Source organism: Mobula birostris, chromosome 17 (assembly GCF_030028105.1).
Source record: "Mobula birostris isolate sMobBir1 chromosome 17, sMobBir1.hap1, whole genome shotgun sequence".
In the NCBI taxonomy this organism is placed as follows: domain Eukaryota; kingdom Metazoa; phylum Chordata; class Chondrichthyes; order Myliobatiformes; family Myliobatidae; genus Mobula; species Mobula birostris.
In genome coordinates this window covers 19513423-19801780 of record NC_092386.1, presented here as the reverse complement: position 1 = coordinate 19801780, position 288358 = coordinate 19513423, and the positions used below count along the sequence as shown (strand labels likewise).

The 288358-nt window shown below is 41.0% G+C and overlaps 2 protein-coding genes across 10 annotated transcripts; both read right to left on the bottom strand.

The window, feature by feature from the left end:
• Positions 1-129612: 129612 nt before the first annotated feature.
• Positions 129613-150547, bottom strand: macir (macrophage immunometabolism regulator). The gene is made up of 2 exons (XM_072281345.1): positions 150210-150547; positions 129613-137263 (listed from the first exon to the last, which is right to left on the bottom strand). Exon 2 carries the CDS (start codon positions 137239-137241, stop codon positions 136630-136632), a length of 612 nt encoding a protein of 203 aa, XP_072137446.1. The 5' UTR covers positions 137242-137263; positions 150210-150547; the 3' UTR covers positions 129613-136629.
• Positions 150548-155830: 5283 nt separating this feature from the next.
• ppip5k2 (diphosphoinositol pentakisphosphate kinase 2) lies at positions 155831-269411 on the bottom strand. Of its 9 annotated transcripts, XM_072281344.1 has the most exons (31): positions 267589-267817; positions 255821-256199; positions 255385-255580; positions 254027-254117; positions 251415-251500; positions 250023-250177; positions 248675-248776; positions 247954-248115; positions 243783-243904; positions 242985-243086; positions 242749-242835; positions 240700-240775; positions 233385-233494; positions 232271-232356; positions 231818-231943; positions 228022-228143; positions 226431-226613; positions 217908-218049; positions 215716-215939; positions 215135-215262; positions 209928-210042; positions 207062-207169; positions 204227-204343; positions 193518-193688; positions 180427-180600; positions 177582-177651; positions 176344-176463; positions 175461-175523; positions 161412-161552; positions 158796-158906; positions 155831-157277 (listed from the first exon to the last, which is right to left on the bottom strand). In XM_072281344.1, exons 2-31 carry the CDS (start codon positions 255944-255946, stop codon positions 157180-157182), a joined length of 3714 nt encoding a protein of 1237 aa, XP_072137445.1. In that variant the 5' UTR covers positions 255947-256199; positions 267589-267817; the 3' UTR covers positions 155831-157179. The 9 variants fall into 9 exon arrangements, with proteins under 9 accessions (XP_072137445.1, XP_072137439.1, XP_072137438.1 ...); XM_072281338.1 differs by lacking the exons at positions 175461-175523; positions 176344-176463; positions 267589-267817 and adding exons at positions 264601-264679; positions 269184-269411; XM_072281337.1 differs by lacking the exons at positions 175461-175523; positions 176344-176463 and adding an exon at positions 264574-264679 and having other exon boundaries at positions 267589-267815.
• Between the last annotated feature and the right edge of the window lie 18947 nt (positions 269412-288358).

Here is a 288358-nt window from a genome sequence, read left to right as displayed (position 1 = left end):
AACCTAAAATAACACGAACATGTAGTAAAAGCAGAAATGATACAATAAATGCACAGACTATATAAAGTAGAAATAATGTATGTACAGTGTAGTTTCAGTTAACAGAATCAGGAAGATTAAGCCAAAACCGATTTGTAGAAAAAAATCAGTACGTACACGTATGTGCACGTCACGCATGCACACACAGGTGCCCGCACAAGGCTTCATGGTCATGGTAGTCTTCCCTGGGGTAAACACAAGTGTCCCGGATTTGACTGCTAATTTTGTCCCTTATTTGGGAGTGAGAAAGTTGGCAACCCTAGTCACTGGTGCGGTAATAGCATTACACTAACTGCCGAGCCACTCCCGACTGGAAGTTATGTCTCTAGTGGAATCTCCATTTTTCCTCACACTTACCCAAGATGTACAGATTTGTAGGAGACTGCAAATTGCCCCTTGTGTATATGGAAATGGTAGAATTAGTGGCAATGTGTGTGGGGTGGGGTGTAGTTGAGGAAAACATAGGGAGACAAACGGAGTAGTGTACATGAGGGTAAACGGGTGTTTGACAGTTGGTGCAGATCTGGTGAGCTGAGAGGCCTGTTTTCAAGCTGTTTGTGTCTTTGGCTCCGTTATAAAGTTACTAATTGTATCAGTACAGCCACGAGATGGAGCCAAGCTGCTAGTGTTCATTATAACTAAATTATCTGCTCAGAACTACGGTCCGCTCTCTAACAACACAGAGTAGAATTTTATCATTCCACCAGTCTGTGGGAAAGCCTTGTTGCTGAGGTTCACAATTATAATCAGAGATGAATTTTAGAAACCCGTCAATTGGGCAGCAGTTAGCATAACGTTCTTACAACACCAGCAACCGAGGTTGAATCCTGCCACTGTGTGTAAGGAGTTTATACGCTCTTTATGATGATGCTCTGCACTGTATCTCTAAGCTAATAAAGATAAATACATCATGTTTCCTTTTAAGTTTATGTTTCTAACTTGTAGGATTACAGAAGATAAGGTTCAATTCTAAGAATTTGCATTCTTGGCATCAACATTGCCTCAAAATTACAAGCTTGCCAGATTAAATCTAGCTTTAGGAGTTTAGCCTGTAAGATGGGTAAAATGTCACTTGGGGAAAGGATTTGCTGCCCTCTCAGGATTGCATTGACCAATGTAGTGTAAAAGAATGTAAACTAATCATTTAATGGATTCTCCCTTCTCCTAGTTACATGCAAAGAACCATAATTGTCTGAGCAGATTTGCAATGTGCTTGTGATGCATCCAATCTCTTTTCCTGAGTTTCGGTTGAGAAGTGAACAGTATACGATGGTGCAATTGTGTCCCCTGGAGCTCAAGAGATAAAATAACATCTAACTTTTTCCTGTTCTGGTTCATCCACTACGGTTAGTTTTGGAGGGTAAAGCTTCTTGTTCTCCATTAATCAAACGGGTTATTTGCCTGAAAGTCCAACGGCTCAGCTGTCTTCATTGATATATCGCACAGCAGCTGAACTGAAAAGCTGGGGGTCATCTCTTAGTGCACATCCAACACACTATTTCAGTTAGGAGGTATTACACCCCACGTCCTCGTGGAAGTATACAGCATGGAGACAAGCCACTCTGCTCAGCTCATCCACAATGACCACTGGGCAACCTTCTGTGTTAACCCCATCTCACAACACCTGGTCCACAGCCCTACATACCTAAATGATTCAAGTGCTCATCTAGTCATTCAAAGTAAATTTATACTCAAAGTAACTGTGCCTTGAGGTTCATCTTCTTGTAGGCAGCCACAAAACAAAGAAACACAATAGAGTATACAAAACCCTCCGCACAACAAAGACTGACGAACATCTGATGTGCGACAGAAGAACAAATCGTGCACAGGGTAAAAAAGTAAACGAACAATATACAGAACGCGAACTGCAAGAGTCCCCGGAAGTGAGTCTGTAGGCACGGAGTCGGTTCAGCACAGAAACAGGTGAAGCCAGCCCAGGAGCCCGATGGCTGCAGGCCACGGCTGTGGAGTCTGTTCATTGCTGAGGCAGGTGAAGTGAAGTCGGTCCAGGAGCCCGACTGCAGCAGACAACAATTACTCCCAAACCTGGCTGCATGGACCCAGGATGTCAATGGCCAGCTTTAATCCAGTTCTGTATTGGACTATTCTAAATTTCATCATCCAACTTTTTTGACTGAACATCCCAGTATCCTTCCCTTCTCCCTCGTTCCCTACAACACTGGAAGATAGCTGGTGATGTGACAGTAAATGGGTGAACCTCCATGGTGCAAAGCTCCTCTCACATGAGCAAACAGCTTCTCCCCAGAGACAGACTGTTTTTTAATGGAATATTCTGCTATAAATATTTGTTGTATATATTTCATTTGATCACATGATACAATTAATATTATGCTACCGACCTTATATAAACAGAAAAGATCTTATATGTATGTATAAATATACACACACACACACACACACACACACACACACACACAAATACATACACCGGGCCAAAGCAAGAAAATCTTCTCCAAATTCATTTAAAAAAAAAAATTGGAGAGGAACAAATATTTCTTGAACAGAATAAAAACTAAAAAAAATGAAAATGAAAACAGTAAAATTATAGAACCAATGAGGTTATGTGCAGGATAGCAATTAACTCATTATCTTTGGCAGCTGGCTTGGTGCTGTTGAAACCTATTCAAACTTCTCAATCTTGTTCCATTTCAACTATTTTATCCCCATTTTTCTTATAAATTTCAATGATTATACTGCAAGTAAACTGTGGCAAAGCATTTCACACTTCAGCAAATCTCTTCTCTCTTATTCCATAAAATTACACACATTAAGATCAAACTGAAAACACTTAAGACGTCGCAGAAAATTAGTGTAAAGGTTCATAATTACTAAGGATAATCCCTTTTCTTTAAAACTGACTCCTTCACAAAATGTTTTAAAAGTAAATCCCTTGGGGAGGTCAGGAGGGCGGTATGAAATGTCTCTTTATCATTACATGCTGAGATATACAGTGCAAGGCTCTGCCTTGTGGTGGATTTGGTTTATCAGAAGATACTAAGCCTTGGCTTTTCCTCTATATTATCTCAATACAAAAAGCATCAAGATTACAGTTGCACAGGTCTCAATGAAGCAGATTTGCCACCATGGAAAGAGTCAAAGCATTTACACCATCCAGTTCCAGCTATGTCACAGAGATTCCATTTTAATCCAATATTAACAGGCTTTCTACAACAGCTTATGTCTGTTTGCAATAAAAAAAAACAAGCTGCTGGAGGTACTTAGCAGCTGTAGAAGGAAAGAGACAGGCTACACTCACAACACGCTGGAGGAACTCAGCAGGTTGGGCAGCATCTGTGGAAACGATCAGTCAACGTTTCGGGCCGGAACCCTTTGTCAGGACTGAAACGTCGACTGATCGTTTCCACGGATGCTGCCCGACCAGCTGAGTTCCTCCAGCGTGTTGTGAGTGTTGCTTTGACCCCAGCATCTGCAGATTATTTTGTGTTTAAGAGACAGGCTACAGTTTGGGTCAAGACTTTCCTTTGCACTGAAAGAGTAGATGGGATATAGCCAGTATAAAGCAGTGCAGGGGAGGGATAGGGCAAAGGCCAATTGGATCCAGGTGAGAAGGAGTTGGCTGGCATATGGAGTTAGATACCAGTATAACTGGTTGATATAACAAGGGAGACTGAGAGGTGATAGGTGAAGGCAACAGGGATTGTTATATTGTTTCTTTAAATGCTGACTTTAATGCCCTTTCAAACATGGTGGTTGCTCTGAGCAGTTAATTGGCTTGACAAAATGTGTAATATTTGCTATCAGTCCTGAAAGCTGGCTCCTTAAGTGAAATATCACATTTTGTAAGCAAAATAAGGTGATTTAGAAGTTCTAGTTTACCCCTTAGGCCCAAAATGTACGACACAGCCTTATTTCCCTTAGGCCCAAAATGTACTACACAGCCTGTTTCCCTTAGGCCCAAAATGTACTACACAGTCTGTTTCTCTAAGGCCAGCCTCAGAAACTCAATAAGGCTTGTGGCTAAATGGATTACCACTGACTTTTTGTACTTTGAGGATACTGTTTTAGGAATCCAAACAGAGTGAACTGGCAGCCTGCTATATGCTTAGAAGCAAGCAGTGTTCGGGAGTTGAAAGGGTTGCCAACTTTCTCACTCCCAAATAAGGGACAAAAGTAGCAGTCAAATACGGAACACTTGTGTTTACCCCAAAAAAGACTACCATGACCATGAAGCCTTCCACGGGCACCTGTGTGTGCATGCGTGACGTGCGCATACGTGATATGCGCATATGTGACGTGCGCATGCGTGTATGTGCCGATTTTTTTTCTACAAATCAGTTTTGGCTTAATCTTCCTGATTCTGATACACTGTACATACATTATTTCTACTTTATATAGGTTGTGTATTTATCATATCATTCCTACTTTTACTATATGTTAGTGTTATTTTAGGTTTTATGTGTTATTGGTATGATTTGGTAGATTATTTTTTGGGTCTGGGAACACTCAAAAATTTTTCCCATATAAATTAATGGTAATTGCTTCTGCGCTTTACGCCATTTCGGCTTACGAACGGTTTCATAAGAACGCTCTACCTTAGTGGGGGAAATACGGGACAAGGGCGGTCCCGTATGGGACAAACCAAGTTAGCCCAATATACGGGATGTCCCGGCTAATACGGGACAGTTGGCAACCCTAGCTGAAGTATTAAGGGAGGCTGTCAGACTTTAAGATGAAGCATTGCACAGGAAATGATGTAATTTTTGTGCTTCAAATACATATAGATGACTGGCAGCAGGAAAATCCTTAAAGAATCAGAAATGGTCATAATTGTGTTTCACTCTGGGGGGGAATCAATTATTAATGCTGAATTTCTAGCAAGCTTATTTACTTTTCACCATTTTGTTTAATTTATTCAAATAAGAAAAAAAGGCTATCTGTAGATGGCATTATTTTTGGATAATATGCAGGCAAACTGAAAGTGCTTTGTACCCCAAAGCTTATCTTCTTATGCATGTATATAGATGAGGTAAACATCATTCCATTTAGAAATTAAGTTCATGAACATGAACTAAAAGGAATCTTCAAATTAGAAAGATGTTAACCGTTCTTGCCTTGGTTTTAAAGTTTGTGAGAATGTTTCTTTGGTTAAACTAATTATGTTAAATGAATGAATCCCTGAGCTCATTCACTCCAATGCTATCAGGATATTTCTTCTTCTTCTTGTAAAGTTTAATGTTGGTTGACAAGCTAACATAGGGTGTATTACAACCACCTACTGAGCTGGAGTGTGGAGCAAAGAGACAGGAAGTATACCCATGAAATTCCTCCACCTCCCCCCAAAAAAACTCAAATAATATCAAAAAATCTAATGCTTTTCAGAACGTTAAATACTTACTTTAGATTATGAAGACATGCAGTCCTCTTTTATTGTCACTTAGTAATGCATGCATTAAGAAATGATACAATATTTCCTCCGGTGTGATATCACAAAACACAGGACAAACCAAGACCGAAAAAACTAACAAAACCACATAATTATAACACATAGTTACAACAGTGCAACAATAACTTGATGAAGAACAGTCCATGAGCACAGTAAAAAGTTCAAAGTCTCTCAAATGTCCCACATCTCACGCAGACAGGAGAAGGAAGAAAACTCTCCCTGCCATGCCCGACCACAGTCCGACTCTGAGTCGTTCAAAAGCTTCGAGCCTCCGATCAGCCCTCCGACACCTAGTACCAAGCGCCATCTCTATCCGAATGATTCGACCTCAATCTCAGTTGCCAGCAGCAGGCAAAGCCAGGGATTTTGAGGCCTTCCCTCCGGAAGATTCTCACTCGCGCAGCAAACAACAGCAGTGAACTGGCGTTTCAGAGATTTCTCCAGATGTTCCTCTGTGCTTTCACGGCTGTCTCCATCAAATCAGAATTGTCCACAGCCCCTATTTAACAGATACAATATCATTTTTCACCGGAGGGCTGCACGCGTGCGGCGCTTCTCTCTCTCTCTCCTCCCACAAAGGCAGTGATATCCTAACAAACTTTCCATGGTAAGCTATGTCTGTCCCAAAGATCTCAATTTAACAATTAGATGTTTCATTTGCATCTCATAGGAACTACATTCAAACAATACTTGCTGCACCATTTCTTGACAAGTGCACTCCCTACAAATGCCTGTATTGTGCATATTAATTCTAAACATGTAATTATTCAACCTAGTGTGTCGAATCCACCAACTTGTAGATATAACTTCTTCCTTTCTTTTATCTCCGTCTCCCAAATGAATTCCCACCATCCTCTGAATTTTATATAAATGCTGTCCTTTCTTTTTCTTATCCCAAAGTTGTTGCCACACTGATCGAACAGACATTTTAATTATGATTTTTATCTCCTCCTTATGCAAATGCACCACTACATGCTTGCCCACCTCATTTCCCTCAACCCCAGCATGGGCAGGGACCCGTAAGAAATGTGACACACAAGCCTCAACTGGGCAGCCTCAACAGACATTGTCCAATCTCAAGAAAAATGTCATGCCTACAACTTGAAATACCCGTTTTAATAGATGTCAAAACTGAGAACATATCCGAGCACAGAAGTACATAATCAGGGTGTACTTCTTCAACCCATTCCAAGGCTAAAATGATAGCCACCATCCCATATGTGAATGGATACTTTGTCTAATAATATTTTCCTAATACTCATCTGAAACTTTAGTCAGAGGGTGGTAAATCTGTGGAATTTGTTGCCTCGAGCAGCTGTGGAGGCCAAGGCATTGGGTGCATTTAAGGCAGAGATAGATAGGTTCTTGATTAGCCAGGGCATCAAAGGGTATGGGGAGAAGGCAGGGGAGTGGGGATGACTGGAAGAATTAGATCAGCACATGATTGAATGGCGGAGCAGACTCGATGGGCCAAATGGCCTGCTTCTGCTCCTATATCTTATGGTCTTATAGTTCCACCTAACCTTAATGGGAAAAGCCTGCTTGCATTTACGCTATCTATACCCCTAGCAAATCTCCTTTGAATCTTCTACATTCTGAAGAGTACAGTCCTAACCTAGTCAATCTTTCCTGATAACTCAGGTCCTCCAGACCCAGCAACATCCTTGTAAATTTTTTCTGCACTCCTTTAACCTTGTTTACATTTTTCCTGTAGGTTCGCGAGCAAAATTGCACACAATACTCCAAATTAGGCCTCACCAACATCCCATACAACTTCAACAAAACATCCCATCTTCCGTATATTGATTTATGAAAGCCAGTGTGTCAAGTTTTCTTTACAACACTATCTACCTGTGACACTGCTTTCAATGAATTCTGGACTTGTATTCCCATATCCCTTTATTCTACAACACTCCTCAGTGCCCTACATTCACTGTGTAAGACCTACCTTGGTTGGCCCCACTTAAGTGTAAAGCCTCACACTTGTCTGCATTAAATTCCATCTGCCATTCTTCAGCCCATTTTTCCAGCTGATGTAGATCCCTCTGCAAGCCACGATAGCCTTCCTCAGACCCCAGATCTTGATGTCACCAACAAATCTGCTGATCCAGTTAACCACATTATCATCCAGATCATTTATATATATAAAACAATCAGCAAAGGACCCAGCACTGATCTCTGTGGCACACCACTGGTCACAGGCCTCCAGTTAGAGAGGCAACCCTCTGCTACCACTCTCTGGCTTCTCGTCCAAAGCCAATTTCGAACCCAGTTTACTATCTCATCCTGAATGCTGAGCGATTGAACCTTCTTGGCTAGCTTCCCATGTGGGCCCTTGTCAAACGTACATTCGCTGCCTTGCCTTCATCCGCTTTCCTGGTAACTTCCTCGAAAACTCTATAAGATTGGTTAGACATGACCTACCGTACATGAAGCCATGCTGACTATCCTTAATTAGTCAATGTTTATCCAAATAGTTATATATCCAATTCCGTAGAATACGTTCCAATAACTTCCCCACAACTGATGTCAGACTCACTGATCTATAATTTCCTGATTTATGTTTAGAGCCTTTTTTAAACAGCGGAACAGCATTGGCTATCCTCCAATCCTCTGATACCTCTCCTAAAGATGTTTAAGTATTTGTGCTAAGGCCCCAGCAAATTTTGCCCTTGCTTCTTGTAGGATTCATGGGAACACATTTGTCAGACCCTGAGAATTTTTCTCAGAGTAGAAAACACCTCCTCCTCTGTAATCTGTACAGAGTTCATGAAGTTGATGCTGCTTCGCCTCACTTATATAAACTCTGTTCATCTCCTGAGTAAATACAGATGTAAAGAATGTATTTAAGATCTCTCCCATCTGTTTTGGCTCCACACATGGATTATCATTCTTGTCTTCAAGAGGACTAATTGTGTCCCTCCAATCCTTTTGCTCTTAACATACCTGTACAATTCCTTAGGATTCTCCTTTACCATGTCTGCAAGAGTAACTTCATGCCTTCTTTTAGCTTTCCTGGTTCCTTGCTTAAGTGTTCCCCTGCATCATATTTCATCTTTTCCCCCTTTTGTTTTTTTTAGTTGACTTGCAGGGTGAATTCTATCATATTATGATCACTGCAGGGTCAGCTGTAGTTGACTACAGCTGACTTGCAGGGTGAATTCTATCATATTATGATCACTGCCTCATAAAGGTTTCTTTACCTTAAGCTCCCTAAACAAATCCATTTCGTATTGAAATTCCCCCATGACAATTGTAACATTGCCCTTTTGACATGTCTTTTCTATCTCCACATCCTGGCTACAGGTCGCACACCTGTATATAACTCCCATTAGGGCCTTTTTACCCTTGTAGTTTAACCCTACTCCAAAGATTCTACATCCTCTGAACCCATGTCACCTCTTTCTAAGGATTTAATTTAATTTTTTATCAACAGAGCCATGCCACCCCCTCTGTCTACCTGCCTGTCCTTTTGGTACAATGTGCATCAAAATGTTAAGCTCCCAACTTTAACCTTTCAGCCGTGACTCAGTGATGTCCACAATGTCATACTCGCCTATCCTTAACAGCGCCACAAGATCATCTATCTTATTCTGTGTATTGCGTGCAATCAAATATAACACATTCAGTCCTGTATTCACCATTTTCAATTTTGTCTCCCTTTTACACTGCAACTCTTCCCCCAGACTGCAATTTTGTCCTGTCATCTGCCTGTCCTTCCTGATCATCTCATTACACATTACCTCTGCTTGTAAATCGACAGCCCTATCACTCCAGTTCCCATCCCCTATCAAATTAGTTTAAACCCTCCCCATTTCTGCCCTGGAAAAAATGTCTCTGGATGTCCACTCTATCAATGCCTCTATTAAGTCACCTCTCACCTTCCTTTGCTCCAAAGCTCACTCAGCCTATTCCCATAGACATGCTCTCTAATCCCTGGTAAATCTGCTTTGCGCCCTCTCTAAAGCTTTCACATCCTTCCTGTAATGAGGCATCCAGGATTGAACTTATGATCCAAAATGCCTTCTGGATGTCTAGTTTAATTTGCTGGATAGTCTGAACCAGTGCCTGATTAAGGACATGTGCCTTTTTTGTATTCAAAACAGGACAGGGGGCTCTAAATAACCTTGGCAAATACATTCAAAATACATTGGAGATCTTCAGAGTGTACTGTAATGGTGTTGTCACCCACATTCTGAAGCTCCAAGATGGTGGTGGTGCTGACCTTGTTCTTGGCCTTGAACCGGTTGAGGTTGAAAGGACTTCCATCCATTCTATGTACGATTGGGATCCCCTGAGGCAGGTCTTGGCCAATGAGATGAAGGGGAGAAACCATAAGGATGGCAAATAGGTTGGGTGCAATGACGAAGGGTCTCGGCCTGAAACGTCGACTGTACCTCTTCCTAGAGATGCTGCCTGGCCTGCTGCGTTCACCAGCAACTTTGATGTGTGTTGGGTGCATTGATGAATTGGTTGTATTTTTAAAGTGCTGCAAATGCTGCGCAGGGTTAATGTGCTTCAAAATTTCCTGTTATTTTTAGTAGTTGCCCTTCCATACTCTTCCAAAGTCCTTCACCTACCTGTGTCAATAGGTGGCTTTTAAACAGCAGGATTCCCCTTCACTTCTTGTGGCTGTATAGTCCATTAACAGTGTTGAAATGAGGAGCTGCCTCTGGAGATGGCCAATCTCCATTCCGTCCCTTGGGCCATAACACTTACCATACCATTGTTGTCCCTTCATCCCACGCCCGGTTACTTACCAACAAGCACTTATGCAGAAGCCATTGTGCAAAATGTAAGCGTCTGCAACAACAAAATGATGTGTAAAATTGTGTGTATCATGTAGGCAAAATAACCTTCATAGTGTTGTTCACTTCCGTACTTTGTCTCTGTTGCACCTTTTCAACTTCATTTCCTTCACCTTTATTAGTCCAGGACAAATCTATGGTCCAGGACATATCTCTCTTTGGAAAATTCACTGATCAACAATATAAGCACTTCACAAAGTGACGCACACAAAGCACTGGCAGAACTTGGGTCAGGAATCATCTGTGGAGAGGAATAAACAGTTGATAGTTTGGGCCGAGACCCTTCAGCAGGACCCCTGACCTGCTCAGTTCCTCTCGCATTTTACTGCTCTGGATTTTGACCATCGGCAGAATCACTTGTATTTATACTTTGCAAAGTGAAGAATCTGATTTACCTTTATCCTGCAGACAAACCTTGCCCTTCACTTTGCAATGTGTTTACTCTGTTCAGCATTGAATTTTCCAGGGAGGATAAACACCTTTTGGAGTATAAATTTGTCTGGGACAATAATGCATATCAAGTAATGGTGATCTGTCACCGTATTTTACACTCAGCCTATCCTTTCCCCATTCAAATCAATGATTAAGGAAGATCAGGTGTGAAAGTGGAAAGCGGTGGTGAATTTATAGCTCTGAGATGTGTATTTCAGCTGCTGAAGTGATGCATGAGGTAAACAACTCTCTCCCTTTCCTACCTTGAGGTGCAATTACGGTAATACTCTGTAACTAACTAGATTTCAATCTTTAACAGCTGGTTGCATTTAATGAGAAGCTGGCATGTTTTGGAAAGTCCACGAATTTTATGAGATCCCCAGTCTTGAATCTCGGGATGTTTTTTATACAGCTCTATTAATTGTCAATTGTAAATAGTAATGATATAGGAGCAGTATTAGGCCATTCAGCCTATCAAGTCTCCTCCACCATGCAATTATGGCTGATTTACATACTTTCCCTCTCAATCCCATTCTCCTGCCTTGTCCCAACACCCTTTGACGTCCTGACTAATCAAGAACCTATCAACCCACACCTTAGGTATATCCAATGACTTGGCCTCCACAGCTTTCCATGGAAATGAGTTAGATTCACCACCCTCTGGCTAAAGAAAAGTTCAGGTTCAAATTTGTCATGCAACCATACACATGTATACAGCTGAATGAAATGCCTCCTTTTCTAAAAGGACATCCTTCTATTCTGAGGCTGTGCCCTCTAGCTCTGGTCCACTATTGAAAACATCCTCTCCACGTCCACTCTGTCTCAGACTTCCAATATTTGGTAGGTTTCAATGAGATGCCTCCCCCCCCATTCTTCTAAACTCCAGAGAGTACAGTCCCAGATTCATCAAACACTCCTCGTATAACAACACTTTCATAGCAACAGCCTTGCACTCAACGTCAGTAAGACCAAAGAACTGACTGTGAACTTCATAGAGGGATTGTGGTCCTCAGAGAGGGGTCAGAAGTGGAAAGTGTAAGCAATTTGAAACTCCTGGGTGTCAGTATCACTGAGAATCTAACCCTGGACCCAATAAGCTGATGTAGCTACAAAGAAGGCTCGACAGCGGCTATATTTCACTGGGAGTTTGTGAAGATTTGGTGTGTCTCCAAAAATACTCAAAAATTTCTACGGATGGACGGCGGAAAGCATTCTAACTAGTTGCATCACCATCTGGTATGGTGGGAGGGGGGAAAGAAGTAAGCTGCAGAGCTGTAAACTTAGTCAGTTCCACCATGAGCACTAGCGTCCATAGTATTCAGGACATCTTCAAGGAGTGATGCCCCAAAAAGGTGGCGTCCATCATTAAGGACCCTCATCCCCCAGGTCATACCCTGTTCTCATTCCTACCATCGGGAAGGAGGTACAGAAGCGTGAAGACACACACTCGACATTTCAGGAACAGCTTCTTCCCCTCTGCACTCTATTTCTGAATGGACATTGAACCCATGAACACTACCTCACTATTTTTCACTTCTATATTTGCATAACTACATATACTCACTGTAATTCATGCTTCTCTCTATTATTGCGCCCTATATTGTACTGCTACCACAAAATCAACAAATTTCACAACAAATGCCGGAGACTTTAATCCTGATTCTGGTTCATTCTCGTGAAGCCAACACATCCTTTCTTAGATAAGGGGCCAAAAACGGCTCACGATACTCTAAATGTGACCTGACTAACACGTCATAAAGCCTCAGCTTTATATTAAAAATACAAAGAATGCATGTCATAAAACTAACTGGTGAAAATTATTACAAAATGAGTAATCCAAAATGGAACATTTATTAAGGAACAACATTTACAATGTGATGCTGTCAGTTAATCGTTTGTTATTTCATTTTCTGTATAATATGTTCAGGTTGTTCCATTGCTGTGAGGCATAACTTTCATTGGACAATTGTAGTGATATGCAACACCAATATTTTTCAAATTAAGCAGTGAAACATGTCAAGTTGATATAGTAACTCTTGTGACTCAATCATGGGAGCTTGTACTGTATATCACCATAAAAGAAAATAAAGTTCTCCTGCAATAATTCTTTATCAAGAATTTATCTCCCTTGGTGACAGAATTATGTGCTGGATGCTTTGATATCACTACAGTCAGTTGTGTTTCACTGGTCAACCAGTGTGTTGTTCTACACCCACAGGATAATATGTCACTATTCGTGATATAAAAGCAATCTTCATGAATTCCCCCAACCTCAGCTTGATGAAGTCACAGTTACCACCAGGGGGTGCTGTTTGCCTACAGTATACTAAATAATAGCAAAATTAGAACAACCAGACGGCTACACAAGTTAAAAGTCACTCAAATTCCTCTTTAGAACTACAAGTTGATCTGTTTCCACATTTAATATATTTAACTAGTTGGCATTTCAAAACCAATTTCAGTCAGTAGATTTTTCTCTACATAGAAAGCTGAGTATGACTGCTATTACTCCTATTTTTCATAGTGCTGCAAAATTTTCAGGATTATATTACTAAAACAAAAATTAACTATTGTATCACAGTATTTTTCTTTTAAACAAAGGCAAAGGAAATTCAGGAGAGTGTGGATTGCTGAAAGTCGGAATATTCACCACTAGGATCAGGAAAAGTAATTCTGATTGCCCAGACGCAGCAACTGGGGATGCGTTTGCTGTTGTTTCCCAGGCAACCGTGCTGCCACAAAATGTACTGCCGGTACGCTGCATGCCTCAGTTCACGATTGTAGTTTTGAGGCTGCAGAGAATGCAGGCCGAAGAGCTCGTTGCGATAGATCAGCATAAGATACAGCACTGCTTCGTTCAAACACAAGTTGGCCATCGCACAGCTTTTGCTTACGCAGTGTTGCTGGGTCTTCCCACAGCACACCTTCTCCACGTCAGTTGGCATCTCCCGACAAAAGCCACACACACACCAGTCAGGAGCTTCTCTGTGAGGCCCTTGAGTAAAGTTTGATTGGGCATCCTGCAGCAGATCTATGATCAGTCCCGGATATTTCTTCGCCAACTGCACAAAAATGGCTTCAAGTTTTGAACGATTGATCTGCGAAGTCAATGTCTGAAAATAATTATAAACAAATGAGGAGGCCGGAGGTAACACTCTGAACTACTTCTTGGTTTTATCGGAAACATGTATTTTGCCCATCTTTTATTATAACTGATATATTACCTGGATTTCTTTATTCATTTCTTCCTCTATCTTCTGTTGTGTGCTGTCCTGTTGCATAGCTGGATTGCAATCTGCTATTGAAGTGCTAGCTCGGCATCTCTTAGCTTTTATTTTATTTCCAGCTGTTGGAGAACTTCTAGCGTGCCTTTTTTTAACTGTTTGCTTGTTCTGTTCTCCAGAATGCCTGTCCGTCATTATCAATGTCAATATTTATCAAGAAATAGTTAATTCAATGACTAAGCACATTCTCGTTTCGATATTTCCCAATCTAGAAGCTGCTTGTCCACATTAAGCTCAGTTTCTGAGCAGAAAAAAGCTACAAAATGTTCCAATGTCAGAGCATTACATCTGCCCCCCAAACTTTGGAAGATGCGCATTTTTTTTCTAAATCGATTTTTCTATTTCCTAACTAGTAATGAACAATAAGGTAAGCTTGAGAAATCTACCACCATCATTTGGGCCCAGGGAGAGAAATATTCTTCCACAAAGTGCCTGCATCTAACTCACAGCTCAGTCTCCTCTCTCTTTCTCCTTTCCCTTTCCTTCACTGTCTGGGATGGAAACACCAATGCCCAAGGATGGAGGAGCCTACAAATACTGGTAATACACAGCCCAGTCCGTCACAGGGAAAGCCCTCTCCACCATTGAGCACTTCTACAAACAGTGCTGCATCCATCATCAAGGACCCACCACCCAGGCCATGTTCTCTTCTCATTGCTGTCACTGGGAAGGAGGTACAGGAGCCTTGGGAACTAACCATCATGATTTTTAGAAGCTCTAAGTGGGTGTAACATTAGACCCAACATATGCTAGACACAAAAAGAATATGAACCCTGTCTTTTGGCCTGTAAAAGGAGTCCTGTTGGATAAGGCTCTGATTAAATATACCAAATCAGGGCAGAAAGGAGTGAGAAAAAAAATACTACAACCAGACAGCTTGGCACCTGGTCTGTCCCTTTTTTATAAATCAGATTATGGTTGCTGGGTAGAAATTTAAGGGATATGGAGATTAGGTAAGAAAATGGAGACAAGATAAATAATTCAGTCACTTTGCCTCTGGCCCCAAAGGATTGGCAGAGTCCACTCCAAATCAGAAGTGGCACACATGTATTAATCATAGCTCACAGACAATATTTTAAGCAACCAATTAAATTCATCACTGTCCAATACAAACTTCTTACTAATCCGCAGTAAGCGGTTTGGATAGATAGAGAGGTGCTTTATTGATCCTAAAGGAAATTGCAGTGTCACAGAAGCATTACAAGTGCACTGATATAAATACTAGAAGTGAAGTAGAAAGAATGAAAAATAAGTTACCACAAGCAGTCTAACAGGACGGAGTCATCACTTCCCTGGCTATAGTTTGACTCATTATAGAGCCTAATGGCCGAGAGTAAGAATGACCTCTTATAGCGCTCTTAGTCTAATACTGAAAGTATTCGTCTGTTCAGCCAAGGTGGCATGCAGAGGGGGAGAAACATTGGCCAGAATGGCCAGGATTTTCCAACGGGTCCTTTGTTCTACCACAGCCTCCAGTGTGTCCAGTTTGACTCCTATAACAGTGCCACCCTTTCCCATCAGTATATTGAGGCTGTTGGCATCACCTGTGTTGATGCCATTGCCCCAGCACACCAGCACATAGAAGACTGTACTGGCATCAACAGACTGGTAGAACATGTGAAGGAGAGGCCTGCATATTCCAAAGGCCCTCAGTCTCCTCAGGAAGTAGAGGAGACTCTGGCCTTTCTTGTACATAGCCTCAGCGTTGGTGCTCCATTCAAGTCTGTCATCCAGGTGCACCCCCAGATACTTGTAGGTCCTCACCACATCCACATCCTCACTATCAATAGTAACAGGGAGCAATGCAGGCTTAGTCTTCCTAAAGTCCACCATCATCCCCTTTATCTTACTGATGACTCGGATGACTCTGCAGATGACTCAGCTTATACCATTTAGCAAAGTCCTCCACCTGGACCCTGTATTCATCCTCCCATCCTCTCTTTATACACCTGACTATTGCTGAGTCATCAGAGAATTTCTATGGACAGCATGACTTGGTGTTGTATCCAATGTCTGAGGTATTCAGGGTAAAGAGGAAAGGAGCCAATACAGTCACCCATGGAGCCCCAGGGCTGCTTATAGCCATGTCTGACACACAGTTCTGAAGCCGCACATACTGTGGTCTGTCACTCAGGTGTTCCATCATCCAGAATCCAATGGAAGTGCCAATCTACCTTGAACAGAGCTTTTTTCCCAGCAACAAAGGCTGTATGGTTTGAAGGCACTTGAGAAATCAAAAGACATGATTCTCACAGTGCTGCCCTGCTTATCCAAATGGGAGTAGGCTCTGTTCAGCAGGTAGATGACAGCATCGTCGACTCCAATGTGCTCCTGGTAGGCAAACTACAGGGGATTGAGGGCTGATCTGACCAGGGGCCAGACATGAGCCAGGACCAGCCTCTCTAGGGTTTTCATGATGTGTGAGATTAGGGCCACATGACAGTAGTTATTCAAGACTTTCTCTTGGCCCCTCTTGGGTACTGGGTTCACACAAGATGTTTCCCACACAGTCGAGACCCTTTCCGGGCTGAGACTCCGATTGAAAATGCACTGGAGAACTCCACACAGCTGCTCAGCACACTAATCAGGACCTTGGGGTTCACACCATCTGGTCCCAATGTCTGTGTTTCCCCAGAGCCCTTCTCACCTGCTCAGTAGTGAAGGTTTGCCAGAGAGGAGGGGATTAATTTCCAATTATTCAAATGCTGAAGGAATCTGGTGCTCCAAGAGCCTGAAGTTCTGTTATTCCTGCCTCTCTACGGAATTTAATTTCTTGGTATGAAATTGTGCGCAGTGCTCAGAGAACTGAATTATGCTCATTGAGAACTGATTAGAATGAACCTGCCATGGCTCGCTCTAATTACATTTGGGCACGTGTCTGATTTAAAAGGATCAGGATTGAGACCACGTTAATTTCTGAATGTTTTGCATGTAATAAATCTAAGTGGGAAGCTGAGACTGCATGTTTGGATCAGATAATAAATGTGATGAACTATATCCAAGCTATATGTATTATCAAAGTATGTATATGTCACCATATTGAAATCATTTTCTCACAGACATTCACAAGGCAAAAAAGAAACACAATGGAGACAGTGAAAAACTACACACAAATACTGGCAAACAGCCAATGTGCACAAGAAGGCGAACTGTGCAAATAAATAGACAGACTGACAAGCAGGTTGTGATGTCTTTGAAAGTAGGTCCATAGGTTGTGGCTGTTTCCACTAACAAAATCTGACTATTTGGTGGTAATATATTGTACATTTTTATGTACTTCCCTTTGCTGAACATTAGCTACATAAGGGTTCTGTTGGACATGTTTATTTTACAATGTAAACGATTTGCTCTGGTGTGTCAGTATTCCCAGACAACAATGCTCTGTCTGACCAGCATAGGGCGTAATCTCTTTTAAAGACAAATAAATCCCCCACAGTGTGATTAAAACCCAACTGTTGCAGAAACTGCACATATGAAATGCAAACAGAAGTGCTGGAAAGACTCAGCACATGGGAAAACATCAATGGAGATAAGAATCTATCAATGACTACCTAATCTGCTGGGTTAATGAGGGCTGTGTAACTTTGATGCTTCTGAGCTAGAAATATACCACTCTTTTTTACTTGCATTGTCTGAACTATGAGGAAAACCAAAGGAAACAAAAGACCTTGCCAAAATTCTGGAAAGAAAACCACTTTGTAATTTAGTCATTCATTCTTTGAAGTGCTTTTTAAGCACTTTGACTAACTTGTTCTTTGGACAATAAATGTAAATGTGGGGACTTTCAGAATGCACATTTTAACATATTGCTCTTCGCATAGCCAACAGGTTTAAATTTTGGATTAATGGAAAACTAGTTCCAGTCTGTTGTCGCCAGTATAATCTTCTATGCAGTGGTGTGGTGGGCAACAGCACCAACACGGGTGATGCCAACAGGCTCAATAATCTGATTGGAAAGGCTGGCTCTGTTGTAGGAGTCAAATTGGACACACCAGAGGCTATGGTAGAACAAAGGACCCTACAGAAAATGTAGCGATTCTGGACAATGTTTCTCACCCTCTGCGTGCCACCTTGGCTGAACAGAGGAGCACTTTTAGAAATAAACTGAGACAAATGTGCTACTTCAAAGAGCGCTATATGGAGTCATTCTTACCCTTGGCCATTAGGCTTTATAATGAGTCAACCTATAGCTGGAGAAGTGATGACCCTGTCCTGTTAGACTGTTTGAAGTAACTTATTTTTTATTCTTTCTTACTTCCCTTCTAATAATTGTGTATCTGTGCACTTGTAATGCTACTGTGACACTGTACTTTCCTTTGGGATCAATAAAGTATCAAAACATAAACACACAACTTTGAAGGATAAGAAAAGAGGCATAGTTGCATGAATCCTGTTCTGCATGTCCAATTCACTGAACCTATCAAGGTCATTCTTCTTGTTTGAGTTTATACTTTAACCTTTTCCATTGCCATTTGATCTTTTCCCCATCATGTCCATAGACATCAGCCTAATAAAACCACTAAATTTGCATGTTTGCAGCAATAACAAAAGCACAAAGTATTTTTAAAAACATTTGGGAGATAATTAATAGTTTAAACCATCAAATTAGAAGTTACCTGTAAACTTTTTCATTTCCTCTGGAAAGAAAGAAAATGTGATAAACACCGAGTAAACTTTTTAAGTGACGAGGCTACATTCAGGTGTTAAGGAGCAACACTTTATAGGATAGAACATAGAACATAGAATAGTACAGCACAGTACAGGCCCTTCAGCCCACAATGTTGTGCTGACCCTCAAACCCTGCCTCCCATATAAGCCCCCACCTTAGATTCCTCCATATACCTGTCTAGTAGTCTCTTAAACTTCACTAGTGTATCTGCCTCCACCACTGACTCAGGCAGTGCATTCCACGCACCAACCACTCTCTGAGTAAAAAACCTTCCTCTAATATCCCCCTTGAACTTCCCACCCCTTACCTTAAAGTCATGTCCTCTTGTATTGAGCAGTGGTGCCCTGGGGAAGAGGCGCTGGCTATTCACTCTATCTATTCCTCTTATTATCTTGTACACCTCTATCATGTCTCCTCTCATCCTCCTTCTCTCCAAAGAGTAAAGCCCTAGCTCCCTTAATCTCTGATCATATTCCATACTTTCTAAACCAGGCAGCATCCTGGTAAATCTCCTCTGTACCCTTTCCAATGCTTCCACATCCTTCCTATAGTGAGGTGACCAGAACTGGACACAATATTCCAAGTGTGGCCTAACTAGAGTTTTATAGAGCTGCATCATTACATCACGACTCTTAAACTCTATCCCTCGACTTATGAAAGCTAACACCCCATAAGCTTTCTTAACTACCCTATCCACCTGTGAGGCAACTTTCAGGGATCTGTGGACATGTACCCCGAGATCCCTCTGCTCCTCCACACTACCAAGTATCCTGCCATTTACTTTGTACTCTGCCTTGGAGTTTGTCCTTCCAAAGTGTACCACCTCACACTTCTCCGGGTTGAACTCCATCTGCCACTTCTCAGCCCACTTCTGCATCCTGTCAATGTCTCTCTGCAATCTTTGACAATCCTCTACACTATCTACAACACCACCAACCTTTGTGTCGTCTGCAAACTTGCCAACCCACCTTTCTACCCCCACATCCAGGTCGTTAATAAAAATCACGAAAAGTAGAGGTCCCAGAACAGATCCTTGTGGGACACCACTAGTCACAATCCTCCAATCTGAATGTACTCCCTCCACTACCACCCTCTGCCTTCTGTAGGCAAACCAATTCTGAATCCACCTGTCCAAACTTCCCTGGATCCCATGCCTTCTAACTTTCTGAATAAACCTACCGTGTGGAACCTTGTCAAATGCCTTCCTAAAATCCATATAGATCACATCCACTGCACTACCCTCATCTATATGCCTGGTCACCTCCTCAAAGAACTCTATCAGGCTTGTTAGACACGATCTGCCCTTCACAAAGCCATGCTGATCAGACCATGATTCTCTAAATGCCTATAGATCCTATCTCTAAGAATCTTTTCCAACAGCTTTCCCACCACAGACGTAAGGCTCACTGGTCTATAATTACCTGGACTATCCCTACTACCTTTTTTGAACAAGGGAACATTCGCCTCCCTCCAATCCTCCGGTACCATTCCCGTGGACAACAAGGACATAAAGATCCTAGCCAGAGGCTCAGCAATCTCTTCTCTCACGTCGTGGAGCAGCCGGGGGAATATTCCGTCAGGCCCCGGGGACTTATCTGTCCTAATGTATTTTAACAACTCCAACACTTCCTCTCCCTTAATATCAGCATGCTCCAGAACATCAACCTCACTCATATTGTCCTCACCATCATCAAGTTCCCTCTCATTGGTGAATACCAAAGAGAAGTATTCATTGAGGACCTCGCTCACTTCCACAGCCTCCAGGCACATCTTCCCACCTTTATCTCTAATCGGTCCTACCTTCACTCCTGTCATCCTTTTTTTCTTCACATAATTGAAGAATGCCTTTAGGGTTTTCCTTTACCCTACTCACCAAGGCCTTTTCATGCCCCCTTCTTGCTCTTCTCAGCCCCTTCTTAAGCTCCTTTCTTGCTTCCCTATATTCCCCAATAGACCCATCTGATCCTTGCTTCCTAAACCTCATGTTTGCTGCCTTCTTCCTCCTGACTAGATTTTCCACCTCACTTGTCACCCATGGTTTCTTCACCCTACCATTCTTTATCTTCCTCACCGGGACAAATTTATCCCTTACATCCTGCAAGAGATTGACCACATGTCCATAGTACATTTCCCTGCAAAATCATCATCCCAATTCACACCCGCAAGTTCTAACCTTATAGCCTCATAATTTGCCTTTCCCCAATTAAAAATTTTCCTGTCCTCTTTGATTCTATCCTTTTCCATGATAATTATCAAGGCCAGAGAGCGGTGGTCACTGTCCCCTAGATGCTCACCCACTGAGAGATCTGTGACCTGACCCGGTTCATTACCTAGTACTAGATCTAGTATGGCATTCCCCCTGGTCGGCCTGTCCACATACTGTGACAGGAATCTGTCCTGGACACACTTAACAAATTCTGCCCCATCTAAACTCTTGGAACTAATCAGGTGCCAATCAATATTAGAGAAGTTAAAGTCACCCATGATAACAACCCTGTTATTTTTGCACCTTCCAAAATCTGCCTCCCAATCTGCTCCTCTGTATCTCTGCTGCTACCAGGGGGCCTATAGAATACCCCCAGTAGAGTAACTGCTCCCTTCCTGTTCCTGACTTCCACCCATATTGACTCAAAAGAGGATCCTGCTACATTACCCACCCTTTCTGTAGCTGTAATAGTATCCCTGACCAGTAATGCCACCCCTCCTCCCCTTTTTCCTCCCTCTCTATCCCTTTTAAAGCACTGAAATCCAGGAATATTGAGAATCCATTCCTGCCCTGGTGCCAGCCAAGTCTCTGTAATGGCCACTACATCATAATTCCATGTATGTAACCTGATAGGATGAACATCAATCTCTCGAACTTCTGGTAATTTCCCTTCCCTCCCCCTCCTCTGTTTCTCCATTCCCCATTCTGGTTCCCCTTTCTCCCCTTCACTTCTCCTCACCTGTCCATCACCTCCCTCTGGTGCTCCCTCCCACCTTCCCTTTCTTCCAAGTTCAAGTTTAATTGTCATTCAACCATACATGAACATCCATGAATACAGCCCAACAAAACAGCAGAGACAAGGTGCAAAACACAGTACCAACAATCATACACAGCACAAGGCACACGTAGTTCATATAAGACAGCAAGCACATACAAAATATAGTCACAATACAACCATAGTCGAAGACCCTGAGTTCATAAACGTTGCAGGAGTCTGCAGTTGACCTCGATATGGGTTGTCTACTGTGAGCAAACACTTGCGGGCAGCACCAACTCCAGCTTGGACACTGCACCACCCCTCCCCAGCACTCCGGAGGAGCACACCAACTCCAACACCTCTCTTCTGGGTGGCTGGAAGCAGTTAACACATGGGTTGAGGCCTTGTCCTCATTACGACTGCAGTCACTCAGCTCCCCCGCCATCCGCCATTAAATCAGTGAACCAGACTTGCAGCATTTCAAGTTAACAATGTCCAACAGGGTCTTGCAATCACAAGAAGAGTGACTAAGATGATCACTTGCTGTCAGACTGCACGCCAACTCCTCTGGCTGCTCTGTTACAGGCAGTAACATGAGCCCCACCAAGTCCAGCTCCTTCAGTTTCTCCTCCAACAAGTAACTTACTGATGAGGTAAACCTTAATGTCCAGCTGGATCTCGCAAACGTAGAAAAATATGTTTAAAAAAGGCAATAACGCCTTTAATTGGCCCTGTAGAAGCCACTGTGACTGGGGACCCTGCCTTCTTACTGGAAGGTCCACTGTCCTCTCCCAGCAGATTCCTTCTTCCTCAGTCCTTTACCTCTTCCATCTATCACCTTCCTCATCCACCCACCTTCCCCTCACCTTGTCCCAACTATCACCTGCCAGATTGTATTCCTTCCCCATCCCCCAATTTCTTATTCTGACTTCTGCCCCTTTCCTGATGAAAGTTTTCAGCCTGAAATGTCAACTGTTTATTCCCCTCTATAGGTGCTGCCTGACCTGCTAAGTTCCTCCACCATTTTGAGTGTGTTGCTGAAGATTTCCAGCACCTGCAGAATCTTCTGTGGTTAGGAATCATTATCTCTCTGTACTGGCACCAATTAAACCCATTTAAGTGCCACTCTTCATAATGGGGTAGAAACATAAAGGTGATCTTCAATCTGATAATATTAATAGAAACTCACAAAGATCTCAAGTAATTATGGAACGCTATAAATAATATTGTCAGTCACTTAATTTATAATTTCCACTTTCCTCTTCATTCATTAAGACATCCCTGGATTCCTCAGAATTCAAAATCTATTAATAATACTCTTAAAATTACTTAGTAACTGATGTAACTGATCATCTGCAGTACAGCAGAGTAGAACATTCCAAGCATGAACAACTCTTCGAGAGAAGAAACTTACCCTCATTTCATTTCCCAAATAAATGACCCCATATCCTGAAACTGTCCACTCCTATTTCTAGGTTATCTGGTATGAGGAAGCAGCATGTCAGAATCAGCACTATCAATGCCCTCAGATCTTTATGGGATTCTTATAAACTCTCATGAGTACAGGCCATTGTTACCTAATCTCTGCTCAAAGGACAGTAATCAATCACAAGACTTCCATATTTTGTCCTCCAATCTCATTGCAATATGTCATTAATTTCCTAATTGATTTCTGCATCTTTGCTGGATTAGGGTCATAGTGTCATAGAAAAGTAGAGCACAGAAACAGGTCCATCTAGTCCATGTCAACCATTTAAATAGCCTACTCCCATTGACCTGCACCGGGACCATAGCCCTCCATACACCTACTGTCCAGGTACCTATCCAAACTTCTCTTAAAATGTTGAAAACGAGCTCGCGTGCACTACTTGTGCTGGCAGCTCATTCCCCACTCTACGACCTTCAGAGTGAAGGTTTCCCCTCATGTCCCCCTTAAACTTTTCACTTTTCACCCATAACCCATGACCTCTAGTTGTCGTCCCACCCAAATTCAGTGGAAAAAGCCTGCTTGCATTTCATGAGTTAACACACCAAATCTTTTCTGTTTGCTAATTATTAGATTTTCACCATTTAGAAATGGTTCTCCTGCTGTTCCTACCAATAAGTAATGTAGGATTTTTGTATTCGACCTGTCTACATCTTGGCATATGGATCTAGGAAATGTGATTGTGCTACACTCTATCTTTCAGCCATCAGATCTAAAGATTTCCTTGAATGTACAAAAACTCTGGTTTGAGTGGCTGTCTCAAACCTTTTGAAGAATCTGACCATATCGTGAATGTCTAAAGCATTAGTGTCCAACCTGGTGAGACGAAGGAGGGGCCAGGCCCGGAATCACCCCATAGTGCCCGGAACCTCCAAGTGTTGCAAACTGATCCCTCTAACATGAAGTCTAACAGGAGGCGGATCAAATGGACTGCAGCTAAATGACTTCACTGTGGAAGCAGTCTGATGAAGATATTAACCAAATTCTGGCAGCAACTGTCAGCAGGCTGGATGGAGAGCAAGGTGTCTCCCAGTGGAGGTTGGTTGTAGGGGATTCATAGCCCGTTCTTTAGTTAGAGCCTTCAGCATTTTGGGCATCGAGGGAGAGAGGAAGAGGAGAGCCATCCGCAGTACCACCGATGCGGCAGAAAGGGCCTCAAGATGGCTGTCGCTCAAAAGAGGGGAGCCATGGAGTCATAAGCAGCTAGCCATCTGGACACAAGCTGGGGTCTGATCAGCCCTGGCTGGGTCACCTGGAGGAGGTTGTATGATGTTGAAAGACCCGAAACACCCGATGATTCCAGGAACATCGCTGAAGATGTGTCCAGAAGCATCAGTAGATGTATGTACACAGCAGAGCAAACAATTCTTCATGCAATATCTGATGTAACCGAATCAGTAGTTCAGGTGCTATTATGTCCTTAGAAGAAGAGAAATACTCTATTACCGATGGCATCCAGAGGTGGAATCATGAGACCTTCTGACCAGTTTCCTTAAGCAAACTGTGCTTCTGCACTGTCCCTAGTGCTAAATGGGATGTGAAATTGTGGTTGACCCCTGAAATTCTTTCCACTGAAATCCCAAAGGCAGGTGCAATGACCTGACATTCAATTGCTACTCAAAAGAGTTGCATTTCTTGCCATTTGACATCAGGTTTATCCTCTTCAACATTATGTTTCTGATTTGCTTTCCTTCGAATTCTGTGCACCAGAAATAACACATGACGTTATGGACTGGTAGAAGAGTCTTCAATGGCTGTTCAGGCACCCTCTGTTCTTATTCTATCTTATTTTTCTTAAATACAAAACAACAGGTAAAGAGAAAACACTTTTATCTTTAGCAGCAGGCTAAACATCCAATAGGTTTCCCTCTTCTAGGCCAGTCCAGCTGCACAATGAACTGTATCCTGCTGCTCAACGATAGCATACTGACAGCACTAAAGCAGCAAATCATTGTTGTAAGAGTTATAAAGGATTCAGAGAGCACTACAGCACAGAAATGGGCCCTTCTAGTCTGTGACTAACCACTATTCTGCCTAATCTCATCGAACTGCACCCAGACCATAGTCCTCTATACCCCTCCATGTACCTGTCCAACTATCCAAATTTCTCTCAAGAAATGTTCCAACTAGCTGATACCTTTTGCCTTTCTCACCGTTTCCTAGCGCAAGACTGCAGCTTTCTGTGTTGTTTCTGGATTGATAAACTATAGGAAACTTACCGAACAATGTCATGCTTTGAAAGAAATGTGAGCTCCTGTAAAATAAAGCATCGTAAAATGAATCAGTAAATAGGTCAAAGAAAACTTAGACTGCAAGTTACCACAATGTATTTCTACTGGGATGAAAATTAGGATTTCTTCACAATATTAACTCTCATGCCTGATGAGAATGGAGCAAATAAGGTGTTAATATTCAACACTGGCCCAGGTGGTCCCGCCCCAGGCCAGCTCTCTGTACTTGCAGTCCACAACCCCGAACTAATTATATCTGAAATGGGGAAGCAATTGTGCTCCTCCTTTCATTCCGAGGGTTAAGTGACAGGCCTGAAAAAACTCGGTAGCATAGCAGTTAGCACAATGCTTTACAGCACTAGCGACTTGGGTTCAATTCCCACTGCTGCCTGTAAGGAGTGCATATGCTCTCCTCGTGACTGCTAGGGTTTCCTCCCACATTCGAAGAATGAGTGGGTTAGTAGGGTAATTGGTCACAAGGGTGTGATTAGGGAGTATGGGCTCATTGGGCCAGAAGGGCCTGTTAATAAAATCTAAATAATAAGAAAATAAGTAAAAATATTACAGAGCAAATCCTACTCACGGAATTCTTCTGAAAACTTTGGACAACCAGCAAACCACCCCTCTATCCCAGGTTCGCCTACAACTTCTGACATTCAGAAATATTTAAAGAACAATTACAATGATTTCACTGAGGATTTTATGGAATTGGCAAATTAAAGATAAAATAATATGAATTTTTAAAAAAATTAATATTTGAGAAAAACAAACAAAAAATCATTTTAAAAATGGAACTCTCTTCATTTTCAGTTTCTTCTCCAGAACCCTGAGATCCTCATTGAAATCTAAGAGACTGGTGTTCAAGTGCTTAATGTCAAGAACCTTTGCAAAATCCAAATGCATGGGAATTGTATGTCAGACCATTGTCCACTTTCATTCAAGCATTCGTGCCAGTATCCAGAGAGAGATCAACAGAAGTAGTTAGTGGCTAGATCCTAGCCAATCTCCTCCATTTTGAGTCACTGTTGTATTCGCTATCAGCTTTTGGTTTAGTTATCCTGCTCCATATGAAACCATCGTTACAGACAGGAGACAGGGTTAAAGACTTCATTGAGGCTGCTTTTGACTATCTTGTACTTCCAATGCATGGAGCCAGGTCATCTTTTTGTCCTGGAATCACTGCCTCCTGTTCCCTCACATACACACTCCCGTTGTCTGGCTGCAGAGCCCCAAACCCCATGGTCCTCCATATCCCAGAATTCCATGGACTGGTCTCAGTAGCAACCGGGCCTTGATCAGCAGTGGTGCGACGTGGCCCCTTGAGACCACCTTAAGAGTTTTAGACCACTGACAAACCTAGCAACAGGACCTGGTGAGCTGAAAAAAACAGTGATTAGTTTTTAACAGATTTTAATGTTTCTAACTGTCAGAATCTTTTGAAAATGATTAAATGAAGTCAATATATTTAAACATCAAAAATTAGCATTTACTCTTAACATAGAAAACATAGAAACATAGAAATCTACAGCACATTACAGGCCCGACGGCCCATTATGTTGTGCCGACCATGTGCCAAACCTACTCTAGAAACTGCGTAAATTTCCCTATCACATAGCCCTCTAAGCACAATGTACCTATCTAAGAGTCTCTTGGAAGACCCTATTGTATCCACCTCTATCACTGTCACTGGCAGTGCATTCCACACACCCACCACTCTCTGTGTGAAAAACTTACGTCTGACATTCCCCTTGTACCTACTTCCAAGCATCTTAAAACTATGCCTCTTGTGTTAGCCATTTCAGCCCTAGTAAAAAGCCTCTAACTATCCACATGATCAATGCCTCTGATTACCTTATACCCCTCTATCAGGTCACCTCTCATCCTCCATTATTCCAAGGAGAAAAGACCAAGTTCACGCAACCTTTGCTCATAATGCATGCTCTCCAATCCATGCAATATCCTTGTAAATCTCCTCTGCACTCTATCTATAGTATTCATATTTTCCTGTAATGAGGTGACCAGAACTGAATGCAGTACTCCAAGTGGGGTCTACTAAGGTCTTGTGTAACATTACTTATGGATAAAAATAACAAACACAAACAAATTAAAATTTAAAAATTTAAGATTTCTAAAATGATCTTTAGAAAGTGACATCTTCCCATTTGAAAACTCAGAAGTAGAAACAGTTTATTATCATTGATGTACAGTACGTCATGACATTTATTGTTTTGCGGCAGCAGTAGAATTCAATACATTAAATTACTATATGCTACAATAAGAATATATAAAAAATAAATTAGTGCAAACAGAGAGCACAATGGTGAGGTAATGGTCATGGGTTCATGGACACTTCCTCAGAAATCTGATGGCAGAGAGGAAGAATCTGTTTCAAAAATGTTGAGTGTGAATCTTCAGGCTCCTGTACCTCCTCCATCATGGCAGTAATGACAAGAGGGAATGTTCTGGGTGATGGGGGTCCTTAATGATGAATGCCACCTTTTTGAGGCATCACCTTGGAAGATGTCCTTGATGGTGGGGAGGCTGGTGTCCATGATGGAGCTGGTTAACTTTACAACCTTCTGCAGCTTTTACCAATCCTGTGCCGAGGCCCCTCCATATGAGATGATGATGTGACCAGTTGGAATGCTCTCCATGGTGCACCTGTAGAAACTCACTAGGGTCTCTGGTGACTTGCCAAACCTCCTCAAACTCCTAATGAAATACAGCCACTGTCATGCCTTCTTTGTAATTGCATCAATAAATCGATCTTCAAAGATGTTGACATTCAGGAACTTGAAACTGCTCACCCTGTTTGTAATTTTTTTGCTTGCTGCTATACCCTGCAGGGTGTGAAAGTTGATTTCCCCACAGATCTGGTCTCACTGATCTGTCAATAAGCCCACGGCATACATGTTTAACAGCACGTGTTCAGAAATCTGGACCTTACTTAAGTTTAAACTACTGAACTTCAGAAGTTGAGCAGTAGCCAACAAGGTCCAGCCCATAAAGTTTGTATTCTGCAAACCACTGTAGCTTACAGCCTTATGATTTCCCTGCAGAGAGCATGACCCCCTTGGCACTCACATACTCTTCGATTGCTAGCTTTATTTCTCTCCAGGCCAATGCAGAGGACAGTAATATGAAGGCAATGCACTTGAGCTGACCTCAGATCCTGAAAAATCGAACACCAATAGCTCACTGCACAATGTCAGCAGTAAATGGCCTGATCTTGATAAACTAGATTGCTCCCCTCGACAGTGACAGTCTCTTTATCAACAACCTGCCACACAATCCCTTTCAGCTCCTTGTTACTCAGGGGAACACTTTCACGGTTCAATCTTTCTCTTTGACGCTGAAGCTCTACATTTTACCTTTGACATGTCTGGACCGAATGATAAATAATTGCAGGTTTTGACATGATATTAATAGCAATCGCATTAGCTACTTTCAGGCTGAATACTGCAGTGAAGGGAAGTTGTTCATATCTCTAAAACAAAAGCTCTGAATTCTTTTGCTATCTTCAGTAATTATTACATGGTTACGTGGTATAGTATTATTCTGGCTGGTGGTGCAGCACTGGACATTTGAGGTGAATGGTCCCAAGTTCAAATCCGGTCGGCTCCTTGCAAGCTTTCCATCCATACTAGGTTGAGCATTGAGTTAGCAACTCGGCCTCATAAAAAGAAGCCAAGTGAAAAAAACGACAAAGGATGCTGCCTGGTGTGCAAAACGAAACAACAGCAGCAGCTAGTATCAAGCGAACAAAATAAATCAAGGAAATACACAACAAAAGAATAACACAGTTGGTACATCTTAATGTACTATGTGATTTTTCTTAAACATTTTAAAGGTAAAAATCTATACAGTCACTGAAAATATTGAAAAATCCCAGTGGATCAGGCAGGTCACGAAAATGAATCTCATGGTAGTATATGGTGACATATACATACTTTGATAATAAATGTATGATATAGTGTGCAGAGTAAGTGGGAAAGGAGAAAAGAACAAAAAAGTGTTTGTGATGGCGTTTAAATGATAAAAATAATGAAGGTGGTGAAAGAGGACAAAACACTAAAGGACTTGTAAGCGCAGAATAATTTTCTGAAATTGCCAAATAAACATTAGTATTGATTTATTATTGTCACGTATACCAAGATACAGTGAAAAGCTTGTCTTGCATACTGTTTATAAGACCATGAGACCATAAGACATAGGAGCAGAATTAAGCCATTTGGCCTATCGAATCTGCTCCGCCATTCAAGCATGACTGATCTTTTTTCCCCCTTCTCAGCCTCACTCCTCGGCCTTTTCCCCATAGCCATTGAGGCCATGGCCAATCAAGAACCTATCAATCTCCACCTTAAATACACCCAATGACTTGGCCTCCACAGCTGCCTTTTGTAATAAATTCCACAAATTCACTGCCGTTTGTCTAAAGAGATTTCTCCACATCTTTGTTTCAAATGGACACTGTGCCCTCTTGTCCTAGACCACCCCCCCCCCCCACACCATGGGAAACATCCTTTCCACATTTATTCTGTCTAGGCCTTTCAACATTTGAAAGGATTCAATGAGATTCCACCCCACGCCACATCATCCTTCCAAATTCCAGCAAGTACAGGCCCAGAGCCATCAAGCGTTCCTCATATGAAAAAACTTCCATTCCTGTAATTATCCTTGTGAACCCGCTCTGAACCCTCTCCAATGCCAGCACATCTTTTCTTAGATAGGGAGCCCAAAACTGTTCACAATTCTCAAGGTGAGGCCTCACCAGTGTCTTATAAAGCCTCAGCATCATATCCCTGCTCTTATATTCTATACCTCTTGAAATGAATGCTAACATTGCATTTGTCTTCCTCACCACTGACTCAACCTACAAGCTTACCTTCAGGGTGTTCTGCACAAGGACTCCCAAGTCCCTTTGCATCTCGGATTTTTGGATTTTCTCCCAGTTTGGGAAATAGTCTGCACATTTACTTCTTCTACCGAAGTGCATAACTGTGGATTTTCCAACATTGTATTTCATTTGCCACTTTCTTGTCCATTCTCCTAATCTGTTGAAGAAGTCCTTCTGCAGCCTTTCTGTTTCCTCAACACTACCTGCCCCTCCACCAATCTTCATATTGTCTGCAAATCTGGCAACAAAGCCATCTATTCTAAATCATTGACATACAGCATAAAAAGAAGCAGTCCCAACATTGACACCTGCGGAACACCACTAGTCACTGGCAGCCAACCAGAAAAGGATCCTTTAAATCCCACTTGCTGTCTCCTACCAAACAGCCGATACCCTAACCATGCTGTAACTTTCCTGTAATACCATGGGCTCTTAACTTGATAAGCAGCCCCATGAGTGCCACCTTGTGAAAGACCTTCTGAAAGTCCAAATATACAACATCCACTACATCCCCTTTATCTATCCTACTTGTAATCTCCTCAACGAATTTCAACAGGTTCATCAGGCAATATTTTCCCTGAAGGAAACCATGCTGACTTTGCCCTCTCTTGTTCTGTGTCACTAAGTACTCCATAACCTCATGCTTAACAATTGACTCCAACATCTTCCCAACCACTGAGGTCAGGCTAACTGGTCTATAATTTTCTTTCTGCTGCCTCCCTCTTTTCTTAAAGAGTGAAATGACATTTGCAATTTTCCAGTCCTCCAGAAATGCCAGACTCTAATGATTCTTGAAAGATCACTACTCCACAATCTCTAATCCGTCCTCTTTTAGGATGCAGTTCATCAGGCCCAGGTGACTTAGGCACTTTTCAGTCTTTCAACTTTTTGTGCGCCTTATCTCTTGTAATAGTAACTGTACTCACTTCTCTTCCCACGCACCCTAAACACTTGGCACACTGCTAGTGTCTTCCACAGTGAGGGCTGATGCAAATTGCAAATTACTCATTTAGTTCGTCTGCCATCTTCTTGACCCCATTATTCTTTCTCTGCAGCTGTTTTCAAGTGGTCCTATATCCCCTCTCATCTCTCTTTTATCTTTTTATATACTTGAAAAAGCTTTTTCTATCTGCTGTGATATTGTTTGCTAGTTTGCTTTCATATTTCATCTTCTCCCTCCTAATGATTCTTTTAGTTGCCTTCTGTGGGGTTTTAAAAGCCTCTCAATCCTCAATCTTCGCACTAATTTTTGTTTTGTTGTATGCCCTCTCTTTTGCTTTTACATTAGCTTTGACTTTCCTTGTCAGCCATATTTGTACTATTTTGCCATTTGAGTATTTCTTTGATTTTGGAATACATCTATCCTGCACCTTCCTCATTCTTCCCAGAAAGTCAAGCCATTGCTTCTCTGCTGATCTCCCCGTCAGCATCTCCTTCCAATTTACTTTGGTCAATTCCTCTCTCATATTACTATACTCCACTGAAATACTTTCAGACTTTACTTTCTCCCTATCAAATTTCAGGTTGAAATCAAACATGTTGTGATCACTGTCTCCTAAGGGTTCCTTTACCTTAAGCTCCCTAATCGCCTTTGGTTCATTACATAACACCAAATGTAATATAGCTGATCTCCTAGTAGGCTCAACAACAAGCTGCTCTCAAAAGCCATCTTGTAGGTATTCAATAAATTCACTCTCTTGAGATCCATTACCAACCTGATTTTCCCAATCCATCTGCATGTTAAAATCTCCCATGATATCATAACATTGCCTTTTTATAACCATATAACCATATAACAATTACAGCATGGAAACAGGCCATCTCGGCCCTTCTTTTGACAAGCCTTTTCTATTTCTCTTTGTAATCTGCAGTCCACATCCCAGCTACTATTTGGAGGCCATCAAGGTCCTTTTACCCATGCAGTTTCTTAACTCAAGCCACAAGGATTCAACATTTTCCAATCCTATGTCACATCTTTCTATAGATTTGATGTCATTCATTACCAGCAGAGCCAGGCCACCTCCTCTGCTTACTTTCCTATCCCTCCGATACAATGTGTAACTTTGGACATTCAGCTCCAGCTACAACCATCCTTTAGCCATGATTCAGTGATGGCCACAACATCACACCCGACGATCTGTAAAAGTGTAAGAAGATCATCCACCTTATTTCTTATACTCCGTGTATTTGTTACCCTTTTTGATTCTGCATCCCTAATATACTGATACTCACCCTGCTGGCTGCTATTTTGTCCATCTGCCTGCCCTTCCTGACAGTCTGAGTGCATACTATCTTTGCTTTTTTTTACCATCCGGCCTATCCTGAGTCCCTTCACTCTGGTTCCCAACCCCCTGCCAAATTAGTTTAAACCCTCCCCAACAGCGTTAACAAATCTGTCCCCAAGAAAGGATCCCAGTGATCCAAGAACATGAAGCCCTGCCCCTTGTATCAGCTTCTTAGCCATGCATTTATCTGCCAAATCATCTTGTTTCTACCCTCACTGGCATGCAGCACAGGTAGCAATCCAGAAGTTACTACCCTGGAAGTTCTGCTTCTCCGCTTTCTGCCTACCTCTCTAAGTTCTCTCTTCATGACTTCTTTGCTTTTCCTTCCTATGTCATTGGTACCAATATGTACCAAGACATCTGGCTGCTCCCCCTCCCTCTCCAAAATGCTCCAGACACGATCCGAGACATCTTTGTTCCTGTACTTGGGAGGCAACATACCATCAGGGTGTCCCATTCACGTCCACAGAATCTCCAGTCTGTTCCTCTGACTATTGAGACCCTATCATTACCACTCCCCTCTCCTCCCTCTTTCCCTTCTGCACCACAGACCCATGCTAAGTGCCAGTAACCTTGTCTCCATGGCATTCCCCTGGGAGGTCAAACCCCACAACAGTATCCTCATTATTGAGCAGAATGGCCACAGGGGTGCTCTGCACTAACTGCCTGTTCCCCGTCCCATTCCTCCTCCTGACAGTCACCCAGCTACCCACCTCTTGCAACTTAAGGGTGACTACTTCCCTGTAACTCCAATTGATGATCTCCTCACTCTCCTGTACAAGTTCCAAAGTTCCAAAGGTCATCCAGCTGCTGCTCCACATCCCTAAAATGGTTTTCAAATAACTGCAGCTGGATGCACATCACGCAGCTGTAGTTAGCTGGGAGACTCTGGGTCCAGCATGAAGAACACACAACAGTCATCTAAACTACGCTAAGTACCCTGACACAGTTAGAAAAAAAGGGATCAAATTGTTACATAGCGCATTGAGCTAGAACAAGGTAAAATAGTAACTACGCAGAATTAAGTGTAAAAGGCTCAGAGAAAGTGCAGTGCAGGTAAACAATAAAGTGGAAGATCACAATGTGGTAGATTGTGAGGTCAAGAGTCCATTGCATTATACAAGATGTCCATCCATTCAAGTGTGTAATCTGGGAAAAAATGAACCAGGGAGGGGAAAGGGAGGCATTTATATTAAATACAAAAAATGTTGTACTAGGGTAGGTAGTGGAAACAGAAGAGAGGAGTTTGTGTGGACTAGGTTAAGGCTGGGGCACTGTACGTTAAACAAAACATTGAAAATGATAGGGAAACACTGGACAGGATTGTGTGAGGAATATCAGGAAGAGGAGTTAGTAGAACATGTAGTTCTGAGTTGCAGGAAGTATGGGATACAGAGAGAGATGATGATAATCAATCTAAGGGAACTGGGGGGTGCAGGAATTCACATTAAAAGGGTTACTGGGCATGGGTGAGAGAGCACAGGTCAGGGTATTTTTAGCTTTCTTAAGGGGTACAGGGGTTTTTTTTATAGGATATGATGAATAAGCAGGAATAGGGTACTAGGATGGCCAAAGATGGGAGGATAAAATGTAGGTTAGGGTATGTGTGTGTGTGTGATTGGGTGAAGAGATTTAGAATGTAAGTCTATTGCACACTGCGGAGCAGAAGGTGGCGGTAATACACCATTAAGCTGGGTGCCAACCGCCGTAAAACATGAAGGAGGGTCTGGTAACAGTGGCACAGAAACTGTCCTTGAGCCTGGTGCTCTGCTTTCTCTGGGAATGTGAAGTCTGAAGTTCATATTAGAGTTTTTACTACTAATTGAATTCCCACTGTCACAAACATTTTGTCAATCATTTTGTCATTTTTGATCTTGATCAATAAGGTTTGCAAATAATTTTCTACTTTAATAATCTTACTTCTACTCTAATAATCTCTACATTTTTTTGCCCAAACTTCAAACGAAACATATTTTGGAAGAACCTTGGAAAAGATGCAATATTTCCCATAGTCATATCTTCTTCTAGATCCTACCCACGCTATCTATGGCAATGCACATCTTCTGAGGACTCAGAGCTGATTACTGAGGTTATGAATGATGAAAAGGTCCTACTGTGTTAAGAGGTTACCTGATACTCTTTCAGCTGCACCTGTGACAACCGATCTCTTGAAATGCGCCACAGGACCGATAAACGTTGCAGATTCCAGGAGCTTGGTTTAAGAATATTGAAAAATCTTGATTTGAGACCAACCTCTGCCATCTCTTCAGCTTTGCAGATATAAGTTAGTTGTCTGTTGAAACCAAAGACTATCAGTTTCAAGGTCTGATAGAGCACACATGCAACAGAAAATAGTGAATTTCAATTGACTCGAGTGGCTCTACAGTACTTACAGGATCTAATCAAATTTAACCAGTACTGTATTCAGTTCTAGAATTTAGTTTAAATTCAAAACTATTTGCATACTCCATATAAATACTCTGTTGCTAGGCTGCAAGCTATTGTGATGTCACTTCTTCCTCTTCAAATATTTTTTTCAACCTTATTCACAGATCACACGAGACAAATAAGAACTTTGATGCTGCTCCCAGACAGTTCCAATCAAAACTCTCCAGCTATTTAGTTCAGAAGGCTTCCTGGACAAAGAACCACTGGGCTTTCTAGCAGTACTTAATAAATTATATGTTTCTTTTGATTCGCGTTGACCACAGCATTCAGTATTTAAAGTGAGAGACTGCTGTGATGGTGATTATGGTGTCATGAGTTAGGTGAAACCATTTTTTTCAATGACGTAAACCACGTGACTTATCCTATGAGTTATGTATATATAAAATGCATACTTAATTATAAAATACCCATTTATTTATCCTTTGAGTTGATAATGACTGTCAGATAGCACATTGCATTGCATTGATCCTTGTTCAAGCAGTTACACCACATCATACCAAGTTCCAAGATTCAATGCTATTTCCAGCACACGAGCGCAAAGAGAACGAAATAATTGATACTTTGGATACAATGCAGCACAAAAAAAGCACAACAAAATAAAGAACACAATAAATATCAATATATAAGATAGCTTACATACATAGATTGTATGAACATAAAGTATCGCTAGGTACAGGAATGTCTACATAGGGTGACAGGATTTTCAGCATAAAGTATTGGTGGCGGAAGGTGTGATGGGATTGTTAGTGGGTGGAAGTATTGATCAGCCTTACTGCTTGGGGAAAGTAACTGTATTTGAGTCTGGTCGTCCTGTCGTGAATGCTGGTAGATTGGAGTGGAGCAAACTGTCCATTAGTAGGGTGGATGGATCCTTTATGATATCACTGGCCTTTTTTCCAGCACCTTTCTGCTTATGTCATTGATGGAGGGTAGATTTTACAATCAATGAGACACACTTCAAATAAAGGTGTTTCTGCAAGGTATTTTCTCATGTATATGACATGAGGTTGTTGCTGATGTGGCCAACATCTATTAGTTGTCCCCAACTATGCTGCTAAGGGTGGTGATTCACTCATGCAATGCGTCACAGGCTGTGTGGGGAAGGTCCTCCCACAATGCAGGTTGATTGAGATTTTCACGAATAAACCTTGGAAGTAATGAAGAAAATGTGAATAACATATGTTTGTGTGTTACATAACTTCAGAGGTGGCTCCCATGTGTCTAAGAACATATAACATAGAACATTACAGCATAGTACAGATCATTGGGCCCATCAATGTTGTGCTGACCTTTTAACCTACTCCGACCCTTTCCTCCTATATAACCCTTCATTTTTCTATCATCCATGTGCATATCTAAGGGTTTCATAAAGATCCTCAATATATGCGCCTCCACCACTATCCCTGGCAGCTCTTTCCATGCACCACCACTCTCTGTGGAAACATAGAAACATAGAAAATAGGTGCAGGAGTAGGCCATTCGGCCCTTCGAGCCTGCACCGCCATTCAGTATGATCATGGCTGATCATCCAACTCAGAACCCTGTACCTGCCTTCCCTCCATACCCCCTGATCCCTTTAGCCACAAGGGCCATATCTAACTCCCTCTTAAATATAGCCAATTAACTGGCCTCAACTGTTTCCTGTGGCAGAGAATTCCACAGATTCACCACTCTCTGTGTGAAGAAGTTTTTCCTAATCTCGGTCCTAGAAGGCTTCCCCCTTATCCTTAAACTGTGACCCCTCGTTCTGGACTTCCCCAACATCGGGAACAATCTTCCTGCATCTAGCCTGTACAATCCCTTTAGGATGTTATACGTTTCAATAAGATCCCCCCCCTCAATCTTCTAAATTCCAGAGAGTATAAGCCTAGTTCATCCAGTCTTTCATCATATGAAAGTCCTGCCATCCCAGGAATCAATCTGGTGAACCTTCTTTGTACTCCCTCTATGGCAAGAATGTCTTTCCTCAGATTAGGGGACCAAAACTGCACACAATACTCCAGGTGTGGTCTCACCAAGGCCTTGTACAACTGCAGTAGTACCTCCCTGCTCCTGTACTCAAATGCTCTTGCTATGAATGCCAGCATACCATTCGCCTTTTTCACCACTTGCTGTACCTGCATGCCCACTTTCAATGACTGGTATATAATGACACCCAGGTCTTGTTGCACCTCCCCTTTTCCTAATTGGCCACCATTCAGATAATAATCTGTTTTCCTGTTTTTGCCACCAAAGTGGATAACCTCACATTTATCCACATTAAATTGCATCTGCCATGAATTCGCCCACTCACCTAACCTATCCAAGTCACTCTGCATCCTCTTAGCATCCTCCTCACAGCTAACACTGCCGCCCAGCTTTGTGTCATCCGCAAACTTGGAGATGCTGCCTTTAATTCCCTCATCTAAGTCATTAAAGAACTTATCTCTGACATACCATTCCCCTCTCCTTCCTCTGCTAGATAAAATAGGATCTGGGTTGATGAGATGCCATCAAGGAGGTATTGCCACAGGGCCATTTTGTAAGTGGTTCACACAACAACAATGGTTTGTTGGAGGAACAGAGGTAGAGGGAAGGATTGGTACTACTTCTTATGGTCTCATGGACTTTGTCTTCAATTCTCACTGCATTGGTAAAGCAGTCAACATAATCTTCCCCTCTCCTGTCAACAGGGGAGCATAATTTTAAGGTGGCATAAGGTATTGGTGCAGAAGTAGGCCATTTGGCCCATTGAGTCTGCTCTGCCATTCAATCAAGGGCTGACCCAAATTTTCCAGTCATCCCCACTTCCCTACCACCTCCTCATACCCTTTGATGTCCTGGCTAATCAAGAACATATCTCCCTCTGCCTTAAATGCACCCAATGACTTGGCCTCCACAGCCGCTTGTGGCAACAAATTCCACAGATTTGCCACCCTCTGACTAAAGTAATTTCTCTGCATCTCTGTTCTAAAAGGACATTCTTCATCCAGAAGTCATGCCCGCTTGTCCTAGACTTCCCTACCATGGGAAATAACTTTGTCATACCTAATCTGTTCAGGCCTTTTAATATTTGGAATGTTTCTAGGTGATCCCCTCTCATTCTCTTGATTGACAGGGAATACAGACCAAAAGCTGCCAGACGTTCCTCATATGGTAACCCTTTCATTCCTGGAATCAATCTCGTGAATCTCTCTTAACCCTCTCCAAAGTCAGTATATCCCTTCTAAAATAAGGAGCCCAAAACTGCACACAATACTCCAAGTATGGTCTCACGAGTGCCTTTCAGGGCCTCAACATCACATCCCTGCTCTTATATTCTATACCTCTATAAATGAATACCAACATTGCATTCATTTTCTTCACCACTGGCTCAACCTAGAAGTTAACCTTTAGGGTATCCTGCACAAGGACTCCCAAGTCCCTTTGCATCTCTACATTTTGAATTCTCTCCCTATTTAAATAACAGTCTGACCATTTATTTCTTCCACCAAAGTGCATGACCATACACTTTCCAACATTGTATTTCATTTGTTACTTCTTTGCCCATTCCCCTAAACTATCTAAGTCTCTTTGCAGGCTCTCTGTTTCCTCAACACTACCCACTCCTCCACCTATCTTTGTATCATCGGCAAATTTAGCCATAGCCCAAATCATTGACATACATCGTAAAAAGCAGCGGTCTCAACACCGACCCGTGTGGAACTCCACCGGAAACCGGCATCCAGCCAGAATAGGATCCCTTTATTCCCACTTCCTGTTTTCTGCCGATCAGCCAATGGTAAACCCATGCTTGTAACTTCCCTGTAATTCCATGGGCTTTTATCTTACTAAGCAGCCTCATGTGTGGCGCCTTGTCAAATGCCTTCTGAAAATCCAAATACACCACGTCTACTGCATCTCCTTTGTCTACCCTGTTTGCAATTTCCTCAAAAAATTGCAGTAGGTTAGTCAGGCAGGATTTCCCTTCCAGGAAACCAGGCTGGCTTTGGCCTATCTTGTCAGGTGCCTCCAGGTACTCCGTAATCTCATCCCTAATAATCAATTCCAACAACTTCCCAACCACTGATGTCAGGCCAACAGGTCTATAGTTTCCTTTCTGCTGCCTCCCACCCTTCTTAAATAGCGGAGTCACATTTTCAATTTTCCAGTCATCCAGTATAGGGGTAAATGCCAGAGATAAGTTCTTTACACAGAGAGTAGCAGGTCTGTGGAGCACCCTGCCAGGGATGATGGTAGAAGCAGATACATTGAACTCTTGGACAAGCATGTGGATGATAGAAAAATGGAGGTTTATATAGAAGGGAAAGGTTATAGTTTGACCTTAGAGTAGGTTAAAAGGTTGGCAAACATAATGGGCTGAAGGGTCTGTACTGTCCTATAATGCTCCATGTTTTGTGTACTATGTTCTTACATAATAGACTGCTCTCCAGCCACCTTGCAGAAGTGTTGATGGATCAACAGATAGGGACAGGGTGCTTCCAAAATTTTGAGGATATGTGGAGGAAGAGAAGAGGAAGCAGAAGATGTAGCACAAGTCACGAGGTCTGGAAAGATGGCTTCAAGGGTGAGGCACACTGAGAGGCCGCAGCCAGCCAACATGGTGGAATCGTTCATCTCCAGCCCATCCTTCCCTTGATCAGAAGGACTGTAGCATTTCACCACCATCATTCCAAGGCCAGTTAGTGATAGGCCATGAATGCTGGCCTTCTCAGTGATACTCAAACCCTAAGAAATGAATAACAAAGCCTCCAAATGTGATCGCAGCTTTTGATGTTACACACTGAAACTCTAAACAGATTGGAGTAAAGTTTCTGATGTGATGTGATGTGACAACTCCTAGGCAGTCCAACGTTATCTTTAGATTATCTTAATTTAATTGAAATGCATGGTTTGCATCAATGACAAAACACAAGTCCAAGGATTTGCTGGGAGCAGTCCTCAACTGTCGCCATTCTTCCAGTTCCAACATAGCTTACCCACGACTTACTAACCCTTACTAACCCGTATGTCTTTCAGGTGTGGGTGGAAACTGACTCACCCAGAGGAAGCCCACGTAGTCACGGGGAGAACATAAAAACTCTTTACAGACAGCAACGGGAATTGAACCCTGAGCACTGATGCTATAAAGTGTCACACTCACCACTGTGTTACTGTGCCGCCCCTAAAGGTACTTCTAGATGTGCTGGGGACACTATGGCTGCATCCCTGAGGTCTAGATGACCCGGCGCAGTAGTAACTCTCCAGCCAGATACTTCCAGGTGTCAGACCTACAACTGTATGTAAGGAGTTTGCACGTTCTTCCTGTGACTGTGTGGATTTCCTCTGGTTTCCCTGCACAATCCAAAGACGTACTGGTCGGTAGACTAATTGACCATTGCAAAATTGTCCGGTGATTAGGCTAGGGTTAAACCGGGAGTTGCTGGCTAGCGCGGTTCAAATAGCCGGAATGGCCTGTTCCACGCGTTATCTCAATAAATACATAAAGCCATTGTTTTGTCTGCCATTTCCACTGTCCCTCCTTAGGCTCAGCACTGCCACATGAACCTTCCTGGCCAGACCGCTCCATCTCGTCGGAGGGTTATCAGAGTGAGAGAATCCCTGTCGCTCTCTGTAAGGAGATTGTATGTTCTCCCTGTGCCCACCTGAGTCGCTCCAGGTGCTCTGGTTTCCTCCCACAGTCCAAAGGCTTACCGGTCCGTTGGTCAATTGGTCATTGTAAATTGTCCTGTGATTAGGCTGGGGTTAAATAGGAGGGTTGCTGGGCAGTGTGGCTCATTGGGCTGGAAGGGACTGTTCTGCGCTGTATCTCAAAATAAACAAATAAATAAATTAGTAGCACATCCTCTTTAGGACTTCACATTAAATTGTTTCCAGCTCCTTACTGTTTACACAAAGCCCTCCATATGAAGTGCACCACAGTAGGTCAGTGGGTGATTTCCTCATCTAGTTTCTAGTGGCTTGGACTACAATTCATCAGCAGACGCACATTCAAATCCCCCGTGACAACTGGAAAATTAAAATTCAAGAGAGTAAGTTAAAGCTGTAATCAAAATGCTGGCAGCAGCAATGGATTCAAAGTACGTTTATTATCAAATTACGTATGCAGTATACAACCCTGAGATTTGTCTTCCCACAGACAAACACAAAACAAAGAAACACCATGGAACTCGTTCAGAGAAAGACAACAACTCACCCCCATGCTCAAAAAAATCATGAAAACGGCAACAAAAACATCAAGCCCCCACTCCCCAACGCAAATAACAAATCGCGCAAATGGCAACAAGAAAGAATGAACAAAAACAAAGAATATAAAACACAAAACTGAAAGAGTCCTCATTCAGTTCAGCTCAGTATTCATTACCAGGTATGATATTTTTGGGGAAAAAAACTTTAAAATTATATCATTCTTAAGGACAAAAGGAATAAACCACACTGAGCAAGTTCTATTGTATTTGTTTTGGTTAGACTGAGAAAGCTTCTTGGAACATAGCTCTACATCTGGGATGTCGGAATATAATGCTCTTTGAAACTGCCATTTTCTAGCCTTTAATCTGTATTGCAGCACCTCTTCCAAATGACAAGATTCTCCTTCGATCAGCCAGATCTCATTTACAGGCTACAGAAACATAAAGGCAACGGAATAAGAAAACGTAAAACAAAAATCATGACCTTATTATCTTCCTTAATAGTCTCTGCTCTTCCGTTCAGGAAGAAGTTATTGCTTAAAAGCGCACAAAATCCTGAGGAAAGACACAGGTAGAGGATTTCTAATGGTCTGATGGATTAAGCAGAATAATCAGCTTCAGGGCTTAAAAGTAAAAATAGAAACAGTAAGTAGAGCAAGCAGAGAGACAAGTAAAACAAAAGATTCTGTTAGTGATTGCCGACACCGTAACATGCCTCCAAGAAGCCTCAGCAACCTTCCCTGTGGTGCCTCTTTTTGCATGGCTGGAACCTTTTACACTGAAAAGGAAATCATCTGAATTCCCAGTTTCAAAGAATTGGTGTTGACTATTAGGCATGGATCACCACAAAGATAAATCTAACAGTGTTTAGGAACGGCTGCACGAAACGAGGTAAGAAACATAATCTGGATTGAATAGGCATAACAATTTTACCACAGAGGGAAATTCAACTCTGTTACGTTCCTAAATTTAATGCTTTGAAATAATGTATTTAATTGGAGTGATCAATCTGTTTGATTTCCATTTCTTTCTTCCATTTTTTTTAAAATTAGTACCATCTGGCCGCAAAACAACCTCAGCTAAGTTGTCTTGAGTGACATTCCCTGGGACTGTGTCACATCTTTGACCTGATCACCAGCAAATGGTCTTAAGGGATGTGCACCCTGGTATTAGAATCGAGGGTCTATCAGAGACAGAGCCTATGCCAACATTATAGCAGCATAACTCGTTCATCCACTCTCAGGCATTTGTTATCCTTGTACTGCCGCAAAAACATATTGTCCCACAGGCATTGATGGTGTTGGTCTTTATGTGGCAGAGACAATAAGTTATAGAATGACACATTATAGAAAGAGGCTGCTCAGCCCAACATGGTGCCCTCCAAGCCAGTTCCACTTGCCTGCAACTGGCCGATATCCCTCCAAACCCTTCCTTCCTAGCCATGGACTTATGCAAATGTATTCAGACTTTCTGTAGCAGTCTGTTCCATATACGCACCACCCTCTGCATAAAGAACTTGTCCCTCAGGTCATGTTTAAATTCGTCAACTCTCAACTTAAACCTATGCCCCCTAGATTTTAGTAGTGAAAATGATCATGCCTGATAAGATGGAGAAAAGATGCTGATGAAAATGACTTCCATTATTTCCTGATAATTTTGCCAGAAGATATAGGAGCAGAATTAGGCCTCTCAGCCCATTGAGTCCACTCTTCCATTCCATCATACCTAACTTATTATTCCTTTCAACCCCATTCCTCTGCCTTCACCCCTTAACCTTTGGTATCCTGACTATTCAAGAACTTATCAAACTCTAGCTTAAATATACCCAAAGACTTGACTTCCACAGACGTCTGTGGCAATGAATTCCACAGATTCACCATCCTTTGGCTAAAGAAATTCCTCCTCTTTTCTGTTCTAAAGGGACGTACTTGTATTCTGAAACTGTGCTCTTTGGTCCTAGACTCCCCCACAAAAGGAAGCATCCTGTCCACATCCACTCTACCTAGGCCTTTCAATATTTGATAGGTTTCAATGAGATCTCCACTCATTCTTTTAAACTCCAGTGAGTACAGATGCAGAGCCCTCAAGCATTTCTCATACGTTAATGCTTTCATTCTCAGGATCATTCTCATAAACCTCCTCTGGACTCTGTCCAATACCAGCACACCCTTTCTTGGCTAAGGGGCCCAGAAACACTCAAAATACTGCAAGTACAGTATGACCAATACCAATAATGGAGGTCACTTAAGCAATGGTTGAGGAGAGTTGTAGGAGATTTTGTGTCTCGCAAGTTTCTATTAAATCTTTCCTCATTCACCTTAAACGTATATGCTCTAGTTCTAGATTCCCCAGAAAAAGACAATACATTTAGAGTAATTGAACCCTAGAACACTACAGCAAGGAAACAGGTCCTTTGGCCCTCTAGTCTGTGCCAAAACATTAAACTGCCTAGTCCCATCAATCCACACCTGGACCACGATCCTCCATATCCTTTCTATCCATGTACCTGTCCAAATGTCTCTTAAATGTTGAAAGCAAACCCACATCCATCGCTTCCACTGGCAGCTCGTTCCACATGCCCACCACCCTCTGAGTGAAGAGTTTCCCCTCATGTTTCCCTTAAATGCTTCACCTTTTCCCCTTAACCCATAACCTTTGGTTCTAGTCTCACCCAACCTCAGTGGAAAAGGCCTGCTTATATTTACCCAGCAATACCCACCATAATTTTGTATACCTCAACCAAATCTCACTTCAATCTTCTACATTCCAAGGAATAAAGTCCTAATCTACTCATTCTTTCTCTATAACCCAAGCCCTCAAGTCCCAGCAACGTCCCTGTAAATTTTCTCTGCACTCTTTCAATCTCACTTACATCTTTCCTGTTGGTAGTTTACCGAAACTAGAAACAATACTCAAAATAAGGCCTTACCAATACCTTATAGAATTTCAACATAGCATCCCAACTCTTGTACTCAGTACATTGATTTATGAAGCCAATATGCCAAAGGCTTTCTTTACAACCCAATCTTTACAATCTGTGATGCCGCTTTCAAGGAATTATGGACCTGTATTCCAAAATCCCTTTGTTCTTCCTCACTCCTCATTGCCCTACCACTCACCATGTAAGACCTACGCTGGTTGGTCCTCCCAAAGTGCATTGAATCCTCACACTTGAATGCATTCAATTCCATGAGCAATTTTTCAGCCCATTTCACCAGCTGGTCCAGATCCCACCAGGAGCTTTGATAGTCTTCCTCACTGTCCACTACACCCCCATTCTTGCTGTCACCCACAAATCTGCTGGCCCAGTTAACCACATGATCATCCAGATCATTGACATAGATGACAAACAACAATGGGCCCAGCACGAATCTCTATGGTACACCACTAGTCACAAGTCTCCAGTCAGAGAGCAACCATGTACTGCCACTCTCTGGTTTCTTCTGCTAAGCCAATGTTTTAATCCAATTTACCACCTCATCTTAAATGCCAAGCAACTCAGCCTTTTTGACCAACTACCGTATGGGACCTTGTCAAAGGCCTTGCTAAGGCCCATCTAGAAAACTTCCACTGCCTTCCCTTTATCAACTTTCCTGGTAACACTCTCAAAAATCTGCTAAGATTGCTTAGACACGAATTACCATGCACAAAGCCATTTTCACTATCCCTAATCAGTCACTGTCTGTGCAAATAACTTCCAATAACCTTCCCACTACTGATGTCAGGCTCACTGGTCTATAATTTCCCAGCTAATTCTTAGAGCCTTTGTTTTAAATCTCTCTGCTAGGGCCCCTGCAATATCTGCACTCGCCTCCCACAGAGTCCAAGGGAAAACATTGTCAGGCCCTGGGGATTTATCCACCTTAATCTGCCTCAAGGCAGCAAACACCTCCTCCTTTGTAATCTATACAGGGTCCATGATCTCACAGCTGCTTTGCCTCACTTCTATAGACCCTATGTCCAAATAAAAACAGATACAAAAAAATCCATGTGAGATCTCCCACTTGTCTTTCGGCTCCAAGCTTAGAGTACCACCCCGATCTTCAAGGGGACCAGTTTTGTCTCTTACTTTCCTTTTGCTCTTAATAGATCAGTGCAAACCTAAGGATTCTCCTTCACCTTGACTGCTAAAGCAACCTCATCTTTTCTTTTAACCTCCTCATTTCTTAAGTGTTTTCTTTCATTTCTTATACTTGTCAAGTACTTTATTTGTTCCTGACTGTATATACCTGCTATGCACCTCCTTTTCCTTAACTAGAGCCTCAATATCGCTTGAAAACCAAGGTTTCCTAAACTTGTTATCTTTGTCTTTTATTCTGGCAGGAACATACAAACTCTGTACTCTCAAAATTTCACTATTGAAGGCCTCCCACTTACCAAATGCACCTCTGCCAGAAAACCTGTCCCTGTCCACATTTGCCAGATCCTTTCTGATACCATTAAAATCGGCCTTTCTCCAATTTAGAATCTCAACCTGAGGATCAGACTTATTCTTTTCCATAATTCCCTTGAAACTAATGGCATTATACTCACCAGAGGCAAAGTGTTCCTCTACACAAAATTCTGTCACCTGTCCTGTCTCATTCCCTAATTTATCTAGTACCATACTCTCACTAGTTTTACAGAATGGAAGTCCCAGTCAATAAGTGGAAACTTAAAATCATCTACTATCACAACCTTATGTTTCTTAGGACAGTCTGCAATCTCTCTACAAAAATTCCTCTTCTAAATCCCATGCGCTGTTGGATGGTCTATAATATGATCACATTAATGTGGTCATAACTTTCCTATTCCTCATTTCTACCCATAAACCCCACTAGACGAGCTCTCCAGTCTGTCCTGACTGAGCAATGCCATGCCATTTTCCCTGATTAGTAATGCCACCCTTCCCCTTTTAGTCTCTCCCACTCTATCACGTCGAAAACAACGGAACCCAGGAACATCGAGCTGCCAGTCTTGAAGCTTCTGCACCCAAGTCACACTAATGGATGCAATAATTCCATGTGCTGACCCATGACCTAAGCTCATCCACCTTTCCTACAATACTCCTTTCATTAATTCCTAACTTTGTATGTACTGTATGTTTAATGACCTCTTTCTCCACAACCACTCCAATACCTCACTATCTGCTCTGGTGCTCTAGCCTATCCCTCTGCAACTGAAGTTTAAACTCCCCCTCATCCCGCACCCATGCAGTACTAGCAAACCTTCTCACTAGGATATTAGTCCCCCTCCAGTTCAGGTGCAAGCCATTCTTTCTGTACGGGGTCCCATCTTCCCTGGAAGAGAGCCCAGTGATCCAAAAATCTGAAGCTCTCCTTCCAGCACTAACTCACTAGCCACATGTTAAACTGTGTAATCTTACTATTTCTGGCGTCACTAGCACATGAAGCAGTGGCAATCCTGAGATAAGACTGGAGTTTCTGACCTTTAACAAAGCACCTAACTCCCTGAACTCAGTTTGTGGGACCTCATCACCCCTCCTACCTATGTTATTGGCACCGATGTGGACTACAACCTCTGCCTGCTTACCCTCCTACTTAAGAATGCTGGGGACTTGATCCAAGATGACCCTGGCACCCAGGAGACAACAAACCATCTGGGAATCTACAGAACCTCTTTTCTGTTACCCACACCAACGAATCCCCTATAACTGCAGCTCATCTCTTCTCTCTAAACCCCAGAGTCAGACACCATGCCGGAGACTACACCACAATGGTTTTCTCCTTCTAGATCACTTACGCTACCTTCTATCCTGATTGACCCAAAAATTGATCAAAAGCGGTTCTCAGGGGTTCCCAACTTGCGATCCACAGATCCCTTGCTTAATGGTATTGGTCCATGGCATAAGAAAGATTAGGAACCCTTGGTCTAACTAAGTACCAGAGGTACGGTGGGAAAATGAGAGCTGATTATTATTTAAATGGCAAAAAAATGCAGTATGCTGTGTTGTGCAGAGGGACTTGGGAATGCTTATGCATAAATCACAAAAAGTTTGTTTGCAGCTGCAGCAGGTATCAAGAAGGCAAATAGAATGTTGGCCTTCATTGCTAGAGGGAATGAACTTAGGAGCAGGGGGGTTATGCTGCAAATGTGCAGGGTACTGGTGAGACCACACATGGAGTACTGAGGAAGGAAATAGTGGCTTTGGAGGTGGTGCAGAGGAGGTTCACCAGGTTGATTCCAGAGATGAGGGGGTTAGACTATGAGGGGAGATTAAGTCGCCTGGTATTGTACTCGCTGGAATTCAGAAGAATGAGAAGAGATCCTATAGAAACGTATAAAATTATGAAAGGAATAGATATGATAGAGGCAGGAAAGTTTTTTCCACTGGTAGGTGCGACTAGAACTAGGGAACATAACCTCAAGATTCAGAGGAGAAGATTTAGGACGGAGATGAGGAGGAACTGCTTTTCCCAGAGAGTGGTGAATCTGTGGAATTCTCTGCCCAATGAAGTAGTGGAGGCTACCTCAGTAAGTATATTTAAGACAAGGTTGGATAGATTTTTGCATAGTAGAGGAGTTAGTAAGTGTTATGGGGAAAAGGCAGATGGGTGGAGATAAGTCCATGGTCAGATCAGCCATGCTTTTATGGAATGGCCTAGTAGGCTCGATGGGCCAGATGGCCTACTCCTGCTCCTATTTTTTATGTCCTTATGTTATTTAACTTTAGTCTAGCAACAAGTATAACTCCTGCTCTACCATTTCCTTTCTCCTCTCTGGGTACCTTCTAGGTATGTTTTTTGCAGCTTCAGTTCCCTGTTTCACCCTCCCGTGCATGTGTATCCAATCATGAGCAGCATAGAAAGCATAAATGCACTCAGTCTTTTTCCAAGGGTTAGGGAAGCTAGAACCGGAGGGTATAGGTTTAAGGTGAGAGAGGAAAGATTTAATAGGAACTTGAGAGGCAGCTTTTTACTCAAAGCATGTGGTTGAGGCAGGTACAATAACAAATTTTTAAAGGGCATCCTGCAGATAACAAGTGACACAGCACTAGATTGAACTGAACTGAATATGCCTGGACTCTTTCAATTTTGTATTTTATATTCCATCTTTTTCACTTGTTTCTTTTTGTTTTTTTTTGCTGTTGGCACAATTTGATTTTTTTGCGTGTTGGGTGGGGGGGGGGGAGGCTATGAATGGGATCCAGGGCTTTCTTTGTTTCATGTTTGTCTGTGGGAAGACAAATCTCAGGGTTGCATACATACTTTGATATTAAATGTACTCTTAACTTGAACTTTGACATTTTGGACAGGTTCATGGATAAGAAAGGTTTTGAAGGTTATGGGCCAATGCTGGTATATGGGACTAGGTTGGGTACGGTATCTGGATCAGCATGGATCAATTGGGTCAAAGGGCTGCTTTGTGCTGTGTATCTCTATGAACTCTATGAGCTTCTGACACAATATTGATTTTGGTTTTGGTTTATCATTATTGTCAGATCTACTGAGATACAGTGTAAAGTTTCTTTTGAATACTGTTCACACAGATCTAACCTTTACACAGTGCATTGATAAGTAGAACTAGGAACAACAATAACAATGAAGAGTAAAATGTAATTCCCTGATTAAGATTTCTATTGCTATGCCATGGGGTAGTTTATATTAGTAAATTTCTGTAAAAGCAGTGTGCCATGCTGGAAAATATGTTTTGGCTTTGGCTAAAGATAAGGACACATGTTGTCCAACTTAGGAATGTGAGTCAGCCAACCAGGATGGTGGGATGTGAGAGAAGGTTCTGGAGAGCTGTGGGGGAGGATTTTCTGAAGGACAATAGTCAGGTTCGGGGGCTTTTGGCAGGAGCTGCGGAAAAGGGAAGATGCCACAGAATGCCATTGGAAGGCAAGTCTCCCTTGCACAAAGTGCTTTGTGCAGACGAATGGCTCCAGGGAGGAAGGGCCAATACTCCAGAGAGAAAGCTTGCTTGTTCAAGATGGACTTCGAGCGAAGTTCAGAATGTGGTGTAAGCTTTCACATAGACCATGGGTCCAGTGTTTGAGTGAAAACAATTCCAGGATGAGCTCCAACTTTACGTGCACATTGGACTCGTTTAACTGTAATGGACCCTTTTATTATTTTCTCTTTTCTCTTTCTAACTGTTCGATAAAGCTGAAATTTGTCAATACACTTTCTTTATGATTTTATGCAGTGTACAATCTATTATTTCTTGCCGACCAACGATTGTGTATAGGGAGTATTTACACAGCATTCACTCAAATCCAGCTTTCTTTAATCACAACATCACAGCATTCCTGTTTGGCTGAACCCCAAATCATATCGACCCTAGACGTATATTGTTTATGAAAGGAGGTCTCCTCACCACCGAGACACGTGGCTACCAGCGGAGCCTGCTGATGAGCCAAGTTGTCATACGAGCCTAGTGAGAGGGGTATAACAGTACAATAGCTAGAGAAAGGGCAGTGCAAGATCATATAGAGTAAATTGTGAGGTCAAGAGTCCATCTTATTGTACAAGGATTCTGACAGAAGCTGTCCTTGAACCTGGTCGTACATGCTTTCAGACTTTTGTATCACCTGCCTGATGGGAGAGGGGAGAAGAGAGAACGCTTAAGGTGGGTGTGGTTTTTGATTATGCTGGCTGCTAATTATATGTCCTGGATATGCTGTGTGCTGTGTGTGACTGTTGGTACTGTGTTTTGTACCTTGGCCCTAGAGGAACTCTACTGTTTGGCTGTATTCATGTGTATGGGTGAATGACATTTAAGCTTAAATTGAACTTGAGCTTGAAACAACGACAGGGTCCATGGAGGGGAGGCTGGTTTCCACAATGTGCTGAGTTGTGTCCACACTCTGCTGTTTCTTACAGTCACGTGCAGAGCAGATGTAACCAATTTCCCCCGGGATCAATAAAGTACGACTATGACTATGACTATGCGTGCAGATATCTTCCACCTTTATAATATAGTTTTCACGCTGTGCCTCAGGCTAACCACTGCTGAAACTTCTATTTGTGTTATTTCCAGTCTCAACTTCTCCCTGTGGCCAGCATCCTGTTTTCCACTCATTCTTAAACATTGCAAACCAGAACCTATGCTCCTTAACCTCAGCTTGATAGTGAGGAGACCGAGGACAGACATTCCAGTGGGGGACCCTTCTCATTTACCCACCAACACATGTTTTAAAAAGTTGCTTACAAAGGCATATGGGATCAAAGATTCAACGTGTATTTATTACCAAAGTATGAACGCAATATACAACTCTGAGATTTGTCTTCCCACAGACAGCTATAAAACAAAGAAATGCCATGAACCCCATTCAAAAAAAAAACAATGAACACCCGACATACAAAAACAGGACAAGTTATGGAAAGGGCAAAAAGAAAATGAGTGATAAACACAAAATACAAAACATCAAACCACAGAGTCACTGAAACAATCTCAGAATGTACAGTTCAGTTCAGTTCCTTTCAGTTTAGCGCTGTGTTGTTCATCGATGACGGGCCACAGAGACAGTCCGCTCCAATCAAAATCACACAAAATAACAATAAAAAAAGGAGTAACCAGAATCCAGAAATACAAATAACATGAACGACAGAGTCTAATCCACAGACGGCATTGAGTAAACCTTGCCCAAGACCCAAGACTCTAGCACCTTCCTCTGGGAGCAGTGAGCAAGAGTGAGAGAGAGAGAGAGACAGAGAGAGAGAGAGAGAGAGAGAGAGAGAGAGAGAGAGAAAGAGAGAGAGAGAGAGAGAGAGAGAGAGAGAGGGAGAGGGAGGGAGAGAGACCAGTCACATGCAGGCTCCTTCCTCACATACAGAAACATACACAAATCATACACAGAAATATGTAGTGCAAATGCATGGAAGTTTTTCAGGAGTCTTTACAAAACAATGGTTTGACTACCCGTGGTGTATCGTGCCTATTTCCAGGTGCCACACATTAGGGAGACATAGGAAGGTGTTAGATTGTGAACAGAAGGTCTCCCATCATTAAGGATCACCACCATCCAGATTGTGTCCACTTCTTGCCACTGCCATCGGAAAGGAGGTATAGGAGCCTTAAGGATCATACCTTGGTATTTTATATCCATTTGAAAAAGCAAGCAGACTCTTGGAGGCCTTTCTGTTGATACCATATTTATTCTAGGTGGAGGCTCAACCTTGGTCTCCGAAGAGGGGCTTGAGTCCACTTTCTGACTGAGAAGAGACAAATACATGGTCATGGTTGATAGAGTACAAGACATTAGGTCTCACCATCATACTTCCATCTCTGGCACAGTGACAATTTTTATCTGGACTTATTCCCGAGTAACAGCTTTTTCCAGTGTTAGAGTTGCTAACTGCCAGTGGTGCAAACAATACGTAAAGGAAAACCTGCTGGCTTCCTTTATTTATATAGAAGTTTTTTTCTCTCTCTCAATGAGAGATGTATAATGTAAAATAAGACAGAGGACACAGCCTCAGAATAGAGGGATATCCTTTTAGACGGAGATGAGGAGGAATTTCTCTGGCCAGAGAGTGGTGAATCTGTGGAATTTGTTGTCACAGGCAACTGTGGAGACCAACTCTTTGGGTATATTTAAGGCAGAGACTGATAGATTCTTGATCAGTGAGGGCATGAAAGGATACGGGGAGAAGGCAGGAGGCTGGGGCTGAGAGAGAAAATTGGATCAGCCATGATGAAATGGTGGAGCAGACTTGATGGGCCAAATGGCCTAATTCTCCTCCTGTATCTTATGGTCTTTAAATAATCTAAGAAGAACATGTAATTCCAGAACTAGTTTAACAATGAATGCTGGCATACGGTGGGATACTCACTATATCAATAACTCACGTCCATATGATAGTGCGTATTCTCAAAGCATTGACAACGTGAGGATAATAATTCAGCTGTTTGCCTGACAGGACCTTACTTGTTTAGTAAGGGACACTCACATAGAAAAATTAATTAAAAACTAATTTAAATATAACTGTAAAAGAGCCGTAAGCTTAGAATTTCTTTTTCACCGTCATCTTACAGCATAACTGGACAGCACTACTCCCTTCTTCTCTTAGTGATAACAGCACATTCAGACTCATTAAGTAAAATTAAATATTAATTGTGCTGGTATATCAATAAAGTTAATGACTCGCACTTGTAAAATATGTGAATCAAAGTTAACCATTGATTCACAATTATTTAATGGCATTCATTCTCATACCTTGATAACCCTCAAAGAAGATACAGTCAGTGGTCACTCCTTTCCCTAATAAAGTGGCCACAGAGTGTACTTTGTGGTCTTCCACAGCCGTAGGCTATCCTTTACAAGGTCCGACATGTTGCGCTAGCAGACATGCTCTTCTGCACACCATTATTGTAACTCATGTACTGTCACCTTCCTGTCAGCTTGAACCAGTCTGGACATTCTCCTCTGATCTCTCTCCATTAACAAGGTGTTTTTGCCCATGGAACTGCCGTCCTTAAGATGTGTTTTTTTCTTCTTTTTCACTCCATTCTCTGTAAACCCTAGCGACTGCTGAGCGTGAAAATCCCAGGAGATCAGCAGTTTCTGAGATACTCAAACCTCCCTGTCTGGCACCAACAATCAAAGTCACTTGGATCACATTTCTTCACAATTCTGATGTTTAGTCTGAACAACAAATGAACCTCTTGACAATGTCTGTATGCTTCTGTGCATTGAGTTGCTATCGCATGATTGGCTGATTAGATATGTGCGTTAATGAGCAGGTTCAACATGTGTACCTAATAAAGTGGCCACTGAGTGTATTTGAATCAAAGTTACTGCTGATGCACAACTGTATAATGCCATTAAATCTAACTTCTGAATAACATTTGAAGAAGGAATGTTTTAGTTGTTGAATATTTCAAAGTTACTTTTATTTATACCCATGTACAATTTCTCAGCTTAAAGAGATTTTCATATTTGGAAATATCCAACTTGCTTGAAAATGACTCGGAGAAGACGGAGTAGCAACAGAAACAGAAAATGTTCCAATTCTAAAGAGAGTAAGTGAAATAATCAGACGTTCAGCAATCTTTAAATATTCCAATGACAAAAGAAAATTAAATATGAAATGCTGAATAAAAAATATTTAAATTAAATTATAATTATCTGGAGACATAGTGGATTCTAATTCGGTGTGTTTGAGGTTGATACCTTTGAATACTAACGTAACTTGTGAATTACTATTTTATATACAAAAAAAAATCTGTTTCTCTGCTGGTAACTGTGGTACCTCCTGCTCACCAAATGTTTATGCTCATTTTTTTTCTCTCTCCTGGAGGACTTGTTTACGCTTTAATTCAATATCTGCTCCGCTGCTAGCATTTTCTAATTCTGTCATTTTGTTAGTGCCATCTGCTTTCCATTTAAAAACCTGAAGCTTAGCATATGGAGACCTGGGCTAAATGTGCATGCTATTGATTCTGAAGTGGACCTTGAACCATGGTTATGGTTGTCAAGGAAACATCATAGCCTATAAAGGTATTGGGGAAATGGAGATCCAAGTTATAATTGGAACAAAAGACTCGGCCGTGGTTACAGAAGTCCTGTGGTTTATCACTGTGCTTTCTCAAGTGCTAATGATGAAAGGAAAGTCAAACAAAGTTAAAGGCACTTGACCTTGCCAATAGAACAAGTTTTTCTTTTACTCGTAGGCACCAGCAGAGTTGTTTAAGAATGTAGGAGCAGCAGTGAGTGTATAGCTTTAGCAGTGGCTTGACCCAAGACATCTAGAGTATGCATTTCCCTGCATAGATGTTGCCTGACCTGCTGAGGTGTTGCACCACTTATTGTATCGATCTTACAGCCTGTGCTGGCATTTATTCCTCCACTTCCCTGCACCATTTCCATAACCCCCACAGTGTTCTCCATCTAGAATGCACTTTGTGAGTCGATCTAGGGGTTGGAAAGGGTAGGGGGTGGAGACTGAAGTTTCTGCAAAGGAAGAAAGCCAAAATACACATTTCTCGGAATGAAGAATCATTCATTCTTCCATTCCTGAATGGCCATTCCCTGCAGAGACCAAAACTATACCCAGTGTTCGCACCACACACAAGGGTGCTAATCAGGACAAGATCCCGCAGTATTACAGAAAAGATTCCAACATGGATAGAAGATTGGCTGTGTGGCAGGAGGCAAAGAGTGGGAATAAGGGGGGCCTTTTTGATTGGTTGCCAGTGACCGGTGGTGATTCACAAGGGTCTGTGTTGGGACTGCTTCTTTTCACATTCTACGTCAGTGATCTGGATGACGGATTTGACGGCCAGGTTTGTGGTTGATACAATGATAGGTAGAGGGGCAGCAAGTGTGGAGGAAGCAGAGGGTCTGCAGAAGAACTTGGACAAATTAGGAGAATGGGAAAAGGAGTAGTAGATTGAATACTCTACAGGGAAGGGTAAGGTCATGCTCTTTGGTGGAAGGAATAAAGGTGCAGATTATTTTCTAAACAGGGAGCAAATTCAGAAATCAGAGCTGCAAAGTGACTTGGGAGTCCTCATGTAGGATTTCCTAAAGGTTAACTTGCAGGTTAAGTCAGTGGTAAGGAAGGCAAATGCAATATTAACATTCATCTTGAGAGGATTAGAATATAAAAGCAAGGATGTATTGCTGAAGCTTTGTAAGGCATTGGCTAGACTGCACTTGGGACATTGTGAGCAGTTTTTGCACCCCTTAGCTATGGAAGGTTGTGCTGGCAATGGAAAGGGTCCAGAGGAGGTTCACGAGAATGATCTCAGGAATGAAAGAGTTAACATTTGAAGGAACATTTGATGTCTCTGGGCCTGCACTCATTGGAGTTCAGAAGAATAAGGGGGAGTCTCATTGAAATCTATAGAATACTGAAAGTGGATGTGGAGAGGACGTTTGCCATAAGTTGGGGATGTTTAGCACTGTACTGCTGCCACGAAACAACACATTTGATGACATACAGTATGTCTGTGATAACAAACCTGATCCTGATTGTGATTCTAATACAGTTACGGCCTCCGTGTTAACAGAATATGATTTTTCTTTTGAAGGCAGCAACTTGTCATTACATTCTGATTGCCAGAACACCACCAGCAAAAGGGTTGAAGATGAAAATTCAATGATCCCTGCCAGAAAGAATACAATTCCTCCACTGGGAAATGGAGCAGCACTGTCATTTGAGGAAAGCAGCGACAACGACGGGAGGAAACACTGTCGAGGAGCGTCCAGACCAAAACTGGAGCCTGATGCATTGGACTACAAGGTAGACAAAACAGAGGACAAAATCACCTTCCAGGCACTGATTAAGCAAGCTTTGGCAGAAAAAGTGTCTGTCACAATTGAGCTGAGTCCAGAACTTATAGAGTCGACCAGGATCACTTTGCAGCTGCAGAAGCCTTGGTGTAAAACAGAAGCCGGTGATTCAGAATGGGAGGCTACTGGCAAGCCATCCTGTGTCAAAGTGGAATTCAAAACTGTTTCATTTGCTGGTGGTGGAAGTGTGTTCATGCCAGGAAACAAAGAAAATGAATGTTCACAGTGTCAACAATATGATGTACTGTCATCGTACCCTGCGGATCTAAATAACTGGAAACTTGACCAGCAAAGTGACCAAAGTTCGTGGCTCAAACTTAGGATGACACTGAATGACAATAGATTGAAAGTACCTGGGGAAAATGATGTCAGCTGCGGGAATAATATTCCAATATCTGAAGCAAAGAGTTATGACAAGCTCAGCTATGAAGAGAAGCACAACAATGAGGAAGTCCTGTATCCCAAAGATCAGACATCTTCAAAAGGACCCTACAGTCCACACATACATTCACATACAGGAGACTGGCTACTTATAGACTGTGCTTTGAACATCCCACCTCCTGACGAGTTTGCAGATGGCTGTGAAGAGGTGAAACCACTCTCTAAGACTCAAGAAACCATCCATTTAATTCAAGAGAAATATGACGGTGAGTCAGATGTCTCACCTGTTACATCAGTATATTCTGAGAGACATCAGAGAGACAGGAATGAAATGGTGGGCAGTCCAGGATACCAGAGCTCCTCTGAAGATGTTAACCAAGTATTCACAATGATGGATAAATGGGCAGGATTACCCAAATGCAGTTACAGAGTTCAAGCCTCAGAGTTATTAGGGAAAATTTCCACAAGGAATGATTTGGGCAAATATAAAAATATTTTCAGAAACAATAGCATTAATAACATAGACAGGATAATGGCACAAAACTATTGCCAGGTGCAGCCAACAATGAGGAGGAAAACATACCCATACAGTGATAGCATTGATGTGAATCTTCAGATGGAATGGAAGGGTGACATAAATCTTCTTCACCAAAACCAGTTGCATTCATCACATACTCTTCCTCCTTTCTTTACACTGACACTTCCCAGGAAACAAGGTAACCCAGAGAGAGTTTCTGGTGAAGATATTAGGGGCTTCTTATGTTTTCAAGGATACACTACCCCTGGGAAAAGCATCTGCAAGGACTCCTGTGATGGGAGTCGACTGAGCTGCTGGTCTTCATCACGCACTTTGAGTCCCCTGAAGTCCCCAGAAATATATTCTGAAGTTCAAGGAAGAGATAGTCAAAACCCACTTAGCTTTCATTTGGAAGAGACTGCCAGTGATGTGTTCCATCCAAATCCAAGCACAAGATCAGAATTTGAAGACAGGAACGATATTTTTAGGACAGATTTGTGCCAACATCAAAACACACTCCCTGAGGAGGAGATGAAAGATAACTCCAAGAGGGACATGAATTCATGGCAAACTGCGGAGCCTCAGGAGCAAGGAGATTTCACAGAGAGTGGCTTTGAGACTTTAGATAGTGACTATCCCAGTGAGCTTGCTGAGGACATGACACCAATAAGTGAACAATTTCAGATTCAGATCACGCCTCCTTCACCAAGTGACCATGTAGCTAACAATGGCCATGCAACTGCAGATGTCTTTGACACCATTTCTAATCTAGATAGTGGTAACAGAACAAAGAACGGAGATAAAAGCACTGAATTCAAAAAGAGAAGACGTTCCGTGACAATATTACAAACAGGAGCATTGGATCAAAGATTAATTATTCAAAATAACCACCGTAAGATTGAGAATGTTGATGTCTCACCACATTCCTCTGCATTTGGAGAATGTGATGAGGAAGACGTGGTATTATATGAATCTAATAGAGCGGAAAGGTTTGATGTTGGACATGAAAGTGCTTCCTCAGACACTGCAGGGGATACTCAAACTTTGCTTACAACTGGATGCCTGCCCCAGGTTTCTCTTACTACACTGAGAGATGATTGTGAGCAAAACCACAAAAAGCCAGATTCTTCAGCTTCCGAAGAAAATGACAACAAGCTTCACTGCAAAACAATAACTTTTGCAATTCAACAAAATAACAAGCAACACCATAATGCAGAATATTCAACTCAGCAAAGTGGGAATACACAGAATCTTACTGAAGGATATGAAACATTAAAAAAGAACATGAATGAAGCCAACAAGTCTTTACCGGTGACATCCACAAGAGCTAATTGTCCCTTTGAGGATACACAGCCATTAAACTATACAGCACCAAGTGAAAACCAGAAAATGGAAATAATTTGTCAGGAGTCATTACACAAAGACAAATGGGATCAAGGTATGGCAGAAGATATGATTAATGACAGCAATAAGCTTACTATATAAAATAAAAGAAGTATCTTGTCTTGAACACAATTTGGATTTTTTGAAAATTGATTAAAAATTAAAATAAAGTTTAATTCCACACCCCAGAGCGGAACTGGGTTGCAAACTCAAACTCCTTAATAAGATACCAGCTCCTGATGCACATTAGCACAGCAGTAATGAAACGCTTTACAGCACCAGTGATTGGGAGATCAGGGTTCAATTCCCACTGCTGACTATAATGAGTTTTTATGTTCTCCCCATGATTGCATGGGTTTCCTCCAAGTGCTCTGGTTTCCTCACATATTCCAAAAATGTACAGGTTAGGGTTAGTAAGTTGAGGGCGGGCATGCTACATTGGCATGCTTGCGGTCTGCCCCCAGCACATTCTCGGACTGTGTTGTTCATTGATGCAAACAATCCATTTTACTGTGTGTTTCGATGTACAAAGTTCAAAGTCAATGTATTGTTGAAGTATCTGTCACCACATACAGCCCTGAGATTCATTATCTTGCAGACAATCACAGTAAATTCAAGACAAGCAATAGAATCGATGAAAAACTGTACCATCAGGATGAACAACAACCAATGTGCAAAAAAAAACAAACTGATCAAAAAGAAAGAGAAAATAAGAAAGTAAATAAATAAATAAGCAATAACTTTTGAGTACATGAGATGACAAGCCCTTGAATATGAGTCTGTAGTTCATAGGAACAGTTTGATGATTGGGTGAGTGAAGTTGAGTGAAGTTATCCCCTTTGATTGTTGAGTTGTAATAACTGTAGTGTGAGTCCTGAGGCTCCTGTACCTTCTTCCTGCTGGCAGCAGCAACAAGAGACCGTGACCTGGGTGGTGAGGGTCCTTGATGACAGACACTGCTTTCCTGTGATAGCGTTCCGTATAGATGTGCTCAACAGTGAAGAGAACTTTACCTGTAATGGACTGGGCCATATCCACTACTTTTTGTAGGCTTTTCCATTCAAGAGCACGTGACAAATAAAAGAAATCCTAAATCTAACGCGGCATCTCTGTAACCCATTCCTCCTAGGTTTATATCAGTAAAATTTTTCTACAGTATAGCCTCAAATTTTCATAAGAGAGCGCTTTGGCTGTATTCCATCTTCCTCATTAAGGATTCAGAAATCCAATCTTACTTCTCCACGTAGTCCTGGTTGGAGACAAACCCATGAATGAAGGTAGGGCCTCAAATGATAAAATGGAATTTTGTGGATAGATTGGAACAAACCCCACCCCTGATTCCCTCTAAGTGCCTGTGGCCCTGCCTTCAGTACTTCCATCTGTCAGAGCTGGCAATATCTACAACAGATTTAATGGAATATTGGATAAGTAGATGGATGGGAAGGATATGGAGGTGCAGGTCAATGGAGTTAAGCAGAATAGGTTTTTGACCATTAGCCCATTCTTCATGGGACAGTATAGTGCTACAAAATGGAGGTATATCAATATGCACATGCACTCTGCACTCTGTTTATCTTTCACAGCATCTAAAATCAAATTCCCCTGTGTAAAGTGCTAAGGAATCTGAGTGAGCTCCTGGTCTCCCATGTGGGTTCCAGCAAAAGAGTACAGTCGCCAAATGGCCAAATGTATGCATTGTCCAATGTCCTGAAACCCACGTGTATTTACACTAAGGAATTTCTTCTCACAGAGGGTGGCAGTAATTGGAATTCGCTGCCCCAGGGGCTTATAGAAGCACAAGATCACAAAATACTTAAATGACAGGTAGACACATTTTTGAATAGATGGGAAATTGAGAACTGTAGTGAACTGACAGAGAAGGAGAGTTGAGGTTTGGGGCAGATCAACCGTGATCATGAATGAAGCGGCAGACTAGAGGGGCCAAGTGGCCCACACTTACCCTTTGTGTGAATTCTAGAGTTGCATGGAGAACTCCTGGGGAAAAAAAGAACAGCAAAGACCATGCAGGGCTCTTGCAGCCATGTTGATGTTTGGCCTTTCTTTCCTCTGGTCTGTTCCCCAATTGAGATTAACCTCCCTCAGATGTGCCCTGTTCCCAGACCTTTTCAATGTCATCATGTTCCTGACCACAAGAGGGTGCCCTAGAGCAGGTGAGAGTGATTCACCCAACAAATATAAGCAAGTGAAGATGTGTATTTTAAACCTGCTGAATATAAAAACACCTAATATTACAATTACACAAAATATTTATTTTCTTTTGATTTAGAGTACAATGTGGAATAGAATTTTTAAACATGATTTCCTGACTCTTGAACTCATTACCTTGAATAATTTATTTATTGAGATACAGCCTCATTGCCCAGTTCCATCCTAGCCTAATCACGGGACAATTTACAAAGACTAATTTGTCTACTAACCATTACGTCTTCAGACTTTGAGAAGAAACCGGAGTACCCGGAGAAAACACACACCTTCCACAGGGAGGGCATACAGACTCCTCACAGATGACATTGGAATTGAACTCTGAACTCCAACACCCCGAGCTGTAAAAATGTCACACTAGCCACTACTCTACCGTGATGCCCATACATTGCTTCACATGACAGCACAGAAAATCAGGAGCCTCCATAAGAAGATTTGTCAGGCTCAATCTGGCGTCAATATTCACCAATGTTTAGCAAGTGCCATAGGTTTTCAAGAGAAGCTTATGCCACATTCTCTCATTTCTCTATAACATAGGAGGAAGTTCAGCTCAGCGTGTTTATTCCGGCTCTCAGAGTGTTCCCAACAGTCCAATTTTCCCACATAATAGATAGAAAAGCCATACCACCATCAAGCTCAAGGACAGATCCCACCCTGCTGTTAGAAGACTATATGGCTCCCAGTATAATAAAATGGACTTTTGACTTTACAATCTTCCTTGTTAAAGACTCACACCTTATTGTTCACCTGTACTGCACTTTTTTTGTAACTGTTACGCTTTATTCTGCAGTCTACTGGTTTTTTAAAATTTATTATCCAAGTCACTATATACCATGGGTGCCCAACTTGAGGTCCATGAGCTTCTTGCTTAATAGTATTTGTCCATGGCTTAAAAAAGGTTGAGGAACCTTTCTATATACTATCTTGAGATTACCTTTTACCTTGCTCTGCCTCAATGCATCGTGTTAACGGTTTAATATGCATGAACAGAATCAGAATCAGGTTTATTATCACTGATATATGTTAGGAAATTTGATTTGCAACAGGAGTATAGTTCAATAGATAAAAATCACTATAAATTACAATAAGAATATATCAAAAATAAAAAGGTGCGAAAGTTGAACACCCAAGTTGGTGCAGTCTTTCATTGATTCTATAATGATTATTATTCTATTATGCATTTGTTGAGTATGTCTGCAAGAAAATTAATCTCAGAGTTGTATATATATGTAGGTACTTTGATAATAAATTTGCTTTTAACTTTGAGCTTTGATCAAAAGAGGGAAAAATAGTGCGGTAGTTTCCATGGGTTCATGGACCAATCAGAAATCTGGTTGCATAGGTATGCATGACAAGTTTTTGATTGTACAATAATAAACCAACACCAATTCCAATTCCCTGTAACTTCTCTCTCTTAGATGATGAACAATTCCCTCTAATTTTCCTGCCACCCACCTACCTTGAAAAATAAAACTTATAGCTCTGGGATGTTGAAGGAATCTGAAGAACCCTGGGAAAACTCAACACTGTCACATAAACTCCACAGTCAGCCCTTGAGAATGGCTCAAACCCAGGTCGCTGGAAGTGAGCAATGCCTGCCGTATTATTGCGTCACCCCACTGTTATCTATTTAGAGATACGCAATGGTAACAGGTCCTTCCGGCCAATGAGCCTGCACCAGGCACTAGAGGAAACCCACATGGTCATGGGGAAAATGCACAAGCTCCTTACAGACAACCGAAGGAATGGAACCCGGGTCACTCATGTTGTAATAGTGTCACACTAACTGCTGTGCTGTCGTGCTGCCCAATATGACAAATACTTTCTCACAGGAATCGGGAAACATTACACAGTATAACAACAAGAAAACAATATTATCATTGAGGCTTTGAGCGTGACAAAGGTAAAGTTGTTGAGGTTTGAGGGAGAATGCTTGTATTCTCAGTAGCAGGAATAAAATATAGTTCCTGGCAGCCTGGTAGCATCACCAATATGGTTTCTCTTGACCAGATCTGAAGGCTGAACCAAGTTGCCTCCTGCAGCTGCCCAGCGACACAATGCAAAGAGATGGGAAAGCCAGCGAGAGTTGCCCCGTGCTTCCAACGACAAGAGAAGCATCTGAACACTGGGCAAAGAGGCGCAGGCAGTTTAAGGAGAGTAAACAGTGCAATTCAACCGGAGGAAGCTCGGGCACCAGCAATCAGGGGTCAGGTGAGAACAAGAATGGCAGATTAAAGATGTAATTAAAGTTCACCCATAGCGTGCACTGGGCCAGGCTACGTTCTTTTACTGTTAATGGATAAATGTGGCCTTACCTTTTACTGATCTAATGACGGTATTGTGTGACCAGTGAAATGGCAAGACCTGCTCAGCACCAGTATGACATGATACCATCAGGTCCCACGTACAAAACAACTGAAAAAGCTTTCTCACCGAGCTAAGACACGGACAAGAGATTCTGTTGCTGTTGGAAATCATGAGCAACACCCACACAAAATGCTGGAGGAAATCAGCAGGTCAGACGGCATCCATAGAGCATAGTAAATGGCTCACATGTCAGGCCTTAGTTATTTCAACTGCTGAAGCTGTCTCGTATGATGGTTGTTTCTGAATGCTCCTGAGTTTCAGAAACATTACAGAATTTTTACAAACTGACTAAGTGATTAAAACAATTACGACAAAAATCTTTTAACAATATTTTAATGACAGCCAGGATATGGGCATGTTAAAAGGGCACTGTTACAATTATCAAGGGGATTTTCAATATGCAGGTTGATTAGGAAAATCAGATTGGTGCTAGATCCAAAGAGAGGCTGAGTGTGCATGCACCGGTCGTGCATGCAGCCTGTTACAGTGCAACTGTAACGAAAACCAATTTCCCCCGGGATCGATAAAGTATGACTATGACTATTTGTAGAATGCCTTTTAGAGCAGCTTGTGGTTGAGCCCACGAGAAGAAAGGCAATTCTGGACTGGGTGTTGTCTACTGAACCCGATTTGATTCCAGAGCTTAAGGTAAAGGAACCCTTGTGAAGCAGTGATCATAATATGATAGAATTCACCCTACAGCTTGAGAAGGCAAAGGTAAAGTCAGATATATGAGTATGGCAGTGAAGTAAAGAGAATTACACAGGCCTGAGAAAGGAGTTGGCTAAAGTTGATTAGAAGGGGACATTAGCAGAGATGATGGCAGAACAACGATAGCTGGAGTTTCTGGGGCGGGGGGGGAGCAATTTGGAAGGTGCAGGATAGATACATCCCAAAGATGAAAATTTATTCTAAAGGCAACCGTGATTGACAAGGGAAGTCAAAGTCAACATAAAAGGAAATGAGAGGGTACATAACAGAACAAAACTTTGTGAATGTCAACGGATTGGAAAGCTTTCAAAAACCAACAGAAGGCAACTAAAAAAGCCATAGGGAACACAAAAATGAATATGAAGGTAAGCTAGCAGTAATATTAAAGAGGATATCAAAAGTTTTTCCAGATATATAAAGAGTAAAAGTGAGGCAAGTATGTATATCAGGCCACTAGAAAAAGGTGCTGGAGAGGTAATAATAGGGAAAAAAGAAATGGTGGGCAAACTTAAAAAGTTTCTTGGGTCAGTCTTCATAGTGGAGGACACTAGTAGTATGGCGGGAATTTGAGGGTGTCGGGAGGGGGCAGAATTGAGTGTTGTTGCTATGACTAAGGGGAAGATGCTTAGGAAGCTGAAAGAACTGAAGGTAGATAAGTCACTTGGACCAGATGGACTACACCCCAGGGTTCTGAAAATGTTCCCACATCCTATGAACTCATTTTCAAAGACTCATCTTCTCACGTCCTTGAAATTTACCGTTTATTTATTTATTATTATTATTATTTCTTTCTTTCTGTATTTGCACAGTTTGTTGTTTTTGCATTGGTTGAACGCCCAAGTTGGCGTGGTCTTTTCTGGATTCTATTATGGTTATCACTCTACACTGGATTTATTGAGTATGCCCGCAAGAAAATAGATCTCACAGTTGTAAATGGTGACATACAAGTACTTTGATAATAAATTTACTATCAACTTTAATCCCCTTTTTTAAATTTTCTCCAAGTTCTTCGTAATGTCCCCCAGATCTACCACGTTCCTATTGAATACTGAAAGGCCCAGATAGAGCATACGTGGAGCGGATGTTTGTTATAGTGGGGGAGTCTAGGACCAGAGGGACCAGCCTCAGAATAGAAGGACATCCATTTAGAACAAAGGTGAGGAGCAATCTTTTTAGCCAGAGGATGGTGAAGCTATGGAATTTGTTGCCGCAGGTGGCTGTGGAGGCCAAGTTATTGAGTATATTTAAAGCGGAGGTTGACAGGCTCTTAATTAGTCAGGGCATCAAACGTTATGGGAAGAAGGCAGAAGAATGGGGTTGAGAGGGATAACAAAGCAACCATGTAACAATGCTTCGTGTACATGTGCTCGATGGTGGGGAGGGCTTTGCCCATGATGGACTGGGCCGTATCCACTACTTTTTGGAGGATTTTCCATACCAGGCTGTGATGCGGCCAGTCAGTACACTCTCCACAACACATCAATAGAAGTTTTAGATGTCATGCTGAATCTTCACAAACTCCTAAAGAAGTAGAGGCTCTGGCGTGCTTTCTTCTTAATTGCACTGATGTGCTGGGCCGAGGACAGGTCCTCCAGAATGATTACACCGAGGAATTTAAAGTTACTGACCTTCTCCACCTCTGATCCTTTGATGAGGACTGGCTCATGGACCTCTGGTTTCCTGCTCCTGAAGCCAACAACCAGCTCCTTGGTCTGTTGATATAGCACCATTCAGCTAGATTTTCAACCTTCAGCCTATATGCTGATATATAGGAGCAGCAGCTGTATGAAATTTGGCTAAGTTAAAGGAAACAAAGAGTAGAAGTACTGTTCTTAATATTAATGACTTGGTCTTGTGTGTACAGAGCACATTTGCTAGATATGCTAACGACGCATCTCTTGGAAGTGTGGTCAAAAACGAGGAGGGTTGTTATACTGGTGGAAGGGGCAGGTCTGCTGAAAAGTGTTAGAATTTGGTAACGAAAAGAAGCAACACAAACCAAAGTTCAAAGTTCGAAGTAAATTTATGATCAAAGTACGTACATATCACCATACACTACTCCGAGATTCATTTTCTTGCAGAAATTCACAGCAGAACAAAGAAATACAGTAGAGTCAATAAAAAGCTGCACTCACAGATTGATAAGCAACTGATGAGGGAAAGAAGGCAAACTGAGCAAACATAAAAAAAGGAAATAATAACAACAATAAATAAGTAAATAATACAGAGAATACGAGTTGTACAATGCTTGAAGGTAAGTCCACAGGTTGTGTAATCAGTTCAGTGTTGAGGTGAGTGAAGTTATCCACATTAGTGCAGGAGGGTTGAGGGGTAATAACGGTTCCTGAAACTGGTGGTGTGGGACCTAAGGTCCCTGTACCTCCTTCCCATTGTCAGCAGTGAGAGGAAGGCATGGCCTGAATGGTGGGTGTCCTTGATGATGGATGCTGCTTGCTCGTGGCAGTGCTCCTTGTAGATGTGCTCAATGGTGGGGTGGGCTTTTCCTGTGATGGACTGGGCTGCATTCACTACTCTTTTGTAGACTTTTCCATTCCTGAACATCAGTGTTTCCATACCAGGCCTTGACGCAACCAGTCAGGGTCCACAATTCTAAAAGAGGTACAAGAACAGAGATGTTGGAGTATATGTGTACACTTTGTTGAATATGGGAGGGCAAGCTGAAAAAGTAGACTGAAAACATATCAGCATAAATTACAGGGGCATAGGGTACAAAACCAAGGACATCATGATGAATGTTTCTAAAATTATAGTTTAACTACAACAGGCATATTATATTTCAGGAAGGTGGTAAAGGCTTTGGAGAAGGTGCAGAGGAGAATCACCAGAGTGAGACTTTTGGAGATGTGATCTGTCTGGAGGAGCTAGGGATGTTCTTTTTGAAGCAGATAAGATTTCAAGATCTTACAGAAGTATGTACAAAGTCATGAAGATGTTTGGCAGAGATGCTGTACTGAGTGGCAGAAGGGTAAAGAATTCAAGGACTTAGAAAGACGATGATTGGCTGAAAAAAACAAACATTGCTTGGGGACATATTGATTTGTTATTGCAGAGCAAATGGTTAGCAGCTAGAAATCATAGCCAATTACCTCAGTGGAGATAGATTCAACTGAGGAATTCGAAGTACAGGTGAAACATAACGTGAAAGGAAAAGAATTGCAGGTCTGTGCGGAGATAGTAGAGGTATGGGATTAACTGGATTGCTTCTACATAATCATAGAATAAATGTCATCAGCTGGAGCCCTCTTTCTGAGCTGTAACCTTTATGTTATGAAATAGCTCAATTTTTCTAAAATTTTGGCTAGAATTTTGGGAGACATAGCTCCAGAGCACCTTCATTGAAAGATGCAAAAGAGTCTATGAAGCTCTGTACATACATCTACTGATGCTTCTGGACACATCTTCAGTGATGTTCCTGGAATCATCGGGTGTTTCGGGTCTTTCAACATCGTACAACCTCCTCCAGGTGACCCAGCCGGGGCTGATCAGACCCCAGCTTGTGTCCAGATGGCTAGCTACTTATGACTCCATGGCTCCCCTCATTTGAGCCACAGCCATCTTGTATGTACACAACAGATACAATATACAGCACATTTATGCCCATAAGCAGAATTTCTGCAGAACTTCCCACAAAGTTACAGGCAGCCAGTCTGAAGAATGTCTAAGGAAATCTACAGGATTTGTGATGACCTAGCCACCTTCACATGATTGTTACATTAATATAAACATTGAACAGAATAAATGAGGCATCTATGTACAGGAGGATAGATATTAATGTGTTAGAAATTCTATGGAAAATGAAACAGTTCATGATTCCCTCACAGACCTTTCATCAGAACTGGAAAAGTGATAAAACAAGGTAACTTTAAATTACAGGGAAGTGGGGAGGGATGGATAGGACGAAAGAAGGGAAACTGATAGGATGCATTCAATGTTTTCTGTGGTGGTAAGTGGCTGTTGAAGCAATCTGGTTGATAGGTTAATCAGGGAAATGAGTAAGGGGTAGGGAGAGAGGGAGGGGAGGAAAGAGAAAGGTGGGGAGAGAGAGATGGTAATGAGAGAAGGGGAGAGAAAATGGAAGAGAGGGGCAGAGAGAGAGAGAGGGAGAGAGAAAGATGGTAGTGAGGGGGAAGAGAGAAGGAAAGAGTGGGGAGCAGAGAGGGAGGGAGGGGGAGAGAGAGAGAGGAAGGGGAGAGAGAGGGAGAGCAGGAGGGGTGAGTAGAGGGTGTGAGAGATGGGGTAGAGAAAGGAGGGTGTAGAGAGATGCAGGGAGAGGGGGAGAGAGGGGGATAAAGAGGGGGTAGAGAGCGGAGGAGTGAGGAGGAGGAAGGGAGAGATAACGGAGGGGGAGAGAGATGGGGAGAGACAGGAGGAGGGGGGAGATGGGGAGAAGGGGGAGAGGTGGGGGAGAGAGGGAGAGAGACAGAATTTAAAGAGTTGCTACAGATTATTCAATTACTTTTGCCTTCAAATATATTATGGTTTCACATTTTGGAGGTGAGATATTTATTGCAATTGCTAAAACAGTGCCAAGAAAGTGATTTACCTGCAATTTTGATGATCTGAAACCCTGTTTCTGCTTTCTTTCTGTGGTGTGCAGTGAACTCAGAGGAAACACGCTCCCTGGACCTGGCCCAAGTGCGTGCTGACAACGAGCAAAGGGGCTTTTACACCGAGACGTATAGTTCTATCTCCTGGATCTTCAGAGGAGATGAAGGAAACCCTGAAAACAATGCCCGTTGTCTTGGCAAGAGAGTTCACCCTGCAGCAAGTAATATATTTGCACAACTCCATTGCCCCTGTGTAGCTAATTGCTAAACACTTCTTATTACATTTTAAAAAACAAGTTAAACAGAAACTCTGGGATGAAACATTGCACATATAAATGCTGGAGAAAACAGCTCTGCAGGCATCAATGTTAGAAGTACAAAACAGACATCAGACCCTTTATCTTTGTAATCAAGTCTTTTAGACTTGGTCTCCATGTGCCATCCACAGAAGTAACTGTGGCAATGTCACACTTATTCTATAGTCAATGTAATAGCCATTTATTCAGAATCTCAATCATTGTCCCATGATCTGACTCCTAGAACTCTCTGATAAGAGTCAAAGCACTCAGAAAGTGGTCTTTTTAACTCTTTTTTTCCTCCAAATAGGAAGATGAGGGATTAGTTCTGCTGCCACTGTATTCATTTCCATGCTGCCGGACCTGCTGAATTCCTCCAGCATGTTCTGTCTGTTGCTCTGGATTTCAAGCATTTGCAGAATCTCCTGTCTATGATTTGCTGCAACTCTTATTGTAAATTTTACCAATGACTTAGTGTTTGTAGTTAGTCATGTCATAGTCATACTTTATTAATCCCGGGGGAAATTGGTTTTCATTACAGTTGCACCATAAATAATTAAATAGTAATAAAACCATAAATAATTAAATAGTAATATGTAAATTATGCCAGGAAATAAGTCCAGGACCAGCCTATTGGCTCAGGGTGTCTGACCCTCCAAGGGAGGAGTTGTAAAGTTTGATGGCCACAGGCAGGAATGACTTCCTATGACGCTCTGTGTTGCATCTCGGTGGAATGAGTCTCGGCTGAATGTACTCCTGTGCCCAACCAGTACATTATGTAGTGGATGGGAGACATTGTCTAAGATGGCATGCAACTTGGACAGCATCCTCTTTTCAGACACCACCGTCAGAGAGTCCAGTTCCATCCCCACAACATCACTGGCCTTACGAATGAGTTTGTTGATTCTGTTGGTGTCTGCTACCCTCAGCCTGCTGCCCCAGCACACAACAGCAAACATGATCGCACTGGCTCGTAGAACATCCTCAGCATCGTCCGACAGATGTTAAAGGACCTCAGTCTCCTCAGGAAATAGAGACAAGTACAAATACCCGACAAATAGAGACAAATACAAGTTTTCAAAATTTGTAAATGGCAGTAAGTTGGAAGGGATGGTGAACAATGCGGGACTACAGCAAACTTCAAGAGCATGTTAAACAAACGAGGCATGTGCATTTAACTAGCAAATGAATTTCAACATTGATAAATGAGATTTTGCTAAGAAAAAATAGCGATAAGATTAGTTTTATTTGTCACACGTACAATTGAAACATACAGCTTGTGTCGGAGGTTTGCTGGGGCAGCCTGCAAGTGTCGCCACACACCAGAACCAAAATAGTATGGCCACAACTTACCATCCCTAACTCAGACCTTATTGGAATGTGGGAGGAAACTGCGGCACATGGAGGAAAACCACATGGTCACAGGGAGAACGTAAAATCTCCCTACAGGTAGATCTTACAGCTGGTGCGCTGTTTGACTTTGCACGAAGGGCTGTGCAACAGTGCTGCCCTGAATAGGACATAAAACGGATAGAAGAAAGAAATGTGGGTGTTTAAAAGTAAAATCATTTATAAGTTGGAAGCAAGTAAAAAAAAATGGTGTAAGATATGCAAGAGCAAGCAATAGTTTTAATTATAGAGGGTACAGTAACGTTTTGCTAAGTAATGTGTCAGGCCTTGACTTTACAACATCATGAGCATTGTGTCTAGTGTTTGGCATGATATTATAATAACATTTTATAAAGGTGCTGTAAAGCAGAAAAAATGAGTTACCAGAAAAATACCAGAACTATGATCTACAACATATCAGGAACAGGCTATATTTCTGGTCTTTTCAATAGAGCAGATTGCAGAGTAATAGAGTGATAGTGGTCATAGCATCATACAGTATAGAGCCATTGTGGTTGTTAGAATGAAGAGTCCTATTAAGAACTTTTAACCCAACACGTCAACTGCTTATTGCCCTGTATAGATGCTGCCTAACTTGCTGAGTTCCTCCAGCAGGTCAAGTTTAATCATCATACAGCCATAGATGTGGGTAAAGCTAAGGTAGAGGGGGCTCTTAATGACGGAATCCACCACTTTTAGTCATCACATTTTTAAAAAAATCTTTGATAGTGGGAGGATAATGCCCACGATGGAGCTGGCTGAGCCTACAACCTTCTGCAGCCTTTTGCTAATCCTGTGCAGTAGCTCGTCCATACCAGATTATGATGCAGCCAGCGAGACTGCTCTCCACATTACATCTGTAGAAATTTGCAAGAGCCTTTGGTCAGATACTGAATCTCCTCAGACTTCCAATGAAATATAGCCACTGGTGTGTCCTCTTCCACCACTGTTACACAGTGACTGTGGAGTGTGTATCATCTACAAAATGTACTGCAGTTATCTGTTCAGTATGTCCAGCACTGCTGTGTTTTGTCAGTATTTTACTTCCATTTTCACTCCTGAACCATTCTCATTTGACAGCTCTTTTTAATTTTGTTTCTAATAGCACCCTGATGACTCCTGCATCCTGTCAGCAATATTCCCTTTATCCTATCCATCCCTAACCTATGCTTTTTGCAACATGTTCTCTCCTTCAGGTCCAGCATTTTGACCTAAGCATTAGCCCTTTTTCTCCTTCCACTGATAGGGTCATAAAGCACTACAGCACAGAAACAGGCCCTTTGGCCCATCTAATCCATGCTAAACTGTTAATCTGCCTAGTCCAATTGACCTGCACCCGGTCCATAGCCCTCCTACCTCTCCCATCTTCAGTTTCCCTCAGATGTTGAAATTGAACCCACATCCTCAACTTCCACTGGCAGCTCGTTCCACATTGTCACCAGCCTCTGAGTGAAGAAGTTCCTCCTCATGTTCCCCTTAAACATTTCACCTTTCACCCTTAACACATGATCTCTAGTTCTAGTCTCAACCAATCTCAGGGGAAAAGGCTTGCTTACATTTACCCTATCTATACTCCTTGTAATTCTGTATACCTCTATCAAATCTCCTCATTCTTCTATGCTCTAGGGAAAAAAGTCCTAACGTATTCAACCTTTCCTTTTGACTCAGGTCCTCGAGTCCTGACAACATCCTAGTAAATTTTCTCTGCATTCCTTCAATCTTATTGATACCTTTCCTATAGGTAGGTGACCAGAACTAAACATTACACTCCAAATTAGCTTTCACCATCTTATATAACTTCTACATAACAATCCAACTCCTGTACTCAATACTTTGATATATGAAGCCCAATGTCCAAAAGCCTTCTTAATGACTCTATCTACCTGTGACACCAATTTCAAGGAGTTATGGATCTGCATTCCCAGATCCCTTTGTTCTGCCACTCTCCTCGGTACCCTCAAGTTCACTGTGTAAGTCCTACCCTGGTTTGTCCTCCCAAAGTGCAAAACCTCATACCTGTCTGCCTTAAATTCCACCCGCCATTTTTCAGCCAATTTTTCCAGCTGGTCCAGATCCCATTGCAAGCTTTGATAGTTTTCCTCACTGTCCACTACACCCCCAAACTTGGCGTCATCCACAAATTTGCTGATCCAATTAACCACATCATCATCCAGAACTTTGATAGAGATGACAAACAGCAATGGACATACTCCAATCCGTGCGGCACACCACTCATCACAGGCTCCAGTCAGAGAAGCAACCATCTACTACCACTCTCTAGCTTCTCTCACAAAGCTAGTATCTATTCCAATTTACTACTTCATCTTAAATGCCTGAGTGAGCGACTGAAACTTCTTGATCAACCTCCCTTGCTGGACCTTGTCAAAGACCTTGCTAAAGTCCATGTAGACATCCACTGCCTTGCTTTTACAATAGTCCTGGTAACTTACTCAAAAAACGCTATAAGATTGGTTAGATACAACTTACAATGCACAAAGCCATGTTGACTATCCCTAATCGGTCCCTGTCTATCCAAATACTGAAATATCGTCTAATAACTTTCCCACTACTGATGTCAGGAAACTAGCCTATAATTTCCTTCTCCAGCCCTGTATCTCTTTCACTGGTCCAGTTTCATCAACCAAGCTCTTTACTTCATCCCTACCCACCCCCCATCCTGGTTTCACCTATCACCTCGTGTTTCTTCCTCCCCTCCCCTCACCTTCTTGCTCTGACTGCCCATCTTTTCTTTTCTCCAATCCTGATGAAGGGTTTCGGCCTGAAACGTTGACTACACTTTTTCCACAGACGCTGCCTGGCCTGCTGAGTTCCTACAGCATTTTGTATGTCTTGCTTGGATTTCCAGCATCCGCAGATTTTCTCTTGTCTATAATTTCCAGGCTTATTCATAGAGCCTTTCTTAAACAACAGAACAACATTACTTATCCTCCGATCCTCCAGCACCTCAGCCATGGCTAAGGATGTTTTAAATATCACAGCTAGGGCCTGCATTTTCTGCACTCGCCTCCCCCAGGGCCCGAGGGAGCACCTTGTCAGGCGCTCTGTATATGATCCATGACCTCACTGCTACCTTGCCTCACTTCTATAGTCTGTGTCAGTCTCCCAAGTAAGTACAGATGCAAAAAATCCATTTAAGATCACCGTCATCTCTTTCGACACTATGCAGGGATGACCACTTTGATTTTCCTGAGGACTAATTTTGTCCCTTGCTATCCTTTTGTTCTTAATAAACTATTGCTTTGCACTGCTGTAAATATATGTTGTAATTATGTGGTCTTGTCAGTGTTAGTCTTTGGTTTGTCTTGTTTTTTTTTGTGATATCACTCTGGAGGAACATTGTATCATTTCTTAATGCATGCATGCACTTTCTAAATGACAATAAACGAGGACTGAGTGTCCTCATAATCTAATCTAATATATCTGTGGAGGCCATCAGTATTCTCCTTCACCTTGTCTGCTAGAGCAACCTCGTGTCTTCTTTTAGCCCTCTTGATTTCATTCTTAACTGTTCTCTGGTCCTGATTTCCTTCTTAAGTGTTCTCATGCAGATGTTTGTATTTTTGCCATAACTTCAGATTTAATATTCAGCTTTTTTTTTTTGGTTTTCACCTCTCATACTCAGCGTTGCTTTGTTTGATTTCCAGAAATGCATTAGCCCAGATTTAATTCCACTTAACATTTGCCTGAGGTAGCTTTGCACGTGTATTGCTCCTGCAAGAAATCAAGATCACACCCATTTAAAGTTGTGGGAGTTATTTAGTCAGGACCTTGTTTGGCACTTTTCTTCTTGAATTGTGAAAGTAATTGTTTAATTATTTATGAAATAACAGTGTAATTCAAATTGAATTATGATCAAAAAATGCTCTTTCACTGCTAAACTTTCAGATTACCCTGTTTTCTGAGTCCTTAACTGCCTCTGATCCTGTATCACCATTCTTTCCCCCACCCCAAACCCCCTTCTCCCGATCTCACACCCTCCTCCCTATGTAGTCTTCTATGACACCTTGAAGACAATTTAAGAATTTTGTGCATTACATCAGTTCTGTCCCGTGTGCGACATAACTTTCTGTTCCACGTTCTGCAGTTCGGGAACGGACAGTGAAGATTGCCAAAGGAACTGGTGACTATCCCTGGGGATTCAGAATTCAGTTTTCAAAACCCATTCTCATCACAGAAGTTGATACCAGTAAGTTTCACGAACTTTGATCACTGTGTGTTTGTATTTATTGACCAGACCATTGCTGACTATGATTTTCAGTTCAAAGCAATATGAAATTGGAAAATTGTAGCAGTGGATGAGTGAGCTGTTGTATAATTTCCCTTCATTGTGCTTCAAAGGAAGAAAAAAGTTGTGAAGAGAATAAAGCAGTTGTTCAATTTCATCCATGCCGAAGATGAGTGCTTAACCTCCCCTATCCCCCTTACTCCCACTCTTTCTCATTCACAATAGAACTAGATACCTGGGTCCAGTTGCAGATGAGAGACTGGACTTCAAAATTCACTCCTAATCATAGGGGAGGTGTCGCAGAATGTGAAGTATGATGCCTGGGCTGCAGGCTAGCAGGAAGTGAGAGGAAGGAGCAATTTAGACCAACCTGGCATGATGCATGTCCTTGGGTCAAATCAATCGCTGATATTCTCTGCAATGGAACAGTTTGCAGCAAGAAAGGGAAGGAGAAATAAATGGGGAAGAAACTGCTCAGGGTGGGATATGGGTTAAACAGCATGGGCTACTTTTAGAATTGTAGCACGTCATAAAAATTACTTGACGTAATCACCCACTGCACCAGAGTTGTAAGGTCAATAAAAGAGAAATGGAACACAATCCAGAGTTTGTGGATAGTATCAAGAATAACAGAGATCAAAGAAAGCTGTTAATGGAAATATGGTTTCTTCACGGTACAAACTGTGCCTTTCTTTGTCAAATGTCACCTTTCCGAGATCTCAGGCATTCACCATGAGATGTGTTTTCAAGCAGACCGAGGAGTTTGTATGGATTCCTGCAAACCAATCCAGGAAGTTGTGCCATATAAGCTCTAAGCATTTCTTCCAATTTTTCAAACACTTCCAAAATAAAAACTAAGATAAATGCGAGAGATTCTGGTAAAAGTTTAAATATTTAAAGTGAAAATTATTATGAGTCCGAATTTTGAAATAATTATTGAGGGGAATTGGATTTCTCTCACACAGAATGTGAATTTTAGGGCCAAAATGCTTTTTAAACTGTAACTGCAGCCTTACAAGCTGTTAAAATCTCAATTTCACCTCAAAACAAGTAGGAACATTTTGAAGAATATTTACAGCTGGAATAGAATATTTACAGTGGAATTTGCATTGGTTCTCAGCTTGCATTAATATATCACCCTCATAGGTGACTGGAATGAGCTACCATGGGTAGTAGTGGAAGCAGACAGTTTGGTGGAATTTAAGAGGATCTTAGATGGTTTCAATTACATGAAAGGAATGGAGGGATATGGATGCTAGACAAAGGAAGGGTGTATAGTATAAATTGGCAACAAGATCAGTGCAACATTGTGGGCTGAATAGCCTGTACAGTGCTGTACTTTGCTGTGTTCTCTAATGTCCCAAGGCAGATTTATTATCACCAGCATGTCAGCCTGTCAGAATGCTCTCCACGGTACATCTATAGATGCTTTTGAGTGTATTTGTTGACATGCCAAATCTCTACAAACTCTTAATGAAGAATAGTCGCTGTCTTGCCTTCTTTATAACTACATCGATATGTTGCGACCAGGTTAGATCCTCAGAGATCTTGACACCCAGGAACTTAAAACTAATCACTCTCTCCACTCCTGATCCCTCTATGAGGATTGGTACGTGTTCCTTCATCTTACCCATCCTGAAGTCCACAATCAGCTCTTTCATCTTGTTGACATGGAGTGCCAGGTTCTTGATGCGGCACCATTCCACTAGTTGGCATACCTCACTCCTGTATGCCCTCTCGTCACCACCTGAGATCGTACCAACAATGGTTGTATCGTCAGCAAATTTATGGATGGTATTTGAGCTATGCCTAGCCACACAGCCATGTGTACATAGAGAGTAGAGTAGTGGACTAAGCACACACCCCTGAGGTGCACCAGTGTGGATCGTCAGCGAGGAGGGTATGTTATCACCAATCTGCACAGACTGTGGTCTTCCAGTTCAGAAGTCGAGGATCCAATTGCAGAGGGAGATACAGAGGCCCAGGTTCTGCAACTTCTCAATCAGGGTTGTGGGAATGATGGTATTAAATGTAGTGCTATTGTAGATGAACTGTGTCCTGACATAGGTGTTAGTGTTGTCCAAGTGGTCTAAAGCCACATGGAGAGCCATTGAGATTGTGTCTGTCATTGTCCTATTGTGGCAACAGGCAAATTGCAACAGGTCCAGGTCCTTGCTGAGGCGGCAGTTGAGTCTAGTTATGACCAACCTCTCAAAGCATTTCATCACTGTAGATATGAGTGCTACTGGCCAATAGTCATTAAGGCAGCTCACATTACTCTTCTTAGGCACTGGTCTAATTGTTGCCTTTTTGAAGCAAGTGGGAATTTCCGCTCGTAGCAGTGAGAGGTTGAAAATGTCCTTGAATACTCCCGCTAGTTGGTTGACACAGGTTTTCAGAGCCTTACCAGGTACTCCATCGGGACCTTCCACCTTGCAAGTGTTCACTCTCTTTAAAGACAGTCTGACATCGGCCTCTGGGACAGAGATCAGAGTTATCAGGTGCAGCAGGGATCTTCACAGCTGTAGTCATAGAAACATAGAAACATAGAAAACCTACAGCACAATACAGGCCCCTCGGCCCACAAAGCTGTGCTGAACATGTCCCTACCTTAGAACTACCTAGGCTTTACCCATAGCCCTCTATTTTTCTAAGCTCCATGTACCCATCCAGGAGTCTCTTGAAAGACCCTATTGTTTCCGCCTCCACCACTGCCGCCGGCAGCCCATTCCACACACTCACCACTCTCTGTGTAAAAAACTTACCCCTGACATCTCCTCTGTACCTGCTTCCAAGCACTTTAAAACTATGCCCTCTCATGCTAGCCATTTCGGCCCTGAGGAAAAGCCTCTGACTATCCACATGATCAATGCCTCTCATCATCTTGTACACCTCTATCAGGTCATCTCTCATCCTCCGTTGCTCCAAGGAGAAAAGGCCGAGTTCACTCAACCTATTCTCATAAGGCATGCTCCCCAATCCAGGCAACATCCTTGTAAATCTCCTCTGCACCCTCTCTATGGTTTCCACATCCTTCCTGTAGTGAGGCGACCAGAATTGAGCACAGTACTCCAAGTGGGGTCTGACCAGGGTCCTATATAGCTGTAACATTACCTCTCAGCTCTTAAACTCAATCCCACGATTGATGAAGGCCAATGCACTCTATGCCTTCTTAACCACAGAGTCAACCTGCGTAACAGCTTTGAGTGTCCTATGGACTCGGACCCCAAGATCCCTCTGATCCTCCACGCTGCCAAGAGTCTTACCATTAATGCTATATTCTGCCATCATATTTGACCTACCAAAATGAACCACCTCACACTTATCTGGGTTGAACTCCACCTGCCACTTCTCAGCCCAGTTTTGTATCCTTTCAATGTCCTGTTGTAACCTCTGGCAGCCCTCCACATTATCCACAACACCTTCAACCTTCGTGTCATCAGCAAATTTACTAACCCATCCCTCCACTTCCTCGTCCAGGTCATTTATAAAAATCACAAAGAGTAGGGGTCCCAGAACAGATCCCTGAGGCACACCACTGGTCATCGGCCTCCATGCAGAATATGACCCGTCTACAACCACTCTTTGCCTTCTGTGGGCAAGCCAGTTCTGGATCCACAAAGCAATGTCCCCTTGGATCCCATGCCTCCTTACTTTCTCAATAAGCCTTGCATGGGGTACCTTATCAAATGTCTTGCCAAAATCCATATACACTACAGCTACAGCTCTACCTTCATCAGTGTGTTTAGTCACATCCTCAAAAAATTCAATCAGGCTCGTAAGGCATGACCTGCCCTTGACAAAGCCATGCTGACTATTCCTAATCATATTAGACCTCTCTAAAAGCTCATAAATCCTGCTTCTCAGGATCTTCTCCACCAACTTACCAACCATTGTCATCTCCCTTTACAGAACTTCTATCAAATAAAAGTTTACACCAAGCCATACAAAGAAATATTAGGGCAGATGACAAAATCACTATCAGAGGCGACTTAAAAACATCTTAATTAAGAAATGACAGAGAACTGTCAAAGTTTAGCAAGGGAATTCCTGACCTTATGACTATTACAGCTGAAGGCACAGCTGCCACTGGTAAAGAGATTAAACTCAGACACAATCAAGAAACTAAAATAGGAAGAGCCCGGAAATCTCGGATGGCCGGAGATTTAGAAGGATTATATAGATAGACTGAGTGAGGCTATGGAAGGACTTGAATACAGGGTTGAGGATTATAAAATCAAGCCACTGCTTAACCAGAAGCTAATGCAAGTTAGCAAACCCTTGTGTGCTGGGCGAACATGTCTTGGCGTGAGGTAGGGCACAGGTCACAGAGATTTCGGGCGGCCTCCATTTCGCAGACTGTATATGGTTTCTAAAAATTAACTTTAATTGTCACATGAACATTAAAACATACATTTGCATCAACGACCAACACAATCCGCGGATGTGCTGGGGTCAGACTGCAAGTATCGCCATGTTTTCAATGCCTACGTTGCATACCCATGACTTACTAACCCTAGTACCCTAATCTGTATGCCTTTGGAACATAGGAAGAAACTGGAGCACCCGGAGGAAGCCTACGCAGTCACAGGTAGAACGTACAAACTCCTTACAGACAGTAGTGTGAATTGTACCCTAATCTTACAGTTAGCACTGTGAAATGAGCATTACCTTAACAGCTATACTACCGTGTCGCCTACTTTACAGAATCTACTGATTAGCCCAGAGATGATTGCAATAGCCAATCCTGGAGAGACAGTGTCTTCTGCACTTCTATTTTTAATTATACATCTCTTAAAAGTTGTCGCTATTATTCTGACATTATATTGGTGAACGTTGATAACCTGTTATTATTCTTGTCACCACAAAACAGTTAAAATAGAAAAACCGGATATTTACTTCAGTTATTTCATGTAAGGAGCACCTGGGTAAAATCAATTTATCACGGGCTTTCAATCTGTAGAAAAGTGATGAGAATCAGAGTCAGGTTTGCTACCACTGTAATACATGCACAATGCTGGAGGGCCTCAGCCAGTCAGGCAGCATCTGCAGAAATGAATAAACAGTCGACGATTCGAGCTGAGGCCCTTCTTCAGGACTGGAAAGGCAAGGGGTAGGATGCCAAAGTAAGAAGGACGAGGAGGGAAGGAGGACGAGTGAGAAGGTGATAGGTGAAGCCAGATAGCTGGGGAAGGGGTGAACTGAGAAGTTTTTAACAGAGCCTATCAGATTCCTTCTTCTACAGCCCTTTGACTTCTCCACCTATTACCTCCCGGCTTCTTGTGGCAGTGCTCCTTCCAGATTGAATTGAATTGAATTGACTTTATTACTTTCATCCTTCGCATACATGAGTAAAAATCTTTACATTACTTCTCCGTCTAAATGTGCAACGTGCAATTTATAGTAATTTGTAGAATATAGTATGTGCAACTGGACAGTCAATATAGCATAGAAATACAGTTGTGTCAGCATGAGTTAATCAGTCTGATGGCCTGGTGGAAGAAGCTGTCCCGGAGCCTGTTGGTTCTGGCTTTTATGCTGCGGTACCGTTTCCCAGATGGCAGCAGCTGGAACAGTTTGTGGTTGGGGTGACTCGGGTCCCCAATGATCCTATGGGCCCTTTTTATGCACCTGTCTCTGTAAGTATTCTGAATCATGGGAAGTTCACATCTGCAGATGGGCTGGGCTGTCCACACCACTCTCTGCAGAGTCCTGCGATTGAGGGAAGTACAGTTCCCATACCAGACAGTGATGCAACCAGTCAGGATGCTCTCAATTCTGCCCCTGTAGAAGGTCCTTAGAACTTGGGGACCCATACCAAACTCCTTCAACTGTCTGAGGTGAAAGAGGGGCTGTTGTGTTTTTTTCACCACACAGCTGGTATGTACAGACCACGTGAGATCTTGGTGATGTGTATGCCAAGGAACTTAAAGCTGTTCACCCTCTCAACTCCAGAGCCACTGATGTCAGTAGGGGTTAGCCTGTCTCCATTCCTCCTGTAGAACACAATCAGCTCCTTTGTTTTTGTGACAATGTGAGAGAGGTTGTATTCTTGACACCACCGTGTCAGAGTGATGACTTCTACTCTGTAGAATGCCTCATTATTATTTCAGATAAGGCCAATCAATGTGGGGGGATCCTGGAGTACCCCTATTAACTGTTTGGAGAGAGACATTTATCATTGATGGTTTGTTTGGAAAGGAGAGAGAGACAGAGTTATTTACCACCAATATGTTGCTTTTGAAGAGAGAGAGAGAGAGAGACGAAGATTAACGGTTGGACTGTCACTTTAAGTCATTGGAAGTAAATTTGGATTTTTACTGAGTTTGGAGTTGGAGACAGCACCAAACAGCTCGAAGGTTGCTATGGTGACCAAAGGCAGATTGTTGATATTTCTTCAAGGACTTGTTGCCTGCTTGTGCACTCCTTTACAGACAAAGGAAGGAGGGACTCTTTGAATGACAGGTGATGCTCAGCCTGGTGAAATAAATGGGAGGTCAGATGATACAGACCTCAGGACACATGATCTGGACACTGAATGAGCATGGTTGTGCCCGCAGAGAAAGTGGGTTTTGGAGGATCGATCAGACGGATCGATCGAAATTGCTATTCCATCGGTGTAGAAGGGGTTGACTGGTGGGGAGTTGTCTATGTGTCCACCCTCGCCGGGGTGATAGCTCCACCACAGGAAAACCGTCCCCCTGGTTAAAGTCACAGTCGGTGACTTGTAAAGGATTTCGGAGGACAACGAGAAGATCGATGGCATCAACTCACCTGAAGACTCAACTCTCTCTCTCTCTCTCTCTCTCTCTCTCTCTCTCCATCACTACTCAACTAAATACCATGAACTGAACTGAACTGAATTTTACTCAATATCGTAAGACTGTATCTTTTTATCCCTAGACTTAAAGAAGCTTGATTTTTCATACATATATATTCCACACTTACTTTCATATATAATCATTGCTAACCTGTTTGATTTATCTACATTTATACTACTGTATTGCGTAGTTACTAATAAATATTATTAGTTGTTAGCAGTATGAGACTCCAAAGTGTTTTCCATCTCTGCTGGTTTCTTAACCCCTGTCACGGGGTAACGTGACACAGCAAATTTAATTAGCAGGTTGGAACTGCAGGTGGCGACACAGTCATGGGTATAGAGAGAGTAAAGGCGAGGGCTCAGTGGTGGGCAGGGTTTTTTCCTGTGGTGGACTGGTACTATTTTATAGTTTCATATTCATTGGACTTCAAAGAAAGAGAAAATTGTGAAGAGAGTAAAACAGTTTTCAATTTTATACTTTTATTTTCCATTCATGTCATACAGGGTAAATGGTAAGGCACTGATGAGTGCAGGAGAACACAGGGATCTGGGGATACATAGAAACATAGAAACACAGAAAATAGGTGCAGGAGTAGGCCATTCAGCCCTTCGAGCCTGCACCACCATTCAGTATGATCATGTCTGATCATCCAACTCAGAACCCTGTACCTGCCTTCCCTCCATACCCCCTGATCCCTTTAGCCACAAGGACCATATCTAACTCCCTCTTAAATACAGCCAATGAACTGGCCTCAACAGTTTCCTGTGGCAGAGAATTCCACAGATTCACCACTCTCTGTGTGAAGAAGTTTTTCCCAATCTCGGTCCTAAAAGCCTTCCCCTTTATCCTCAAACTGTGACCCCTCGTTCTGGACTTCCCCAACATCGGGAACAATCTTCCTGCATCTAGCCTGTCCAATCCCTTTAGGATTTTATACGTTTCAATAAGATCCCCCCTCAATATTCTAAATTCCAACCAGTATAAGCCTAGTTCATCCAGTCTTTCATCATATGAAAGTCCTGCCATCCCAGGAATCAATCTGGTGAACCTTCTTTGTACTCCCTCTATGGCAAGGATGTCTTTCCTCAGATTAGGGGACCAAAACTGCACACAATACTCCAAGTGTGGTCTCACCAAGGCCTTGTACAAATGCAGTAGTACCTCCCTGCTCCTGTACTCCAATCCTCTTGCTATAAATGCCAGCATACCATTCGCCTTTTTCACCGCCTGCTGTACCTGCATGCCCACTTTCAATGACTGGTGTATAATGACACCCAGGTCTCGTTGCACCTCCCCTTTTCCTAATTGGCCACCATTCAGATAGTAATCTGTTTTCCTGTTTTTGCCACCAAAGTGGATAACCTCACATTTATCCACATTAAATTGCATCTGCCATGAATTTGCCCACTCACCTAACCTATCCAAATCACCCTGCATCCTCTTAGCATCCTCCTCACAGCTAACGCTGCCGCCCAGCTTCGTGTCATCCGCAAACTTGGAGATGCTGCATTTAATTCCCTCATCCAAGTCATTAATATATATTGTAAACAACTGGGGTCCCAACACTGACCCTTGCGGTACCCCACTAGTCACTGCCTGCCATTCTGAAAAGGTCCCATTTATTCCCACTCTTTGCTTTCTGTCTGCCAACCAATTCTCTAACCACATCAATACCTTACCCCCAATACCGTGTGCTTTAAGTTTGCACACTAATCTCCTGTGTGGGACCTTGTCAAAAACCTTTTGAAAATCCAAATATACCACATCCACTGGTTCCCCCCTATCCACTCTACTAGTTACATCCTCAAAAAATTCTGAGATTCGTCAGACATGATTTTCCTTTCACAAATCCATGCTGACTTTGTCCGATGATTTCACCGCTTTCCAAATGTGCTGTTATCACATCTTTGATAACTGAATCTAGCAGTTTCCCCACCACCGATGTTAGGCTTAACCGGTCTGTAATTCCCTGGTTTTTCTATACAGATAGAAAATTCCCTAAAAGTGGCATCACAGGTAGATAGGGTCGTAAAGAGAGCTTTTGGTACATTGGCCTTTATTAATCAAAGTACTGAGTATAAGAGCTGGAATGTTATGATCAGGTTTTATAAGGCATTGGTGAGGCCGAATCTGGAGTATTGTGTTCAGTTTTGGTCACCAAATTACAGGAAGCATATTAATAAGGTTGAAAGAGTGCAGAGAAGGTTTACAAGGATATTGCCGGGACTTCAGAAACTCGGTTACAGAGAAAGGTTGAATAGGTTAGGATTTTATTCCCTGGAGCGTAGAAGAATGAGGGGAGATTTGATAGAGGTATATAAAATTATGATGGGTATAGATAGAGTGAATGCAAGCAGGCTTTTTCCACTGAGGCAAGGGGAGAAAAAAACCAGAGGACATGGATTAAGGGTGAGGGGGGAAAAGTTTAAAGGGAACATTAGGGGGGGCTTCTTCACACAGAGAGTGGTGGGAGTATGGAATGAGCTGCCAGACGAGGTGGTAAATATTGGTTCTTTTTTAACATTTAAGAATAAATTGGACAGATACATGGATGGGAAGCATATGGTGGGATATGGTCCATGTGCAGGTCAGTGGGACTAGGCAGAAAATAATTCGGCATAGCCAAGAAGGGCCAAAAGGCAAACAACAGGAATTCTGCAGATGCTGGAAATTCAAGCAACACACATCAAAGTTGCTGGTGAACGCAACAGGCCAGGCAGCATCTCTAGGAAGAGGTACAGTTGACGTTTCAGGCCGAGACCCTTCGTCAGGACAGAAGGCCTGTTTCTGTGCTGTAGTTTTTCTATGGTTTCTATGTCGAAGATTATTGTTTAATCTCTCCTGTCCCACTGTAATAGCAATAACCAGTCTTTCTTATTCACGATAGAACTAGATAACTGGGTCCAGTTGCAGATGCGAGACTGGGCATCAAAATTCAATCCTAATCACAGGGGAGTCATCGCAGAATGTGAAGTATGAAGCCTGGGCTGCAGGCTAGCAGGAAATGAGAGGAAGGAGCAATTTAGACCAACCTTGCATGACGCATATCCTTAGGTCAAATCATTCACTGATACTTTCTGCAATGGAACCGTTTGTCGACAATTTACTGATTTCCATACTTGCTGCCTAACCTGCTGAGTTCCTCCAGCATTTTGTTTATGTTCGTATTTCCTGCATCTGCAGAATCTCTTGTGTTTATTTTCACTGTCTTATATTACATGAAATTCATTGTTTTGTAGCAACAGCACCGTGGCTTATAAGTTACAAAATACGCTCAGTAAGTGTAAGTAGTGCTAAAATAGAAATAATGAAAAAATGTAAAAACAAAGGAATAATGCACGTTATATAATAACTTGCTGTGGTGTTTGGACTTGATTCCAGATGGTGCAGCTGAAGAAGCAGGACTTCAGATTGGTGACATCGTGCTGGCTGTTAATGGCACTGATGTGACCGGCATCCCTCACTCTGAGGCAGCCACTCTGGCCCGTCAAGGTAAAGTCGAAATGAAGCTTGTTGTGATGTGCACAAGTACATGATGATTGACAAAGTTATTTGCAGCAACTTCACATCATATAAGCAGCATTCACAAGAAAAAACATAGATTAAGAACAAGTTATACACAATAAATTACTGTATAACTAAATTATGTATTAAAGTGTACATTATATATTAATTCTGTTACAAATTATATCTTAATATATTATATTATTAAAATGGAAGCATTGCTGCCCAGTTCGTATTATTTTTGGTCATCTGCTTTTTAAGCTGAATGGCTAATTCTGCTTCAACATTTTATGGTCTTCTGATGAAAGTATTCCCACAATGCTTCGCAATGAACATTGGGTTCTAGGATTTAGACCCAGCGGCAAAGAGGAAAGGGTGAATTATATCATCAGATCCTCAATGTTTCCTATATCAGATTAGGTTCCAAATAGCTTTCAGCGCCTGCTGCAAATGTTATGTTCCTTTCAGGAACTTTAGACCAGCATGAAATGTTGCTGAACTTTCTAGATATTATTGCTTACTCAGTGGAGCATAAGCCATCAATGACCTCCCGTCTGCATCGTCCTCTGAAGTCGATAGTATGGTTGGAGTTCATCAACACTTCTGCGATCCATTGCGTCCACTGTACAGGGGATTGGCCAGTACATCTTCACCAGAGCCCTGTTGGTGTCCTAACCCATTTCTACCTCTTATGACAGGAACATAGGGATGGACTTTGAGAGTCAGTTGTTACCTCAGGCTGCACAATCAGGACAGTCATAAATATAACATAGTGCACCTGACTAGACCAAAACATGTTCTCCAAAACACATTGTTGTGAAAATCAAAAATTATCTGTACAATATTAAACCTCTCCTCCAGACCTACTGTATACCACACTCATTCAAAACAGTTGAAAAATATAGTATTATTCAATAATCAATTACCTTTTCTATATTCTAATTCCCAGGCCCAGACATTCTGACCCTAGTGGTTGGATCAGACATCGGTCGATGCCCAAACACCCCCCGGCCAGCGTGCCGTGGATATTTGCATAAACGAACACACTCTGGGCTCCTGAAGGGTTGGAGAAAGAGGTGGTTTGTCTTAAAACACAACGGATTATTCTACTATTACAAGAACAAAACGGTGAGGAAAAATATATAGCTTTCAAATGTTTATACAAGTTATTAACCAGCATCTTTAAAATGGAAGTGAATGAAAAAGTTGAAACCCTAATAAAGGAAATTACCTCAAACTATTGACTGTTTGAGAATCCAACACAAACATTAGTGAAGGGAAATTTAAAGCAGGGGCTGAAGAGGTCTACACTATAGAAAATAGAATAGTACAGGCCTTTTGCCCAAAATGTTGAGCCAAACTAAGTAAGATAATGCCACCTAATCCCTTCTGCGCATGTGTGGTCCATATCCCTCCATTCTCTGCATTTTCATGTGCTTATTAAGATCTCCTTGAATACCTCTGCTGTTTCTGCCTCCACCACCACTTCTGGCAGCACATTTCAGACACCCAACAATCTCTGTGTAAAAAAAAATGCCCTACACATCCCCTTTGAACTTCTCCCCTCTCACCTTAAACCCACGTTCTCTAGACATTTTCATCCTGGGTTAGGGTTAGGGTGAGCGATATTGGCTATCTACTCGATCTATGTATCTCATAGTTTTAATAGGTTTCTGTCATGCCTCCCCATCCCCACCCCCAGCACCCACCTCTCCAAAGAAAACAACCCTAGTTCATCTAACCTCTCCTTGTAGCACATGCCAGCATCCTGGTAAATCTCTTCTGCACCCTCTCCAAAGCCTCCAGATCCTTCCTACAATGGGGAGAACAGAATTGAATGTAATACATCAGATGTGGCCTAATAAGAATTTTAAAACATAATTTCCTGACTCCTGAATTCAACTCTTTGACTAATAGAGGCAAGCATGGCACATACTTCCTTTACCAGTCTATCAACTTATCCTTCAGGGAGATACAGACTTGCTCCCTAAGATCCCTCTGTACATCAATGCTGTTAAGGGTCCTGCCATTAACTGCATATTTTCCTTTTACATTTGATCTCCCAAAGTGCAACACCTCATACTTGAATGGATTAAACACCAAACAATTTTTTTCAAAGAACTTCAAACAAATAATGCTTTTCATTCAGAATATGATAGCAAACTGGAACACATTGCCTGAGAAGGTGGTTCAAATTATTCTCACCAATTTTACTCAACAAGTTATTTTTACACAGCGAGCAATGGGTGCATGGAGCAGACTGCTGTGGTCGTGGCAGAGGTTAATTGGTCATTGTAATTGTCCCATGATTAGGCTAGGGTTAGATTGGGGGTTGCTAGGAGACATAGCTCAAAGGTCTTGGGGGGAGGGAGGGATAAACAGATAGATACATTTAAGAGACTCTTAATAGGGAGGTGGATGATAGGAGAATGGAGGGCTATGTGGGAGGGAAGGGTTAGGTTGAGTTTAGAGTAGGTAAAAAGGTTGGCATAACATTGTGGGCCAAAGGGCCTGTACTGTGCTGTAATTTTCAATATTCCAATTCTAGAAGCATCTGGATGAGTACTTGAATTTCTATTTATAATAAGACATTGCAGATGATGGACCAAATTCTGGCAAATCAGAAAAGATGGGTACTTGGTCGTCAGAGTAGACATAGTGGGTTGTATGTTCTGAGTCTAAAGCAGGGGTCCATGGACCTCTTGTTTAATGGAATTGGGCCATCCCATAAAAACAGGCTGGGAACTCCTGGTCTAAAGAGAAGGAGATTGAGAGTTGGGACCAAGATTTCAGCAATAATAGGGTGGAATAACAGACAGTACAACTAATGGGTGGGAGGAAGTACCGAAGAAAAGAGTGAGGTTCTGAGGGATTTATCTTAAAGCGAGATCCAGATAAATTAAAACCAGAGTAGAATGCAAATCATGAACACAAAAATTACTGGAAGGTTCAGGCTTGATGGAAATGTGTAATCGAGCAGTAGTGGAGATGAGAGAGGAATTCAGTTTGGTTAACCATTGATGGTCACAAGTCACCCGGTAGCCTTCATAATGGAGATCATAAGAGCTCAGGCGTCGACGTGATGTCTTGTAGGCAGGTAGGGAACTGAGCTTTGAGACAAAGCTACAAAGGATGGAATGGCGCGATTATAATGGTACCAAATTTTAACTGTAATTAGAAGGCAGAGATAATGCCAGAGTTGTAAATCCAGAGAATTCTACAAACATTATTGAAAGTAAAAGAATTGAAGAATCATAGACACATACAGCACAGAACTGATCATTTCTGATCAAGATATCCATGTAAGTTACACACACAAAATGCAGGAGGAACTCAGCTATTCAGGCAGCATCTACAGAGGGAAACAGTCAATGTTTTGGGCTGAGACCCTTCATCAGGGTCTCCATCTGAGCTAGTCCCATTGGGCCATATCACTCTAAACTTTTGCTATCCATGTATCTGCCCAAAACTGTTAAATTTTGATAATGTACCTGCCTCAACCACTTTAGATAACCCTGCTCTCACATTTCCTGTTCCTGAAGGGTAGCTATAGGTGAACCTTAAAAGAGGACAATTCTGAAAATCTATTGCACAACTGTAGTAGCACAAAGACACAAGAAAAATCTTAACTGTGGGAAAACAGTTACACTTATTAAAATTGCTGCATATAAATTATGCTTAATACGAAGCAGTAGTCATGAACAGCAGGCTAATGCTCAGAGATGCTTTGCAAATCAACCACATCAAAAGCCTTGGAGGTTCCAGGGTCACACATCATCACTGAGGGAATAGGACTTTCTATGTTCAGTCACAATATATTCTGTCTGTTAACCCACCACTCATTAAACCTGAAATCATTGCCACTCAGGAACTCTGTCCAATTGAGGAAAAACATTAATGAAGATAATGCGGGCAAATAGGTGGAATTTCAAAGCTGAGACTCCTGATTGGGATTTAATCTTTCATCAACAATGTTTTTGCACTAGGATGAAGGAAGATGTCGTCCACTGGATGTGATGAGCCTAGAAGGGGCTGAAATTTCAGTTGACACCAGCCTTGGAAAACCATTTGTCTTTAAATGTTTTTTACAGTCAAAAAACAGGATGTTTCACTTCTGTTCAACTTCAAATCAGGAAATGAAAAGGTAAGGGACTGCAATATTTCTGTTGTAATATGTAAGGGACCAGATATTATATTTAAAGATTAGCTTTATTTGTCACACGTACATTGAAACATACAGTGAAATGCGTCACTTTGCATTGACCAACACAGTCCAACAATACACTGGGGGCAGCCCTCAAGTATTGTCGTGCTTCCAGTGCCAACATAGCATGCCCAAAACTTATTAATGACTAACATGAACATCTTTGAAGTGTGGGAGAAAACTGGAACACTGGGAGGAAAGCCACACAGTCATGGGGAGATTATACAAACTCCTTACAGACAGTGGTGGGAATTGAACCCAGATCAAGGTAAGATTGTTTAGTCATTTCCAATACACAAGTGTAAAAGAGAACAAAATAATTGTTACTCCAGATCTGATGCGGTACAAAAAACATAATAAATAAAGAACACAATAATAATAAAACACAATCCATACACAAGATTTCTTATATGCGTAGATTGCCTGTATGTACATAAGGTGATGCTACACAGGAGTGTCTGTATAAAAGGTGACTGACAGAATATTATAAAGTAGTGGGGTTGGGGTGTGGTGGAGAGGGATAGGTTAGTGGGTGGAAGTGTTGATCAGCTTTGTGACTGTTTTTGAGTCTGGTGGTCCTGGTGTGGATGCTCCCTGATGAGAGTGGAACATCCTAGCTGCCCTCAGGAGCAGAAGCACGCTGTCAGCCAGACTCCTTGGAATCCGATATGTTTCAATGAGATCACCTCACATTTTTCTCATCTCTGATGAATGTAGGGGTTATCAACCTAAACCTGCTTAATTGTTCCTCATCCCTGGAACTAAGTTCATGATTCCCTTCGAAACTGCTTCCAATACAAGTACTGTATATCCCTCACATCAAAGTTGCTGGTGAACGCAGCAGGCCAGGCAGCATCTCTAGGAAGAGGTACAGTCGACGTTTCAGGCCGAGACCCTTCGTCAGGACTAACTGAAGGAAGAGTTAGTAAGAGATTTGAAAGTGGGAGGGGGAGAGGGAGATCCAAAATGATAGGAGAAGACAGGAGGGGGAGGGATGGAGCCAAGAGCTGGACAGGTGATTGGCGAAGGGGATATGAGAGGATCATGGGACAGGAGGTCCGGGGAGAAAGACAAGGTGGGGGGAACCCAGAGGATGGGCAAGGTGTATAGTCAGAGGAACAGAGGGAGAAAAAGGAGAGTGAGAGAAAGAATGTGTGTATAAAAGAGGGGGAGGTGGGGCATATCCTTTGGCTCCTCCCACTTCTTCCAAACTAAAGGTGTAGCTATGGGCACCTGTATGGGTCCTAGCTATGCCTGCCTTTTTGTTGGCTTTGTGGAACAATCTATGTTCCATACCTATTCTGGTATCTGTCCCCCACTTTTCCTTCAGTACATCGACGACTGCATTGGTGCTGCTTCCTGCACGCATGCTGAGCTCGTTGACTTTATTAACTTTGCCTCCAACTTTCACCCTGCCCTCAAGTTTACCTGGTCCATTTCCGACACCCTTTCCCCTTTCTAGATCTTTCTGTCTCTATCTCTGGAGACAGCTTATCCACTGATGTCTACTATAAGCCTACTGACCCTCACAGCTATCTGGACTATTCCTCTTCTCACCCTGTCTCTTGCAAAAATGCCATCCCCTTCTCGCAATTCCTCCGTCTCTGCCGCATCTGCTCTCAGGATGAGGCTTCTCATTCCAGGACGAGGGAGATTACCTCCTTTTTTAAAGAAAGGGGCTTCCCTTCCTCCACCATCAACTCTGCTCTCAAACGCATCTCCCCCATTTCACACACATCTGCTCTCATTCCATCCTCCCGCCACCCCACTAGGAATAGGGTTCCCCTGGTCTTCACCTACCACCCCACCAGCCTCTGGGTCCAACATATTATTCTCCTTAACTTCTGCCACCTCCAACGGGATCCCACCGCTAAGCACATCTTTCCCTCCCCCCCCCCGCTTTCCGCAGGGATCGCTCCCTACGTGACTCCCTTGTCCATTCGTCCCCCCATCCCTCCCCACTGATCTCCCTCCTGGTACTTATCCTTGTAAGCGGAACAAGTGCTACACATGCCCTTACACTTCCTCCCTTACCACCATTCAGGGCCCCAGACAGTCCTTCCAGGTGAGGCGACACTTCACCTGTGAGTCGGCTGGGGTGACATACTGCGTCTGGTGCTCCCGATTGGCCTTCTATATATTGGCGAGACCCAACGCAGACTGGAAGACCGCTTTGCTGAACACCTGCGCTCTGTTCGCCAGAGAAAGCAGGATCTCCCAGTGGCCACACATTTTAATTCCACATCCCATTCCCATTCTGACGTCTATCCACGGCCTCCTCTACTATAAAGATGAAGCCACACTCAGGTTGGAGGAACAACACCTTATATTCCGTCTGGGTAGCCTCCAACCTGATGGCATGAACATTGACTTCTCTTACTTCCGCTAATGCCCCACCTCCCCCTCGTACCCCATCCGTTACTTATTTTTATACACACATTCTTTCTCTCACTCTTCTTTTTCTCCCTCTGTCCCTCTGACTATACCCCTTGGCCATCCTCTGGGATTCCCCCCCCCCCCACCCTTGTCTTTCTCCCCGGGCCTCCTGTCCCATGATCCTCCCATATCCCCTTTGCCAATCACCTGTCCAGCTCTTGGCTCCATCCCTCCCCCTTCTGTCTTCTCCTATCATTTTGGATCTCCCCCTCCCCCTCCCACTTTTAAATCTCTTACTAACTCTTCCTTCAGTTAGTCCTGATGAAGGGTCTCGGCCTGAAACATCGACTGTACCTCTTCCTAGAGATGCTGACTGGCCTGCTGCGTTCACCAGCAACTTTGATGTGTGTTGCTTGAATTTCCAGCATCTGCAGAATTTCTGTTGTTTACTGTATATCCCTCACTAGATAGAGACCAAACTTGATGTTATTCCACTGCCATCGTTTCATCAAATGTTGAAATGGCGTCACTCTACTGGTTTGGGATCTCCCTTCCGATGTCACTTCTATAGCAGAGACAGCTAGAGACATTAGCTTGATTGATCACACATACATTGAAATATATAGTGAGATGCATCATTTGCATCTAATCAAATCTGTGAGGATTGTGCTGGGCAGTTCACAACCATTACTAGGTTTCATAGCAGGCCCACGACTCACGAACATTAAGCCATATGTCTTTGGAATGTGGGAGAAAACCAGAGTAGCAGGAAGGAAACCCACGCGGTCATCGGGAGAATGTACAGACAGCGGGAATTGAACCCCGATCGTTGATCGCTGACTGGCTCTGTAGAGCAATGCATAAATTGCTACACTACCATACCGCCCTGAAGGTTCATACAAGGGAGGAAAGCTGTGCGAGTAATGTAATTTATGGTACAATGCAGCATTGATGCATACACTACTTGCTCAAGTTCCTAGACTTTGATTCATCTCTTTCCTACTCATTAAGTGAAGGCATTTTAATTTATTTCCTACACCTGCAGGTGGCTGGAAGCTATGGAGCGTGCAATACATCCTGTTCATCAGGTATGACAATTATACATCATTTTCTCTTTCATTCTTTGGCAGAATCATCTGAGTAAACCCTTTTTAATTGCAATTTATTTCATTTGTTTATTTTTAGAATGTCTTACTGCATCTTGATTATGTCAATATTTCAATATATTGAACCTCCGTTTCCTTTCAAATTGAAAGCAAACTCACTGCCTCCTTAAAGTCTGCCGTTTTTCTAGTTTACTCCCACTAGGACCTCATGCATGAATTCAGAAGAGCAGGTAAATATTTTTCTGTGGTTACAATGGCAGGTCCCAGTTGCCCCCACTGGTAGTTGAGACTCTGGAATCTCGTCGAACTCTTGCAGTGAAAGGATGAATCAGCAACTACTCTGCTAGGGTCTCATCCAGGGTAAAGAGAAGATCATTAGAAAGCTGGGATTGGATTTTGTTTTCATTGTGCTAACGCTGTCAGAATCAGAATAAGCTTTATTATCACGGACATATTTTATGTCATGAAATTTGCTGTTTTGCAGCAGCGGTACAGTAAAATACATAAGTATTACTGTAAATTACAGAGAGAAAATTATTAAAAATAGCGCAGAGAGACTAATATGAAGTAGTGCTCATCAATTTGATGGAGAAGGGGAAGAAGCTGTTCCTAAAACACTGAGTGTGTGTCTTCAGGCTCTTTGGCTCCTTTTTTTTCCCCAAAGTTGAAAGTAAATTTATTATCAGAGTGCATATATGCCACCACAAACAACCCTGAGATTTATTTTCATGTGGGCATACTCAGTAAATTCAGAGAATAATAACCATGACAACGTCAGTGAAAGACAGGAGACAACAAACTGTGCAAACACAAAAAGAAAAAAAAGTAATAATAATAAATAAATAAGCAATAAATACAGAGAACATGAGAAGAAGAGTCCTTTAAAGTGAGTCTATTAGTTGTGGGAACATTTCAATGATGAGGCAAGTGAAGTTATCCCCTTTGGTTCAAGAGCCTGATAGCCAAGGGGTACTACCTACTCCTGAACCTAGTGGTGTGAGTCCTGAGGTTTCTTCCTGATGGCTGCAGTGAGAAGAGAGCATGTCCTGTGTGGTGGAGATCCTGTGATGCTGGTTTCCTGTGACAGCTGAACGAGTTGAGTGGGAGACGAAGAACACCGCCTTGTGCTGATGGAGATTGTGGTGGAGATGTTGTTGCCAGTCCGAACCAACTGGGGCCTGCAAGTGAGGAATTCCAGGATCCAATTGCACAAAGGAGTATTGAAGCCAAGACCTTGGAGCTTATTGATTAGTTTTAAGGGGATGATAGTGTTGAATGCCGAGTTATGGTTGATAAAGAACATCCTGATATATGCATCTTTGCTATCCAGATGTTCTCGGGTTGAATGAAGAGCTAATGAAATGACATCTGCTGTGGAACTGTTGCTCTTCTCAGCAAATTGGAGCAGATGTGAGACACTTCTCAAGCAGAACTTCATACTGTACGTCTCATCACCAGCCTCGCAAAACGCTTCATTACTCCATTCATTAATGGTAGCAATGAAAAGAAGGCATGGTGAGCGTACTTAATGATGGATGACACCTTCTTGAGGCATCATTTTTTGAAGTATCCTCGATGGTGCGGAGACTAGTACTAATGATGGAGCTGATGAACGGTCAGAATGCTCTCCACTCTACAACCGTACATTTAGTGCTAACACCCAGTCAGATCCCCCACAATAAAAAGCATGCAGCTGGCCAGAAATATATTATAAATAGTAGTGGGTTACACCCAGACTCAAAAACCTTTTCATTGTACCGGTACCTCACCGTGCTTCTTGGGAACGTTTTGACTCATGCATTTTCTAATGTTTCTGAAGTTTCGTAATCTCACATTATAATCCTCATATACTGCAGGAAGTGGGATTGTGCTGTCATAACTTGCCAGCTGTTGTAGTGTTCTGAAAGAATCCAATTGCTTACTGTCTCTCATTAACAATATGAACGAATAATTAAAGCTGTCCATACCACGTGTATTCAGAGATATCCCTAGTACTGATTTTCAGATCAGCACAGCTGTGAAATTCAATGTGAAACTTCACTCAGTGGCCATTTTACTACGTACCGGCTGTACCTAATAAAGAGGCCACAGAGTATATGCTCATGGTGTTCTGCTGCTGCAGCCCATCTACCTCAAGGTTTCAAAGGTACATTTAATGTCAGAGAAATATACATCCTGAAATTCTTTTTCTTCGCAATTATCCACAAAAACAGAGGAGTGCCCCAACGAACAAATGACAGTTAAATGTTAGGACCCCAAAGCAACCCCCCCTAGCTCCCGCTCCCACGCATAAGCAACACCAAAGTGATGATCCCCCCTCCCTCACAGGCAAAAAAAGCATCAGCACCACCCCCCACCAAGCACTCAAGCGTGCAGCAAAGCATCAATAAAGACACAGACTTGCAGTACCCCAAAGACAATACATTCACTCAGTAATTTCACATACCACAGGCTCTCTTTCTTCCTAATAAGGAGGAAAGAGGTGTTTCTATTTTCACAGCGAGGGGGGAGACATAACAAACAACTCGTTGATTTATGATGTTAAAAGTCTGTTGAATCGCTGTTTCCGAGCTCTGTGCCCAAAGAACGCGGGTCTCTGGGCACACAGCCAGCAGCCAGCTTGCTGCTTTCGATTTTCCGTCTCTCATGACACACCAATTTCCTGCAGAGGCACCGACCTCGAATCCGCCCGCCTCCAGAGCCACAAAATCCCAGAACCTTGATGGTGCGCTAATCTCCTAGGCCGCATCCTTGGTATATCAAATAGTGGCCAGTCATGAGACACCGAGGGTGGGTCCTGTTCCACAAAGAACTGAAGTCAGCGTGTAACTCCAGGTCAGGGTCTTCAAAAGGACGCTGAAAGGTAAAAACAGAGATATTAAAGACAGAAATAGAGCTGTTTCTGAAGATGCAAACGAAGGAGTCACTGTTAGGTGCCATCATCCTCCTAAACTCCATCCCTTCAAGGTACCACGTGTTGTGCATTAAGAGATTACCTTTTGCACACTACTGTTGAAACTTGCGGTTATTTGAGTTTCTGTTACCTCCTTGTCAACTTGAACCAGTTTGACCATTCCCCTCTGACCTCTTGTTTTCGCCCAGAGAATTGCCATTTTTTTTTATCACACTATTCTCTGTAAACTCTAGTGGCTGTTGTGTCTGAAAATCCCAGGAGATCAGCAGTTTCTGAGATATTCAAACCACTCCATCTGGCACTAACACTCAATCCACAGTGGGTCACTTTGATCATGTTTCTTCCCTGTTCCAACATTTGATCTGAACAACAAGACCATAAGACACATGAGCAGAATTAGGCCTTTCAGCCCAATAAGTCCGCTCCATTTCATCATGGCTGATCCCGGATCCCATTCAACCCCATACACCTGTCCTCTTACCATATCCCTTGATGGCCTGACCAATCAAGAAGCTGGCAACTTCTGCTGTAGATATACTGACAGACTTGGCCTCAACCACAGTCTGTGGCAAAGCATTCCACAGATTCCCCACTCTTCAGCTCAAAGAATTCCTCTTTCTTTCTGTTCTAAAAAGATCCCCCTCAATTTTGAGGCTGTGCCCTCTACTTCTGGATAACCCCACCAGAGGAAACATCCTCTCCACATCCATCTTATCTAGTCCGTTCAACATTCAGTAGGTTTCACTGAGATCTCCACACCTTCTTCTAAATTCCAGTGAGTACAGGCCCAAAGTTGCCAAACGCTCTGCACATGTTAACCCTTTCATTCCCGGAATCATCCTCATGAACCTCTTCTGGGCTCTCCCCAACAATAATACATCCTTTCTGAGATAAAAGGCCCTGAACTGTTGATAATACTCCAAGTGTGGCCTGACTAGTGTCTTATAAAGATTCAGCATTATCTCTTTATCTTTATATTCGATTCCCCTTAAAATAAATGCCAACATTGCATTTGCCTTCTTTATTACAGACTCAGCCTGTGAATTAACCTTCTGGGAGTCTTGCACAAGGACTGCTAAGTCACTGTGCACCTCTGATGTCTGAATTTTCTCTCCATTCAGATAATAGTCTGCACTCTTCTTCCTTTTACCAAAATGCATTATCACACATTCCCCAACACCGTACAGTATTCCATCTGCCACCTTTTTTGTCCATTCTTCCAATTTTTCTAAAGTCCTACTGCAATCGCATTGCTTCCTCAGCACTATCTACCCCTCCACCGATCTTTGTATCATCCGCAAGCTTCGCCACAAAGCCATTAATTCCACTATATAAATCATTGACAAAGAATGTGAAAGGTAGTGGTCTCAATACTGACCCCTGAGGAACACCACTAGTCACTGGCAGCCAACCAGAAAAGAGCCCCTGTGTTCCCTCCCACTCGCTGTCTCCTGCCTGTCAGCCATTCCTCTATCCATGCCAGTATATTTCCTGTAACACCATAGGATTCTATCTCGTTAAGCAGCCTCTTGTGAGACACCATATCAAATGCCTTCTGAAAATCTAAGTAAATAGCATCTACTGCCTTTCTTTTATCCACCCTACTTGTTACTTCCTCGAAGAACTCTAACAGATTTTTCAGGCAAGATTTCCCTTTACAGAAACCATGCAAACTTTGACTTAGTTTATCTTTAGTCTCCAAGTACCTCAAAACCTCATCCTTAATGATGGACTCCTTAATAAACACTTTCCTAACCACTGAGGTTAGACTAACTGGCCTGTAATTTGCTTTCTTTTGTCTTCCTTCCTTCTTAAAGAGTGGAATGACATCTGAAATTTTCCAATCCACTGGGACCATGCCAGAATCAAGTGATAATTAAGAGATCATGACCAATGCATCCGTTATCTCTTCATCAACCTCTTTCAGGACTCTGGGATGTAGTCCATCTGGTCCAGGTGACTTATCCACCTTAAGACCTTTGAATTTACCTTGCACTTTTTCATTTGTAGTAGCAATGCATTCAGCCCTGTTCCCTGACACTCATGGAGCTCTGGCATATAGTTAGCATCTCCCACAGTGAAGACTGAAGCAAAGTACTTATTAAGTCCATCTGGCTGAACAACTGAACCTCTTGACCATGTCCACATGCTTTTATGCATTAAGTTGCTGCCACATGATTGGCTGATCAAATACTTGCATTAATGAGCAGGTATACCTAATAAAGTGGAGCCTAAGTGTAGGTTCATTTGTGGGCAGATTCAATCAGTCAGCACTGGACCTTACAAAAGGGGATGGACTTCCCATCCCTTTTTCCTCTCTCACCTTACCTCCTTGCCCGCCTATTGCCTCCCTCTGGTGCTCCTCCCCACTTTTCTTTCTTCCATGGCCTTCTGTCTCTTTTATGAATTTCCATCCCAGTTCTTTACTTCATCCTCACTCCCTTCAGGTTTCACCTATCGCCTTGCATTTCTTTCTCCCCTCCCCCCGCCTTTTAAATCTACTCCTCAGCCTTTTCTCTCCAGCCCTGCTGAAGGGTCTCGACCCAAAATGTCGACTGTACCCTTTTCCATAGACGCTGCCTGGCCTGCTGAGTTCCTCCAGCATTTTGTGTGTGTTGCTTACAAAGTACCGGTGTGTTTAATATGGCATTACCAACTAGAGTCATTTGTGCCATATAGGCAGTTGTCCAGGATAGTTATGGATTAGGTTTACATTTCTGGAAACCCCCCTGTTTTAACTTGTTCAGCTACTACACTTCAACCTCCACACACCTGCTCTTCGGCCTCAAAGCACAAATCTCAGTTATGTGATCAGATTAATCAAACAGCCTTTTCTTTCCATTTTCAGCTCCCCACAACACGTGCAAAGAAAGAGAAAAACTTGACAATTTCTTTTGGTTTCCTAGAGATTCCTTTTTGAACCCTGGAGTCACTTTGTATGGTTAACAATTCCAGTATGGTTAGCAGAAGTGCTGGCAATTGTAACATGAATGACTGGTTGTCCGTCAGATCTGATGGTGACAGCAAACCTGTGCTGGAGAGTGTTTAAAATGGAAAAGCCACTGCGCTGGGACAGTTCCACCCTCTCGACATCGGACATCCAGGTCCAGTGGCACGAGTACTCATCACAACCGGAGTCTTCCTTGGTTGCAGTGGATGATCATGAATTCTTCTGTGCCTTGTCGTGCCCTTCGCTCTCCACAAAGGGTGCAAAACTGCCCTCCTGGCTGTTGACCTCAACACCCCCCCCCCGCCCCACTCTGACTCTGCATGATAGGACAGGCATGTTCCTGTCTCACCAGGTATGAGGCCCGTCTGCTACCCTCACCAGGTATAGCCCACCTGTCAAAGCAGTGTACTGGGGTACAGTCACCGTTTCATGCAAACAGCTACTTGGAGCCACAGTGGAGAACTGAGTGTCCGGTGGGGGCAGTGGCAGGGGGGGGTCCAAAGGTGAGTGAGCTACCCCAGAATGGACACAACAAGCCCCTTCGCTAGAGGTTCTATTACTAGACCACCCCGTACACCCCATCACATGAATAAGGATCAATGTATTAACAAGGAAATCCTGTCTTTTCAGAGTCACGTCTGGGTGGATGTGACCCACCACAATGCCAACCTTCCGCCATTGGCCATCAAGAGCCCAGAATGCCTTGGCCTCCTTCATCAGGTGGACAGAAACAAGAACGTGTGGGCCCAGCATTACTGTGTGCTGAAGGACGCCTGCCTCTATTTCTACGCGGGCATTCGCTCTACACACGCACTCGGTGAGCAATTTTTGGGATGCAGACATTACAGGAAAACATTTAAGATGCTGTTTGTTTTAATGAGGAAGAAAGAATCTGCCTGTCACTAAGACTAACTAAAACATCTCATATTTCACAGCTTTATAGCTGTACCTTTAGCGCATTTTCCTACAAAAAGAAAATGAGGATAATCTTCAGAAGTTCTAGATTCACCTTCCAATCTAGTCTGATTCTTCATTCTAGGAGTATGATGTGAAGGTTTCGCATTGCCAGGGGTGATAGTAGAGGCAGGCACATTCGGGACTTTTAAGATGCTCTTAGATTGGCACATGGGTTAAAGAAAAATAGGGAGCCATGTGGGATGGAAAGGTTAGATTGATCTTGAAGTAGGTAAAGGGTCAGCACACATAATGGGCCAAGAGGCCCGTACTGTGCTGTGCTGTTTATGTTCTATATATACCCACTGATGCCCAAGTGTTAAAAAGGCTGAGATAATATTTCCTCCAGGTTACATACATTCAGAGGCATGTTATTAGTTACACCTGTACACCAGCTCATTAATGCAAATATCTAATCAGCCAATCATGTGGCAGCAACTCAAAGTATGAAAGCATGCAGACATGGTCAAGAGGTTCTATTTTTGTTCAGAGCAAACATCAGAATTGGGAAGAAATGTGATTTAAGTGAATTTGACCACTGGTGCCAGATGGGGTGGTTTGAGTACCTCTGAAACTGCTGATCTCCTGAGATTTTTATACAGAGAATAGTGCAAAATAAAAACAAAAAAACAAAAAAAAATCCAGTGAGTGGCAATCCTGACGAAAAGGCCTTGTTAATGAGAGAAGTCAGAGAAGAATGGCCAGACTGGTTCAAGCTGACAGGAACTCAAGTAACAAAAAGTTACAACAGTGATGTACAGAAAGGCATCTCTGAATGCACAAAACATCGAACCTTAAAGTAGATGGTTTACAGCAAAAGAAGGCCACAAACCTACACTCAGTGCAGTGCCTGCTACATTTGGTACAGGAGATAACCAATAGAGTGGCCACTGAGTGTGTGCCCTCTTGCATTGAAGAACAAGCCCACTGCCTTGCCAGCCAAGGTGAGGAGGATCATAGTTCCAGTAAATCCACACAGAGCTGTAGGGTTGGACAACGTACTTGGTCAGGCACTGAGGGGTTGTGCAGCCCAGCAGACCGAGATTTTAATGGACATCTTCAACATCTCTTTGCAACAGTCCACTGTCCCTGTAGGCTCTAAGGCAGCCACCATTATTCCGATGCCCAAAAGAGTGACAGTAACTGGCCTAAATAAAGCATCAAAGAGAAGCGAGAGTGGATATTGGACTGCTGGAAAACAATGCTGGAGAGGTAGTAATGGGGGACAATGAAATTACAGATGAACTGAAAAAGTATTTTGCACGACTTCACTGTGGAAGATAATAGAAGTATGGTGGAAGTTCCAGGTGCCAGGAGTCATGAAGTGTGTGAAGCTACCATTACTAGAGAGAAAGTGCTTGGGAAACTGAAAGGTCTGAAGATAGATAAGTCACCTGGACCAGATGGTGTACACCCCAGAGTTCTGAAAGAGGTTGCTGAAGAGATTGTGGGGCATTAATAATGATCTTTCAAGAATCACTAGTTTCTGGAATGGCTCCAGAAGACAGGAAAATTGCAAATGTTACCCCACTCTTCAAGGATGGAGAGACATAGAAGAAAGGAAACTATAGGCCAGTTAGTCTGACCTCAGTGGTTGGGAAGATATTGGAGTTGATCATTAAAGATGAGGTCTCAGGGTACTTGGAGGCACATGATATAATAGGCCTTCGTCAGCATGGTTTCCTCAAGGGAACATCTTGCCTGACAAATCTGTTGGAATTCTTTGAAGAAATAACAAGCAGGATGGATAAAGGAGAATCAGTTGATGTCGTGTACTTGGATTTTCAGAAGGCCTTTGACAAGGTGCCTCACATGAGGCTGTTTAACAAGCTGTGAGCCCATGGTATTGCAGGAAAGTTTCTAGCATGGATAACACAGTGGCTGATTAGCAGGAGACAAAGAATAGAAATAAAGAGAGCTTTTTCTGTCTGGCTGATGGTGACAAGTGGTATTCCACAGGGGTCAGTGTTGGGACCAATTCTTTTTACATTATGTTACATACCCCGTAACTGGGTTGCCAAACCAGCAGAAATGGACCACTTAGTTGGATTACTGGAACTAAGAAAGTTTTATTAAAGAAATAAGCCACACAGTACTCTAAACGTAAGGATATAAATGCAACAGGTTAGCAATGAGTAAACACACATGTACACGGAACTATGATAATAGGATCAATCAAGCTCTATCACAGTCTAGGGGTAAAATGATCAGTCACAAGTGACACAGAGTTCAGTTCAGTTTCATTTCGCAGTAATCGCCGTCATGCCATTGGGGAGAGAGGGAGAGGGAGAACGAATGAATAAGCAAATCGGATTCCAAACAGACCTTCAATATTCCTTGCAGTTAGCTTTCGGGCGAGCCCTTCGTAATGTCTTCTGCGGTCACCGACTGTGACCCCTCCGTTCCAGATACGATCGTTCTTCTGCAGTGAACCCGGCACCCAGGCAAGGGCGGACACACACACCGGGTTCCCGCCCGACCGCACCTTTCCACCCTGTGCGTCTATGGCTGGTCCCGCGACCGGACCCCCAAAACTCCTACCAACTTGTGGGGGCACACCGCTTCCAGGGTCTCGTTACCTCGTGGTGTTGTGTGTCATGTGTCTGTTGCCTTAGCGAACCTGTCCCTTTTTATCCCCCTGCTGGGGTCTCGCCTGTCCATCAAACTTCAAACAGTTCAGGTTCAAAGCAAACCGGTCTCTGACAATACTCGGAATTGTGCCTCCTTTTCGTTAATCCCTCTCGTCTCTCTCTTATTAGCATTTTGAATGTTCCCCCATTGTCCTCTTATCGGCATCAATCTTCTGATAACTGGGTCTTTTGTCACAATTATATGTCAATGATTTGGATGATGGAATTGATGGCTTTGTTGTAAGGTTTGCAGACGATATGGAGTTAGGTGGAGGGGCAGGAATTTTGAGGAAGTAAAGAGGCCACAGAAGGATTTAGATTAGGAGAATAGGCAAAGAAATGGGAGATGGAATATAGTGTCAGGAAGTGCATGGTCATGCACTTTGGTAGAAGAAATGAAAGGGTTGACTATTTTCTAAATGGAGAGAAAATACAAAAAACTGAGGTGCAAAGGGACTTGGGAGTCCTTGTGCAGGATTCCCTAAAGGTTAATGTACAGGTTGAGTCTGTGGTGAGGAAGGCAAATGCAATGTTAGCATTCATTTCAGGAGGATTAGAATATAAAAGCTAGGATGTAATGTTGAAACTTTATAAAGTACTTGTGAGGCCTCACTTGGAGTATTGTGAGCAGGTTTGGGCCTCTATTTTAGAAAGGATGTGTTGAAACTGGAGAAAGTTCAAAGGAGGTTCATGAAAATGATTCCCGGATTGAATGGCTTGTCATATGAAGAGCATTTGATGGCTATGGGCCAGTATTCACTAGAATTCAGAAGAATAAGGGGTGACCTCATTGAAACCTATTTAATGGTGAAAGGCCTTTATAGAGTAGATGTGGAGAGGATACTTCCTATGGTGGGAGATTCTAAGAACAGAGGACACAGCCTCAGAATAGAGGGGCATCCTTTTGGAATGGAAATCAGGAGGAATTTCTTTAGCCAGAGAGTGGTGAATCTGTGGAAGTCTTTGCCACATGTGGCTGTGGAGGCCAAGTATATTTAAGGCAGAGGTTGATAGATTCTTGATTGGTCGGCATGAAAGGATACGGAGAGAAGGCAGGAGATTGGGGCTGAGAGGAAAATTGGATCAGCCACGGTGAAATGGTGGAGCAGACTCGATGGGTCAAATGGACTAATTCTGCTCCTATGTCTTATGGTCTTATGGTCTAAATGATTACTGCCCAGTCACACTGATCTCAACAATCATGAAGTGCTTTGAGCGGCTGGTAATGGATCATACATTGTATAGAGAGCTATGCTCGGCCCTGTCCAATTTGCCTGCTCCTCAAACCAGTCCAATGATGATGCCATAGCCTTGGCCCTCCACTCCTGTCCCACCTAGAAATCAATGGCCCATATACGAGGATGTTGTTGATCGACTTCAGCTCAGCGTTTAACACAAACATCCTTCAGAGCCTGGTGGGTAAGTTGTACTTGTTGGGACTGAACACATTGCTCTGTAACTGGATCTTGGACTTCTTGACAGAAAGACCCCAGTCAGTCCAAGTTGGCATCAACATCTCGAGCTCTATCACACTGAGCACCGGTGCCGCCCCAGGGCTGCGTGCTCAGCCCACTGCTGACTCACGACTCTTCTGCCAGATCCAGCTCATATCACATTATCAAGTTCGCTGATGATACAACAGTGACTGGCCTCACCGACAACAACGACGAGTCAGCACACGCAGAGAGGCTTGGGAAATGCTCTGAGATCAACCAACTGAACCTCAGCGTGGACAAGACAAAAGGGATGATTGTGGACTTCAGGAAGGTGCAGGTCAACTACTCTCCATTGCATATCAATGCTCTACCATGGGAGAGTAAAGAGCACATAGTTCCGCACTGTGCACAGAACGGATAAACTAACCAGGACCCACAACATCTCCTCGTTAGTTCAGAAGGTACAGCAGCGTCTGCACTTTCTGAGGAGAATGAGGCATGCAAGGCTTCCCGCCCCCATTTTAACAGCTTTCTACAAGTGTACCATCCAGAGTGTCCCGCCTGGATGCATACAACAGGAATTCTGCAGATGCTGGAAATTCAAGCAACACACATCAAAGTTGCTGGTGAACGCAGCAGGCCAGGCAGCATCTCTAGGAAGAGGTACAGTCGACGTTTCAGGCCGAGACCCTTCGTCAGGACTAACTGAAGGAAGAGTGAGTAAGGGATTTGAAAGTTGGAGGGGGAGGGGGAGATCCAAAATGATAGGAGAAGACAGAAGGGGGGAGGGATGGAGCCAAGAGCTGGACAGGTGATTGGCAAAAGGGGATACGAGAGGATCATGGGACAGGAGGTCCGAGAAGAAAGACAAGGGGGGGGGACCCAGAGGATGGGCAAGAGGTATATTCAGAGGGACAGAGGGAGAAAAAGGAGAGTGAGAGAAAGAATGTGTGTATAAAAATAAGTAACAGATGGGGTACGAGGGGGAGGTGGGGCCTAGCAGAAGTTAGAGAAGTCGATGTTCATGCCATCAGGTTGGAGGCTACCCAGACGGAATATAAGGTGTTGTTCCTCCAACCTGAGTGTGGCTTCATCTTTACAGTAGAGGAGGCCGTGGATAGACATGTCAGAATGGGAATGGGATGTGGAATTAAAATGTGTGGCCACTGGGAGATCCTGCTTTCTCTGGCGGACAGAGCGTAGATGTTCAGCAAAGCGGTCTCCCAATCTGCGTCGGGTCTCGCCAATATATAAAAGGCCACATCGGGAGCACCGGACGCAGTATATCACCCCAGTCGACTCACAGGTGGATATCCAGTCCTTATATACTTCCATCCCCCATCAGGAAAGTCTCAAAGCTCTACGCTTTTTTTTGGATTCCAAACCTAATCAGTTCCCCTCTACCACCACTCTGCTCCGTCTAGAGGAATTAGTCCTTACTCTTAATAATTTCTCCTTTGGCTCCTCCCACTTCCTCCAAACTAAAGGTGTAGCTATGGGCACCCATATGGGTCCTAGCTATGCCTGCCTTTTTGTTGGCTTTGTGGAACAATCTATGTTCTGTGCCTATTCTGGTATCTGTCCCCCACTTTTCCTTCGCTACATCGACGACTGCATTGGTGCTGCTTCCTGCACGCATGCAGAACTCGTTGACTTTATTAACTTTGCCTCCAACTTTCACCCTGCCCTCAAGTTTACCTGGTCCATTTCTGACACTTCCCTTCCCTTTCTAGATCTTTCTGTCTCTGTCTCTGGAGACAGCTTATCCACTGATGTCTACTATAAGCCTACTGACTCTCACAGCTATCTGGACTATTCCTCTTCTCACCCTGTCTCTTGCAAAAATGCCATCCCCTTCTCGCAATTCCTCTGTCTCCGCCGCATCTGCTCTCAGGATGAGGCTTTTCATTCTAGGACGAGGGAGATGTCTTCCTTTTTTAAAGAAAGGGGCTTCCCTTCCTCCACTATCAACTCTGCTCTTAAACGCATCTCCCCCATTTCACGTACACCTGCTCTCACTCCATCCTCCCGCCACCCCACTAGGAATAGGGTTCCCCTGGTCTTCACCTACCACTCCACCAGCCTCCGGGTCCAACATATTATTCTCCGTAACTTCCGCCACCTCCAACGGGATCCCACCACTAAGCACATCTTTCCCTCCCCCCCCTTTCTCTGCATTCTGCAGGGATCGCTCCCTACGCAACTCCCTTGTCCATTCGTCCCCCCCATCCCTCCCCACTGATCTCCCTCCTGGCACTTATCCGTGTAAGCGGAACAAGTGCTACACATACCCTTACACTTCCTCCCTTACCACCATTCAGGGCCCCAAACAGTCCTTCCAGGTGAGGCAACACTTCACCTGTGAGTCGACTGGGGTGATATACTGCGTCCGGTGCTCCCGATGTGGCCTTTTATATATTGGCGAGACCCGACGCAGATTGGGAGACCGCTTTGCTGAACATCTACGCTCTGTCCGCCAGAGAAAGCAGGATCTCCCAGTGGCCACACATTTGAATTCCACATCCCATTCCCATTCTGACATGTCTATCCACGGCCTCCTCTACTGTAAAGATGAAGCCACACTCAGGTTGGAGGAACAACACCTTATATTCCGTCTGGGTAGCCTGCAACCTGATGGCATGAACATCGACTTCTCTAACTTCCGCTAGGCCCCACCTCCCCCTCGTACCCCATCTGTTACTTATTTTTATACACACATTCTTTCTCTCACTCTCCTTTTTCTCCCTCTGTCCCTCTGAATATACCTCTTGCCCATCCTCTGGGTCCCCCCCCCTTGTCTTTCTTCCCGGACCTCCTGTCCCATGATCCTCTCGTATCCCTTTTGCCTATCACCTGTCCAGCTCTTGGCTCCATCCCTCCCCCTCCTGTCTTCTCCTATCATTTTGGATCTCCCCTTCCCCCTCCCACCTTCAAATCCCTTACTCACTCTTCCTTCAGTTAGTCCTGACGAAGGGTCTCGGCCTGAAACGTCGACTGAACCTCCTCCTACAGATGCTGCCTGGCCTGCTGCATTCACCAGCAACTTTGATGCATGCCACCTGGATGCATCATTGTGTGGTGCGGAAGCTGCAAAGCATCGAACCACAAGACCCTACAGAAGACAGTAAAATCTCCCGAGAGGATCACTGTGGTCTCCCTCCCCCGCCCCCCCCCATTTGTGACATTTACCAGGAGAGTTTTATATGAAGGGCCCAAAGCATTGTTAAGGATCCCTACCACCCACCCCACAGTTTCTGCCCAACTACCGTCAGGAAGGAGGTACAGGAGCATCAGGTCTAAAACAGCAAGACTGGATAACAGCTTCTTCCCTCAGGCTGTGAGACTAATGAACACTCTGCCACCACCGAGGTCTCATCACGAGAACAGTGAGTTGTTTACTGTTTACTGTGCTGTTTACCTGTGCTGCACACTTCAGATGCAGTTTGAATGAGATTTTATTAACTTACTGGTAGTAATATTTTGCATTACGTTCTGCGGGTGATATATGTACTGTGGACGCACCATGGTCTGGAGCAACGTTGTTTTGTTTGGTTGCATCTAGGTACAGACAGGTGGCAGTAAACTTGAACTTGAAGAAGTAAAATATTCTTTCATCGGTTCACAGAAACTGAATGTTAACTCAGGAAACTCTACTGTTTTATTTTACTTCGACATACAGAGCAGTGTAGGCCCTTCTGGCCCTTCGAGCCGCACTGCCCAGCAAACCCTGACAACCCCGATTTAACCCTAACCTAACCACGGGACAATTTACAATGACCAACCTGGTGCATCTTTGGAGGAAAGCTGAAGACCCAGAGACACCCCATGGAGAGGACATAACTGGAATTGAACTCTGAACTCCAACGCCCTGAGCTGTAATGACCTTGTGCTACTGTGGCACCCCAAAATGTGCTTTGACCTCACTTGATCCATTCCACAGATGTTTTTTTTCAGAGTTGTGGATGGTTCCCAAATCCACATTTTAGCATTTTCAGTCTCTATGTATTCAACCGAGCTATGTACTCAGCTGGGTGCTATCAGACAACCACTAATTAACGTCTCAAACACAGAGGTCTGAGACCCAAAGCATCAGCAGCTGCTTTTGTCTCTTGACATTGTTTGGTCTTCGAACTTGCAATAACAGGGAATTCAAATACTTGTCAGCAATGAAAATATATTCATTTGGCTTAAAATCCATATGACCTTGGACTCACTGCACTCTTCAGTAAATGGATCCTCTATTGTATGGTGTAATCCTGTAAAAAAAACATGGAAAATAGAATAGTCATTGTCAGACCTGAAGTCCTGGCCAAATGCAAGATGTCATTCAATCCAAGACTGAGACCAGAATACATACGAGCAGAATTAGGCCATTCAGCCCATTGAGTCTGCTCCACCATTCCATCATTATCCCCTTCAACTCCATTCCTCTGCCTTCTCCCTGTAACCTTTGGTGCCCTGACTAATCAAGAACCTATAAACCTGCACTTTACATACACCCAATGACTTGTGGCAATGAATTCCACAGATTCACCATGCTCTGGCTAAAGAAATTTCCCCTCATCTCTGTTCTAAAGGGATGTCCTTCTATTCTAAGTCTGTACCCTGTGGTTCTAGACTCCCCCATTATAGAAAACATCCTCTCCTCATCCACTCCGTTCAATATTCGGTAGGTTTCAATGTGATCCACACTCATTCTTCAAACTCCAGCGAGTACAGGCTCAGAGTCATCAAACGCTCTTCACGTTAAACCTTTCATTCCTGGGATCATTCTGAACCTCCTCCGGATGCTCTCCAGTGCCAGCACACCTTAAAACTGCTCACCACACTCCACGTGAGGCCTCACTAGTGCTTTCTAAAGCCTTAATATTATACCCATGTTTTTATATTCTAGTCCTCCCGAAACAAATGCTAACAGTGCATTTGCCTTCATTACCACTGACTCAATCTGCAAGTTAACATTTAGGGAAACAAAAGGTGACAATATGAAATAGAATAAATAGGCGTCATAGAAGGCAAATGGGGCAAGAGCTCCTGCCATTTTGCAGTAAATTAGAGAGACCCATAAGAGGTATGGCAGGATTAATATGCATCATTAGTAAAGAGTAAGGAGCTGACTGCAGGGGTGAACTGAAAGAAAATCAATGCTCTGGCATACATCGGTCACAGAAAAGAATTAGAACACAAGAAGACTAAAAATAATCAGCAATTTACCTACCAATTTAAAACTCCTCCAGGTAAATCAGAATAATTGTGCATGCTATGGAAGATGCAATTGTCGTATTTAATTTTAATTTCATGAAGGAACAAAATCCGCGCTGCTTCCATTCTAAAAACTGTTACTTTACACGTATTAAACAAGATTGTAACTGAAACAAAATTGCTAATCCTCAAGTGCAATTAATTGGAAATTAATTGCACACTTTACCTGCGGGTCTGCTGGGGGGTGTCTATTGTGCCCAGTGATCCCAATGTGGCCTCCTCTATATTCGTGAGATCCGTCGTAAATTGGGAGGGCGCTGCTGCATTAAAAAGTAGAACTTCCTGATGGCCCAACATTTTATTTCCGATTCCTGTTCCCACATGTCAGTCCATGGCCTTTTCTTGTGCCACAGTGTGGCCACCCTCAGGATGGAAGGACAACACCTTATATTCCGTCTGGGTAGTCTCCAACCTGGTGGCATTAATATCGATTTCTCCTTCCCGTAAAAAAAACCCTCCCCCTCCTCTCTTCTTCTATTCCCCATTCTGGCCCCTTTCCTCTTCTCACCTCACCCCGTACCCCTTCTCCTTCCCTTTCTCCTATGGTCCACTCTCCTCTCCCATCCGATTCCTTCTTCTCCAGCCCTTTACCTTTCCCACCCAGGAGAAACTGATATTCATGTCATCAGGTTGGAGGCTATTTAGGAGGAATATGATGTGTTACTTCTCCCATCTGAGAGTGGCTTCCTTGTGGCAGAAAAGGAAGCCATGGACTGACATCTTGCAACAGGAATGAGGATAAGAATTAAAATGGTTGACACAGGAAAATGCTTCTTTTGGTACTGGAGCGGAGGTGCTCGACAAAGTGGTCCCCCAATTTATGTTGGGTCTCACCAATGTAAAAGGCGCCATATTGGGAGCTCTGGACACAATAGACAATCCCAACAGATTTGCAGGTGAAGTTTTGCCTCACCTGGAAGGTGGGGGGGGGGAGCTGAATGGGCAGGTGTAGCATTTCTTTTGCTTTCAGGGATATGTGTCAGGTGGGAGATTAGTAGGGAGCAACAAATGGACAAGTAAATCAGAGAGGGAGCAATCCCTGTGGAAAATGGGAGGGGAGGGGGGTGGTAAAGATTTGTTTGGTGGTAGAATATGTTGAAGATAGCGGAAGGTGCGGAGAGTGATGTGTTCAATATGGAGGGTCATGAGGTGGTAGGCGAGGACAAGTGGAATTCTATTCCTGTTTAGGCAGCAGGAGGAAGGGGTGAGCGTGGATGTCCAGTAAATGGAGGAGTTATTGGAGGGGGTAGCATCAATGATGGATGAAAGGAAACCCCATTCTTTGAAGAAGGAGGACATCTCCTAGGAACAGAATCAGCAGAGATGAAGGAACTGAGAAAAGGAAATAGCATTTTTACAGGAGACAGGGTGGGAAGAGGTATAGTCAAGACAGCCATGGGAACCGGTAGGTCTATCAAAGATGTCGGTAGACAGCTTGGTTCCAGTGATGGAGACAGAGATCGAGCAAGGGGAAAGAGGTGTCAGAAATGGACCAAGTAAATTTCAGAGCAGGGTGAAAGTTGGAGGCAAAGGGTGCCTAAGACTTTTGCACAATACTGTATCTGTCAACATGGAGTGGAGGGCGAGTTTGTAAAACTGGCAGGAGCAAAGGATGTTGGGAATGATGAGGGTGGAGCACCAGGGGAGCAGTGTGGGACAGATCGCAGAGAAGGAGTGCCAGGGGCCGGGGAGGTGGCGTGGGTGTAGACACGCCCAGACCTAAGACACCAGACAAGGTCATCTGATTCCAAAGAATTGGTTTATTGACCTTTATACAATGTCTTCCCTCTCCCTCCCCCTTTTCCCAACCATGATTCCCCTCTCCCTGTCCCTCTTCCCACTCTCAATCTACAACAGAGACCCATATCAGAATCAGGTTTATCATCACTCAGGTATGTCATGAATTTTTTTTGTGGCACCAGCACAGTGCAACACTCCAGTGAAGTGTTTTGTGATGGTTTCTACATTTAATGCACATTGCAAAGTGCGAGTTGTGACCCTGATGAAGGCTGTAATGGTTAGAAGGGTGAAGCTGTTGCTTAAGGGATTGTGGCATCTATTTATGAGTTTACTATGGGCTGTATGGAATGTCAATGCATTGTGATCCCTGACCTCATTGGGAGTTAATAGTCAGAATCCAACGTAATCCGACAGTAGAAAAGCAGATCGCTCATCCTGAAGCAGGCTGCCTTTTAAGTCTTATCAAGAGAGCTGATCAGAAGTAAAATATGGTGAGAGCACAGAACTGGAACAGTGTTAATGCTTTCCCTTCTTACAATTCATCAAAGCACACTGACATGCTTTGGCTGATTTGTTTATACCATATCCTACCCACGGAGACCTGGGCCATGAATAAATCTGTCTCAATGGTTTTTCCTGAGGTGCAATCCTGCAAACAGTGCACATCACTGGATGATATCATCCACGCAGGAACTCGCTGCAGGGACCTGCGGCGCCTTTGTATGACTAATCTGTTGAGTTTTGTTTAGGAAAGATAAAAGACCTTCAAATCCACCAGCCAGGAGTTTTACAATTGATCTAATAAAAAAAAAACTTTTAGAAACTGTAACTTTGTCAGCGGCTCCTATAGCACAATAGTACCCCAAGACGGAGAGTAGCAAACCAAAGATGTTGCAGGAGCTTTAGATTCTGGGAAGGATCAGCACAATCCCACCAAAATCCCTTCTGGCTATGGTTTCCCATCTCAGAATCTCATGCTGAGAAAAATGAACACATTGATACTTCAAACTACAAAGTAAATATATTATCAAAGTGCATATATTTCACCATATACAACCATGAGGTTCATTTACTTGTGGGCATTCGAAGTAAATATGAACAGATACAACAGAATTAATGCAAAACTGCACCCAACAAAAATGAACAAACCACCAATGTGCAAAAACTATATCTACTGTATATATACAGTGCCTACAAAAAGTATTCACCCACCTTGGAAGTTTTCATGTTTTATTGTTTTACAACATTGAATCACAGTGGATTTAATCTGGGTTTTTTGATCCTGATCAACACATCTCTCATGTCAAGGTGAAAACAGATCTCTCCAATGTGATCTAAATTCTTTACAAATATAAAACACTAAATAATTGATTGCATAAGCATTCACCCCCTCCCTTTAATATGACACACCAAATCATCAGTGGTGCAGCCAATTGGTCTTAGAAGTCACATAATTAGTTAAATGGAGATCTGATTTTGGAGACTTGTATGCTGTCAAGGTGATTTAATTGATTGTACTAAAAAATACTGTTGGCATGTGGCCAAGCGGTTAAGGCGTCGGTCTAGTGACCTGATGGTTGCTAGTTCGAGCCTCAGCTGAGGCAGCGTGTTGTGTCTTTGAGCAAGGCACTTAACCACACATTGCTCTGCAATGACACCGGTGCCAAGCTGTATCGGCACTAGTGCCCTTCCCTTGGACAGCATCGGTGGCGTGGAGAGGGGAGACCTGCAGCATGGGTAACTGCCGGTCTTTCATACAACCTTGCCCAGGCCCGCGCCCTGGAAACCTTCCAAGGCACAAATCCATGGTCTCACGAGACTAATGGATGCCTATAAAAGTAAAAATACACCTGTATCTGGAAGATCCAACAGCAGATAAGTTAGTATCCTGGCAAAAACTACACCATGAAGACAAAAAGAACACTCCAGGCATAAACTACACCATGAAGACAAAAAGAACACTCCATAAGAAGGTTATTGAAAAGCGCAAGTCAAGAGATGGATGCAAGGAAATTTCCAAGTCACTGAATATCCCTTGGAGTACAGTTAAATAAATCATCAAGAAGTGGAAAGAATATGGCACAGCTGTAAATCTGCCTAGAGCAGGCCGTCCTCAAAAACTGAGTGACGGTACAAGAAGGGGACTAGTGAGGGAGGCCATCAAGAGACCTATGACAACTCTGGAGGAGTTGCAAGCTTCAGTGGCTGAGATGGGAGAGACTGCGCATACAACTGTTGCCCAGATGCAGCTTTATGGGAGAGTGGCAAAAGGATAGCCACTGTTGAAAAAAACTCACCAGAAATCTCAGCTAGAGTTTGCCAGAAGGCACGTGGGAGACTGTGAAATCAGCTGGAAGAAGGTTCTATGGGCCGATGAAATCAAAATTGAGCTTTTTGGCCAGCAGACTAAACGTTACGTTTGGCATAAGCCAAGCACTGCACATCGTCAAAAACACACCTCCCATGAAGGATGGTGGTAGCTGCATCATGCTGTGGGGATGCTTCACTTCAGCAGCCCTGGAAGGCTTGTGAAGGTAAATGGTAAAATGAATGCAGCAAAATACAGGGAAATCCTGGAGGAAAATCTTTTGCAGTCTGCAAGGGAATTGCAACTTGGGAGAAGGTTTGTTTTCCAGCAAGACAATGACCCCAAGCATAAATCCAAAGCTACAGAGGAATGGCTGAAGAACAACAAATTTAATGTCCTGGAGTGGCCAAGTCAGAGTCCAGGCCCCAATCCAATTGAGAATTTGTGGCTGGACTTGAAAATGGCTGTTCACTCGCAATCCTCATGCAATGTGACAAAGATTGAGCAACTTTTGTAAAGAAGAATAGGGAAAAATTGCAGTGTCCAGATGTGCAAAGTTGATAGAGACCTATCCACACAGATTCAAGGCTGTAATTGCTGCGAAAGAGGTAACTGTCTACTAAGTACTGACTTGAAAGGGGTAAATACTTATGCAATCTATTTTGTGTTTTATATTTGTAATTAATTTAGGTCATTTTGTAGAGATCTGTTTTCACTTTGACACGAAAGAGTCTTTTTCTGTTGATCAAGGTCAAAAAAGCCAAATTAAATCCACTGTGATTCAATGTCGTAAAACGATAAAACTTGAAATCTTCTAAGGTGAGTGAACACTTTTTATCGGCACTGTATGTAGATAGATAGAGATAAATATAGAGATAGAGAGGAAAAAAAGAAAGAAAAAACAAAAATGAGTTGCAGAGTCCTTGAAAGTGAGTCTATAGTTGTCCGAAGATCATAGGGCAAGAGGAAGTCTGCAGATGCTGGAAGTCCAAGCAACACACACAAGATGCTGGAGGAACTCAGCAGGTCAGGCGGGAAAAAAGTACAGTCGCCTGGTGTTTCTCTCTCCCTTCCCCCCACCTTTCAAATCTACTCCTCGGCTATTGCTTCTCCAGCCCTGCCGAAGGAGTTCAGCCCAAAACATCAACTGTACTTTTTTCCATAGATGCTGCCTGACCTGCTGAGTTCCTCCAGCACTTTGTGTGTGTTACCCATAGTTGTGGAAGCAGTTCATTGTTGGGGAGAGTGAATTTATCCACTCTGATTCAAGAGCCTAAGGCTGAGGGACAGTAACTGTTCCTGAAGTTGATGGTGTGGGACCTAAGGCTCTATGCCTACAAGGAAAGTCTACTCCCACTGTTTATTTCAATTGTATGAGGGAACAAACAGGAAGATCTACTCTTGTGTGTCTTAGAAATGGCACCACTGTGTACTGACACTTCCATCTGTGAACTATTCCCACATTCCTATGCCCGAGTGTTATGTTAGATTATTGTGTTTAAAGGGGCAGGTTATCACTATGTTCTGACTCAGGTGTAAGTGCAAGACTGATTTAGCCAGGGATGATCCTGTTGGGGAATTACAATGATTCTAGAGACCATTATGTAATAGTTTATCATGTTTTGGGATAACACCATTACAATTGTAGTAAATTTATTTTTTTACCAACAGGTGGGATTTACTTGCAGGGTTACACAGTGAGCGAGCAGGGTCTTGGGTCCAAACGCACCATAATCGAAGCCAAGCCACCTTCTGAAGAGTTTAAAACTTTCTATCTGTGTGCAGATAACTCGGCTGACAACCAGCGGTAGGTGGACTATACTTCATCTGCAATCCTGTTACACCACAAGTTTTAACAGTAATGTTTTACCTGTATTAAGTGTCTATGAGACCACTGAAAGCTTACTAAAAGACTATCACTACATTATAATCCTTTGTGAGATCATTTGATTATAATTCTCTAATAGACCTGATAGAGTGGTCTGAAAGTTGACACAGAATTGTGTTCAGATAATTCCAACAGCACTGTACATGTGGGATCTGTAGAGTAAGGCATTTTCCTGAAGAAAACATTGAGGAAGATGACCAGAGCTTGCCTGGCGATCTGGACCAGGTGGAAAACAATGTGCTGAAAAATGGCAGATGGTATTTAACACAGACAAGTGTGAGGTATTGCACTTTGGGAGGACCAACCGTGGTAGGATTGTAAAGAAAGCTTTTGGCATATTGGCCTTCATAAATCAAAGTAGTGAGTACAGGAGTTGGGACGTTATGTTGAAGTTTTTAATAAAACATAGGTGAGACCTAATTTGGAGTATTGGGTGCCATTCTGTTCTCTTACCTACAGGAAAGATATCAATAAGATTGAAGGAGTGCAGAGAAAATTTACAAGGATGTTGCCAGGACTTGAGGACCTGAGTTATAGAGAAAGTCTGAATAGGTTAGGATTTTATTCCGCATGGTGTAGAAGAAGGAGGGGAGATTTGATAGAGGTATACAAAATTAAGAGGGGTATAGATAGGGTCAATACAAGCAGGCTTTTCCACTGAGGCTGGGTGAGACTAGAACTAGAGGTCATGATTTAAGGGTGAAAGGAGAAATATTTGAGGAGAACATGAGGGGAAACTACTCCACTCAGAGGGTGAAGAGAGTGTGGAACAAGCTGCCAGAAGGATGTGGGTTGGATTTCAACATTTAAGAGAAATTTGTATAGGGAGGTGAATGGAGGGCTGTGGTCCAGGTGCAGGTCAATGGACCTAGGCAGGTTACTAAATCAGCATGGATTAGATGGGCCAAAGGGCCTGTTTCTGTGCTGTAGTGTTCTGTGAGTGTATGACTCTTTGACATAACATTTGAAAACCTGCTGCAGAAATAAAGAGAAAGAAAATTATTATTTGCCTTTTTCTCTCTAGCTGGATCATGGCGTTAAGAGCATCTATCAGCAAGTGGCTGCCCTTGCACCAGGCCATCCATGACTTTATGAGCAATCCTCCAGAGGAGACACGGATGTGAAGAGGAATCCCAATCCTTCCCCAATGAAGATGAATGAAGTCAACAGAGACCTGATCAACAGAAAACTTCAAAATCAAGATCGACATCTGTCAAACAAGGGTGTTAAGGATAATGGACCTAAGGCTGGTAGAAAGAATTAAACAGATTAAGCATGATCTAATGGAATAGCAAGACAGGTTCAATCAGCTGAATGACCAAGATAGAACTGATTATGCTGATAATCGTGCTTGTGAGTTTGCATCAATGTTAAATGAGTACACAAAAACTAGCAGTGTAGTCTAGACAAATCTCACCCATTGAGAACTACAGTTGATCTGTGTAATTCCTCTTTTGTATCTGTGGTGTGGAGCAAACAGGAGACAAAAGATTAAATAATTAATCATACTGGCATACTGTGACCATTTCTCCATTCACAGATGATTTATTTATTTACAGTACTGTGCAAAAGTGTTAGGCACATATATATATAGCGAGGGTGCCTAGGATTATTACACAGTACTGCAGTAATTTTATGTATTGCACTGTACTGCTGCAGCAAAAAAAAAACAAATTTCATGACATATGAGGGTGGTGATAAACCTGATTCTGATATGGGTCTCGATTGTGGACTGGGAGTGGGAAGGGGGCAGGGAGAGGGGAATCCTGGTGGTAAAAGGGGAAGGGAGAAGGGAGGGATCAGGGAGCACCAGAGAGACCTCCTGTAACAATCAATAAACCAATTGTTTGGAATCAAATGACGTTGCCTGGTATCTCAGGGCTGGGCGTGCCCGTATCTGCAGCACCCCACTGCCCCGGCACACCATCTCTGCCACCCGCCTTACACCTCTCCTGCAGTTCTCCACTTGTGCCATTCCCTAAATCCTTTGCTCCCATCAGATTCCCGAACTCACTCTCCACTCCACATTGACAAACACAGTACTATGAAAGAGCCTTAGGCACCTTAGTGTTTTTGTTTTCTCCCTCTCTCTATGTGTGGGCCTAAGACTTTTGCACAGCACTGAATTTAGAGATACAGTGCAGAACTTTTTGACCCAACGAGCCACAATGCCCAGCAACTCACATATTTAACCCTAGCCTAATCACAGGAAAAATTTCAATGGCCAGTTAACCAACCAGTACGTCATTGGACGATGGGAAGAAACCCGAGCACCCGGAGGAAACCCACACAGTCACAGGAAGAACACGTAAAATGGAATTGAACTCTGAATTCTGATGCCCCGAGTTGTAATTGTGCATGTTAACCACTGCAGTGTTGGAACCTAAATGCAATCCATGCAATGTAAAAAAAAATCGTTAGAAATTGTGACTACTCCCATTTAGCAGAATATTGTCCTGGATTCTCTCCATGATGGAGGGAAGTAGGTGTCAAAGAATACTTCAAGAGAATAAACTTTTGGCAGATCATAAGGGGATCTGCTAAGACTTCAACATACTAGTTTACATTAAAAGCTACATTATATTCCACAGACCGTTCTAGGATAGAACTAATATCCTGCAAATGACACTGGTCCAAAGGCTTTTGCCAGTAGTTTCACTTCTGTTAAATTAGTGTCTATTTCAGATGCATAGGGCATCTTCTTTATCATTATGTGCTGTGTGATATGACAGAGGTGATCATGGTTTTTGACCAAGATCATAGGGCATGTTAGCATTTGCTTAAACGAAAGGACTCCATTCTAAGTAGCTTGAATTTCTCAGAATCTCCGACAACCCCAGAGTTCTGCTAAAGTGTTCAAAGTCAATTAATTCTCAAAGTACAAATACTGTATGTCACCATATACTATCCTGAGATTCATTTTCTTGTGGGCATTCACAGTAGATACAAAAAATACAATGGAAGAATGAAAAACTACACTCAAACAAAGAGGGAGTAATAACCTATGTGCAAAAGAAGGCAAACTGTCAAAAATGCAAAAAAAAGAATATATGCATTGTAGGGTCCTTCGAAGTGAGTCCATAGCTATGGACTGCATCTGGAGATTTTCTCTTGTTTTGCATAAATATGGAATCAGTTCAATGTCAGGGTAAGTCATCTTTGCTGGTTCAGGAGCCCAATAGAGGGGTGATAACAGTTCCTGAAGCTGGTGGAGCAGGACCGAAGGCTCCCATACCTCCTTCCCTATGGCAGAACCGAGAAGAAAGCATGGCTTGGATGATTTGAGTCACGGATGATGGATGCTGCTTTCCTGTGGCAGTGGTCTTTGCAGATGTTCTCAACGGTGGGGAGGGCTTTTACTGTGATGGACTGGGCTGTGTCCACTACTTTTCTGTCGTCTATTCTTGGGCATTGTTTCCATATCAGTTCATGGTACAACCGGTCAGGATGCTCGCTACTGTGCAACTACAGAAGTTTGTCAAAGTTGTGGGACTGGAGCCGAAGATGCTGCCCAGTGCCTGGCACACCTAGTTCGGAGAAATTTTGCAGATGGGCGCAAAATGCTGAGTATTTTGTGTGTGTTACTCCTAGTTACAAATCCACTCCAACTCCCGACAAATCCATCAGCTACTGGAACAGTCATTGAGGAACATGTGGTCACTGTAGCGAGACAATATCAGGACGGGCTTTTTATAACTGTGACCAAGAGTAAGAAATCCATTAATTCAAAATTGGTCCAGTTCAAATTTCCTGCCAGCCAGTGGCACTACAGATAACAACTGGCCAGCTGCAGTGGAGAGGTCCATGGCAGGCGGTGAAGAGTAAGGCCCAGAAATGGGATTGGAATTGATTTATTAGTGTCACATGCTCTGAGATATAGTGAAAAACTTGTCTTGCATACCGACCATTCATACAGAAACACAAAGCGCTCTGCGGATGCTGGAAATCCAGAACAATACACGCAGCATGCTGGAGGAACTCAGCAGGTTAGGCAGCACTTAAAGAAATGAATAAACAGTCAATATTTCGGACTAAGTCCTTTCATCGGCACTGGAAAGGAAGGGGGAGGATGCCAGAATAAGAAGGTGGGGAGAGGGGAAGGAGGACAAGCAAGACGGTGATAGGTGAAGCCAGGTGGGTGGGGAAGGGGGTATGCAGTGAGAAGCTGGAGGGTAGAAAAGATGGAAAATGTAAAGGGCTGGAAGAAAAGGAGTTTGATAGAAGAGGAAAGTAGATCATGGGAGTGGAGCATTCCTGCAGCTCCTGTCACTACATTGTGCATTAAGGTAAGATGCCAATAGTGTCATACTATCTCAATGACCCTCCTAATGGAGAATCCTTTGTGTCATTCGATCTACAGGACAGAGTGCCACCAACACTCAAAACAAAAAGCAAATGAGAACCTGGGGTCTCCTAGACTCTAGCGATGGTTTTGAAAGGAGGCCGAAGTCCATCTACTAGCTAGTCCATGATTGACAATGTAGAACTAAGGTTCCCAAATTGGGATCCATAGATTCCTTGCTTAATGGCATTGGTCCGTGGTATAAAAAAAAGGTTGTGAACACCTGGTGAAGAAGATTATTCAGAATGGTGTCACCGTTAACGTGGGAAGTGAGATCACAAAACTGATTAAACTATCAGATTCCAAAGTGTGTGATAATGGAAGACTTCCTTGTGAAGGTTGGGCAGCAAGATCACAGTGATGCTATCTTATTTTGGCACTGCTCATTCATAAACAGATTGCTCTTTTCAATTTATATTTTGTGCTCACTCTTTTCTGATCTGCTCAATCGAATTTGGGGAATTGAATCCATTTGAACAAGATGTCAATATCTGCCACTTATACAGAGTGCTGTGAATATCATAACAACCGAAAGATTTGATTCTTCAGCATTTTTTTATGAATGCATTACCCGTACTCTGAAGACATAGAACAACAGATTAATCAATGTCTCTGCACAGTTATTGTAAATCTGAACCCAGTTGGTGAGATCACAGCAATAGTCTGTGGCACCGCCACTTTAATATTCAACTCCCATATTTCATAGCAAATAGAATTGGTTCACACTAATTCATAAATTCCTTGTTGCAGAGGGACCTGTGTTCATGTCACAGCAGTCTCTGTGGCCTCAGCTGTTGTTTACCATCCAGAAGGACTGTGAGGTCTCATTTTCTGAACCAATAATCTGTGCTACCTGTGGGAAATTACGGAGTGATTATGGTTCTATTACAGGGAACATTAAGCTTCAGAGAGAATATACCGTATAGCTGGCTGAAAGCTTTTTCCAATTGCCTTCTCAGACAGCACAGCAATAGCATCGAGAAGGTAGCAGTTCCATGTTTGGAAAAGTACATCAATAAGGCCTCTCTGATCTGCTTTCTAAAACTCGCTCTCAAGTTTATGCACACAGAAGTGTTTAGTTTTGCCAGTATATATCTGGGAATGCATGGAGTACCAGAGATTTTACTCATAAACTGAGAGGCACATGAATGAAAGGAAAATGGAGGGTTATGTGGGAGGGAAGAGTTAGATTGTTCTTGAAGGAGTAATAGTCAAGCGATCAATTGAGTTGAGTATGATGTTTGTTTATTGAGATACAGCATGGAATAGGCCTTTGAGGTGCACCGCCCAGCAATCCCCATAATTTATTCCTAGCCTAATCACAGACAATTTACAATGACCAATTAACCTACCAACCCATACGTCTTTGGACTGTGGGAGGAAACTGGAGCACCTAGAGCAAACCCGCGCAGTCACGGGGAAAAGGTACACACTCCTTACAGGCAGCGGCAGGAATTGAACCCAGGTTGCCTGTACCGTAAAGCGTGCTAACCACTACGCTACTGTGCCCCCTCCTAAGAGGTTGGCTATTGGTGGGTTCTCAGGAGGCTGTAGAGTCTAATCTGGGATCCACACATTAATATGTAAGGGTGGATTCCATTACTGGAGAACTCCTGTGGGTGATTTTGTTTAATGTGGGGAGGATGATGCACGGGCAGCCGCCACAAAGTCTTTGACAGATCGAGGTCGGAGTCCAGTGGCGTGGAATGCAAGGTAGCTGGGGACCTTTCAGTCCTGCAGGCTCCCTCCACATTCAGTGCTGTTGTGATAGGTCATCATCTTTGTCAGTTCCACCTTTGAAGTCTTGGTTGGATTGCTCTTTGTCTGGAACCTTCCACTTGACCTTGCCATGGGCTACCCTACCAGGAGCTGAGTGCCTGATGCCTAAATCCCAAATGGGATCTGTCCCGGAATCACAGGAGCACACAAGTCTCTCCACCATGAGAAGGTGATGATCCTCGGAAAGCCTCTTGGAGTAGGTTAAAGGTCAGCACACGTTGTGGACCAAAGGACCTGTATTGTACTATACTGTTCTATGTCTATTCATTTAAAGAAATAACCAAAATTAGATGCACTGGCCAGATTTAACTTTAAAATTGTGTGCACCACTAGTTTTACTAAATTGCCAGATCATCGCTCCTTGTAGGCATAACACCCTGGGCTGAAGAGTTTTGTACCGTTCTTTGCTCTATGAAAAGATGCATTGATTGCTAAGTGAAAATTCTGAATCAGGCAGCAACAGATAGACAAAAAAGGTATATTAAAAACAAAAAAGGTGAAGTTTACACCTCTGACAGCTGGTGATTAATATGAAGAATAGTGGCACTGCAGACTAATTCCCTAAGCTGTTCGCCTTTACAGTCAAATTATTTCACTCTGCAGCAGCACACACAAAACAGTGGAGGAACTCAGCAGGTCAGGCAGCATCGGTGGACAAGAATAAACAGTCAACACTTTGGGCCAAGACCTTTCATCAGGACTGGAAAGGGCTGAAGGAGGAGGAATCTGATAGGAGAGAAGAATGGACCATGGGAGAAAGGGAAGGGGGTGGCACCCAGTGGGAGGTGATAGGCAGGGAAGGAGAAGAGAAGAGGTAAGAAGGGATCCAGAAAGGGGAACAGAAGAAGGGACTGGAGAAATTACCACCGAGAAATCTTTGTGTTTTACAAGTTAAGAAGCTTTTAATTAACTGCCTTATACAGTAGAAAAATAATTATTTAAATTACTATGGCACACAGTAGACAGCCATAAAAGCATAGCGCTTCGAAAAGATAAAATGCTTGACAGAGTGTATTGACATTGCAAATGTATAATTTGGTCAAGGAAGAGATTTTGTAGTCAAGGACAACTGTAGTCTCAGCCACACTACCAGGGATGAGGTGTCAGTGTACGGCAGCAAACCGAGGTCAAGGTTCGGACTTGGTAGGAGCAGGGAAAATTACACATCTTTCTCATACAGCATTTCTGTTGTAATCTAAAGAGCAGAAATCTTTGGCCCACACCTAATTTGCTTGAAAGATATTTTAAAATCATTTAAAATTGTAAAGCCCATTTCAATCATGCAGAAGATCAGTAGAAACATTTTTTAAATTTCTTCTTCTTGATAAGTTAAGACAATGGGTACCATTGGCTGCCATTAACCAGTCTGTACCCCACTATATTTAATAGTGGAGTACAGACAATACTATTACTGAGTAATACTATACTCAATTGTGGAGTATGGAGAATACTATTACTGAGTATTACTGTACTCAATAGTGGAGTACAGACAATACTATTACTGAGTATTACTGTACTCAATAGTGGAGTACAGACCATACTATTATTGAGTAATACTATACTCAGCAGTGGAGCACAAACAATACTATTACTGAGCATTACTATATTCAATAGTGGAGTACGGACAATACTATTGTGTAATACTATACTCAGTAGTGGAATATGGAGGATACTATTACTGAGTATTACTGTACTCAATAGTGGGGTACAGACAATGCTAATACTGAGTATTACTATACTCAATAGTGGAGTATGGAGAATACTATTACTGACTATTACTGTACTCAATAGTGGAATATGGAGAATACTATTACTAAGTATTACTGTACTCAATAGTGGGGTATAGACAATGCTAATACTGAGTATTACTATACTCAATAGTGGAGCACAGACAATACTATTACTGAGTATTACTGTACTCAGTAAGGGGTAGAGACAATACTAATACTGAGTATTACTGTACTCAATAGTGGAGTATGGACACACGTTGATACCAATGATATAGGTAGAAGAAGGAAGGAGGTCTAGAGGAGAGAATTCAGGGAGTTAGGTAGGAAGCTGAAAGGCAGAACCTCTAGGGTAGTAATCTTAGGATTGCTGCCTGTGCCATGTGCTAGTAAGTGCAAGAATAGCATGATCTGGCATATTAATGAGTGGCTGAGAGACTGGTGTAGGGGGCGGGGATTCAGATTCCTGGATCATTGGGCCTTTTCTGGGGAAAGTACGAGCTGTACCAAAAGGACAGATTACACCTGAACCCAAAGGGGTCCAATATCCTAGCGGGCACATTTAAAAGAGCTGTTAGGGAGGGTTTCAACTAATTGGCAGGGGGATGGAAAACGAAGTGATAGGGCTGAAGAAGGGGAAAACAGAAATAAATCAAAGATAGCATGCAATAGAGATTAAAGAAAGAACAGGCAGGAGATGAGGCTTAATCAAAGCCAGTGGCATGAGTTACAGGGCAATAGAGGTGTGGTGCAGTTAAAAGAGAAAGCAACAAATACTGAACTGAGAGTGTTGTATTTGAATGCACGCAGCATAAGGAATAAAATGGACAATCCTGAAATTCAGCTACAGATTGGCAAATATGACGTTGTGGCCGTCTCTGAAACTTGGCTAAAGGATGGCTGCCATTGGGAGCTGAACGTCCAAGGACATACGGTATATCGGAAAGATAGGTTAATAGGCAGAGGGGGTGGTGTGGCTTTGTGTATAAGAAATAATATTAAATCATTGGAAAGAGATGACATAGGATTGGAAGGTGTAGAGTTTCTATGAGTTGAGTTAAGAAATGGCAAGGGTAAAATGACCCTAATGGTAGTTGTATACAGGCCTCCAAACAGCTGCCGGGATGTAGATTACAAATTACACCCCAGATATAGAAAAGGTTTGTCAGAAAGGCAAAGTCCTGATAATTGTTGGGGATTTTAACATGAAAGTGAATTGGGAAAACCAGGTCAGCACTGGACCTCAAGGGAGAAAATTTGTAGGATGTCTAAGGGATGGCTTTTTAGAACAGCTTGTTGTTGAGCCCACTAGGGAATCGGCTGTGCTGGATTAGGTGTTGTGTAATGATCTGGAGGTGATAAGAGAGCTTAAAGTTAAGGAACCCTTAGGGGACAGTGATCATAATATGATCAAGTTCACATTGAAATTTGAGAGGGAAAAAATAAAATCCAGTATGTTGGTATTTCAGTGGAACAAAGGAAATTACAATGGCATGAGAGGGGAACTGGCCGAAGTTGACTGGAAAGGGACATTTTCAGGAAGGACAGCAGAGCAGCAATGGCTGGAGTTTCTGCCATAAATGAGGGAAGTGCAAGACAGATATATTCCAAATAAGAAGAAATTTTCAAAGGGAAGAAGGACACTACTGTGGCTGACAAGTGAAGTCAGAGCCAAAGTAAAAGCAAAAGAGAGGGCATACAAGGAAGCCAGAACTAGTGAGAAGATAGAGGATTGGGAAGCTTCTAAAAACTTGCAGAAGGAAACTAAGATGGTCATTCGGAAGGAAAAGATGAACTATGAGAGGAAGCTGGCAACTAATATCAAAGAAGATACTAAAAGCTTTTTTAAGTATATAAAGGGTAAAAGAGAGTCGAGGAGAGATATAGGACCAATACAAAATGATGCTGGAGATATTGTAATGAGAGATGCAGAGATGGCAGAGAAACTGAATGCGTACTTTGCATTAGTCTTCACAGTGGAAGACGTCTGTAGTATACTGGACATTCAAGAGTGTCAGGAAAGTGAAGTTTGTGCACTGAAAATTACGACTGAGAAGGTGCTTAGTAAGCTTAATGGTCTGAGGGTGGATAAATCTCTTGGTCCTGATGGAATGCACCCTCAGGTTCTGAAGGAAGTAGTTGGAGAGATTGCAGAGGCATCAACGATGATCTTTCAAGAATCGATAGATTCTGGCATTGTACCGGATGACTGGAAAATTGTAAATGTTACTCCACTATTTAAGAAGAGTGGGAGGCAGCAGAAAGGAAACTATAGACGTGTTAGCCTGACATCAGTGGTTGGAAAGTTGTTGGAATCGATAGTTAGGGATGAGATTATGGAGTACCTCGAAGCACATGACAAGATAGGCCAAAGCCAGCATGGTTTCCTGGAAGAAAAGTCCTGCCTGACAAGTCTACTGCAATTCTTTGAGGAAATTACAAGCAGGGTAGACAAAGGAGATGTAATAGACATGGTGTACTTGGATTTTCAGAAGGCCTTTGATAAGGTGCCGCACATGAGGCTGCTTAGCAAGATAGGAGCCCATGGAATTACAGTGAAATTACTAGTGAGGGTAGAGCATCAGCTGGTCGGCAGAAAACAGAGAGTGGGAATAAAGGGATCCTATTCTGATTGGCTGCCGGTTACCAGTGGAGTTCCACAGGGGTCGATGTTGGGACCACTGCTTTTTACGATGTATGGCAATGATTTGGACTGTGGTATTAATGGATTTCTGGCTAAATTTGCTGATGATACGAAGATAGGTGGAGAAACGGGTTGTGTTGAGGAAACAGAGAGCCTGCAGAGAGACTTAGGTAGTTTAGGGGAATGGGCAAAGAAGTAACAGATGAAATACAACGTGGGAAAGTGTAAGGTCATGCACTTTAGTGGAAGAAATAAATGGGCTGATTATTATTTAGATGGGGAGAGAATTCAAAATGCAGAGATGCAAAGGGACTCGGAGAACTTGTGCAGGATACCCTAAAGGTTAACCTCCAGGTTGATTTGGTTGTTAAGAAGGCAAATGCATTGTTGGCCTTCATTTCTAGAGGTATAGAATATACGTCCAGGGATGTGATGTTGAGGCTCTATAAAGCACACGTGAGACCACACTTGGAGTATTGTGTGCAGTTTTGGGCTCCTTATATTAGAAAGGATATAATGACATTGGAGAGGGTTCAGTGAAGATTCACGAGAATGTTTCCAGGAATGAAAGGGTTACCGTATGAGGAACATCTGGCAGCTCTTGGGCTGTATTCCCTGGAGTTCAGGAGAATAAGGGGGGATCTCATAGAAACATTCTGAATGTTAAAAGGCCTGAACAGATTAGATATGGCAAAGTTATTTCTCATGGTGGGGGATTCTAGGACAAAAGGGCATGACTCCAGAATGAAGGACATCCTTTTAGAACTGAGAAGTGGAGAAATTACTTTAGTCAGAGGATGGTAAATCGTGGAATTTGTTGCCATGAGTGGCTGTGGAGGCCAAGTCATTGAGTGTATTTAAGGCAGAGATAGATAGGTTCTTGATTAGCCAGGGCATCAAAGGGCATGGGGTGAAATCAGGGGAGTGGAGATGACTGGAAGAAATGGATCAGTCCATGATTGAGTGGTGTAGCAGACTTGATGGGCCAAATGGCCCACTTCTGCTCCTATATCTTATGGTCTAATACTGTTACTGAGTATTACTATACTCAATAGTGGAGTATGGACAATATTAATACCGAGTATTATTGTACTCAATAGTAGGGTATGGACAATACTATTACTGTGTAATACTGTACTCAATATTGGAGTACAGATAATACTATTGCTGAGCACTACAGTACTCAATATGGAGTACAGGTAATACTGAGTATTACTGCACTCAATAAGGGGCCAGACAATACTAATACTGAGTATTACTGTACTCAATAGTGGAGTACAGGCAATACTAATACTAAGTATTACTATACACAATAGTGGAGTATGGACAATACTATTATTGAGTAATACTATACTCAATAGTGGAGCACAGACCATACTATTACTGAGTATTACAATATTCAATAGTGGGGTATGGACAATACTATTACAGAGTAATACTATACTCAATAGTGGAGCACAGACAATACTAATACTGGGCATTACTGTACTCAATAAGGGGAACAGACAATACTAATGCTGAGCATTACTGCACTCAATAGTGGAGTACGGAAAATACTATTACTGAGTGCTACTGTACTCAATAGTGGAGTACCGACAATACTATTACTGAGTATTACTGTACTCAATAGTGAAGTACAGGCAGTATCAATACTGAGTATTACTGTACTTAATAGTGGGATGTGGACAATAATATTACTGAATCTTACTGTACTCAATAGTGGGATACAGTCAATAGTATCACTATTACTGTACTCAATATGGGGTACAGACATTACTATAACAGTATTAATGTACTCAATAGTGGAGTACAGACAATACTATTGCTGAGTATTACTATACTCAAGGAAGAAAACCTTTTTTTTTTCCCCTGTGGCTAAAAACCCTTTTTCATTCTGTGGCTGACTGTGAAATCCATCATGGTACAATGGTTGGAAGTCACTTTTTTCAAATACTGTGAAGAATATCTTAATGGGGCTCAGGTTTAAATAGATTATTTTCAAAATATACTTTATCTATACTGTAAAGAGAAAATAGCAGTTTTGTGTGAAAGTGAGAAAGAGAAAAATAAATTAATGTTTCAGCTTGAGGAGTTATACACTGGAATTATTTTTATGTTTCTCGTACGAGTTGTTTCGAGGTAATATTCGCAACATGTAATCAAACTGTCTCTGATAATTATGGGTACGGCTGTAACAACTTAATGAAGCAAGATAATGGAAGTGTCTGCTTGGTTGTCACTGACCTCAGGGTTGCTGTGTTTCACACCATGTCTTCACTTACCTCCCTCTGGATTTGGAGCCTGACTGAGGATTCGAGTGCCAAGGTGGTTTGAGTAGGATTGTTAGTAGGCAAGGATACATCGATGGAAGGAGGTGATAGATATGAGAGAGGGTAAGTGAGATCAAAAGCTCAGTTTAGTCCAAAGTCGAATCTAAATCTAAATACAAATTTAATAAAGACAAAAGTTAGCATGCAGATGAAGTGTATGCTCTAGATTTCTAAACCAAAGCGGTGTTTTTTTACGTCAACAACAATAACGATCTGTTTGTCAGGACCACACCCTCTAAAACATTTGCAATGAGATCACAAACACAAGGGCTTCTGCAAATGCTGGAAATCTTGAGTAACACACACAAAATGTTGGAGGAACTCAGCAAGTCGGGCAGCATCTGTGGAGGGAAATACACAGTCAACATTTTCAAGTCTCTTGTTGGCCTTCAAACTCCCTATTGACAAATATGCCTTCATCCCAGCCCTTTGAATTCCCTCCCTGGATCTCCTCACTCATCTTTCCTCCTTTGAACCAGTCTTTAAAAATTCTGATTAAACTTTCGGTCAGCTATTGGGTACCTCACTTTTATGCACTCAATAGTGGAATACAGACAACACTAATACTGAGTAGCACCCTACGGAAATTCCTGGCATTTCTGGACAATGGTTCTCACTCTCCACATGCCACCTTGGCTGAACAGAGGAGAACTTTTAGTAATAGACTAAGACAACTGCGCTGCTCCAAAGAACGCTATAAGATCTTTCCTACGCTCAGCCATTAGGCTCTATAATGAGTCAACATACAGTCGGAGAAGTAATGAACCCCTCCTGCTGGACTGTTTGTGATAACTTATTTTTTTATTCTTTCTACTTCTCTTCTAATATATATATCTATGCACTTGGAACGCTATTCTGACAATGTAATTTCCTTTGGGATCAATAAAGTATTACCTACTAAGTAATAGAGTACAGACAATGCTAATGCTAATTAGTATTAGCATAGTATTAGTATTAATACTAATTTGACTAATAGAAATATTATATTAATATCAAATTAATGACATTATTATTATTGCTAACTTAATTCCATACAACCTTGCCCAGGCGCCTGCGCCCTGGAGTGAAGACTTTTCAGGCGCAGATCCAGGTCTCACAAGACTAATGGATGCCTTTAACTTATTAATTTAGAGGTGCTATACAAATATCTTCCAGCCATTTTGACAGTGATTTAAAATTGGCAAGAACATTAGCCACTCTTGATGGAAGATGTAATAACCAGCATTTTGAGAAAATTGTCTGTAGAAGGTCAATAAAACCTGAATGGTGTGTATCGTAAAATATCAGTAACATTCCAAAGCTTAATGCAATTAAGTTCGCAGCATTGCAAAAAAATTCTCAAGCACTCTCAGTAACTTGAATTCAAGTTTGTTCTCAGCCAATGAGTCCATTAAGTTATTCATGAACAGGCAAAAGAACAGAGGGTTAGTGTCTTCTGTTTAATGCATTTATGCTCCTTTTTAGGAAGTTATTCATAACATGCCTGCTGTTTTGTTGCATATATGTATTTTTCATTTGCCAAATTTGTTTTCTTTTGGAAACTGCTCACAACATGCATTTCCACAAGTTATCCTGAAACAAGAGTGAAGTTTGAGTATATATCATGTGACACTTAATGGATAATTCATTCCCAGTACGTTACCAGAATACTTTGTGTTGTATACACAGAACATATACAAGTACAGCACAGGAATAGCCCTTTGGCCCTCAATGTTGTGCTGAACCAATTAAGTTAGTAATCAAATGACCAACTAAACTGAACTGCCTATATAATATCCATATTCTTCCATTTTCCTCACATTCAGTTACTTATCTAAACTTCTCTTAGAAGTCCCTGATGTATCTGCCACCTCCCCAGGCACCCACCCATCCATGTAAGAAAATTACCCCTTCTCACCCTAAATATATGGCTTTTAAAGTACTGATCTGTAGATGACTTATTTAACTTATGGTTAATTTATCAATATTGAACATTTCTGAAATATTTCACACTAATAAATGGGATGTCCCAAAAGCTAAACTGACCAACACACACAATGCTGGAGGAACTCAGCAGGCCAAGCAATATCTATGGGATAAAAGTACAGTCGACATTTCAGGCCAAGACCTGCCAAAGGGCTTCGGCCCGAAACATAGATTGTACTTTTATTCCCATAGATGCTGCCTGGCCTACTGAGTTCCTCCAGCATTTTGTGCGTGTTGCTTGGATTTCCAGCATCTGCAGATCTTCTCATTTGTAGCTAAGCTGACCTGTCATTTGATTTTGTACTGATAGAAAGTTGCTTAATGGATAGCTATAAAAAGTGTTTTATATAGTTAGATTTCCCATCACCAAAGACCAGATTGTGGCATGGTGTTTTATGAGTATGGGCTGTAATAGATAATCTGTGAAATCTATTCAAGAGGGAGCTGTGCTATGAGAACAATCAGCAGCTGTGAACATCTTATTCAAGTTGACTGATCGCACTTCTACTACGAGTACATAACCTGCATAGACTTTATTCCGTGTAAAATCCATATGCCAATTGTCTCCTGCTTAAATGTTTTAAAAATTCTTTAAGAATGTAAAATTTTCCCGTTTACTTGTAAACCATTTGATATACACTCAATAGCCAATGTCTGGTCTTCTGCTGTAGCTCATTCGCTTCACGATTCGACGTGTTGTGTGTTCAGAGATGCTCTTCTGCACGCCACTGTTGCAACATGAGGGCATTTGAGTTACTGTCGCCTTCCCGTCAGCTTGAACCAAGCTGGCCACTCCCCTCTGGTTTCTTCCATTAACAAGGCATTTTTGTCAACAGAACTGCGGCTCACTGGATTTTTTTTTGGTTTTTTTGCACCATTCTCTGTGAACACTATAAACTGTTCTGTGTGATAATCCCAGGAGTTCAACAGTTTCTTAGATACTCAAGCCACTCCGCCAGGCACTAACAATCATTCCACAAAGTCACTCAGATCACATTTCTTCCCCATTCTGATGTATGGTCTGAAACAACTGAACCTCTTGACCATCTCAGCATGCTTTTATGTATCGAGTTGCTGCCAAGTGATTGGCTGATTAGATATTTGTATTCACGAGGTGTACTTAATAAAGTGTCCGCTGAGTGTACACTGAAACCAAGTCATTTATGTAATACCTAGCTCGATTCAAGGTTCCCTTAACACTACAGTCAATACCATGTCAAATCCAAGAGACATTGAACGAAAGACACACAAAACAAACTTATTTCCTTGGAAACTTTTTTTATTGATTATAAGCAGTATCATTTTATGCATTTCATTCATAATTTGCTGAAGACAATATATTAAACTCAATAAAAAATGTAAAAAATAAATAATATCCAAATACTTCCTGGCTTAACGTGCACTTATTATTACACAAGTTGAATTGCACTAAAAAAGGATTATCCCTGGTTACATGAATGTATAATCAAGCATAGTACTTCTATCCCATTAATAAATTCTAAAATGACTCAATTGCACAACCAAATAACCACAGGTCAGATTAGATAGAACCTCTTGCAAGGTTTCTGGTCAACAAAGATATCCCAGAGATACTTGGAATATCATGTTCCATTCTGGTCACCTCATTATAGGAAGGATGTGGAAGCTTTAGAGAGGGCGTAGAGGAGATTTACCAGGGTGCTGCCTGGACTAGAGAGCATGTCATATGAAGGTAGGCAGAGCGAATTAGGGCTTTTCTCTTTGGAGCGAAGGAGGATGAAAACGATTTGAAAGAGGTGTACAAGATGATAAGGGGTGTAGATTGAGTGGACAGCCAGGGTGGAAATGGTCTATGCAGCGGAGCATAATTTTAAGGACATTGGGGGGAAGTATAGGGGGTGACAGCAGAGGCACATTTGTCGGACAGGGAATGGTGGGTGAATGGAACACCCTGCTGAAAGTCATGGTAGCGTTAGATACAGTAGGGGCATTTAAGAATTGCTTAATTGGCACATGGATGATCGCAAAATTGAGGGTTATCTAAGACAGGAGGGATAGATTCATCTTTGAGTTGGTTAAAAGATCCGCACAGCATCATGGGCCAAAGGCCTGTACTGTTCTATGTTCTACGTACAGAAGCTCACTGGGAGATTATGAGAAACTCACCGAGATAGAGGATCAACCACAGTCATGTTTAATGGCGGGACAGGTTTGAAGGGTTGAGTGATCTAGGCCTGCTCTTCTGTATTACCAGACAACATACAGAAAAGTGTAGATGAGAGTTCCAAATCCAGCTAACTTACTGTAACCTAGTAGAGGAGTTACCCTTGGATTATAAGCCAGGTTGTAGTGTAGATGTTACTATCTTAAAATGTAGCAATCTAAATCCGGCATGGATACATCTGAAAAAAGGCAGTACAAAGAAATAAATTGAGCCACAGAATATACAAGGGGAACTTCTTCACTCAGAGGGAGATGGAGGTATGGAGCAAGCTGCCACTGGAAGCAGTAAATACAGGTTCAATTGTAACATTTAAGAGAAGTTCAGATAGGTACCTGTTTGAGAGGGGTATGGAGGGCCATAGTCTGGATGCAGGTGGATCAGAAACACAGGGTCTGTTTCTGTGCCATACTACTCCGACTTCCACTCTAATATTTTTAAAATTCCCTTACGCCTGTATATTAGTTTCTTGCATTAATGGAAAGGGGTTTCCACAGATTAAAAGTTTTTGGCCTATATCTAAGAAAAGATAAGCTGGCATCAGAGAGATTCACGAGGATGAAAGGGTTAATATCTGAGAAGCATTTGATGGCTCTGGGCCTGGAGTTTGAGGGGTGGGGAGGGGGGAGTATCACTGAAACCTATACAATATTGGAATGATGAGATGGAGTGGAAGTTTTCTGTAGTGTGGAGTCTCTGACCAGAGGGCACACCCTCAGAATAGATAGATGTCCCTTTAGAATAGGGATGAAGAGGAATTTCTTCAGCCAGAAGGTGGTGAATTCGTGGAATTCATTGCTACAGATGGATGTGGAGGCCAAATCATTGGGTATATTTAAAGCAGAAGTTGATAGGATTATTAAGAGTGTCAATGGTTCCGGGGTTGGGGAGAGAGAGGCAGGACAATGGTGTTGACAGGGATAATAAATCAGCCATGATGGAATGGTGGAGCAAACTACATTGGGCGAATGGGCTAATTTGTTCCTATGTTTTATGGTGTGTTGGTGAAAATTGAAATTCTATTGCATTTTAATATACTTGGGACAAGTATTGTTTGATTAACTAACCCTGTTTGTGAGAATAATTAAGACTTTTAAATGGAGTTGTGACGAGCAGCAGCTCCAATTTGTGGGGAGGGAGAAAGCACGTAAAGATTACATTTGCAGTAAGTGCACCCTGTATCCAGAAGGCACAATTCATTCCTAATTATTGGTAGATTATGTGCGTATACATCATTGCAGATCTATTGTACATTCTAAGCTTAGACAGCAGCAAGATATGTAGCCTCAAACATTGTAAAATCATCTATTTGAGATTAAAGCTATACCATACGGTACAATAAACTAGATTCACTGGACCATGAACATTTAAAAGCAGGTCATGAAATCAGCTTACTTTATAAAATACTAGCTTCTCACATAAAAACAAACTTGTCAGCTCAACCACATTTAACAATTCCCAGTTTTATCTTTGTAAAGGGCAATTTCAGGATAATGCATCAACCACAATAGTAATTGTCAAGAACATTCCTAGATCAAAGATTAATCATTTAATTTACTTTGAGATACATGCGACTGATCTAGCACTTTTTTTGTTATAGCTTTGTAATGATGCAGTCAAAAGCAAGCAAAGGAAGTCACATCCACAATGATCATTTTAGTTAATATATAATGGCTAGTTACAGAATCTGCTCATTTCTCAAAATACATTCAGCAAATTGTCCAACATGTGCCCTGGTGTTGCTGTGGATACGGTGGATTCTATGTGACCTGATGTTGCTGTGGATACAGTGGATTCTGTGTCCTGATGACGTGAATGACCACTGTCATTTTCCAACAACTTCAAACAATATTTCCAGCCCCCCTCAAAATACTTTATGATGAGAATATTCAATAATATCCTCACCACTTTGCAGGAAAACTTCCTAAAGGGAAGTGGAAGTCATCCGGCTGATGTCACATCAGAGCACCACTCACACAAAACTACTGGAGGGACTCAGCAGGCCAGGCAGCATCTATGGAACCGAATAAACAGTCAGCGTCTCCAGCCAATACCCTTCATCAGGCCCCGATGAAAGGTCTCAGCCTGAAACGTCGATTGTTTATTCATTTCCATATTAGTTGCCTGACCCGATGAGTCCCTTCAGTATTTTGTGTGTGCAGTGCTCTGGATTTCCAGCATCTGTAGGATCTCTTGCATTTATAAATGCAACTTCAGGCAGCTGGACCATCCAAGCACATTGTTGTTTTCAAAACTCCTCACACTAAGCTAGTTATCCAGCTCTAAACATCTTGATGTCACTCAAAACTTGGGAGTTGCTTTTATAATAGGCATTAAAACAGCCTCCTAAAGCCTAGACTAGTCTTCTTGCAATTGCATTGGAGAACTAAACAAATGATTCAAATTCCCTTCTGAAGGCTAGCATGAACTGGAATTTCCCTGTGCCGCTGCTGAGGGAAAAGCAACATGACCAGGCATCCGTGCACTGCAAAATAAAAATTTCAAGAGCTGTTGGAAACTGACTTAATACTAGGGCCACAAACTTTCTTTAGCATTACTTTCAAAATTTGTTAAACTGCACAGAGAAGCCTTCAATAAGGAACTAAAATATAAGCATTGTCATTTTTAGGATACAGTATTTACTATAGGTTGTGACAAATAGAGCTTATTTAATACCTGTTTGTTCACTTTAAAAGAATAACGGATAGTATGGACAGAAACATAAATAACTAAGTCACATTACATCCAAATTTATTGTTCAATTCAATGACTGAACTGTCAGTATACAGTTTTGAAAGTGTCTGCATTAATAAATTCATTTAAAACAAGGTTTCAATACCCCATGGTCAAGGCCCATAACAGTTCAGATTAAAAAGAAAAAGTTGTAAAAGATTTTTTAAGTGCTGTGTTCTCCAGAAGATAGTATGGAAGTTGCTTTTTTCAAAAAAAAAAAAATTAGATATGATTTTAAGGATTCAATTTTGTTGCATGAATATTACTTTTATGCAGATAATTTAACCTTAGAAGACAGTCTCATAATACCACATTGTATGGTTCTATCTCACTTCAAAAGCTGGTATAATGTTACTGTGTAATAGTACTTTTTTTAATTTAAAGATTAAGTAGGGTGACAGGCCCTTCTGGCCCAACAAACTACTAACCTCTTTGTAACGTGGGAGGAAACCAGAGCACCCAGAGAAAACCCAAGTGGTCACAGTAAGAACATACATCCTTACAAACAATGGCAGGAATTGAACCCGGATCACTGGCGATGTGAAGTGTTATGCTCACCGCTGCACTACGGTGCCACAATCAAGAGATGCACTCGACCTCTATTGCAACAACACATCACAACAAATTTCACCACATATGCAGGTGATATTAAGCCTGATTCTGATAACTGAGAGATCACAAATTCAGCTAATTAAAATGTCCAAACTAAAAGGGAACCTGTACCAAAATACAGACTGCAGAACTACATCACTGCCTTGAAAATGTTACCAGTTTAGTGAAACCCCTGAGGAAAGGAAATCTGCTGTCCTCGCCAAGTCTGGCCTCTGTGTTGCTCATAGCAACTCTCAAGTGCCTTCTGACATGCCACAGCAAGGTTATGTGTTCAAGGGCAATTCACAATTAGTAATAGAGTGGTTGTATGCCATTTTCCCTCATTGTCTGTACTATTTGAATGAAGGAAAATATTGCCATTGATTGCAAACTTACAATGCAATTCAGTAATATGGGATCAATAAAATTAATTCTGCAATCAACCAGAATAATTTAGAAAAGATCTTTTTTATTGGCAATAAGTAATTATCTTTCACATACTGCCATAAAGCCTAGACTGGTAAATGAAAGAAAATCTCTTTACTTAATTTAAAGAAAGCAATACAAAAGGAATGTGATCATCTTTTTAGAGTCAAAAGAACTCCTTCTTTAAAATCACAAATAGTGATTTATTTGCACAGATTATCTATTGAGGCTTTGCGAGGAGCTTGTTAGCAGTTCAAATTGGGAAATTTGAATTTATACTGACATTATTGTTCTACTTAGTTGTTTCGAACACCCAATTAGAATTTTATTCTGAGTTGCAACAGGCTGTCAATACAAATATACATTTTAGAAATCATTATTTCTTTCCAGCTGCGATATTTGCCACAAGATCCTACATCTATCCCAAAAACCAGAGGACAGAAGGTATGGAAGGAGTTCATTACTTGTTTCCATAGTTACTGCTCTGTATTTCAAAAAAATAAAATCACACCATCCCAGAATTTGGGATGAAGCATTAACAGCCATCACAGGGAACTAGAATAGTTTCAGTCATCATTTAGATCAGTTCCCAGTAACAGGTATCATACTTTATTGCTAAATCATCACAGCTGAGCCTAATTGCTCTAGGCAGCTCTGAAGAAAAGTTAACAAAATCGTCAAAATCTTTTCAAAAAGAAACACAGAGAAGTGGACTTTGGCAAAATACAGCGGGCCATGTGAAATGGAAGATGTGAAACCAATCACTGACTTACCGTTATAAGCTTAAACACGTCAGATAAAGGAGAAAAGCTTAGGTAACAGTATTAAAAGTTAAAACAATATGCAAATTTCAAGCAGCTGACTAAATGCAGTTTCAGTACAGAGATTTGCTTCCAAAATTTTAAGTTGTTTGGAAAAATTGAAAAGAACATTAATTTTAGTGATTTAATTGTTCTAAAGCTTTAATACAATCTGAATATTCAATCTACTAAAAACATATCAATAGCTTCGCAGGGTTTCCATCCAATCATAAAAGACCACCTCACCCATTCCAGTTTGTGCATTTTCTGTGGTGTAGACGGAAGGAGGAAGAAGCTGGAGTTAATTACACAGGATTCAAGTAAAAGATTTTTAACACAAGGTATCATTGCAAGATGGATGGGAAAGACTGACCAGCTGCAGTTTATCATTAAAAAAAACACCTTCTGCCAAATTAATTACACTATTCTTGTGAAATAATAAAATCAAAATGAAGTAGCCAACTGAGAAAGGATTAAGTTAGTTACTTTTGTGAAGTCCTTCAGCACTTGGAAACTTGCTGCAACATTGAAGATTAATGCCAATGAATATCATAGGAAGCTTTGCATTGCTCAAGGTCAGTTGGGCAATGCAGACCGACTACAAAACCAACAAATATTGAAAAACATTTATACTTTTAACATATTAATATATCTATAATCATTACATTAAATATTAAATTAGAAAGACAAATCATTCTGCTAAAACATTTCCCTCGTTCACTGATTCAGTTGTGGAAATACAAAGTTAAAGCCGGCCTGCCAACCTAACAAATAATTTGTATATTTGTCTTTTTTTTATATTTGAAAAAGCTAGTTCATGAAGCATCTGGGTTAATATATTTAGGTCAAGTAAAGGTGATTGTAGTCAAAATCTCACCTTGATTCTAAAGCACACTGCAACATAAATGAGCAGTTAAGAACTTAACTCTCAGCAATTCCAAAGATTTACTGGCTTAAAATGGTGGTCAAGAATAAGTTGAACCTTTATATAAATGCAAAATATATTAAATTTAAAATAGATTTGCTTCCTGCTGGATTGGACTGAAACAGCTACATTTATTTAATTAGATAATATATCTTTGCCTTCCAATAGAAGTGTATCAGCTCATAAACTAACTAAATGAAAAGGCAGAAATGTTAACAGAAGACAATGTTGACAATTGGTTATTATTGCTACAGAATAACAGTGCAGCAGTACCTCAGCCATCCATATTACTGCCAGAACAACAACAGAAGACCATTTTCACCATTTACCAGTAACAATGGAGCACACTGCTTCTAATCTTTCTGCAACATAACACTGGCCACCCACACTATCTAACCCACATTAATTCTACCACAGAGCACTGATTTTGCAGCCCAGTGCATGGTTTGAATAGAATCAATGTTCCTTCAAGAAAACTTAAATATCTACTGTCAATTTTTTTTCAGTTCGACTACTCCCATCAGTCACGATGAATTTCAGGCAAATACATCACTGGACTTCTGCAAGCCCAGTATTATTTCTTGTGCAGATTGAATAAAGCAATACGTTTCTTTTCAAGTTTTATTTCTGCTGAATACACGCTCCCCTCTAAGCGTGAGATGTTGTAGCTGGTACTGCAGCACTTCTGTGTCTGCAGGCTCCTTAATATTCATTTTATCAAGGTTTAGGTAATCTAAGGATTTTGACTGGGCTCTTTTCCCTTTAATGAGGCAAACTGGCAAGGGGCCACGTAGACATCTGTTAGGTTCAAAGGACAATGACTTGATGGTATGTTCCCCCGAGCTTGGCATTCGCCGCCGCCTTCGTCCATTTGCAGCTGGGATCTCGTACGGCTGGTAATACCGGTTCTTGGTTCTACAGACACGCGAGTTTCTAGTCAGCCCTACTTCTTGCTGCTTGGGCACAACGTCAGCAGCACCCCCATCACTACTCGACCACCTTTGGGCCAATTTTAAAAGTTCACCACCGGTGGCAAATCCAACCAAGTAGTTGGTGTCCATGTGAAGAATCTGGTAGCTTGACGCAGTCCGCTTGACTGGCGAGCATGGGGTGCTGGAGCTACGCGGTTTCTCTGGCTCTGTTTTGCCCGGAGAGCTCACTTCAACAGCAGGAGCAGGGAGGACAGGCAAGACTGCCCTGGAAATGCCACTGAGGTCCACCTCCATTCCAAAATCGGCAGTGGTCAGTCTAAGGTATAACAGAACACACGGTCAGGAAACAAATATAACACATACTGAAGTTAGACTAAGGTTCTGAAGTCATAAGACTATAGTCACAGGAGCAGAATTAGGCCTTTCAGTCCATCAGGTCTGCTCTGCTATTTGATCATAGCTTATGCATTTTCCCTCTCAATGACATTCTCCTGCCTGCCTTCCTTGTAACCTATGCCACCCTTATTAATCAAGAACCTACCAATCTCCGCTTTAAACATACCGGATGAATTGGCCTGCACAATCACCTCTGGCTATGAATTCCACAGATTCACCCTCTGGCTGAAGGTATTCATAATGGCATTTCTTAGCAATACGATAAATAAGTATTAAACTACCTGCTTTTTTTTGCTGCCCTGAATGAACAGGATCTTATTATCTTTAAAATACCAAGCAATATTTAAACAAGTGAGCAAAGGAGTACAATTGAAACCCACAGGCAGAATGGAGGGAATCTGTTACAAGAGCAGATTTGATATATTCAATATTGCATGCAACCTTGAGAGAGGGAGACTTGTTACAGGGAGAAGGCAGGAGAATGGGGTCGAGAGAGAAAATAAATCAGCCATGATGGAATAGAACAGCAGACTCAATGGCCTAATTGTGCTCCTATATCTTATATTTAAAGTGGAGGCTGATGGGTTATTATTTAGTAAGTGTATCAAAGATTATGGGGAGAAGGCAGGATAATAGGGTCAAGAAGGAAAGCAAATCAGATGGAAAGACAGAGCAAAATCAATGGGTCAAATGGCCTAATTCTGCTCCTTTGTCTTAAAGTTGGACTATTGGCTGTGCAGATCGATCTCCAAATATTGATCTAAATTATGCAATTCTAGCAACTGCTGAAGTTTAGAGATAAATTGTGACCTTTCAATCTCAGTTACTGAAGAGCCAACCTGCACTGTTTGGACAGTGAATGTTTAGAAAAAATGTACAAGTTAGCAGATCAAAATTCTTTTTTGCTCCAACCATGGTATGGACGCAGTCTTTTAAAATGACCAAAACAAACATCATCCATTTCTTTTCATGTCGATGTTCAGCGAATCCTAGCTTCCCTCACAATACAGATATGGCTGAAGCAGTATTTCTAACTGTGTCCACATCAAAGATTAGCTTTATTTCTCACACGTACATTGAAACATACAGTGAAACGCGTTGTTTTGCAGCAATGACCAACACACTGCGGGGATGTGTTGAGGGTGATGTGTTGCCGTGCTTCCGGCCCCAACTTACCGTGCCTACACCTCCAAAAAAGAGCCCTACCCCATCTGGATATTTGCTGTGCATGGCTGAGCGAACAGTGCTCACTCTAACTTGGAAATCCTGGGAGTGTGGGAGCTAACCCATGCAGTGATGGCGAGAACGGACAAGCTCCTTACAGATCTGGGAATGGCGCTGTACAGTTGTGCTAACCGCACGGCGGTGCCACTCCACGTCAGGGTAGAAAAGATCCATCAAAGTGACCCAAACGATAGACTGCTCTAAGTTCTGCCAGCTCACTTCTTGAGATAGCAGCCACTTTACCCAAGATGCTAACTCTTTTCCCTTTCTACCTCTGCAGTCTGGGCTAGGTACCGAGAGTTCTTTCTGCTTACAGTCAGGTGAATATTAACTAGGCTTGGCCTACTCTTCCGTTTCCCTGCCCCATTTCGCTGTTCACACCAGTTTCTCATACAACACCCATCTTTTTACTTCATCCTTTCCCACCCTCCAGTGACCTCAACAATCCCCCTTCCAATCAGTTCATTGAATTCTGTGTTATAAACACACACAAAATGCTTGAAGAACACAGCAGGTCAGGCAGCATCTGTGGAGAGGAACAAACAGTCAATGTTTTGGGCCAAGTCCCTTCATTGGAACTAGAAAGGAATTGGAACTGGAACTGGAAAGGAAGGGGAAAGAAGCCAGAATAAGGTGGGGGGGAGGGGGGAGGGAAGGAATAAAAGCTGGCAGGTGATAGATACGCAAGGACAGGAGAGTGGGGAGGTGGGTTGTTGTCAGAGAGGGGATGAAGTAAGAAGCTGGGAGATGATAGGTGGAAGAGGCAAAGGGCTGAAGGAGGAATCTGATAGGAGAGCACAGTGGACCATGGAGGAAAGGGAAGAAGGGAAACCAGCGAGGTGATAGGCAATTGAGGAAAACGAGTGAGAGAGCAACCAGAATGGGGAATGGAAAAAGGAGGGGGTGAAATTATTGGAAATTAAAGACAAGGTTCTTGTCATTAGGCAAGCAGGTACAGCAGACAGTGAAAAAGGCGAATGGTATGCTGGCAATTCATTGCAAGAGGATTCGAGTACAGGAGCAGAGAGGTACTACTGCAGTTGTACAAGGCCTTGGTGAGACCACACGTGGAGCATTGTGTGCAGTTTTGGTCCCCTAATCTGAGGAAAGACATTGTCATAGAGGGAGTACAAAGAAGGTTCACCAGATTGATTCCTGGGATGGCAGGACTTTCATATGATGAAAGACTGGATCGGCTAGGTTTATACTGTCTGGAATTTAGAAGATTGAGGGGGGATCTGATTGAAACGCATAAAATCCTAAAGGGATTGGACAGGCTAGATGCAGGAAGATTATTCCCGATGTTGGGGAAGTCCAGAATGAGGGGTCACAGTTTGAGGATAAAGGGGAAGCCTTTTAGGACTGAGATTAGGAAAAACTTCTTCACACAGAGAGTGGTGAATCTGTGGAATTCTCTGCCACAGGAAATAGTTGAGGCCAGTTCATTGGCTATATTTAAGAGGGAATTAGATATGGCCTTTGTGGCTAAAGGGATCAGGGGGTCTGGAAAGAAGGCTGGTACAGGGTTCTGAGTTGGATGATCAGCCATGATCATACTGAATGGCGGTGCAGGCTCGAAGGGCTGAATGGCCTACTCCTGCACCTATTTTCTATGTTTCTATCAGTCTGGAGACTATGTCAACAATGTAGTCACCTCTGCGTTGTATGTTTTCTCTTCTTTGTTAGCAAGAATGACCCTAAGTCACATGTCACTTTAATTTTCTATCCTGTTTCTATTCTGACCAGCTCCGATCATCTAGGAAGTCAGAGTGGGATAGAAAATTAATCTTCCCTTTTACCCTCAAATACTGAATTAATAATAACTATTTATATAGCACTTTTGATACATTAAGATACTGGCTCAAAGTGCTTTACTGAGATTGTAAAGATAAATCAATATAGTCATAAAATAAAGTCAAAATTAAAAAAAACCATCAGACAAACATTTATATAGAATAAAACGTAATTAAATGTGCCAAAGTATACAAGTGCAATCAACATCAACAAGCAACTTTATTTGACAGGTTTTCATTAAGTTTTTCTGCCAGGTTTTTGAAAACTGGTTATTAGTTCTTCAGTAAAAGTTGTAGAGACAAAATTCCTTTTGTGTACAGATTGAAAAGTCTAGATTTGGACAAGCTCATCCTCCCCCATCAGAGTACTCCTATATAAAAGTAGGCCAAATTTAAAGAAGTTTAATAATTTTAGATAAGTTGCTTTTCCTGTTGTGCCAGAACTGGCCAGTTCTCCCTCAACATTTGCTGCCTGCTGAGTATCTTCTGTTGTTTTAGAGTTCCAGCAATAGCTTTGCTCTGTATTTCATGGTTCCAACACACTGTTGTTTTCTATTTTCTCCTTAACTACTCTGTCATTTATTAACCACATATTACCAAACTGGACAGCTTTCACACCACTGCCATCACAGAATCTCCCTTTGTTTGCCCAAATCCTCCAGTTTTCCAGAACGTGAGGGGCATTGCTTTTCCTTTTCAAGAATTTTCTTTTCCTTTTTTTCCATGAAAAAAAGGACATGAAATAGGCCCCAAAATCCTGTCACAAAAGCTCTTGCTCCATCACATTTTTTTTTAAAAAATACTAGCTATCTCCCTGAAACATCTCAATCTGAAACACGGACTGGTCGTTTCCTTCCACAGATGTCTGACCTGCCAAGGTCTTCCAGTATTTGCTCCAAAAATGCTGTGGAGGACCGATTGATGACTTGACTTTCTTCAGGGGTAGAAATCTGCCATTCCTACTGGGTCTTCATATGCCAGGGGTCCCCAACCTCTATGCACCGCGGACTGATTTAATATTGACAATATTCTTGCGGATCCGCGGGGGGGGGGGTGTTCAAGTAGGGTTAAACTCACCTCAACATGTCTTTTATAGTTAGGGTTGCCAACTTTCTCACTCCCAAATAAGGGACAAAAGTAGCAGTCAAATACAGGACACTTGTGTTTACCCCAGGAAAGACTACCATGACCATGAAGCCTTGCGCGGGCACCTCTGCGCACATGCACGTATGTGCCGATTTTTTCCCCCACAAATCGTTTTGGCTCAATCTTCCCGACTACACTGTAGATACATTATTTCTACTTTATATAGGCTGTGTATTCATATCATTTCTGCTTTTACTATATGTTAGAGTTATTTTAGGTTTTATGTGTTATTTGGTATGATTTGGTAGGTTATTTTCTGGGTCAGGGAACGCTGAAAAATTTTTCCTATATAAATTAATGGTAATTGCTTCTTCGCTGTACACCATTTCGGCACGAAAGGTTTCATAGGAATGCTCTACCTTAGTGGGGGAAATACGGGACAAGGGGGGGTCCCGTATGGAACAAACCAATTTAGCCTAATATACGGGATGTCCCGGTAAATACGGGACAGTTGGCAACCCTATGTTCAAGTTCAACAGTGCGTGACAGGGAATGAGGAAAGGTGCAGCTGACTCATATCGTTTCCTCGCGGCCCGGTAGCACATGCTTTGTGGCCCGGTACTGTTCCATGGCCTGGTGGTTGGGGACCGCTGTCATATGCTGTGTCTTAAATTTTTAATAAACCTCCAAACAACAAGCCATCATGCCCTGTAAAAGCTGTAAAGAATGCACTTTAAGCGGAATCAGGCTCATTAGAGCTACTTTTTCCAGAAAGTTTCCTTTTGCCTTCCTGATTATCTCCCACTGAAATATTTTCATTCTCAACGTCATTTGTTATCCTTCTATTATAAGATTGTCAAAGTCACAGGACACAGGTTTCTGAGGTCCTTTTAAGTCTTGGCAAGTTGCCATAATGTACTTGTTGATAAACTGCAGTCACCCATACTAAAAAGTACATGGTTAAGATTGTTAACAGGATAATAAGCAAAGGAGGCCGCTGCTTTCTCCGAGACAATTGAGCCCCTCAAGTATTCCTGGCAATGCGTTCGTCCAGGCACACAGAAAACAATCCATCTTTTTTCTCATGTAACTGGTGGAAAAGCTTAGGGTACAGCAGCAAAGAATCACACGCCATATGCTGAAGGAACTCAGCAGGACAGGCAGCATCTACAGAGAGGAATAAACAGTCGACGTTTCAGGCCAAGATCCTCCGTCAGGACTAAAAGGGACACAGCCAGAATAAGGTGGTGTGTGTCTTTCCAGTTCCAATGAAGGCTCTCTGACTGAAACGTTGACGGTTTATTCCTCTCCAAAGCACTGCCTGACCTGCTGCTCATCCAACATTTTACGTGTGTTGCTCTGGACTTCCAGTATCTGCAGAATCTCAGGTTTATGATCTACTGGAGGAACTCACTGAGTTCAGCAGCAGCTTTTAGGGCGGGGGGGGAGGGTGCAGAGAAAATAGTGATATCTTGGTCCAAAACCATGCATCGGGGTGGAGAGACGGGGATAGTCAGTCAATATAAAAAGGCAAGATGGCGTGGTGGACAAGGCAGATGGCATCTGACAGGGAAGGGGGAGTGGTGGACTATGGAGACAGAGGCAGGTCAAGACAGACCGAGTCAGGTGGGGGAAGAGGGGAGAACGAAGGTGGTGGCAACTGGGACAGGGAGAAACAGAACTGTTAACTGAAAGACCCATAAGGGTTACCTGCAAATGTAAAAATTCAAATACTCTTCCCATTGGGCTGTAGGCCACCCTGGGAGAATACGAGTTGCTGCTTGTCTAGTTTGCATTGGGTGTCACCCTGGCAGTAGAGAAGGCCGGGGACAGACAGGTCTGTGTAGGAATGGTAAGGGGAATTGAAATGGGAGTTCAGGAAAGTCACTGCAGACCAGATGTAGGTACTAGATCTGCAGTGGGTCTTGTTGATACAGAGGAGGTCACATCAGGAGCACCAAGTACAGCTGAGGATCAAGTGACTTGAGACCTCGTCTGGAAGGATGGGCAGCTGGTAAGGGAGGAGGAGTAAGGAACAGGAGCCGTACCTCCTGTGGTTGTAGGGGAAAGTGCCAAAGGTCAGTGAGGGGTGGGCAGGCCAGGGCGTGGTATCTGCAGAAAGCAGAACGGGGAAGTACAAGGCATGACAAGAGCAGAAGTCTCAGAGCAGCCGATGGAAATGAGAAAGGATGATGCAGAATGAAAGATGTGGACCAGGAGAACTCCAGCTCTGTTCTCTTTGGAGGGGGATGGGATATGGGAAAAATGCAAGTGGGGGCTCTATCAGCCACAGTGGAAGGAAAGCCACGTTTCCCAAAGGAGAAAGACATTTCAGATGTCCTGGAATTAAATACTTCATTTTGAGAGAAGATGTGAAAATGCAGAAACTGGGCGGAAGGATTGGCATTCTTATGACAGACAGAGTGCGAAGTGAAGTGTAGGTATTTATGGGAGTCAGTGGGTTTATGGCAAACATCAGAAGGACTTAAAAGATTTAAGATTTCATATAATTTAATGTAAAGTGAGATATCAACTGTGGTGCTACAAACTCACCAAAAACACCAATCAAGAATCTGTGTTCTTCAACAATTTAGGAAAAGAAATTACCATTGCCAATCCGTACTTTCTTCAGAAAGCACCAAGGTATAAAGCACATATCCAGAGGCAGCAGCTCATATACAAGGTAGCACAAATGAAATGTTTATATTTTGAGTCAGAGAGAAACAGTCCATGACAATCACCAACCACCAACTTATACTAATACCACTCAGCATTCAACACCACCACCCCCTAAAAACTATTCAATAAGCTCCAACACCTTGCCCTCAATACCTCCTTGTGCAACTGGATCCTCTATTTTGTCACTTTCAGACCCCACTCAGTTCAGATTGGCAAACCCATCTTCTCCACAACTCCATCAACACACAGGTGCACCACAAGGCTGTGTGTTAGACCCCTGTTCGACTCGCTTTACACTTATGGCTGTGTGGCTAAGCACAGCTCCAATGCCATATTCAAGATTGCTGACAACACCACTGCCTTAGGCCAAATCACAGGTGGTGATGAATCAGCATACAGGAGGAAGGCTGAAAATCTGCCACAACAACCACCTCTTAATCAATGTTGGCAAGACTAAGGAACTGATTACTGACTTCAGAAGGAAAGCAGAGGTCCATGAGCCAGTCCTCATAGGAGAATTAGAGGTACAGAGTGTCAACAACTTTAAAATCCTTCGTGTCATTATTTGAGGACCTCTCCTGAGTCCAGCACGTAAAGGCAATTGTGAAGAAAGCACGGTAGCACCTCCACTTCCTGAAGATCTTGGCATAACATTTTAAATTTTGACGAACTTCTAGCGATGTGTAATGGAGAGTATATTGACTGGCTGCATCACAGCCTGGTATTGAAACACTGACGCCGTTGAGTGGAAAATCCTATAAAAAGTAGTGGATACAGCCTAGTCCATCACAGGTAAAGCCCTCCCCACAACTGAGCACATCTGTTGCAGGAAAGCAGCATCCATCATCAGGGACACCCACCAACCAGGCCATGCTCTCTTCTCACTGCTGTCATCAGGAAGGAGGTACAGGAGCCTCAGGACTTGCACCACCAGGTTCAGGAACAGTTATTACCCTTCACCCATCGGGATCCTGAACAAAAGGGTTCAGCCACCCCATCACTGAAATGCTCCCACAACCTATGGACTTACTTTCAAGGACTCTTCATCTCGCATTCATGATATTTATTGCTTATTTATATTTATTATTTCTTCTTTCTTTTTGTATTTGCATAGTTTGTTGAATCTGCACATTTGCTGTGTGCCGAAGTTGGTACAGACTTTCATTGATTCTGTTATGCATATTATTCTATATGCACCCAAGAAAATAAATCTCCAGGTTGTATATGGTGACATACATATAGATAGATAGATAGACAGACATACTTTATTGATCCCGAGGGAAATTAGGTATATGCTTTGACAGTAAATTTACATTGAAATTTGAACTTTAATCATATCCATTTTTATTTTATCCATGTTCTTCTGAACTTCCGCCAGTTCTCCCACACCCCCACATGCCCAGGGCACTTTAGCCGGGCCTCTGCATGGAGCTGCTGCATTGAGAGTGATGATATGGTGGCACGGTCATTCATGCTACTGTCTCACTAACTACTGACAACACTACTGCATGGAGCTGGTGGCCCAGCATCAACCCTGAGCTTTGTTGTTGTCTGCATGGAGTTTTCAATAGACAATAGGTGCAGGAGTAAGCCACGTGTCCTTCCTGTAGCCACACAGACCAAAGTTCAAAGAAAATTTATTATCAAGTACATATATGTCACCATATACAATGTTGAGATTCATTTTGTTTGAGGGATAATCAATAAATCCAGAATAGAATAATCACCATAATACACTCAATGGGTGTTCAACCAGTGTGCAAAAGACAACAAACTGTGCAAATACAGAAAGAGATAATAATAATAATAATAATAAATGAGCAATAAATATATATATAGAGAACATGAGAAGAAGAATCAAAGATTCATTATCAAAGTACACAACTCTGAAGTTCTTCCTTCTCTGGGTAGCCATGAAAGCAGGAAAGAAAAGAAAGCAAGCCTGATCATCAACCCCCAAACCCCCCTCCCCGCACCAAAAAAAAACAAAAGCAGAGCAGGAACATTAACCCCTTAATACCCCTCTCTGAACAAAAAAAAACAAAAATGGAACAAGCACATCAACCCTGAAATCCCTCCTCCCCACACAAAAAAAAACAAGAAAAACACAATATGAAAAAACTACAAGACTGGAGAAAAGTCTACAGTCCAAGTCCATATACAGAGCGCAGTCCTTGGAAGCAAGTACCCGAGTTGCTCGTCTTTCCTTCACAACCTGCACATTTTTGGGACAAAGAAGCGTCTGGACGAAAGCCAGGTGGTCACAGAGAGGAAGTGCAACCTCATGAAGTCACTGAACCGAGGTCCCTGGCACTGTGGGACAGCGGCTTCTCTAACTGTACACTGTGCCACACTTTAGCTATTGTTACTGAATTAACAAAAGCAAACACACCTCTCTCTTCTACCCAGTAGGATGACTATGTGAAAATAACCATGCATACAGTAACTACATTACATTTCTGAAAATGCGCTACAACATCACAAGACTTGCCTTGTCCATAACTGACTGGCATAGGTCAGAGGAGGAAAGTTTATAATTGGCAGAAGTTTGCCACAATTGGAAGTTTAGCTAAAGGGGTGCCATTGGTTTCATGAAATCCCTCTAAAACTCCTGATTTGAAGTTAAGATTCTTCTGAATTATCTAAGTTCTTAATAAGAGCAGACGTCCCCAGGTTCAGGACTTCAGCTGAGCTAACAACCCTGACTGGTAAAACAAAATTGTTATGCAAACAGCAAAGAAGTATCCTTCTATAGCTAAGTGTGACACTATTCTTGACAGTAGTGGAAACTGAGCAAAGCTACTGACACGATGAAGGAAGCCGTGAACACCAACAGAGATAGAGAACTTTCATTGCCTCCCCAAATGCCAGTGGTGTAATGGGCAGTAGGTAAGTAATAAGAGCAAATAATCCTTGTGATGTGTTGTAGAGTGAAACATGGAATCATCCCTGTGGATCCCCACTGTCTGCTTTCAACAGCTTAGTCACCATTAGATGGATATGGATTGGACACTGCATCAAAGGTTACGAGGAAAAGGCCAGGGAATGGGAATGAGTAGGGGAAAATAGGATCAGCCATGATTCAAACTTGGGATACTACCAAAGACTCCAGAAAATCTTTACAGGTATACCATGGAGAGCATTCTGACTGGTTGCATCACCGTCTGGCACAGAGGCTCCAAAACACAGGATCAAAACAGGCTGCAGAAAGTTGTAAACACAGTCAACTCCTTCATGGGCACCAGCCTCCCCGCCAGAAGACATCTTCAAAAGACAGTGACTCAAGAAGCTGACATCAGCAATGAGGTACAGGAGCCCGAGGGCATTCTTTGTTGAACAAGGTGCATACCCAAACTGGTGCTGTGTATGGCCCGTATCTCTCAAAAGATTTTCTATCTCTCTACCTGTCCAAATATATCATTAGCACTGTAATTGTACCCCTCTCTACCACTTCCTCTGGCAGCTCATTCCACATACCACCATCCTCTGTGTGAATAAACTCAACTCCCCTTAAACCTTTCCCCTCTCTCCTTCAACATATGCCCTACTGTGGGAAAATTACTGTGCTTCTCAGGGGTGGTGTGGAGGCAGATACATTGGGGACATTTAAGAGCCTCTTAGGTAGGTACAGGGATAAAAGAAAAATGGAGGGCTATGTGTGAGGGGAGGGTTAGATTGATCTTGGAATAGCTTAAAAGGCCAGCGCAACAATGTGGGCCAAAAGGCCTGTACTGTTCTATGTTCTATTTTCTCTAAGCCCCTATATGAATCTCCCAGGAAGGGGTTCCCAATCCTTTTTATGCCGTGGACCAATACCATTAAGCAAGGGGTCCGTGGACCACAAGTCAGAAACTCCTGTTCTAAAGCCACCCTCAGTCTCCTTGGCTCCATGACAAACAGACCCAGTTTATTCAGTCTCCCCAGAATTCTGATTTTGACAGGTCCTCCAGCACCAATCCTTATGAATCATTTTTTGCATCCTCTTTGGCTTAATCACATCTTTTCTATAGAGAGGAGTCCCAGAACAGCACACAATTCTACTAGTACAGCTTCACTAACATTTTGTACAGCTGTAACACGTCATCTCAACCAACTTGTATTTCCACTTTCAGGGAACAATGTACCTGGGCCCTGAGGTCTCTCTGTTCAGTAACACTCCCAGAGCCTTGTCACGCACTCGGTACACCCTGCTCTGGTTTAACCCTTCAAAAGGCATCTTTGCAACTAATCCAATTCCATCTGCATTCCTTTGCCCACTTTCTCAGTGGATCAGGATTCCATTATAACCCAAGGCAATCTTCATCACTGTTCACTATATCATAAATTTTGGCTACAGCTGCAGACTTAGAAGTCATGACACCCACACATTCATCTCCGTCTCTCTCCCTATCTGAATATCTATATCTATCTCTCTATACACACACACAAACAACAAGAGAACCAGAACAAACCCCTTTGGCACACATCTTCAATCTGAGAAACAACCTCCCACTACCATGATTCACTGCCAACCACCAAGCCAATTTTGTAAATTGGCTACCTCACCTTGGATCACAAGAGCTAAAACTTTCCGGTAACTGATTAGTGGCAGCATTTCCAATCAAGATTTTTTCCCACACAGAGGGTGGCGGGTACATGGAATGGAATGATTTGTCAGAGGAGCTGGTGGGACAATGTTTAAATTTTGACAGGTACATGGATAGGAAAGGTTTAGACCAGGTGTTTCCAACCTTTTTTATGCCATGGACCAACACCATTAATCAAAGGGTCCATAGACCAGAGGTTGGATCCCTGGGTTAGAAGGTCATAGACCACACAGGCAAATGGGAATCGCTTGGCATAGACAAATTGAGCCAAACCACCCCGCCCCCCCCCCCCCCCATTTCTGTGTTTCATCTCTCATCAATGAAATCCACTGTGTCAGAATTGGGCACGGATCATGATTCTCTCTATGTTGCGTAATACAAATTTAAATACTGATTTTAATATACAAAGTACACTGCAAATTGTGAAGGATACTGTATAGGAAAAGTTTTTTTTTGCAGGATTTCTCCCAAAGCTTCTGCGTTGTTTTAAAAGGGTAAATAGTCTTAGGACACTATTAAACAAAAGATTGGAAAAGAGGAAAGCACTTTTATTTGGCAGTGCAGGGCTGACCAATTTGCCGTGAAAGAGTCGGGTACACAGGTCCTCGCTAAAACGCAAAAGATGCGTCCGCCTTTTAAAGCATCACACACACAGACACACAGAAAATGCTCCCGCTATCCCATACCGGATATTACGTTGCAGTTTTTCATAACCAATTTCCACTTATTACGTTTCCACGGCATTTTATTTTTAGCATTATTACCTACGATATCCATGATGTAACGCTTCAACGTATCCAACAGGTTAGGGAATAGAAGGGCGAGCGACTCTGTTTTCACTTCCGGCTATTCTCTTTTAAGTATCAATCATAATTTCTGCGCTTAGCCTGACACAGCCTTTAAATGAGTCTGACCCGAGATCACAACTATGCTCGGGTCCTCGATGTATATCACAAATCTCTGCCATGGATCACTGTGCTGATGGTGGTGAGGTGTTTTCTGATTGAATGAGACTTATGGTTCAATAGGAGGTCAGACCCACGTTATTTTAAACCTCACACAACCCCCTCTCATTTCTAAGCGATCCCCTCAGATAAATGCAACGTAAACGAGGTTGCAATAAATTCTGAGCAAATTTCAGTCTCCCCCCCCCACCCTAGTCAAGGATTACAGGCGAAGACTCCACCCAGTAAAACCGGAATCTTCAAGTTCTAACCTCCAAGTGTTCGCAGAATCACAGCATTCAGTCATCATATACCACCACTTCCAATCCGCCTCTACCAACAACCCAAGCAGAAGCAGGTTAACCTCTGCTAGCCAGCGAACGCAGTCCGCTCAGTTTCCAAGTTAATTCCAACCTATTCCTTTCACTTTGCTTTGATGCCCTCGAAACAAGATTGGACACATTAAACCTAAAATCACAACGATATAAAGCTAACTTGACCATGGAACAAATGACTGAGGCTAGATTGGGGTAAGGAGACAAAATGAGACCAACCTGATTGGGAATTACTGAGATACGGGCTGGCAGTCCTCCAACACAAGCGGTGGTGGCGAACAAGCTGCGATCAGGATGCAGGCAGGTGGAGTGGAGAGCTCCGGATTATCACATGATCCTAATGGAAAAGACATGGCAGCGCCTAGGATTGTTAGTAACAGGAAGATCATGCCACCACGTGGCCTTCAGAATGATTTCTAATAGTGGGGAAATATTCAATAAGGAGGCAGTTTCTCATTCCATCCGGTTACACATGTGCGCAGAATTACAGCGTACTACCGCTGTTACTGTGGGCAAGAGTTTCGAATTAATCTCGTTTGTATTCCCATCCTCTGAACCACCCCCTTTCCCTCCTCCACACCCGTGCACTTTAGGAAGAGGGACGAAACTGAAATTATAGTTCAAATAGGATCTGATAATTAGTCATCAAGGGTATGGCGCAACCAGTACAATGAAAAGATAGATAGTGCGCTAGTTTCGCGTTCTAACAATGTAAAAAAAATCTTACGCCCCATCATATGAGAGAAAGCCGCGCCGCACAGAGCCCTGCCCTTGAGTTGGCCTTTAACTGTGATGCTTACATTCCCTTACTGACCTGCCGTTTTCTCCTTAACCCTGCCAGTACCAACTCTTTAAATATCTGTCCAACTCATTTTTAAAATTTAATCAGCTTGCTCAGTTCCTTCGTGGGGAGTGTTTAATCCAAATCTATGAAAAGAAAATGCTCTCCCACTTTCTAAATCCTTTCCCAGTGATTTTAAAATTTGGCCCACAAGTAAAATTTCCCGTCAACAATAGCAATCATTTTGAAACATTTTATTACGTTTGGCTTCCTCTGTTCCAAGGATAGTTAACACCTTTCCAACTAATTCGAAATGATGCTCCCTGCCCTCAGTATTAAAGTAACATCTTGGTAAACTTGCTCTGATTCCTTTGCATCTTTTACATCATTCTTAAAACGTAGAGCCATGATTGTTCACAAGGATCCAGCAGAGGCCTAACAGGTCATTTTCTCCCACTACTTTCTGCAAGGTGAGGGAAACAGATGAGCACACGAAGTTGTATATAAACTTTAGCCATTATTATACAAAACATTTTATCTGCACACATGCTAATACTGTACAATTGTAAAATAAATAATAATTACAGGTAATCTCATATATATACACACACACACATATATATAAACAAAACAGTTAATGTTAGGTATATTTGATGCACCTGATATTAATGCTGGGCCTTTGCGTTTTTGATGCACAAACTTGACGTTGTTGAAACCATTCTGAATGGTCTTTCAATATTTTGCGCATTCAAGGACTTCGGAATTCCCAGGAGTGAATGGAGAGTTGCATTTTCTTAGGAAGGCTTTGAAGCTTTTTCCTCTGTCATTTTGTGCCAGAGTTCAGAATAAAGTACAGTTTGGGTACCAATTGTCGGGCTGGCCATCCAAGTATTACCTCCCGCACCTAATAAAGTGGTCACCAAGTATGTTCGTGGTCTTCTACTACTGTAGCCCATCCACTTCATATTGTGTCTTCAGAGATGCTCTTCTGCACACCATTGTTGTAACACACGGTTATTTGAGTTACTGTCAGCTTTTCATCAGCTTGAACCAGTATGGCCATTGTTTCTGACCTCTCATTAACAAAGTGTTTTTGCCCACATTAACTACTGCTTGTTGTTTTTCACACCATTTTCTGTAAACGCTAAGAGACTTTTGTGCACGAAAACCCCAGATCAGCAGTTTTGAAGATACTCAAATCACGACGTCTGACACCAACAACCATTACAGTCAAAGACATTTAGATCACATTTCTGCCCCATTCTCATCTTTGGTTTGAACAACCGAACACCCTGACCATGTCTGCATGCTTTTTATGCATTGTTGCCGCAACATGATTGCCTAATTAGATATTTACATAAACAAGCAAGTGTGCTGGTGTACTTAAGAACATGGTCACTGAGTACGTTTCATTTGAGTTCCTTGAAATAATGGAAACATTTGATAAGGATGATGGAGTTAATGTTATGTGTGTGGATTTTCAGATGGCAACTGATGTTGTACCTCTCAGCAAACTTGTTAGAATCAAATGCTGTGAAATTAACAGAATAGTGCAAGCACAGATATATGAATACAGAGACATGTAATTGATTCTCACATTGAAAACATATCTTTATTAGTGTTTAACAGGAGCAATTATTAATACATTTTTATTATAAATTATTCTTGGGCATACTAAGCAAATTTTGTATTTTACAGCTTGAAAACAAACCAGTGATTTAGTAGGTAATAAGGATACAGATTTTAGGTGAACAGACTGGTGGGCATATGATAGACTGCTTTGTTGCAGAAAGGTGGGAACTGGAGTACTTTTGTAGGAAATATTAAAGAGGTAATATTGGAACCTAAAGGTGTAGTTTTGTAGGTGCAGGATAAGGCTGCTAAGTAAGTTAGGAATCCCATATCTCTTTAATAAAAATTAAAAGCAAAGTTATACTAAAACTTTATAACAACCAACCGGTCAGCAGCAGAGAGAAGAACAGATATGCAGTGAAATCAAACAAATGTAAAACTAAAAGATTAATCTTTTCAATTTCAATTTCTTCAACATTGGGAATACTTCAGTGTGAAATGCTGAGGGTGCAGCATCTTTAACGTGTGCCCAAGAGCTTTTTGAGCTAGGATGTAGATAGTCCTATTAGAGACGATACTGAATCAAATCATTGGAAATGTGACCAAGCATATGAGAGGCTGATGGGAGAACATTTTCGAGGTACTGACCATATTCCTCAATGTTGAAGCTTGTTACTTTTGTCAACAAGGATAGAGCAGAAAATGGGGTCCTGAACTTGGACAGAGCCTGATTTCAATATGGTAAGACTTGACATAGCAAAAATAAACTAGGGGAAACAAATTGCAGGCAAGTCTACGGTTGCCCAGTGAGACACATTCAAAAATGAACCAGTGAGAGCTCAGAACCAACATGTTCTCCTAAATGTGAAGGCAAAGGAACCCTGGATGTCACAGGACATGGAGGATTGTGAGGTTTTGATTAATAAAGGTAGCTTATCGTAGGTTTAGTCGTCTGGAAACAGGTGGGGCTTTATACTCAAAGCTTGATGCCTAAAAAAAGAATTATGAGGTTTAAGTGAGTGTGTGAAATGGCACCGGTGGGCACATTAAGGAAAATCTTGAAAAAAATGTTATAATTACATTAAGGTCATACAGGATCCAGGGAGCACAAGACCCATTAGCAATTGCAATGGCATTTTATGCATGGAACTGAAAGGTGTAGCTGATGTTTCAAATGAATACTCGATATCTATATTTACCACAGGGAAAGAACATTGCAGTTGGAGAATTTGAGGAGGAGAATAGTGGAATTCTAGAACAAATTACAATCAAAATGATTAGGCATTAGATGTCTTAAACATGAAGGCCTTAATGAGATGCATCTGTAGCTGCCTTGGGAGTCAAATATTGATGGGCTCTGACACAAATTTTCGAATCTTCTCCATTCACAAAAGAAGTGCCAGATAACAAATGTGGTTGCTTTATGAAAAAACAGCAGCAGAGATAAACCAGGTATTTATAAACCAGAGATTTTCCAACATCAGAGGCATGGTTAATGTTAGAATTATTACCACTTCTTGCAGCTGGATACCTTTAAACCAACTTTTGGATACTTTTGGAAAGTTCTTACCATTTTTCCTGTTTTCTGCAGTTTGTCCACATTTCTTTATATTCTTTCCACTCAGTATATTGTTAATAATTTAAATATTTTTTGTATATACAAGATGAAAATCTTGTATATACATTCATCTTTTATACAATTTAAAAATACAATATAATATCATTGCGCAAATAGTCATAGGAAAGTACACACAAAACCAAGCCTTTCAGTACATCTGATATGTGCCAAACCACAAAATACTTAATGATAGTACATTATTTCAAAATATTTATAACTATGACATAGTTACAAATCAAATCAAGCAACACATTTGAGCTTCTTTATAAAAACATTTTAGTTTGCAATTTATTCATAAGGAACCAAAATGAAAGATTTCCCCATTCTGTACCACATCTTTGGCCAAGTACCAAGAGTTCTCAAAAAATAATTTCAGCAAGGTTGTGAAATTAAGAATGTTTCTTTTTAAAAAGAAAACACTATTTTATACAATTAGAGACCAAGTGATATTTTCATAACTGGCTACAAAACCCTGCAGTTTCAGTAGTCTGACTAAAACTGACACAGGTCATTATCACGGAAACAGATTCTGTTAAGTCATTGGAATAAAAAGAAAGCGCAGTAGCGTCTCCACTTGCTAACTGATTTTTACAGGAGCATCGTTGAGAGTGTTCTGACTGGCTGCAACACCATCTTGGATGGAAATTGCAAAACATTTGTCTGCAAGACCCTATAAAGAATTGCGAGGTCTGCTGAGAGGATATCAGGGACTCTCTTTCAACCCTCCAAAATATTTATCATAAGCAATACGTACACAGGGCCCTTAGTATTGTGAATGATCCCCCCCATTCATCCAGCAATCTCTTTGATCCCCTACCATCATGCAGAAGGTACCGTAGCATTAAGAGAAGATGATTAGGATGTGAAACAGCTTCTTCCCCCAGGCTGTAAGACTATTGACTTTCATACCATCTCGCAGGTCTCATCATATATGAAGTGTCAATAGCATATACTATTGTAAATGCACCCTATTATTTGTTAATTTATTGTGGTAATATCACCTTTGTCTTGTGAGTTATATGTACTGTATTGTGCACCTTGGTCTGGAGCGTTGTTTCGTTTGGTGGTATACATGTATATAATTAAATGACAATAAATCTGAACTTGATTGAAGGAACTGCTGAATAAATTCATTCAGAAATCTTTATAAACAGTTAAAAAATTCTCTCTATACACAACTATACTTTAATGATACAACTCAGTAAACTGGTTTATTTCGTAAACTTGATACACTTATAATAGCGCTAATTTATAAGAACAATTGAAATGTTGTCCAGAAGATACCAAATTATTGTTTAAAACTAGAGTTAACAATTAAAGGTGGTGAAATAGGCTCTCAAGTTACAAATAAAATATTCTCATTATATATTTTAAGTGGTTTAAAGAAACTGTAACATTACTCGAAACTTCACCGCATGCAGCAACCTCTGCAAGAGAAAATATTCCATAATCTGTAACCATGGGAATAATTCACACTGGGACAGAGTTGTCAGTATGAAAGTAGTGAGTCTGTAACATATTTGCAGATAAAAATAAAAGTACTGACCTATATATACACATACATAAAATCTACTATACAAAACATATCTGCAATCCATTTCATATAAAAACATACAACCAGATTTATATTTTGAAAATTGTAACATTTCAAATTCAGTTTATTCACAGCTGAATCTGGAACATAAAATAACACATTTATTTTTTTTTTAGAGATTTATTAATTTAGAAATGCATTTATTTATTGTAGAATAAGCCCTTACGGCCCTTCGAGCCGCACCATCCCTCAATCCCGATTTACCCCAACCTAATCAAGGGACAATTTACAATCACCAATTAACCTACCCAGTACATCTTTGGACTGTGGGAGGAAACCGGAGGACCTAGAGAAAACCCCACGAATTCCATAGGGAGAACATACAACTCCTTACAGAGGATGCCGGGATTGAATTCTGAACTCCGATACCTTAAGCTGTAATGGTGCCCTAAATTCCAGTAAACATCCTTAAAGCAGAGAAGCTTCACATTCATACAGTTAAACATTTTTGTTTTAACTTGACAGAAAAAAAAACTGCTTTAGATAGCTTGCATTCTTCAGAATAAAAATAACCCTGTGCCAGTTTAAACATGTTAGATAAATTTAAAAATATCTATCAGGTACCATAGTTCAAAATAGTTCTTTTAACCATGGAAAATTTGATGACTTTTTCATCTATATACATATACACATACATACAGACAAAAAAATTCATCAAAATTGCACATAATACTCTGATGTGAACCTCAGTCCACAGAAACTTATTTTATTTAGAGATTGAAATGACAGTGTTGGTGGGAATTGAAACAAGGACAAACACATCCAGTTAAGTTTGTTGTGACCAAAAATATGGTGCAAACAATCCCTTTTTATGAGGTGGGGAAAGGGAATGGTGCCCACCAATCATACTTAAAATATCCTGGATTTTGTAGAGCACAAGAGGTAAATAGTTCAATCACTATTGTCAACTATAACAGCCACAAACTCAGAATTAGAAGTCTGTACAAGATATTACATCACACAGGATCATCCACTCTAACCTGCAGTATGTATTTTATAGGTATTCCAAATTGAAAATACAAACTGAAATAAAAGAATTGGACGTCTGTGACAATTAAATTTCTTTCTACATTATCCTGTGAAAGTGATACAGGAATAAAACAAAATTAGCAAATTTTGCTTATAAAGAATGACAGCCAACCTTTCAACACAATGGATTTTTGGGGAATATATGTAATACAGTCTATAACACAGAAAAATTTCCAATAAAAAACTAATTAAATAAACTATCTTTGAAGTTAAGCTTGTAAAGGGATTCTTGATGTTCTGAATGAGATTTCTTTATGGTGCATATTTTCTATTGCAAGGTATTAGTATTTCTAGAAATGATGCACCTGTGGATAAAATAAAAAAATCTAGCATTTCAACCTTGGTTAAGTATGCAAGCCAAAACTCAATAGTTTTAAAACAACATATACATGACATTCTAACACCTATTGTTTTTATTAACCATATAATTTGACTTGGCATTTGCAAAATTGATAGTTTTTTTTAAGTATTTGTCCACAAAGATAAAATTTTGCTGTTTCATTTTTGACATATCCATTCATTTCCACACTGACCAACTTAGTTTGGACTAGCTTACTTCTTTCGTTCATCAGCTTTATTTTCCTTTAATGCTTAATCAAGTTGTCACTTTGTCTCCTTGAACAACAGAGGGTGAATTTTCTGTTATTGAAGACTGCCTGGCAATAGGCACATCACTGGCGGATCCACCGGAGACTGCATAGCAAAAATGCAAGGAAATTCACCTTTAAGCGAAGTCACCTTTAAGTTAATTCACCTAAAAAGTAACATGACCTTTATTTAAAATTGCAAAGACATCAAGTCATCCACTTAAAGCAGCTGATTTTTGACTTTTAGCAAATAAGCAGCAATTGTAAGAATGAAAACTGTTCATAAGGCATATAATCCAACAGGCTTTGTCAATAAGGCAAATAAATCAGCAAATTCAGCTGCACTTGCCAATGACTAGATGTTTGTCTTTATCTTAGAGGCCCTGCTGCTGCCCCCACTGCAGGTGGAGACAATAACTGAGTCACAAGTCAGCTCCTAGGCTGTCCTCATGGATTTTTCCCATCACTCATATCAAGGTCCTTTACAGAAAAAAGGGCAAGCGATTTCAATGTGATAGGAGAGCCACATGCAGTTACACACTGTTCAACTGCATTAACACAATTCAAGCACAAGCAAAAGGGTACACTGAAACTTCTGGGCATCTATATTTTTCACAGGAATAAATTCCCTGCCTTCTTTTATACATACATCAACATAAGGAAACATAAACAGATAGAAACCTTATTTATAAGATATACTGGCATTTACTGATAAAAGAGCAGAATTTCTCCATTCAGTCTACTGAGTCTGCTCCATTTGATCATGGCTGATTTATCTTCCCCTTCAACCCCATTCTCCTGCCTTCTCCCCAGAGTCACTGACAGCCTTACTAATCAAGAACCAAATGCACCTAATGACTTGGGCTCCACAGCCGTCCGTGGCAATGAATTCCACAGATTCAGCACCCTCTGGCTGAGAAATTCCTCCTCATGTCTGTTCTAAAGGTATGTCCAATTATGTGAGCAGTATATTAGTGTTTGTAATTGATCATTCCTTACAATCATATACAGACCCTAAAATTTTCTCCTTTGTTTACAGTTCAATCAGATCTAGTTTCCTGGTCCCCATGACACTGCATGACTGATAAATACAGTAGTACTTCTAACAATAAAACTATACTGATTATTAATGATTCAATCTACATTAAGACCAACAGTAAAGGATTAAAAATCTGTCAAAATATGAATATGAATACTGAGAACATCTACCATAAATGCTGCCTGGGCAGGGCGAAAAGCATTATCAAGGATGCATCTCACCTTAACCATGGACTTTTTACTCTCCTCCCATCCAGTAGGCACTACAGGAGCCTCCACTCCCGCACCAGCAGGCTCAGGAAGTACTTCTTCCCTGAGGCTGTGACCCTGCTGAACCTCACATCACAGCGCTAAGCAGTATTGCACCCATATTGGACTGTCTCAGTACTTTTATATTTGTATGCTGTAGCAATTACTTTTTATTTGCAGTTATTTTGTAAATAATACTATTCTTTTGCTCTTCTGGTCAGATGCTAATTGCATTTCATTGGCTTTGTATCTGTACTCGGCACAATGACAATACAGTTGAATCTAATCTAATAATACATAATGTACATTTATATATTTAGGATTATAGTTTACTCACAGAAAGCAGATTTATTACTTTCTTGATCTGGCAACTGAGGTGCTGGAAGTATCTTTCTAGGAGTATATGTATTTAAAATCCTTCTCCCCAAAGTTAAGATAGTTGAAGAAGCTAGAATCAAAAGATAAAAATAATACTAGTGTAACAATCACTATTCTGCAAGATTCAAGAATGTTCAAGCTACCACGATAACTCAACAGAATCTTTAACATATATTACAAATCATTAAACTGACATAGGGGAAATTAAAATTGTAAGTGCATTGGATAAGCATTCAGCAAAACATAATGTCAGCAATGGCAGGCACAAATCAAACTTAATTCAGAGTGTATGCCTACAGGGAGCTATAATCTGGCAATTTGGTAAAACTAGTGGTGCACACATTTTGGAAGTTAATTCTGGTCAGTGCATCTAAATTTGGTTATTTCTTTAAATGATCTGGAATTAATTAAACCTTAACATAGACAGAACAGAAAGGCACAGGACCAACTCTTCACAGTAGGCTCTTTAACCTATTCTACTCTTAGATCAATCTAACCCTTCCTTCCCACATAGCCCTCCATTTTTCTTTCATTCAGGTGCCTAAGAGTCTTTGATATGTCCCTAATGTATTAGCCTCTACCATCACCAGTTTGTTACATGCGTCTACAACTCTCTGTGTGAGAAACTCAACTCCGACTTCCCCTATACTTCTCGCCAAACACCTTAAGGTTATGCCCCACATATTAATAATATGATATAATTTGGTCCACTGAGTTCATGGCAGCTCTACAGCAATCTCATTTTGCATATTTCTTGTAGCCTACTTTCTCTAATCTCCTGACAAGTATCCAATTAATTTAGCAAACCACACCATTTTATGATGTGGATGGAAACTGGATCACTTGGTGAAAAACTATATTGTCACAGTGAGAACATGCTAAGGAGGAGGAGAAGATGGCGATGTGACGCAGCATGCGCGGCCTCTCTGTTATCTGTCAAGTAGGATGCCGTGCACAATTCTGACTTGATGGAGGTAGACATGAGAGCACAGAGGAACATCTAGTGAAACTTCTGAAATGCCTGTTTCGCTGCCACCACTACTGTGTGATCCGAAATCTCCGGAGGGGAAGGCCCTGAATCCTCGACTTTGCTTGTTGCTCAAAAGCTGCAGCGGAGTCAAAGCGCTTGGCAGAGATGGTGCTCGGTGTCGGAGGGCTGGTCAGAGGCTCGAAGTTTTCGGACGGACTCAGAGTCGGACTGTGATCGGGTGCTTCCAGGATGCTGCATCGGCAAGTTTGCGGTGCTGGAAGCTCACGGCAGGGAGGGTTTCTCCCTTCAACGGTCTGCGTGAGATGTTGGGGCTATCAGGACTTCGAGACTTTTTTTAACCGTGCCTATAGTCTGCTCTTATCAAATCACGGTATTGCTTTGCACTGTTGTAACTATATGTTATAATTATGTGGGTTTTGGCAGTTTTAGGCTTGGTCTGTCTTATGTTTCTGTGATATCATACTGGAGGAACATTGTATCATTTTTTAATGCATGCATTTCTAAATGACTGAGTGTCCTCATAATCTAATCTAACTCCACACAGATGGCATCCAGCACCTGAGGAAAGGATGGTTGTTGGAACTGTGAGGTAAAGTACCACCTTGCTGTACCTTTGCGATGTTAGCAAGTGCCTAAAGTTTTCCACAGCAAAACACTTCAAAAGTAGGAACAGAAATTAACAACTATTTTTTGGTCGACTGTCAAAAAGGCTTCGGTTCAAACGTAGGTAAAATGGTTCTATTGTAGATAATTATAGTGGTTGGCATGATAACCTGGAGGGATAGTTTCTGGTTTGTATGAATCTACATATGACCCATAATAACTAAAGAATCTAAGACCCTTAGTATAAGATCTGTCATCAAATTTAAGGCTTTTATACAGCAAGTCCTTCACATGTAAATTGGATGAATGTTTTAGGGAAGTCCTTCAGACAGCCTGGAATCTCGATCTTTCTGTTGCTTGTTACTTTAATTCTTCAGCCCACTCATACTTTGACCTCTGTCAATTTGTTTTTTTCAGTTGTTCCAATGCAAGCTCAACGAATTGTGCTGCATTTTCCAACTTGGCACATCACAGCACCAGGTTTTAGTGATAAATTCAGTGTGTTCACCAGCCTTTTCAGTTGATGTAAAATAACCTGTTCTGATGAAAGACCATCAACCAGTTCTGATATGGTGCCTGAACTGCTGAGCGTTTCCACCATTAATTTTTGTCCTTCCTCAACTTCTGATAGTTTTTATTTGACCAAGTATATGTTAATATTTACTGCTTATAATCTACCAATAAATCTGATCACATCAACTACACTCATCAGAAATAACCTCCTTCCCAGAAATCAAGATAGCTAATTATGTGTGCAAGTATGGTAGAATGGAGGGAGATTTGTTGTTCAATTTTATGGTAAATCAGAGTCGTAAATCAGAGTCATAAATCTAGGTCACTGAATCCTGACAGGGAATATGAACAAATTAAGGGAAATGATGATGATGGTGACGATGGTGAGGTTCCCATTCTTCAGCTTTATTTAATTATTTAGGATATACCTCAGATTTACAAAACCAAAGAAGATATCTGTAAACTCACCCGAGGCTGAAGCAGGTAATTCACAAGAGCCATAAGTTTCAGGAATTGATGTAAGAAATTCATCCACTTGCTTGAGAGATAGCGAATTATGAAGAGTTTCAAGGGGGCAAATGGAAGGCACCATGGAATAAAGCTCAAATCCTGTAATGGAACATTTCAGACTAAGAAATGTAGAAATACAGATTCTTGGATGTAATGTGCTGTAAACATACATGCAGAGGCTACGTTAAAGACTTAAGGTATAATGGGAATGTGTGATTATTACATTCTATATATTTATAGAGATTCTAAAGTTCCCATCAAGGACCAAGACATCATGAACAGCCATTAGTTCTTTTTTGCTGCAAGTAATTGATTTCTCTTGCTGACTTGACACCAATTGAAACAAGAGGCATGATAAGGTCTCCACACAATAACTTCATGACAATGCTGTTCTCTACAAGCATTTCATTTATTTACTAGTGTACACTAATACATAATTATAAATCTATGAATGATTTTTGACTTGATTGAAAAATACTGAAGATGATGCCAGTTACCTAAAACTCTCATTAACTCTCCAAGATAAAATATAACCCAGCGGGAAATCCTTCCTGTATTAGCTCTGTTTATTCTTGAAATATTAAAAGTGAACAACTTTGGTCATTCACAAAAAGCTAACAGATGGTGTTTATTCATACTCACCAACATTTGAAATGAGTGGTGACTGTTACATTATCTAAGATACAAGTTTTACAATCTATTACAGAGTAATAAACTAAGCCCGAAAACATTGCCAATAATGAATTAGATGGTCTGATACCAAATACAAAATTATGCATCTTTCCTAACAGAAATTACTTATTTAAATACATTGGGATGAATTGTGCAATAAGTAATCTATAAGAACTAAATAAAACTGAATATCAAGTAAGGCAAACAAATACAAATAAACGGCTTCACATGCTGCTAAAATTGAGCAAGTTCTAATGGGAAAGTCACTCAGGTTATCCAAGTTGGAGAGGATGATATTAATTTCAACTAAACATTTGAGAATGTTCAGTTCCCATGACAGTTTTTTTTCCCCCCATTCCCTTGCTGGCAAATGTCTGAACTGATCAAACTACTTGAACACAGGTGTGGTATTTAACATTGAAATGAACTTCAGATCACATAAATCCAGCAACACTGAGACCATTCTAGCTCTTGACATTTCTCCTACTCCAGTTCATTTGTTACTGAAATCTTTTTGATACCTCTAGATAAAATTAATGCAGTACACAATTGCCTCCAGTTTAATTGCAAGACATACACCTTTTCAGTTTAAGGCATATATAATTGCTCCTTCCTGGGTCAAAATCTTCACAATTCCCTGCCTAACAGGATTGTGGAAGCAGCTTCACTGCACAGACTATTTGCTACTCATAAAAATACCAATACATTTGCAGGGTACAAGTTAATGAAGTTAAAGAAGGTCATCACAAATATAATTCATTTTTTGTCCTCACATATTTGGATTATAAGCTTTTCAGTGCTTTTAATTTTCTTTCCAAAGAAGAGATATTTTAGATTGAATTGCACACAAAGATAGTTACAGAACAGCCAAATAATGAAATGAACTTCTTATAAAATGTATATGTTCTTGAAATAAACATGGAACCAGTAGTGCCAGTGATGGCAGAATACTATCAAAGTAACATAGGATTGATCTAAGATGTGATAGCTCAGCCCTGGATGGTCCCAAGCTGAGTTGCGAAAGGAGAAGAGTTGGACATGGGGCCAACAACCCCATGCTGTAAAATCCCAATGCTACAGAGATGCCAACCGAAGCTCCAAAGATCTCATCCCTGGAAGATGAAGAACCTTTGGAGATGGGCTACACTTGGGGACAACTTGAAAGACTAGCCCAAGACAAGTGAGCTGCTGTCAGTTGGCCAATGACCCAGTAGGCGTGATGGACTTATTAAGCAGGTAAGATATGACACACAATAAGTGTAGTAAGTTTAGGAGGAAGAGATTATTTTAAAGCATACACCAAAAGGCATTTTTTTAAACTCACTTTTAACCTCTTATGGACTGACTGATGACTCTCAGTAAATCAGCAATTCATATATTATTAGTTCATATTAAGACCGCAGTAGAACTGGAATGACAACAATGGCAAAGGTGCAAGTTGGTTATAATAGACTGAGGAACATTACAAAATAGGAAATATTTAAGACCATAATACATAGGAGCAGATTTAAAGCACTTGACTCATCAAGTCTGCTCTGCCATTTTATCATGGCTGCCTTATTTCAACCCATTTTTCTGCCTTCTCTCATAACCTTTGACACTCTTACTAATCAAGAACCCATCAACTTCAGCTTTAAATTTATCCAATGACTTGACCTCCAAAGCCACCCCATGGCAATTAATTTCACAGATTCACCACCCTCTGGCTAAAAAAAATTCTACCTCATCTCTGTTCCAAAGGTAACACACATAAAAGTTGCTGGTGAACGCAGCAGGCCAGGCAGCATCTCTAGGAAGAGGTGCAGTCGACGTTTTGGGCCGAGACCCTTCGTCAGGACTTACGAAGGATCTCGGACTGAAACGTCGACTGTACCTCTTCCTAGAGATGCTGCCTGGCCTGCTGCGTCCACCACCAACTTTTATGTGTGTTGCTTGAAATTCCAGCATCTGCAGATTTCCTTGTGTTTCTGTTCCAAAGGTACTTCCTTCTATTCAGAGGCTGAATTCAGAGGAATTCAGAATAGAATTCCTTCTATTCTGGTCCTAGACTGCCCACTATGGGAAGCATCCTCTCCTCATCCACTCTACCTAGGGCTTTCAATATTTGATGGGTTTAATTGAGATCCTCCTTCATTCTTTAAAGAATGTATGCACAAAGTAAAGCAATCAGACATTGTTGCTTGACAGAAAAAATAAAGAAGGGTCAACCATACTTTGCAAAGGATAATCAAATTCAAAGAGAAGACATATAAATCTTCCAGAAAGAAAAACAAGCTACTGGATAAGGAACAGTTCAGAATTCTACAACGAGTGGCAGAGAAGTGATAAAGGGAAGAAAGCTTGCAGCAAACATAAAACTGACTGTAAAAACTTCTAAAAGAGGAAAAAAGGTAAATGTAGATCTCTGACCAGATATAGGGGAAATTATAATTTGGAACAAAAAAACGATAGAGCAATTAACATTACAATCCGGCTTCGTCTTAACAGTGGGCACAAAAAGGTTCCCAAATAAATTAGTGAATTAAGTGTCTCTAGGAGAGGAATGGAAGGAAATCAGTATTAAGGAAATCAATGGGTTAAAGGCCATCAAGTCACTTGCTAACCTATATCGCAGTGTACTAAAGAAAGGGCTCTAGAAATTGTCGATGGACTCATCATCTTTCCTTATTTATTTATTTATTTATTTATTTATTTATTTAACACGCTTTACATCTTCCTACAGACATAACTATTTGAGACAACAAGAAACAAAGAATTACAGACCAGCAAGTCTGATGTAAGTAGTGACAAAATGAGTGAAATTGAAAATAAAAAAAAATAAAAATCACAGAAAACTTGAAAAGCATGAATGAGATTGGTCGAAGTCAGCATGGGTTTACATACGGGAAATTAATTCACTGACATGTTTTGGGCACTGAGAATCAGGTGACATACCATTTGGAAATCTGGATTTCAGAAGAGCCTTGAAAAAGTGCTGCATAAGAAGTCAGTTTGCACAATTAAAATTTGTACACAAGAGTGGGTTATATACTTGCATGGATTGAGAATCAACTGACAGGTAACAGTGTGCTGGAATAAATGTAATTTGTTTCCCATGTGGTGGCTGAGAGTAACTAGCTGAGTATCAGCAGGATCAGTGGTTGACTCCAACCATTAGAAATTACATGTAACGTCTTCAGTTTTGCATACAACGTAACAGCACAAAGCTTGGTGGGAAGAAGGTCAGCTATGAGGAGGATACAGAAAGGCTTAGAAAAGTTGGAGGAGTGAACAAACGCGTGGCAACTGTGGAGTTATCCATTTTGATTCTAAAAACATAAAGGGATGATGATCAGAGTAGTGACTGAGATGCAGCAAAACATGGGTGAGCAAAACAAGTTTTGTTAGTTCAGGTGCAATTACTGATTCAAACGGTATGTTGTCCTCTTTTGTATGAGGGTTTGAACACTGGAGAAAGGATTTCCTGCTGCAGCTGTACATGCCTTTGCAGAATTTTTCTCCCCCCTGGAGTCATACGTACATGCTTGGTCTCCATATCAGAGCAAAAATGTTCTTATCATGGAGAGAATGCAAAAAGTTCTCACTAGACTGACTACTGGGATAGCAGGTCCGATGTACTGGGAACTGGGTTGTTTAGGCCTCTATTCACTGGATTATACCAGATTAATTGAGGATCTCTGAAATTTATGAAATTCTAACAGGACCAGACAGTTTAGATACAAGGAGGACATTTCCTGATGCCTGAAGAATCTAGAACCAGGGATCACAAACACAGAAATTATACAACACCATAAAGAACTAAGATCTAACGATATTTCTTCACCCAATGGCTGGAAAAACCGAAGGATGTGGTATCTTAGAAGGCTGTGAAGGTAATTAAATATATTCAAGGAGATAGGTATATTACTTAATGCTAAAGGGATATGGGCAGAAGGAATAGCTAGGTAATGAAGTGAACGATCATCATGGTGACATTGAATGGTGGACCATACCCAAAGTGCAGAATGGCCATCTTTCACTGTTAGTTTCAGAAATTGTTATATTTCTATGAAGTACCTTACCTATGTCTTCACTCAGGTCAAAATTCAAATCATAACTGTTTTATTTTCACAGCTTTATATTGATAATAACAGTTGTAGCTTACTAAACAGTACTTTGAAGTTTGCAACACTTAAAAAAGAACAGCTCAACTAGGAGAAAAACATACATAGCTTTGGTCCATAGGGAATGGTTTGTTAATTGTGATTCATTAATTTACAATAAACTAACAAGTTGATGACAACCTGCTAAACCCCAATTTGATGCAAGTTTGCTAAAGCGCAATTCTTATTACTTGGTAACTTTTCAAATCAGAAGTCAATTGCGACTAAGCAGAGAACCTGTGTGCTACAAAGCTAAGAGTGTGAATCTATCCTTGGATGCAAACTTAAATACACAAAGTAGTAAGCTTTGAATTTTATATTCTGAATTCAAAAATTCAGCCTCACTGAAAACACTAACTGCAAATGTTTACTTCACCTTTTTCACTTAATTAGATTATTTTATTAGCGTAGCTTGCCATGCTAGGGTTGAAAAATGAAGCACACTGTTAACATTTTGTTTACAGTATCCCTACCAATTCTTTTGGGAGTCTAATTCATAGTTTTCACTTAAATGGAAATCTTAACAGAGAAGGAAAAAAAAAGGTTAGAGGCCTCCCTGGACTGTATTTTCATTTTACTGTACTGTAAGTGAAAAATCACACCCTTACTTTAATATCCTGTAAAAGTCTAAGGCAATATTTTTCTTACAAGTAAATATTACCATTTACAAGAAAGAATACTGGATCTCATGAGCAGCCCGTTCAATAATAATTCATCTGAAAATCAACAGCTTCTGCACAAAATGGCCCACCTAACAACAGGATTTACATGGGCTTCCCTACACAAGAACAGGTTACACAAGGGATCTCCCAGTGGCCACACATTTTAATTCCACGTCCCATTCCCATTCTGATATGTCTATCCGTGGCCTCCTCTACTGTAAAGATGAAGCCACACTCAGATTGGAGGAACAACACCTTATATTCCGTCTGGGTAGCCTCCAACCTGATGGCATGAACACTGACTTCTCCAACTTCCGTTAATGCCCCACCTCCCCTTCGTACCCCAACCGTTATTTATTATATATATTCTTTTTCTCTCTCTCCTTTTTCTCCCTCTGTCCCTCTAACTATACTCCTTGCCCATCCTCTGGGCTTCCCCCCTCCCCCTTTCTTTCTCCCTAGGCTTCCTGTACCATGATCCTCTCATATCCCTTTTGCCAATCAACTGTCTAGCTCTTGGCTCCATCCCTCCCCCTCCTGTCTTCTCCTATCATTTTGGATCTCCCCCTCCCCCTCCTCCTCCCACTTTCAAATCCCTTACTAGCTCTTCTTTCAGTTAGTCCAGACGAAGGGTCTCGGCCCGAAACGTGGACTGTACCTCTTCCTAGAGGTGCCGCCTGGCCTGCTGTGCTCACCAGTAACTTTTATGTGTGTTACAAGAATAGATTTCCTCTGTAGAAATTAGCATGTTCTGCTCAGCAACCTCAACCCCATTCAACAGAACTGCTTGGTTTTGTACAGGCCACTTCTCAGGCTGGTAAATGTGCCTGGTTTTCAGTGCCAGTTTAAATGTGGCAGAAGCTCAGCTGTCCACATTCTGATGAATCCCAGGAGAAAGATGATTTTTTTTGGTGATAGTTTTAATTACATTGGATTCCGGTTAATTGGTTAATTGCAGCAACCACTTATGTGGGACAACTAATAATCAAGAAAATTGACAGGATTCTCTGAGTTTATTTGGAACACTGTGTGGTTTAACAGAGACAGGAGATTGTTGCTAAACGGTTTCTAACTGGCATCAGACATGTGCACTTGGGTGGCCATTAAACAGTATACCGTGCTTAGAGCAAAGTTTTTAATTAGTGTCAGCTGCATGTGTTTGTCTTCAAAGAGCTGTGATTTTTGTCACTGATAGTTGGCGAATAAGCAGAAAGACAATTAGAACTGTTTTCCTCACGGCGGTTTCAAGTATTCAGGCTCAGAGAAGCCAGAAACAGCTGCGAGTGAAAATAAAACAATTTCACTGCGTCAACAAGTTAGGATCTATGAATAATTTAAGATATCTACAATCATCTTGTCACAATGAGAATTAAGACTTGGAGAATGCAATCACTGATAGCATTGTACGAAGGTAGTCCATTATCTACAGTAGGTGTCTGCGTTGACTTTCTTCATTACGTACACTGGACAAATTCTCCTGTTAGGAACTAATACAAGTTTTATAACACTATAAAGGTATTGGTAGTGTCCTAATCTGTATTTCATTGAAATACATAATTTGTTATACAGTTTGTCTTTTTTAAAGATATCTTTTTAACTATTTCTATGAAACCATGGCTAATTGGGCCAAAATGTACTGGTCCCAGTTAAATGGAATCCACTACATTTGAATTTAATTTTCATGTGTTAAGTCAGCTCTACAAATTTCTACATGTAATTTATTTCAAAATTCCCATGCTACAGAATGTGAATGTCAAAGATATTCAATATTATAGTGAGTCTGTCAGGGGATGGAGGGGGGATAGGATGGAGATGGATGGATGCAATATTAGTAAGGGTAATAGACAAGGCTCAGTAGAATTCAAAGTGGTTCTGCGAGTCCAGGGTTTTGCCAATGCTGAGACAATTCCTCTGCTGGACTGGGCTTTGTACTAGGCGCCCAGAAGTAAACTGTACCAGGGGCTTTTTGGACCAAGCAGTGTGACAACTAGCCAATTGGAAAGTAACTTTGGGACATAATCCTGAACTATGTTAATAGATCATGGGAAAGGCCTTCCCAACACTGAGCACATCTGCAGAAGCGGTATCACAGGAAAGCTGCATCCATCATCACGGGCCCCCACCAACCAGGATATGCTCTCTCCTCGCTGCTGCCATCAGGAAGGTGGTACAGGAGCCTTAGGACTTACATCACCAGGTTCAGGTACAGTTATTACACCTCAACACTCAGGCTCTTGAACCAAAGGGGATAACTTCATTCAACTTCACTTGCCCCATCATTGAAATGCTCCCACAACCTATGGACTCACTTTAAGGGACTCTTCATCTAATGTTCTTAATATTTATTGTGTATTGAATTATTATTCTTTCTTTCAGTATTTGCACAGATTCTAGTATTTTGCACATTGGTTGAACCCTCAGATCTGTGCAGTCCTTCATTGATTTTATTATGGTTATTATTCTACTATGGATTTATTGAGTATGCCTGCAAAAAATGAATCACAGGGTTGTATATGGTGACATATATGTACTTCGATAATAAATTTACTTTGAACTTTAAGATATGCTAACATTTATATATAACTAGAACACTGAACTAAGGAATGTCATATGAGCATTTCATATGAACTGTTCAAACATATGCATATTTACTTCAAAGCATTACAAGTGTTTAAATAAAAATATTAAAGTTCAATCTAACAACCTGCTAAATGGTAATAATCTTATAGCAAAATTAACTTGAGAAATTATGAATCATTATTAGTCACAAATTTGCCTAAGATGCTGCATCTTGAGAAGACATTGCCACAAATATTACATTTGAACATCCAACTATTCTTTAAAAACAATTGCTAGGATGATGGGGTCATGGAGGATAGGGTGGGGATATTAAAGATGTGAACAAAAAAGGTAAAAAGGGTCAATGTCACAAGCATGAAATGCATGAATCAGTAATTACTGGAATTTTCAGATCTCAAATGTTTAAATGAATAAGTAGAGGAACTTTAAACATAAAAGTAAAATTATTCAGACAACCTGTGTCTAAATATGCAAAAATACATTTAACTATAAAAATGGTCAAGTGTAAATTATGTGCAATAATTCCAAGAAGGCCTGGAATTTAGCACATTGCTACCTCTGTAACTGAATGACACTCAATAGAGGATAGAAAAAAGTACTAAAAGTATTGGATGTTTGGATACAAAGGGTTTCATTTATCAGTATCACTGGATATATGAGGGGTGATTGATAAGTTTGTGGCCTAAGGTAGAAGGAGTCAATTTTAGAAAACCTAGCACATTTATTTTTCAACATAGTCCCCTCTTACATTTACACACTTAGTCCAGTGGTCATGGAGCATACGGATCTTGGACCTCCAGAAAGTGTCCACAGATGGGTGACTGATAAGTTCATGGCCCGGAGATAAGTTATACAACTCTCGTTACGTGCGCATGCAGGTCAACTCTTTGAGTGATTATGCAGAAAGTTTGAAGTTAATAACTCATCTCCTTCTACCTTAGGCCACGAACTTATCAATCACCCCTGATGAGTTACTAACTTCAAACTTTCTGCATAATCACTCAAAGAGTTGAACTGCATGTGCATGTAACGAGAGCTGTACAACTCATCCCCTTTTACCTTAGGCCATGAACTTATCAATCACCCCTGCTGTGGACACTTTCTGGAGGTCCAAGATCCGTATGCTCCACGACCGCTGGACTAACTGTGTAAATGTAGGAGGGGACTACATTGAAAAATAAATGTGCTAGGTTTTCTAATTGACTCCTTCTACCTTAGGTCACAAACCTATCAATCACCCCTCGTATGACAGGAAAAAAAAGACAAAATTGCATTTCACAAACTCATAGCATCCTAAATAACTAGCATGAGACAATAATATGCTTAAGTTATTTATAGTCACAGTGCAAGAAATACAACAGACAAGGTTCCAAAAAATGATCAGAATATCTTGGAGATGTTGGTTGACGGATAACTTTGGCTGGGACACGAGGGACAGCTCCACTGGCCTTCCTTGAAATTGTGGAATTAGATCATTTATGACTTATCTAAAACAGTGGCACATTCCCTGATATTATATACTCAAGTCTCCATATCAAAAATTTGATCCATGGCCTTCTGACAATGAGGCAGAATGCGAAAGAGCCAAGATTTCAGTGTTTCAAGTCACACTTTTTAATGCATATTGAAGTACATAAGTATTCAGAATACACCTGATGTCTGACCTTAAGTCTTTAAGAAATTTATGAATGCTATTAATTTACAAAACAATGAATGGTCAATCTAGAACTGGTCTGTAATTTACTGATTTTGGGTTTCACCATCAGAATTCATGAGACGAAGAATGAAAATTTAAATACAGAATATCCAGAAGAGCAATAATGGAAGGTTAATTCTTCTTATTGTGGAAGTGAGACAAAAAGAGGAAAATTAATTTAACATGACTGAACGCAATCTTCCTCTTAATATGAAATTTCTGTTTGAATTGAATTTTGTGGATTTCCTAACATACAAAGCCTATTAATATATCATGTTTAACCGAGTAAAACCTTCAAAGGCAGAAAAAAATATAATCAAATATGTCAATGAGCTACATAAGGTGACAGAAGATCAAAAGCTTGTACTTTTGAGGTAGGTTTTATGGATTATCTTAAAGGAGCAAAAAGTAGATGCAGAAGAGTTTTCCAGAGATAGAGTCATACCAAGTAGATCATAGCTGCTGATGAAAGAGAGATTAAAATAAGTGACATTAGAGGCAGGATACCTTTGATGAGTGTGGGGTTGGACGATATCATAGTTAACGAGAGGAGACCACGACAAATTTGAAAAATCTGTTCGAGTTTAAAACGTTTAAAATATATTCTAGATTAAGAAATGCACAAGTAACTAGACAATTTAGGACATGAGGTCATCTAAACTCTGATGCTCAGTTTTAAAAGACAGGTATTAATTAATACAGATTAGGATGTTAACAGCAGATGAATTGGCAGGAGTCAGGTGTCATCACAACACAGGTAGTGGAAAAAGGCAGTCTGTAATAGTGTATACATGTTGTCAGAAGCTCATCTTAGAGTTAAGTATGACACTAGATTATGAGCTGTGTAAAACATAGAAACACAGAAAACCTACAGCACAATACAGGACCTTCGGCCCACAAAGCTGTGCCGAACATGTCCTTACCTTAGAAATTACCTTGGGTTACCCATAGCCCTCTATTTTTCTAAGCTCCGTGTACCTATCCAGAAGTCTCATAAAAGACCCTATCGTATCCGCCTCCACCACCCTTGCTGGCAGCCCATTCCACACACTCACCACTCTCTGCGTAAAAAAACTTACCCCTGACATCTCCTCTGTACTTACTTCCAAGCACTTTAAACAGTGCCCTCTCGTGTTAGCCATTTCAGCCCTGGGAAAAAGCCTCTGATTATCCACACGATCAATGCCTCTCATCAACTTATAAACCTCTACCAGGTCACCTCTCGTCCTCTGTCGCTCCAAGAGAAAAGGCCGAGTTCACTCAACCTGTTCTCATAAGGCATGCTCCCCAAATCTATGCAACATCCTTGTAAACCTCCTCTGCACCCTCTCTATGGTTTCCACATCCTTCCTGTAGTGAGGTGACCAGTACTGAGAACAGTACTCCAAGTGGGGTCTGACCAGGGTCCTATATAGCTGTAACATTACCTCTCGGCTCCTAAACTCAATTCCACAATTAATGAAGGCTGATGCACCATATGCCTTCTTAACCTAAGGGTCAACCTGCGCAGCGACTTTGAGTGTCCTATGGACTCGGACCCCAAGATCCCTCTGATCCTCCACACTGCCAAGAGTCTTACCATTAATATTATATTCTGCCATATTTTACCTAACAAAATGAACCACCTCACACTTAACTGGGTTGAACTCCATCTGTCACTTTTCAGCCCAGTTTTGCATCCTATCAATGTCCTGTTGTAACCATGACAACCCTTCACACTGTCCACAACACCCTCAACCTTTGTGCCATCAGCAAATTTACATAACCATCTCTCCACTCCCTCATCTAGGTCATTTATAAAAATCACGAAGAGTAGGGGGTCCCAGGACAGTTCCCTGAGGCACACCACTTGTCACCGACCTCCACGTAGAATATGACACATCTACAACCACTCTTTGCCTTCTGTGGGCAAGCCAACTCTGGATCCACAAAGCAATGTCCCCTTGGATCCTATGCCTCCTTACTTTCTCAATAAGCCTTGCATGAGGTACCTTATCAAATGCTTTGCAAATCCATATACACTACATCTACTGCTCTATCTCCATCAATGTGTTTAGTCACATCCTCAAAAATTTCAATCAGGCTCGTAAGGCACGACCTGCCTTTGACAAAGCCATGCTGACTATTCCCTACAACTGTATTCCCAAAACAGTTGTAGGGAACAGAAATAAAACCGGAGATTAGAAAACTGTGTTGATGAAAGAGACTGTAGATGTGTCCTCAGATATGCCTATATATAAACGAAGGAAATTATTCACTTATATAGTAATGGACATTTAGTATGGAATGTAATGATTTAGAAACTTTGTGTGGTGATTCAAAAATTACTGAAGGTCAAGGGCAGGCAAGTTAAAGAGAGATGAGTTATGATATACAAGGAGAACAATATTGTTTTTGAATAGCACTGGGTGCAGCATGTTGATGAACATAAAGAGCTAAAGGTAGATCCTTGGTATCAACATGGGAGTGATAAGTTATTTTTATAGGTGATTTAGATAATGACAAAGACACCAAAAATAATGCGGAGCAGAGCAGTAGAAATTGAGTTCACACTACAAAATTACAGATTGATGCAATGGCACAGACATAAAATATGTTGATGATGAAGATTTATCATATAATAGGTAAAGATATGTACTTCAGTTTTATCATATAATAGGTAAAGATACTTCAGTTTATTTTCATCTTTAAGAAAAACTGTGAAATTCTTATGTACTTTTGAAATCATAGAAAGAATGTCCTGAAAATAAGAAATATATCTATCGCACTCCTGCCAACCAAGTAAAGGATAAAATAGTGCTGCATGAATATTGTGCCTGTTGATTCATTCAATCACCCTGTGGTCCAGAAACTCTTGAGAGATGATTCAGTTATTAAATGTGATCTACCTGGCTGTGTGAATGATGTAGTTAGTTCTAACTCCACTGTCAATTTCAGAAGCATCTGAGGTGTCTGGAAATGTTGGTACACTTTGTCACAAAGACCTGCCTGCCTCGGACAGAGCCTGGTCCTGGAAAGTGTGTGGGTGTGATTCAGTACACAGAGCAAGGGGAAGGAGAACTGTGGCAGGTGTGAATTGTATGGGTGGGGTCTGCTGTGTTTGGCATTTGTAACCTACTTGACCTTGATCCTTCATGTTTCTGATAGCAATGATACCTCCCATTGTCTCTATCTGGAGTAGCTTTACCCCTTTCCCCTGTACCACATTGAAGGATATTTGGATAGGTACATAAAGAGGAAAGGCCTGGAGGATACGCACCAAACATGGGCAACTGGGCCAAGCGGGAAGATGTTTGGTCAGTATGGACCAGTTGTGCCCAAGGGCCTATTGCTGTACTGTACTATTGAGTATTTGTGCATAATATCTACTTTTTCACTCAAAATAATTTTTCAAAATATTATGCAATCAAATATTTCTGAGTTTGGAGTATCAATAAAAGTGGTGGCTAGGGTAAAAATCCTAATCCAGATTTTTAAAATACAAAAAAAATTAAGGTTTATATTACTGCTCCATGTTCTCTGGTAAAGCAGATTAAGAATAACTAAGAGATTAATAGATAGGTTCAAGAAACATCTGCTCAAAGAAAGAAAGTAATCAAGATCTTTATGGAGGTAAAATGTCACAGCTGCTGTAATCATACATATATTGACAAACCAGTAAGCTACATGGATCAATAAGTCTTTTCTCAATCCCATCTTTCTTGTGTTCTATTGCCTACTTTGTGTAATGCTCTCAGCTGAGATATTCAATTTTAAACATCAGTGCTCATGGGGAGGCTGAAGATAAAAAATTTTTTTTTATATATTTGGGAAAACTGACTGAAACTTTTCAATTTGTTTTCTTTTCAGCTTTAAGGCACAATTTAAAACTGCTGTTATTAATTTATATGTGGAATAAGCAACAATGGTTACACTACTAACATACATTTATTATAAGATCACCTCTTCGTGATTCAAAATAAATCTTTTTAACCCTGACATAGTGTTAACTGCACAGAACAAGAACCACTTTCACATATAACACAGAAACAACTTGGAATGATGATGCATTTTAATGAGAAGGATAAAAGGTCGAGAGAAGAGAAAAGGAAAATAAAGTCATTCTGCAGTCCCATGGAACACATTTCCAAGATATGTGTCTAATGGGAGGTTAGGGAGGATGAATGGTAGTAAAAATTTGCATCCAAAGTTACACATAAAAAGGGATGAAGCAAAGGATAAACTTTGCTGGATAGGGGATAAAAAGCAAACATACCATTGGTTGGGTGTCGAGCAAATGAGATAGAAAACCTTTTTACAGCAGAACTGCATGTGGCGTCTAAGAAAGAGAAAAACAAGTACCTGAAATTTATAACAACTAGCAGAAGAGGGTTCCCTCCCCCCAAAAAAAGATTGTTAGGTGGCATGCAGGACAGTTCAGAGGGAAAAAGTAATTTAATGCAAGACAGTCAGCTGTTACAGATCCTTTGACTACTAGCAAGTGTAAAATGCACATTATAATTTAACATCATTCAGTGCAAGGTAACAAACTGCAAGGCTAGATTAGTTTACATATGGAGATTACTTGCTACTTCTTCATCCCTAAGCTCTTAGAAGCCCTGTCCAAAACATAACTGTGCTCCAAATACCATCGTATTAATTGATCATGCATTTACATTTTATTTATTTAATAAGCCAACAAATATGTTCATTTATGAGGAATTAATCACGTTCTACACCACTGGATTTTATAAATTAATGGCCTGTAAACTTTTAAAGGACGTTATTCAGAACTAAGCACCGCCAAGTCAAATTGGTTTTAAAACTGTTATAAATTTTATCTACCACCAGCTTTTAGATCTGATCCATTGTTAAGTGCCAATGCCAAAAAAAGTTGACAGATTGATGATTAAAATATAGTAATGTTTTAAGGCTAAAGTGTATTAATGTGAAACCTGACTTGAATGTAATATTTCTGTGTAAAACTATGCCTGAAGTGTAAATTGCCAATTGCTCTATGATACATGCTAAGAACAAGTGCTCCTCCATAGCCTCAAGTATTGGAAAGGGAGAAATAGGATTCTGCCATTCTCAACACAGAATTCTGATTTTTCTGAAAATGTGGTTATATATTTGCTTACATTGGTGCGTGCACATACCATCAAAACAGCCAGAAGATGTCAGCTTTTTACGATGCGCACGAGCATAATCCTGAAGGTTAGGTGCACTCGAGGAACCCCCCAGCACAGTAGTGCTAAACAGGCCTGCACAGTGAGACCCTAATGGGAGTTAGAGAAAACACATACAAACCAGGTGTTCTTTGTTCCAAAAAGGGAATCATGCAGCATGCCTTAGAATTATGACAAAATCAATATCTCTCATTAGTACGGTAATACATCAACTCCTGCAAATACACAAGTTCATAAGATACAAAGCAAAGACAATTATATCTTCACCAGCACATACTAAACAATTAAAATTGTTTAAACTATTAAGCAGCTCTAACTTTAGCTTAATAATTTGGGCCTCTGAGGCATGATATAATTTGCTCCTTTTCACCAATGTCACCATAAATAAATAACATATGATGATGTCACGAAACAATCACATTCACTTTGTCAACCTTCTATATTTTTATGTATGATAACCTGCAAGTATCCATTAAAAAGTATGGATGTGTTTGCAAAGGTGTTGGCACTAGATTCTTGCCACATGATTGAGAGACAAAATACACAGTTACTTAAGCAAATTTCTCAAAAAAACTTTTGTTATGTATGTCCTAAACAGGAACCCCAAGTCTTTTGTTCTTTGTACCAAGTAGTTTACACTTCCTGCACCTGAATACATGCTGGATGTTCAAATATTAATTTACCTTGTGCTACATCTTATCTTTTAACTGCACAGTCATTTAATAATATATCAGTTCCTCTTCAATAATAAATTGTTATCCAAAAGTAGAACTATTTGATACTTTTAATTACTGAATCTGTATGAGAGTAATAAAAAACCAAGATTTAACAGCAAGTTATCAGCTACATGAGAAGCCAAGGCTTTTGGGGCATACCCATGCTTTATGCAAGTGACTTCAAAATTCAGCCAGAATGGTGCAAATTACTCACATGGCGGTTGAATCTTTCAAATGAGTTTTTAATTCACCAACATCTTTTATAATTCTGAAACTTTAGAAACACTTTCATTCTGCAATTATAGTGTGTATGATTTTTCTTAAATTCCACAGCAAACCACAAAAGTCATTACAAGGAATAAAATACCACTTCTTCGTTTACTGCCCACAAAAGTTAATTTAATTCTTAATTCTAATTATTTCCTTTAACAGTTTTGGAAGTAGAGATGTAATAGATTATTTCCCAGCTATCTTTGCATACACAGTACTTACCAAGTCCAGTGTATTTCTGTTCTGAATAGGACCTTCCAGTTCGTAAAAAATTACTGGACTCTGGAAGCACCTAAAAAGAAATACCGAACAGTATTTTGAACATTTGAATAAATAAAAATTAATAACAGAAGACAATCTTATACTAAAGTCTGCTTAAGACAATTAATGTTAATAAGCTGCATGATAAATGTTAGTGGAAATGAATGAACGAAGACAATGATAGATCATGCAAAGTCCTTTAGCCTGAAATGAGTCCATTCCACCTATAATGTTCTTGCAATGGGATGAACATAGGAAATGTTGGATTAACACAGTAGTAAAATAAACACATGGGGAAAATATCAGTTTACAACAGCATAGAGATATCACTCTATCGCTTCATCAGTTAACTGAACTGCACCACTCTCAGTAAAGACAAAACAAAAGCACATACAAGTGTGTTTGAGAGAACAGGTCTTTACTCCATGCAGTGAATATACAAGAGTTCTGTGTACGCTGCACATTCCTCATTAGTGTCTTACGTTGCAGTACCTCTTTTCATTTAAATTACGTTTTAGTTTTGGGCGCCTGCATATGAACACCTTTCATTCTTCTGACACCTACATCATTTATTACCATAAATAGGATTTATGTTGTTTGCTTTAACTAGAAGAACGTTGACTGCCAATATCTACCATGATCTATATCAATATAAGACTATTATCTGGGCAATGAGAACAGCTTTTTACAGTAGACAGATTGAGATTTTAGTTGGATGAATATGCTGTTACTTACATTGGAAGATTATACATTTGTACTTGAAGAGATAATGTTTATTTTCAAATATGGAAGTACACCCCAGATGATTACTAGTCAATTTTTTTAAAAACTGCAATATTGAAGATCAGAAATAAAATCAGAAAATACTGGAAATACCTAGCATATCAGGTAGCATAAGTGTCAAGAGAAACAGAATTAACATTTCAGGTCAAAAACCCTTCAAAGGATCTTCAACCTAAAGTCTTTCCACAGATGTTGCCTGATTTGCTGAGTAATTCCAGCATTCACTGAACACATCTTGACAAAACATTACGATATTGTGGGTTAAACTCAACTTAATTTCATTTGGCTATGGGCAATGTAAGAAGGTGCTATAATTACTTTCAACATTCGTACATTAGAGATGAATTTTTGAGAAAAGTGTTTCAGAGTGACACACATGCTGGTATTAAACAACCATGATCAGAAAGGTCCTAAATTGGATCTTTAATTTGAAATTTTAACAGCTCAGGTTAAGTTAAATCATATTCCTGCTCATAAATGTTAAGCAGAAACTTCATTGCTTCCTAACAGATTTACAGTCAATGGTGGTGCACTCTATTAAATAAGATGGTAACGATTAATAATTCAAGTCACAACCAGTGATGGAGATAACAGAATATTTGCAAAAATGGATCTGGCGTCCAACACCAAGCAACAAATTAAAAAGAGGAAAAACTTAATTAAAAATGGTATAGAAGCTAAAATTTACTGCATTGAAGATGTTTACACTGATCCTGAAACAAAAGTTTTTAAAAGCAGAGGTATAAGCAAGCAGACTATAAATTTTGATTATGAATACAAAACCTAATTATAGAGGAGCAAGTCTAAAACTGTATCAGAGATCAAAATTAATTATTCACTATACATGACAGAGGGAAGAATCTGCAACTAGTTTCCAGTTGAAGGTCTTACTTTAAAAGAGGTTAATGTATATCCAATTTAAAGCAGGATTTATACCCAAGTAAAGATATTAAAAGTACTAAGAGGGACGCAATGGCTCCTGAGCAGCGGGACCTTTAGCAATATGATGCCAAAAGGCAACTGTTTAAAGATCATAACTTTAAATGCAAGGTCAAATAAGTTAATTTGATTTTTTTCTTATATAACCTTTCCCTGAAGTGAAAAAGAAACATGAAAAGATTTCATCAGGAGTTAAATAAGTTGGATTAAAGTAATGGAAGGAACAAGATTAATAACCTCACTCACTGCTCTTTGCCTTACCACAACTTTCTTTATGTAAGTTAGATAAATAATATCTGGTTTCTCAGCTTCTTGACTTGGGAACTTCTCTCACTGAAGTGCTTTTGAACTAAGCCTAGGTTTCAGCTTTAAAAAACAATGTGTTCTATGTCTAAATCTGTACTCATCACTTAAGGAGTGTATCTGCTTTCCTACTAGAGCATTTTGCAGGGAAATTGTTTTGAAAAGACTTAGCTATTGAGCTGGCACTAACTTGGACATAAGAGTGCTCTGATTTACAAGGTAATTTTAACTTAGCACATGGTAAATGTATGGGGTTGCTTATGGTGGTTGCTTTACATAAACAATATTATTCTCCATCTCTAACTTTGTTTTCTGTTGGATTAGTGCAAAATCAGTAATATGTCTAACTCTATTAGTTCCAAATGGATGTATTGGGTAAAAATCGCTACAAAATTTAAAGTAATCTAAAGATTAATGAAATTGGTACTGCAACATTCAAATTAAGAGAATAGACCTGCAAAGAACAGCAGAAAGAAATGCAAGAGCAGCATCCATATTAAGTTCTTGAATGGATATGCAACTAGACAGTAAAAGATCATTAAAATTTGAACTAAAGATTTTTTTCTAGAATCAAATTAATCCAATGTCTGAAAATAAAGTATAACAAGCCATTTATTTTCATTCACTTCATCAATGTAAAGGTCTAATTAATTATTTCATAATTATGGAAGTCAATGTTAAAATTAATAAGAGGGACTTTAAGACAGACCTGAGGAATTACGGTGAATGTTTGACCAGTGAAAATGGCAATTTTCATAAAAATGAAGGAAAATTGAAAAACCTGTTGCCATGAGCCAAAAATACTTGATGTGAAAGCCAATGATTTGGGGGAGACAGGGGAAGAAGTGATTTGTTCCCCTGATCTGCGTCTTCGACGCCCAGCACCCACACCACTAGTGTAATGCATCCAGGTACCACTACACTCTGGGCTAGACAGACTCAGGGGGCTCTCTTCCTGGAAGTGAGAAAAGGGTGCAAAAAAACAACAGCAAAGCATTCAATGTTAGACTTATTTAATCCAAAGGAATAAAAAAAATCTCAACTGTGCATCATAAATAACCATTCACTTTGTCAGAAGCAACTAACAATCCTGATGCAGATATAGCAAATCAGCAAATTTCCCTTATTTAAATAAAACATTAAAAATGTACCCTATTGACATGCATACAGGCCATGCATTTCTGTTAAAGAAATGGAAATTGCCATACAAGTTTTATTTACAGTGGCAGTTTGAAAGTTTCTTCCCTTGCTGGCCCTGCATCCATATCAATACAAGAGTGCAGAAATCAATTATTCCAGAAGTTACCAAAATAAAATAAACAAGGCAAAATTTGCATGATCCATGAGGACCTAAAATGCTCCTTGATCAAGAGAAATATCAACCCATAACAATAAGTGTTTTTTTTTTGGTGTCCAATTCTCTTTAACCTTACATTTAAAAAAAAACAAAAGAATAATTTCAAGCTGTTGACCTCCTCTGTAAATATACTCTGATCCAAACATTTTGTTTGGGTACTACATACATCAGGGATGTCCAACCTCTGAAGCAGGAAGCAACAAATGAGTGAACAGCATTGGCTGATTCAGCCCGAAACAAAGCATGAAATTGAGGTCTCTACATTCCATCTTTAACCGACATCGAACACTGCTCGAGATATCGAAGTAAACTCAGAGAGAAAGTGAGAGCGAGAAAAGAAAAATCAGTAACCATGCTCTGAGAAGCGGAGGACCAACTTGAGAGCCATAGTAATGAGAAGCTGGGGCAAATTAATAACAGTGCATGTGGAAGCAGAGGCACAGGAATGGAAACCCTTGCAATAATCTCTACCTATTTCATACAACATCCCATCAATGCACAGAACAATTTGGCTGAAGAAAGGAATTATAGCCTAAGATTGTGGAAAGGCACAGCAATCCAGGTTTAAAAGGGTCAAGTCCAGCCTGTGAGCACAGGTTGGACAACCTTGATGTACATATCTGGTATTTGCTGTTTTTAGTCTTTGTATGTTTATCATAATACAGTGAACATATAACAAGATACTCAGTTTATCACCAAATATAACAATTTATGATTCTAATAAAACAAACCTGAAGAATTAATCAAGAAAAAAAAACACAGAATGGAAGATAAAAGCACAGGACAACACAAAGCCAGGTGTTACTGTGAATTGAGAGGTATGCAACTTCAATTTAAATACAGGTGAGTGTAAATCTAGTTGAACATCTAAGTGGTATGTACACATAGGAGATTTCAATTAGCTAAAAGCTAGAGCAACCCGAAAGAAGGCATGATGAAAGGACACCAGTTTTACTTATAGCATAACTGAATAAACATGCAACCATTTTCTCTGTACAAATTTATATATTATTTCACATTGAATTATTGCAGTATTACTTCATGTTGCATACTTCATTGAAATGATAGATCAGTACATTTTATGTAAACTTTGTTATAAGCCTATTAAAACTACCTTATGACAAAGTCAGTCAATTACTTCATTCCAATCGGGCATAGTGCATACTCTTTAAGTACAACACTTCAAGCTGCAGTGTGTGCTCGTTTTGCTCATAAAGCAAAGCAGGGAGTTAGAAAACTGCAGGTGTTTGTTCAGTAGCAGAAATAGGTAACAATAAAACAATAGAGAAAGAGCAGGATAAGCAAGAGGCCATGGAAACAAGCGTATTAGATGCACACCCATCCCATATACCAAGCCAAAACTCAGAAAAGCTTCACCAGATGTGGTTATGGACCATGGATAAGGGCAGTATTTGTTGATATGATTTCACAGAACCTTACATAGAGGCTCAAACTTCCAGCTGTATAGTTTTCTTGCATCATCAAGATCGTCACCATAGGTGAATCCACACTTTCCCAGGTCAGCCATATTGTAATGTACTGCCCTGTGTTCCAACAACTTTAGCAGTCCAAAGCAGTCTAGGTTTCCTAGACTTGGTACTTCAATGGCAGCAACCACAATGTGTTTTAAGCTCCAGATTCATGCCTTTCCATCCACTGAGGTATATTTGCTTGTCTGTCCCATCATCTACTGGAGTCGGGCAGGTAATTATAATCAAATTATGTTGTTCTCAAGGCTTCTTGTTCCACACCGAGTAATTTTTCTCATTTATACCTGGATTCTTAATGAAATATCATTTGAAAGTAGTGGAGTTGCGCAAACTTAAAAGATTGAAATACAGTGTGGAGTAGGAGAACTCATCCAGGGTATAATCATTGTGCCTCCCTAAGGATCAATCTAAGGATCTTTTACTCAAATACCAGCAATGACAAAATTTGGTGATTTGTGGATTGATGATGGGAAAATGAAATGACCATGCAACTACAACAGTTCAACATGTTTATCGTTCTTCAGGGTAGAGAACTTCGACCCAGACCAGATTTGCTCTATATCCAACTCCAAGCCCCTTCTGTGGCAAGAGACATGCAATATTAGCTGCCTTGTAATGTGTGTTAATTTTAAAAGAATGGTAAAGTATTTGGAATTAAGACAATGCTTTAGTAAAGAAATTTAATGTAAAGAAAAATATGACTTCCTGGTATCCTGGAATTCTAGGAAATAAAACAAGATAATTAAGATGTTGACTATACAGTTTACTTGCATGCCTTTCTTTCAGACATCCTCTACCCCCACCCCCAAAACAACAGAACCCATTCTCCACACTACCATACGCATAATCTGTGCTCAACACCCCTATCTCCCAACTGATCTGAGATTCCACCACCCATCATCCGCAATGATCTTCCGATCTTCTCCCCAACAGATGACAGACAACAGGCACCACCACCACCACCACCAAAGTCCAGTGGACAATCCTTGTTCAGATGCCCTCCTCCAATCCACAACCCTCCCTTTCACTCCTGGACTTACCTGTATCCCTTTGCTCACTTGGCATTGGTAGAGCAGCAAAGGAGAAGTTTTACCCTGTGCAAGATCAGTTTAAAGGCTTGTACATCTTTGGGTCTGTATGTACTATTAAATTTCCAAATAATGGGGTCATGAACATTTACTGACTCTCCACAATACATGTTTAACATGTTCTGTAGGCTTCCTTAGAACCTCTGAATTTTGCCTACAGTATTTTGTTTAATTGCCAAACTTTATAGGGAGTTTGGTGATAACTAACAAACCAAAAATAGTAGCATCAAATTCAAATTTTAAAACTATTAATACAGTGTAGGGTAAAGAATGGCAAGGAATAATAACTAGTAATTAGGAATATGGATTATGCTGATCTGTTAACAGGGAACTGCAGACAAGAGATATGGAATGCAGCAGCGATGACACCCAAATTTCAGGAACTTCACTAATTATGTTATAGCATGCACCTATTGCAAAAGAAAATTGGATTTACTGTTAGACCTTAGGATAATCATTTTATTGTGTCATCAGGACCTAGTCTGTTAATTAATTAAGTCTTCCTGTCACCACCATTCTGTTGTCAAAATGTAGTGTGACTGGTAATCCTGTCAACTGAGAACATAAAAGCTCTACCATATTCATGCTCAGGTTGATTAGCTTTGTCTGGTCTCCTGGAGTGCCCTAGCTTTGTTTAATAAATCGCTTGTTACTTCAACCGCCAACTCCATATGATCTTTTAATTTGCTCCTACAAACAGAAAAAAATTCTCCACTCTTTTTGGCAGCCAGTCATTTTGATAGCAGTTTAATCGTAGAGGTTTTCTCAAGTTTGTCAGAAGTGAAGGTGAAGGCAAGTAAAAGTGCTGCAGCTACTGTGCACAAGCCCTGATATGATTATGTTAAATTTACAACAACAAGCACAAGATATTAAATGTGACATCAGAAAAATGAGCTGCATGTCTTTGCCACTGATAAAAAGATGTAAACAAAAGTCCTATAAGAATAGATGGATTATATCCAGAGGAGACAGACAAGCTAATTAAATGGGGATACACAATTTATCACAGATTTATGTGAAATGATAGGTGAATAGTACAAGTTTAAAATGAGTACAAACCACTTTGATTCCTTCCTTAGATCTATTCTCAGTGAAGACAAAGAGGGTAAGTAGTGTGGACTGGAATCTTTATGTGTATAATGATGGAATATGAGGGGTTTAGGGTGGGGTGGAAGTATAAGAAGTAACTTATGGAGAGGATTGTAGATTCCACTGAGTTGAGGGAGATGTTGATCCATTTGAGGTATAGAAAGCTGAGGTGGATCAAAGGAGCCGAACATCACAGCAGAGGAAGGGGTTGGAAGCCAAAGATTGCAAAGCAGTGGAACATTAATTGGAAGAGTCCAAGATCAGTACTACAGCTTTTCCCAAGTCACAGTGTACCCTAACCTGGAAATATATCATTCACTGTTACTAGCTATAAGCACCTGAAATACTCTAATTTGTGTTCTATTGAACTGAAATTGTTGAAGGCAGAAGCCGCCACAATTTTTCATGGGCATTTATGGATGGGCAATAAATACTGGTCTTGCCAACAATCCCAACCCCATCCTGTAAATGAATAAATTTTAATAATTATTTACACAAGAGAAAGATGTTGCCAGTTTATTGGTAAAAGAGGGAAGTGAATCAGTTCCATAGACTTGATAAATGGAAAGCAGTCAAGTATATGACAGAACTTAAGATAGACAAATCACCTGCTCTGGGTGATTCCTTGCAAAGGAAAGAGGCACAATTGCAGAAATGTAGGTCAAAGTTAGCTACTCAAGAAAGGGATGACAGCAAGGGTTATAACATTATTCAAAATTGGATTCAAAGGTGGATATTGCAAATACTAGGCGAGTCGGTTTAAACTTCTGATGTGAGGATACCAATACAAGGATTTTTCAGGAGCAGTCATTTGTCAAAACCACAAAAAGGCAAATAATATATCATTACGTTCATCACCTTTACTCAGTGTTGCCAAGGGCAATAAAGTTGCTGTTATACACATGATCTTTCAAAAGATGTTTGATAAGTTACCACTTAAGATCGTTAGCAAAATTCAGCCCATAAAAAGGATAATGGGCACAAAATTAAGTTAGGGCCAGGAAAAGTCATGACAAACAGTTTACTTTCAAGCTAGAGGTGTGGCAAACAGTGAAGATGTTAGAAAATAGTCAGTGTCATGGAATGAGTGGGTGCAAGCTAAATGGAATTTAAGGCAGGTCCTGTAAAATAATACATTTTATTAGGAAGATTGAGGAAAGGCAACATAATTTATTGGGTAAAAATCTAAAGGACATTGTTATCCATTTACAGCAAGAGACAAGGTGGCATGAGAAAAAAAAAACTTTTTTTAATTTTAAGGGCAGACATGAACAAGAATTCACTGCCTGAGTGGATGATGGTAGCTGTCACTTTCAGAAAACAACTAGATAACCTTTCAGATAGAGAAACTGCAGATCCACAAGAACCAAGGAGTATTATTAACTAAATTGTTCTTACAAAGAGCTGGCATGGGTTGAATGGGCTGAATACATCACTCCTTGCTGCAATAATTTTATGATCCTAAATTCATTTCCAGTAGAAGTTTAATTTTTTAACCATTAAAAGATAGGTTTTGTTACAAATGCATAAATGAAAGGACAATTTAACATTTTTCCAATTAAAACATTCTTGAATGGAGAATTGATATAATAATTTGAAAGCAACGCATAAAAAACTGGACAAATTTAGTGAGCCAAGCAGCAACAATGAAGGAAAATGGACAGTCGACGTTTCCGGTGTCTGACACCTCATTTAGACTAGCAACTTAGAAGGATAGTGGCTGTTGGAAGACATAATCTGCTGGAATAGTAAATTGTAAATTGTTATTTTAGGACTGAGAGCCTAACATGATTAGGTTGTAGAGACAAAATTACTATGAACCTCAATATGCAAATCAAAACTGCAATCAGTAGCATTAGTCTCCTTGCAACAATTCTAATGAAGTGTTTAATTTTCTCTTTAACTTTTTCTTATCTTTACAATTTGATCGGAAGAATAACACTAAAGGCTCTCATGTTATAATGAGTTATATGGATCATTTTTTTGAGGATGGGTTAAAGCCCATGTTCATCTGTCTCCTACTTAAAATGGGTGGAAAAAGGGATTTAATCTCTTTAAAGACATATTGGTTCCCAGGTGACATACTTTCTGATGAGATACTGGAAAAATGTCAACAAACTGTAGAAAACACGGCAGTCCAATGTTAGAGGGTGTTCTACAGTGTACCAGAATCCTGATATTAAATAAGGACCTTGAATCATTGATAAAAATTAATGAGTTGGATCAGTTCCAAAACACTGAAGAGTCATGAATGATTAACACTCCATGCTGTTAGGTTGCATGGTTATAACTGGTTAAATTGCAGAGTCAATTTGGGATTGCTTTTGTTGGGGCTCTTGACAACTAGCATTTCCCACTGAAAAGGAATGAACTCTATCAGACAAACAAGAACTCATGCTAATTTTGTGAATCTCCTAACAGCTTGGTCAAGAACTCTCTATTATTGTAATAGATTCCCACAATGTTATCTAACTGCCCTAAAAGGAAATAGGAAATTTTCTTTGAACATTTCAGATATTAAGGTATCATGTTAATTTATCTAGCATAAAAAAGCACTTTAAAAAAAATACACAAATTGCTGGAGGAACTCAGCAGGCCAGGCAACATCTATAAAAAAGAGTAAACAGACATCGTTTCAGGCTGGACCTTTTATCAGGATTGGAAAAAGAGATGAGAAGTCAATACAGTGTATTGGTCTTCATCAACTGTGGGATTGAGTTCAAGAGCCAAGAGGTAATGTTACAGCTAAATGAGACCCTGGTCAGACCCCACTTGGAGTACCGTGCTCAGTTCTGGTCACCTCACTACAGGGAGGAATTGGAATCTATAGAAAGAGCACAGAGGAGATTTACAAAGATGTTTCCTGGACTGGGGAGCATGCCTTATGAAAATAAGTTGAGTGAACTTGGCCTTTTCTCCATGAAGCGATGGAGGATGAAAGGTGACCTGATAGAGATGTATAAGGTAATGAGAGGCATTGATCATGTGGATAGTCAGAGCCTTTTTCCCAGGGCTGAGATGGCTAACACGAGAGGACACAGTTTTAAGGTGCTTGGAAGTAGGTACAGAGGAGATATCAGGGGTAAGTTTTTTATGCAGAGTGGTGAGTGCATGGAATGGGCTACCGGTGATGGTGGTGGAGGCGGATATAATTGGGTCTTTTAAGAGACTCTTGGATAAGCACACGGAGCTTAGAAAAATAGAGGGCTACAGATAACCCTAGGTAATTTCTAAACGAAGTACATGTTCGGCACAGCATTATGGCCCGAAGGTCCTGTATTGTGCTGTAGGTTTTCTATGTTTCTAAATCAGAGTAAAAAGGTGAGAGAAGCAAGGTAGTAGGTCATAGGTGAACCAAGAGAGGGGGAGGGATGAAGTAAAGAGCTGGAAAATCGACTGGTGAAAGAGATAAGGGGCTGGAGAAGGAGGAATCTGATAAGAGAGGACAGAAGGCCTTGAAAGAAAGAAAAAGGGGAGGAGCACCATGGGAGGTGATGGGCAGATAAGGACAAAAGACGAGAGAAGGAAATGGTTGTGGGGAATAATGTGGGGGGGGCAATCACTGGAAGTTTGTTCATGCCATCAGCATGGATACTACCCCAATGGAATACAAGGTGTTGCTCCTCCAACCTGAGTGTGGTGTCATCATGGCAGTGAGGAGGCCACGGACTGACATGTTGGAATTGGACTGAGAAGTAGAGTTGAAATGGGTGGCCATCAAGAGATCCCACTTTTTCTGGCAGGCAAAGTATAGGTGCTTGGTGAAGTGGTCCCCCAATCTGCATTATTTCCTTACCTGCCTATCACCTCCCACTGGTCCTCCTACCCATTTCCTTTCTTCCAGACCCTTCTGTCCTCTCCTATCAGATTCCTCCTTCTGCAGTCCTTTATCTCTTTCACTAATTGACTTCCCAGCACTTTACTTCACCACTCCCCCCTCCCAGTTTCACCCATCACCTACTACCTTGTACTTCTTGCTGCCCTTCCCCACCTTCTTAACCTGACTTCTCATCTCTTTTTCCAGTCCTGATAAAGGGACTTAGCCCAAAGTGTTGACTGCTGCTGCCTGGCCTGCTGAGTTCCTCCAGCATTTTGTGTGTATTATTTTGGATTTCCAGCATCTGCTGATTTTCTCTTGTTTGCATTAGAGCTATAAATAGTCAGAACATACGTTATCTATAATAAACAAGAGAGAATCTGCAGATGCTGAAAATCCAAGCAACACACACAAAATGGTGGAGGAACTCAGCAGGCCTGGCAGCATCTACGGAAAAAAGTACAGTCGATGTTTTGGGCCAAGACCCTTTGGCAGGACTGGAGAAGAAAAGATGAATAGATTTAAAACTACCTATAACGGTTTAGCTAGTCAGTTTTTGTTAAATACCTACATTCAATTATAACTATTATAGAAAACAAACAAAAAGGAAAACAGATCCATAGATAATACTAAATAAATAAATTTAGTTTTGTTGTCCTTTACTCACAAACTACAGATGCACTCCAAAATAAACCAGTGTACTTCAAAAGCACTTTAAGTAGACAGCTGGTGATAGGAATTGAACTGTCGGATAATTGTCCTATTAAAAACCTTCAGATACCATATATTTCTTAATACTTAACTCAGCCTTTAAATTGAAAAGCCAAGGTGAAATGAACTTCAAGTTATTCAGCAGTTTAACCAATTTTGTTTGCTCCAATTAAGCCTCTTGCAGTATTTCCTATTTTAATTCTTAACACAATGTTCTACTTTGATTATTCCCCATATGCTTATTTAGCTTTTCCTTGAATACATCAATAATATTTGTCTGCATCACACCCTGCTGTGACAAATTCCACATTCTTGCCACTCATTGAGTCAGGAAGAGTCTTCCAAAGTCCTAGATGCAAATTCAATATTATGATTTCCTTATTTGATTTCTTGGTGGTTATCTTATATTGATGACCTCCAGTTTTATTAATCCCACAAACATACTGAGGTCTATAGAAAGCTTTTATAATCATGAAGATCTCTATAAAGAACATTAACTTTTTTAAAAGAAAGGATATTAGAATTTTCATCTGAACCTGCTCATTGCATTTTGGTACCAATCCTGTAATTACTGTCATATCATCTCCAGCATCTCTCTATTCTTTGCATAACAAGATAATACAGATTAATATTAATTTTAGGTTCAATACAATTTAGCATAATCTCAGTAGGTTTCAATTCTGTCCTTTTAAAAATATACTTGAGCCGTGTTTATTTTACATAATAATTACAAATTTACAAATGGAATCTATTCAGTTTTAGAACATTGGTGTAGTAACACTGATTAAGATAACTTGTCACTGCACCAGCAAATCATTCATTTATTAACTTTTTTGATACTTTGAGTTTAAATTGGTTAAATGCTATTATCGTACAGTTACAGCAACACAATATTCAAAGTTCGAGTCTTTTGTGTTATGATTCTGAAAGAACTGTTCTTAATGGTAGTGGCTGGAAGAAGGTCATAGTCGGGAATTTAACATCAAAGGATATGGCAGTGGTGTGGCTCTATAGGTAAGAGACGAAATTACATCTTTAGAAAGAGGTGACATAGGGTCAGAGAATGTCAATTATTTGTGGGTGTAGTTAAGAAACTGTAAGCATAAAAAAAACCTATTATGCGAATCATATATAGGCCTCCAAATAGTAGACAAGATGTGGGGTTGAGTTTGCAAAAGGAGCTGGAAAGGGCATGTAACAAGGGTAATGTCACAATTGTAATGGGGGACTTCAATATGCAAGGGGATTGGGAAAATAAGGTTGGTGTCAGATCGCAAGAGAGGGGATTTGTTGAATACCTATTTGTTGAATGCTTTTTAGAGTAACTTGTGCTTGAGTCTATTCGGGAAAAGGCCATCTTAGATTGAGTATTGTGTAATAACCCCATCTTATTAGGGAGCTTAACGTAAAGGAACCCTTAGGAGGCAGTGATCATATGATTGAATTCATACTGCAATTTGAGAAGAAGCATAAGTCACATGTATTAGTATCACAATGGAATAAAGGGAATTACAGAGGCAAGAAAGAGAGCTTGCCCAGGTGGATTGCAGGGAGATACTGGCTGAGATGTTGGCAGAACAGAGGTGGCTGAAGTTTCTGAGAATAGTTCACAAGGCACAGGATAGAATAGATATGTTCCACAGAAGTAGCAGTTCTCAAATGGCAGGGGTAGGCAACCATGGCTGACAAGGGAAGTTAGGGACTGCTTAAAAGCCAAGGAAAAGGCACATAAGGTAGCAAATGTGAGTGAGAAGTTGATTGATTGGGAAGCTTTTAAAATCCCAAAAGGTAACTAAAAAAACTATAAGAGAAAGGATTAAATATGAGGGCAAACTACTCATAATATAAAGCAGGATACTAAAAGATTTTTCAGTTATAAAAAGAATAAAAGGGAGGTGAGATATTGGACCGCTAGAAAATAATGCTGGTGAGGTAGTAATGGGGGATAAAGAAATGGCAGAAGAATTTAACAAGTACTTTACTTCAGTCTTTACTGTGGAAACACTAGCTGTATGCTAAAGGTCTGTGAGTGTCGGGGAGCAGATCTGAGTGCCTTTACTATTACAAAGGAAAAAGTGCTAGGCAAATTCAAAGGTCTTAAAGTGGATAAATCACCTGCACTAGATGGACTACATCCCAGAGTCCTGAAAGAGGTTGCTGAAGAGATAATGGATGCATTGGTCATAATCTTTCAAGAATTACTTGATCCTGGCATGGTCCCAGTGGACTAGAAAATTTCAAATGTCACTCCACTCCTTAAGAAGAGAGGAAGACAAAAGGAAGGAAATTATTGGCCAGTTACCCGAACCTCAGTGTTGGGAGTCCATTGTTAAGGACAAGGTTTTGGGGTACTTGGAGACTAATGATAAAATAAGTGAAAGTCAGCATTGTTTCTGTCAAGGGAAACCGTGCCTGACAAATCTGTTTGAATTCTTCGAGGAAGTAACAAGCAGGGTGGACAAAGGAGAGGCAGTGGATATCATTTACTTGGATTTTCAGAAGGCATTTGATAAAGTGCCTCATATGAAGCTGCTTAACAAGATAAAATCCTATGGTGTTACAGGAATTATACTGGCATGGATAGAGGAATGGCTGACAGGCAAGAGGGAGTGAGTGGGAATAAAAGTGGCCTTTTTTGATTGGCTGCCAGTGACTAGTGGTGTTCCTCAGGGATCAGTACTGGGGCTACTACTTTTTACACTGTTTGTCAATTATTTAGATAGTGGAATTGATGACTTTGTGGCAAAGTTCGCGGATGATATGAAGATCGGTGGAGGGGTAGGTAGTGCTGAGGAAGCAATGCGATTGCAACAGGATTTAGACAAACTGGAAGAATGGGCAAAAAAGTGGCAGATGGAATACAGTGTTGGGAAATGTATGATAATGCACCTAAGTAAAAGGAACAATGGTGCAGACTATTATCTAAATGGGAGAAGGTTCAAAGATCAGAAGTGCAAAAGGACTTAGGAGTCTTCATGTAAGACTCCCAGAACGTTAATTTACAGTTTGAGTCTGTGGTAAAGAAGAAAAGTGCAATGTTGGCATTTATTTCAAGGAGTTTCAAGGGGAATAAAATATAAGCACAAGGAGATAACACAGAAGCTTTATAAGACACCAGTCAGGCCACACTTGGAGTACTGTCAACAGTTTAGGGCCTCTTATCTCAGAAAGGATGTATTGTCATTGGAGAGAGTCCAAAGGAGGTTCACTAAGGATGATTCCAGAATGAATAGGTTAACATACGAGGACTATTTGGCAGCTTTGGTCATGTACTTGCTGGAATTTAGAAGAATGCGGGGGTATCTCATTGAAACCTACTGAATGTTGAACGTTGAAAGGACTAGATAAGGTGGGTGTGGAGAGGGTGTTTTCTGTGATGGGGGGGTATCAAGAACTAGGGGGCACAGCCTCAAAATTGAGGGGTGACCTTTTAGAACAGAGGTAAGGAGGAATTTTTTTTAGCCAGAGATTGGTGAATCTGTGGAACGCTGTCACAGACTGTGGTGGAGACCAAGTCTGTTGGTATATTCAAAGCAGAAGTTGATAAATTCCTGATTAGTCGGGGCATCAGGGGATATGGTGAGAGGGCATATGTATGGGGTTGAAAGAGTTCTGGGATCAGCCATGATGAAATAGCAGAGTGGACTCAATGGGCTGAATGACCTAATTCTGCTCCGATGTCTTATGGTCCTGCAAAATATCATCTTACATCAGTCACTTAATCTGACAATTTTACCATGTTCAGACATTCTTTCACAGGTTGCTGTGCTGATAAATCAGTTTCTTATTGGCAGATTTTTTTTGTAATTATCCTCTTTTAAATAGGTGGTTATAAAACAGTATCTAGCACAAACTCCAAAACATCTTCAACAAAATGTGCCTAATGATATAGTAAGTGGTGGTAATACTTTGTACGAGAGAAAGGATCTGTGGAGAAAGAAACAATATTTTAGTGTATCTACAGTAGGTTTTGATCAAAGGTCATCATCCTACAATGTTAACTGCTTCCCACTCCACAGATACAGATTGCCGTATAGTAGCACACAACTATTCTTATAATACTTGTGTACTACTATGACTATTTTTATAATGTTTGTGTACTATTATATTCACCTGGAGTGTTTCAATTATACTAATTCTCATTATCATTGATACTAGAAGATAAATACCCCTCTCTAGTTAGAAATTGAAGTGGTTATTCTTTCTAATTTTTTTCTTTTAAAAATACTAGACAGAGCATTCCCTGCAATTCCAAAAAAAAAGTTCTTACAAACTTCCAAAGAATTTTAAAAGAAAAAGAGTTTAATTTAAAACACTTACTTCCACTGAGCCTATTTTCTTGGATCGTTGCAGTGGGGATTTTCGATGTATATAAATGGGATCTGAGACCATTGGCCTGAACGACACTGTGGATTTTTCAGCAGCTTCCCTTCTTGAAACAGACTCCTCATCATTTTCACTATTCAGGAAGACTTTGGCTCCACTGTCATTCTATTATTAAAGGATACATTGTCACTTCTGTACGGTTATATTTTGAAACTAATTGCTGTAATTTGTTTTTGTCTTTCCTCTAATAAGCACAGGAGAATTACCTACTTCAGTAAAATTTTCAAGGAGCACATATAAGTAAACTTTACCATGTATAATACTCACTAAAACTTCACTCACATTTGCACGTTCAGTGTCCCTTCTTGCAATGTAGTAATGATACATTAATAACAGAGTAACCGTAGTTGACTTACCATGATTTAGGGCTTTAGACTTGCCTATCTATTGGTTAGGAATTACCATTTGATGGCTAAATGGTAACAAGTTATAGCTGCTTACAATGGAATGTAGCAGGAAGGAGAAAGGCTATGAGAAATTGAGAAAACTAAGAAATACACCTTCCTCTCCCTCCCTTATCTGCACATCTCTTGTTCTCTTTTGCACCTGTATACCAACCCCCTTCTCACAGCACTTGACAATGCAGGGGAAATGTAACACATCTGGGGCCCAAACAATCCTTACAGGATTAGTATATAGACGAACCCCACATTTCTGTGGTGGTGGTGGGAGGGGTGGGGAGAGAGAAAAAGGCTGTATTTGTGAAAGACAGTCCAAAATGCAAGGTCGTGTCATTTATGCATGCATCGAGAAATAAAAACACAAAAGAAAATAAAATGTGTATTTATTTGCTTTCTTTTTCCACATGAATTCTGCAACTGTAACATGGGGGCTTGCTTATACTGCACGTGGTGCTCACACTATGGTCTCTTCTGCACAGGAGAAACCAAAAGTTAATTTGGTAACTTTATTCTGTTTAAGTGGCAAGGATGACCATGAGCTTCCAGTCACCTGTCACTGAAATTCTCCATGCCGTTCCAAATTCACATCTCTGGCTTCAGCCTCCCACATTGTTCCAGAAGAGCTAAAAGCAGGCTGTAGGAAATCTACTGTCCAAGTATTTGGATGCCCTCAGAACTTAACATTGAATTTAAAAATTTCCAGTAATAACATTTTTTAAAATCTCCTTAGGATCTACATACGTTTCATTTTTGCCTTTCCAATTGCCAGTTTTTAAAAGTAATTGTTAACTTAATTTTGATCTGCACTTTATAGCAGATATTCCCTCTGCTCTCCCCACTCTTTCCCAGCTAATACAATAGTCTTATCACTTATAATGAAGGGTACTTGGCACAAAATGTCATCTCTATTACATTATTGATGCTTAACTGGCTGAGTGTTTCAAATTTTTGGCTTTTTGCCAATTTCTTATCTCTTATCCACCAAGCCCCAGGACCCATCCATCCACCATGGTAGTGAAATTGTCTACTTGACAGCAGTCCCTTGCCCCTAAGCTGTGACCATACCCTGCACTGAGCTGACAATTACTCACAAAGGCTCTCATCTCCAGACTCCCACTTCCCTAGGTGCCAATTTTCAAACACCGAAGTTCAAGTTTGATTGTCATTCAACCACAACCATACATATGAAAACAACCAAGTGAAACAGCATTCGCTCTGGGGCCAAGGCGCAGAACACAGAGCCAGAGCCACACACAGCACATTTAATTATAATAGCAGAAAAGCATAGTCACAAAAAATTAACAATATAGTACAAGTCCATGAGTGTCATGGCCTGTAGAATGCTGGTCTTGGACGTAGTCCTGGAGCTATATTTCTGCAACAGCACACGGCAGTGATAGCTTGTGGCCATGGTTGAACGCAATCCAGCTTGTCTCCCACCAAGCAAACACTGGGCAGCAGCACAGGAAGAGAGGCCAGCCTGCAATCCCGAGGCACATCATCAGTATTTCTTTCCTCAGCATCTGCAACGGGCATGAATGAGGCCAGGTCCACACCACAACCGAGTCCCTGCAGATCCCCCCGCCATCGGTCTTGCCAATAAACTAATGAATTGGGCTCGATTCACTCCAAATCCAATGATGACAACCCCTCTCTTCTACTACCACCCAACCTTAATCTGATAGTTGTTCCCTCTTCCTTCAATTAATATGTCCCCCACAGCTGGAATGCTGCTTTAATTCAGGTCTTAATTCGCCAAAGGCTAAACTCCACTCTGGGTCCTAGAGTGACTGAAGTCCTCTCAAAGTTCATTTATTATTATCATAGTATATATGTATATACAACTTTGATATTCGTCTTCTTATAGGCAGCCTCAAAAAAAGAGAAATCCAATAGAACCCATTAAAAAAGAATATCAAACACTCAATGTGCAAAACAAGAGCAAATCGTGTAAACAATAAAAAGAAACAAATAGCATTCAGAACTAAAGTTCACAAAAGTGAGTCCACAACCACAAAGCCAGTCCTAATCCATTGATCTGATTCCTTATTTACTCCCAGTTTACTGATGCTCCAATGAGAATCAACTACAGTGGCTCTTAACTCCCTGAAGTACTGGTTGGTAGGTTAAATGGTCACTGTAAATTGTCCCAGGATTAGGCTAGGATTAAATCGGGGTACTGCTGGGCGACGTGGCCTGAAGGGCCGATTCTACACTGTATCTCAATAAATAAGTAAATAATGTTCCCCACTCAAAGTCTCAATTGAGATTATGAAGGAAGAGGTTCAGTCCCAACTGTGTAGTGTGGAAATCTGCATAAAGTGTGGTTTGTTATGATTTGGTGAATTAACCGCTATCTTACGGAGATCAAGTGTCAGCACTCATTAACATATTCATGCTTTCTTTAACAACAATATCATCACTGAACACCAGGACATTATCTCCCTGACTATCAAGGATCTCATTTCCTTCAGCGATGTTCCCTCCATAGCTTTCAACCTCATACCACCAACCACATCTCATTTAACCCTCAAAAACCACAAGCAGGACTGTCCAATTAAGGCTCATCATTTCAGACTGTTCTCACTCTAAACTTAATTCTTCGCACCTTGGCCAATCCCTTCCTACTTATATGCAAGCCACAACTGATAACCCTGCTTTTCTGAGTTTCCAGTTCACTGGGCCCAACTATCACATCTTTAGCATGGATGTACAATCACACAACAGCCCATCCCATTGGAGGAACATCTGACAGCCTTCTACTTCTTCCCTGAATGGAAGTCTCACCTGATCCCCTCCATCAACAAGCTCATTAGCTTGGCTGCTCTCATCCTTACATAATGACTTCTCCCTCAACTCGGCACTGATGCTGCTTGCTGCACCCATAGGACAGAGCCTTTGACTACATCTTACCCATTTGCAGCAGTTCTGCTCTCACCCAGTATCCTGGACAGAACAAGGATAAATTTCCCTTGATCTCTCCCATTAGAGTCTGGATTCAGAGGATAACATTTTGCAATTTCCACCAGTTTCAATAAGATTTCACCACCAGACAAATCTTCCACTTGTCTCCCTTTTCAGCATTTTGAAGGGCATCTTCCCTTCACAACTCTATCATCAACCACACTCCGCACAATGACATTTCTTCAGGCAGCAGAGAAGATGCAACATTCACCCTTTCCAACCATCCAGGGACATAATCTTGAGCAATACACACATAATGCTCTGGATTTCCAGTGTGTGTAGAATCTCTTGTGTTTTTATAAAGAGACTTTCCAGGTGAAGTAGTGATTTACCTGCACTACTTCTGCATTTGGTTTACACAATATGGTCTCCTCTGCTTTAGAGAAACCAAACACAGATTATCAGATTGAGTACCTGCTTTTAGGCTGTAGTGATAATGTTAAGCATCCTGTTCCTTGACACTTTAATTCTCCATTTTACTCACACTCTGACAATTCTGCCTGTGGACTCCAGCACAGCTATAAGGCGGCCCAAAACAGGGTTGGACAGAGCCTGGCATTTTTATTCAGTCATCCACCTTTAACTTTATGTAGTACACCCTGCTCCACCATTTGCTAAGCCCATTAACAATTCATCCACATTGCAACCTATGATGGTTATTCTCCTTATCCTAACCCCCTCTCCCATACCTTCTTTTTGCTGCAACTTAAAACCATTTCCATCTCCACATCCCAGTTTGAGGAGGGAACTGAACCAAGAACTTTGTTTCTCTCTCTGTACGTGCTATCTTTCTTGCTTAGTGTTTCCAGCATTTTTTTTCTTTAATTCACCATTAGAAATTTCAGTTACTGATGATCTAACAGCAGATGAAAGATGTTCTGGCAGGATTTCCAGAAACTGATATCCTAAATGTGTAGAAACTTGATATTCTAACTGTGTAATCACCACTGGAGAACTTCATCAAATTTACCATGAGATTTTCAGCAAAAATACATTTAATGCCCATCCTTCAACAACACAAGACTAGGTCCAAGACCTCTTTGTGCAACTGCATCCTTGATTTCACAAACGAGAGAAAATCTGCAGATGCTGGAAATCCAAGCAACAAACACAAAACGCTGGAGGAGGTCAACAGGTCAGACAGCATATATAGAAAAGAGTACAGTCAACGTTTTAGGCTGAGACCCTTCATCAGGACAGAAGAAAAAAAGATGAGGAGTCAGAGTAAGAAGGTGGGTATATGGGAGGAAGAACCACAAGGTGACAAGTGAAACGGGGGGGGGGGGGAATAGGGTGAAGAAAAGAACTGAGAAGTTTATTGGTGAAAGAGGTACAGGGATGGAGAAGAGGGAATCTGGTAAGAGAGGACAGAAGGCCATGGAAGAAAGAAAAGGGGAGGAGTACCAGAGGGAAGTGATGGGTAGATAAGGTGATAAGGTGAGAGAGGGGAATGGGGAATGGTGAAGGGGGTGGGGGGGGCATTACCAGAAGTTCAAATAATTGATGCTGCATGTCATCCTTTCAGGTGGAATACAAGGTATTGCTCCTCCAACCTGAGTGTGGCCTCACCGCAACAGGAGGCATGGACTGACATGTTGGAATGGGAATGGGAAGTGGAATTGAAATAGGTGGCCACTGAAGGATCCCGCTTTCTCTGGCAGACAGAGGGTAGGTGCTTGGCAAAGTGGTCTCCCAATTCTTGATTTCTTCACTTGCAGACTCCAGTCAGTTTAGATTGCAACACCATCTACTCCACATTCACCTACAGCACAGGTGTACCACAAGGCTGTGTGCTTAGCTCTCTGCTCTTCTCGCTTTATACTTACGAATGTGAGGCCAAGTACGGCCCCAATGCAATAGTTAAGCTTGCTGACGACACTGTTGTTGGCCGAATTTAAGGTAGGACAGAGATTGAAAATGTGGCTGAGTGGTGACACAACACTCAACGTTAGCAAATCCAAAGAGTTGATTATTGACTACGGAAGGAGGAAACCAGAGGTCCATGAGCCAATCCTCATTAGGGAATCAGAGGTGGGGAGAGTCAGTAACTTTAAATTCCTCGGTGTTATTATTTCAGAAAATCTGTCCTGGGTCCAGCATGTGAGTGCCATTACAAAGAAAGCATGGCAGCACCTCTACTTTCTTTGAAGTTTGCGAAGATTCGGGATGACATCTGAAATGGTGACATGCATGAGGCTCTCCACTGGTCGGTGTCAACTGTCTAAGCAATACGCAAGCCAGGAAGTACGATTTGGAGAGCAAGCTGTTGCCCATGCACCAGGTTGCCCCTCTCCACACAGCTGATAAATCTAAAAGAACAGAGACCAATACAGTTCAACATCTACAGTATCGCAGGAGTTGCTAGTCAACATTGAGCTCAAGATAGCGGAACTACAGCTCTGGGTTTTTCCCTCGAGGTTTACTCCCAAAGCCTTCCCTATGAGAGAGTATATGTAGCTGCAAGGCGATAGCAGTTTGAGATGAGAGTTTTTGTTTTCCTGGATGAGCTGATGACTGATGAGCTTGAAGAGACGGGTTTTAAGGCATTTGTAACCAGCCTTTCCCCTTAAACTGTCAGTAGAAATGTTTCCGTCAGACTTAGTAGATAAGCCACACGTGAAGGCCAGGAGCTCGATTTGGTTGTCAGAGGCTACACGAGATGCACACCATTGAGAGCACTTAATAGGTAGTGGGGACTTATCCCCACTACCGCCCCCCGCTGTTACAACTTTAAGGGACCAAAATCTATGACAGACTTCTTTAGATACAAAGTGGAAAGTATACTTACTGGTTGCATCACGGACAGGTATGAAAACACTAACATCCTTGAATGGAAAAGGCTATAGTGGATACAGCCCAGTGCATCACAGGTAAAGCCCTTCCCATCACTGAGAACACCTACAAGGAACATTCTTGCAGGAAAGCAGCATCCATTATCAAGGACCCCCACCATTTAGGCCATTCCCTCTTCTCGCTGCTGTCATTAGGAAGGCGGCACAAAAACCTTAGGTCCCAGACCACCAGGTTCAACCATCAGGATCCTAAAGCAGAGTGGATGCTCACTCACCCCAACAATGCACTGATCTGACAACTCATGGGCTCATTTTCAAGGACAGTACAACTCATGCTCTCAGTATTTATTTACTGTTTGTTTGTTTATTTTGCTTTTTTTAAAAATTTGTATTTGCTTTTGTAAATTAGTTGTTTGTCCATTTTTGTGTGCAGTTTTTTTCATCGATTCTATGGTGTTTCTTTGTATTTACTGGGAATGCCTGTAAGAAAATGAATCTTAAGCGTAATGTTTGGTGCCATACATGTACTTCGATAATAAATTTACTTTGAACTTGAATACAAGTTCAACATAATGTACCTAGGAAACATCTAAATGTCATTTCAGTTTAAGAATATAATTAAACAAGAGAACTGTTTTTTAAATTCATACAGAGATTAGATTGAGGCAGGATTGTCTAACCTAAAGAACATAGTGAACCAGATGGGTTGTTCATTCCCAAGATTAGATGAATTTCATGTTGAAAACAAAATGAAGCTCATCAATCAGATATGAATTCTACAGCTTCTATTGTAAGATTTGAACTTAGATTTTTAAATGTTAACTTTATCATTGTGGCTCCATTCTACACAGGTAAATGCAGAAATATTTGTTTTTGTAGCTGATGATGTGAAGAGATAACTTGATATTTTGAAAAATTACAAAATGGAAGCATTAAGTGACATCATTTGCATTAAATTTTCAAACAAAATAAATTACAAAATATTTCAGATCTGATTGCTTTCACTAGGGAATATAACTCAAGCAGGAATTTAACGGCTTGAGCAGTCATTAAAAATTATACTTTCAAATGATTAAATTTCTTAAAAAGATTTAGTAGAACAATGTTATTTTCCTTCCTCGCTTCTTTCATGTACCCCAAGAATTTCAGTCACTTTATTTTAATAACTTTATAAATTTAATTTTAACATTACCCTGTTACCTCAGAAATGATGATGCATATGTGAATTCTCATACACCAATGACAACTTCCACTTCGCAGCCCGTTAAACATAGCAAATAATATTACAAGACACTTCACAATGCATAATTAAAACAAAATTTTATAACCTGCCATATGACAAGAGACGATTAAATGCCTTATAGATTTAAGGGGAATCTTAGGAGCAGTACTGGTTTCAAAATTAGTAAGGGCTTTACCGGAAGCCCACATAAGTCAGTAAGAACATAGAGAATGGTTGATGTGCAGCAGATTTTGAATGACCTCAAGTTTATGAAGTATAACATGAAAAACAATGCTCAGCGGGGAATAATTGAGGTTTAAAAGTAACATTAGCAGAACATATTTCAATTGCATTCAGACTAGGAGTAAACCTTAGAGCAAACCATGAAGCAGGCACAAATTCAGTGTGTTTAACTGGGACATCAACGGTTTATCCTCTGCAACTGCCTTCTCCATTGCCGCGATTCATGGTGCTTCATGCAGGTTATTACAGAACAAATACATGTTGCTATGACTTCCAATGGCTCATGAGTTGCATGCTTCACAATAACGTGGAGTCACTTCAGGAGCAGATTTCATTGGCGTCAGTAATGATGGTGATGATGGAAGCGGAGAGGAGATGAGATGCAGCCACAGACACTCAAAACTTACTCACTTTTCAGAATCTAGGTGTCACCCGCTAGGCCAGTATTTACTGTCCATCTCTAACTGGCCTTGAAAACGTGGCAATGAAACATCTTCTTGAACTGCTGCACTCATTATGTTGAAGATACTTCTACAGTGCTGATAAGAATTTTCCAGGATTTAGATACAGTGACAACAAAAAATTAGAGTAAGTTTTCTAAATCCTAAATGTGCAAGTTTTAGGAGAAACCGTAGGTGGTGCTGTTCCTCTATGGCTGATGCTCTCGTCCTTCTTAGTGGTAGAGTTCACCAGTTTGGTAGGTTCTGTTGGAGAACCCTGGACAAATAATTGCAGAGCACTTTGCAAGTGGGACACACTGCAATACTCTTGAACTGGTTTCAGAGACCATGAATGGCTAGGAACAGTGGTTGGTGGGGAATCAAACAAGCAGGCTGCTTTGTCCTGAATAGGATTACACTGTTTTTGTGCCTTATAAATATTGGAAGGACTTTGAAGTGTCATGAGGTAAGATTATCTACCTTCTGACTTGCTCTTGTAGACAAGGTATTTATACAGCTGTTCCAGTTGAACTTCTGATCACATCTGATGTCCATTAAGTTGATAGTGAGGGACCTGGTGAAAGTAATGCTATGGAATGTCAAGAATAGGTGTCTAGACACTCTCTCTTGGAAGTGGTTTGCACTCGGCACTGGTGATGCAGATGTTACTTGCCACGTATTAGTACATGCTACATTGAGTCAAGCTGCTGTCTTGATGTAAAGGACTTACATTCACCCTTCACCTCTGGGATTCAAGAGTTTCGGTCCATTTTTAAACTTCTGAGATTGTGATAAGTTCCACAACAAAGTGGACCTGTTAAGACTTAAAACTGGTCATCGGTGAATAAGCAAGTTATTGATTAACAAGTGCCACCTGATAGCACGACTGATATCATCTATCACTTTCCTGATGAATGAGAGTAGTTTGCTGGATTGCATGCATTCTGCATTTTGTGATAAGCAAGTATCTGAACAATTTTCCACACTGTCGGGTAGATGGTAGCATTGAAACTATACCCTGCCCTCATAATTAAATGTAGTAGGATTGCAAAGCATTGATCTGATCCAGTGATATTAAGCTCACTGATTGATTGTCTACTACATGTGGTTTTTGTTGCTCAGCACAAACATGGTTCTGTGTTGCAGCCTCTTTGGGTTGTTGCTTAGTATTTTTGATACTGCTCTAGGCATGACTTACTGCAAGCGTCTGTGACCTAGGGTTGAACCCCTGGCATCATAGAAATGGCAAAGACAGGGATATGTCAGGCCTTCAGTTTTCTGATCCTGCTGATCTCATTTCGGCAGCTGCAAACACAATATCTCATGGATGTCTGGTTTTGAGCTGCCATATCTGTTCATTGCAACAGGCAGGTCTTCACCTCCACAGAGAATACACCAGTGGCAAATGCAAAGTGCAAGCCCTTCCATTGGGTTCACTCAATCTGCCTTAGACCCAGTCTAGCAGCTACGACATTCATGAAGCAGTCAGTGCAAGAATACAATAAATAGGATAAATGGATGGTTGACGTGGACTCAGTGTGCTGAGAAGTCTGCTTCCATAACTGTATCTCCGCCTGTGAGCTTAGTCACTGTAACCAAACCACTCTTGGTGATGGGCACTGAAGCTGAAGTTTTATAGTACAGACGCACGTTGAGTCCTGCAAACACCCATTTACACAAAATCCTACCCTAACTCCATTTTATTTTCCACATAGCCCCATCAACTTCCTCCCTGATTCTACCAATAACTGGCACAGTGTTTCCCTGGTTTTTATCTAGCAATCTTGGAGTCAATATTACTTATGATAATTACAAAAACTTTTCTCACTGCTGGAGAGGCAAACAAATTTGAATTCCACAGCTTTCATGGGTAGGAATTCATGTGTCTGGATTGTTAGTATAAACTCACAGGGGCCCCATTCCTACACTCTTTTCATACTCACTAGGTCCTGTTCACTTTAATCTCACTGTGAAGCAAACTCAGGTGGGGTTTGCTTCCCATGTTCCATTGAAACTGACACAGATGGCAGTAAAAAAATATTATCCTACTGTGTAACATCTAAGAAGGTGTATTAAGTAGGGTACATTATTAAAAGGAACAACATCAACTTGTTTGGAAAATTCGCCGTTGTGGCATCACAAATTCTCAAGGATAGCAAATTATCAAAGGTTTTAAGATACTATCAATCGTCTCTTCAACGTGCCTCGGACTATTTGCTACAAATGCAGAGTTTTTTTGCATTTATCTTACTTCCTGTTTTGGCTCTTGCAAACTCCTAACTTCATTCACTATATTCCTTAAAAGTCTCACATACTACATTAGTCAAATATTATTCCAATTCCTGCAGTTATTACCTGTTGACAGTCCAAATGCATAAAGTCCCCGTTTCCTCAAAATTCTATTTTCTACTCTTGTCAAACAATAACTTGGCAACAGGTAAATATTAGAGAACACACTGCCAGAAATATCCACAGGACAATAATGTAATGTTAACTCAAAAACTTTTGATGGCACACTTGACTGAAATTGTAGTCAACATACAAATAAATGAATATAATACTAATTTTAAAAAATGAATACCTCACGAGATGCTGGTCTATATCCAAAACCTGATGGAAGATTCTTATCTTCTTCACACCCTTTAGCACCAGGGCTGAAGTGCAATTCAACATGAAATCGTTCTTCTGAGGTAAGGTCCTGAAAGTTAAAATTATGTAAAGCTAGTATTTTTAGGGCTGATTGGATAAATCAAGCATTTAATTTGTAAATATAGTTTGTTCAGGTGACTCCCACATTACAGTTGGGAGGTTGTATTCCTAAAAAATGGGTTGTATCACAGTTTCCCATAATACAAATTTATATCACCTGCACATACATCAAGAAACATGAGTTGAAAAAGAAATGTAATTATTTGCTCTTCCCATATAATTCCTGTAAGACGAATCTATTCCACATTGATTGCCTATATTTGGGGAAACCTGCTGTCATCTTTCTTCTCATTCTCTAACATGCTTGAACATTGCCAGTCTAGACATTTAAATGGCTAAGAGGGCATCTGTGCAGTTTTTTCCTTGGCTTTACCAATACCACTCCGAACAGGGCATGAGATGAACTGATTATGGTACCCAGGGACAACTATAATACTTGGTCCATTTCATAGTTCTAATAAGCAATGAGGCCAAACTGATATGGTAGCATGAAATCATATTCACATCTCTGATATATCAAATTAAAACTATTTTATAAAAAATTGTCAAAGGTATTTTTTAAGCTTAAGACTGTCACTGCTGGAGTCTTTTGTAAGACTTCACTCATTACAATAGAAAAAATGATTGCAACAGTGAAGGTGCAGAGGAAAGCCATCAGAATTGTACCTGGGATGGAGTGTTTCAGTTATGCGGAGACTTAATAAGCTGGGTTTGTTTTCCTGGAACAGATAAGAGCAAGGGGAAACCTAACAGAGGCATAAAAAGAGATTAGTAAAGAGCTGGAAACCTTGCCCCATAGCAGAGATGTCTAGAGGTCATGGTTTAGAAGGGATCTGAGAGGGAGAACTTTTCCACCCAGGGTTGGTTGGAATCTGGGATGCATTTCTTGAGGACATGACGGAGACAAAAATTCTCCATAAGACTATAAGATATATGAACAGATTTAGGTCATTTGGCCCATTGAGTCTGCTCTGCCACTTCATCATGACTAATCCGTTTCGCTCCCAGTCCCAGTCTCCTGCCTTCTCCATGTAATCTTTCAAGCCCTGACTAATCAAGAAAGTATCAACTTCTGCCTTAAACTCTCAAGATACTTAAATGTCTAGACCGGCACTGGAAAAATCAAGGCAAGAAAGACTACAAACTAAGTGCTGGTAAATAGGATTAGTTCAGGTAAGTAAGTACTTGATGGTTGACTAAATGTCTTGTCCTGTACTCTATAACTTTATGAAGAAATGGAGATTTAAATACAAAGTTAATAGAACATTTAAACTGAAGCAAAGTGCTTCATTGTGATTTTATTCTGCATCTTATGTAATGCAAATACTCTAACTGATGTGTTTTACTGGATTAAAAATAGCATAACAGCTACAATAAGGATACTGAAGAAGCTAAGTTCGATAGGATCACTTTTAAGTAAAAGTAGATAAAGAGCATTTATGTCCAAAACCAGCCTTTCATTCGCCATTCTCTTTATGTGTTTGGTGATCTGAGAAATGGTTCATAGCATTTAACAAGATTAGGCCTAACCAATGTTGCAAGGCTTTGATTTGCACAACAGATGAAATGATATGGAAACTAGTCAGCCAGACAAAATTTTGTCCAAGTTATTTCAGTGTTCCTCAATTCAACTGGGAAACAAATTTCTAAGCTCATATGCATCGTAAATGTAAGGAGCATCAAACTATAAACCAATTATTCTTTCAAGTTTTTTTCATATTCATTCAGTTTTCAGGATCTGGCTGTCATTTGAAAGACCAATATTTAATACCTATTCCAATTGCCGCTGAAATGGATCATTTGCTGAGTCACTTCAGGAGGCATTAAAAAAGAATCAATCACATTATTGATAGATTTTTAACGGTGCCACAGTAGCATAGCGGTTAGCATAATGCTATTACACTGCCTGGATCCAATTTTGCTGCTGACTGTACAGTTCGTAAATTCTCCTGGTGAACGCCTGAGTTTCTGCGGGTGCTCCAGTTTCCTCACACATTCCAAAGGCATGCAGATTAGTAAGTTCCTGATTGGTCACATCCACATAATTGAGCATCCTGGCTTGTTGGGTTGGATGAGCCTGTTATTATGCCTTTTCTCTAAAAGAAAATGACTGGGTCTGGAGTTTTATCTAGGCTGGGAATACAGACCTCAGTGAGGCAGGTCTGTTTTGATGACAAGCTGGTAATTTTGAGCCATCGTACACCAATGCTATCACAAAACAACTCCTTAATGCTGAATTAATGACTGAATTTGAATTCCACAGCTGTCCTGGTAGGAAATGACTCATGTTGTGATTTGTTAGATTTCTTTGGAAATCTGACCCTTAGGGAAAGATCAGGCTTCGTTAGGCTTTGTTTGTTTTTCATCATTATCCAGGTATGACTGGAATATCTCCAATACAGATTGCAAATTAAATACATTTAAATTACATAAATCTTATTTGAAAAATGAGAAATATTAGTTCTCATTGTTATTAGGTAAATATAGATGGCCACTAGGAATTTATCAAATTTTGCCCTTCCCTGGTATAATTTTACTAACATTTAGAGATAACAAAAGAAATTAATACCAATTTATCTTGGAAAAAATGCTTTGACAATCTGTCTACAAAATAATTTATATTTCAAAAATAAGTTGAATTTTTGAAATTGGCATTTATTTTATTATCTACATTGTAACAGATGTAAACATGAATAAAAAGTATTACCTTGTTTGGGTCTTCATACAACATGATAACAATTTGCGTCATATAATTAAGTTCACTGGTATAATTTAGATAGCCCATTGCCCTTTTCCACTGTTCATCTTTGACCTCCTGAAAGTTAAGCAAATTGAAAGTCACATCAATTTTTAAAAAACACTTTATTTTTCAATGAGATATCATGGCTTTGTACTATTAGTTCAACACAAATCTGCAGTCCAAGCAATTAATTACATTGAAAAGGCAATGAACTGCCAGTCACACAAATATGGATATTTGTCTTTTAGACTGATATACACAGTGGTGTATATCGATATAAAAATGGTCAACATCTTCGTCCATTTCTAATTGTCTTCCTGAACCACAACAATGCATCAGGAAAAGGCACTCCCATGATGTGCTTGAGTATGGAGTCATGCAATTAGCATCCAACAGTAATGAAAAAGCTGTGATATATTTCCAAGAAATGTCTGAATGACTTGGTGGCCATGTTGCAGTATTCTCAAACGCTTATTACACTTGCCCTTCATGGTGGTGGAAGTTGTAGTTTTGGGAGGTGTAACTGCCATGCATTTTGCAGACAATACACACCATGGCCTTAGTTGCCAAGGTTAGTGGGAAGGGATGCACGGTGTGAATAATTAAAAGTGGTGGCTGCCAATCAAGCATGTTGTCTTGATCCAGATGGTATCAACCTTCAATTTATGTTAGACTTGCACTCAGGCAGTACAGTGAAGACATATTCCATCGCACTCTTGACTTCTGCACAGCATATGCAACATCTGACCTACTTTTGTAACAAGACTGTGCATGTGCCTGAACAGAGAACATAGAACACTACCGCACAGTAAAGACCTTTTGGCCCACAATGTTGTACTGACCTTTTAAAGTTCTCCACAATCAATCTAACCATTTACTCCAGTTACATGTGCCTATCTAAGAGTCTTTTAAAAGTTGATAATGTATCAACATCTATCAATGACCCTGCAGTTCCAGTGACTTACCACTCTGTAAATAACCTACCATTAACATCTCCCTTAAACTTTCCTCCAATCACCTAAAAATTATGCCCCCTCTTATTAGCCATTTCCACCACTGAAAAAAGGTCCTGGCTGTCCACTCTATCTATGTCACTCATTATTCTTATACACCTTCCATCCTCCTTTGCTCCAAACTTCCAGTTCTAAATTCTCAACAAACGGATACCTTTTCTCCACATCTACACTCTTTGGTACAGTTTAACCCTCTAGAGTGAAGTGAACAAAACCATTGGTTGGTGATGACTTCCTTGAGTACTCACATTCAACACTTCACCTACTCCTGATCTCCTGTCCTCCTACATATTAAAATGACTCAGAATTTTGTCACAGAAGTTGCCAGTGTACACATTGGTAGAGACAAGCATATTAAAAGGCATCATACAGGTTAAACATTTACCACATAATAAGATGGTTTTTACATTAAAAAAAAATGTTTTCATATTAATTACTGGCATGTCCTTAACTGCAAGCAACCAAGTGAAAACTACCAGTGAATTGCCTTCAAAGCAAGTGTCAAAAGCACGACTAAAAATGCTTAGAAAAGATAAAATGCTATAAATACTTCGCAGATCAGGCTGCATCTGCAGAAAAAGAATGAGATGAAGTTGTCACCTGAAGGCTAACCAGAAAAAGTTCAAAATTAAACATGCCTGAGAAGACAGAGAAGGCTGCTACTCTTACATCATTTGTGAAGTATCTGAATAAGTACTTAAATTATCATGGCTTAGAAAGCCACAGACCAAGAATTAGTATATAGGATTAGTACAGATGAATAGTTTATGGGCAAGGCAGACATGGTGGACTGAAGTCCCTGTTTCTGCACTGTATGACAGAGGGAAGGGACATTTGCTTTGTTTTTTCCATGTCTCATCTTCAAATATGTTCAGTTTCAGTTATTCCTTGATACTGACAAAAGATCGATGACCTGAAATATTACCTACTTGTTGCCTGATCTATTGAGTAGCCCCATAAGAACTGAAAATACTTCAGATAACTGCAGTTGTTTTTTTGAAAATTTCTTAATATATTGACTTTTAAATATAGATACAGTGAGTCGGTAAAATTAAAAAACATGATATCCACATTATTTTCATGTAAATGAATGTTCTAAATATCTGTCTTTAGGTCTGGAGAAAGAATTTGCACATGGGGTCGTTTTCTTTTTATGTAAACTGATTTCAGCATTAATAGTAGAAAGGGGTGGAGTTTAAGTCGGATCATAGAGCAGTTGTGTGGTGCATGTTGAAAACTCACAGCTAAGAGGTGGTATGTTGCTTAGAAAGACCAATCTGGTTGGATTCAATTGTGGTTGCCTGAGCAACTCACTTGTGTGACTGAATTTGCAAGAAGTCTTCAAGCAAGCATTGTCTGCAATGGATGCCACTAAGGATGTTTTTGTGCCTCCAATTGCAAGCATTCCATGTGCACTGAGAACTTAGAATTCATGAGAATTACTGAGAAGAAGCCAAATACAAAAATCACATTTTCTCTTTCAAGTCTATGAACCGCAGTTAAAGACTTGAATAGAATTGAGGATTTTATTACCTTTGACAACCAAATTACTAGCCATTAAGTTCTGGAATTACCTATGCAAAACTCAAGAAAAACTCTTAAAATAATCTGTTTTAATATTTAACAGTATTTTCACCAAGTATTTTGCACCAGTGCAAATGGTTCTTTTATTCAACCACAATTTTTCACAAATTATGGTCAAAATTCTTGCTATTATTCAGTGAAATAGACTTGATTGTAATTGTAAGTATTATATCTTTTCATTAATTAAATAATTACCTGAAATTAACGTTTTAAAAACTTCAAATACCAACACTTACATCACATAGGGCACCATAGCGCAATAAAGAGAGAAGTGAATGTACATGGCTCTCACTAGTAAAATACAACCGAGTACGAACATGTCGCTCTGGGGACATCACTCCTCTTGAGTATCTGGAATAAAGGCATACAATTAATATACTATACTGCATATAATACAATGAAATGTTGATATTTTAAATGGAGAAAATCAAATTGCTTATATGTTTCTAAGATGCTAATTTATTGCCTTCATTCCCACAGTGAATGTTTCATTTTGTACAGTCCACATCTTTACTGTCTGAAATAACCAGGAGAACACATACTAGAAGAAAGACAGTTAGTTTTGCTATCTAGCATTAAAATTTGTTAAATTATATACAATGCATGATCAGGTCCTTCTCATCTTCTCAAAAACTACATATCTTCCAGAGTTATTCTACATTAAGAAATTAGTTTTATTTGTCACATGTACATCAAACCGTACAGTGAAATGCATCGTTTGCATAAAATCAAATTAACGAAGATTGTTCAAGGCAGCCTGCATGTGTTGCCACACTTCCTGCGCCACAGCAAGTTGGTTAGATCTGTCACAAAGATTGAAAGGATGAAATATGAAAGGAGCTAACCAATACTATCAAAGAGGATACCAAAAGTTTTCTCAGATATACGAGTAAAAGAAAGGTGAAAGTGAACATCGGACCACAGGAAAATGATGCTGAAGGGGTAATAAGTGGGGACAAAGAAGTGGCAGGCAAACTTTATAAGTACAGGTGTTCCCCGCTTTTCGAACGTTCGCTTTACGAAACCTCACTGTTATGAAAGACCTACATTAGTTCCCTGTATTTGCTAACAGAAGGTGTTTTCACTGTTACGAAAAAAGGCAGCGTGCAAAAAAAAGTAGCGCGCGCCCCAAGCGGCCGCTCCTCCCCTGGAATGGCATTCTAGCCGGCATTGCTTAAACATGTGCCTGTGAGCATCCATTTGGAAGATGAGTTCTAAGGTATTGGAAAAGCCTAAAAGAGCTCGGAAGGGTGTTACACTTAGCGTAAAACTAGACATAATTAAGCGTTTTGATCGTGGTGAACGAAGCAAGGACAAAGTGAGTTTAGCTCGTGGAAGTTGACGAAGATGATGTTGAAGAGGTTTTGGCATCCCATGACCGAGAACTGATAGTTGAAGAGCTGATGCAATTGGAAGAGGAAAGGATAACAATCGAAACCGAATGCAGTAGCTAACGGACCGAAAGTGAAGTTGTCCAGGAACTGAATGTGAAGCAACTGCATGAGATTTTCGCTGCAATGACTGCAGAAAAGTACTACCTTAATTTTGAAAGGGTACGTAGGTTTAGGGCATATTTGCAAGATGGTTTGAGTGCTTACAAAGAACTGTATGATAGAAAAATGCGCGAGGCTAGCAGTCAAGCATACTGTAGTTTTTCAAGCCTTCCACATCAGCCACAGCAGACGATGAACCTCGACCTTCAACCCTGAGGCAGGCAGACATAGAAGAAGATGAGCTGCCTGCCCTCATGGAAACAGACGACGATGAGATGACACCTCAGCGTCCCATCACCCCAACCCCCGGGTCGCGGACAGATACCAGTTCGCAGAGAATGCAGTGGTAGCAGGGAGGCACCCAACACATCTTTAAGAAAAAAAGCCGAAATAAACAAGCTAATTAATTAGGTGCCGCCCAGCACGTAAATGTCGGCCCGGATCAGAGGCGATGCAATCTGCAATCGCCTCTGATCCAGGCCGACGTTTACGTGCTGGGCGGCACCTAATTAATTAGCTTGTTTATTTCGGCTTTTTTCTTAAAGATGTGCTGGGTGTGCGTCCCAGCTACTGCTGCACCACTACATTCTTCGCGGATCGGTATCGGTCTGCGGCCTGGAGGGTGGGGGGCCACTGCACCATCCCAACCTCTGACAATTCAGCCTAACAAACCATCGTCAGTGTGCACGGCGCTGTCTTCCCAATTCCGGTAAGTGATACTACACGGTACACACATTATTTCTACTTTAACAACAGGAATTCTGCAGATGCTGGAAATTCATGCAACACACATAAAAGTTGCTGGTGAACGCACCAGGCCAGGCAGCATCTCTAGGAAGAGGTGCAGTCGACGTTTCAGGCCGAGACCCTTCATCAGGACTAACTGAAGGAAGAGTGAGTAAGGGATTACTCACTCTTCCTTCAGTTAGTCCTGACGAAGGGTCTCGGCCTGAAGCGTCGACTGCACCTCTTCCCAGAGATGTTTATTTCTACTTTATATCGGCTGTGTATTTTTATGTGTTATTTGGTATGATTTGGCAGCTTCATAACTTAAAGGTTACTGGAGAGCGCTTGCGCTGTGTTTTTGCCAAAAGCGCTTGCGTGAGATTTTCGCTACGGAGAACAGTGCATGCAATGATTGTAGAGAAGTATTTCTACTTTATATAGGCTGTGTGTTTATCATATCATTCCTGCTTTTACTATATGTTACTGTTATTTTAGGTTTTATGTGTTATTTGGCATGATTTGGTAGGTTATTTTTGGGCAAACGCTCACAAATTTTTCCCATACAAATAAATGGTAATTGCTTCTTCGCTTTACGACCTTCCGACTTACGAACCGTTTCATAGGAACGCTCTACCTTCGGATGGCGGGGGAAACCTGTATTCTGCACCAGTCTTCATTGTGGGAAGTACAAGCTGTATGCCAGAAATTTGAGTGTCAGCAGACAGAAGTGAGTGCAGTTGCTATTACCAAAGAGAAAATATTTAGGAAATTGAAAGATCTGAAGGTAGGTAAGCTGAAGAGATTGTGGAGGCATTAGTAATAGGTTCTGGAATGGTTCCAGAAGACTGGAAAATTGCAAATGTCATTGCACTCTTTAAGAAACGAAAAAAGGAAATTATAGGTCAGTCAGTCTGACTTCAGTGGTTGGGAAGATGTTGGATCCCATTATTAAGGATGAGGTTTTGGGATACTTAGAGACACATAATAAAGTGGGCCAAAGTCACCATGGTTTCCTTAAGGGATACATTGCTTGACAAACCTGATGGAATAACAGACAAAGGAGAGCCAGCGTATGTTGTGTACTTGGATTTCCTGAATGCATTTGACAAGGTGTCACACATGAAGATGGTTTATAACAAGGGCTCATGATATTACAGGAAAGATACTAGCATGGATAGAGGATTGGCTGACTGGCAGGAGGCAAAAAGTGGAAATAAAAGTGGTCAATTCTGGTGGGCAGTCACTGACTAGTGCTATTCCACAGGTTTCAGTATTGGTACCGTTTCTTTTGAAATTATACGTCAATGATTTGGATGCTGGAATCAATGTGTTTGTGGTCAAATTTGCAGACAATACAAAGATACGTGGAGAGGCAGGTAGTGTTGAGGAAGAGAATCTGCAGGACTTCGACAGATTGGGAGAATGGGCAAAGAACTGGCAGATGGAATCGTGTGGGGAAGTGTATGGTCATTCATAGTGGTAGAAGGAATAAAGGCACAGACTAGCTTTGAAGCAGAGAAAATTCAAATTTCAGAGGTAAAAATGGACTTCGGAGTCCTTGTGTAGAGTTCCCTGAAGGTTAACTTGCAGGTTCCGTTAGCGGTAAGGAAGGCAAATTCAATGTTAGCATTCATTTCAAGAGGACTAGAATACAAGATCAAGAACGTAATGCTCAGACTGCATTTGGAGTATTGTGAGCAGGCGTTGGTCAGACTGCATTTGGAGTATTGTGAGCAGTTTTGGGCCCCTTATCTATGGAAACATGTGCTGGCATTGGAAAGGGTCCAGAAGAGGTTCATGAGAATGATTCCAGAAATGAATGAGGACCAGTTGATGACTCTGGGCCTGTACTCACAGGAGTTTAAAAGAAAGTGGGTGCAGCAGGGGAAGTCTGATTGGAATCTATTGAATACTGAAAGGCCTAGATAGAGTGGACGTGGAGAGGATGTGTTCTATGGTGGGTGAGTCTAGGACCGGAGGGCATAGCCTCAGAACAGAGGAACATCCACTTAGAACTGAGATAAGGAGTAATTTCTTTAGCCAGAGGGTGGTGAATCTGTGGAATCTCTTGCCACAGACGACTGTGGAGGCCATGTCACTGATAATATTTAAAGCAGTGGTTGCTATGTTCTTGATTAGTCAGGGCATCAAAGCTTATGAGGAAAAGAGAGGATAATGGGATTGAAAGGGATAATAAGTCAGCCTTGATGGAATGGCAGAACGGACTCAATGAGCCAAATAGCTTAAATCTGCTCCAATGTCTTATGATCTTTAGAACATGTCCAATATGTATAAATTCTTTGATTCCATTTCCACTCAGTGTTCACTTGGAATCTGACTTAAGCTTCTTACATCAAGTATTCCACAATTCGTAAATCCAACCTCTGTAGCATTATCCCTCAGTTCATGTAGGACCAAATGTTCTTGCCTTGTGACTTTTATAATGCCTTTTTCAACACTGTCTAGCTATCATTCCATTGCCATAAATTTCAGCTCATCCAAAGCTTTACTTTCCTAGGACCATCTCATTTCTCATTCACCCTGTTCTCAAATAATTTAAGGGTTATCTCCTAATCACTGCTGCATTTAAATTGTTTCATAAACTTGGGAGGACGAGGAGGACGAGGAGGAGGACGAGGAGGAGGACGAGGAGGAGGACGAGGAGGAGGACGAGGAGGAGGACGAGGAGGAGGACGAGGAGGAGGACGAGGAGGAGGACGAGGAGGAGGAGGACGAGGAGGAGGACGAGGAGGAGGAGGAAGAGGAGGAGGAAGAGGAGGAGGAGGAGGAGGAGGAGGAGGAGACGACGACGACCCTTAACTCTGAGTGGAGTCATCGGGGCCCCGTCACAAAGGCGTTTTTTTTAGCAGGCTTTCTTATTTTTACGAGACCGAGTTGCTAGCTCGACACTCAACCCAGCAGGGATGGAAAGCGTGCAAGGGAGCGTCAAATAAAGCTCTGGCCTAAATATTTCAGAGAATATCCCCCTTAAAATCTAAACCATCAGCTATCTTCCTGCTTCTCAATTAGCCAATTAATTAAAATGAATTGTGAAGCCAAGTTCAATCATTTAAACAGCAAAAGAATCCATATTAACATGACATGTCTATTAACAAAGTGCTGGTTTTCTGATAATACTCATGTGGAAAGGATTTGAAAAAAAAATCGGTATTTTCTAAAAGATTTACACTTTCATTAATGGATTATTGTAAAGAAGCTCTTACAGTGGATGGAGCTTATTAACGGTGTCATCATCCTGCGTTCTCTGTAAGTCGGAACGAATTTTTCTAATCAAAGGAGTACAATACCCTTTGGCAATATCCAATTTCTCATCCTTCGTAATACCGTATTCCTAAAAAAGATATTAATCATCACAAAAAAAATCTAAGAACCTTTTTAAGAAGTGTTAATTCAAAATTGAACAAGTCTGCTAATACAAAATCTATGACATATATTTCAAGAAACTTAAAATTTTCCAGATGGTAGCCAGCCAGCACTGCCATCTTCATGTTTCAAAAGGTATTTCAGATATATCCTGTGAGCACTTTAATTCCATTGGATAAAGACGTGAGGGTTTTATCCATTAACCATTTATTTTACCCGTTTTCAAAGATGTGGCACCAAAATTGCTTTCCCTATTTGGACCGTATTTAAAAGAATTACCTCATGTAAATTCTTATCATGATGAAAAATGACAAATTTAGAATATACAGTAACCCATGGGAGAGAAAACTAGCAAACAAGGGGAAATAAATGTTAATGGGAAGTAACAAAATAACCGTATCAGTAAAAAGTTGCTAATTACCTGAGGTATGACAATGTCAGCCAGTGATTTTGATAACTGATACAGTTCCATTGTATCATTCAGTTTTAAGGAACTATTGTGCTGAACATCATATTTTATGCAGTCATAGATATCAGGAATTTTACTTATATCATATCGACCATTCTTCATTTTGACATCCTTTTCTAATTTAGCCCATCGTCTAAGCATCAATTCAAGTGATTCACTATGATAAAGCTGAATGTCTGTAATTGCAAAGAAAGCATTTATTCCATTGTTCAATGTTCAAAGATGAAAAGAAAAAAGTATCACTAATGAATTTTGAGAACACTGTATAAAAACTTCAACTTGGATGTCGCTGACAGTGTTTCCTTAAGGTTATTATAGCTGGGGATGGTAATGAGGACAAGCTCCCACTGCCTATAAACTGTTCCCAATGGCATGCGTCTCAAATAGCTTCTGACAACCAAGTGTAGCTTCTGGTCTTCACAAGTGGCTGAGCTACTAAGCCTTGCGGAACTGTTTCTACTGATAGGAGAAGGGGCAAAGGCAGTCGCTTCAGGCAGAAGGGGCTCGTCAGCCACCTAGGAGAAGGACAACTCTGGTGTCAAACCTCTACTGCCTTTCAGCTTTACCCACTCACAGGGAAGAATTCAGGAATAAGCCCCGAGGGAAAATCTGGAGCTGGAGTCCCTAAGGCACTACTGTGTTGAGTTCAACACCGGACTGGCATCTTCTGCAAAGCTGCTGGTACCAAACTGTATTGCTCTCTGCCGTTCCTTTGGGTTCATCAGATATGTGGAGAGGGGCAGCTTGTTACATGGGCAACAGCTTGCTCTCCATATTGTACTGTCCAGGCTTGCGTATCTAGACAGCTAGGATGCAACATCCACGGTCGACCCTGACCGACAGAGACCTCACTCACTGACAGTGGCAAAATTTATTCTCCATCCTTAAATGCCCACAAGCTGAAGAAATAATTAAGAGTCAATCTCATCAGTAAGTCTGGAATCACACATGATCCAGATAAGGCAAGAATGGCAGACATTTTTTTCTTTAAGGACATGAGTAAACCAATGCATTTTTTACAAGTACATGATGCATTTTTACCATTTCCAAGATTGGTAATCCCAAAAATTAACCAAAATGCTGGTATCTGTGGAAAGTGAAAAACAGTGAATGCTTCAGGTCAAAATCCTTTGTCTCTTTCCACAGCTGCTGTCTGATCAGCACTTCGCTTTTATTTTAATTTTCCTATACCCATCGTTCTTTTTCATTAACTGCTAAATATTGCATATTCCCATTTCAGCCTCTTCCATTGTTTAAATGAAGCACAATGTAAGCCCGAGGAACTGCATTTCAAGTTCCAAATGGCAGAGTACAGCCTTCAGGACTGTACACTGAATTCAATTTTAAATCATCATTTATTGCAGTCTTGTAACTTACATTTTCCACATCTCCCATCCAAAACTAACCCCCACACCACAAACTAAATGCCATTTCACTTTCATTTCTGATTTTGTTCAACTCCTATTTATGCCTCCCCAACATATAACTTTACCACTACTTGTATCAGTTAACCTCTCCATCAGAGATTCTCACATTCATTCTCTATTTATTTACTCAGAAATGGAAGATTTCAGAAATATCATCAGCATGATCTGTGTGATGCACATGCTGCAGATTACTGCTGATTCCACATTACTGTTTTTGCTTTGTTTTTCTCATACTGGCATTATTTTGTCTTTGAACTCATTTCTATGCTCCTCTGTTTTGGGTAATTACTCTTTACTCACGCTCTCTCAACTTTTTTAGCCATTCAACTCCTTATTAACAGTTCATTCCAACCCAACAAGGTTGTGCAGCCAATTAGTCACATGACTAATCCTAAAACCTTTGGAATGTGGGAGGAAAATCAGAGTACCCAGAGGAAACCCACACAATCACAGGGAGAATGTACAAACTCTTTACAGCTAGCGGCAGAACTGAACCTGGATCACTGGAGTTATAATAGCAATACAGAACCAGTATTTTAGTCATTAATCTACAAAGTGATACATTTTCAAATGAGTTGTTATTACATATGCTACACTTTTATTATTACTCAAGCACTTAATTTGCTTTCCTAATGCTTTTTAACAAAAGTTCTCATCATTTTGTTTCCATATTATCATCCTCTTCGTTGTTGACTGCATGTAAATGAAATAGCTTACCAGCTGATTTAGGGTCTTCCATCCTCTGCCTAATTTGGGATGTCAGGCTCTGAATCAAGGTGTAGACCTTATCACAGGTTTTAACAGGATTTTTGATAAACTGCATTGACTTAATTATAGAACTGTTTCTAGTTGGAGCAAGCTGAAAAAATAAGTATTAAAGTATTATAATACACCTCATAGTTCAAAGTTAAAATCACTAACTTCTGACAAAATTACTGAAGAGTGGAAAAAAGGGAAAAGGAGAATGAGAAGAAAAAAGTAGAAAATAAACAGAATATAAATCAGAAAGCAGTTCTTTCTAATGATTGACACTCAAAGTTATCATTCTACTATCACAGGTATGCAGAAAACATTATAAAGTTGACTCCTTGTGTCAGCTGAAAAGAACTTGGGCTTGCTAGCTTTCAAAGGATATATCTTGGAGACTTGCACCTGGAAAACTGCATCAAAGTAAAACTACATCAAAGTAAAATTACAACTTTTCTTGATACATGATCACCACATGGAAGTAAAGTGAAAATCAAACCCACAGCAAATTGTGCATTTTATAATAGTCTAAACTGGGACTGCTTTCACACCTGTGCCCACCACTCTGTGTTCTAGTAATGAGAGGAACAGCAAGCCTATAAGTAACAATCAGAAATCCAGACAAAGCACTTTTCCCCAAGAAAATCCAGGGTAACCACATTAAGGCTTAAGGATAAAATAAGCGTAAAGGTGCCAAAGACTCCAGAAATCAATAATAGCTTTCTAGACAATGTTGTAGGGCAAATCCTTCGTATCTATTTAGAACTAATTCTTATAAAAATACAAATCAGAAGGAGTAGATCACTCTTATTTGATTAAAGATTTGCTTTATTTGTTACATGTAGATTGACACATACAGTGTAATGTATAATTTGTGTTAAGGAGGAACACAGTCTGGGGATGTGCTGAGGGCAACCCGTAAGTGTCACCATGCTTCAGGCACTGACAAAGCATGCCAACAACCTACTGACCCTACGCCATACACCATTAGAATTTGGAAGGATTAAGGAGGAAACCGGAGCATCTGGAAGAAACTCATGCAGTCATGGGGAGAACTTACCATTTCCAAAACAGTGGTGGGAACTGAACCCCGTTATTCCAATCAATGGCACTGCAAAGCATTACACTAAGCGCTACTTCACCGTGATGCCCTAAATGGCTAATCTCAACATCACAATCCTGCTTTCTGACAGTAAACAGTCAACCCCTTGCCTATCAATCTAAAACGGTTAAAAGACTCAGTTTACAGTGCTCCTTAAGGGAGTTTCAATGATGTGCACCACTCCAAGGAGAAAATGCATCATCTATGTCTTACACGAGGAAGTCCCATGATCCTCTGATATCCCCTTTGCCAATCACCTGTCCAGCTCTTGGCTCCATCTCTCCCCCTCCTGTCTTCTCCTGTCATTTTGGATCTCCCCCCCCCCCACTCTCAAATCTCTTACTAGCTCTTCCTTCAGTTAGTCCTGATGAAGGGTCTCGGCCCGAAACGTCGACTGTATCTCTTCCTAGAGATGCTGCCTGGCCTGCTGCGTTCACTAGAAACTTTTATGTGTGTTGCTATCTATGTCTTAAGCAGGCAACTCCCCAGTTCTAAAATCTCCTGCAAAAGGGAACATTCACTCAACATCCATCTTGCCAAGATCACTTAGGATCCCATGTTTAAATCATCATCACTCACTTTTCTTACTTTAGTGCATATCAGTATACCTTTAAAACTTCGTTCATTAGACAAACTGCCCATACTACTAGCAGTTTCTTTTATTTTCTCTAACTGCTCCCTGGCATTTAATCATTATCTGAAATCTGATTCTCCGGATGGATTTCTTTGGCAAAACCAAAAAAAATGCCAACAAAATGCCACATGTCTATCTGTGCAGAAGTAAACAGATCACACAAGCTATTAACGACAAATTAATCAGGGGCCTTGTGAGTTCAAATGAATGCAAAGACCACAGGCTCCTCGCATACTGCCAATAAAACAACAGAAGCAATTTGCAGCTTTTGTTTGGTGGCTGCATGGAGCAATCAGCAATGAAAGGAAGGAGTGATTGAGGTTTTCTCGCCTGTTCCAGATTTGCCCTTGAATGGAAATCTACCAAGAGGAGTCTGGAGTCTTAAATTAAGAATGCACTCAGATAAGAACCAGTGCATGTATATATTGCATCTCTAACATAGTAAAATATCTTAAGATGCTTCATATAGGCAGCATTATTCAAAAATTTATAGTGAGGCAGAAAGGAGATATCAGGTCAGTGCTTGGTCAAAGAGGTAGGCTCCTATGAATATATTAAAAGGAAGCAGTGGGAGTAGTTACAAAGGGAAATTCTACAAATTAGTTTAGGCATCTGAAGCCACTATTGCCAGCAAATATGTGATTAAAATAAAGGATGAAGGAAGCTAGATTTGACTGTCTTCAGATATTTGAGAGATACTTAAAGTTGAAAAATAATGTCTATTTGCAGAACTTATCAGTGCAGCTAATCAGAATACTTTGGGACTTTGACTGGAATTTAGATTATGAAGACACGCAGTCCTCTTTTATTGTCATTTAGTACTGCATGCATTAAGAAATGATACGATATTTCCTCCAGTGTGATATCACAAAACACAGGACAGACCAAGACTGAAAAAAAAACTAACAAAATTGATAAGCTCAATTAGAAAAACAGCCTAAACCAGATTCCAATTGCTATGATATCCAGGTAGCTGGGGAAAATCAGCTTGGTACTGGGTTCCAGGAGGAATCATTTTTAGAGTGTCTACGAGGTGTTTTTTTAAGAGCAGCTTGTGGTTAAGCCACAAGAAGATCAGCTATTCTGGACTGGGTGTTGCGCAATAAACCAGAATCGATTAGATACCTTAAAGTAAAAGAACCCTTAGTGGCAAGTGATCATAATAAAATCAAACTCACCCTGAAATTTGCAAAGGAGAAGCTAAAGTCAGATGTATCAGTATTACAGTGGAGTAAAGGGAATTACAGAGGCGTGAGAGGGGAGTTGGCTGGAATTGATTAGAATAGAACACTAGCAGGGATGACAGCAGAGCAACAGTGGCTGGAATTTCTGGAAGGAGTTCAGAAGGCATAGGATATATACATCCCAAAGAGGAAGAGGTATTATAAAGGAAAAATGACACAACTGTGGCTAACATAAGAAGTCAAAGCCAGCATAAAAGCCAAAGAGAGGGCATAAAATAGAGCAAAAAATAGTGGGAGAAAGAGGATTGGGAAGCTTTAAAAAGCCAACAGAAGGCAACTAAAAAAGTCATTACGAAGATAAAGATGGAATACAAAAGTGAGCTAGCCAATAATATTAAAGAGGATACCAAAAGTTTCTTCCGATACATAAAATTGTAAATAAGAGGTGAGAGTGGATATTGGACCACTGGAAAACGAGCTGGAGAGGTAATTATGGGGAGGGGACAATGAAATGGCGGACGAACTGAATAAGTATTTTGCATCAATCTTCTCGGTGGAAGACACTAACAGTATGGTGGAAGTTCCAGGTGTTGGGAGTCATGAAGTGAGTGAAGTTATCATAACTAGAGAGAAGGTTCTTGGGTAACTGAAAAAGTATGAAGGTAGATAAGTCACCTGGACCAGCTGGTGTACATCTCAGAGTTCTGAAAGAAGTGGCTGAAGAAATCGTGGAAACAACAGTATTGATCTTTCAAGAACAAAGAGAGCCTTTTCTGGCTGGCTGCTGGTGACTAGTGCTGTTCCACAGGGGTCTGTGTTGGGACCGATTCTTTTTACGTTACATATGTGGGATGAAGTCAAAGGGGACAAATTTGGAAATCAGGGCTAATTTTCACCTTCCTGTCAATTTCAAGAAAAGGAGCAACATTATCCTTGGCACCTAACAACTATCTTGGGTAGCTTTCTGTAGACCTAAGAATTGAATCAGTATATTTACAGTTCCAGCAAAGACTTTCAAATGCTGCCCATCACAGAAAAAAATTTAACCCACCCATAATATAATTGTAAAATAGGCATGACATCAATAAACTTCTGGTATCTTCAGTGACATATCCTCTAGCATTTACCCTCCTATGTTCTGTTAAGCCTTTGCCTTTCCCGTTCTATATTAGATCAATTACTTAATATAGAGTTTGAAGAGATTTGGCATGTCAACAAATACACTCAAAAACCTATAGTTGTACCATGGAGAGCACTCTGACAGGCTGAATCACTGTCTGGTATGGAGGGGCTATTGCACAGGACCGAAAGAAGCTGCAGAAGGTTGTAAATCTAGTCAGCTCTGTCTTGGGCACTAGCCTACAAAGTACCCAGGACACCTTTAGGGAGTGGTGACTCGGAAAGGCAGCATCCATTGTTAAGGACCTCCAGCACCCAGGACATGTCCTTTTTCTCACTGTTACCATCAGGTGGGAGATACAGAAGCCTGAAGGCACACACTCAGCGATTCAGGAACAGCTTCTTCCCCTCTGACATCAGATTCTTAAATGGACATTGAAGCTTTGGACACTACCTCACTTGTTTAATATACAATATTTCTGTTTTTGCATATTTTAAAGAATCTATTCAATATACATAAATGATTTACTTGCATATTTACTATTATGTTTTTTTTTCTCTTTCTGCTAGATTATGTATTGCATTGAACTGCTGCTCACATGCTGGTGATAATAAACCTGATTCTGATTATTATGAAATACAACACTTTAGGACATTGAGTCAAAGAGAAGTACAACACGGAAACAGGCCTTTCAGCCCAACTTGTCCATGCCAGTCAAGCTAGTCCATTTGCCTACATTTGGCCACTGAGCTATTCCCATCCAAATACTCCATACTTTCTAAATGTAGCTATTCTACCCGCCTCAGATACTCTCTCTCGCAATTCATTCCATGTATACACCACCCATTGTGTGAAGTTACCCTCAGGTCCCTTTTATATCTTTCCCTTCTCACTTTCAACCTATACATTCTAGTTTTTGATTGTCTTCCCATGAGAAAAAGACTGTCTGTGCCTATGACTTTATACACTTCCGTAAGGTATCCTACATTCTAAGGAATAATCTACCCAAACATTCATTCTAACCCAAGCCCTCAATTCCTGGCAACATTTTTGTAAATCTACCTTTCTACAAAGACTCCAGTGGAAATTGTTGCTCTCTTCTTCAATATGTGCAAGCTCCAAAAGGCACAAGTACTAAAACTAACAAATACTCCAATAACTTTGCAATTCACAGAGAAGCAATGCAAAAATACATAAAAGTACTAAATTAATTTGCAATCACAATGTGAAAAAGATGGGTCCATGTGAAAGGAGGGGCAGAATACCAAAAATGTGCATGAATTTTAAAGTAACAGTTATAGCAAAATTTTAAATTATTAACATCAAAGGATATTTTAAAAAATCAGTTTGATCTGATACTCAGTGTTTACTCTGAAAACTCAGTATGTCATTGTCAGAAACATGTTAATACAAAACTATAGGAACAAGGGGAAAGGGGCAGAAACATCTGAAAGTTGTAATACACTATCTCTCTTTATTCTCACCACAATCCTCAGGCATGGTCAACCACTTTCTACCCACATGCAAGAATAGTAAGAAGAGCTGGAGCAATGGCTTCTTTTTCTGTTCTTGCATTCCAAATGCGCCCTTGCCTGAACCTCTGGAATTATTTCACTGAACACTTCAACGTAGAAACATAGAAAACCTACAGCACAATACAGGCTCTTCAGCCCACAAAGCTGTGCTGAGCATGTCCTTACATTAGAAATTACCTAGGGTTATCCATAGCCCTCTGTTTTACTAAGTATCTTAAAAGACCCTATCGTAACCGCCTCCACCACCGTCGCACTCACCATCCTCTGCGTTAAAAACTTACTCCTGACATCTCCTCTGTTCCTACTTTCAAGCACCTTAAAAACTGTGCCCTCTCGTGCTAGCCATTTCAGCCCTGAGAAAAAGCCTTTAACTATCCACACGATCAATGCCTCTCATCATCTTATATACCTCCATCAGGTCACCTCTCATCCTCCATTGCTCCAATGAGAAAAGGCCGAGTTCCCTCAACCTATTCTCATAGGCATGCTCCCCAATCCAGGTAACACCCTTGTAAATTTCCTCTGCGCCCTTTTTATGGTTTCCACATCCTTCCTGTAGTGAGGCGACCAGAACTCAGAACAGTACTCCAAGTGGGGTCTGACCAGGGTCCTATATACAATGGCATGCAAAAGTTTGGGCACCCCTGGTCAAAATTTCTGTTACTGTGAATAGCTAAGCGAGTAAAAGATGACCTGATTTCCAAAAGGTGTAAAGTTAAAGATGACACATTTCTTTAATATTTTAAGCAAGATTACTTTTTTATTTCCATCTTTTACAGTTTCAAAATAACAAAAAAGGAAAAGGGCCCGAAGCAAAAGTTTGGGCCCTGCATGGTCAGTACTTAGTAACACCCCCTTTGGCAAGTATCACAGCTTGTAACCGCTTTCTGTAGCCAGCTAAGAGTCTTTTAATTCTTGTTTGGGGGATTTTCACCCATTCTTCCTTGCAAAAGGCTTCCAGTTCTGTGAGATTCTTCAGCCGTCTTGCATGCACTGCTCTTTTTAGGTCTATCCACATATTTTCGATGATGTTTAGGTCGGGGGACTGTGAGGGCCATGGCAAAACCTTCAGCATGTGCCTTTTAAGGTATTCCATTGTGGATTTTGAGGTGTGTTTAGGATCATTATCCTGTTGCAGAAGCCGCCTCCACCACCATCGCTCTTTTCATCTTCAGCTGCTTTTTTTTTTACAGATGGTGTGATGTTTGCTTCCAGAATTTGCTGGTATTTAATTGAATTCACTCTTCCCTCTACCAGTGAAATGTTCCCAGTGCAACTGGCTGCAACACAAGCCTAAAGTATGATCAATCCACCCCCGTGCTTAACAGTTGGAGAGGTGTTCTTTTCATGAATTCTGCATCCTTTTTTCTCCAAACATACCTTTGCTCATTGCGGCCAAAAAGTTCTATTTTAACTTCATCAGTCCACAGGACTTGTTTCCAAAATGCATCAGGTTTGTTTAGATGTTCCTTTGCAAACTTCTGACGCTGAATTTTGGCCGCAATGAGCAAAGGTATGTTAGGTGAAAAAAGGGTGCAGAATTTCATGAAAAGAACTGTTAAACTTCAGGCCCTTTTCCTTTTTTGTTATTTTGAAACTATAAAAGACGGAAATAAAGAAGTAATCTTGCTTAAAATATTAAAGAAATGTGTCATCTTTAACTTTATGCCTTTTGGAAATCAGGTCATCTTTTACTCGCTTAGCTATTCACAGTAACAGAAATTTTGACCGGGGTGCCCAAACTTTTGCATACCACTGTAGCTGCAACATTACCTCTCGGCTCCTAAACTCAATTCCATGATCTATGAAAGCCAATGCACCCTTGCACAGAATCAACCTGCACAGCAGCTTTGAGTGTCCTATGGACTCGGACCCCAAGATCCCTCTGATCCTCCACGCTGCCAGGAGTTTTACCATTACTACTATATTCTGCATCATATTTGACCTACCAAAATGACCAACCTCACACTTATCTGGGTTGAACTCCATCTGCCACTTCTCAGCCCAATTTGGCATCCTATCAATGTCCCGCTGTAACCTCTGACAGCCCTCCACACTATCCACAACACCTCCAACCTTTGTGTCATCAGCAAATTTACTAACACCCTCCACTTCCTCATCCAGGTCATTTATAAAAATCCACAAAGAGTAGGAGTCCCAGAACAGATCCCTGAGGCACACCACTGGTCACCAACCTCCATGCAGAATATGACCCATCTACAACCACTCTTTGCCTTCTGTGGCAAAGCCAGTTCTGTATCCACAAAGCAATGTCCCCTTGGATCTCATGCCTCCTTACTTTCTCAATAAGCCTTGCATGGGGTACCTTATCAAATGCCTTGCTGAAGTCCATATACACTACATCTATTGCTCTACCTTCATCAATGTGTTTAATCACATCCTCAAAAAAGTCAATCAGGCTCGTAAGGCATCACTTGCCTTTGACAAAGCCATGCTGATTATTGCTAATCATAGTATGCCCTTCCAAATGTTCATAAATCCTGCCTCTCAGAATCTTCTCTATCAACTTTTCCACCTCTTTTCTTCTAAATACCTTTTTATCTACACTTAATCACAACTCTCTCTTCCTATCACAAGTTTAAAATAAAACCTTACAATAAGTTTTTAGGAACACCCTGAAACCTTATTACACAATCCACATTTTTGATTTTTGTGAAAGGCTTTGGTATTTTCTTTACATTTCACCACTGCATGAATGTAAAGAGTTGTGTTGATATGAAGAAATATTGTTATATTTCGAGGAACTGCATACATATTTCAGTTTATTCACATTAAACAAAATTTTGTTGTGCAAAGATGTTATCTATATGCTTTATCTTTATGAGCAAAAAATCATTAAGTATAGTTCTTGTCACATGATTAAATGAGAAACTGGAAATAAGATGTCAATCACATACCTTTTCATAATCTTCAACAGTGAAGTCTCGGTCTTTCTGCAGAATCTCATGAAGCCGAGCTTTAACTCGCTGCTGACAACTACTCAGGGAATCACTGTCACTGTCTAACAAGCCATTCATGTTAGCACTTTTAACCATCTGTACAAGAATTGGGGTTAGCTCCCCTTCCAGCGCAAGCAATCCCTAGTTACAAATAGTCAACACCAATTTTAGACATTATCATTTTACACAAAAATAAGATGCATTCCATTTGTTGTGTATCAGATAGTCCACATCTTAAATCACTTCTAGCCAGAACCTCTTCTATAATAAATTAACCAAATTTCACATATCTAGGCTTTCCCAATTTGCATGCTTTCTGATCAAAGTCAACCCAATTCTGAGAACACACAAAGCATATTACATCAAGCCAAAGGCTGCAATATTTATTAAGTAATTGATCACTAATATTGCCAGCATGACAGATATTGCTAAATATTTAATCGGTTCATTAAGATCTTATCCTGTGAATATTTCAAAACCTACTGTCCAATACAAGTATTGCCAAATTATAAACTCACTTACTTCAGTTAGCATAGAAGACCCAATGTAAATTTGAAAGACTAAACTTGTCAGTCAATCAAATTTTCTCAATAGGATCTACAACTTAACTCTCTTGGATGGTAATGCACTTTAATCCAATACATGCAATGGCTATAATATGGCTTTGTGAACATTTATTTATTTTAAAAGTACTTTCTCATTGCATACAGATTTCATTGACAGGCAATCAAATCCACAAGGTTTATAATGAGTTTCAAAAAAAGTTAGAAATACTGTATAACTGGAACTTCTCAAATTTAAACAACCAAGGAAGAGACTTCTTGAGAAAACATATTTTCTGTGGAAGAGAGAGTTACTGGGTTCTTAAAAAGGAAGTGGGAAAGATTAATATAAAACTGAACTTCATTTCATTAAAATTGGGAACTCTCAGATTCAAATTGGAAGAATTAATAAGTCCTAAAGTACTTTTTTTCCCTCTACAACTTCTAAGCAGTTGAAGGTGACATTTTCCTATTTATATGAATTTACAATAAGAACATCAGTGCAAAAATTGTTTGAAGCCGAACATAGTCCTTAATTATTTTAAATTACAGAGGATAGCATCTTCAAGAGTCTCCATTGCTTCATTTAGAACTGCATTAGAAACCTAAGTTCATAGTGAACCTACCACTTACAAATTAACCCACTGAAATATTTGGATGCTGAGTAAGAAGGTGGAGATTATCGAATGAAAGGGAAGAAAACAGTTGTTTTCCAGATGAATGATCTGTAGTCAGTACTCATCAAGAGAATCTTGTATTGTCATCCATAAATAATATGCAAAGATTGAAAATGATTGACATACACAGCTAATTACTTGATGGGTTTGTGATAGTAACACTATTAGCATGTCAAGTTAGTGAATGAGATTCATTACAATAATATATCTTGAGAAAAATACCATCCTTCAAACAGAAATAATCTAAAAATTAAGATTCCAGTGTTAACTGGCAACATAGTTTTAACATTTTATGCGCGTTATAAGCACAACATTTTTGGTTTCTCAAACCTTAGCAAATGCTGCCGCTGTCATCTGAACTCTCCCTTCATCTGAAGCATAGATCTTCAAATCATGACGATATGTACTATGCAATCGCAGCAAACCACAGCCTGGAAATCCTGCATAATCTCCTGAAATAACATTTAATGTACAAATGCAGAAAGCAAGCTGGAAGGAATTACAAGTATAAAATAATATACTTTTCCAACTATAACAAGTATAACAGAAGAACTAAAAATCCAGCAGATGAATACTATTAGATCTAAGCCTCTGAGGTTGGTGGAAGTGGACTCAATCATTGATTTCAAAAGGAAGTTGGATAGAGGCTTTAAAGAAATAAATTTGCAGGGCTACAGGTGAGAAGATGAGTTGTTTGATTTATAGAGTTAAATGGCCTCAGCATGCACCATAGTGATTTTATGACTATTTAAATCAACAGACCCCATGTGCAAAACACAATAGGATAAGAATTGGACTTCCTTAATCAGCATTTGCATCAGGGTGACATAAAATTCTTGCTTACAGAATATTGATCTTATTTAGTAATGCCTACTTCAATTTTCACCTCAAGAGGGCTCTGGAGGCTCAAAGATCAATTTCATTCAATACTGATTGCGATAAGAGTTTTGAATATCACAGGAATTAAGGGATATCGAAATAGGTCGGAATTTTTGTGCATAAATCCTATTTGTGATGTTTGACAACTAGGTGTCATGTTTCAGTCACCTACAGAGTAGTTGCAAGTCCATTCCATAATCTAGCCTCTGTATGGCTCCATAAGCACACATCTTAAAGAATAGGTTGGAAAGAAGAGCAGCCATAATCTTGTTGAATGGTCGAGCTGGCTCAAGGAGCTGAATGGTCAGTGTCTGCTCCTACTTCTTATGTTCCTTAACTGTTCCCTTTGATGCAGGGATCAAGAACTGGTAGTCACAAAGCCAAAAGTAACATGGGGATAATCTTTTCTTATACAGTGAGCAGTTAAGGTCTGAAATGCACTGCCAGGATAGTAATGGAAGCAGATTTGTAAGCAGTGTTCTAAAGGGTGCTGAAGAAGTCTCTAAAAGGAAACAATATGTAGCACTTTGTCAAGAGAATGTAGTGAAGAATCAGCTAGGACTACCCTTTAAAAATGGCCATATAGATTTGACAAGCCAAGTGTACGGCAAGCATTCTGTAATGCTGCATTTTTGTGCACAATCCTTATTTGTGATGCTTGACAACTAGGTGACATGTTTCAGTCACCTACAGAGTAGTTGCAAGTCCATTACATAATCTAGCCTCTGGATGGCTCCATAGGCACACATTTTAAAGAATACTCCTGTCTGTTACTTTAATTCACTATTTGAAAACTGGATATTGCCTGGCCAGCCCAGTATTTATTGCCAATCCCTAACCTTCTTTGAGCAGACAGGGTTGAGTAACCTTCTTAACTGCTGTAGTACTCTCACAATGGTGATGAGTACAGATTCCAGGATTTAGACCTGGTATGATTAAAGTCAAAGGGTTCGGTAGCTGCTCTCAGTGTAGCCTAGATGAGTAATGGGATTCTAAACCAATGAGTTGCTGTGCCCGAGATCATGTTGTCAGATGTTAAATTTGTTCATTTCAAATTGAGTTAATCTGTGAGAAATTCAAAACAACTGCAGGTGCTGGAAATCTGTAATAAAAACAGGAAATGTTGAGCACAGTCGGCAGGACAACCTGCGTCTGTTTGAAGAGAAACAGAATTAACATTACAGGTCAAAGACCTTTTGTTAGAACTGCAATGGACGGTGGGGAGGAGGGATGTCAGAAATAGGGTAAAGGTGCGATTATCTGGTCAACGATTGAATGGGAGTGGTTTGAAATCAAGAACATAGACTAAAAAGTGGAGGAGTTAGAAAATGCAGAGCAAAGTAGATGTTGCCTCCTTTCTCCCTCTGTTAACAAGGCCTTTGAGCACAATATGCTGGTTTCCATGTGACCATTCTCCTCCAGGACAGAAGGTTTGAGCTTGTTTCGTCCTCACCTTCCATCCCACTAGCCTCTGCGTTTGATGGATCAGTCACTGCAATTTTCACCACCTTTGAAAAGATTCCACCATCAGACACATCCACCCTTCTCTTTGTCCCACATTTTGCAGGGATCCATCAGTTCATGATTCCATGGTCAGATCTTCCCACCAGCCACTGCCCTTGCAGCACTTTACCTGGGAACTACAGGTAATGACACATCTGCCTTTTCACCTCTACCTCCCATCCAGGGACCAAACAGATGACTATTCTAATCGAGTCTACTCCATCATGTTCACAATGTGGTATCTTCTAAACTGGAGAAAACAGACTAAAGTACTTTACAAAACACTTGCACTCAATATGGACGGATAATCCCAACCTTCCCGTTGCTTTCCATTTTAATTCATCTTCTTGCTTTCATTCTGACTTGCTGGTATGCAATTCCTGTACTGTTACAATGAGGCCCAATGCAAGCTTAAGAAACCTCTCATCTTCAATCTGGGCACATTGCTGCCTTCAGGACTCAATATTGAACCTCAGGTGACTTTATTTCTATATCTGTATCAGTCAACCACCTGTGATATTGACCCAGCTTCTTTTTGTTCTTTAACCAACCCTCCCTCCATTTATTTTTTCTTTCTTTCGAAGTGAAGGACATGACCACCTTTAACTATTGGGCATGTATTCCTGTTCTGCATTGTACAATTGCTGCATTTTATTGTCCAGTCGAGAGTCACATGAAGGGTCTCAAATCAAAACGTGTTCGGTCAATTACCCTTCAATGATGTTGCTTGACCTACTGAGTTCCTGTGGTACATCTTGTGGAGCTCCAGATTCCAGCATCTGTAGCCTCCTGTCTCCATTCTATGTTTTCACTACCAAACTACTCCCATTAACTCATTGACCAGATAACATTGTTTGCAGCTTATTCCCATGGTTACTAAGGTCTTACTCTACAAGAGACATCCCACTCTCCCAACGTCCCTGCAGCATAATGATCTGCATTTGGTTCTTTCCCAATTCTGATGAAGAGTCTTTAACCACATTAACTTTGTTTTTCTTCCCACACATGCAGCCTGAACTGATGAATATTCATTAAGATTTCATCACAGGAAATTATTGTTAAGTTTGATTTCATTCTGAAGCATGGTTTCATGCCAACCTTCAAGCTTCCAGGTACTCCTATTATCAGTTGGTGTTAGGGCTATTTTTACCTGTCACAGTTCCCATGATTGGACTTAAACCAACCTTGCCTGTCACCATTAGCTTCCAAGCCATATCAATGCTCACTAGCTCCTACATCATGCCAAAAAATGTCAACATTGACCAAAATGGTTTCTACAACGGTTATCTCACACTGCCAGTCTTTTGAAGTAAAATCCTAATGAATTATTATTAAGTATTCTTCAGCTCAATAACGTTGATTTAAAAATATGCTTTGCATGCCAAGTGAGTAAAGAATGTGGCACTCTACCCACAGCTACAATGCCAAAATGATTTGCAACCAATAAGTTACTTTTGCAGTTGGAGGAAGTTTGGTTTTAGTATAAACACTGTCACTTATACTTTACTTAGGATGCCAAGGTTCCAATTGTAGTTAACTTTTACCAGATTTTGAAATTCACTTGGTTCTGTCATCATTGCATTGTGCAGGGCAAAACGAGCATAGTTAAAACACAACTTTGATGTTTACTTTTTAGAAGGAGAAAGTTAATAACCATTTTGAAAATCATGGTGATAGTGTCCGACAATTAGCAGTTAGCTGTTAGTGAAGAGATTAGGAAACAAATATCATTTATTTCTTTTACCTTGTCCTCCTGGATACATACATCTGAAAGCACGACCTAGCTCTTCAGCTTGGACCCTGCCTGCTGGAGTCAGCTCTCCACCCCACTTTAACACCAGCAGCAGAGAAGGCTCTTCCTTCTTGTTTTCTGTAGGTAAGGTATAGTAATTCATTCAGAACTTTTTCTAACTATAAAGGACTAAGACTTGGTTTGAGACTCCAGTGGAAAGGCATCATAAGCTACATCCTTTCAGTTAAAATTATTGCCAACCCAAATAATTGGGTGCAATTTTTTTTTTTTTTACAGTGACTTGCCAAGTGTGTTAATTAAAGATATTTAGTCATTATTATGAAGTGTTACCTGGAGCGAACAGTTCCATTATAGGTGTAAAGTTCACAAAAAATATTAAACAATGCTAATTAATGTACTTTTAAAAAGCCAAGAATCAAAGAAAAATGATGTCTGAATGCCTACCATCTTCTTCACTTGAAGTCTTTGGACACCCAAGGGGCAGGTATGTTAATTGAACTTTACGATTTATTCCAGAAAAATGGCCATACCTGTCAATATATATTTAAAAAAAGATTAATAGAAGGCTGTGAATTGTTTTGCAGTTTTCCAAAAATATTTTGCAGAAGAATGACAAAATTTGACACTAAGCAGAGGAAGACATGGGAATAGTTTACTGTGTTAGAGGAATCCAGAGCAAAGGAGATATAATATGCATATACAAGGCTACTAAGAGAAGTCAAGAATAACTTCCAGACAAAAGCAAATTCTCAGTAGAGGCTATTAATGAATTGGGATTTCCAAGGCAAATCATTAGATTTCTGTTCAGGAAGCAGGTGGAGTCCTACAGTAAAAATGGTTAAAGGAGATTGAAGGTCAGACATGAATAAATTAGGAGCTTATTCTTGATCATATATGCTAAAATCAATGGAGAGGAATATTGAAACACAGACTTCATCAGTAAAACAGGCGACTCTTACTTAATGTATGTGAATTATTTAAGTGTGTGTTCTTAGTAATTCCATTTAAATTTTTAAATCCCAATTTGACCTACTGTCTGAAACTGCCCATGCCTAAAACAATGACTACACATGAATGTGCCTTGTGCAATGTATCGTCATCATACAGGCAGGCCAAAAATGCTTCCATCTATGTAACATTTGGAGAAATTAATAGAAAGCTGTGAACTGTTCTGCAGTTTTCCAAAAATACTTTGCAGAAGGAAGATCTGACAAAATTTGATACTAAGCAGAGGATTACATGGGAACAATTTGCTATGTTAGAGGAATCCTTTGACAGGTTTCTGCAGGCTTCGTGAATTATAAAGCCCATCAAGATCATTTGACATTTTAGTTACACCTGATGCAAGATCAGTACCACCAGCACACTCCCAATTAGAGACAAAATGGATCTGTAGTTAACCTGTGAAGCACAGCCTAAAACAAACACATTTTCAATTAAGACCAGGATCATAACAGTGGCTGACTTAAAAGCAGAATTTCTGGATGCATGTCCTTACAAATATCTATTTACTTTTCATATGTGTATTATCATAGAGTAGAATTTCTCTGGTACTCACATTTCAAGCACTGTTTTAAGTTGCTCAAGTTTTGATTTACTTTCTTCTATTTCTGAGTCATTATTCTGACCCAGTTCTGCCAAAAGATGCCTTGCAATATCCAAGACTTCCTGAAAAACATTAAAACAAATGTTCATTATATTTGTTCAGATTCATTGCACTTTACACATGTACAAATACAGAATCAAAAATCAAACAATGCTAAACCTTCAATTATTTGCTGTCCAAACCTGTGATTTAGATTACAAGACTATATGCTGGTAACATAAAACTGGCAAAATTATGCCCACTGAGGATTACAGAGAACCTGTAAAGTGCCCTTGCTAGATTATGTGAGCGTGCTTGAAAAAGGCAGATGGAATTTAATGTGTTGTTTTGTTTTTAAGAAAATAGCAGAGCTCTTTATTTGAATTTTTAGAAACCAGCAGATGTTAGTATAGATAGGAGTTTGGCAGTGCTGGTTTCAAAACTAAGTGTTACATTAGCCTTTTTTGCAAGGGGTAGAACAACGAATTGCGATGTCTTGCTACAATTATCCAGTGGTTTGCTGAGAGTTTGCTTAGAGAGACACAAGTTGTTTTATTTCTGTAATAGATACACTGGAATGATTTCTAGGATAAAAAAAATTGAGGATGAATAGTCCAAATTAACTAAAGTTTAGAATAATCAGAGGTGATCTCACTGAAACAGGTGTCTGACCAAAACTAACAGGGTGCATACAGGCTTCTCCTAAACCTATTATTTCAGAAAGAATAGCAATGAAGACAGCCCTGACACAAGATTCAAATGGCTAAAAGTTGGACCTTCGCTCTTTGGAATTTAAAAAATATGGGATGATCTTTTTGAAACATACAAGATCCTAAAGGCAGTGATGCAGATGTTTAGTCACTAAGTACAAACAGAGCTCAGATGCTTGGACTCTAAGAAAATCAATAAACATAAATGAAAAAAAAACAGGCAGGAACATGAACAGAGGTGAAGAATCAGTCACAATCTTACTGAATGGTAGGTCAGGCTCAAGAGAGCCTTAAGGCCTTCTCCTGCTTCTATCTTATATATTCACCTACAGAGAAACATTATAAACGAGGGCATAAAAACAGAAAACCCAGTAATCACTTTCCACATTAGGCAGTATCAGTGGAAAGAGAATAGAATTAACATTTCAGGTCAAAGACCTTTTGTCAGAACTGGGAAAAGCCTGCTGAATGCTTCCAATATTTTCTGATATTATTTCAGGTTTCCAGCATTTGCATTTTATCTTTATTTTCTTCTAATATGGTCAATGCTCCATTTTATTCCATTTAAACGACGATGGTCTTTCCCCTATTTTGATTTTAACTACCTTGCAGGGTTACTGCTTCAAGCAGTATTTTCCAATTAGGTATTAAGTCTATTGTCGTTTAAGGCAATACATGAACCACTAATCAGCCAGTTCAAACAACTTTTTTTTTTTTAATTTATAGACACAGCAGAGATACAGATTGTCCTGCCCTCTGAGTCTACACTATGTTGACCATCAACCACCCATTTAGAATAATCCTACATTAATCCCACTTTTTATTCTCTTTCCACTCCAATCAGTTTCACCCAGATTTGACCACCCACTCACCCACTACAGGCAATTTTACAGTGGCCAGTTACCTTAATGACCTGCAAGCCCTTGGGATGTAGGATGAAACCAGAGTACCTGAAGGAAATCCATGCAGTCTCAGGGAATACGTGTCACTCCACAGTCAGCATATACTACATATACCTCATAGACTACATCCTGGTGCACCAGAGAGACCTTACTCACCCGAGTGATGCCTAGCGCAGTGTCATACAGACCATTGTCTTGTCCGCTGCAAACTCAGTCTCCATTTCAAACCCAAGCCAAAGAGAGGAGGCGCTCCAAGGAAGAAGTTTCAGGTTGGCAACCTCTAGTCAGCTGAAGTGAAAGCTGACTTTCAGACGAATCTTCAGTCGAGGTTTCAGGATCCTACAGACTCCTCTCCAGAAGCGCTTCGGGAGCACCTAAAAACCACCATCCTGCACACCTCTGAAGAAGTCCTAGGGTTTTCCACAAAGAAGAACAAGGACTGGTTCAATGAAAACAACCAGGAGATCCAAGAATTGCTGGCAAAAAAGAGATCCGCCCACCAGGCGCACCTTTCTCAGCTGTCTTGTCCTGATAAGAAAGCAGCCTTCCGCCTTGTATGCAGCAACCTCCAGCGCAAGTTTCGAGAGATTCAGAATGTGTGGTGGACCAACCTCACAAAGAGAACTCAGCTTTGCTCAGGCACCAGTGACTGCAGAGGGCTTTATGAAGCTCTGAGAGCAGTGTACGGCCCTTCGCATCAGGTCCAGAGTCCCTTGCGCAGTGCAGACGGTCAGGCGCTCTTCACAGACAAGGTGTCCATCCCGAACCGGTGGTCGGAACATTTCCAGACTCTCTTCAGCGCCAACCGCATGGTCCATGACTCAGCAATTCATCGCATCCCACAACAGCCAGAGAAAACAGAATTGGACAAGATTCCAACCCTAGAAGGGACAGTCAAGGCCATAGAGCAGCTGAAAAGTGGCAAGGCAGTGGGAGTTGATGGAATCCCACCTGAGATTTGGAAGCATGGGGGCCCAGCGTTATACACCAAACTCCATGAGTTCTTTGTCTCCTGCTGGGAACAAGGTAAACTACCACAGGACCTCTGTGATGCAGTCATCATCGCCCTGTACAAGAACAAGGGGGAAAAGTCCGACTGCTCCAGCTGTTGGAGATAACTCTTCTCTCTATCGCAGGAAAAATCCTCACAAGAGTACTCCTGAACAGACTGGTGCCCATCATTGCAGAAGACAACCTTCCAGAGAGCCAGTGTGGCTTCAGAGCCAACAGGAGCACCACCAACATGGTATTTGTTCTCAGGAAGCTCCAAGAGAAATGTACGGAACAGAACAAGGGATTGTACATGATGTTTGTTGACCTTACCAAAGTGTTCCACATCGCGAGCAGGGGAGGTCTGTGGCAAATCATGGAACGACTGGGATGCCCCCCCGAAAGTTCCTCAGCATGGTCATCCAGCTACATGAAGATCAGAGTGGCCAAGTCAGACACAACAACGACCTCTCAGAACCCTTCCCAATAGGCAACGGAGTAAAGCAAGGCTGCGTCCTCGCACCGACTCTCTTCACCATCTTCTTCAGCATGATGCTCGAAAGGGCCACAGAAGAGCTTGATGACAAGGACGGTGTCTTCATCCGATACAGCACTGATGGCAGCCTGTTCAACCTGAGGCGACTACAGTCCCACACCAAGACATTGGAGCAACTCATCCGAGAGCTACTCTTCGCTGACGATGCTGCCCACACAGAGACAGCCCTGCAGCGTATAACATCTTGCTTCGCAGAGGCTGCCGGGCTCTTTGGACTGGAAGTCAATTTGAAGAAGACAAAAGTTCTCCATCAGCCTGCACCTCAGGAAGATTACCACCCTCCCCACATCACCATCGGTGAGGTAGAGCTGAAGACAGTCCACCAGTTCCGCTAGCTGGGGTACACCATCTCGTCAGATGCCAAGATCGACAAGGAGATTGACAACAGACTGGCACAGGCAAACAGTGCATTTGGCAGGCTGTACAGAAGAGTCTGGAACAACAAGCATTTGAAGAAAGGCACAAAGATCACCATGTACAGAGCCATTGTACTGACCACCCTCCTATACGGCTCTGAGTCGTGGGTCATCTACTGTCACCACCTACGACTCCTTGAGCATTTCTACCAGCCCTGCCTCCACACCATCCTCAACATCCACTGGAGTGACTTTGTCACCAACATCGAAGTCCTTGAACAGGCGGAGGTCACCAGCATCGAGGCCATGCTGTTGAAGACACAACTGCGCTGGGCAGGGCACGTCTCCAGGATGGAGGATCATCGCCTGCCCAAGATTGTGCTGTATAGCCAACTCTCCACTGGCCACCCTGACAGAGGGGCACCGAAGAAGTACAAGGACTCTCTGAAGAAATCCCTTGGTGCCTGTCACATTGACCATCGCCAGTGGTCTAATCTAGCCTCCGATCGTGATGCCTGGCGACACACCATTCACCAGTCTGTCTCCTCCTTCGAGAACGCACGCAGAGCTGGCATTGAGGACAAAAGGAGGAGGAGGAAGAACCGTGACACAGCAGCACCAAACCCAGAACAGAATTTCCCTCGCAGCCACTGTGGCCGGACCTGCCTGTTCCGTATTGGCCTCGTCAGCCACCAGCGAACCTGCAGCAGACATGGGCAGCCCCCTTCCTAAATCTTAGTTCACGAAGCCAAGTCATGATGATGTTAAGACTTATGCATTCTGCGAGATGGAACCCTTAAGGCTGTAACAATTTCTAAGAACTTTAGTACTTGCTGAACAAAAGTATCTGCTTAAACATTGTGGTTTTTCATTCAGTCTCAAATGAAAATCCTTCCAACTCAAGAAAATGGCAGAGGGCATGCCAGAGGGATAGGGGTGGAAACAGAGAAGATCACATCTGTGCTGCATGCAAAGAAAGAGAGCAGGAGCACAAGCTCTAAACCATATCTGTGCATTTATAAGGCTTCGATAATGCTTTTATTTTGGCATGATCTGAACTAAGGGTGCAAAACTAGTCCCTTAAGGAAGGTTGCAAAGCATTCAGAAGGTTTACTTAACTAACGCCTGAAAAAGCTGGGTTGCTTGAAGAAAGGTTACCCAGGTTTATATCTGCTAGAGTTTTGCAGAGTAAAAGACTCAACTGAAACAGATAAAATGGCAGGATGTCAGACAGGACATTGCCTAATCTGAATGAAGCTAATGGTTGTGTACTTAAGACAAAGGAGTGACATTTTCTCTGTCAAGGATTATGCCTGAAACTCTCTTACTCAAAGGACAGCAACTGGATATTTTTAGGCACAATTAGATAAATTATTAAGTAAGCAAGTAAGACAATACTAAATTAAGTTAATTAAGTAAGAAGATTAACAGTACAAAGTCACAAAGAGTAGTGGGAGACTGGAGGATTGGGAAAACTTTAAAAAGCAACAGAGAACAACTAAACAAGAAATAAGGAAAGGGAAGATAGAGTATGAAAGTAAATTAGCACAAAGTATAAAAACAGATAGCAAAAGTTTTTATAAATATATAAAGCAGAAGAGGGTGGCTAAAGTCAACGTAGGTCCCTTGGAAGACGAGAAGGGGAAATTGATACTGGGTGATAAGGAAATGGCTGAAGCATTGAACGACTATTTTGTGTCGGTCTTCACGGTGAAGGACACGTCTAATAAGCCAAAGAAGGATGTTATGGACAAAACAGGAGGTGAGGACCTCAATAAAATCACTGTCACTAAAGAGACAGTGATGAGCAAACTAGAGGGCCTGAAGGTGGATAAGTCCCCTGGTCCTGATGGGATGCATCCCAGGGTGCTGAAAGAATTGGTGGATGTTATAGTAAACGCATTGATAATTATTTATCAAAACTCTCTAGACTCTGGGCAGGTCCCCGTGGTCTGGAAGACAGCAAATGTCATGTCACTTTTTAAAAAAGGATGTAGGCAAAAGACGGACAACTATAGGCCAGTTAGCTTAACATCTGTAGTTGGGAAAATGCTTGAAGCCGTCATTAAGAAATAGCAAAACATTTAGAAAAGAGTGGTTCCCTTAGACAGACGCAGCATGGATTCAGAAAGGGCAGGTCCTGTTTGACAAATTTACTAGAGTTCTTTGAGGACGTAATGAGTGCAATGGATAGAGGGGAACAGGTGGATGTCAAGTACTTGGATTTCCAGAAGGCGTTCGATAAGGTGCCGCACAAGAGACTTATAAATAAGGTACGGATACATGGAGTCGGAGGAAGTGTATTGGCATGGATAGTGGATTGGTTAACTGGTAGAAGACAGAGAGTTGGTATAAATGGGTGTTTCTCCTGTTGGCAGTCAGTGGTGAGTGGGGTGCCGCAGGGGTCGGTGCTGGGCCTGCAGCTGTTTACCATTTACATTGATGATTTTGGAAGAGGGGACCGAGTGTAGCGTAGCAAAATTTGCTGATGACACTAAACTGAGCGGAAAAGTAAATTGTACAGAGGATGTGCAGAGTCTGCAGAGCGATAGATAGGTTAAGTGAATGGGCCAAGGTCTGGCAGATGGAATACAACTTTGGTAAATGCAAGATCATCCACTTTGGAAGGAATAATAGAAGAGCAGATTATTACTTAAACAGTGAAAGATTGCAGCATGCTGTTGTGCAGAGGGACTTGGGAGTGCTTGTTGGTGAATCGCAAAAAGTTGGCTTGCAGGTACAACCGGTTATTAAGAAGGCAAATGGAATGATGGCCTTCGTTGCTAGAGGGATTGAATTCAAGAGCAGGGAGGTCATGCTGCAAAGATACAGGGTACTGGTGAGACCACACCTGGAGTGCTGCATGCAGTTCTGGTCTCCATACTTGAGGAAGGATATACTGGCTTTGGAGGCAGTGCAGAGGAGGTTCACCAGGTTGATTCCAGGGATGAAGGGGTTAACCTAAGAGAACAGATTGAGTCGCCTGGGACTATACTCTCTGGAGTTCAGAAGAATGAGTGGGGGGTCTTAGAGAAACATACAAAATTTTGAAAGGGATAGATAAGATAGAAGTAGAAAAGTTGTTTCCATTGGTAGGTGAGACTAGAACTAAGAGACATTGCCTCAAGATTCAGGGAAGAAGATTTAGGATGGAGATGAGGAGAAAATGTTTTTCCCAGAGAGTGGTGAATCTGTGGAATTCTCTGCCCAGGGAAGCAGTTGAGGCTTCCTCACTAAATATATTTAAGAAACAGTTAGATAGGTTTTTACATAGTAAAGGAATTAAGGGTTAAGGGGAAAAGGCAGGTAGACGGAGCTGAGTTTACGGACAGATCAGCCATGATATTATTGAATGGCGCAGCAGCCTCCATGGGCCGGATGGCCTACTCCTGCTCCTATTTCTTATGTATGTAACAGTATTGCAAAGTCACCATTAGTCACATCAGCCATGATCATATTGAACTGTGGAGAAAGCCTGAGGGCCAAACTGCTCTTTATTCATACATTACAAAATAGATTTCCATACCCATTTAAAATCAAGAATAAGGGATGCGCGGAGAAGCCAAAGAGAAATTCTGGCTTCAGGTAAACTTCAAAAAGAACAACAGAAGATTATCTTACAAGGTCACTTCTTTACTCTTACTGACAGGCTACTGTTTGTTTAAAATTTGTGAAAGGCCCAAAGGGAAAATTACTATTCTGCAGGGTAGGTTCATCACCTAATGAGAATACTCTGATCTTTATTATACTAAAAATTCAAGATGGAATACTCACCTGTAGCTGCTTTGGCTTCTTGAGCTTTATTTTTCCTGCTTTGCATCCATTATATTTCTCAAAGAGATCAAAAAATCTAACAGGAATAAGAGAAGAGAAAAAATACAGTAAAAAAAATTCAAATAAAAGTATATGAATCACATGGTATGCCACAACTAGAAACTGGATTACATCTATATTTGTTAGGCTAAATGGATAATAATTTTTGTTCTGTCGCTAAATCAGCTTTCATAATAAAAAAGAGTATCTTCACTGTAAGAAATCATTAATGTGGTAACCTCCCACTTAAAAGCATTGGAGAACAATTTGTGAGTTTACAGTAAACAGCTGCTGCACAAACTTTCAGGTACCACAGAGCTAATAGAAAACTGATACACGCTAATAGGCTGACTTCACAGCTCCGTTGCCCTGGTGTAAGTATTTCAAAGCAAATGCAAAACATTTATACGTCCAACCAGTGCATAAAATACAGTACAATTTTGTGGTTTATGTCTCCTACACATAAACTTGTAAGAGGTTTGTCTCTCCTTTGAGTTGTGGCTCAAATATAAGAACCTCTGTTCCTGGGACAAGTATCATTGGAGGAACATCTAGAATAAAAGTTTTGGAATTGCTTTGGAATGGTCTTTTTCCTCTCCCAAAGTAAAAAAAAATAAGTCAATTGGAGAAGGTCCAACTTTAATGGATGAAAACAGATCAGGTTTGGGTAAATTGGAACCAAAATTTGGCAGTCAAAATTGTAACTGAACGATGGGAAACCTTTAAATCTGGAAGTGCTTCACCTAAAATGGAAATAGAAGATGCCAGAAACATGCAGTAGCAGATGAGAAAGCATCTGTGAAAGGTAACAATAGTCTGGGAATATTCCCATAAAGACGAACATAAAATTAATGTTAAAACTTGTTGGGTAATCAAACAATAGAAAGCAAAACAGAGCGGGAGGGAAAAAAAGGCATAGTTAATACAAATGAATCCAGGCTGATTGCAGAAAGGAGGTGAAGCAAAGAAACAGCAGCAAAAATACTGGCTGCAAACACAAAATGGTACGTAAAATATTCAGTAATAACATGACAGAGAAAAGGACTGAAAGAGGACAGAAGGCACTAATCAAGAGACTAAAAATGAAATCTATTCTTGGAATCAGAAGACATGTCTGCGATATTAAATAGGTGATTAATATCAATATTTTTTAAACAAATTACTGGAGTTTCAGCAAGGAGGGGAATTTTTGAGATTTTGGTTGGACAAAAAAAATTGATAAAGAGAAAAAATGAGAAATGACACAAAATGAATAAATTATCTGGTCCAGGTGAGATGCATCCTAGATTCCTGAGGGTGGCGTTGGGAAGGGGAAGTAACAAAGGATCTAGACACAATCCTTTAAACAAGTCATCCTCAAACAGAATAGACTGCCAATGAAGAGAAGATAAAATAAAGTAACATACTTCTCACTCCGTAGTGAAATACTGTTTAAAATATTCAGCAAATCAGACAGAAGCAAGAAGATGACACATAACTGTTTTTAAAATTGTGTGAATTTTTAAGTGTTACTGCTGTTTGTACCAAATAAGTAAACTTCTAAATTAATTTTTTTTTTGGTGTGTGCGTGCATGCGTGTGTGTCTGCGTGCATGCATGTGCGATGTTGGCAGGACGTCTTTTTTCATGCCTTTACAAGGCGCAGAGAGAGAGACTGTGTGGCGTGCTACTCCTCACACAGACATTTCACTGTATTTTTCCCTTTATTTTACGAAGTCGAGTTGCAATCTCGACACTCAACCCGGCATGGATGGAAAGCATACTCAGGAGCGGCCCCGACTAGATTCCAATCTGGGAACCTTCGTTCCAGAATCCGGCGCTGGTGTCATTGCGCCACCAGCCGGCCCTCTTCGAAATTTTCTATTGTGTATGTTATAACATATTTGCAAATTTAGAAAGACAAAATTCAGTAAGAAAAATTGAAGTACATGATGAAAAACCTCAAAAACAGCAAATATAAAAATAATAAGCATAAAGCCAAACATTAAATAGAAATGAAGCTGCACTTCACCTCTGGTGCCTCACTTCCATTTTCATTTTTTGCTTTGGAGTTCGATCCCCATGCCTTATGACTGCAATCACACAACGGAGCTCCATCCTGTACAGGTAAAATAGGTAACGCTGAATTTGTAGCAATTTTAGAAAGCAATCCAAAAGTTTTGAAATAGTTTGCACAAAATGTTTCAGGATAAATTTCCTGATTGAGAAAAAGAAATCCATTTAATCCAAATTTACTTGTATCCTTACATAGTGCCAGATGTGGTGGGTACAATAGGGATGTCCTCTGCTTCAGTAGGGATAGACCATGGGATACGAAATTGTGGAGCTAACTCTCGCATGATGATGTTTCTGTAAAATAATCAAAACAATTTGTCAACGAAGTAATAAATCAGGAGTGAAATGATTATATCTATTATTATAGCTTTTAGAGCATTCAAAATGTAAATTGTTAACTGCAAATGCATTCAGACTTAAAATTTGACATGTACCTAAAAGCTTTTGGATGTGTCCACTGGAATCAAAAAGAGAATTTTCCACTTTGTAATTACATTCAAAATAATAGGAATTTTGAGGAAAAAATATTTGTGTATAAATACGAAGTTTCTATTTCAGGTGCAATTGGCAACATTGGCACAAAGTATACCAGTGGTTTCACTCAAACTCACTTGTAAAATAGAAACATGGAACTAAACCGGGGTTACAACCTTTTATATGCCATGGACTAATACCATCAAGCAAGGGGTCCATGGATCCAGGTGGGGAACCCCTGAACTAAAAGGATGCAGGTATTCTGTCACTGAAATTGGCTCTAAAATGGCTCAGGGAGAGGTGGGGATGTTTTGCTTACTATAGAGAATGATACAGTATAATCCTGTGAGGATCAGTACCAGGATTATGACTTTTCACAACATGCATATTAAATAATCATTTTGAATACAGAGACGAGAATTTCTAAGTTTCTGCAATAACATAAACCTTGATTAAGAATCTTCAATAATGTTCTTTAAAGTAAAATATCAGTAAAATAACAAATACAAATCTTACCCTAAAATCTTAGCACAATCATCATAATACTTCATGGAATTCTTCACAAAGCTAAAGCCATTAACATCACAGACATAGGATTGGCCATTAGCTCTTAAGAGATCGAAGCCACAGACTGTTTGCTATCAAAAAGACAGAATTATCAGAATGGTACAATAGAACACATATAGCCTTTCATGTCTACCCTGGTCAAAAACTGAGTCACTGAAGTTACTCCACTTTTCAGTTCACTCTTTCACCTTGTATGAACTGGCATTCACTACAAACCCTGATCATGATTTACTGAGACAATATTTAACAATACAATCTCTTGTATTTTGTCTTCTACCTTCTTGATCACTATGTCCCATGGGACTGAAAGCCTTGCTAAATCTATGCAAACCGTATCAAATACACTATTGACGTAGGGCTTCGACCTGAAATGTCAACAATTTCTGTCCATTGGCCCCGCAGATGCTGCTTCCCCCACTGCGTTCCTCTAGCAGATTGATTGGTGCTCCAGATTCTGGTATCGGCAGTCTCATATATCAAATACACTACCACCCATTGACTTTGTTACCTCCTTAAACAATAATTCAAGGTCATAAGACATGACTTTCCCAATAATAAATCAACAATGAATGACTTTGATCAAGGTCTGTGCCTTCCAATGTGCCAATTTCTGATATGCCACAGACCTGTATCAATAAGTTAATCAGAAATGATAACAGGCTGACTGGCCTATAGTTACTCAGCCCACCAATTTCCATTTTGTCTCAAAAAAAAATCTACTGCATTAACAATCCTGATTACTACCACATTGCAACTGTTAAAAGTGTAGGACATATTTTAGCCATTTTTATTTTTAAATACAGCAGGTATGCAGGATATTCTACCATCTGTCCATGCCTACCATCAACCACCTGTTTGCACTAATTGTACACTGAACTTATTTTATTCTCCCCACAGTCCACTCCCCTCCTCCCCAGATTCTACCACCAACATTAACACACAGGGCAATTTACAGCCACAATTAATCTACCAATCTGCATGCCTTTGGGATGTGGAATGAAAATCTCGCAGTCACAGTGTGAACATACACACTCCATACTAACAGCACCCAAGGTCAGGATTGAATCCAGGTTGCTGAAGCTGAAATACAGTAGTTCTACCCCTAAGTTTGTTTGATTCTTCTGCTTATCATTTCTAATAATTCACATATGTCAGCAGTAGAAAAATAAAGATCAATTCAATATTAATACACACCTTCAGAGGGTTTATGTATAATATGGTGGCTGTTTTAATGGCTTTTGCAGATGGACATTTCTGTGCCTCCAACCTTTCAAATCAGCTGCAATGCCGATCATAAAGTTTGTAGTGCTGTTAGATGGTATTCTAGAAACCTACAGAAAGGGCTGCTGAGTAGCCAAGTGATGTAACAAGCACTCCCTGATGATTTTAACATTACTTTCACAACTTTAGAGGGAATATTGAGCATCAGATTTGCGGTCAGCTGTGACAGTGCCTTTTGTTCACTCCTTTTGTTCATAACAGAACACTACAAATACTGAGTAAACCAAGAACATGGCACATTATGCTCTGGATCTCCAGAGACTAACCCATGCTAGTTGTTGTCTGGAGCTTTGAGCAATTTGACAGTACGGGCTGCAACAAGTGATGACTGTTGTCATTAGGTGCGTGTCCTGATGCTAGAAAAACAACAATGCATGAAGCACAGTAACGTGGATCATGTTTGGAAGTGCATGGTCCAGTTTCCTAATTTCACCTGCAGAAATTTTCTAATGCAATTTTTTTTGGTCAGAAATCATCTTTAGATCATACAGTACTGAAAGAACTAAATGTGATATATGATGTGACTATTGGTAATTTAAATTCAAGATTCAAGATTTTTTAATGTCATTTCCTATACCAAGTGTAAATGAGAACAAAATATTTTTTTTTAAATTGAGACCAGCCTCAATGACCATCGTCCAGTAGTACTTACATCCACAGTGATGAAGTATTTTGAGAGGTTGGTGATGAAACACATCAACTCCTCACTCAGAAGCAACTTGGATCTGCTCCAATTTGCTTACCGGCACAACAGGTCAGATGCAATTTCGTTGGCTCTCACGCAACCCCGGAACATATGGACAGCAAAGATGCATACATCAGGATGCTCTTTATCAACTACAGTTTGGCATTCAATACTGTAATCTCATCAAAGCTTGTGCAATTGGATCCTCGATTTCCTCATTTGTAGACCCCAGTTAGTTCAGATTGGCAACGTTTCCTACACAATCTCCATCAGCACAGGTGTACCACAAGGCTGTGTGCTTAGGCCCCTGCTCGACTCACTTTGCACTCATGACTGTGTGGTTAAGCGCAGCTCCAATACCACATTTAAGCTTGCTGACAATACCACTGTCACTGGCCAAATCATAGGTGATGGCGGATCAGCATAGAGGAGGGAGATTGAAAATCTGGCTGAGTGGTACCACAATAACCTCTTACTCAATGTCAGCAAGACCAAGGAGCTGATTATTGACTTCAGGAGAAGGAAACCAGAAGTCCATGAGCCAGCCCTTGTTGGAGGATCAGAGGAGGAGAGGGTCAGCAACTTTAAATTCCTCAGTGTAATCATTTTAGAGGACCTGTCCTGGCCCCCACACTTAAACGCAATTATGAAGAAAGAACAATTAACCTACCAATCTGCAGTGCCTCTACTTCCTTAGAAGTTTGTGAAGATTTGGCATGACATATAGAACTTTGACAAACTTCTATAGATGTGCGGTGGAGAGTATTGGCTGGCTGCATTACACTCTGGTATGGAAACACCAATGTACTTCAACAGTACTGTAACGGATATGGCCCAGTCCATCACAGGTAAAGCCCTCCCCAATATTGAGTACACCTAAATGCAGCATGTCACAGGAAAGCACCATCCAATATCAGGGAACCCCACCACCCAGTTCAAGCTCTTTTCTCACTGCTGCCATCAGGAAGAAGGTACAGGAGCCTCCAGACTCACACCACAAGGAAGAGTTATTACCCCTCAGACAGCTGGCTCTTGAATCATAGAAGAAAACTTCAATGCCCCAGCATTGAACTGTTCCCTCAACCAATGGATTCACTCTCAAGGACTCTTCATCTCATGTTCTTGATATTTATTTCTTATTTATTATTATTCTTTATTTTTTGTTATCTTTTTGTTTTTGCAGAGTTTGTTTTTTTTTTGTATACTGATTGTCTGTCCTGTTGGTACGTTCCTTCACTGATTCTATTATGGTTATCGGATTTATTGAGAATGTCCGCAAGAAAATTAATCTCAGGATTGTTAATAGTGACATATATGTACTTTGATAATAAATTTACTTTGAACTTTAAATGTTACCCTGGATCCGATGCAGCACAAAAAAAAACAAAAATAAAGAACACAGTAATAATAAAAATATCACGATAAGTTTTAAATATATAAGATAGCTTATATACATTGATGGACTGTATGTCTATAATGTGACGCCTGGATGTACACAAGGTGACTGACAGGAAGTACTAAAATAATGGTAGAGTTAGCGGGTGGAAGTGTTGATCACCTTACTGCTTGGGGGATATCTCAGCATATATTTCTACTAAATTGTTCTCTGTGAACAACTGTATAGAATCACGCAAGTCAATGTCTACTTTCCCTATGCAAGTCAGGTTGCTACAATTTTACAATATACTGCAAGTTAAATTTAAACCTTCAATGCATAGGCACAACAAGCAAAGGTTTAAGTAAATTTCAATATCACTCCCTTTATTTACACCAAACAAGTACTATACAACCTATACAGATTTCAAGGAGACACAAGAGATTGAAGATATTGGGATCTTGTTCAAACTACAGTACATTCTAAAGGAACTCACTGGATAGACAACATCAAAGAGAAATGGACAGTAAATATTTTGGTTGAAGTCCTTCATCAGAAATTAAATCCAGAATCTACACAGAAAGCATGTTAAGATTTTGACAACATAATAATGTCAAGATATCAGAAACTCTGCTTTGACTTAGATGTTTTCGTAAACTAAGGGTAATTTCTGTGATAGAAATAATGGAGTGTCTTGAGCTAACATTAAACACTGCCAAACTAATTAGGTTTTGTTTACTTTAAACCTATTGTAAGTACTTATTAATCCTATCACCCACCTTAAAAGCGAGGCAAACCTTCCAAGCAATTAACTTCTCTCTAGCATTTAGTATGACAGGATATCGAACTTCCTTCCCTTCACTGTCACGTTCCACCTTGCCATCCAGAGCAGGAGATTTGCGTGCCTCTGCATGAGCATAATCTGGACCAACTGTATAAACCTTCAGAAATGTATTTTAAAAGAAAAAAAAAAGCACGTGTTGAATATGTTGTGAAAAATGGCAACTCAGACACAAGTATGAGTTTTTTAATTGAAAAAACAACTTTCTCATGCAGTTTATTTCCCTGAAGTAAAACAGTAACAAATAAAGAGGCAGCATAAAACTTGTTTATCATAAAATTATCATAAAACTTGTTTCATAATGCTACAAAAGTACAATGAAAACAATTATTTATTGTTAAGATCAAAGAATTGTTCTGTGAAAGCTTTATAATTTCCCTGAACACCAGAAGTAGCTTTTTTTCGTCAACGCACTGCGACGGATGGTGGCAGAGGCAAATACACTTCAGACATTCAGATAAGCACATGGATGAAAGAAAAATGGAGGGCTAGGTGTGAAGGGTTAGATTGATTTTGAGTCGGCACAACATTGTGAGCTGAAGGGTCTGCACTGTGCTGTACTGTTCTATGTGCAATGTATATTAAATGTCTCAAATAATTTGTTGATTGTAGACCAAGGATTACTTTAGCTTAGAAAGAGAGTATTTGATTCGCTGTACCTTCACATCTGTACCATCTGTTGGCATAAATTGCTCATATATATATGATCCAGTTTTTCGGACGCTGCTTTCAGGAGAATAGACACTGCTTCTACTGCCAATCTGAAAGAGAAGAATAATTTACTCTATGCATGGTACTTTGACTATCACTTTTTCTTTGGTAATACATAATGTTTTTAGTATTTTACCAAATGACCCCATGTGGCATTGTGAATGCTGATAATAATAATGCCTTAATTACAGGATATTTAAAAAAAATTGCTGAAACGTGTATCTATTCCCAATTCATCTGGAAAAAAAAGTAGTGAAACCAAGGTGCCAGCGATGATAAAAGAAAGACAATCCATTTCCAAGTCAGGATAATATGCAGCATTGAAGAAATGGTATCACTTCCATTCACTTGCTGCCTTTGTCATTATTAACTCATACATGAAATAGGCTATGGCAAGGCTAGTAGTTATTGTGCAATCACTAATCACTGTTGGGGCAATGCTGGGAATCCTCCATATTCAATTGCTGCACACCATATGAAGGTATTCCCACAGAAGTATTAAAGTAGGATGTTTCAATGTTTTGAGCCACCAATGATGGAAAAAATGTTGATCTACTTTAAGGTTGTCATAATATGTGGCAAACCACTGTTGTAGAAAAAATTGCCAAGAACAACCATGGTTAAGGATAGAGAAAAGAATAACAACAGCGTGAAGAGGGTTTCCCCCATAGAAGACAGATGTCATATGAAACGGCACATGAGGATACTAATGTGTTACTAGGAGGGAAGTTTACAGATGGGTGTTGTGTCCATAATCTTCAAGGAGTTAGATGTTCCATGTTTAGTAGGAGCAGTTTAAAAATCTTGCCAAGCTAATGCAATGTGTTTTACAGTTGATTAAACAGCAACCATTGTGCCTTTATGCTGGACAATTAAAATATAATGAGGTGAATCAGGTATTAAGTAAAGAGGATTGCTTTGTACAAAATTCCCTCAAACCCCTGGAACATTGCAGGAGCACTACTCTTCCATGCAAGTGGGCAAAATTATATCACATGACTGCAGATGATGTAAAGTTTTGATTAGCCACCAAGTCATTCTTCACAGCATAGCCTTCAACTTGCTCTTGTAACCACATAAATACATAGCTTTTCTGTTCACCTTTGAGTCACTGGTGTAAATAGGTCTGGAGATCTTCTAAAAGTTCTTCCTCACTCCAAATATAAAGCTTAGCCTTCATTTCTTTTCAAACTTATGAAGAAAATTTGGAACGTCTTTAATATTTAGCTGCAAGTTACTCAGAAAATTAATTCAAAGTTTTTCATGTTACAAAAAGTAAAAGCATACAGAACATACCTTTCGAAAGAGTCTTTGGCTTCCCCCTCCAGCACTTGTTGGATAATAAATGTAAACATTGTGGTCCTCTGCACTCACTGGTTTCTCCACAAATGGTTTTTGAAAGATGTCGCCATTGACCTCTACATGATCTTCACCCTCTATCAAATTGCATTCTAGGAAGAGAGAAGTTATGCATTTGATGCATTATATTTAAACTAATCCATTAAAAACAGAACTATTGTGATTTTGATTTCAGCAACAGTGCAATTCTTTCAAACAAGATAGCTCAAAAACTAATATTCCATTCAATAATTAAATCAATATGAGTAATATGCTTTGTAAAGAGAAACTGTGTAGAAGAACAGGAGTTACTTGAACAAATAATCCAAGCCAAGCTAATATAAGAAAGAGTATTTTGGTGATTTGAAGTTGATAAATGAAATACGAGAACCTTATAGCATGGCATCAAAAAAATCACTAGAAGAAATTCTCAGTGATCATTTATCTACCAAAGATCCAGAAAATGTACAAAAAAGGGAAGGATTGTGAGCTAAAGAAAGAACGAGTGCCTAATAGTACAAGGTATTCTTAAAATTTAAGATTTTAGAAAAGGTTAATGCAAATATTACTTTGTATTGAACTGCAGAAATAGGACATGGGAACAGATTAAAATTAAAGAACAATGTCAGTAACCGATGTACTCCAGCATAGTAAAAGTGGCATCCAAATGAACAATAGGCAAATAGCTTGCATACAAAAAAAGTATACCCTGTTCTAGGCAAGGAGACTAAATTTGCTAGCACCATTCCAGATGTGCTTTCTTTAAAAGTTCACATAATAGCAAGACATCCTTGCCACCAATCTTAAAATCTCGGCAATGAAAGCCAACATACCATTTGATGAGCCTTTTTATTTGCTTTGAATGCCAGGTGTAAAGGAGCTGTTGGATTCCTTTGTATATTAGTATTCCCCCATTCTTTTCACTATATAAATAATACTCTGCATTTGTTTTATCCCCCTACCAAAGTGAATAACTTTATTCAACCTTACTCTGCAGATGCCATATACTGCCTACTCATCCAACTTGCCTAAATTGACTTGAAGCCTCAAGTCCTCCTCTCATCAAATCCAACAACAGCAACATTATCATCATCACGTAAACCCCAGCAATTTAACAAGACATTCAGCTTCATCTCAGGGTCAACTGTGACAGGACAACTACTGTCAGTGATCTTCAGATATTGTACCGATAACTGAAAAATAGACACCCATGGATGGACAGATGCAAGTGAAGCTCCTCACCTGTAAATATTTTGCTCTCATGGAACAACAGTTTATAATGTTACAGCTAAATTTAAAGCCAGATGACTATACAAGCAACCAAAATAGTTGGATCTAGAACCAAATTACCTTCAGGTTTATCTGGATCACGATTTAAAATTGCATAGCGTGGCAGTTCAATCCCTTCCTCTTTCAAAATTCGATAAACTTCTCTCCTACACAGAAATGTGTTAACAGTATTAAAAATTTTTAAATTAGTAAAAAGGTAAGAATTTTTAAAGAACATTTTAATATTTACAATTAATCAGTACTTTTCTTTAGGCTCCAAAGATTATGTTGTATCTTTAATTAACATATCAAATATGACGGACTCAAGAGTCGGCTGTGGTCGGGTGCTTCCAGGGTGCTGCATCGGCAAGTTTGCGGCGCTACAGGTTCATGGCAGGGAGAGTTTTTTTTCTTCCTTCTACCGTCTGCGTAAGATGATGGGACTTTCCAGAGACTTTGGGACTTTTTTTTTACCGTGCCAGTGGTCTGTTCTCTATCAAATTATGGTATTGCTTTGCACTGTTGTAAGTATATGTTATAATTATGTGCTTTTGTCAGTTTTTTTAGTCTTGGTTTGTCTTGTGTTTCTGTGATATCATTCTGGAGGAACATTGTATCATTTCTTAATGCATGCATTACTAAATGACAATAAAAGAGGACTGCGTGTCCTCATAATCTAATCTAAATCTAACTATGCTTTACTTCAAATCATGGAAAACCAGGATTCACATTTTACAAAGGGAATAACAGTCAAGCTATTAGTTTTCTATGAACTGAACCACATTAGGATTTCCATTAATTTGTGGTTTCTGCTGCTTGTAAAGGTTATTTGTCAGTCAAAATGCCAAGGGGGACTGAATTACTGCATCCAGTGTACAAATTGATGGCAAACCGCGACAGTTGACCTGAGATATGCTCCTCTCCCACAATGCTTCAATTAGTCATAGTCATACTTTATTGATCCCGGGGGAAATTGGTTTTCGTTACAGTTGCACCATAAATAATAATAGAACCATAAATAGTTAAATAGTAATATGTAAATTATGCCAGTAAATTATGAAATAAGTCCAGGACCAGCCTATTGGCTCAGGGTGTCTGACCCTCCAAGGGAGGAGTTGTAAAGTTTGATGGCCACAGGCAGGAATGACTTCCTATGACGCTCTGTGTTGTATCTCGGTGGAATGAGTCTCTGGCTGAATGTACTCCTGTGCCCGCCCAGTACATTATGTAGTGGATGGGAGACATTGACCAAGATGGCGTGCAACTTAGACAGCATCCTCTTTTCAGACACCACCGTCAGAGAGTCCAGTTCCATCCCCACAACATCACTGGTCTTACGAATGAGTTTGTTGATTCTGTTGGTGTCTGCTACCCTCAGCCTGCTGCCCCAGCACACAACAGCAAACATGATAGCACTGGCCACCACAGACTCATAGAACAAAGCATGCAAAGGTATGGAAGTGTGTCTTTGCTCTCAACACAAATGAATATATTTAGAGTGATCCCAAACTGCAATTGTTTCTAAATTATATCATCATGACCCATAACTTGAATATATATAAATTCATATATATTATTTATCTAAAACACATATACTATGTATTGCTTCTAGGTACTCCAACTTTGTGAGATTCCATAATTCTTCATCGCTTTTATGTGGCTACTGCTCTTCAGAACTTCATCAAAACCATTAATTTTAACTATTATTTAGACATCAGTAGCTGTTCAGTATCTCACCCTGGTGGCCACAGTTCAGAAATGGTACGTTGATGCTCTGAGTATCAAGAAACCATTGTAAGGATTTGTAGTCACAACCATTCTTATTTATATTAGATTAGCAAATGGAAGGAACTAAACTTTGATTCTGAGAGTTCAAGTACCTAATTTACTGCAAGATGACAGTTCAGTGAAAATGTTGTGATAGCAGTGATGCCCTCCATACAAGATGACAAAGGAAGACCTCATTTACCCAGTCAAAGAAATGTAAATGACCCCACTTCAATCACAATATCAAAGAAGAACAGCAATTTTCATTCCTCAACCAAAATGGATTAACAATTTTTTTACACTGTTGGATTTCTAAGAATTTGGCCATCATTATCACGGTAAGTATTTATTACTAATGTCCAGTTGCCTTTGAACTGGGTGGTTTATGAAACTTTGTGAATCCAGTTGGGAAAAAAGGACTGCAGTAGAATTTCTCCCTTCAGAAATGAACTAGATAAGATTTTAAAATAACAATCCAGCAGCTTTGTGGTCATTAGTAATAAATCCAGATGACTAATAGTTTTTGCAATTGCACAGCTGCCAAGATAGGATTTGCATTCAGATCTCTAGACTGTTTATTAAGGCTTCTTGACTACAGAACTGCTAATTCAACCACTGACCAACCAACCATATTTTCTTACTTGAGGTCTGCTTATTTTACTTGATTCTTGTTAAATGTAAACTGTTGCCCTTGAATGCATATAAACTATGATTATACTTCCAGATTACCCATTGGTTATGAAATGCTTTGGTTTACCTAAAGACAAGAGGGTCTACTGTGAGATATTCTTTATCCTCACCTATCTGCACAGTCTTTTCAGTAAAGCCCATTTCATTGCTATCAGACTAAGTAATCAGCACGTTTCCCGTCTTAAACCCAAGGAACAAGCATGCTCCACCTTGGCAACTATATTCAGAGAGCTTACCTGTCTTGAATATCATATTGCATGTTCAAATCATTAATAACAAATGGATTCCTGAGTTTTGCATAGGCCACTGCTTTGTCCAAAAGAAATCCTTAAAAAGAAATATAAAATAAAAACTAATGGTTTCTGATTCATATGGAAATTGGGAATTCAAGAGCACCGTAGTAATGTGAACAATTTCACATCTATCAATTATAATCTATAAAATCATCTCAAGTTCTATTCATTTCCTGAACAAAAAAAAGTAAGTTTTTTTTACTTCTTCAGCTTTATCTTACACAACAATGGGAGTATTTTTCCCTTTAAATTAGTGAATCTAAGCTATCTTATTCATAACATATTCATATGGTAAAATGAAATCAATCTCAAATTGCTGCCTCAATATGGATTGGCATTCTATAACTGGCCTCAGTATGCCTAGGAAGATTTATTCTACAAATCACAAACTGATTTCAACTTTGGCAGTAGGGAGAAAAAATATGCGGGTGGCTTGATACAATAGGTCAGAAGAAAAAGGTTGGCCAGCATTGTTGGTCATTATTCTGTGACGCTCTTTACAGTGCTTATGAATGTATGGATATAGGAAGAGAACAAGCTCAGTCATTTGCAATCCTTCCTCGAATAAGGAGATTGATTTACTCATTGCTGTTGTTCATTTGGCAACATCAGTCAGCACTGTAATAAGTAACCTTACATCTATTAAGAAATCAATTTACACTTTCAGGGTGAAGAGGTTCTGCATTTGGATCTAAAGTTTGATCTTCACGATTAAGAAAACTGAAAGGCAATGAAAGATGAAATCTTTAAGAGTTGTTATTTTTAAATTCTATTTTTCAGACCCAGAAGAAATATAGATCATTTCTGATTTTTTTTTAAATGCAGGAAATGGTGTTTTAAGACTTACATTATTAATAAAAAGCTGGACACAGAAATGGATATACACTAAAATGTTCTAGCCAGTTTAGTATAGATTTATCAGGCAAGAACATCAATTTCATCCGTTTTGATGGACGATGGCAAATTTCCCACAGATATTTAAGTACGATGCAGCATTGTGGAGAAATTGGCGCAACTTAGACAGCAATTGATTCTGATGAAATTGCATTGATCCAAATCAGTAATGTTGTTTCTCCCTCCACAACAAATAATAGCAGAAATGCAAATTATTCATGCATTTTGCTTTTACGTCAAGGTAATCTATTGATTTATCTGTATTTTATTACACATGTACAGCGAGCAATAGCATTAGTTATCATCACGATTAAGCCTAAAAGCTTTAAACAATGCAAAGAAAAGGCATTGAAAATAAGATCTCAGCAAAATAAGATCAGACATCACATATATCCCAAGACTGCTACCTTTTGAATGGAAAGAGATGAGGCAATCACAAAGTGGCCATTTTTCCACTGGTTCATTTAGTATAGTGTCTTCTTCAAAAATTACAGTAGTGATGTATTTGAATTTGCAAAGTCGTCCTAGAATCTCACTCATTGGCTTGGACTTAGACTTCTTGGCCATGGCACAAATTCCAACCACAATCTGTCTTTCTGGTGGCTATAGGATAGAGCAAGATCATTTTATATAATATTAATCAAACTAATTTACTGCAAATCTCTTCCAATAATTTACCTCACTTCTAAAAAGTACAGAATTTACAAGAGCATTACTAGAAATGTCAAAATAAAATGTTCAGTATATTATAATTTATATAATTTAAAATTAAACTTAAAGCACTTGTATTCTTTACAAATACACATTCTTCAAACAAGAAGTTAATCAATATTGAGCACTCACGGAGTCATATTCTTCATCCTGATCAAAGTCATCAAATTCTTCATGTTTCATGTGTTGCAAAGGTTCTCCATCTTCAGGTCCAAGAAAGAATGTAGGATGATGAGTTTCCAGACCATGAACAGACATGATTTTTTAATCAGCTTTTTATCAACAACCAGCAGCCAAACTGCTATCTATAGAAATAGCTATTCCTATGTGCAGCAGTGCAAACAAGCAGTCACTCAAGCCTGACTGCTGGATTTGTGGTTAGCTGCCAAATGCACTGCAACTTATTACTGGAAAGTCCACATACTTAAACTGCGCATCTTCTTAAAGCTTGCAGAATGTCCTACACCACGGACTATTCTCTAAGATTCTTTGCAAGGCTACATTCTTCCTTCTGAAAAAGAATGGAACAGTGTGTTAATAGGAAAGCACATTTGCTTGCCAAAGTTAGATAAACTCAAGAACATAGATCTCTCAACTCAGCCAGTTAAACATCATAACTTAATCCAAAATTGTTTACAAGAAGTTAAAGACAGCTTGAATAAATAAGAATCTACAGAAAAAGAAACAAAGGGCTATTTAAGCTAATACCAATCACATTGCTTAACAACACACATACACACACTATGAAAAAAATTGGTAAGGCAAGGTTTTCTCTTTCTATGAGAAAAATGATTCGAGCATAAAAATACAGAATATTTAAAAGCAGCCTTCCCTAATTCTTTCAGAACATCCTAAAGTACATTACAAGTATTTTAGAAATGCAGTTATATTTAACACAGCAAATTGGTAAGCCAATTTGTGCATAAAAACTCCCAATGAACAATATGATTAAGACCAGATAAACTGCATCAGTAATGTTAATTGAAAGGTAAATATTGATTAGGGCTATATTTTCAGCTATTCTAAAAAATAATACCAATATTTCACAAGCACTTAAGAGCACTACCAACATGCGAGAATCCTTGACGTCTGGAGAGCAAGAGTCTCTCTGAAGAAAGCAAGTACAAGCTAAATGGGGCAGCAAGGTAGCATAGCAGTTAAAATAATGCTATTGCAGTGCGAGCCACCCAAGTTCAAACCCCATCTGTAAGGGATTTGTACATTCTCCCCATGATCACGTGGGTCTCCTGCGGGTGATTCGGTTTTCTCCCACATTCCAAAGACGTGCAGTTTGTAGGTTAATTAGTCACGTGTGTAACTGGGCAGCACAGGCTCGTTGGCTAGAAGGACCTACTGTATCTCTAAACCAAAGGTTCAAAGGTCCAATTTAATGTCAGAGAAATGTATACAATATACATCCTGAAATGCTTTATCTTCGCAAACATCCACGAAAACACCACAAAGAATGAATGACAGTTAAACGCAAGAACTCCAAAAGTAGAATAGAAATAAATAAAAAGCACTTATGCCAGAGTCAATATCCAGTTAACTGTCATATGCACGAGTACATGTATGCACAGGTGCAAAGAAAACGTCATCCTACTTCTTGAACTCATAGAATTAGAAGCTTTCATTTATTTGCAGGAAATTTGCTCAATGCTATTTAGGAGGGTTTAAACTAGATTGGTAAGATGGTAAAACTCTGAGCAAGTCATAAGATAAAGCCATAGTCAGCAAGAGCAAGCCTAGTAATCAGGGACACAGGAAAAGAGAGAGAAAAAATCTCAATTAAGCAACATTTATTTCAATGCCTAAGGTTTAACAGGTAAAGCAAATCAACTCAGAGCTCAGATTGGACTGGTATGTTACACGTATTGCCGTAACAGAATCATGGCAGAGAGAAGGGCAAAACCCTGGTGAAAGTTAAGAGACTACGAGACAGGTATATGGAGGAATTTAAGGTGGGGGGGTTATATGGGAGGCAGAGTTTAAGGGTCGGCACAACATTGTGGGGCGAAGGGCCTATACTGTGCTGTACTGTTCTATATTCTATGTAAAGTTATTTACAGGCCTCCAAACAGTAGTCAAGATGTGGGCTACCAATTACAACAGGAAACAGAAAATCCATGTTAAAAGCACAAAGTTATGATCATCATGGGGGATTTCAATATGCAGGTAAATCAGGATAATCAGGTTGGTGTTGATTTTGGATCCCAAAAGAGAAATTTTGCAGAATGACAACAAGATGGCTTTTTAGAGCAGCTTGCGGTTGAGCTCAATAGGGGGATCAACTATTCTGAATTGGGTGTTGTGTAATGAACTGGATTTAATTAGGGAGCTTAAGATAAAAAAAACCCTTAAGAGGCAGTGATCATAATAGAATAGCAAACACTCTGAAGTTTGAGAGGGAGAAGCTCAAGTCAAGTGTATCAGTATTACAGTGGAGTAAAGGGAATTACAGAGGCATGAGAGATGAGATGGCCAAAGTAGATTGGAAGAGGACACTAGCAGGGATGAGAGCAGAGCAGCAATGACTGGAGTTTCTGAGAGAAATCTGGAAGGCACAGAACATATATCGTATATACCAAAGTTCTCTAAAGGCTGGAAGATACAACTATAGCTGACAAAGGGAAGTCAAAGCCAACATAAAAGCAAAAGAGAGGGTATATAGGAGAGCAAAAATTATTGGGAAGTTAAAGGATTGGGAATCTTTTAAAAACCGAGAGTCGGCAATTCCACAGGCCTAACCAGTGGCGGGAGCAGAGCACTTCAACGTGGTTACTCACAGGTCAGCGAAGCTTGCATAAAAGGAGAGCTTCGCAGGCATTCAGACACTCTGGAAGCCCAAACAGTGGTGGGAGTAGAGCACTGCGAATTGAATAAAAGTACAGAAGCGACAAGTGAGCGAGGCAGCGATCGTTGGGAGTAGGTCAGTGGTTAAGAGTAGAAGCGCCAGGCTTTGACTCAGGAGGCTTCAATGATAAGAGGCTGAGGCCAAAGAAACAAGTTAGAATGGTTAGTTTTTTTCCTTTTGTCATTGCTGATTTGGTCTTGGTTGCCCATTGTACAGTGCAGGCAGGATGGCAGATATGGCCGTGGAATGCTCCTCCTGTTGGATGTGGGAATTCATGGAACCTGATGGTCTCCCTGATGACTACACCTGCAGGAAGTACAGCCAACTCCACCTCCTGGAGTTGGATAAACAAAGGCTCATCTGGGAGGCAGAGCAATTGCTAGATGCATCTTTTGAGCAGGTGTTTATACCCAGAGTACAGAATTCATGGGTGGACACTAAGAAAGGTAAAGGGAGAAAGCAGTCAGTGCTGGGTCCAACTGTGGCCACTCCCTTCAGTAACAGGTACACCCCTCTGGATACTGCTGAGGGGGATGACCTATCTGGTCCAGGCAGCAGCAGCCAAACCGATAGCACTGTGGTTGGCTCTGAGCCTCAGAAGGGTAGGGTGAAGTCAGGCGCAGCAACAGTCAGAGGGGACTCGATAGTTAGGGGGACAGATAGGAGATTCTGCTGCAGCAAAAGAGACGCCAGGATAGTGTGCTGCCTCCCGAGTGCTAGGGTCCGGGATGTCTCTAAACAGTTGCAGAATATTCTTGAAGGGTAGGGTAAGCAGCCGGAGGCCGTGGTACATGTTGGTACCAATGACATAGGCAGGAGAGGGGTAGACGTCCTGCGCAGTAAGTTCAGGGAGTTAGGAAGGAGGCTGAAGAACAGGACTCAAAGGTCGTAACCTCTAGATTACTCCCAGTGCCACGAGCTAGGAAAGTCAGAACAGGAAGATAGCGCAGATGAAGGAGTGGCTGAGGAGATGGTGCAGGGGGAAGGATTTCAAGTTCTTGGATATTTGGAACCTTTTCTGGTGAAGGGGTGACCTGTACAAGTGGGAAAGGTTGCACCTGAACTGGAGGGGAACCAATATCCTGGGAAGGAGGTTTGCTAATGCTATTGGGGAGGGTTTAAACTAGATTTGTAGGGGGTTGGGAATCTAAGTAAAGAGGCAAAGGATGGGGCAGTTGTTGTACAAGTAGACAGCTTGTAGGGAAGTTTGTGAGGAAGGAAGAACAAAGATGCACTCAGCCAGATGGTTTGAGATGTGTCTATATAATGCAAGAAATATCATAAACAAGGTGGATGAACTTAGAGCATGGATCAACACGTGGAACTATGGCGCTGTGGCCATTACAGAGACTTGGATGAGTCGGGGTAAGAATGACTGTTGAGTGTGCCGGGCTTTAGATGTTTCAAAAAGGACAGGGAGAGAGGCAAAGGAGGTGGGGGAGTGGCATTGCTAATCAGGGATAGTATCACAGCTGCAGAAAAGGAGGAAGTCATGGAGGGATTGTCTACTGAGTCATTTTGGGTTCAAGTCAGAAACAGGAAGGGCCAATAACTCCTTTGGGTGTTTTTATAGACCTGTCACTATCAACAGAGATGTTGAGGAGCAGATAGGGAGACAGATTCTGGAACGGTGCAATAATAATAGGGTTGTTGTGATGGGTGATTTTAACTTTCCTAATATTGACTGCCATTTCCTTATAGCAAGGGGTTTAGATGGGGTGGAGTTTGTTAGGTGTGTTCAGGAAAGTTTCCTGACACAATACATAGACAAGCCAACTGGAGCAGAGGCTGTACTTGATCTGTTATTGGGAAATGAAGCTGGTCAGGTGTCAGATCTCTCGGTGGGAGGTAGTGATCCCAACTCTATCTCCTTTACCATAGCGCTGAAGAGGGATAGGAGCAGACAATTTGGTAAAACATTTAATTGGGGTAGGGGAAATATGATGCTATTAGGCAGGAACTTGGGAACATAAACTGGGAACAGATGTTCTCATGGCAACGCATGGCAGAAATGTGGCAAATGTTCAGGAAACATTTGCATGGCTTTCTGCTGAGGTATGTTCCATTGAGGCAAGGCAGATATTACCTTAGATAAGTCGCCGGGACCAGACAAGATATACCTCAGGCTACTGTGGGAAGAAAGTGAGGAGATTGCTGAGCCTATGGTGATGATCTTTGTATCATCAATTGAGATGGAAAAGTACTAGAGCTAACTCAGGAACTTATAGACCAGTGAGTCTTCAGTGGTGGACAAGTTTTTGGAGAAGATCCTGAGAGGTAGGATTTATGAGTATTTGGAGAGACATAATCTGATTAGGGATAGTCAGCATGGTTTTGCCAATGTCAGGTCATGCCTTACGAGTCTGATTGAATTCTTTGAGGATGTAACAAAACACATTGATGAAAGTAGAGCAGTGGATGTAGTGTATTTGGATTTCAGTAAGGCATTTGATAAGGTTCCCCATGCAAGGCTCCTTCAGAAAGTACGAAGGCATGGGATTGAAGGAGACTTGCTTTGTGGATCCAGAAATGCCTTACCCACAGAAGGCAAAGGGTGGTTGTAGATGGTTCGTACTCTACATGGAGGATGGTGACCAGTGATGTTCCACAGGAGTCTGTTCTGGGACCCCTTCTTTTTGTGATTTTTATAAATGACCTGGATGAGGAAGTAGAAGGGTGGGTTAGTAAGTCTGCTGATGACACAAAAGTTAGGGGTGTTGGGAGTAGTCTGGGGGGTTGTCAGAGGTTACAGTGGGACATCAATAGGATGCAGAACTTGGCTGAGAAGTGGTAGATGGAGTTCAAACCAGTAAGTGTGAAGTGATTCATTTCAGTAGGTCAAATTTGAAGACAGAATATAATATTAATGGTAAGACTCTTGGCAGTATGATGGATCAGCGAGGTCTTGGGGTCCGTGTCCGTAGGACACTCAAAGCTGCTGCGCAGGTTGACAGTGTTGTTAAGGATTGTGTGCTAGAGCCATGAGGTAATGTTAAAGCTATATAAGACCTGAGTTAGATACCACTAGGAGTACTGTGTTCAGTTCTGGTCACCTCATTACAGGAAGGATGTGGATACTATAGAGTGCAGAGGAGATCTACAAGGATGTTGTCTGGATTGGAGAGCTTGACTTATGAGAATAGGTTGCGTGAACTTGGCCTTTTCTCTTTCGAGCGATGGAGGATGAGAGGTGACCTGATAGAGGTGTATAAGATGATGAGAAGCACTGATTGTGTGGGTAGCCAGAGGCTTTTTCCCAGGGCTGAAATGGCTAACATGAGGGGGTATAGTTTTAAGTTGCTTGGAAGTAGGTACAAGGGAGATGTCAGAGGCAAGTTTTTCCACACAGAGTAGTGCATGTGTGGAATGCACTGACAGCAATGGTGGTAGAGGCATCGGATAGGGTCTTTTAAGAGACTCTTAGATAGGTACCTGGAGCCGAAAAAAGTAGAGGGCTATGCAGTAGGGAAATTCTAGGTAGTTTCCAGCGCAGGATACATGGTCAGCACAACATTGTGGGCCGAAGGGCCTGTAATGTGTTGTAGATTTCTATGTTCTACATTCTAAAAAAGCCATAAGGCACGAAAGGAAGAAATATGAAGGTAAGCTAGCCAATAATATGAAAGGGGGTACCAAAGGGTTTTTTCAGATATATAAAGAATAAAAGAGAGGTGACAGCAGATATTTGACCAGTGAAAAATGTCACTGAAGAGGTAGTAATGGAGAACAAGGAAATGGCGGGCAAACTGAATAAGCATTTTGCATCAGTCTTCACTGTGAAAGACATTAGCAGTATGCCAGAAGTTCGAGAGTGCCAGGGGGCAGAAGTGAGTGCAGTTGCTATTATTAGGGAAAAGGTACTTGAGAAGCTGAAAGATCTGAAGGTAGATAAGTCACCTGGAAGACGAGATGGACTACATCCAAGGGTTCTGAAAGAGGTAGCTGAAAAGGTTGAGACATTGGCAAAGCTGAGACATTGGTAAAGATCTTTCAAGAATCACTAGATTCTGGCATGATTCTGGAGGACTGAAAAATTGCAAATGTCCCTCCATCTTCAATAAGGGAAGAGGCAGAAGAGAGGAAATTATACATCAGTTAGCCTCACCTCAGTAGTTGGGAAGATGCTGGAGTTGACTGTTAAGGATGTGATTTCAGGGTACTTGGAAGCACATGATAAAATCAGCCAAAGTCAGCATGGTTTCCTTAAGGGGAAATCTTGCCAGACAAATCTGTTGGAATTCTTTGACGAAATAACAATGCAAGAGAGACAAAGGAGAATCAGTGGATGTGGTTTACTTGGATTTTCAAAAGGCATCTGACAAGGAGCCACCCATGAGGCTGCTTAGCAAGATAAGAGCCCAAGGTGTTACTGTGTTACCTAGCATGAATAAAGTACAGGCTGATTGGAAAGAGACCAAGAGTGGGATTAAAGAGAGCCTTTTCTGATTGTGTTCCACAGGGGTCAGTGTTGGGAACGCTTCATTTTCCACTTTATGTCAATGATTTGGATGACAGAATTGACGACTTTGTGGCCAAGTTTGCGGATGACATGAAGATAGGTGAAGGGGCAGGTGGAGTTGAGGGAGCAGGGAGGCTGCAGAAGGACTTGGACAGGAAAGGAGACTGGACAAAGAAGTGGCAGATGGAAAACAGTGTTGGGAAGTGTATGGTCATGCACTTTGGTAGAAGGAATAAAATCGTAGACTGTTTCTAGATGGGGAGAAAATTCAAAAATCCAACATGCAAAGGAACTTGGGTGTCCTCGTGCAGGATTCCCTAAAGGTCAACTTGCAGGTTGAGTCAGTGGCCAAGAAGGCAAGTGCAATGTTAGCATTAATTTCGAAAGGACTAAAGATAAAAATGAGGATGTAATGCCGAGGCTTTATAAGGCAGTGGTGCAGCCTCACTTTGAGGATTGAGAGCAGTTTTTGGGCCCCTTATCTACTAAGAAAGGATATGCGGACATAGGATAAGGTTCTAAAGTGGTTCACCCAAATTATACTAGGATTGAAAGGCTTGTCATATGAGGAGCGTTTGATGGCTCTGGTGGCCTATACTCGCTGGAATTTAGAAGAATGAGAGAGGCTTTCATTGAAACCCTATTAAATATTAAAAGGCCTAGACAGAGTGGATATGGGGAGGAAGTTTCCTAAGTGAGGCAGTCTAGGACCAGTGGGCACAACCTCAGAATACAGGGACATCCATTTAGAACAGAGATGAGACCGAATTTCTTTAGCCAGAGGGTGGTGAATCTGTGGTACTCATTGCCACACGTGGCTGTGGAGGCCAGGGTATTGAGAGAATTTAATGCAGAGGTTGATAGATTCTTGATAAACCAGGGCATGAAAGAGTACGAGGAGAAGGCAGGAGAAAAAGACTGAGGGGATATTGTTCAGCTACCATCAAATGGTAGAGCAGACTCAATTCTGCTCCAATGCCTTATGGTCAGGCAGCACAATATTCCAAGATACATACCCTTTAGGCATGACAGAGATATAGGTATGTGAGGAAGATGTGTAACCATTTTTGATAAGGGAAGATGTAACAGCAGTACTTAGCGATGACATTATGGTGAGATTGTCCAGTGAGGTCATATGTTTAGAACAAGGGGAGGGTCACTCTGGTGGGGCTGTATTATAGACCCCCTACTCCAACAGTCAACAGGAACATGAGGATCAAGTAGGTAGAGAAATTGCTCATTGTTAGAGTAATAATAAGGTTGTATTAGTGGGAGATTTTAATTACTCCAGGATTGATTCTGTCTCTCCAAGTGCTGGTTGACCCTGTCTCTCAGAATTCCCTCCATTAACTTCCCCACCACTGATGTCAGGCTGACCGGCCAATAGTTCCCTGGCTTGACCTTGCTACCCAACTAAAACAATGTGAAAACATTACCAAACTTCTAGTGTTTAGGAACTTCTCCAGTGGCTAACAATGAAGCAAGTATCTTCACTACAGTCTCTGCAATTTCTTCTCTAGCTTCCCACAATGTCTAAGCGTGCACAATGTCAGGCCCTGAGGACTTATTCACCTTAATACGCTGTGAGACTGCAAATACCTCTTTCCCGGTAATATGAATGTCCTCCAAAACATCTCCATTTGTTTCCCTTATCTTTTGAACACCATGATTTTCTCCTCTGTAAACACCAAGGAAAAATATTTGTTAAAAATCCCATACATTCCCTGCAGCTCAAGACAGAGACATGCCAACTAGTGGAGTGGTGCTGCAGCAACAACCTGGCACTCAACATCAGTAAGATGAAAGAGCTGATTGTGGACTTCAGGAAGGGTAAGACGAAGGAACACATACCAATCTTTACAGAGGGGTCAGAAGTGAAGGGAGTGAGCAGTTTCAAGTTCCTGGGTATCAAGATCTCTGAGGATCTAACCTGGTCCCAACATATCAATGTAGTTATAAAGAAGACAAGTCAGCACTATACTTTATTAGGCGTTTGAAGAGATTTGGCATGTCAACAAATTCACACAAAAACTTCTATAGTTGTACCGTGGAGAGCATTCTGACAGGCTGCATCTCTGTCAGCTATGGAGGGGCTACTACTCAGGACCGAAAGAAGCTGTAGAAGGTTGTAAATCTAGAGAGCTCCATTTTGGGTACTAGCCTACAAAGTACCCAGGACATCTTCAGGGAGCAGTGTCTCAGAAAGGCAGCTCCCTTTATTAAGGACCACCAGCACCCAGTGCATGCCCTTTTCTCACTATTGCCATCAGGTAGAAGGTACAGAAGCCTGAAGGCACACACTCAGCACTTCAGGAACAGCTTCTTCCCCTCTGCCATCCGATTTCTAAATGAACATTGAATCTTTGGACACTACCTCATTTTTTTTTTTAAATCTACATTATTTCTGTTTTTGCATGTTTTTTAAATCCATTCAATATACATATACCATAATTGATTTATTTTTTTATTATTTTTTTCTCTCCACTAGATTATACATTGCGTTGAACTGCTGCTGCTAAGTTAACAAATATCACATCACATGCCGGTGATAATAAACCTGATTCTATCTATAGGGGATCTACTCTCTCCCTTGCCATTCTCTGCTCTAAATATAACTATAGAATGTCTTGGGATTTTCTTTAACCTTATACATTCTGTTTGTCCTCCTGATTTCCCTCTTAAGAATCTTAATCCTTTTATAGTCATCAGGAATTCGCTTGATTTAAGCCTCCAAAATAATGAAACATTATTACAGCTTGTCTGAAGCTAATACCCTTAACTTCTGCTCTACCATAATGGACAAAACCCTTGTCTCCATCATTTCCTACACTTTTGTTCCAATCCTTTCTCCCGGACATGGAAACCATGGACTTTTCCGGATCCTTACCCACCAGTCTCTGCATTCAGTAGTTCAGACTTTGCACTTTCTGCCAGCTCCAAAAAGACAACATAATCAGGACATATTTGTCACCTATTTTCTTTCAGTATTTCAAAAGGGCCCCTGCAGAATCTCATGTTTACTTTTCAGTCTCATACCATTTTTGAAAAATTACCACCTACATTAATTTTTAATTTCACTGAATATAGAACAAAAGTTCAACGTAAATTTATTATCAAAGTACACATATATCACCATATACTACCCTGAGATTTGATTTTGCAGGCATTCACAGTAGATACAATAAAACCCACAGAATCAATGAATAACCACACACAAGACAGACAAACTCATGCAAAAGACAACAAATTGTTGCAAATGCAAAAAGAAAAACAAAATAATGATAATAAATAAGCAATAAACATCGAGAACATGAGATGAGGAATCTTTGAAAGTGAGTCATTTCAATGTGGGAACATTTCAGTGATGGGGCAGGTGAAGTTATCCCTTTAGTTCAAGAGGCTGATAGCTGAGGGGTAGTAACTATTCCTGAACCTGGTGGTGAGAGTCCTGAAGCTCCTGTACCACCTTCTTGATGGCAACAGTGAGAAGAGAGCATGGACTTGATGCTGGATGCTGTTTTCCTGTGACAGTGCTCCATGTAGATGTGCTCAATGGAGGGAAGGGCTTAACCTGTGATAGTGGGCTATATCCACTATATTGCAGGCTTTTCAGTTCAAGGGCAGCACAGTACAGTACTGCTTTCACAATGCTGAGCCAATCTTTGAACCTAGCCCAAGATCAGGGCAAACCTTCCCTGCCATATAGCTCCAATTTTCTTCCATCCATATGCCCATGAGACTCTGAGATGCCTGTCAGCAGCCCAGCAGTGTGCTCCGTGCACTTAGCTTAAAAGGCAAATCTATCCTTCAGCTGATTTTATCGCCTCACTCCTATCAAGTATGGATCAGACAAAGTTAATTATGCGGATGTAATATAACATTGCAGCAATAAGCTTTTTTGAAAGCTGCAAAACTAGGATCTATCCTGGGCCCAAGAAGGCAGCATGCATCATTAAGCACCCTCGCCATCCAGCACATGCCCTTTTCTCATTACAGCCATTAAAGAGGAGGAACAGAAGCCTGAAGACCCACACTCCACAAATAGCAACACTTTCTTTCCCTCCACCATCAACCGGGTCCACGAAACTCTGCACGCTACCTCGTTTTTTTTTTGCACGCTTTATTCTTGCAACGCAGTAATTCTTATACCTTGCACGATACTGCTGCCACAAAACAACAAAATTTCATGACATATGTCAGCGATGATAAATCTGATTCGGTAAACCTTGCAGGACCATTATCACTGAGAGAAGATAACATAGAGAGTGAATCGACTGCAAGTTTCCCAATGCAGCACACGGAAGGGTCAGCAATGGGGTGTATTTGTAATGCTGATACAGTTCTAAGCACTGAGTGTTGGAGCATCTGAATGCAGAGACATGTAACCTATTGAGCCGATGCTTATGCCAATTGACAGGAGCATTCACTAGTGAGGTTGGGGGTGGGGGCCGACCACCCAATCACGTGACTCGGTCTTGTCCACCCCCCCCCCGGTCACATCACGGGAGTTAGCACCGGGGCGCACATGCCTCCGCCTTCGCTCTCCCAGGGGTGGGAGCAAGGGGAAGAGGTAGGTCTCGTTCTTACCTAAAGGCCCCACGGTGCCCGTCAGTCGGCCTGCTTGTGCCACAGGGGGGCGAGTAGCAGCTTGTCTGGGAAGCCAGGTCCCCTGCGTTCCGCACGCCGAGCGCCTTCTGTCCGGTATCCGCCGCCCGCCCGCGCTCGCTCGCTCGCTCCCTTGCACGAGTACCCCAACACCAACACTGCGCTAGCTCGATGCTTCCACCCGTTCCACCGTCTAAAGCGTCCGGACAGACCTGCTTCCACTCGGTTTCGGCACTTGAAGTTCCGCTCTTGAAGTTAACCAGGCAGGTTCCGGGCAAGTGAGGAACTTTTGGCTATCTTTATTTTCTGCGTCACTCCAACCTGTTTCTCCTTTGCAGGTGGATGGCAGTTACCCAGTTCGGTTTATACAGATTCTGCAAGAGGAAATTAAGTCTTCGAAAATATCTCAAACTCAATTGTCTCTCAAAGTGCGTCGAATAAATGTCAACCTGCAAAGCTGCAGGAGTGTTTAAAACATGACAGTGCCTGTAGCAGGTCCACTCCCCCATCTCTTACCCTGGTACAACTGCATTGGGCTGCATCATGCCAAACTTAAAATTTTCACAATTTTTTGCTGTCAGTTTCCAGCTTACTCTCACCTTCACATGATCCATTCCTGGCTCTTTCTTTACCTTTCTCAGTCATTGTCAGAGCAGAGGAGATAGCCGAGCCGCCAACATCCACTTCAAATCCATAAACTCTCACAGCTACCTCAGACATCCCACCCTGCAAAAACTCATTTCAGGGAGGTAGCACCCCCACCTCCCCCGCAACACCATATACCCCTCCCCACCCGTCGACCTCCAAGGGTGTATGTAATACTTTGTTTAGTGATTTTGTCTAATCTATAAACCAAGTTGGGTATATGCAGCAAATGTGACATTAAAATATGTACTTATATCATCATGTTTATTCTATTACAACTTTAAGCAAGTCTACAGGGAGTTTGGCCTCATCACGTAGGACATCAATAGCGTAGCTCCTTAGCAGCTAGCCAGCTAGTTTAAATAACACACATCAAAGTTGCTGGTGAACGCAGCAGGCCAGGCAGCATCTGTAGGAAGAGGTACAGTCGACGTTTCAGGTCGACTGTACCTCTTCCTACAGATGCTGCCTGGCCTGCTGCGTTCACCAGCAACTTTGATGTGTGTTGCTTGAATTTCCAGCATCTGCAGAATTCCTGTTGTTTTAGTTTAAATAACGTTAGCTATGCTGTAATGACACCTGTTAAACTCACCTCAACATGTCTTTTACATTTTAACCCACCATGGGCAATAGAAAAGTCACTGTTGCAAACAGAGCAGCGAGCAACACCGTCATTATTTTTGAGGTCGACTGAAAAGCCCGCCCACAGAGAAAACTGATAGGTCTACTTAGCAGGGGTCCCCAACATTTTTTGCACCGCAGACCGGTTTAGTATTGACAATATTCTTGCGACGGGGGGGGGGGGGTGTTAATCACGACCGGAATATAGGTGATAAGTCAATAGCATCACAACATTTTAAGTAACGTTTGGATATTAAACACACACACCGCATATTTTCCCCGTATGAACATATAAAATCATTGCAACACACCAATATCGCTGAATCAGTGCGAGCCCTGGGCTTGTTTTCCTGCAACAAGACAGTCCTATCGAGGGGTGATTGGAGACAGCGATAGTCGGAGGGGGTTCCTTATATCCAGTCTATTCCGCAATTTAGTTTTCGTTGCATTCATTGCAGAAAACTCCGCTTCGCAGCGATATGATGTTGGAAACGGAAGCAACGTTTTCAGTGCTTTCGTGGCTATCTCAGGATATTTAGCCTTGACTTTGGTCCAGAATGCCGGCAGAGATGTTATGGCAAACAAACTTTTCAGCACGCCGTCATTTGCAAGCTCGAGGAGTTGATTTTCTTGCCCGCGCTGACGCGGATGACGCGCGGGTAATGACCTCGCATGCGTTCAAGCTCAACAGTGCGTGACAGGGAGTGAGGAAAGGTGCAACTGGCTCGTATCACCAAATCATATTGTTTCCTCACGGCCCGGTGGTTGGGGACCACTCTTAGCACGAAGAGAGAGCAATCAGGATGCTCGCTCTCCCTCTCCCTCTCAAAAAAATCTATTTCTGGGATATTGTATATAATTTCTGGGCATCAGGGAGGCACTATCGATATGCGGGAGACTCCCGGATCTTCCGGGAGAGGTGGGATGTCTGCTACCTCTTCTCATTGTTGCCATCAGGAAGAAGGTACAGAAGCCTGAAGGTACATATTCAGAGATTCAGAAATAGCTTCTTCCCCTCTGCCACACGATTCTGAAATATATATATTTATTTAGTGTAATTGATTTACTTAATTTTTTTCTTTCAATATTATCATGTATTACATTGTACTGCTGCTGCTAACTTAACAAATTTTATGACATATGGCAGTGATAATAAACCTGATTCTGATTCTTAAACCTGTACAACCCTAACACTGCCTTAGCGATGGAACACTACAGACCACCTCTTGCATTACCAAGTGTCTGATTGTGTCCTTTTTCTTGCACTTAGATCTTTATTTTAGTTCTCTCTCTTAGAGTCATAGAAAAGAACAGCACAGAAACAGGCCCTTCAACCCGTCTAGTCTGCGCCAAACCATTTAAACTACCTAGTCCCATCAACCTGCACCCAGACCATAGCCTAAATGGACATCGAACCCGTGAACACTACCTCACTATTTTAACTTAACTATTTAATATGCATATATGTACTTACTGTAATTGATTTACTAATTTATTTTTTCTTCTGATATTATCATGTATTGCATTGTACTGCTGCTTCTAAGTTAATAAATTTAATGACACTTGCTGGAGATAATAAATCTGATTCTGAAGAAGGAGAATGGAAATAGACAATGAACATAACTGAAGAACGTGGTGAAACGCTCACAGTACCTATTTGGAAGGACAGATACCGCTATCGGAAAATCCTCATGCAGACAATGGAAAATGAGTAGATAAGTTTTAATTAGCTGGTTAGCACACAACATTGGAGAAATTTTGACGCCTTTTTTCCTTGGCAGTGTCATGAATATTTATTTATAGGACATAGAACATAGAATAGTACAGCACAGTACAGGCCCTTTGGCCCACAATGTCGTGCCAACCCTCAAACCCTGACTCCCATATAACCCCCCACCTTAAACTCTTCCATATACCTGTCTAGTAGTCTCTTAAACTTCACTAGTGTATCTGCCTCCACCACTGACTCAGGCAGTGCATTGCACGCACCAACCACTCTCTGAGTAAGAAACCTTCCTCTAATATCCCTCTTGAACTTCCCACCTCTTACTTAAAGCCATGTCCTCTTGTATTGCGCAGTGGTGCCCTGGGAAAGAGGAGCTGGCTATCCACTCTTATCTATTCCTCTTAATATCTTGTACACCTCTATCATGTCTCCTCTCATCCTCCTTCTCGCCAAAGAGTAAAGCCCTAGCTCCCTTAATCTCTGGTCATAATCCATACTCTCTAAACCAGGCAGCATCCTGGTAAATCTCCCCTGTACCCCTTCCAATGCTCCCACATCCTTCCTATAGTGAGGTGACCAGAACTGGACACAGTACTCCAAGTGTGGCCTAACCAGAGGTTTATAGAGCTGCATCATTACATCGTGACTCTTAAACTCTTATCCCTCGACTTATGAAAGCTAACACCCCATAAGCTTTCTTAACTACCCTATCTACCTGTGAGGCAACTTTCAGGGATCTGTGGACATGTACCCCCAGATCTCTCTGCTCCTCCACACTACCAAGTATCCTGCCATTTACTTTGTACTCTGCCTTCGAGTTTGTCCTTCCGAAGTGTACCACCTCACACTTCTCCGGGTTGAACTCCATCTGCCAATTCTCAGCCCACTTCTGCATGCTATCAATGTCTCTCTGCAATCTTCGACAATTCTCTACTCTATCTACAATTGTAGGCCGTATCTCGGGTAATGATGAGTTTGAGTACAGAGAGGAAATTAAGAACCTGGTGGCATGGTGCGAAGACAATAACCTATCCCTCAACATCAGCAAGACGAAGGAATTGGTTGTTGACTTCAGAAGGAGTAGCGGACCGCACAACCCAATTTACATCGGTGGTGCACAAGTGGAACAGGTCAAAAGCTTTAAGTTCCTCGGGGTCAATATCACAAATGACCTGACTTGGTCCAACCAAGCAAAGTTCACTGCCAAGAAGGCCCACCAGCACCTTTACTTCCTGAGAACACTAAAGAAATTTGGCCTGTCCCCTAAAACCCTCACTAATTTTTATAGATGCACCATAGAAAACACTCTTCTAGGGTGCATCACAACCTGGTATGGAAGTTGTCCTGTCCAAGACCGAAAGAAGCTGCAGAAGATCGTGAACACGGTGCAGCACATCACACAAACCAGTCTTCTGTCCGTAGACTCACTTTACACCATAAGCTATCAGAGCAGTGCTGCCAGGATAATCAAAGACACGACCCACCCAGCCAACAGACTTTTCATCCCTCTTCCCTCCGGGAGAAGGTTCAGGAGCTTGAAGACTCATACGGCCAGATTTGGGAACAGCTTCTTTTCAACTGTGATAAGACTGCTGAACGGATCCTGACCCAGATCTGGGCCGTACCCTCCAAATATCCGGACCTGCCTCTCGGTTTTTTTGCACTACCTTACTTCCCATTTTTCTATTTTCTATTTATGATACATAATTTAAATTTTTAATATTTACTTATTTTAACTATTTTTAATATTTGTAATCCAGGGAGTGTGAAGTGCAGAATCAAATATCGCTGTGATGATTGTACGTTCTAGTACCAATTGTTTGGCAACAATAAAGTATAAAGTATTTCAAAGTATCTACAACACCACCAACCTTTGTGTCGTCTGCAAACTTGCCAACCCACCCTTCTACCCCCACATCCAGTTCGTTAATAAAAATCACGAAAAGTAGAGGTCCCAGAACAGATCCTTGTGGGACACCACTAGTCACAACCCTCCAATCTGAATGTACTCCCTCCACCACAACCCTCTGGCAAGCCAATTCTGAATCCACTTGGCCAAACTTCCCTGGATCCCATGCCTTCTGACTTTCTGAATAAGCCTACCATGTGGAACCTTGTCAAATGCCTTACTAAAATCCATGTAGATCACATCCACTGCACTACCCTCATATATATGCCTGGTCACCGCCTCAAAGAACTCTATCAGGCTTGTTAGACACAATCTGCCCTTCACAAAGCCATGCTGACTGTCCCTGATCAGACCATGATTCTCTAAATGTCCATAGATCCTATCTCTAAGAATCTTTTCCAACAGCTTTCCCACTACAGACTTAAGGCTGACTGGTCGGTAATTACCCAGACTATCCCTACTACCTTTTTTGAACAAGGGGCCAACATTCGCCTCCCTCCAATCCTCCGGTACCATTCCTGTGGACAACGAGGACATAAAGATCCTAGCCAGAGGCTCAGCAATCTCTTTTCTCGCCTCGTGGAACAGCCTGGGGAATATTCCGTCAGGCCCTCGGGAGTTATCCACCCTAATGTATTTTAACAACTCCAACACCTCCTCTTCCTTAATACCAACATGCTCCAGAACATGAACCTCACTCATATTGTCCTCACCATCATCAAGTTTCCTCTCATTGGTGAATACCGAAGAGAAGTATTCATTGAGGACCTCGCTCACTTCCACAGCCTCCAGGCACATCTTCCCACCTTTATCTCTAATCGGCCCTACCTTCACTCCTGTCATCCTTTTTTTCTTCACATAATTGAAGAATGCCTTGGGGTTTTCCTTTACCCTACTCGCCAAGGCCTTCTCATGCCCCCTTCTTGCTCTTCTCACCCCTTCTTAAGCTCCTTTCTTGATTCCCTATATTCCTGAATAGACCCATCTGATCTTTGCTTCCTAAACCTCATGTATGCTGCCTTCTTCCTCCTGACTAGATTTTCCACCTCACTTGTCACTCATGGTTTCTTCACCCTACCATTCTTTATCTTCCTCACCGGGACAAATTTATCCCTAACATCCTGCAAGAGATCCCTAAATATCGACCACATGTCCATAGTACATTTCCCTGCAAAAACATCATCCCAATTCACACCTGCAAATTCTAGCCTTATAGTCTCATAATTTGCCCTTCCCCAATTAAAAATGTTCCTGTCCTCTCTGATTCTATCCTTTTCCATGATAATGCCAAAGACCAGGGAGCGATGGTCACTGTCCCCCAGATGCTCACCCACTGAGAGATCTGTGACCTGACTCGGTTCATTACCTAATACTAGATCTAGTACGGCATTCCCCCTAGTCAGCCTGTCAACATACTGTGACAGGAATTCGTCCTGGACACACTTAACAAACTCTGCCCCATCTAAACATTTGGAACTAATCAGGTGCCAATCAATATCAGGGAAGTTAAAGTCACCCATGATAACAACCCTGTTATTTTTGCACCTTTCCAAAATCTACCTCCCAATCTGCTCCTCTGTATCTCTGCTGCTACCAGGGGGCCTATAGAATACTCCCAATAGAGTAACTGCTCCCTTCCTGTTCCTGACTTCCACCCATACTGACTCAAAAGAGGATCCTGCTACATTACCCACCCTTTCTGTAGCTGTAATAGTATCCCTGACTATTGTAGCTGTAATATTTATATTTCACTGGGACTGGGGTTTCAGGTAAAAGTGTTTCAGTACTGTGAGTAAACAAAGTGAAGCAAACTGGATTGGTTATGCAACAATGAGCTCCAGTGATTACATGCGCCACATTATAGGCTAATATATATCTAAGCTGGACATTGGTGTAGTGGTGTCAGCATTGGACTTCAAGGAAAATGGTTCAAATCCAGCCATCTCCGTGCACGCTTTCCATCTGTGCTGGGTTGAGTGTTGAGCTAGCAACTTGGTCTTGTAAAAACAGGCGAATGCTAAGGAAACGGCAAGAAATGCCACCCACTGCACCACAAGGGTTGAAAAGAAACAACCACCATATATAACGGACCTTTATTTATATAATATTGTTTTGTTTGTTATAGTTTAAAATATTTTGTCAATACAATTTCAATTTAAGTTTATACTGGTATGAGCTAAATTATTACTTCCTGGCAAGCAGTAAATTTGCATGGGTGTGTCAGTATTCCAACAAGTAACTGTCCTACTTCCCCTCAAAGGAACATTCAAACTATTATCTGCTGTGTTTACCCAAATCATATTTACCCTAGGTGTGTTTACTTATTGGAAATGGCCATTTCATTATTATTCCCATGCATTGTAAGGTTATATTACTGTTAATAACAGCTAACTTGTTATGAGCCTACGATGAGAGGGTTACACCAGCTTGAGCTGAGAGAAATGAAAGCAATAAATAAATAAATACATAATCTCTGAATGGTTCAGTGATGGGGCGAGTGAAGTTATCCCCTCTGGTTCAAGAGCCTGATGGCTGAAGGGTAATAACTGTTCCTGAACCTGGTTGTGTGGGTTCCTGTACCTTCTTCCTGATGGCAGCAGCAAGAAGAGAGCATTGGCTGGTGCAGGGAGGACTTTATTCATCATGACTGGGCCGTATCCATACCCCTGCCATCCATGTATCTATACAAATTTCTCTTAAATGTTGAAATCACCCATGTCCACCACTTCCACTGGCAACTCGTTCCACACTCCACCACCCTCTGACTGAAGAAGTTCTCCCTCATGTTCCCCTTCAACATTTCACCTTTCATCCTTACCCTACAACCTCTGGATCTAGTCTCACCCAACCTCAGGGTAAAAGACCTGCTAGCGTTTACCCTGTCTATACCCCCTCATAATATTGTATTCCTCTATAAAATCTCCCCTGATTTTCCTACACTCAAGGGAATAAAGTCCTAACCTGTTCCATTTTTCCCTATAACTCAGGTCCTGGCGATATGCTTGTAAGTTTTCTCTGCATTGACATCTTTCCTGTAGGTGACTAGAACTGCACACAATACTCCAAATCAGACCTCATCAATGTCTTGTACAACTTCAACATAACATCCTAACTCCTGTACTCAATACTTTGATTTATCAAAGGTACATATCATTTCAGAGAAATGTATGCAATATATATTGTGAAATTCTTTTTCTTCACAACCATCCACGAAAACAGAGGAGTGCCCCAAAGAATGAATGACAGTTAAATGTTAGAATCCCAAAGCTCCCCCTCCCACGCGTACGCAGCAGTATGAAGGCCAATGAGCTTTCTTTACGACTCTACCTATCTGTGACACCACTTACAAGGAATTATGGATCTGTATTCCCACATCCACTGCCATTCTCTGGCCTCTCTCATGAAGCCAATGTCTAATCCAATTTACTACCTCATCTTAAATGCCAAGCAGCTGAAACCTTTTGACCAACTTCCCACGTTGACCCTTTCGCAATGCTTTTCTTAAGTCCGTGTAGGCAACATCTCCGGCTTGCTTTCATCAACTTTCCTAGTAACTTCCTCGAAAAACTCCTTAAGATTGGTTAGACATGATATCCCTAATCACTCCCTGTCTATCCAAATATCCGGCCCCTAGAATATCTTCCAATAACTTATCTATTACTGACGTCAGGCTCACTGGCACCTCACCTGTGGCTAAGGACATTTTAAATATCTCTGCTAAGGTCCCTGCAATTTCTGCCTCCCACAGGGTCACATTTTATGTGTGTGTTGCTCAAGATTTCCAGTATCTGCAGGGTTTCTTGTTTTTAAATAAATATCAAGGTAGTATGTGGTGACATATATGTACTTTGAACTTTAATTCACTGCTCCTTTTTGTCTGTATCAGAACTGGCCACTTCTGTTTGTCATCGCCCTATTTTCTTTCACTTTCTTTGTACAGACTGATCTGCTGGGCCAACATTACACATACCGTACAACAAAAGCAACACATTTACGTACACAATGGCAGGACTAGTAGATGGCTCCCTTGCAGCATCAAGACCAAAATTCAATCCTGACATCAGGCAGTGTCTTGTTGGGAGGGTGAACATTCTCTCTCTGACTGCATAGGTTTCAGTTCCTCTCTCTTCATTAGAGCCGAGAAAGACAGAAACAAGTTAGCAGAGGAAGTGGGAGAAGGTGATAGTAGAATAAAGAGAAGTTCTCCAAAGGATGAAATGATGTAGTGGTAAGGGGTCAGCCAAGCTCCTTTCTCATAAAGTCATAGCGAGAGCATGAAAACTCATCCTTTGGCCGCTAAATGTATGGTGAGCATGCACGTCCATGTAGCAGTTGAAAACATACCAAAACCACTGAGAGACTAAGCCAGAGTACTTGGCACTGTATGACGTGCTTCTGAATAATGGATTTCCAAATGGTAAAAAGGCATATTCAATTGTTTATTATGAAACCAGCAAAGATTAACACTCTTGTAGTGATTAAAAAAACTAACAAAACTAAATTAGCAATATAGTTAGTGTTCAAATCAGCACAGCTAGGCATTCTAATAGGCAATATAACTAAGCATAATTAGTGGTCAAACTAAATTAATGTTCCAATTAGCAAAGTTAGCATATTAAAGTGAAGTTAACATAACTAAGCATTACAATTGGTGGTCAACAACTACAAAAAATCATTCCGTGGTTGCCTCTAATTCACCTAACAACTAACTAACCCCAAATGTGAATACATAACTACACTCATTTGCTTCTACCATGCCTCAACCCACGTGATAGATTACCATAATACACGTGCTACAAAATACTGAAAAATAGATACATTGCTCCTACATCCCAGTCCCTAATTATTACACCATAATAATTACAACTACATACTACAAAAATAGGAGACATGAAATCTTCATGGACAAACCTCTTAACATTTATACAAATGTCCTCTTTCTCCTTTCAGTCAAGTCATGTAACAGTCATCTATACCAGAGGTTACTAGCACTTAGTCCAGTATAGTGTGATCTTTACCACCACTATCTGTCAAGTCAAAATCATGAAGCTTCCAGAGCTATAGCTCCTTAAAGCTCTGCTTCCTGTAGAAAATAGATCTTGGTTATAGGCCTGTCCAGACAGTGAGTCTTGGTGAAGATGTACACCTGCCGCACAAATCCTCTTCTGTCTGGAAAGACTTCAATGACTCTTACCATGATCCATGAGTTTTGAGAATCTGCGTCATCAACTATAAGCACAAAGTCTTCTAAGAGGAAATTGTGTTTTATATTTGACCGTTTCTGATGTACCTGTAAATACTTCTTGGCCCACTGTTTCCAAAACAAGTTTGATTTGTATTGGACATGCTTCCATCTACGAAGAGCATAAATGTCTTCCTTTTGGAACTCCCTTGGTGATAAGGATGGTGAGGTCTTCAAAAGCAACAGATAGTTGGGTGTAAGTGCTTCCAAGTCATTAGGATGGGAGAATGCTTTAGTAATTGGATGACCATTGATAATAGCCTCTAGTTCACAAAGGACTATGTGTGAAAACCCTCTTCATCAAGATTCTTCACCTTCATGGTGGAATTGAGGACCTTTTGCACAGACCTGACAACCTCTCCCATTTTCCTCCATGTTATGAACCAGCTGGGGGGGGGGGGGTAAAAATCCACCTAATTCCTTTTTAAAAAGGACATCACTGATCCATGAATGATTACACTTCTGAAAGGCTTCTTGCAACTCACACTCAGCTCCAATAAAGTTTGTCTCATTATCAGAGTGTAGCTCCCAAACCTGTCCTTGCTGTAAAAGGTCGAAGTGCATTTACAAAGGAATCTGTGTCTAAAGAAGATGCCACTTCAGTGTGAACAGATCATAGAGCTTGATGGGTAAATATGACCTCATGCATCTTCACAGTACTCCTTCCGGTCTTTACCTCAAAAGGTCCAAAGTAGAATGCTCCTGCACATGTAAGCAGAGGATCAGGTGGAGAGACCCTGTTCCAGAGGTAGATCTGCCATGTGCTGGCATCCTGGAGCTGCGTGCAACCATTGACAAACAAAACCATTAGGATTTTTCTGATAGCTATACTAGCACCAGGAATACAATATTTGTGGCGTAACCTGGATAATGTGTTTCTGGCCACTACGTACTACCTCTTGATGCACTTGCCTCAGAATTAAATCTGAGATATGATGATCCTTTGCCAATATAATAGGATGCTTAAACTCTTCAGGCACGGCTGCCCTACTAAGCTGTCCTCTAACTCTCAGGGCACCATCTTCAGTACTCGATCGAGCTTGAAAACATTGCTGTTCTTTTTCACACTTTCTCTACTTTGCAAACTTGAGAATTAATCTAGAAATCTTTCTTTGGCAAAACCCAATGATCTCCATGTCAACCTTTCTGAGCTCCTCCACTCAGATCTGACCCTTGGCCTTCTCAATGCAACACTCACAACATGCTGGAGGAACTCAGCAGGTCGGGCAGCAGCCATGGAAAAGATCGGTCGACGTTGCGGGCCGGAACCCTTCGTCAGGACTGTAGAGGGAAGGGGCAGAGGCCCTATAAAGAAGGTGGGGGGGAGGGTGGGAAGGAGAAGGCTGGAAGGTTCCAGGTGAAAAACCAGTAACGGGAAAGATAAAGGGGTGGGGGAAGGAAGGCAGGGAGGTGATAGGCAGGAAAGGTGAAGGAAGAATAGGGGAAAACAGAATGGGTAGTAGAAGGAGGCGGAACCATGAGGGAGGTGATAGGCATCTGGGGGAGGGGGCAGAGTGACATAGGGATAGGGGAAGGGAGGGGGAGGGAATTACTGGAAGTTGGAGAATTCTATGTTCATACCAAGGGACTGGAGACTACCTAGAAGGTATATGAGGTGTTGCTCCTCCAACCTGAGTTTAGCCTCATCATGGCAGTAGAGAAGGCCACGTATGGACATATCTGAATGGGAGTGAGAAGCAGAGTTGAAGTGGGTGGCTACCGGGAGATCCTGTCTGTTGTGGTGGACGGGCTGCCGGTGCTCCCAGTGCAGCCTCCTCTACATCGGTGAAACCCAACGCAGATTGGGGGACCACTTTGTCGAGCACCTCCACTCCGTCTGCCACAATAGACAGGATCTCCCAGTATCCACCCACTTCAACAATGCTTCCCACTCCCATTCAGATATGTCCATACATGGCCTCCTCTACTGCCATGATGAGGTTAAACTCAGGTTGGAGGAGCAACACCTCATATACCATCTAGGTAGTCTCCAGTCCCTTGGTATGAATATAAAATTCTCCAACTTCTGGTAATTCTTTCTCCCTCCCTTCCCCTATCCCTATGTCACTCTGCCCCCTCCCCCAGTTGCCTATCACCTCCCTCATGGTTCCGCCTCCTTCTACTACCCATTCTGTTTTCCCCTGTTCTTTCTTCACCTTTCCTGCCTATCACCTCCCTGCCTCCCTTCCCCCACCCCTTTATCTTTCCCCTTACTGGTTTTTCACCTGGAACCTACCAGCCTTCTCCTTCCCACCCTCCCCCCACCTTCTTTATAGGGCCTCTGCCCTTCCCCCTACAGTCCTGACGAAGGGTTCTGGCCCGAAACATCGACCGATCTTTTCCACGGATGCTGCCCGACCTGCTGAGTTCCTCCAGTGTGTTCTGAGTGTTGCTTTGACCCCAGCATCTGCAGATTATTTTGTGTTGGCCTTCTCAATCTTTCTCTCCCAAGAATACCCTTGTCGTTCTTCATCCAAGTCAAACTGAGCAAGACTGATGTTCAATTGCTTCCTTTTAAGAAACAAGAACAAGTTCTTAAATCAAAGATTCTGATCACTTCTCAGCCTTTTGGCTAAGATCAAAAAAAGTAAAGAATCCATGTCTTCCTCAAACAGGTCCAAGACGAGAAGTGATAGGTTAAATGTGTTACTGTGTCCACCTCCTCTTCAACCTGCATGGCATTCATTGTAACATTCCTCTTACTTTTCAGAATATCTGGCAGAAGTTTTCCAGAACTATCGGGATTCACAATCCATTCCCTTACAGGTTGAAGAAGATACCGGGCCCTGACACCCGTGTCTCATTCTTCAGGAATGCTTTCACCTTCAACTCTCTAGAGGCCACATCTACTGGGTTGCTTGAAGTATTTACATACCTCCATTGAGATGCTTGTGAGATCTTAAGAGTTACTGAAGCTCTGCAACAAAGGTTCAGAACCTGGAAGTTTCATTCTTAATGTACTTCAACACAGAAGTACTATCAGTCCAAAGTACTGAGTCAAGAAACCACATATGCAGCTCCTTCCTCCACAATGTGTCCATGCAGTTTGCCATCATGACAGCAGTGACCTCTATATGAGGCATGGAAGCTGATTTCAATGGAGCCACCCTGGATTTTCCCTTGATAAGAGCACTGTGCACCTGAGAACGTGTGGTGTGCAACAATGGGCACATCACTGTACCATAGCTGTCTTTGCTTGCGTCTGTAAGGTGGTGTATCTGTGCAGCAGTAATTTCTCCAAAATCCAGGGGTTTCAAACATCTAACAATCTTGAAGTCTTACAGCTAGCAGAGTTCTTCTAGCCAGCTTGTCCACATATGAGCTGTGACAGTCTACCATATCATGGCTGTGGTCACTTTCAGACCTCAACAGATCGGCATCTTCTGCTGGTACTTTAACCTGATGAAACATTGGTTCAATATCTGCCAGGATCACCACTGGTTCTTTTCTGAATCTGGTTTTGACTTCAGTAAGTGAGCTAGTAAGATCTGACACTTGTAAAAGCTGAGCATTAAGTGATACTCCTTGAAGAGTCTTTCCACAGCCAAACGCAACATGAAGTTTCCCTTTTTTGGAGTGATAGGCACCATGATGTAAAATATACCAAACTTTCCCATAACTGTGTTCCAGGTCCTCTGCTGGCACTCTTTTGGCATAACCTTCGGAGATGACATCCTTCATGAAAGCTGTTTAGTCAGTGTGAAATGACAAATCCTTAAACCTCTTTGTTAGATTTAGAGCACACTGTTTGGCAAACTTCCAATGATTTGGCATGTTGACCTCTTTCTTTCTCAAAGGTAAACTACTCTGGTAGTGGCCATCCACTGGTTTTGCAGAATTCATAACTAGCTCCATGATCTTGAAATCTTCTTTTGACAAACCAACTTGTTCATCCTGACTACATTCAGGGAAGTCTACCTTGAACCGCCGCTGCCAAAGTTCAACCAAGTTCAAAACTGAGATCCTGTTAACAGTCAGCTCTAGCTGTGCACAATCTGTTCCACCACCATGGTCCATTCACAGTCCAATCCAACATTGTTCTAATTGCACAGGGTCCATCATTAACACTGCAAATCACTTGCAATGGCTCCAATGCTTTAGACATACTTGTCCCTATCAGAAGCTCAATTTCTGAATCAACCTCTGGCAAATGGACATGTTTCACATGAGACCATCCCTGTAATGCCCTCTGTTGTGGAATGTTCCTTTTGTGGACAGACATACTTTCCTGCATATTGATGTTAGGTAGTTCATAATAGTTTTCAACACCGAAGCTAGCCACCTCCAATCCTGAAACAATGTAGCTACTCACGATCTTCTCTTGACCCATGGTATGGGAGTGAATGCATGTCCTTTTTCCTGTTATGTTGAGCTTGTTCATGAGGCCCACTGTGCAGAACACTGCTGTATTTCCTTGATCTAGGAAAGCATAAGTAACCCCTGTCTTGTTACCCTTCTAAGATTTCACTTGTGCTGGAACTACAGGAAGTCTACAGACATGATCGGCAGCCTCTGTAAGGCTATTAGATAGCAGAGCACTACTCACTGCTGCGTCTGATTCTTTCACAACTTGTTTTGATTCTGTACCCTTTTCGTTAGAGTGACTATGATGCTTCCCAGGGCGTCCAGTACCTTGCATGAAAGACATGTACTACACTTCTTAAATGGCATGACAACAGCATCTAAGAAAAAGACTGTAGTCTTGAAGAGCTTTCACATCTTCTCCTGCTGCTATGTCTTTTGGGTCTTCAGATTTGATAGGTACCCAAGAAAGAGCCTTTTGCATGTAAATGGATACAGTTTTCTGCTCATTATGATCAAGTTCCTTAGTAAAGCCTTAGCTTTTAGATATCCTTTCTGAGAGTCAACATGCTGGCAACTCCTGATAAGTTCTCTAGGGCGACCTCTAGTGTACTATTCAAGGAAATAGAGGCATTCGCCATAGCTATTGGTCTTGCCTTCAATGCTGTTTTCAGAGCCCTCATGAATGCATGACAGAGCGAGACAGGCAAAGATGAAATGCTTTGCTGTTGTACCAATAAGATTGTTATTTCATTTTGCTTCCTCAGAATATCATTAGTACTATTTTCATCTCTGTCATCTAAAAGAAGAGTGTTGCCATGCTGTAGGTTAAGACCTCATGAGCACTTTTAGCTGTCGGATAGGACAAAGATTCATAGTGCCTCCTTAGTGCAAACTGAGAATAAATACTCTAAACTACCACTTGGGGGGTTCTTGTTCATGTTTCATGGACACTTGAGGAACGAATAAATCACCATTGACATTGCAAGCAACACACATCAAAGTTGCTGGTGAATGCAGCAGCCAGGCAGCATCTCTAGGAAGAGGTACAGTCGACGTTTCAGGCGGGGAAGGCTCTCGACCATTGACACTGGATGTTTTTGTTTTCCTTTGTGCTTTTTCAATATAAGATCTCACACCACCGGACTGTCCTGCTGGAGCACTTTCCCCAGTTGCCACACTTGAAGCCCTTAGCACGTTAACTTTGGACATTTATGTGGCAATTTCTTCCTCCAGCCAGAACTGTTCCTTCTTTTTCCATTGCTGTTCCAAGAGGAACTGCTCTTACTCTTCCATTGAACGTTCGTCCTTCAATAATCGTTGACATGCGATTAATGCAGCTAAATGAGCTTCTGTTTTAAAGCATGCAGAAGAGGTAATAGATACAGAAGATTTTCTTCCCGCAACAGAACTTCAAGCACCAGCATTAGACATACTGTCACAACCGCTGGACTAAGTGTGTACATGTAGGAGTGGACTATGTTGAAAAATAAATGTGCTAGGTTTTCTAAAATTGACTCCTTCTATCTTAGGCCACAAACTCATCAATCATCCCTCGTACAAGGACTACACTTCATCATAACAAGCACCCATGAAGAGGCTCTTAACTTCTCTACCAGATAATACCAGGACTAGTTTGATGGAAATGATCTAGAGATCCAGAGTTTATAACACAAATGCAAGGGATTTCCCGATTGGAAATTCCACCACATCATAATAGAAAATAGCTCTACAGTCTCCTAAGGGCTGGTGTTCATCAAAAAACTTGTAACTTAAAGAAGGTAGAAAGAATGAAGGAGATCTATCAACAATAGGAACTACATGTTCTTTCTTTAATGCTGTCAAGATCATTTGCCACACAAACATTCAGGTGAGAACCAATAATGAAGGAGAGCTCATCAATAGAAGTCAGTGCAAGCAATAAAGAGCATTTCCGGGAGCTGCTCATCCAGTACCATGTCCTTGATGCAAGCACACTTGGCTCCATCCCACAGTAAACTCTTTGGTCCATTCCAGATGTCTCCGCAGTAAGACAAGAGGTGAAAGAAAGCAAGCAATTAGACCAAATGGTATCCCTGCTAACATTCTAAAACTTGGTGGTAAGGCTGTGAGGTACACTGCTGTATTTGCTATGTATGGGAAGAGGAGGACTTCCCAGAGGACCTCATGGATTTCATAGTTATAGTCATCTTCCATAAACAAAACCATTTTCTATAAAAACAAATGAAAAATCTTCTCTCTGTTAAATCTTTTATCTGATATTTTAAATTCCTGGTGTTTAATCCCTGGAACCATTTGCTAATTGAACATTTATCCTATCTACATCCATTATAATGTTATTTATTTCTAAAATCTCCTTTCAACCTTTTTGACTCAAGGATGGACAACCCGAGCTTCTCCAATCTGTTCTTTACCTGATATCCCTCAAACTTAGAACTGTTTTTGTCAATCTTATTTATTGAGATAGAGCACAGAATAGGCTGTTCCAGCTCTTCAAGCTGTACAGCCCAGCAACTCCGAATTTACCACAGGCTAATCATGAGACAATTTAGAATGACCGATTAAGCTACCAACCGGTAGGTCTTTGGACTGTGAGAGGAAAGCGGAGCGCACAAAGGAAACCCACACAGTCACAGGGAGGATGTACAGTGGGGGGAATTGAAACAGGGTCGCTGGTACTGTAAGGTGTTGTATCAACCACTACACTACTGTGCCTCTTCTCATGGTCCAGAATCTTATTTGCTTTACTCACTGCTCTTTCAACTTGTCCTGCCATCCTCCCACAAGAGCCGCTTTTAAGTCGTTTTGATTGCAGCATTTTCTAGTCTCAAACTACTTCACATAATTGCTGCCACTATATCAGTGGGGTTAGCAGCTGCCTGAGGGATGCCTGAGGCAGATAATACATCGAGCAGCCTGCCTTGCATGTTGTTCTCGATGATTCATTATTTTCCCTTCATAATGTTCTCTGGCTAGATCTATGCTCAATTGTTATTCCCATTTCCTTAGGCAAATCCAATGATGTGTCTACAATAGTATTCTGTTGCTTCTGGAATCTTTAGCCTTCTTCTATTGTCTGTATGCTTCCCCTTTGTGAATCTATTGTATTTTGATAACAGACATCTGTATCTACCATTAATCTTTTCAGCCCCTCCACTATCCCCAATTTGTTTGTTGTTCTTAAAACAATTAAGCTAATATCATTGCCTTGTATACTTGCTGCAAAGTACATACATCTCCCTGGCCATCATCTGAAGCAACGCCAGTCTGTTTACAAGTGTGGTGCTGTATTTGATCCTGGAATGAGTTTCCAAGTATATATCTCTTCCATTAGCCAGGTACCTCCTCCACCACCCAGCTCCACAATGATCACCACAATTTATCACCTTCCGAAATGCTTAAGTCTGGAGTCCCATCTGCTGCCATGTTTAAACAAGTCATTCAAAATCCCCTGTACCCATATTTCAGCCTGAAACATCTACACTTCACTCCTCTCCATAGATGCTGCCTGACCTGCTGAGTTCTTCCAGCATTTTGTGTGTTACTCTGGATTTCCAGCAACTGCGGAATCTCTTGTGTTTACTTGTATTCTAATTTGGATTGTGTTCTGTTCACCCATGGTCCCTGCGCTTGCTGGCATACACTGACTCTTAGTTAAGCAGCTCTTCAATTTTAGAAATCTCATCCCATATTTTCAAATCCTTCCATGGCCTCCTCCCACCTTCTCTTAGTTATCTTCTTATGATTCTGCAATCTTAAAAATAATCTGAAGTGGCTTCCAATTTTGCTTCTTGTGGATCCCAAACTTGTTGATCAAAGGCAGCTAAAGCTTAAGTATCTCAGGCGTAAGGTCTGGAATTTCTTTCATAAAATCTTTAGTGCCCTTGTCATTAATGTGCTTTCATTTAATCTTCTACATTCGGTGACTAGAAATGTTAGGTTTTTGTGCTAATACTTCTGCAAATTGCCCCAGAACATATTGATACTTGTATTGGAGTATTATTGTCACATGTTCCAAGATCCAGTGAAAAGACTGTCTTGCATACTGTTCACACAGATCAATTCATTACATGTGCATTGACGTAGAACAACAACAATGCAGAATAATGTATAATTTCTACAAAAAAAGTTGTGTGCAGGTAAACAAAGTTGTGTGCAAGATCATAATGAGGTAGATAGTGAGGTCAGGAATCCATCTTCTTGTACTAGAGATTTAGCAGCAGGGTAGAAGCAGGTATTTCATCACTGTGGATGTAAGTGCTACTGAACGAGTCATTGAGGCTGGTTACCATGTTTTCTGAGGCACCAGTATAAATGAGGCCTGCTTGAAGCAGGTGGGCACCTCAGACTGCCATACCAAGAGGTTAAAGGTCTCAGAGAACACTCCTACTAGTTGATCAGCTCAGGTCTTTAGTACTTGGCCAGGTACCCTATCTGCGCTGGATGCTTTCTGTGGGTTCACCCTCCTGAAGGATGCTCTCACATTGGCCTCAGAGGCTGAAATCACATCATCATCAGAGGCTGTGGGAATGTGTCATGATTCCTCTATGTTTTGACAGTCAAAGCGAGCATAGAAGGCATTGACCTCTTCTGAAAGAGTTGACAGAGGCATGCCAAGTGTCTTTACCCTTTTGAGGAAGTAAAGGCTTTCTTGGCCATGGTGCTCACATGGCTGGAGCAAGACAGGGTATTCGTGATGTTCACTCATAGGAACTGTTGATGTAGACAAGAACATGTGCACAGACCCCCTCCTCTTTCCTGAAGTCAATGACCAGCTTTTTCTGTGGACATCGTTGTCGTGACACCATGTCACTTAGCCCTTTGTCTCCTCCCTGTACTCTGACTCAGCATTGAGATACAACCCATTAAGGTGGTACATCTGCAAATTTACAGATGGAGTTAGAGCAGAATCTGGCCATGCAGTTATAACTGTATAGAAAGTAGGGTAAGGGGCTGAGAATGAAACCTTGTGGAGCACTAGGGTTTGGAATAATGGTGCTGCAGGCTTTGCTTTTTAAGAAAGATGTGAAATGGAGGGAGTGCGAAAGAAGTTTACTGGAATGGTCCTAATGAAGAGAAAGTTTAGATAGACTGGATTAACTGGTGCTGCTCTCCTTAGAACAGAGGAGTTTTCAAAGGAGTTCTGAAAGAGGTTTTTAAGATTGTGATAAACAGAAAATAGATACCTCATTGAAAGTAGGCACATATATAACTGCAATTTAATACTTAAGAAATTTAATCTGGAACATTTCTTCTAATTTCACTCATCTTTGTATTACTTTCTTTGAAACAAATTTTCTTAAAAGAAATTCATTTATAATTGCTCTGAAGTTGAGGAAGAGGTTAATACATGGATTCACAGAAAGAATGGAAAAAGTCATTTGGCTTATTGAATCTATAATTGCTCTCTACAAGAGAAATCCAACTAATCACACTTCCTGCCATCTGCCTGTGGGTCTGCAAATTCTTTTTAAGTACTTTTCCAGGTCTCCTGGAAAGCCAAGATTAAATCTGCCTCGACAACTACCTCTGGAAATGCATTCCAGCCCTAAATACTTCATGCCAAAAACAAAGAACTTCCTTTAAATAATTTTTTGGCACTCTGGATCTCCACACTTCCAAAGGGAACAAGTTTGCTCTCTCTCTCCTGTCACTTTCTAAAATACCTCTCTGGGTCCCCTTCGGGAAAATGGGAAAATAAGCTTGATTTCTCCAGTCTATCTACATATCTTAAATCCCTCTTCTGCACCCACTGCAAGTCTTTCACATTTTTCCTAGTTTATGAATACTGATCTATGGCCACCCAGTAAATGTGAATGAGCTCCCACAGTGTTATTAAATTCAAACAGGAAGCAGTATTGCAAAGAAACTGTTGGATGTAACTTCCCTACAGTAGATAGATACCTATGTCTTTTTAGAACACAGGCTGCTAGTTTCACCACAGGAGGCCACTTTACAGGGTTGCTTTGGAAACTGACAAGCAATTGGTTCTATTAATAATTGTGCAGTGCTACTCTATCAAACACTGTAACAGCCACTGATACCTTAAGCTTATCAACGCCAGCCATTGAGCGCAAGACATTCTGGTTCTGTTCCAATGTAACTAAGCAGGGGAAGGTGATGAATAAATGTCCATGTTAAGTGGCTCTGATCAACACCATTCATTAAAATACTGCAGAAGTGTAGTAACTATATCAAGTGATTCTGTGTATTTTCCACCTTAAGAGCAAAATCAGCTTGTGAACACCTGTAAACATGGGAACTATTTGTAGGCTGGGGCAGCCAATATGTAGAGCAACAACCACAA

Bases quoted from the DNA above. Each gene is read 5' to 3' on its own strand.
- ppip5k2 (XM_072281344.1), bottom strand. From the start codon at position 255,946: ATGTCTGTTCATGGTCTGGAAACTCATCATCCTACATTCTTTCTTGGA. The intron at 232,357-233,384 runs GTGAGTACCAGA...ATATATTGACAG, and splicing joins CTTAAAACAGTGCTTGAAAT to GTATGGCCATTTTTCTGGAA. The intron at 207,170-209,927 runs GTAAGTGTTGGT...CTTAACTTTCAG, and splicing joins GCTATGGTGCCCTATGTGAT to GAGGTCAAAGATGAACAGTG.
- macir (XM_072281345.1), bottom strand. From the start codon at position 137,241: ATGGAGGTGGACCTCAGTGGCATTTCCAGGGCAGTCTTGCCTGTCCTC.